The sequence below is a fragment of the Ictidomys tridecemlineatus genome, chromosome 7 (assembly GCF_052094955.1).
Source record: "Ictidomys tridecemlineatus isolate mIctTri1 chromosome 7, mIctTri1.hap1, whole genome shotgun sequence".
Taxonomy (NCBI): Eukaryota; Metazoa; Chordata; class Mammalia; order Rodentia; family Sciuridae; genus Ictidomys; species Ictidomys tridecemlineatus.
Window position 1 is genome coordinate 74,093,545 of NC_135483.1, and position 288,358 is coordinate 74,381,902.

At 37.6% G+C, this 288,358-nt stretch overlaps 2 protein-coding genes, 2 long non-coding RNA genes and 1 pseudogene across 7 annotated transcripts; 3 read left to right on the forward strand and 2 right to left on the reverse strand.

The window, feature by feature from the left end:
• Positions 1–3,469: 3,469 nt before the first annotated feature.
• On the reverse strand, positions 3,470–73,452 carry Rgs20 (regulator of G protein signaling 20). The gene is made up of 5 exons (XM_021724869.3): positions 73,033–73,452; positions 18,545–18,693; positions 11,158–11,241; positions 7,176–7,410; positions 3,470–4,876 (listed from the first exon to the last, which is right to left on the reverse strand). The coding sequence occupies exons 1-5, from the start codon at positions 73,099–73,101 to the stop codon at positions 4,688–4,690; spliced, it is 726 nt and encodes a 241-aa protein (XP_021580544.1). The 5' UTR covers positions 73,102–73,452; the 3' UTR covers positions 3,470–4,687.
• A 23,718-nt stretch (positions 73,453–97,170) lies between these two features.
• Positions 97,171–118,479, reverse strand: LOC144365495 (uncharacterized). Its single transcript, XR_013423997.1, has 2 exons — positions 118,151–118,479; positions 97,171–97,369 (listed from the first exon to the last, which is right to left on the reverse strand). It is a non-coding gene; the product is annotated as an uncharacterized LOC144365495 (long non-coding RNA).
• On the forward strand, positions 117,798–220,814 carry Atp6v1h (ATPase H+ transporting V1 subunit H). Of its 4 annotated transcripts, XM_005322904.5 has the most exons (14): positions 117,800–118,079; positions 119,446–119,593; positions 123,885–123,987; positions 127,915–128,004; positions 129,595–129,708; positions 131,268–131,372; positions 134,587–134,640; positions 149,226–149,323; positions 155,463–155,655; positions 171,275–171,453; positions 172,787–172,912; positions 184,999–185,100; positions 190,655–190,768; positions 220,476–220,814. In XM_005322904.5, the coding sequence occupies exons 2-14, from the start codon at positions 119,481–119,483 to the stop codon at positions 220,534–220,536; spliced, it is 1,452 nt and encodes a 483-aa protein (XP_005322961.1). In that variant the 5' UTR covers positions 117,800–118,079; positions 119,446–119,480; the 3' UTR covers positions 220,537–220,814. The 4 variants fall into 4 exon arrangements, with proteins under 4 accessions (XP_040149988.1, XP_077873293.1, XP_005322961.1 ...); XM_040294054.2 differs by lacking the exon at positions 184,999–185,100 and having other exon boundaries at positions 117,798–118,079; XM_005322906.4 differs by lacking the exon at positions 134,587–134,640 and having other exon boundaries at positions 117,801–118,079.
• Positions 128,011–129,483, forward strand: LOC144365496 (uncharacterized). Its single transcript, XR_013423998.1, has 2 exons — positions 128,011–128,722; positions 129,217–129,483. It is a non-coding gene; the product is annotated as an uncharacterized LOC144365496 (long non-coding RNA).
• Positions 220,815–284,369: 63,555 nt separating the features above from the next.
• On the forward strand, positions 284,370–285,376 carry LOC101963125 (galactose mutarotase pseudogene; annotated as a pseudogene).
• The last annotated feature ends 2,982 nt before the right edge of the window (positions 285,377–288,358 follow it).

A 288,358-nucleotide genomic window follows, 5' to 3' on the forward strand; every position in this document is an offset into this window, starting at 1 on the left:
TCTGAGGTTATAAAAATATTGTCTATATTGTCTTCCAATAGTCTTAATGTGCTTTTCTTTTTTTCCGGGGGACGGGGTACCAGGGACTGAACTCAGGAGCACTCAACCACTGAGCCACATCCCCAGCCCTATTTTGTATTTTTATTTAGAGACAGGGTCTCAGTGAGTTTCTTAGCACCTCACTAAGTTGCTGATGCTGGCTTTGAACTTATAATCCTCCTGCCTGAGCCTCCTGAGCCACTGGGATTACAGGCATGCACCACTGCCCCAGGCTTAATGTGTTTTTATTTTAAAAGCTGTTAGATATGTAAGCCATTTAGAATTTCTATTTGTTTATATATGTTTTTCCAAATACAGCAAAATCACCTATTAAATTTTACTTAGAAGCAAAAACTTGGAATTGAATTGAATTTGTGGGGTAGTTTGGGACATTCATATACAGTGGGATTTACCCACTGAATTGGTCCATAGTAGTAGTAGTAGTAGTAGTAATATTAGTAGTGAGTTCTGTAGTGGTAATGGTATCTTTTATAATACATTGTGAAACAATTTTTGGAATGTAGTTTTTATTTTGTGGGAAATTCTATAGTTCTATAAACCTTTATGAATACTGCTGTAAGCTGATATTAAAGCTAAAATGATGGGTAAAATTATTTTCAGTGCCATTGAAGCTTACCATCTAGTGGAAAAGACACGTCAGCATGATTTGTAGTGATTTCATTTGTATAAAACATTCCTGGAACACTAAAGAATGGCCCTCAACGTAGCATATTGAGTATGACTTAGGTGATCAGGTAAGGAAGGCTTCTGGAAGAGGTAATGTGAAGTAAACCTTAAAGGAACAATTAGAGTTAACTGGGTGAAGCGTGGTGTTTAGAGTGATCAGGCAAGAGGCAGTAGAAAGTATGAACCAAGTTCTCACAAACAGTTGTGAAGGGCTGATGTTAGAGTCTAACACTTGAGGGGCTGGTTTGGGGCCGGGGAGAGGGGAGGGTTAGTAATCTCACAGCTCATATGCCAGACCAAGAACTCCATATTTGTACTGTAGGCAATTTGTACTGAAAATTTTTAAAGAGTGAGAGAGTGGCAAGCAGATTTGTATGTGAGAAAGATGACCTGATAACAATTTGACAGATGAATTTGAATGGGCTGAGGTGGGGGTGCAAGAGGCAGACCAGTTAGGCTCTTTTGGCAATGATGCAGGTAAGATCTGATGGGGTAGGAAGAAAGAATAAGATATCAAAAAATGTTGAGGTACATGATAAGTCTTAGTGCATTTGGTAGGAGAAAGGCAGGGAAGAATCAAAGTTAACACCCAGATAATAGCTTGGGCGACTGGCTGGGTGACTGGATTATAGGCAGGGGCCAGGAGGCTGGAGGGTGGAGAGCCAAAGGGGAGATGAGTCAAAGTTAAGGCAGGCTGAGTTTCATTCATCTGAGGGATATACCAGTGGAGCTGTCAAGCCAGCAGCCATAGGAAGCACAGTCCAGATTCTGATTTGATAGCCATTAGTATACTGGGTAGTATTTTAAACAATGAGAAGGGGATATGAGAACCAAGGGAGAGCATATAGATTAGTAAGAAAAGTAAGCTAAAGTCCAGACTTTAGGGGCCATCACATTTAATGGGCAAGAAATAATAACATTGATACTGGATTTTACATGCATTAGTTTTTAAAATTTTTTTACATGCATTAGTTTAAAAAATTTTTTTTAATTGTCAATGGACATTTATTTATTTTATTTATATGTGGTGCTAAGAATTGAACCCAGTGCCTCATATATGCTAGGCAAGTGCTCTACCACTGAGCCACAACCCCAGCCCAGTATGCATTAGTTTTAATCTTCATAGCAATGCTTAGTACCAGGTCTAATTAGTATCACCATTTTTATTAATGAGGAAACAGGCCCAGGAAGGCTAAGTTTAGCCATTACCACACAACAGTGGATGGTGGAGTCAGAAAGTCTGGCTCTGGACCCAAGCCTGTAGCTGCCCTGCTCTCCTGCCTGGAGAGGAAAGAAATAAAAATGGCCGAATATGGAGAAGTAGAAAAGAGCCTGAGAAGATAGGGAAGGAGTGTTTCCAGCCATGAATTGTCCATGATGTCAAGAACCTGAGCACTCATTGAGATGAGGCCCTTGATATAAAGGAAAATAGTGGGGTTGGGTTTTAAACTTGTAGGTAGAGCCATCCTTAGAGTAGGTAGTTGGTTTGAGCATGATTAGCACGAGGTAGAGGCAGCAAGTGGTGAAAAGTCTGAAAAAGGAGGAGACTCAACAATTAAAACAGAATGCAAGCTTGTCCTTCGCTGAGAAATGGAGCATGCTTACAGTGTGGGGAAAGGCCAAGGTGAAGGTGAGGACATAAAAGTGAGAAAGCTAATGGGTGGTTGCTTTAGGAGTGTTCCCCGCTATTCACTGCCCCCTCAGCCTCTTAACAGATAGGACCCCCATAAGTAATATGAGAGTGGAGTTTATCGAAGCTTCTGCTTGAAACATGTCTCATTCAAGTGCCACAGCTTTACATGTCCCTGACTTCCTTCTTACTTGTATTGAGGTGAATCCTTCTAAGTCTCCTTTGGGATTCTCATTTCTCCATCCATCCTTGCTAGGAATTATCCTTAGCTTTCTTCTTTCTATGCCTCTCCAGAAAATCTTATTTGTTTACATGCTGAGAAATCCCAAGTCAATACTCCAGCCCTGAATCTCGACTACCCAGTTACCTCCATCCAGCTGATTTCTTAGTGTCTTTTTATGTCTTACAGTTACCTCATACTCACCATATCCATAACTGGGCTTAGTTGAGGTCACTTCATTTATGAAGACCTTCCCTTCTACCAGGAACCTCACCTCCTTCCCCACTAGCACATACACATTGTTGCTGTTTTAGCTTTGGTACCACCTCTGCAAAATTTTTCTATAACCCTGCAGTACTTATTTGGCTGTTTGTCCCGTTACTGTACGTAACTATATCACATTGCAGTTGCCATTGACAATCTGTTTCCTTGTCTGATATAAACTACTAGAGGACAGGGTTTATTTCTTAATTACAGTGATACACTCTGCTTAGTGAAAAATGAGATGAGAAGATACAGAAGCAAAAACATGTGCAAGGGATTGACACTTTGTTTTTGTAGGGGGGAACCAGGGATTGAACTCGGGCACTTGACCACTGAGCCACATCCCCAGCCTTATTTTGTATTTTACTTAGAGACAGGGTCTCACTGAGTTGTGTAGTGCCTTGATTTTTGCTGAGGCTGGCTTTGAACTCATTTTCTCCCTGCCTCAGCCTCCTGAGCCGTTGGGATTACAGGTGTGTGCCATCATGTCTGGTTAGGATTGACATTTTTAAAAGGAAGTAAGAACACGTTTTCTGAAATGAGACTGAAGGAGGCAAGAATAGATGCTGATTTGTACATATTTGGTAGGTTACAAAGGAAGTGGAGGATTAAAGACACAATTTTCATAGTAGAGTAGGAGGTGAGATGGTTTACTGAGAAATGAGGGACAGGGGCTTAGGCTTGGGACTTGAATTTGAATAGTGAAGACAGGCTGTTTGAAGGGCTGGGTAGGGAGATTAACAGGAGAACTACCTCATGTGTGGGCTAAAGCATGGTGTGGGCCACTTACAAATCAATTTCTAACCCACTACTAAAACCAGTCTAGATTTTGTGTCTTGCCCATTCCTTGTAGACATGGGGTTCTTCAGGATGGTTGAGCTACAAACTATATATTTGCCTAAAGCTTTGAAGTTATTCCATTTGTGATAAAAATAGTGGGAATATAAAGACAGAATACTAAAAGATATGGGAGCTAAAAGATATGTTGCATGTATCCCACATATTTATATATGAAAAAGTAAAGACTGAGATAAAACTCTTGTGCTTTATTTTTTTAGAGTAAAAATGCCCCATATTTCTTTCAATAATAAAAATGGAAATAGATTTACTTGAAGGTTTCATTGTGAACATGACCAAGTTGTGAATTTCTTTAGGTTGGCAAATTATGATACTAAAATAATGGTAACTCTTTTCAACAGAAGAACTTTCTAAGCACGGCTTCTTTTACCAAACATTTGGGACTCATCCAGTTAAAAGCACAGTGCTTTGACATTACCCATGTATAGATACACATGCACATATATGTATCCACATACATACATACTCTAAGATATAAAATGGATTATCAGTTTTACAGGTAGTGGTTACATCTTTATAAAATGTGAATTTGGGTCTATCACAGTACTGGTAAGTGAAGTATTCAGACCAAGCTTGATGGAAGGAAAGGGTATCTGAGTAACAACTGGAATGTCTTTTGTGGGTAATCGGTTACTACTGAACTCATGCAAAACAAAAATTTGCTCCTATGGATGGATGTACATGCTCCAGGAAGTATGGCATCTTTTAGCAAATCCTTTGCCACTGGAAACATGCTGCTGTTATTGTAAATGTAAATATACTATCTTTCTAAAACAGCCATATTCCATTTTTTTCCTCAAAAGTATCTCTAAAGGTGGCTGTACTTTACATTGTGAATATATAACCATCTGCCAGAGGGAAGAAGCATCTGTTATTAAATGAGCCCAAGTATTACCCCAGCTGAAGACATTACTACCTCTTACTTCCCTGTGCTAGATGTAGTCCAGAACTTCTTTATTTTTTTTTATAATAAATATATTTGAAAATTCCTATGCTTCAGCTGTTTTCTCAGATAAGGACTGAAGCAAATCCTTATAGACAGTAGAGTTCATGAATCGAGGATAAGAGTCTCTGTGCATTAGGGTGTAAATCTGAAGTTGAGCATCATCAAATATATGTTGGGATGGCTCCACCATATTTCTGTTGATTACTTCTCTTACTCGAGAGTCCAAGCTGACCTGTCAATAGAAACAAATAACATTTGTATTAGATACATTTCTTTATAAATCTGCCCCCAATTCACATAGCTCATTTTTGTCTTTTGAAAGTCCCAAACCAGTCAGGTGTGGTGGCACATGTCTGTAATCCCAGAGACTCATTAGGCTGAAGCAGGAGGATTGAAAGTTCAAGGCTAGCCCAAGGCTAGCCCGAGCAACTTAGTGAGACCCTGTCTCAAAATAAAAAGGGCTGGGGATCTAGCATAATGGTAGAGTTGCCCTTGGGTCCAATCCCCTGCAGAGAAAAATAAAACCCCAAGCCCCTTTCAAACCAAACAAAATCATCTAAAAATCCAAACTGCTGAAAGAAAACCTAAGCCCAAAGAACGAGAGTTTTTAACTTTTCAGCAACATTAGCAGCCCCTAGAGGGCTTATTAAGTAGTTTGTTGGGTGCCACCCCCAGGGTTTCTGACTCAGTAGAACTGGGTAAGAGCCAGAACTTTTTATTTCTCACAAGCTCTAATGCAGGAGGGGATCATACTGCTTTCAAAACCCACAACATTGTATTACTTCACATTGTAAGTGAGAGTACAGTGTCCTTTGTGGAAGTAGTAGCCCTTGCTAATTTCCCATAACATGAAGGCTAACATCTGCATGCTTCAGAGTTTTCCCCAGCTAAAACACTATCACAGATTTCTGGGAACAATTATTAGGCGCGTGCTAAAATCACAAGGCCTAAGGGCCAATTATGCTTGGGGTTTCACTGATGAATTGTGGGGCCTTGGGCAAGGTGAACTCCATTGTGTCCATATTAAGTTCCCCATTCAGTGAAATGATGATGGTAGATTTTTACTGAGGATTTAATGAGAATTAAAGTACTTGGAATCTACTAAGCCCCTGGGAGAGGATAGCTATTATGCTATGATGTTTTGCTCATGCTGGACAAGACTGTGTCCTAGACCAGGGCAAATCATTGGGTTCAGACTTCCTATAAGACACCACAAAAATAAGAGCTTAAGCCAAAATTTGTGAGAGTTAACTCCCATATCTTCTAAGGAAAGAACCTCAGCTGGATCATCTCTGCACTAGCAACGTATATTTATTAATGTATGTGATTAGTATAAAATTGAAAATGTGATTAGCTAAACTATGCATTTCAGTTTTGACTTAAGTGACCCATCTTTCCGTATGCAAATGACCGTCTTTCTCCTAGTAAGCACCTCTTGCCTACCCCCAGTGGTACCTCAAACCCCACATGTTCAATGCCAACTCCCAAAGCTTCTAGATCTCCTTGTGTGGCTAGTGAAGGAATGGAACTGCCCCCAAACCAATTCAGAGTCCTGATTATCTTTCAAGTTCCCTCCCGGCTCTGTGTCAGTCACAAAGTCCTGCTGATCCTACTTCTTTTTTTTTTTTTTTAATATTTTTTTAGTTATAGTTGAACACAATACCTTTATTTTATTTATTTATATGTGGTGCTGAGGATCAAATCCAGAGTCACCTACATGCTAGGACTGTGTTCTACTACTGAGCCACATCCCCAGCCCCCTACTTCTTTAACACTCAAATCTGTCTACCTCTTCTCTCTCTGACATAACCCTTGTGAAGGTCATTCACTATTTGCTGCTGGATTTCTGTAGCAGCCTCCTGAATGGTCACCTGGTGCTACTGCAGTGCTTCTCCAAACCACGCCCAGTGGTTTGACCAAGAAGCTCTTTCTGAAGTGCAACTTCCATCCTGACACTCCAGCTTTCTACCTTGCATGGCTTGTTGGTGTGCTCAAGACCAGGTTCAAATGTTACCAGTTCCAAGGTTAAGCTTCTGAGGACCATGATGATATGTTTCCACTAATTCCCAGCTCCATTTCACTATTTTCTTCAAAATCTGTTCTGAACCACTTGGGATTTAAAGAAGGAAGGAGCTAGAATTATCTTGTTTTTGTTCCTTCTGTCTGGGATAACCCTTTTCCCTATCCAATGAAGACCACTTATCCTTCAGATCTTGGTTTAAACATCACTCCCTACAAGACAGGACTTCATCAACCACCCAGTGGAGAGACAATTCTCTCCCTTGTTTTCCACATGTCTCCTAAGCTTGAAACACACCACAAAATATTTCACAGATTTCAGGGGGCACTTGGCACCCATCTGTGGGACCATAGTCAAATGGACTTAAATGCTATGAACAGAGGCAGAGTAGTTTTCTGTGTATTGGAGTAGCCATCCGGTGCAAAGGTGAGCATGACCGAACATGACCCAATATGGAAGGGGTTTGTTTTACCAAGGGCTCCTGGGAGAAAACCTTTTTGTGGGTACAAACCTCTTTAGGAGAAAGAATAGAAATATAGTCTTCATATATTATCCTTGCTTTCTCTTCGATAATGTTTTTATTAGCTTCCTTTTTCAGTTCCTCACAAGCCATCCAGAAAAGCATATTTTCTTCACTGAATTCTGTTCGGAGAAATTCACGGAAAGCATTTCTTCCTGCTGGAGTGACCATTAAGTTGTCGAATGACTGAGCCCAGGCATTGACTTCTTCCAGAGTAGGAGTTGGGCTTAGAGGAAGCCAAAAGAAAGGTGGAAAGGGAGCTGTTATTGGTAGTAAATTCAAATTTCATCACTGGAAACCTCTTTCCCTCTCTGATGATGGAAAGTGTGTAAATTTTGGCACTTTCAGGAAGGGGAAATGATGTTCTCACCTCCTTAAGCCTTTGGCAAAAACACGAGTACAATAATTTGACAATGTCTAGCTGGATTGCATGGCTGCTGCCAAAGTACTTGTAAACCAAGTTGCTAGAATAACTACTAAGACAATATTTGTTTACAGCTGGACACATCTGGTAATATTTTTAAATTATAGAAGCAAAGAAAAATCTATCACCACCTGACCCCAAACTTCCTAATCATCTATAAGAGAACTAAGTCAGACTTAACACTAAATCTTCAGAACAACAATGGGGCAGTGTCCATTTCATAGTGTTTTTTTAAAATTATGTAATATGTGAGAAAGAAAATAGAATATATGCAAAACAGCTAGGTACAGAGGCACACACCTATGATTCCAGCAAAAAACAGGTGGATCACAAGCCCTAGGCCAACCTGGATAATTTAGTAAGACTCTGTCTCAAAATAAAAAAACTAAAACAAACAAACAAACAAACAAAAAAACTTAAAAAAAAATGGCAGGGGATATAACTCAGTGGTAAAGTGCCCTGGGTTCAATCCCTAGTACCAGAAGAAGAAGGGAAATAAATAAATAAATATATATATATATATATATACATATATATATATATATATATAAAAAATAAAAATGTAAGTAAGGAAGGAATGTCACCATTTACCTTAAGAATTGAAATATTATTCAAAAAGTTACATTTGTTACCCTGAGTGCTTACTCTCCCCACTCCATCCTGGAGGAAACTGCTATATGGGGGGGGAGGGGTACCAAGGATTGAACCCAGGAGAGCTTCACCACTGAGCCACACCCCGAGTCTTTTTTCTTATTTTGAGACAGGGTCTCACTAAGTTGCTGAGGCTGGCTTTGAACTTGTGATTCTTCTGCCTTAGCCTCCCAAGTTGCTTGGATTAATCGTGTGGCACCATCGAACCCAGACGTCAGCTATTTTCTTTTTCTTTATTTAGTCACTGGGAATTGAACCTCCCACAGGCTAGATAAGTTTTCCATCGCTGAGCTATACCCCCAAACAAATTTGATGTTTTATTGTAAAACTTTTTTTCTTCTTTTATGATACTGGAGATTGAACTCAGGGGCACTCTACTATCGAGCTACATCCTTAATCCTTAAAAAAAAAAAAAAAAAAAAAAAAAAAGTTTCATTTTGAGACAAGCCTCACTAAATTGCCCAGGCTGGGTCACTGGAATATAGGCATGTGCCACTGTACCTGGTGAAAATCTTATTGTTTGGATTTTGTTTTTATGACAGTCATATGAATTCTTCAAAATAAGAAAGTACTAGATATATGAAGAAAAATAATGATAATAACTCTGGAAAAGTTTTTTTTTGAAAGAAAAGACAATTTTAAAATAAAAGTTTTAACAAAGTAAACTTCACACAAATTCTGGATTATTTTTTTGAAAAATTATTACATTATAGAAGCTTAAAGTATGCTACTTATGTTCCTTAAGCATATGAATTCAAAAGACATCTTTCTTTTGCCAATTTAAGAAATACATACTAATGATTTTGAAAAAGTTAAATATAGTTTTATAGTAGAATTGTTTTAAAGAACAAGAGACCATTTTATATGTCCCATACTAGTGAAGAACTGTTTTTCCTCATAATTTTATTTATTTATTTTTAATTTTTTAATTTGTTCTAATTAGTTATACATGACAGTAGACTAGATTTTGACACACTGTACACAAATGGAGACAACTTCTCATTCCTCTGGCTGTACATGGTGAGTCATACCAGTACAATCATACATGTATAATATGGCAATAGTATCAGTCTCCTTCCACAGTCCTTCCCATCCCCACAGCCCCTCCCCTCTCCTTACTTCCCTCTGCACAATCCAAAGTTCCTTCATTCTTATTTACCCACCCCCCACCACCAATGAAGAATGAGAGAGTGAGAGAGGAGAGAGAGAGAGAGAGAGAGAATTTTTAATATTTTATTTTTTAGTTCTTGGCGGACACAACATCTTTGTTGGTATGTGGTGCTGAGGATCGAACCCGGGCCGCACGCATGCCAGGCGAGCGTGCTACCACTTGAGCCACATCCCCAGCCCCACCAATGAAGAACTTAAAAGCAAAGAAAATACAGTTCAAATAGCAAAAGGAGAATAAATAAAGGAAACAATGAGGAGGTTTCACAAGAAGCCAACCACAGAACAGTCTGAAAGACTAAATATATTAGTAAGGATCAAAATAATTGACAGTGATATTGGATTCAAATCCCTAAAAGCAAACTGGACCAAAAAGCCAAATTTGATATAATGTTATTTTTACCAAAAAGCTAAAAACAGGTCAATAGGCAAGATACGTGGGGTAAAGGCAAGTAAGTATAATACTAATGTCTAAGTGGAACTAGAAGCAAAAGGTATTAAATGGACAAGGAGCCACTTTATGTTATTCACGGGCTATGAATAAAGGAAAGCCAACGTGCACTGAGTGCTCATTTCTTGCCAGGCTCTGTTCTTTTTTTAATCAGCATTCACAAGAACCCTTTATTGGCTTAGCTACAAAAAAACCATTATTATCCCCATTTCACATATAAGAAAACTGAGGCAGAATGTGGCTTCTAAGCTAGAAACAGTGGCACACACCTGTAATATGACATGACGTGTATAATAATATTAGAGGCTGAGACAAGAGGATTGCACATTCAAAGCCAGCCTCAGCAACTTGGTAAGGCCCTAAGCAACTTAGCAAGATGCTGTCTCAAAAAATAAAAAGTGCCAGGGATGTGGCTTAGTAGTAAAATGGCCGTAGGTTCAATCCCCAGCACCAAAAATAAATAAATAAATAAATAAAAAATAGTAGCTTTTAAGTCAAGTGCCAAGGTCACACAGGCAGGACAGTCAGAACCAGAACCAGATACAGGCATTCCTATTCCAAATGTGAACGTTCCCAAAGCTTTGGCATGGAACACAATGCACTGAGGTCTAGGACATTAGCCATTTTTAACAGACTCATACTTTGTGGAAGATTTTAAGATTGTTTCCTAGACTTTGAAAATTCTGGGACAGGGCAAATAAGATAAAGAATGAAAAAAATAAGTAACTACTACTAAGGTTTTTTTTTTTTTTCCGCTCAAAAATAAGCAATTTAATATAAAACCTATTTGAACAATGCTTTTTAGAATATTTGTCTAATGTCTGTAATTATAAAGGCATAAGATTAAGACAAGTATAAAAATAATTATGGGGAAAGGAAATCAATTTATAATATAGAAAGAAAAAAATAAATTTGGTAACAATTGATGTGTATTTTTTTTCAATTTTCAAAATACTTAAATTTTAAAAGTTATTTGGCCATTTACTATAAATTTATAATTAAGAAAAAATAGACTGACTCTTCTGAAAATCAAGTATGTTGTTTTATTATGGTCTTTTATTTTATAAAAATAAAGTTGCATCATTAAAGTTTGTACAGAAGCATAGCTTTATTTTTGTGATTGGCACAGTAAATTTAAAGGAGTTCTTCTGGGAAAAAATATTTGAGATTTGGTGTTAATAAATTGTTAAGAGAAATTGTGTGTATTCTGTTTAATCAAAAAGAAAAAGCAAAAGGTTGGTATTTCTGAGTGTAGTGAGTAAAAAAATGTGAGATTTTACCTTTCTTCGCAGGTTGGAAGTTCTGTTCTGAGCTCATGGGAAGCTCTTGTGAGTCTCTGGTCTTCTTGGTTTCTAACAGTGAGGCTGCAAGAAACAGGAAAATCAGAGGTTGATTGAGGTCAATTTGCACCAAAGAAAAGTAGTTTTTTTTTTTTCCCCAACAAATATTTTAAAGAGAATTTCAGATTCTCAAGTAGAATTTTCAAGATCTAAACTATTAGCAGTATTAGAAAAATAAGTTATATTTATTTATACCACTGTAGTCTATACTAATCGAGAAAGAGAAATTGTCATGCTCAATTACATTTAGAATAACTTTTCATATAAAACTTGTTCATTAGAAAATAGTAAAAAAATAGTAAGGTTGTCAAAAATGTTTTCAGTTTTCATTTCCTTTTCTGCACATTAAAAAAGGTATATATTGGCCGGGCATGATAGAGCATGCCTATAATCCAACTCCAGATGCAGAGGCAGGAGGTTTACAAGTTCGAGAGGCTAGCCTTAGCAATTTAGTGAGACCCTGTTTCAAAATAAAAGTTAAAAAGGGGTAGGGTTGTAGCTCAGTGGGTAGAGCACCCCTGAGTTCTATCCCCAGTGCAGCAAAAAAACAAAAAACAAAAAACAAAGTCTTTCATGCTTTGTTTCTAGTCAAAATGAAGGGTTTATTTATTTGTAGAGCACATGTACAAATATGAGAGAAAACCAATCAAAATTTATTTTGTACCAGGCTTGAGAGCTTGTTTCCTTATACACAATTTGTACATATCTCTCTAAATTTATTCCAAGTAATTTTGTTATTATTATAAGTGGAATTTTTACTTCTGTCTTACCTTCTAGTTATTGTTTGTACACATGAGGACTATTAGTATATGCTGTCATTTATATGCCATAAAATTGATATGCTTTTTAAAAGTGTACAGTTCAGCTGGGTGAGGTGGTACCTGCCTATAATCCCAATGGCTTGGGAGACTGAGGCAGGAGGATTGTGAATTCAAAGGCAGCCTCAGTAATTTAGCAAGGTCCTAAAAGCAACTCATTGAGACCCTTTCTCTAAATAAAATATAAAAAAGGGTTGGGGATGTGGCTCACTTTTTAAACACCCCTGGGTTCAATCCCTGGTACCAAAAAAAAAAAAAAAAAAAGAAAAAGTGTACAATTCAGAGCTTTTTAGTAATATATCTACAAGGTTGCACAATCATCATTACTATCCAGAACATTTTCATGTCCCTCAAAAGAAATCCCACAACTGTTAGCAGTCTCTCCTTATTACCTGTATCTCCCTTCTCCAGCAGCTCTAGAAACACACTAATAAGTTACTGCTTCCTATCTATCCCTTTTTGCTTATTCTGAATCATGCAATATGTGATCTTCTGTGGCTGGCATCTTTCACTTGGCATAATGTTTTCATGGTTTAGCCATGTTGTGCATAGCTTACATCAGTATTTCATTCCTTTTTCTGACTGAATAATATTATATCATATGAATATGTAACATTTATTATCCATTCAACGGTGGATGGACATTCGCCTTATTTCTACTTTTGGGTTGCTCATTCATGTGCAAGTTTGTATGACCATACACTTTCTTTCATTTATCTTGGGGTAGATTTTCATTTTTTCTTGAGTGGAATTGCTGATGCATATGATAACTCTATTTTTAACATTTTGAGGAATTCCCAAACTGTTTTCTAAAGCAGCTGTGCAGTTTATACTCCCCTGAGCAATCTTGAAGAATCTAATTTCTCCATATCCTTGCCAAAAGTGACTGTTTATTTTTTTTCATTCTAGTTTCCTTTATTTGCACCTAACATGGGTGTGAAAGGAAATGTCACTATCACTTTGATTTGTACTTTCCAAATGACCAGTGATATTGAGGACTTTTTCATGTAATTACTAGCTATTGTACATCGTTTTTGGATCTATTTATTTTCTTTGGCCATTTTTATATTTATTTAGTACTAGGAATTGAACCAAAGGACACCTTACCACTGAGCAGCATCCTTAGGACTTTTTATTTTGAGATAGGGCTTCACTAAGTTGCTGAGACTGGCATAGAACTTGCCATCCTCCTGCCTCAGCCTTCTAAGTCACTAGGATTACAGGTGTGTGCTACCACAACCAGATCATTTTTATTTTATTAATTAATTTGTTTTTGGATGTTGAGGATCCAACCAGGGCCTTGCACATTCTAGTTTACTGAATTCTTTGTTTGCATCAGTTTTATACATAATTCTCTTGGAGTTTTCAGGTAGACTCTCATCTCATTGTCTGCAGAGAGGGAGATATTCTACCTCTTCCAACTTTTTGTTTGTTTGTTTTGGACTGGAAATTGAACCCAGGGGCATGTAACTACTGAGCTACATGCCAAACCCTTTTTATTTTTTATTTCGAGACAGGGTCTAAGTTGCTGAGGCTAGCCTTAAACTTGTTATCTTTCTGTCTTAGCCTCCCAAACTGCTGGGATTACAGGTATGAGCCACTGTGCCTGGCTACCTCTTCCCATTTTTTTAAGGCCTTTAATTGTTTCCTCTTGTTAAATTGCATTGGCTAATACCTAAAACAATGTCTAAGAGTGGTAGAGATTGTGGACACACATGCCCTGATCTTGACATTAGCAGGAATGTTTTTGGTATCCCCTCAATTTAAAAATGGATTTTTTTTTTCGGGGGTTGCTAGGGAATGAACCCAGGGCCTTGTGTATGTTAAACCTGTGCTTTAATCATAGAGTTATACTGCTAGCCCTCAAAATGGCTTTTTATCATTGATGATTTGAGTTTTGTCTTGTTATTGCTACTGCATTAATGTTTCTCTTCCTTTTATTATGTCTTTTCTTAATACTCCTTACTCCACTTTGTAAGTATGTCAGCCTTTCAGCACATGCACTTTATGAATTTTCAATAAGTGTATGTGTCTGTGTACAGCTCTATTTTTCTTTAAAGGCAAAGTCATTAAACATGCAGGAACCCTTTTGGCTTGTTTCTTTTATGATGCCAGGGCTAAAAAGTTTCAATAAATAATGGTTTATTTAAAATGAAACAAAACAAAACAAAGAAGACTGAGAGGCATTGGGTGGTATCCTCTCTGCATGGGCATGAATACTGCCTGACCGCCTAGGCGTCTTTTGTAAGCAGAGCACATTACTGCACAGTGGGTATGAAAAAGCAAAGAGAAAAGGGAATTATGAATTTGACACAAAATTCCTAAGAGAACTGGAAGCTAAACTCTGAACTAAATAATGCAAAATTTATTTAAGCTTTGACATTTCTTCCACCTCATTTTACAAAGTTGAATTTTTAAGGAGACAAGCTGTTCTAGAAAAAGTGAAGCATATATTTTTTAGTCAAGTTTTGTTTACTGGGCTTCTCTGGGATCATTAAGCAGAACAAGGTGTGGACAGAAGCCAAGGTGGTTGTTCACCATGTTTTAGAAATGGTTAGTAAAGATGATCCATGTTTAGATACATTTTGAATGATAAAGGAGGAAAAATCCGTCAACCTTCTAGAATTTTTAGTTTATTTTCAAGAGAAGAATAATCTTCATGTTTCCTTTATAACAAATACCAAGAGGCCATAGGAGGAAATTCTGAGAGCCACATCACAAGGGCTTAGAAAACATATTGCCATTTACTTTCCTTGAAAGTTAACTCTACTATGTATTTCAACCCAAATACATCTCAAAAGACTGTTGAGAAAAGAATCAAGGATCATCTTCCACTGATGTGACAACTATATATTATATTTGGGGGCTAATTATGAATGCCATTCATTGTGAAAGAAAAATTTCTTCTCAAAATAGTTGAAGTTTGCTGTATGTTTTTGCCCTCATCCTATTCCCCTCTCTTTCTGCCCTAGAAATAACCATCAACCTAAATTTTTTTTTTGTTTGATGTTTGTTTCGAGTCCTGGGTTTAATTCAGGGGCATTCTACCACTGAGGCAGATTCCTCAGCTCTTTTTACTTTTGGAGACAGGGTCTCGCTAAGTTACTTAAGGTCTCACTAAATTGCTGAGGCTGGTCTCGAATTCAGATGCTCCTGCCTCAGTCTCCTGAACTGCTGGAATTACAGATGTGCGCCACCACACACAGCCACATTTTTATATTTAGTGTGGTAAAATTTATGAATCTTTTAGAGAATTTTTTATTTTTCAAAGTAACTCTTCCCAACACAGATACAATCCTATATTTTATACTTGACCTTAAGTCATCTGGAATTGATTTCGTTTTTTTTTTTTTTTTGAAAGATGGGGATTGAATTTTTAATGTGGTTCAGTTATGGACTATGTCTGTTTTAATTGTTTTAATAGACTTAGATACCAGGCAGGTGATCAACCTTCCTGGTTTGCTGGGGACTCAGGCTTTCATGGGACTTTTCAATGCTAAAATGAGAAAGTCCCAGGGAACGGTGATGAGTTGGTTACCCAAATACTACGAATTCAGACATACTCTCCTTCACTGATGCCACCTCTGTCATATGTTGAAAAGGTTTTCTAGATTTCTTTTATTGTCTTCCATTGATGTGGAAACTACATGTTGTATTTTTGCACTATTTATAAATTTTTTCTTATAATTTTTTAAGTCTGAAATAATTTGATTTGTCAATTGTTGACATGAGATTATTTGTTTACCGCTGGGTTTTATACTTTTGAAGCCCAAATTAAATGACACATATTCCATTTGATTCCTTTTGTGTCTACTCTTGTCACTTGTCTTCCATGGCTTCCCTCTGGGTTCACTTTCCTCCCCCTGAAGTACTAAGAACATTTCTTACTATTTTTAGGGAGGGCCTGTGAGTATAAATTCTCTTGGCCTTTGTATGTCTGAAAATGTCTATTTTATCCACATTCCTGAATAACAGTTTGTTTTTTTTAATATTTAATTTTTTAGTTATAGTTGGACATATTCCATTCATTTACTTTTATGTGCTGCTGAGGATTGAACACAGGGCCCCGCACATGCTAGGCAAGCGCTCTCCTGCTGAGCCACAATCCCAGTCCCATAGTTTGGGTTTTGAGAGTTTTTAGTTACTTTTCTCCAGTACTTTGAAGATGCAGCTCTGTTGCATTTTATATACATACATGATAAGTGTTACATAAATGCTGATGATGATGCTGATGATGATGGATGATGTTGATGTCATCTAGGAATAGATTGTAATTTTATTCACTCTATTTGGTACTAGTCTTCTAATAGTACCCTACTCTGGGATCCATTCCCACCTGCTACCCTTACATTATCAGGATGATATATTACCAAGGCCATGATCTCAGCTCCTTGCCCTGTCCAAAGGAAGGAAGGACAGCTTAAACATTAGCTAGAGTCTCACTGAACATCCTTTTTATCCTTGTATACCTCTCAGATGATCATCTTTGTTCACACTGAGATCTATTGGCAGAATCAAAAGTGGAGAAGGGCCCTGGATGTAGGCTCTCACATAGATGGGTATCTTTCCTGTGTAGGAAAGGCCCTGGACAAGTTTTCTCTGTGTCTCTTCTCCAGCTTACTACCAAGTTGTTTAGATTTCTGTGTAGGCATCTGAAGTCTCACCTGAGCAGCACACGGCTTAGCTGTTGTCCACCCCATCTCCCCACATGCCCACCTGCCGTCTGGGATCTGTCCTGACTGCCTCGTGATCTCATGGGTCTTGGCCATGTTCTATTGCTAGGCTCCATCCACCAGACTAGAACTTCTTACAAGTCTACACTGGCCCAAGTCAAGCAGGATGAGCCCACTAAACTTTCCTGGATGTTTCACAGCCTACCTCCAATTTCCTCCCCAGGATCCAGTTCTAATAGTTCTGTATTACCATTCTTTTTTTTCTCCTTGTTTTATAATGCTGGGGTTGAACCCATGCTAGGCAAGAACATCTCCAACCCTTATAAAATTTTATTTTGAGACTAGGCCGCCAAAAGGCTGATCCTGAACTTGCAATCTTCCTACCTCAGCTTCCTGAGTAGTTGGGATTACAGTGTGTGCCACTATGCCTGCCTATATCACTCTTCTTAATCAGTCCCAATATCAGTTTTTCTTCTTCTCCACTGGATAGTGAGGTCTGGATCTACCTTATAGCAAAGCCTACATAAATTTACAATTATTTAATTGCTGAAAGTGATGTACAAGTTTAGCTGGTGCTAGCACTTGTCATATTCAAAATTTCAAAGATGCAACCTAACATGAATATGATTCCTAGATGCAAAGTACATCCATTTCTCCAGACCTTGTGATTCAAACAGTCACAGTGTTTTACATGTAATTCATTTATCGCTCTCTTTATTTTTAAACATTTAAAAATTTTTTTGTTGTAGGTGGACACAATACCTTTATTTATTTAATTAACTAATTTTTTAAGATGTAGAGCTGAGGATTGAACCCAGTGCCTCACACGTGCTAAGCAAGCGCTGTACCACTAAGCCACAACCCCAGCCCCTATTTTATTTTTAAAGCAATAACTGTATCTTCCTCTACCCAGTAAGGTAGTCTGTATTTTCAGATTTCTTTCTCCATTTTTTGGGGGGGTGAGTATTGGGGATTTAATCTAGGGGCACTTTACCACTGAGTTACATCTCTAGCCTTTTTTTTTTTTTAAATATTTTTTTTAGTTGTAGATGGACACAATACCTTTATTTTATTTGTTATTTATTATTATTTTTATGTGGTGCCAGGGATCAAACCCAGTACTTCATGCATGCTGGGCAAGCACTCTACCATTGAGCCACAACCCCGGCCCTCCCTTTTTGTTTTTTGAGACAGGGTCTCACTAAGTGGCTTAGAGCTTTGCTAAGTTGCTGAGGCTGGCCTTGAATTTGTGATCCTCCTGTCTCAGCCTCCAGAGTGCTAGGATTATAGGTGTGTGCCATGTCACTCATCTTTCTTGCCATTTTAAGCACATATTTTGACAATTTTCTTTATTAAAAAAACAAAATTGCCTAGCATGCTTGAGGTTCTATGTTCAATCCCCAGGACCTCAAGGAAAAATAATAATAAAAGGAAACTAGCAGAAGATAAAAATCCAGGCTTCATAATCCCAACCTTTAAGATAATCTTAAATACTAAATCCTGAACAAAGTCTTTATGCCAAAGGCGAGTCTTTCTAATCACCTAAGTGACGTTTCTGTCCATATGTTAAGGTATGATCAGAACTACATTCCATTGTTCTTTTGTTGTCTAACAAATGCTAGCTAGCCTGATTTCAAGTATTTGAATATAGGTTTCTTGAGAACTAAACAGACATAGCTATTATTTAAAAAAAAACTGTATGTCTTTAATGGGCATGTATTAATTGCTTAAAAAACACTGAATTAGTTAAGTTGAATTAAGCTGGCTCTATTCAAGGGTAACAATTCCCAATGAACAGCACATTAATTTTGAAAATTTAAAAGCCCCCAAACTTACCATGAACAGCTACAACAGCAGCACCAGCAGAAGCAGCAAGCATTGGAGCCCCGATTCCCTGCTCCAGGCTGGTCGGGGACTGAGCCTGGTGGCTCCTGGGCAGCTGTCATCTGCCGCTTCCGCATCTCCATTCTTTCAGATCCCATAACCTGCAATAGGGCAAGGAAAAAGAGAGTAGGAAGGGGTGTGGAGTTATGAAGACAGCCCAGGGATTCAGTTGTTTGTCTCACTGTGAAGATGCCACATGACTATATCCAGGTCATTTTCTTTTTCTAATTCTGGTAAATCCTGTTGCTTAGATTCTTAATATCCATTAATTTATCCAACACTTATTTAATGGCTAGCATCTGCCAAACATTGTAAATTCCAGGAATAAAATGGTGAACAGAGAGTCTTGCCCTTAGGCACTCACAGTTTAGTAAAGGAGACAGATAAATATGCAGCAGACACTAATAAGTTGCTCCAATAGGGCGTTTTCCAGCTCCAGGTTCCCTCAGGACTGAATCAAAGGGCAAGCAGTTACAGGTGGCAACTTAATTACAGCGGCCCATGAGGTTGAGCACAGAGAAAGGAGCAAGCCACACCAAAAAGATCATTCGTGCCAGGACAGCAGTCTGAGCAAACGTCAGAAGAGGAGTTGGTACTGGGAGGCTGCAGGTCTGAGAACAAAACCGTGATATTCACATCTTTACTAGTTGCATGGCCTTGAAGAAGGTACCCAATCCAAGTTCTTACATGCAAAATGCTTAGAACACTGCCTGGTACATAGTAACTGCTCAATTATTCCCAGGAAGTGAAATGCAGGGCCAGACAGCCTACCCAGACCCACCCACTATCTTAGGAATGGTTCCTCTTTCCCACTTCCATGGAGGCCAAGTCACTGGACACACAAGATCTATACCCTTCAGCTTCTGTGTTTTGTTAATGAGCACAAGAATGTGTGAAGGATCAAGGCACCCAATCAACCTAAGAAAAGAAGCTGCTAAACTCATTTTTACTTTTGATATTACCATTGAATTCTTGATGGAGCTAATTGCAAGCTAATATCAAAGATACATTTAAGAACTTTAAATAAGACTTCAGAATTAAATTTTAGATATATTATTCTATTCCAGCATTAGATTTGTCTATTTCTATTGACTATGACTTAATCCTATATGCTATTAGACTTTTAGTTATTTTAATCTTCCTTTATTTTTATTTTAAGCCACAGGGTCTTGCTGTGTTACCCAGGCTGGCCCTGAACTACTGTACTCAAGTGATCCTTCTGCCTTGGCCTCCCTAATAGTTGGACTTAAGGCATAAATCACTATGCCTGACATGTTCTATATGGAGCTTTTAAACTTTTATTCTGGGTAGGATAAAAAAAAGTTCTCTTCACTTAAACGTTTGTTGTGGTGGATTTTCTTGGAGTCAGAGAGCTGTTCTTGATCTGTTTTTATTGTTGTTAATTGTTTGGTATTTTTCCAGGTGAATTGTGAAATCAGCTTGTGACAGAACAAAATAATCATATTGGCATTTTGATTAGAGCTACATAGACTGTATAGATTTATTAATGAGGAATGATATCTGAGTTTCTCATGGGAGTTTCAGGATAGCAAGAGAGATTCATCAAAAAGTTTTTATGTCCCTTCATCCACAGTGAAAACAATGCTCATAACACCCAGACACTGTCCACAGCACCCCAGCCTAGGCTGAGCAGTTTAGGGTTCCTGAGCTGGTACCAGCAGTACTTTGGGCAAAAGACAGAGGCAGAAACATTTGCCAAACTCCCCATCATGTTATATGGGCTCCACTTGGATCTGACTTGTATGATATATCAAGGTCATTGTAGTAACTAATTAAATGTGTAACTAATTAAAACAAAATTTTTTTTTAAAAGGCAGAAAGAGTTCTAACCTCCTCTAATGCCTGTTGAGAGTTGGGCATGGTGGTGCATGCCAGTAATCCCAGGGTTTCAGGGGTCTGAGGCAGGAGGACGGTAAGTTTAAGGCCAGCCTAGGAAAGTTAGTGAGGCTCTGTCTCAAAGTAAAATTTAAAAATAAAAAGAGTTAGGGATGTAGTTCAGTGGTAGAGCACTTTCCTAACATGCTTGAGGTCCTGGGTTCAATCCCAGCATGACATTAAAAAATAATTTTTTTAAAAAAGCAAATATTGATCATTGCTGAAGTTGTTGTGTATTGTGGGATTCACACATAGGATCTGTTATAACTGTCTCTACATTTATGTATATTTTAAAATTTCCTTAAAGTTTTAAAAAATGTTGAATCTCTTAGATTTTTAACAATCTACTGAGATGAGCATATGAATTTCCTCCTTTGAATAGTTATTATGAACTAAGTTACATTAATGCATTTATTAATGTTGAGTCAACCTTATTTTCATAAGCAATCTCTTCTTAGGTCTAAATGATAACTGTTTTCCTATTATGCTACTTAAATTGATTTGGTGGTATTTTATATGGATTTTTAAAATTCTATCTACATACCCTCCTACTTACCTACCTACCTACCTATCATCCTCATAAAGGAATTATTGTTTCCCTGAACATTTTGTAGAATGTGCCTATAAAATTATTAGAATCTTTTAGGAGTGACCTGTTGACTCTATTTTCAACTTTGATTTCTGTTCTTTCATAGATTCTTCCTCTTTTTGAATCAATATGACATTTTTTCTTTCTTGAAAAAAGAAACCATACATTTGATTTGGATTTCAAATTTATTATTAGTCACAATTGGCAGAATAAGATGCTTTAAGTTAGTGTATATTTATTTTAGAGACAAATACATAATTGTTTATAGAAGGGTAACCTATTTAGTTACTAATATTAGTAGAAAATAAATGTTTTTTAGTGTAACAGAAAATTAATATGAAGTTTAAACAATAATTATTAAATGAATTCTACCTATTTGCAAGATTTTAAAAATATGCTATTGGTGTATATGTTAATCCAGACAGTGATTGGCCAAGTGAGGTTCTTACATCCTTCCTCTGCTCCTATCTTGTCTGTGGGAGGACTCTACACATCTTATTTCCATTTGTTCCTTCTAAATACAATGGAAGCAATGCTACTTAACATTGCTATTCTGACTCTCTTTCAGTGTGTGTCTGGCAAAGAATTGCTAGGCATCATTTCACTGTCCTCTGGGGTGACTCAGGCATGACATAGGCAGTGTCCCTCAGCTATTGGCTGCTTTTGCTTGAGCATCCTGAGGCTAGAAGTTAGATGAATGCAAAATCAGCGCTGGCCATTACAGATGCTTTATTTTATAATTCATGGCATTTCAAAAGCAGTCTGAGGAAATGGGAATGGTACAGGTTAGTATCTTATTAAATATTTCTGATTTCAATTGAGATAAATCTTATCTAAACATAGTTTTTCCAGATTCCTAGGAACATGACATTTAAGAGGACTCTTTGAAAGTTCAACTAAAAGCCATCACAAACTCTTAATCTTGATCATAATCTTTTAGTAATTTGGCATTTAAAAAGCACTAACTAGTTAGAAAAAATATATGACCTAACTGTAATTAGCTCAGAAGAGTTATTTCTTATTTCCTGGTGCATTGAAACTTGATAGCTGGATTCCATAAGGGACTGTTTTTTTTGATTATGGTATCCCAATTCTGAACATAGCCATTATTGAATTGCACAGTGGGAATATATATGATGAAACAGCAAGTATTATATGGAAAAAAAATCTTAAGACCTAACACACAAGTTTTTGTTCCATGAGGATATAGAATCACAGATGAGATCCCAATGAAGGAGCCCAAGAACTTGAAAAGACATACATTTAAAACCCTCCTCAGAGACCCTTAGACACAGGATCCTACTATCAGGGAACAGTTTAGAGTTCTGAAAAATATCAGAATATAAGGAAATTTGAGAGGACGAATTATCCTGGAAGAGACCAAAATCCCAAATCCATTTATATAGTCTCTTGAGTTATTTTTGACTGAACATACCTTGACTCTTGCAGTATTTCTCTTGGGAGAAGTACTGCTAGGTAGATCCTGGATGCTTAATAGGGCCTCAGCTAAATTTATGTCAGAGCAAAGAACCCCTCAGTGCTCTCTGTTATTGACTTTCCATATCTGTTAAGTGCAATTTGTAGGAGGCCATTTGGTTTGGACTGAGCTCCTGTACCAGGCCCAACCAACCAAACCAAAATGGAGTCACTCATGTGAGAGTTCCTCACCACTAAGACGAAACAAAATTATTTATCTGACTTGTCTAAGAAATCACAGTAATCAAATTCCCCCCCAAAGTCAGTTTTAGTCAGCATAAGAAGTTCCCTCTGCTTTAACTTGTATAAGGAAAGTAAATCGAAATAACCAACTCGTTTTGGTTTCATGTTTCTGTTTTTCTTAGCCCTTCTGTGTCTCTAAAGGAAGCCTCCTCTGCTCAGTTCATGGAAACAATAATTCTGTTTCCCAGAATGAGGTGTTGCCCAATTTTAGAACCACAGATATAAGCCAATTAAGATTTCAAACTAAATTTGTTGTAATTTGGTCTTTTGACGTAGCTTACCTAGTTTTAACTTCTAATTTTGTTATCTTGCACAGGACTCGGCTTATGATCCAGTTTCTTACTCCACTGTGCCTGCTACCACAGGCTTCACCAGTATTCTACCCAAACTCTTGTTTCGGTTTTGTTTTTCACTTCTGGCGCCTATGTCTTGTTGATACATTTCACCTTCCACTTTCTATAAAGGAAGCTATTTTAAAATGCTACAGAGACACTAAAAACTAAAAATCAGAAGTATCTGAATTCAAATTCAAGGTGGGTTGGAGACTCTGGTCAAATTGGGGTAATAAGTTTTCACTTTGCGTCACCATTTTGTTCCAAGCAAAGTCAATGAGTGATTAAAAAAAAAAATTCTTAAAGAATTTGGCTGAAACAAAAAACAACACAGGAATATCCCCAAACCAGAAATGCAATGGAAATGTCAATTAATGGGTAGAATGGAAGCAGCAGTCCTCCTTGGCTTTCAGTCCAAGTAGCAGGCAGTGAATGTCAGTGAATGTCAGCAGGTGAAATTAGTCCAGGCTAAGTGGAGGACGAGAGGTGCACTCACTGCTTTAAAAGAAAAGAGGGACCTTGTCTTCCGTACCAAAGAAGCTAATCTGAACAGCCCGGGTTGATCTCTGTGTGTCTATGTGGGCAAAGGTGGAAGGTTATACATTAAGCTGCTAGTTCTGAGACAAAATCTGCCACATTCTCAATATCACACGGATGGAAACTGTGAATTACAACATCTGGCTGTCAGTGAGAAGCCCATGTGTCCTGTGGAGGAAATTTTATTTTTTAAAATATATATATTTTTAATTATAGTTGGACACAATACCTTTATTTTATTTATTTATTTTTATGTGGTGCTGAGGATCGAACCTGGAGCCCCGCACATGCTAGGCAAGCACTCTATGCTAAGCCACAACCTCAGCCTGGAAATTTTAATGTTTTTAGGTAGAAATAAGTAAAAACTAAGAAAGATAGAAAACAATCAAAATGACAAAAATGGAAGGAAGAAAGATGATTTATTTAAGATAAACTTGCAGACCAAAATTACAAGTCACATGAAAAAAATACAATGCTAAGAAGGATAGTCATTAAAATAACCCACTGGAATGAATGTGAAAGACTGAGGGCTGGGGTTGTGGCTCAGTGGTAAGGTGCTTGCCTTGCACGTGTGAGGCCCTGGGTTCAATTCTCAGCACCATATAAAAATGAATAAATGAAAGGTATTGTGTCCATCTACAACTAAAAGTATATTTATTAAAAAAAGATCATGAAAGATTAAAGTTAGGATGCTCAAAGACAATGCCGAAATGATTCTCATTTAAAATGTCAAAAATAGGAAACCAATAGACAGAGATGAAATAAAACCAGGTAGACAGAAAACAGAACCAAGTAGAAAGTTTCAAAGACATTAGAAAAGAGCACTGAAGGACTAATTTATTAAGAATCTTGTACAGAAAGACTCCAGGAATTAAAAAAAAGGGGGGTGGGTGGGTGGGGGGAGAGGATGAGACCTTCAGAATGGCCACGTGATGTACTCAGCTCTGTCCCTGGCCAAAACAACAACAACAACCCCAAAACGTTAACTGTAAAGTTATTTAAAACCAATCACTTAAAGTCTCTGAAAGTTGGCATACATCCAATGTAAATAAATTTACATGAAATAAATAGGAGAAACAATTATTCAAGAAAATTGGGCTGGGGATATGGCTCAGTAGTAGAGCCTTGCCTGGAATGTGTGAAGCCCTGGATTCAATTCCCAGCACTACAAAAAATTAAAATAATCAAATAAATAATAAATTTTTTAAAAAAAATTTTAAGCTGTAGTTGGACACAATACCTTTATTTTCTTTCTTTCTTTATTTTATGTGGTGCTGAGGATCGAACCCAGTGCCTTGCACATGCTAGGCGAGTGCTCTACCACTGAGCCACAATCCCAGCCCCTAAATATTAAATTTTTTAAAAAAAGAAAAGAAAAAGAAAAAAACAAAACCACTCAATGTTTAAAAACAGTGAGAATTAGAGTTTGTAGCATTTGAGCCAAGACGTGCTCCTACCCTCCCACACTCAGTTCTGTGTGCTAAAAGCTGTACTCCAGGCTGGTATAGCCAAGAAGACAGGTGCTCTCTCCTTTCAGCTTCCAAAGCACGGCATTGGTTCTATGCCAGGAGAATGAGGCCACAAGCATCTTTCCTCCCTCACTGGCTCACAGTTGCAGGATCTTTACTCTAGCTGACTGTGACCAAGACCACTGGAACTTCCTCCTTGCTCCTCTCTTATAGGGTAGAAGCTGTAGCTTGCTGAGAGGTAAAGATTCTACAGAGGGAAGATCTGCTGAGAAGACCTAGGGCTGCTATCCCACCCCACTCCAGAACCTATCCCCAGAGTAGGGGTATAGCTGTAAGGGAGAAGCAGGCTGTATGATATGGAGGGAAAAATCACTGGAGATTTTAATAGCAATCAATTAAGAGAATGCTAGGAAGTTCATGATACAAGTAAAAGGCAGATCAGGCCATATACAATAGAATCAACAAGGGAAAAACACACGGGTGGAGTCTGCAGGAATCCATGTGCAGGCTTCCCTAGGCACTCTCCCTCTCATGAGGAATCATGTACAGCACATACTTCCCTAGCAACAAAAATGCAGTAGCGTGTGCTGTCCCTGCCCGTGAAGGTCAGTAGAAACTCAGCACCCAAAACTTTTTTGTTGAAGGTGGTCACATAGGCTTTCTGGCTAGCACATCCAAAATTCAAGACTCCCAAAAGGAAAGAAGATGTTTAGCATACATCATATTTTTTCAATAACACTCTAGCTATAGGGAACTACTGTTGTCACTTAACTATTGACTGAACATGCTCTAAAAGACAAGTCCCCAGATGCAAACCAACAGCCAATATTGAAAACAGGAATAGAAAGATTCTAAGGATAGCAGTCTAATACTTGCTATGTTAATTATGTTGAACACTGGAACAGAAAAATGATGGCTGTAAATTTCCCAAATTTGATGAAAACCACTCATCTATGTAACCGACAGTTACACTCAACTCCAATTAGGATAAAAACAGGTCTATACTCAGACATATAGTCTAAATGTTGAGAGGAAAAGATAAAAAGGAAATCTTAAAAGTAGAAAAGAAAAATGACTCATCACAAACAAGTGAATCACAACAAGATTAACAGCTGACTTCTTGCCACAAAGAAGAGATCAAGAAACTGTGGGACAACATATTCAAAGTGCTAAAAGATAAAAACTGTCAACTAAGAATCCTCTGTTCAGCCAAGCCATTTCTAAAATATGAGGACACAATAAAGACATTCCCCAGTAAGCAAAAACAGAATTTGTAGCAAGCAGATCTGTCTTAAACATTGAAGGAAGTTCTTCAAAGTGACTCTAGGCAATAAATCACACATAAGCACATGCCCACATGACCACATGCCCACCCACCAAACCCACACTAGCCCCAGTAAATGTAGTTATCTAGGCAAAAATAAAGGACAGTAGGGTTATATGTTTTTCTTTATTCTATTGCTTGATTAAAAAAATTCATAAAACAGTATCTATAAATTTCTATTATGAGACTGATAACATAAAAAGGTGATATATTTGGCATGAACAACAGATAAGATGGAGATATGAATAAAAGTATATTGCAATAGGATGCGGCAGCAGAAGGGAATGCAGATCCACAAGAAAAGAAAAAGGGGGAGAAAACCAGAAACTATATGTTTCTATTCTTATTTATTTTCTTAGCTTTTTAAAAAGGCATAGTATTACATAAAGTGATAATTACAACATTGGAGTACAGGATTTGTATTACTTAATATGTACAGTGATAATAGGGCCCATCCCTCAAAAAAAAGGCAGGGAAGGAAGAAAGTTATAAAGGAGTAAAATTTCTAAAGCTTCTAAGTGAGTATACATTGAAAGTTCATTCTGTTACATTAAGATATAAGCCCTATAGAGGCCACTGAGAAATTAGGACAAAAAATACATATAGTGGGAAAAAGTCACTAAAAAAATTAAAATGGTGTGATAGAAAATATCAGCTTAGGGCAAAGGAAATTAGTGAAAAGGAGAAGTAGGCATAAAATATTTTTTTAAAAAGAGGAAAATGCAAAGGTTAATCCAACCCTATCAATGGGTAGAGATTGTCAGAATGAATAAAAACATGACACAGTGATATGTTGACTACTAAAGATATTTTGGAATTAAAAATACAAGTAGATTGGGAGTAGCCACTCCTGCTTCTTTTCAGGCTCAATTTGTGTGGTAGATCAATTCCCATCCTTTCCCTTTCAGCCTGTGGCTGCCTTTGCATGTTCTCTTGCAAACAACATATAGTTGGCTCTTATTTTTTAATCCATTTTGCTAGCCTATATCTTTTAATTGGAGAGTTGAGACCAATTACATTGAATGTTATTATAGAGAAATTAAAATAATACAAATAGATTGAAAGTAAAAGATGAGGCAGATAGATTTAGCCAATAGCAAACACAATAGAAATAAGGTGTCTATGCTAATAGCTAACAAAATATACTGGGTTTTTTCTTTTTTTTTTGTAGGTGCTTTCTATTAAAACTAGCACCTAGAGCCTTGCTAGGCAAGCTTCTACCATGGAGCTATATCCCAAGCCCCCACTTTTCATTTAAAACCTTATTAGAGATTAAGAAAGATATTTTACATGATAAAAGGGTCAATTCCCCAGGAAGATATAATAATTATAAACAGCATCTTCTTAGAGGAAATATTAAATGGCAGATGACTCTGTCACATGGGGAGGTCCCAATAGGAGACCATGGTGGCTTCCAGTGGGAGACAGTGGTTTCTCATGGGCTGGGGACATGATCAGGACCCAGGAAGGCTGTGGGGCACCCAGCAGAGTCTGCTGAGCTCCTGCAGGTGAGATGCATGTCCATCCCAGTCAAGGAGCTGGTCTCCTGGTCAAGGACATGCACATCACATCCTGAAGGAGATCTATTCCCACTCCCTGTGCATCAAGGAATCTGAGATTGCTGCCTTCTTTGTGGGGGCACACTTCAAGTATGATCCTTTGAATATTATGCTGGCGTGGAAGCAGACCCAAGCTGGCCAGCAGACCAGGTTCAAGGCATTTACTGCTATCAGAGACTATGATGGCCATTATTGTCTGGGTATTACCATGCTTCAGGAAGGTAGTTATTACCACAAGAGGGGCCATTATCCTGGCCAAGCTCAGAAACAAGATCAGCCAGCCCTACATCACCCCTTGCAAGGGGCCAGGGCACTGTGGCCCTGCATCCCTTGTGCCTCATCCCCACTCCCAGAGGCACTGGCATTATATCTGCCCTGTGGCCATGCTGTTGCTGCTGACCAGTGTTGACCATTGCTACACCTAGCCAAATCCAAGACCTACAGCTATCTTACCCTTTTCCTCTTGTGTTCACTATGCCTATCAGTATTTACCTACCATAATAAAAACCCACATCAGAGTCCACCTGCCTAGCACTCAGGTTCTATCTGTGGCCACCCCTATCTCCACCATCAGTGCTGTGCTTCGAGTTCAGGCGTCAGCATGCCAAACCAGTGCTCTACCACTGAGTCACATCCCCAGTCCACCAGTAGGGTTTTTATAAGGGAAAAATGAAGGGACTTCATTGAGCCTATTAAAAAATAACATATATATCATAAATACAATGTTTTATATATATATACATACAGAACCACAAAATACATAAAGTAGAAAAATACAGAATTAAAGTAGACAATTCAACAATAAAAGTCAATGCCACTCTTTTAACAGTGGATGGAACAACTAGACAGACTATCAGTACCACAGAAGACCTTCAGACAACATGAGATAACACTGTAGCATGTAGAGCATTCCACCCACATCAGTGAAAATGCATTCTTGCAGGTCCATGTGAAAATTCTCCAGAATAAATCATATGGTATAAAACAGCTGGTAATGGAATACTTTTAGAAATCAACAACTGAAAGATATTTGAGAAATCCAAAATATGTGAAAATTAAATATGTTCCCAAAGAACCCATGGGCTAAAGAAGAAATCACAAAGAAAATTAGAAATACTTTGACTTGAAAACACAAACATAAAAACACAACATGCCAAAAATTACCAGATGCAGCTAAATGAAGCTAAGCTTGTATAGATGTAAAAGTCTACATTAAAAAAGAAGAAACATCTTAAAACAATAATCTAAATTTTCACCTTAGGCAACTATGAAGAGCGAAGTACAACTAAATACAGAAAGACTGAACTGACTGAGTGGAAATTAGCAAAAGAGAGAATAGAAAAACAATACAGGAAATCCATTAAAAGGAAAGCTGTTAATTTGAAAAGATCAACAAAACTGATAAATCTTAACTAGACTGACCATGGGAAAAAAAAGAGGGGACTCAATTAAAATCAGGAATCAAAGATGGGACATTATAACCAGTATTACAGACATGGAAAGCATTCTAAGGGCATACTATGAACAACCCTATGCCAAATGTTAGAAAACTTAGATGAAACAGAAATTCCTAGAAACTAACACTAGCAAAATGACTTATGAAGAAAAAAAAAATCAGAATAGAACTTTAAGAAAAAGAGATTAGTTCTTTTTTTTTAATCCACAAAATCAGATCAAGATGGCCTCACTTAAAATTTCTTTTCAGCAATATTTTGTCATATTCAGTGTAAAATTAAGATTATGTACCACAGTACAACTATAAATATGCTAAAAACTAATTGAACAGTACATTTCAAATGAGTGAATTGTACAATATATGAATTGTGTGTCAATAAAAATTTCAAAAAAGGATGGTTTTGCTGGGGAATTTTACCAAATATTTAGCAAAGAATGCATACCAGTTCTTCAAAAAAAAAAAAAAAAAAAACTCTTCCAAAAAAATGAAAAAGGAGTGCTAGCAAATGCCATTTGCTGGTCTCAGTATATATAGAGGTTATGTGACCTGCTGGAATAATAGAAATATCTATGTGCAGTCACAGCTGAGGGGACTGATGACAAATGTTCTGCAGGGGTTTCAACGTGTCTTGAAGCTGTCATTCATTATTTGTACCAAAGAATTGCCTTAAAAATCACAGATCATCAATTCAGAATCACAAAAATATTATTCCTAGTTGCAAATAACATGATCATATAGAGAAAATTGAGGATTCCACTAAAAATTAAAGAGTTCAGTAAATTTCCAAGATCAAATACAAAAATCAAATGTATGTCCACACACTAGGAATGAACAGTCTAGAAAAAATATGAAGAAATAATCTCAATTGTTTTAAGAAAGAATAAGGCAATTTGGATAAAATTAACAAAAGAAGAGCAAGATTTATATACTGAAAACCACAAAGCATTGTTGAAAGTAAAGAATAAATAAATGGGAAGATATTCTATGTTCATAAATCAGAAGACTATATATTAAGATGGCAATATCCCACAAGTTCATCTGCACTGAAACCCAGCTACCATTTTTTTGAGTAATTGCCAAGCTGGTCCTAAAATTCATATGGAAATGAATGGGACCCCAATAGCCAAAATTTGGGGGAGAAAAATGGCAAAGCTGGGGAATACCACTTCCTGATTTCAAAATTTTCTACAAAGCGACTGTAATTAAGACAGTGTGGTAATACACACACCAATAATTTGCAAATCCAGACATAATTCTGATATTTACAGTTAATTGATATTTGACAAAAAGACTGAGACAGGGCTGGGGATGTGGCTCAAGCGGTCGCACGCTCGCCTGGCATGTGTGCGGCCCGTGGTTTGATCCTCAGCACTACATACAAACAAAGATGTTGTGTCCGCCGAGAACAAAAATAACCTAAATATTAAAATTCTATCTCTCTCTCTTTAAAAAAAAAAAAGACTGAGACAGTTAAATGGCAGAAAGAATAGTGTTGTCAACAAATGTTACTGACACAAGTGGATATCCATAAGCAAAAGAATGAAATTAGACCCTTATCTCACACCATACACAAAATTTAACTCAAATCATCACAGATCTACCTGAGCTAAAACTATAAAATGCTTAGATGAAAATCCAGGAGACTCTTCATGGACCTTGGGTAAGTGATTATTTCTCAGGGTGGTATTAATAATAATAATAATAATAATAGAGGAGGAGAAAGAGGGAGAGGGAGAGGGAGGGAGGGAGGGAAGGAGAGAGAGGGAGAGGGAGGGAGGGAGGGAGGGAGAGAGAGAGAGAGAGAGAGAGAGAGAGAGAGAGAGAGAGAGAGATTGATTGAAAAATTGTGGGAGGTTTAGATAAAAGGATAGGAAGTTCAAAGCTGAGGTCAGCAATTTAGTGGAACCCTAAGCAAACTAGCAAGACTCTGAACCAAAATAAAAATTAAAAAGGGCTGTGGATATAGCTCAATGGTTAAGTACCCACAGGTTAAATCCCTAATACAAACAAACACAAGCAAAAGCAAATCAAAACAAAACAAAATCCTTAGGCTTTGAATGCCATTCAAGAAAGTGAAAGAGTAACCTGCAGGGTGGGAGAAAATACATGGAAGTCATACATATCAGGTAAGGGATTTGATTCAGAATAAAGAACTTTTTTTTCTTTTTTTAAATTCTTTCTTTCTTTAGTTATTTAGTCATACATGACAGCAGAATGTATTTTGACATATAATACATACATGGAATGTACATACATCAATCGTAATGTCTATTCTATTCTGCTGCCCTTCCTATCCCCCCTACTCCTCCCCTCCTCCCATTCTTTCTCTCTATCCAATCTAATGTGACACACTTTTTTTTTCTTTTTCTCATTACAACATCATATATATATTCTGTATAACAATGAGGTTCTCCTTCCATCTTCCGTGCAACTCCCCTTCTCCCTCTTTTTCCCTCCCACCTCTCTTCCCTATTTAGTGGTAATCTTCTTCTCATGCTCTTCTTCCCTACCCCATTTTGAGTCACCCCCCTTATATCAGAGAAGACATCCGGCATTTGTTTTTAAGGGATTGGCTAACTTCACTTAGCATAATCTGCTCTAATGCCATCCATTTGGCTGCAAATGCCATGATCTTGTTATTTTTTTTTAGTGCTGAGTAATATTCCATTGTGTATAAATGCCACATTTTTTTAATCCATTCGTCTATTGAAGGGCATCTAGGTTGGTTCCACATTCTAGCTATTGTGAATTGTGCTACTATAAACATTGATGTGGCTGTGTCCCTATAGTATGCTCTTTTTAGGTCTTTTGGGTATAGTCCAAGAAGGGGAATAGCTGGGTCAAATGGTGGTTCCATTCCCAGCTTTCCAAGGAATCTCCATACTGCTCTCCAAATTGGCTGCACCAATTTGCAGTCCCACCAGCAATGTATGAGTGTACCTTTCCCCCCCCCCACATCCTCGCCAGCACTTATTGTTGTTTGACTTCATAATGGCTGCCATTCTTATTGGAGTGAGATGGTAAGAATAAAGAACTCTTAATAAAACACAATAAAAAATTTAAGGTGGAGAATGAATTAGACTAGATATTTCTCCAAAGAATATATTCAAAGGCCAACACACATGGAAAAATTATCAACACCATTAGTTATTATGGAAATGAAGTCCAAACCCTAGTGAAATACCATTCCATTCCTACTAGGATGAGTACAATAAAAAAGACAGGCAATACTTATTGTAGATGAGAATATGAAGAAATGGGAATCCTCATACACTACAGTCAAGAGCATAAAATGGTTTAACTACTCTGGAAAACAGTTTGGTAGATCCTCAAAGTGTTAAACAGAGTTTCTAAATGATCCACCAAAAACATATGTTCACCCAAAAACGTGTGCACAAATGCTCATAGCATTATTTATAATGTTCAAAAAATAGCATTGGTTGATGACTGGACAAACAAAATATATATCAACACAATTTGTATTACTCAGCTATAAAGAAAAAATAAAATATTGGATCATGCTCCAATATAGGTGTACCCTGAAAATATGCCAAGAGAATAAACACAGGCACAAAAGATGCCTTTTTACATGCTTCTTATGAATGCCATTTACAAGAAATGTTTAGATGAGGCAAATCCACAGAGAATGAAAATAGAAAAATAGTTACTAGGGGTGGGGTAGGGAGAATGAAAAGTGAATGCTTACAAGTATGGGATTTCTTTTCTCTACCCCCCTCAGCATCTTCCAAGTTCTCCTCAAAACTCTTCCACTGCATGTAAGTTACAGGATGGGGCTCGCACCTGTTTCTAAGACTCAGTAAATATCCATTGAAGGACTTCTATAGAATCCTCTCTGGCAAGATCCTCTAGTCTCTTCTACCCACAACAGGTGACTAAAGAAAATGGAACAGAAATTTTACCAGGCACTCTGCCTCTACAAATTTCCTTCAGTGAAATCTCTTTTTTCCTCTTAAAATATTCTCAAGATTAACCAAGCATGGTGGCACATATCTGTAATCCCAGTGGCTCGGGAGGCCAAGACAGGAGGACTGTAAATTCAAGGCCATCCTCAGTAATTTAGCAAGGCCTAAGCAATGGTGGATCAAGGTCCCTTTAGTAAGAGACCTAGTCTCAAAATAAAAAATGAAAAAGGGCTGGGAATGTGGCTCAGTGGTTAAGTGCTCCTGTGTTTAATCCCTGGTACCAAAACAAAACCACACAAACACTCTCTCAAGACTAGCAGTATGTGACTTTTTTTTTAATTCCAAGTCCATTTTACAGAGATGTGTCAGAAATTTTCTTTGGATGCGTGGGTATGCATCACTCCCCTACCTTTGGAGATTTGGGAAACCCTCACATGACAGGCAACATTCCATTTAGTATCCTGTTTTAAAAGCCCTGTCTCCTTCTTGGCTACATAACGTTCATCTAACTTTTCTAATCACTTTATAAAGATTTTTACATTCAGACCAATACTCAAGACCCATTTTTACAGGCAGCCCTTAATTAAATTTACTGACACATTGAATCAAAATTCTAGGCTCCCCAGGATTGTTTTCTGTGTTTTACACTTCCCTTTGAGGTACACTTTGCTTGCTGAAATACATTAACAGTTTGAAAGAATCTGTAATAGATAAGCTCTATTATGATAGATAAGGTTTTGTATTTTAGAAAATAACCTTTTTATTTTAGATTTTTCTCCCTAATTGCTAGGTATAAAATTGTAGGCTGAGAACTTTTTCCCCCAAGTTGCATGGATGAGTGTTTTCCCATGAGACAAATACATATCATAGAAAGTGGCCAAATGAGTCTTCTTGGCAGAGGAGACTCAGAGGGCTGGGTTGGGAAAGAAGAGCCTAAAGATGTACCACTGGGACAACTGATGGGAGGTAGAAGAGGTCAGGTGGGAGGAAGGGGTACCCATGGGGGACATGAATTCTTATTCCTTGTTGTGGGAATCAAAAGAGATATAACCACTTTGGGATTCTTTGGCATCTTCTTATAAAACGAATAATAAGCACGCATTTACTTTATGACCTAGTATTTACTTAAGACAAATGAACATATACACCTCTACAGAAGTTTCTGCATGAATGTTTACAGAAGCTTTGTTCATAATAATCCCAAATGGAAAGTAACTTAAATGTCCATCCACAGATACCTGGATAAACAGCTGTAACTGTACAATTGAGTTCTACTCAGCAATAAAAAGAAACGAACATGCAGCAAGATGGGTGAATCTTAAAAACATCATGCTAAAGGGAAGGAACTTGACTGAAAAGGCTACATAGTATATGATTTCATTTCTATGAAATTCTTTAAAAGGCAAAAACTATCAAGTGAGACTACAGAGCAATCTCAATATATTCAGAAATGTTAAAATCATACAGAGGGTTGGCCTGCACTCCCATGATGTCACCTCTGTGTTTGACCTTGCAGCCCAGGCAGCAGAGCAAACAGGTAAGAGAAGAGGCATCTTTCCCTTCTTTCCTGCTGTGCATCGCACCAGTCTTTGGAGATACCTAATGAGAGGTGAGGGGAAAATGAAATGCATGAGGCTAAGTTTGATTTGGACAGGAAGGGACTTTTTAATGCCTAAAAATGGGACTGTCCTAATGCTGTCATCGACCTGGAAAGCTGTGAGATCTGCCCAAGACAGAATCGAGGAGAGAGGGAGAGAGATCCAACAGTGTTTGAAAGAGGTGGTAGGAGAATAAGTTCACTGCCTACTTACACTTAGTGAAGTACATGAAGAAATATGAGACTATTTAGCAGGCAGAGTGGGTCAGAGATTGGTACAGTGGTGCATGCCTGGAATCTTGGAGCCTCCGGAAGCTGAGGCAGGAGGATCACAAGTTCAGGGCAGCCTCAGCAATTTAGCAAGGCACTGTCACAAAATTTAAAAAATGATGATAATAAAAGACAACTATAATGTATCAGTTTAAAAAATGTAGAAAAAATTAAAAAGGACTGAAGATGTAGCTCAGTGGTAGAGTGCCCCTAGGTTCAATACCTGGTCTCCTCCCTCCCCCCAAAAAGAAAAAGGAATGGGTAAGAGGCAATAGTCAAGAATTGTCACAAATTATACTCTGGGGACAGAGACCTTAAGAGAGATCAATAAGGGGTAAGATCAAAATTAGGAAGAAGGAATCACAGCAGGAAAAGAACAGAATAGGGGAATCCAAAGTGCATCTAAAGCAGCAAGGCTAAGAACACAAAATTCGGTTGATTTCAGAGAACTAAGAAGGGCAAGAAAGCAGAAGCCAGGAAGTCATGGTGCCAGGGCACAGCTGGTGAGGAAGACAGCGTGTTCATGCAGCTTTCTGTAGAAACCAGACGATGGCCTCAGCTTCCACATGAGATAAACTGTAATATACAGATCAGTTTCCTGGGGCTGCTCTAACAATTACCACCAGCTCAGTACCCTCTTACAGTTCTGGAGGCTAAAAGTCCAAGATCAAGGTGTTGGCAGGACCATGCTCCCTCTTGTTGATTCTAGGGAAGAAGACTTCCTTGATCCGTCTAGCTTCTGGTGGTTGCCAGTAATAGCTGGCATTCGTTGCTTAAGGTACAATGAGCCCAATCTCTGCCTCCTTTGTGTGGCTTCTTCCCTCCATGTCTGTCTGTCTCTTCCAAGCTCTCTCACCTTACAAAGACAGGAGTTTTTAATTTTGTTGGTATTTTACAAGGATACCACTAAGGCCTCAACTTACACTGTACTTGCTTAGACCTGTAGACTTATTTCCAAATAAGATGACATTCACAGGTACCAGTGCATATAGTGTGGGATACATTTCAAGACCTCTAGTGGATGCCTGAAACTGTACAGAATACTGAATCCTATATGTAGTATGTTTTTCTTATATATAAATTAAACACATAAAATTTAATTTGTAAGTTAGGCTCAGTGAGACATTAATAATAACTAATTATAAAATAATACACCATAATAAACTTATGTGAATGTGGTTTCTCTCTTTGTCAACTATGATAATTGATCTGATAATAGAGATAGTAATGAAGTCACTAATGGAAGGGTAGCACATACAGTGTGGATACAATGGACAAAGGTGTCTCCATTTGTGTCTTGGATAGAAAAAAGTGGGGTGGTGGGAGATTCTATTACACAACTCAGAATGGTGTGTAATATAAAACCTTATAAATTGTTTATTTCTGGAAGTTTTAATTTAGTTTTTTTTTATTGTGATTGACCATGGATAAGTTGAAGAAAATGCAAATAAGGGGGGACTTCCATTTATGGGGGATATAACTCAACCTATAACAATGTCTGATATGGAATGATGGGCTCCCATGTAGCTACTTGAATGCTTCTGTCTAGAACTATCATCTGTATTTGCTTTACTTTAATCTGGAGTGGAGTTGACTCCACTTTAAAAGTTTAAAAGTCATTTAAAAAGTGAAGATAACACACATGCACACTGTAGGGAAATCCATACAATACTAAAAGATTTATAATGAAAGCTGTTTCCTAGAGGAAGATGGCATCATCTGTTTTTCAGCCTATTCCCCAGATATCTACACATATATACATTTGTAAGAAAATGGGCGCATTGTATACCAGTGCTCTGTGTCTCTGTTTTTTTTTTTTCCGCCTGACAAAGAATCTTGACAATCTTTCTACATTAGTGCATACACATCTAATGTCTATACAGAATCAGGGTCTCCCACCCCGACCCCCACAACTTACAACAGTCTCAATATTGCTTACTATCTCAGAAATGACAATAGCACAGCCAAAATGCTTTGCTTCTGTAGTAATGATTTGCTTATCCAGTGTTTGAGTTTATCAAGGTCAGTCCTTCATCCTTTTACTTAATATTTAAGAACACATGTAAGAAAGTAGACAAATCTATGAAGAGTCCAATAACATGTCAAGGAGCTTTTTCATTTCTTTTACAGATAGTATCAGTTATCATTCCAAAGCTAAAAATAGTGAGGGTCAGAACTTCTGTGCTTAGGAGACAGGTGCCAAGATAATGTCTGTTAGGTGAATGAACATTAAAACAAAAGTGATGTTTTGTTTTCTCATCACATCAGATATAATGATTATTTTTTTTTACTACACTAAAGAGGTATTTTTATCAAATACCAAAACATATCAAAAAGACTGTGCACCATGATCAAGTGGGATTCATCCCAGGGGTGCAAGGTTGGTTCAACATAAGGAAATCAATAAATGTAATTCATCACATCAATAGACTTGAAGATAAGAATCATACAATAATCTTGATAGATGCAGAAAAAGCATTAGACAAAGTACAGCACCCCTTTATGTTCAAAACACTAGAAAAACTAGGGATAACAGGAACATATTTCCACATCGTAAAGGCTATCTACTCTAAGCCTCAGGCCAACATCATTCTAAACGGAGAAAACAGTTTTTCTCCTTTTCTCCGTTTTAGATTCCCTCTAAAATCTGGAACAAGACACTTCTATTTGACATAGTTCTTGAAACACTGGCCAGAGCAAAACGAAAGAAATTAAAGGGATATGTATAGGAAAAGAAGAACTTAATTAGCTCTATTTGCTGATGATATGATTCTGTACCTAGAAGACTCAAAAATCTCCACCAGAAAACTTCTAGAACTAGTAAATAAATTCAACAAAGTAGCAGGATAAAATCAACACCCATAAATCAAAGGCATTTCTGTATGTCAGTAACAAATGTCTAAGAAGAAAATGAGGAAAACTACCCCATTTACAATAACCTAAAAAAAAAAAGATACTTGGCAATCAACTTAACAAAAGAGGTGAAAGATCTATACAATTAAAACTACAGAACCTTAAATAAAGAAATCAAAGAAGACCTTAGAAGATGGAAGGATCTACATTGCTCTTGGATAGGCAGAATTAATATTATCAAAATGACCATACTACCAAAAGCACTATACAGATTTAATGCAATTCCAATAAAAATCCCAGTGGCATTCCTCATAGAAACAGGAAAAGCAATCATGAAATTCATCTGGAAAAATAAGAGACCCAGAATAGCTAAAGCAATCCTAAGCAGGAAGAGTGAAGCAGGTGAAATCACTATACCAGACCTTAAAGTATACTACAGAGCAATAGTAACAAAAACAGCATGGTATTGGCACCAAAACAAGCTGGTAAACCAATGGTACAGAATAGAGGACACACAGGCTAAACCACAAAATTACAATTATCTTACATTAGACAAAGTTGCCAAAAACATGCACTAGAGAAAAGATAGCATCTTCAACAAATGGTGCTGGGGAAACTGGAAATCCATATGCAACAAAATGAAATTAAACCCCCATCTCTCACCATGCACAAAACTTAACTCAAAGTGGATCAAGGACCTAGGAATTAAACCAGAGACTCTGCATCTAATAGAAGAAAAAGTAGGTCCTAATCTTCATCATGTGGGATTAGGTCCCAACTTCCTTAATAGGATTCCTATAGTTCAAGAATTAAAGCCAAGAATCACGAATGGGATGGAATCAAACTAAAAAGTTTCTTCTTGGCAAAAGAAACTATCTGTGAGGTGAACAGAGAGTCTACATCCTGGGAGCAAATTTTTACCCCTCACACATCAGATAGAGCACTAAAAAAGCTAAACACTGAAAAAAACAAATAACCCAATCAACAAATGGGCCAAGGACCTGAACAGACACTTCTCAGAAGAGGATATACAATCAGTCAACACATTTATGAAAAAATGCTCATCATCTCTAGCAAACAGAGAAATAAAAATCAAAACTACTCTAAGACATCATTTTACTCCAGTCAGAATGGCAGCTGTTATGAAGACAAACAATAAGTTATGGTTAGGATGTGGGGAAAAAGGTACACTCATACATTGTTGGTGGGATTGCAAATTGGTGCAGCCAGTATGGAAAGCAGTATGGATATTCCTTGGAAAGCTGGGAATGGAACCACCATTTGACCCAGCTATTCCTCTCCTTGGACTATACCCAAAGGACTTAAAAACAGCACACTACAGGGACACAGTCACATCAATGTTTATAGCAGCACAATTCACAATAGCTAAACTGTGGAGCCAACCCAGATGCCCTTCAGTGGATGAATGGATAAAAAAAATATGGCACATATACATAATGGAATTTTACTTGGCATTAAAAAAGAACAAAATCATGGCATTTCAGGTAAATGGATGGCATTGGAGAAGATAGTGCTAAGTGAAATTAGCCAATCCCCCCAAAAAACAAATGCCCGAATGTTTTCTTTGATATAAGGAGGTTGACTCATAGTGGGGTAGGGAGGGAGAGCATGGGAGGAATAGATGAATTCCAGATAGGGCAGAGGGGTGTGAGGGAAAGAGAAGGGGCAGGGGGTTAGCAAGGATGGTGGAATGTGATGGACATCATTATCCAAAGTACATGTATGAAGACTTGAATTGGGTGTCAACATACTTTATACATAAACCGAGATATGAAAAATTGTGGTACATATGTGTATTAAGAATTGTAATGCAAAAAAACACAACAAAATACATGTATGTATAAAGGCATAAATCGGCGTGAACATACTTTATATACAGAAATGAAAAATTGTGCCCTATATGTGTAATAAGAATTTTAATGCTTTCCACTGCTGTTGTGTATTAAAAAAAAATAAAAAAGGTTGTTTTTCCCCCTAGTCTTTTTGCTTTACCACATGTGGAAAAATAGTTCCATTAATATCATATCTGGAGGCTTTCAAGACCAATTAAGAGAAACAATGCTTTAGATTTTTATATTTTATATTTTTATAGACAACAAGACTTTTAATTACAGTGTATTACCTCACTGTGACTCTGTGAACCAAGTACAGTGGTTATTTCTACTTTTCAGGGAAAGAAACCAAAGACCAAAGGTGTTTAATTCATCTTCTGGAGGTGACAGAGGAGGCCTGTAACCCAGGTCACCAAAGTGCCAAGCCAAAGCTATTTTTACTTATCAGTCCATTAGTTCAAATAGCTCTTTAGAAATGTCACAGCTCAATGCAGACATGCATTTGAAATTCTCTGATGTGATAATATTTCCAGTTATGATGTTTACTTTCGTGTTAACAGTTTCTAATATTTATTTTTTAGGTCAAGGAAATCTGATTTGTCCACGGTCATACATGAGTTGGTAAGATATTGAAGGCTAGAATCCTACAAACTACTAATACCCCTGTTCCCCATATATATTGTCACTCTTTCTAAAACTACAGGCCGTTTCCCATGAAATTATACATATTTTTATAAATATTAACATGTTCTTAGATCTTTGGACATTTCAACCAAATTTTTAACATCTCTTGGCTCAAATGCAGAAACCGTTTGCAAATGAAATTGATTAATATAAGATGTAATCAAAGGCAGGGAATTACTTTAAATCTGAACTTGAAAATAGGAAAATTAATTAATTTTTTTCAAGACGTGTCTTGCTACTTTGCCCAGGCTAGCCTGAAACTCCTCACTCAAGCTATCCTTCTGTCTCACCCGCCCAAGTAGCTGGTACCATAGGCACATACCATGACACTCAGCTTAAGAAAACTAATTTTAAATAAAGAATGATATCCCAAATTAAATATGGATTCCATGCTGGTGAACATTCAATCATGCTTCTGCCCAGATCACAGAGATGCAAAGAGAAATTACAGCCCCTCTGTTCTTTCCAAAGCTTCTCCCTTCCCCAGTAGTAAACAACATTAGGATTTTAATGTGAATCTTTCCAGAACTGTTTTGATGAATTAAAAAACATATAAGTAGCTTTAGTATGAAATTTTAGTATGTTTACCTAAAGGGCATTTGACTATAAGCCTGATGATATCTTTTACTTTAAAAAATGACTCAAATCTTTTTTGGGTTGCTCTATCTCATTCAATTAATTACTAGGATAGAAGCTTATAGTTTAGATACTTTAATCCAAACAGTAATAATAATAACAGTAACAATAATAATACTAATAGTAAATATATCATTTATCATTCCCTAGAGACCATGGAAGATTGACAGATATGATTATATAAATCTGCTAAACTCCTGAACCACAAGAAATAATATATTAAAAAAAAGGCTGCCCCTGGCCAAGAACGTGTAAATTTAAGTATAAATAAGAATATTAACTACAATGCATTGAAACACATCAAGTATTTATAAATCCATAAATTTATAATGATGCTAAAAAAAACTCATTGATAATTTATAGAAATGATTTTGAAAACTGATGAATAAGATTTCTTTTTTTAATCCAAGGGTTTTTTTAGCAGTTTATTTTTCATTTATTGATTAGCCTGAGTAGTTCATATTTTTTCCATCGTATTGGAAAATGTGGCCTCCATGATCAGAATATTTCTGAATATACTGAGATTTCTCTATAGTCTTTTTTTTTTCAGCATAGAAACTTTGCAATATTTATTTCTTTGCTAGAGAAATCACATGATCTATTCATTTTGTTTTGTTTTGAGTTGTTAAATATAGTCAGTGTCCGTTTATTATTATATTATTATTAATAGCAGATATTTTCCTTAGCTTTTAAAAAAGTTTTTAAAAAATTGTTCTAATTAATTACACATGACAGTATAATACATTCTGACACATCATACATAAATGGAGTATAACTTCTCATTCTTCTGGTTGTACATGATGTAGAATCACACTGGTCATATAGTCATATGTACAGCAGGTAATAATGTCTGATTCATTCTCTGCCCGTCCTACTACCTACCCCTTTCCCTCCTCTTTACCTAATCCAAAGTACCTCTATTCTTCCCTAGCCCCCATACTTATTGTGAATTCGAATCCACATATCAGAGAAAACATTTGGGCTTTGATTTTTTTTTTTTGATTGGCTTATTTTGTTTAGCATGATATTCTCCAGTTCCATCAATTTACCTAAAAATGCCATAATTTCATTCTTCTTTAAAGCTGAGTAATATTCCACTGTGTTTATATATCACATTTCTTTATCCATTCTTCTATTGAAGGACACCTAGGTTGGTTCCATAGTTTAGCTATTGTGAATTGAGCTGCTATAAACATTGATGTGACTGCATCACTGTAATATGCTGGTTTTAAGTCCTTTGGGTATAAACCAAGGAGAGGAATAGCTTGGTCAAAATGGTGTGGAGGTGCACGCCTGTAATCCCAGTGGCTCTGGAGGCTGAAACAGGAGGATCATGAGTTCAAAGCCAGCCTCAGCAACATAGCAAGGCACTTAGAAACTCAGTGAGGCCCTGTCTCTAAATAAAATTAGAAATAGGGCTGGGGATGTGGCTCAGTGGTTGAGTGCCCCTGAGTTCAATCCCCTATACCCCCCCCCAAAAAAAGTGTCTAATTTGATAGCTTCACCTTCTGCAGAATGTTGTATAAATGAAAGCATACAACACACAGGCATTTTAGTCTGGCTTCTTTCACTCTGCATAATGCTTTGAGATTCACTCATGTGCTGTGTATATCAGTGCGTCATCTCTTTTTGTTTCTGAGTAGTATTCATTTAGATATTCATAACTGTTTATTCAGACACATGTTAATGGACAATTGGGTTCTCTTCTCTTTCTTTCTGTGATTATGAACAAAGTTTCCATAAACATTTGTGCAGAGACTTTTGGGTAGGTGAATGTTTTAATTCTCTTGTTTAAATACTCATTGGGTCATATAGTAAGCACGTGCTTGTTGGTTTTATTAAAAATGCCAAGCTGTCTTTCAAAGTGGCTCTATCTTTTTTCCATTCCCACAAGTAAGGGATGAGAATTTCAGTTTCAGTTCCTCTGCATCCCTGTCAGCAATTGATGTTGTCAGGTTTAATTTTTTTTTTCCAGCCCTTCTAATGTGGTTAAGTGGTAGCTTATGGGTTTAGTTTGTATTTTCCTTTTGACTTATGATGTTTAACATCTTTTCATGTGTTTATATTCTATGCATATATCTTCTTAAAAACGTCTTTTTTTTTTGTAGCAGGGATTGAACCCAGGAGCACTTATTCATTGAGCTACAACTACAGCCATTTTTATTTTTATTTTGAGATAGGACTTCACTCAGCAGCTGAGGCTTTGAACTTGCAAACCTCCTGCCTCATCCTCCTGAGCTGCTGGGATGATAAACGGTTTTGATAAAATCTTTTTGACCCACAGCCTGAAGCAAGAGCTTTTTCAAATACCAGCTGTCTATTCTTCATAGATACTTTCACAGGCAAATTTCTTTATGTTCCTTACAATGTGTTGTTCAGTTCTGTTTTTCATTGAAGTAATCAATATTTGGTGAATGATTAGAAAACTCAGTGTTTCTCCTCAGGACTCTGAATCTTAACCCCTTTTGTTGAATAACATAACTGGGACTTTACTGGGATGTATTGACCCACACCAGGAAGGCATTTCTTCCCATCTTCTTCAATTAGCCATGGATCATTTCCATTTCCCCTACCTCAAATATTCTAGACACAAAGGGTTCTGAGTGGTAAGACTGAAAACATACATGCACCAGACTAATTACCAAATTTCTAATTGCCACGTTTCTCAGCAACTCTGTCCTTCCACACCAGTGAAAAACGCATAAGAAAATTCATTTTTAGAAATTGTTCACATTATTTACACAATTCCTTTATAAACATGCATTTAAAGATCTTACTGAGAACCTGTCTCAAAATAAAACCTACTACAGTGTCACAGCCACATCAACATTTATGGCAGTTCAACTCACAATAGCTAAACCATCAAACTAGATGCCTTTCAACAGATGAATGGATAAAGAAAATGTGGTCTCTCTCTCTCTCTCTCTTTCTCTCTCTCTCTCTCTCTATACACACACACACACACACACACACACACACACACACACACACACAATGGAATATTACTAAGCCTTAAGAAAGAATGAAATTATGGCATTTACCAGTAAATGGATCAAGCTGGAGAATATCATGCCAACTGAAATAAGCCAATCCCCCAAAACCAAAGGCTAAATGTTTTCTCTGATGTGCACATGCTAATTCACAATAAGTAGGAGGGGCTGGGGAAGAATAGACGTACTCTGGATTAGAGGTATGGGGGTAGGAAGAATAGTGGAATGAACCAGATATTAATATCCTGTGTCATAAATGACTTCTCCACTGGTGTGATCATGTATAAGCAGAAGAATGAGAAGTTATACTCCATTTATGTATGATGTGCCAGAACGAATTTTACTGTCATGTGTAACTAATCAGAACAAATAAACAAAAGTAAATAAAAAATAAAAAGTAAGACATTTTATATATTTTGCATTAAATATTATTATAGGCCCAAGAATGGAAAGCTCCAGTCCAGCCTGAGCAACTTAATGAGGCCTTGTCTCAAAATCAAAAAATAAAAAGGGCTGGGGATATGGGTCAGTGGTAAATCACTCCTGGATTCAATCCCTAGTACAAAAGAGAGAGAGAGAGAAAGAGATAAAGAATAGAATAAGGAAGGATGTCCTATGCAAATACTGCACCATATTATATAAGGAACTTGACTTTCCTTGGATTTTGGTATCCGTGAGGGATCCTGGAACTAATCCCTGGAGGATGCCTAAAAATAACTATATTATCATATTTGTTCCTCCTAACAATCCCATGAGCTAAATACTATTATTCTCTCCATTTGAAGAACCACACAGAGAGGTCAGGGGGCCTGGCACCATGGCACATGGTTGTAATCCCAGCAGCTCGAGAGACTGAGACAGGAGGATCACGAGTTCAAAGCCAAACCCAGCAACCAGCAAGGCGCTAAGCAACTCAGTGAGAACTTATCTCCAAATAAAATACAAAATAGGGCTGGGGATGTGGCTCAGTTGTCAAGTGCCCCTGAGTTCAATCCCTAGTACAAAAAAAAAAGAAAAAAAAAAAAAGACTTTCCTTCTTAGAGAGCCTTCCATCCTCTGATCTGGGATTTTCCATCCTCCTGCCTCAGCAAACCTGTCCCCCATCAGGCAGGTGCCACCAAGCCTGGTTTCTCCCTTATTCTTTAAGTCATCCCTAGATTACATATAATACCTAACACAATGCAAACACTATGCAAATAGATGTTGTACTGTATTGTTTCAGGAATAATGATAAGGAAGAAGGTCCATATGTGTTCAGTACAAATGCAATGTGTTTTTTTTGCAAATATTTTTGATCTGCATTTGTCTGTGTACTTGGAAGCAGAATACACAGATATGGAGCACTAACTATATATGTGAAAACCCTAGCATACTGCTGAAATTATTAAATGGTCAATAATTCTGGTTTTTAAAAAGAATAACATGGGCCCAAGGATGTAGTTCAGTGGTATAATGCACGTGTAGAATGTGCAAGACCCTGGATTCAATCCCCAGTGCGCATGCACCCCCCCCTCCCACCACACACGTACACAGAAATTTGAATGCTGCTTGTCTTTCACTCAGCATTATAACATAAACGACTTTCTACGTGGATGCACAGTCTTCACAAGTCTAGTCTTAGTAGCGCTGTAAGCCCATCTGTTTTACCTTTTTGTGTTTCCTTTACCTTGCTTTATTCCAGCTACTGGACTTTCATGATGTCCACTCCCTATCTCTCATCTCTGTTTTGGGCTTCCTTTCTTATTTGATGTTTTCAATGCCACATGAAGAAAATTTCTAATAAGTAATAAAAATGATCCACTTTTACATCTCCTAACATGTTTCCTTGCATTTCTCTCTATACACATTTTTGGTACCTGGTGTGCAGGTAGCATCTCACTCTAGAGTGACAGCTCCCTATCAAGCATTTTTTTTTTTTTAAGCCCAGGGGTGCTTTAGTACTGAGCTAAGTCCCCAGCCCTTTTTATTTTTTTTAAATTTGAGACAAGGTCTTACTAAGTTGCTTAGGATCTCACTAAATTGCTGAGGCTGGCCTCAAAGTCTTCCTACCTCAGCCTCTCAAGGTGCTGGGATTAGAGGTGTGTGCCACTGCTCCTGACCCTATCAAGCATCTTGAATGCTCTCAGGGAGCTGTGACCAACAGCCTCTGTAACTTCATTAAACCCAAAGTTCTATACAACAGAACACACTTCCACATGGTTTCCTCTGGGCCAACATCGTCAATATTGAATCTGTGTGACAGAAATCTCCTACTTCTGAAGGCTTCACAATGACCCAAGGGCTCAGGAATCCCACACTCTTCACTCTTAAAAATAGCTGGCAAGGTGTAGTAGAGAAATTTCTTTTTTATTTTTATTATTGCTGGGCTTGCTATCTTCCATTTATTTAACTATGACAGCATAGGAAGTGCTATTTAGAATTCAAGGGAGATTAGACATTTCCTCCTTATGCTGCAATTGCAATGTAATACATAAATTAAAAATCCATATGCTGAAACCTAGAGAGAAATTTCCCCAGACAAAGCAAAGCCTGAGGTGGGTGCAGAGCTCACCCTCTGCTTGCTGGACTCTAGTCCTGTTCTGGGAAATCTAGTCTTGGCTGGACAGGTCAGGATCAAGTTTTGTCTTCACTTTGGGTCCTCTGGGATTTTGATGGTAGTAACTGTAGGTGGTACCTGGGATTTCAAAAACTCCCTTGATAATTTTCAGATATCCACTGGCAGGAGCAGTAGCACACACCTCTAATCCTAGCACCTTGGGAGGCCGAGGTAGGAAGACTTTGAGGCTAGTCTCAGCAATTTAGTGAGGTCCTAAGCAACTTAGTAAGACCTTGTCTCAAATTAAAAATTAAAAAGGTCTGGGGACTTAGCTCAGTCCTAAAGCACCCCTGAGCATTTAAGGTCTGTCAACCTTTGAGTGATGAATATTAAAAATGGCTTCTTATGGGTCACCCAAATTCTCATTTTAATGTCCCCAATGACCCTACTGGATCAAATCCTTCCTAGAGTAAAAGAGTAGGACATCATGGCATTACTAGATAATTACTTTTAACTCCATCTATATTTAGATACGTATTTTGGCTCCTCATTTTGCCCACTTCTAAATGCAAAGCATAAAGTTGCATCCACTTTTCTGGGATGGCATTAGATGCCAAAACTGTCATGAGATGTAAGAGTCTATTAGCCACTTGTCTCTCAGTAGCACCCTTACCTGTCTCTCTTAATCTCTAACTATTTTTTGGAAGGTTCTTTCAGTCTCAATAGATATAAGAAGGCTGTCAAGAGAGACAGCATCAACTCTTCACATGAAGTGTGATACATAAACATGAGGAATGGTAATATAGCTCCCTTATCTGAGATAATGAAGATAGGAATGCAGAGAAGACATCTCATTGAACCCATCCTTCCTGCCAAGCCACTCAATCATTCCTACCAGACTTTTGTTACAGTCTGTTGCAAAATTAATTGATGTGAGATTTGGCTTCTTTTCTATTCTCACATTGAAGAAGTTACTAATGACGGAGGTGAAAATAGAGAGCTATTTCTGGGTATTTCACAGCTTTAGTAATTCCCAACACACCAGCTATACCAGCTTAACTACAAACAAGCCGTCTTCCTCCTAACTCATAAGGTTGTCAGAATTCCCCTGTCCTTATACCAAGATGCTCTAATTTAATCTTCTTTCCTCAGTTGTGCCCTTATTTTGAGTCTGTTCAAAAGATCAGGTCTTTGTTACAGCTCCATATTTAGAACAAAGCTGCTTTCCTCATGAATTCCATTTGTATTAATTTCACTGCTTCCTGAGCTCCTAGAGACTGTGGTACCTCAGTTCGTGAAAAGCACAGAGAATATTCCAGGAATATTCTCCGTACTGTGGTCTCAAGAGATTCTCTGATTTCCTTGTTCTCCGCAGTCATGTTTCTGAGTATTTAGCACAATATGTTCCAATTTGCTCTTGATTTTACCCTCTTCTTGGTCTTCCTGCCTTCTAGGTTTCCCTTACCACTGGGAAAGCTTTTTCTAATATTATTTTGCCCTGGATGCAGGGTGCTTTCTATAGATATCACATTGGATAGCACAAGCAAGGTGCACCCAGTAGCCAAGTGGCAGAGGGGCTAGGTGTGAATTACAAGCAGTTTCCTAAAACTAGATGCTGAACGGTGGGTGGAGAAGGAGGAACCCACTATCTGGGTTCTCTCTCCTCTGCCCATGCCTCTTATGTCATGTAGAAATGGAAAGAAATCAAATGAACAGGAGGAGGAAAAGGGAAGTAAAAATGAACCAGCTGTTGCCAGAGACTAAAGTGTGCCGGAGGGAGACACAAATCTCATAAAAGACCATTAGGCTTCTAGAGCCTAAAGGGGAAAGTGTCTGAAGATGTTTGGGTTTGAGGCTGATTAGGCCACAGGAAGCCTTTTGTGGGCTGCTAATTTTCTCTTATTCAAGAATCTCCACAATGAGGTTAGAAAACAGGCCCGGGAAACCAACAGGGCCCAATGCATGCTAAGCTCTCCCGGGGTTTAGTTGCTTTATTCTGAAAATAGCAACAGGTGAATGCAGCTTTCTCTGAATCACATCCTCCCAGCATAACACCAGATCACCTGATGCTAATTAAATCACAAACAAGCCCTCTGCCTGCCTAAGGCTGCCACCTGTTATTATTAGCTGCTGGGAAATAAGCTGACTCCTGGTCCACCATGGTGTTTCTGTTTTGCTTAGTAAGATGCTCAGAGTGAGCCAGTTTTAAGTCAGAGAGAGTGCTGGTACCTGATCTTGTGGTATGGCCAACATCAGGTAAAAGCCCAACTCACTCCAGCTCATGAACCATGAGTGAAGACCTGGAATTACACAAGACTTCAGCACAGAGACCAAAAAATTGAATCAAACCTGTGTCTTCCTCTACATGTGATACAGAAAGCTGGACTGCATTTAGTAGCTAGAGGGTTTTAGAGGCAGTTTTAAATTCTGCCTCTGTGCTAAACTATGAGTTTCCAAAAACGGCTGTCTTTTGTCGGTGTGATGATGTGCCCCTGTAAATCCCAGTGACTTGGGAGGCTGAGGCTGGAGGATTGCAAGTTCAAGGCTAGCCTGGGCAATTTAGCAAGACTCTGTCCCAATATGAAAAATAAAAAGGACTGAGAATATAGCTCAGGGGTAAAGATCTCCATTGCTGGGGGCAGGGCGGGGCGGGGGAACCATTTTGGCTTTATTGCCTGAATAATTTGAGGGCTGTTTGAAGAAAAAGTTTGCTCATTGTTGTTTTAGTAGAAGACAACTGAAAGCTTAATAGGAACAAAAGACTGTTTTGAATTGTAATTATTTCCAGATGGATACTTACACATGTTCTCATCTTTAAAAAAAAAAAAAAAAACCAAAAACCTGCTTAAGCATGTTACCATCTGTTTTGCAGTGACTTACAATGGAAATCTTTACACTTTTGTTTATATGGCTGTTGCCAAATTTGTAAGCCACTGGAGGTTTTAAGCCGCTGAAGACTTTGAGGCTATAATAATAGTGTCTTTCTCTTCTGTTGTTACTAAGTGAATATAGTATAATTCAACTTTTACAGTCGCATTTTGGGAAATACCAGAAGTAATGAGTATTATCTGAGGGAAATTAATAAATCATGCATGTTTTTACTTGTCTTTTCTTAATAGCAACCCACGACCAAGGAGCATTTTGTAAGTACCGACCGAAATCTTCAACATGGGCTTTCTGTATCCCAGGAAACGATGGGATTATTCAAGGATACTGCAGGTGAGATGCCTCCCCAGTGACGGCTTAACCCACAGCACCTCGAAAAGTATAAAACACTTATTAAAATCTTTGTGGGGTTGCTTTTAGGGCCTTTCAAATTGCTGAAGTCCGTGCTGGGCAGTCATTGATGGTTTGCATGAAAACGTCTGCCAGCATTTTAGCGGTTCCCAGCGAGAGAAAGGCTCCCTGATGAGAATTTCAGAGCAATCATTGCAAACTATTAAAAAAAAAAAAAAAAACCAGGGCAAAATAGTTACAACATGGAGAAATGGAAGTCTAAAATCAAACTTATCATCCATCATCTCCCCAGATAAACCAACCCATTCTTTAAAAAAAAAAAAAAAAACTTCAGTAAGCAGTGTTAGTTACTCTCTGTCCAGTTGTTCAAGAAAGGCAGAGTCCTCCCCAACTTCTCCCACTTCTTGATAATAGCAAAACCAAATGAAGTCTACATCTCCCAGAAGGTTTTTCCTGTGGACCCCCACTCAACGTCTGGGGCTTAGCTTTTTTTTTTAATTGGTTGTTCAAAACATTACAAAGCTCTTGACATATCATATTTCACACTTTGATTCAAGTGGGTTATGAACTTCCATTTTTACCCCCGTATACAGATTGCAGAATCACATCGGTTCCACATCCACGTTTTTACATACTGCCATATTAGTGACTGTTGTATTCTGCTACAGCTTTTGACAGGAGTCTCCCAATCATGCACTCTGCCTTCATTCTTGCTTTGTGTAACTAGGGGGGAAAATGGAAATTTAAATTAAAAAATTTAAAATTCTGGTTGGAGCTATGAGAGCACCACATGTCCCTCCTAGCTCTGTGGTCTCCTTTGCTGCTCCTTTTACAACAATATTTAGTGGTGAGACTTGACAGGGAGGGAGCTGGCTTCATGGGGAGTGTGCATTGCTTGGAAAGCACCTTTCATTGTGGAGAGGTGAGAAGATCATGCCAACTGGAAGGACGTGCTGCCGGACGCTGCTTTGCTTAGATTCTGAACTGGGTGAAGAAGCATAAGGCTTCTGGGTGGTCTCACATAGGTCCCCAGGGTTAGAGAACTGGCAAAGGTGGGCAACAGAAACCAGTCAGGTTTGCTTTCTGTACTTTCTTGTGTGTTGTCCCTCTAGGACCTACCTGCTGTGGAAGGCAACCAACAGGAGTGGAGATGTAACCATGATAAGATTGAAGTTAATTCTGGGACTGTGTAACTGGCATCTCAGATTAGTCAAACTGACAAATTTCTCTAAATAGATATTTCTTTTCTTGTAACAATTGGGGGAAGTCTATTTGTTCACTGTATTCAGAATATATATATATATATATATATATACACACACACACACATTAATATATATGTATAATACATATGTATAACATGTAATACATATGTATAATATATAATACACATATGTATAACATATAAATATCATATATATATGTATAACATATATATGTATTATATATATATATTTGTACTGGGGATAGAACTCAGGGGCACTCAACCACTGAGCCATATCCCCAGCCCCATTTTGTATTTTATTTAGAGACAGAGTCTCTAAATAAATGGAAATCTTTACACATTTGTTTATATGGCTGTTGCACATATGGCTTGCTAAATTGTTACAAACCGAACACATCTGTTGCTTAGTGCCTCTCAGTTGCTGAGGCTGGCCTTGAACTCATGATCCTTTTGTCTCAGTCTCCAGAGTTGCTGGGATTATAGGCGTGCACCACCATGCCCAGCCAGAATATTTTTAAAAGAAACCTACAGTAAAGCATTGGATCAGTGCTTTCTTTCATGGTGGTAGAATAGTACCTAGGGTTCAGCACTTGCCTATAATCTCAGTGGCATGGAGGCTGAGGCAGGAGTATTGCAAGTTTGAGGCTAGCCTGGGCAACTTAGTGAGATCCTATCTGAAAATCAAATATAAATAGGCTAGGGATGTGGCTTATTGGTAAAGCAATTCCCAGTACGAAAAACAAACAAAAAAAAGTGTCAGCTGAATATATATTTACTTATATGAATATATGTATCTATATAAACATATATGGCAATATACATGCACAATATAGATAACATGCCTTCTGAATACATTAACCTATCCATTTTGGTTACAGAAAATTAATTGTCAGTACATGAACTGATCCATTTGTTTCCCGATCAAAAATATTAATATCAGTCATTTTGCTTTTATATTTATGTTTTCCTTCATTTGTATAAGTGTCCATAACCTAATAATGAGTACAATGATTGAGTGCAAAGTATTCAACCTCTTAATATAGAGGAAACAGCATGCACATACACACGTACCCCACATCCACACCTACACACACCAGAACAGATTAAAATGATGAAAAAAATGCCAATGATCACAAAGTTGTGGTACAACCAGCATTTTCTTTCATCGTTAATGGGAATGTAAATTGGTATGTTTTGGAACACACTCAGAATCTACTACAACTGATCATGCGCACAGCCTCTGACCCAGCCATTCCAGTCCTCACTGTGTACTCCTCAGAATAGCTGCAAAAAATATATATGTGTGTGTGTGTGTGTGTGTGTGTGTGTGTGTGTGTGTGTGTGTGTTAGGATGCTCCTGATCTACTGCATAGGTAGCCTATAGTAACTCACATGCTCACCAGCTGTAGAATGGTTAAGTGAATTGTGATATATCCCTACAACAGGATATGCATCAATGAGGATAATCTACAATGACTTCGACATGTGGATGAATCTTACCAATAATGTTGAGTGAAACAAGATGCAAAAGGGGGGCTGGAGTTGTGGCTGTTACAGAGTACATGCTTAAGCCTGGGTGATACCCTGGATTCAATCCGCAGAGCATATACTGAGCAATTCTATGAAAAGAAAACACAAAACCTTGCAAAAATCTCTTCTGTAATATCAGGAATCAAAATGGTGTTTGCCTTATTGAGGGGGCTTTTGGGAGCTTGGTATGTGTGCTGTTTACACAGATGTGTTCAGTTTGTAACAATTTACCAAGCCATTGGTGCATTCTCTTTGTGTGTTATAAATATATATTTTTAAAAGCTCACATGAAAACAGGCAGGCCAGAAGGAGACATGATAATGGGGGAAGGGTTGAGCAGAGGCTTCACAATTTTCAGGATGTCTGCAGCGTGCCAGGTTCATTTGACTTCTGTGAGCCTCACAAGGTCAATGAGGCAGGCCCTGGGAGCCACTTCTAGCTGTGACAGCCTGTTCACCAGATTCCAGATGCTTGCTTGCCTTCTTTTCTGTATTTCAATGTCACTCTGTGATTTTACTCCTCTAGAAGTTATTTACCTTGTCCTTTTAATGTTTTTGATCCTTAGGTCAAAGAAGAAGAAAATATGATGGAGGAAGAATTTTTGTTCTTTTAAAATTATGATCCTGGCTGAGATAGCATCTGTTTCATGCAGAAATCCAACAGAGGTCTTTGCATAAATCTGGAGTCCAAAGAAGCTAAATCATGCCTGCAAAAGACTTTGATATGCTCCAGGGTCCTGGGATATTGTCACCAGCACACTATGAGAAATGATAGAGGGATCCATCCTTAACATCCTTCCTAGCTGCTTTCTTTCAGTTTTTTAAATGCTGAAAACGAGCTGAGATTTTGATGACTTAACAGGACCAGGTCAAACACGACTTGATTATACATCTAGGGTAAAAAGATTCAAAGTATGACTTTTGTCTTCAAGGGGTCTTCCTGTTTTACTGGTCACAGTCAGGTATGGAACACCACTCACATCAGTCAATGTCACAGGCTCTGGGCTTGCCCACGGGGTGAGCTAGACAATCTCTGCCTGGGACTGACGTCACAGTGAGAGAAACAGACCAAAGCCATTAAAACCTTGTTAAGAGAACTTGATGCCTGAGAAGAGGGGAGATTCCCATTACAACTGGTGGCCATCAGGGGCTCTGCAAAGTGACAGCTAAGGATGCAGAGGCAGGCATAGAAAAACGTTGAGATGAGGCTTCTGAGAAGAAGGAACTGCAAGTACACATGGTATTGGAATGTTCCAGACATTCTTGATGTGTGGTGAAGGAGGAAGAGATGTTGGGCTGCGCGGATATGTGAGAGTGAGTGGGCTGGAGGCCTCAGCCGCAGAAATGCACAGATAAAGGATGAGAGTGAATGAGAGGGAAGGGAAAGGCATAGTCATGGGCAGGGGGTTGGAGGATGAGGTTTCTAAGAAGGTTCCGTTGGTAATGCTCAACCCCAGGGGTGAGCATGTAAGTGAACCCGGAGATGTGACAGAATAGATTCCTGAGAGGTCAAGGAAGGTGTTGCTCAGAGTATTGACAGGGACACGGAAGGAATCAGGAACAGCGCTGCAGGGGAAATGGTGGCCTGTGTGCTGGAGTTTTCCACATAAGGGGTAGGGAGGGACCTGAGGGCAGCTCATGACTAAAAGGAACGACACTACAGAGGTTCGATCCATAGACATTCATTCACAAGAGGTGTTTTTAAACAATTGCCACAAAATATACGCAACATAAAATTTATCATTTTAACCATGTTTACACTCACACTTTAGTGGCATTAAGTGCAACCATTACCACGAGCCACCTCCAGAACTCTTTTCATTCTGCAAAACCCAACTGTGTACCCATTAACAGTAACTCCCCACCTTCCCCAGCCCCTGTCAATGACTGCCCTGCTTTCTGTCTCTATAAATTCAATTACTCTAGCTAACTCAGATAAGTGGGATCATGCAGTTTTTGCTTTTTTTTATGCCTGTCTTATTTCACCCAGCATAAAGTCCTGAAGGTCTGTCCATTATGTAAACATGCATCAGAATTTAAGAGTGGGATCTCCCAGAGAAGAAATGTTTTAGAAGTGGCCATGGAGAGCAAAAGGACAACTATCTTTACCTCTAAGCCCCAAATGCAGGAATTTCAGTGGAAAATGTCTCCAATGATTAGGGCCATGGAGAGTCCTTGAAGACTAGCCAGATTCTGAAGAAATGAAAGAGGAGGGACACTAAGAAACCACATAGGGCTCTGTGGCTACTGAAAGTTCTAGACAGCAGTGTGGGAAGCCATGAGAGGACCCCTGGGGTGCGTCTCTTGGAGTCATATAGCATCCCTGCAGTGACTGGGGCCAGAGGGGCTTGAGTGGGAAAACAGGGTATATTTGCAAGATTCTTGTCATCTTGGGCTGGTCTTCCACCCCAGCTGGTTCCTAAAGAAGAATCACTGGAAAACAATGAGCCATTGCCAAAGCATGTCCAGAAGTCCAGGTGAGCAGCCTGTGATATACGGAAAAGAGCATGGCCTGTCAGAACTGCCTCTCCATCCCGGCCCCTTCGGCTTGTGATATCTGGACCAAATGACTTCACCTTTCTAAGTCTCCATCTCCTCATTTGTATAATATAAGCTACCTCGAGATTCACTGGAAATATTCAATGAGCATGTATATGAAAGGTCACTGAAAACTAAGAGCTACTCCAGGGCCATTATTATTATTTTAAATAAGTACTTTCTGATATTTAATGTACAAGATAGACGGTTATGAAAAGATCCTACACAGGTTGAGCATCCCTAATCCAAAAAATCCAAAATTTGGAAAGCTCCAATATCTGAAATTTTTTGAGCTCTGACATAACACAAGTGGAAAATTCCACACAGACCTTATGTGATGGGCTGCAGTTAAAAAAAAAAAAGCGGATGCACTATGTGTCTAAAGTTTATAGGAAACAAATGAATTCCATTTTTCAACTTGGGCCCAATCTCTAAGATACCTCATTACATATATGAAAATACGCCAAAATTAAAAAAAAAAAACCAACACTCCAAAGACCTGAAATTCTAAACACCTTTAGTTCCAAGTATTTCCAATAAGAACGACTCAACTTGTATTGATTGTGCTTTAAGAACACAAATTGGTCCTGTACCTTGGTGTCTAAATTCAGCACAGAGTGAATAGCAGGGACCCCACTTATTCATCCTAAGACATCTGGCATCTCAACCATTCACAAACCTGGACGTAAACTCAAATGCCTTTGAGCGCATGCAAGCAGCGACAAAAATAGTGCTGCAAAGCTGAGAAACGAAAGGCTAAAGAAGAGGGATGTAGGGCTGGGGATGTGGCTCAAGTGATAGCGCGCTCGCCTGGCATGCATGCGGCCCAGGTTCGATCCTCAGTACCACATAAAAACAAGGATGTTGTGTCCGCCGAAAACTAAAAAATAAATATTAAAAAAAAATTCAAAAAAAAAAAAAAAAGAAGAGGGATGTAAATTTGCCAGTTTTCCAAGCAGGGCACTTCTGTACCCTGAGAGCTCGAGGAAACCCATGGGGTGGGGTGAGTAGCAGAGTATGTCCTCTCTCTTCCACTGTCAGGCTTTGTGACCTTAGCAGTGAGGCCATCTCCCTCAGCCCCAGTTTTCTCATTTGCAAATGAGAAAGTTTTCCTTCTCATTTAAATTCTTTCAGTACATGCTACCCCCCCATGGTTGAACGGTGCAAGCATTTTGCTGAGTGAAGGAAGTCAGTTAATAAAAGCCACATGTCATTTGGATCCATCCATAAGAAATGTCCAGAAAAGGCAAATCTGCATACAATAGTTAATTTGACTTGTCAACTTGATTGGATGGAGATGCCAAGAATTAAGAGGTTTATAGGTCTGTCAAGGAGGCTGTGTCTAGGAATGATTGGCATGTGGGATAGACAACTGAAATGGAGATCGTCTCTAAGCATGGGCAGCACCGACCAATAGAATGATGGTTTGGATGGGATAAAAATTGGAAGAACAAGGAAGTAGCAGCAGATGCAAGCTTGATTCTTCTCCAGCAAGTTCTTGATTGTTGCTGCATTTGTCTGAGGATATCGGACTCTTGCTTTTCACTCTTCCAAAGCAGATTCTCCAGAAGCCTTTGGTCTTGGACTAGGGTAGCACTGTTGATCCCTTTTGTTCTGAGGCTTCAGAACTGCGCAGTTACTGGTTCTTCCAGCTCTCCAGCCTGCAGACAGCCATTGTGGACTCTCCAGCTTCTGGTCACATAAGCCAATCTAATAAGTCTTCCTTTGATAATTATACTTCCTATTGATTCTGTTCCTCTAGAGAACCCTAAATCACTACAGAAACAGAAAGTAGGCTCAGTCGTCACCAGGGCCTGCCGGGTGATGGCTAGTTGAGTGCGGGGTTTCTTCTCAGGGCAATGAAAATGATTTAAAATGAACTGTGGGATGGTTATACAGCTCTGTGAATATACTAAAAGCTGTGGAGATATATATCCTTTAAATGGGTGCATTGAATAGTATGTGAATTATAAGTCAATAAAATAGTTTTAAAATGCTGGTATTTTAATTTAGTTTAAAGGCAGTTGGGATGAATACCAATAAGAACAGGAGCACAGAATGGGAGTTTAGTTCTGTCACCAACTTGGTGACCTTACATAAGTCATCTGCCTGCTTTGGGCTTGTGTTGGCCCAGCCATTCTTTCTTCCTATTCCATAAATTTATGATTCTGTGGCTTAAAACTTAGACATATCCAAAAAGGAAAGGAGGAAAAAAAGCCCACAGAAGAGGAATATAGCAGATTCAGTGGGCTGGTGGGGTGGGAACTCTGACATATATAAGTGACACATGCAGGCAGTTGACACAAGAGAATGGACAAGGGAGCATCACACCACATCAACATGCAGCATCATACAGGACACTCAGTGTGGGGGTGGGGAGCAGGCTGACCCCCAGAGTAAATGCTACACCAAGCTCAAAACAATGTATAATTCCTAATATTTAGCAGACATTTTAATGTGGGCATTTGAAACTAATATGCCATGGAAATAGTTTCCCTGAACATTGTGCTACCGTGGGAAATGCAGATGAAAATGACAGTCATGTTACACAAGATTTCAACATTTTCTTTTACAGACATAAGTCAGTACAGAGATAAGAAATGCAGGTTCTTTCCTTGGTGAAACGCATTTAAAGAGCTCATTGGCGTAGACAATGATTGTTTTTATAATGTTTCCTACGTCCACTGGTGGAGAAGTGAGTTTCCACAGTGCATCTGGAGAAACAGCAATGCACAAAGATTAACTAATTACATTTCAGGTTTTATTTAATAGAGAAGATCATGAATATGTGCAATTAATGCCACATAAGCCCTTACTGTGCTCAATCTTGTACATATTTCATTTCTATCTCTGGTTTTGAAATCTAAGTAAATCTAGAGCCCACAGGGTATCATGTATTATGCATGCTTTGATATAGCCCAAAGAATGTGAACTGAAATTTGATATGAATTTAAATCTTCTACAAATCCATAGTTCTATTAAAGTGCCTGGACTAATGATGAAAGCAGGGAGCCCAAGAAGGCAGCATTTCTTCTTTGGTTCAGGGCTGATACAAGGAACAGCCTCCCAGGATAAAAAGGATAAAGCCCCTTCCGTGCTCTCCAATTGCAACATGTTTCCAAGTACAGTCTGAGTACCTCAGTACCAGGGCAAGAGGCTAGGCAACTTGGGATATTCTTAGATGCATTTCTGAAGGTGTTGCAGTTTCCTTTACCTAGAACATTCTCCAAATCAGCAGTGCAGAGGGAAAATGCAACATCATCAATTTCATTGTCATTGTAATCCTCATTGATTCCTGGGTCAGCAGAGGAAGAAGGAGGGGTAGCTCCTGGATGTACAAGGGGAGAGCCTGGGATTCAGTTCTTCTACTAGCACCAAGGAAGCATTCCAGCCCTGCTGAAGGACAGAGCATCCAAGAGCTGGCCTGTAGTAGACACTGTCAAGATTTTCACAGCATGCTCACAGACACACTTCAGACCTACCTGCCATTCTATAGATGTTGAACTAACCCACTGAGCACTCAGAAATAAACTCACGAAAAGTGAGCTGATCCAATCATGCAGACATTGTGTCCCTCTGATGTGAGGTAGTGGGAAGACCAAGTGCCATAGAGCAAGATTTCTTGCCGAACTGCTGAAGCCAAATGCATTCAAGTCCTTGGATCTAAGATCTAGTCTGCAGGAATTCAGGGAATTGAGAAAAGAGTTAGCACCATGAGGAAGCGGCAAATTCAGGAGGTGGGACCATGCTGGGGAGGGGGTTAAAGATCCAGTTTCTTCTGCATATTAGTGCATGAAAAAGATGGGGGTAAGGCAAGATTAATAAATCTAATCCCCATCCCTAATGCAAAAGAATGTGATTATGGTTAGGTATTAGATTACACTATTTATTTATTTTTCCTAATGGTACATGGACACAACCTTTACTTATTTTAATTATTATTTTTTGGGTGGTGCTGGGGATTGAACTCAGGGCTTTGTGCATGCTAGGAAAGCACTCTACCAACTGAGCTATATCTCCAGCCCCCTATTTATTTATTTTTATGTGCTTTTGAGAATCCAACCCAGTGCCTCACACGTGCCAGGCAACTGCTCTACCACTGAGCCATAACCCCAGCCCGTAGACTGCACTAATTATTAATTCTGAGTACAATAGAAGTATTACAGTTGTTACATGGACATTATATTTTAAAATGTGTTTATCATAAGGTTACGGTGTTTTTTAAAAGGGTCATTCATTTTTATTTTAACTGTCTTTGAGGAATGACATCTGTAACGACACTTGCATCACTGCCCTGAATTATAGCTGGAACTAAGGAAACTTATGGACAAAGCATCTTTGTCTGATCACAAGTGAGGGTAGGATCTCTTTCCATGCTGCAGAAAGACATCCTCCAGTCTGGTTCTCTTTGGGGGGCTTCTTTAGTTCATTCTGTGTGTGCTGGGCACTAATCTTACAGACACTAAGCTGGGATGACTACATGCTGAATATACACATGGAAGATAAATATATATATGTTTGTGTGTGTGTGTGTGTGTGTGTGTAAATCTTCTCCATCAATCATAGCAGATGGTTTGTGAAACACGTTAGTGTATTTGCAAATTAAGGACAAGAAAAATGTACAAAAAGGTATGTTCATATGTAACTAGTGTTTCCGGCTCCTGATAGGTCTCTCTGGGCAAAAATTCCCTCTGCCTTTCTTTGTTTCACAGTCTCCTTTTCCCCATGATAAATTCTCTATGATCTCTTGTAGATAACAGCATTGATTCCTCAGAGTTTGCCTGGGTCCACAATTCGTCAGAATGTTTCATCCTGGGACAATAATCCTGTCGTAAATGATATGAAATTGTGAGCTTCCATCCTTTTTAAGGCTTTAGGGCTGTAAGTAATTTGATTCTCTGAAAGTCATCTGAGCTCTCTTATATAGAAAACCTTTCTGCATATTATATCCCTGTGGTCCTTCTTCATTAGTATTCCTGGGGCTTGTTAATTGCTATTAAGTTTTTCAGTTAATATGAAGATGCTGAATGTTAAAATGGTGGATCTGCAAAGAAATCTCAAGTTGGGTCCTTTGATTTTATTTCTTATAGGAGATTACCTTAATGGGATTTTTGATCTGTTTTTCTGAAAAAAAATATTCTGAGAATAAACTATTTCTGTAAGAAAGAACATTGTTACCAGTTAAACTTCATATTTACTCTCATATAAACTATTTTCTACAAGAACATAGTAATATTCCACACTAAAATTTATGTTATTGATCAGAGATAGTGTTTACTGGGAAGGACGGGAGAGTAAATATAGGCTTTGAGGACTGTATGTTTTCTATCGCAATTACTCAGCTCTGTATCTGCTGCACAAAACCAGCCACAGATACCATATAAACAAGTGAGTTTAACTGGGTTCCAGTGAAAACTTATTTATGGATAATAAAATTTTAATTTTATAAAATTTATATGCGTCACAAAATACTATTCTTCTTTTGATCCCCCTCAACAATTTACAAATATAAAAACTATTTTTAGTATTCATGCCATACAAAGGAATTGGAATGAATCTGGCCCATGTGCCTGAATTTACTGACACCTGTTATAAATAAAAAGAAACTCTCAAGAGATGGTTTACAGATAATCGGAAAAAGTACAGATTCTAGAGTAATAACATCCTATTGATTATGCTCAACAAGTCTTCACCATAACCTCATGATAACGTAAGTCTTCACCATAACCTCATGATAACGTAGGGTACCACAATAAAGGTCAGTCACATGTCATGAATAGCATAACAAATTTACATGATTCCTTCAAGCCCAGGCATTCTCCTGACTGCCAAACGCATGCTATATTTAACCACATAGTCCTGGCCACTGCATAATCATCACACTCTGGTTTCTTTTTTTTTTTCCAGCCTAAAACTTGGCTTATAACCTTTAACTGCAAAATCATTGCATGGTATATGTTTACCACTTTGTTTAAAAGGTGAACAGAGCAGCACCATATTCACTAACGTCATATGACTACACATTTATCTTCTCATGCATTGCAAACCAGGAGCCTAGATTTTTTCAGTGCAGATACTGGGGTTTGTTTAAAGCATTGCAGTACTAATGGTAAACACATCTTACATGAGTGGCACTGAGGAACGTACACCTGATGATAAAACCAATGACAGGGGTGCAGAATCTTCAGACACAAGATTAAATTTTCTAACTTCATATTCACAACACGGTAGTAAACTTTCTCAAGTGTAATATTTCAACTATAATGTACAAATCAATTATAACTAAAGGTGTTAACCCTTTTTTTTCAGATGGGAAAAATGTTTGCTACACTGTTGTCAAGAAATGATGTGCATTGATTTGGACCATTCAGTTTTAAATATATTTGTGAGTATTCTGTGCAATACCAGCAAAAAAAAAAAAAAAAAAAAAAAAAAAAAAAAAAAGCATCACATAATGTTCACATCCGAGTTTTTGCAAAAACCTTTGGTATAAAATCTGCAATGAGTAGAGAGGTTCAAAATCAGAACTCTGATTGACATCCTAGACTTTAGGTTCTAAATGGACTCCTGAGTTTCCCTGTCTAGGGAGACTTTCTGGTTTTATACATGGCCCTAGAGAGAGTTGCCAACCACTCATCTCCAAGGAATTATTCTGATTCCTTCCTCATTATGGTCTTCTGTTTCACTCATAAGCAAGCTGGTTCTATCTCCAGATGTATGTCAGGCCTATGTACCTCGTCTATGCTGTTCAGGTGGGACCTTTCTCTTGCCTGGACTGTTCCAATAAGACCCTGTTCACTCCCCTTTCTTCTCTTCTCCATGGTTTTCCTGTTACTGTGGCCGAGTTCAGCAGTTACCACAGAGTGCTGCTATAGTTTGCATGTGGTTTGTCCCCTAAGGTTCAAGTGTCTGCAAAACCCAATATTTTATTGTTTTAAAATAAAGCCCAGATTATGATAATCTCCTCTTGTGACTTAGGCCCTGGATAGTGGTATTGGGAAATAATTGGATCTTTAAGAGGTGGTACCTAGTGAGAGATCCTTAGGTCATTGAGGGTAGTTCTCTGGAAGAGACTATGGGATGCCAGGCTCTCTCTGGCTTCCTATTTCAATATGTGATCTCTTCCACATAAGTGCTTTTACCATGATGTGACACAGCCAAGACGGCCCTCATCAGACTTGAGATTATGACAGTGCTATGCCTTTGAGCCTGTGAGATTGTGAGCTAACTAAACCTCTTTTCTTCAGAAAGTTATCCTGCTTCACTTATTTCATTATAGCAACATAAAGCAGATGAATGCAAAAGATATGGTCTACAAAACTCAATATTTTACTGTTTTAAAATAAAGCTCAGATTATGATAATCTCCTGTGACTTTCTATGACAATCCATGACACTAGAACAAATCTAAACTTTTTATGAGAGTGTGGTCTCTCCACTAACAATTTCCAATGAAAGCACAATTTCCCCCCATGTCTACACAAGCAAGTGTATCACACCTTACTTACATGAAATTTATTAGTGAGCAAACTCAGACTCCCAGGTGTGTCTGAGTTTGACCTATCTAAGTATGTCTGATATATCCAAGTCAGGCCCAAAACAGATTTCAAACTTTAATCTTTCAGCTTGAGGTCTGGGACCATTTCATCACCCCCAGAGCTTTGCTCCTCATACCTCAGGTGTGCATGGGCCCCAATCAGATAGATTTGGATTATTTATGGATGCCCATCCGTGAGTGCCTCTGGAGTCCTTTTTCCAGCAGTCTGCTGTTGATTAGAATTGGCTAATAGAAACCCCAGTGCACTACCTTATCCCATACAGCCTCAGCAATCCCAAGAGGTTCTGCGCAGGCTGAGCTGATGGAATGTTTTAATTTTCTGTTCCTAGGGAATGTGTGAGAGAATCTCTTTTCCTCAAGGTTTGGTTTTCCATAATTCACACCAAAATATCTACTGAATTTTATATCACCATTATCTTTGGCCTAAAGTGTCAATTAGACATATAGGTTGGACAAACAGATCTAAAATTAAAGAAATTTTCAAAGAATTGAAATGTTTAATGATTGTGCATTTTGGACTTTTTGTGGTTACATAGCAATTTGTAACTATTTTTGTGATACAACTTAAATCAGTTAGGGATAGAGAACCCTGGAGATCCCACCCTGCACAAACACACACACTAAGTATAGGTAAAATAGCCCATAGAAGACAACCATATATATGTTTGTAGCTTAGATCCTGGATAGTGGTATTGGGAAGTAATGGCATTTTTAAGAGGTGGTACCCAGGAAGAGATCCTTAGGTGCATTGAGGGAAGTATATAATTGAGGTATGTATATAATCTATATGTTGCTTCCTGGTTTTCAGAACACATTTGATATAATTCATCAAATTTATTCTATAAATCAGTATCTATAGTTTTCATGCCTTCACAATTTTGAAAACGGGTCACTAGAAGGTAAGGGAAAGAAACAGAGGCTTTTATATAGTTATTATTTTTATTTAATGTGCCCAAGGGGAATTTTTCACTTATTTTGCACAAGTTTACCTTTTTTCATACTCTTTAGTACTCTTTTATCCTTTAAGCCAAATTTATACTCATGGTTGAGTTACAATGTTCTGGTGTTTTTTGATAACAAATACTTTATTTTCCAAAAGAACAGCATTGCCTAACAAGTCATTCAAAGGGCTAGAAATTATTTACTTATTTTGCCTTAGCAAAAACTTAGCCTAGTGAGAATTTGATAAATTACAGTTTGGTTTGGTAGATACATAAATCTTATGCCTTGACTTAAATCTGCCCCCAAGTTCTTCTCAAAACCTGGAGGTTAGAGCAGAAAAGCTAGCAATCCTAGCACTGAAGAACTAAAGACTGAGTGAGCTATGTCCCCAGTTTCAGGAATACAAACAGAAATTCCGGTTTTCTTTGCCCAGCTGCCTCCATGATTGCTATTTTCATCTCAGAATGAGAGTGGAATCTAGTTGTTTCCATATATTGACTCAGTGTTTTTTAAAAATAAATGCCAAAGTTGACATAAAAGAGCAGCTCAGTAACAGGAAATTTAATATGAAAATTAATATTTAAATCACCCGTGGACATGATGTTAAAATTACAGCCCCCACACAGACTCTCCTCGGCAAAGGTCAACCAGCTGTCCTTTCCAGAAAATACTGTTAGCCTTTTCTTAACATTTCTTAATACTGTTTACTTATTGCCAATATCTTATAATGACCTCTACTGGATATAACACAAAGTATATGTAGATTTTACTGAGAATGACCATTCTGAACATAATTCTTTCATCAATTAAATTTTATCTAAATTGTTCAAATTTCAGGGAGCCACTTTTAAAAAAATCTATAAATTACAAAGATTTGGCCAAATATGAATTTTAAATAATCAGAAGTAGAATTTTCCTCAATGTTAGGTGGTACAGGTTTATATTAAAAAGCTTTATTCAGAACCTTGTTCAAATGGTAAAATTTTTAGAGTCTATACCAAATATAACTATATAAAAAGTAAATGTTAAAGTCAAATAATCCATGGTCAGGGGCTTTAAATAATGATGAATAAATATTAGAAGAATAATGATAATAGGCACTCTTCACTAAAGACTCTCTTAAACTTCCCTTACTACTATAAATTTAGTATTATTAATGCAGTTATACACATTCAGATTCAGAAGCTCACAAAAGTAGTGATTTAGTCAAAATTTGAGCCCACTTTTATTTCATTTCAAATTACAAGCTGCAATTTGAAGCATAAAGAGTTGCAAGAATTATAAATATGTTTTTCCTTCCAACATTTTTAAACTCACAAGATGTACATTTACACATACAAAAGGGAAAAGTTAATGTTCAATTTTCTGAGTTCCATTGCAAACAAATGATAAAATATAAAGATAAAAAATGTCATCCAAGGACAGAAGGAAAGAAACTTGACTAAAAAAAAAAATGTTCATTGGTCAAGGCACATTACCATTCCTGCACAACAACTTAAAAAGCCAGATAAATAGCTCAAATTATATTTCTAAAGACATCAGAGAATTGTGGAAGCAAAGAAGGTTAAATCAACTAACATTTTTGAGAAGGATGCCACTTTTAAGGTGAGTAGTCTGCCACCAACAGTTTTCTTCCCAGGGGCCTTGCTGATTCTTAGCATGGGCTAAGGATATAAAGAAACTAATATGTCATGTGGGAGAACAAGTCCCCTTCAGTACCAAGACCTTCCTCAAGCATATGGCTGACCTCCTTAAGACATTTACCAAACATGGAAGCCATGTGGAAGGTTGGGGCAAAGAGAAAATTTGACAACCTCCCATTCTTCCAAGATTAAGTAGCTAAAAAACCTCAGGATCTGCATCCAAAGCCCAGGAGAAAATTCCCAAGCAACAGGTATGAACAGAGGTAAGTCATGGCTTCTTGTACTGCAAGCAGTACCAGCCTGGTTCAATATGTTAGGCCTGAAATGTCCCTCTGAGGGAGCTTCCTTACTGAAGGAAGATATTATCTGAACCTACATAGTTCAGTTATACACACTATCTACACTTAATAAGAATTACTGGACATTTTAAAACCCACAAATAACAGATACAGGTGCATGGACAATCTCAATATTGGATTTAGTAGACAAAAATTAGATAGCCAAAAGTGATGAAAAGATAAGGGATTTCATCACAGAAATTAAATTTATTTAAAGAATCAAACGGACAGTCATTTAGAACAATTCACTCATTCTGCAATGAACAATGCACATCAGAAAACAAACTAAACTGAGACACAGAGCAATAGAAAGTATTCAAACTGAAGGAGAGATTAAAAAAAAAGAAGTGAATGTAAGAGACAATAAAAGAATAAGACATGAGAGGAAAAAGGAAAATAGTCTAACATATCCATGATTTGAATCCTGAAAGCAAAAAGAGAGAAAAAAAAACAGGACAAAAACAACATTTAAAGAGATATTTAGTGAAATTTTTGCAGAGCTGATGAAAGACATCATCCTACAGATACAAAAAGCTCAATGAAGGGCTGGGATTGTGGCTCAGCAGTGGAGCACTCACCTAGCACATGTGAAGTGCTGGGTTTGATCCTCAGCACCACATAAAAGTAAATGAATAAAATAAAAATGTGTATGAATACAACTAAAAAAAAAAATAAAAAAAAACTCAGTGAACCTAACACACAAGAAGTACAAAGAAAATCATAGCCAGGCACATTATGTTCACTTTGGTAAGCCAAAAGCAAAAAAAAAAAAAACTTTATGTTAGCCAGGAAAAAAAGAAATTATATTCAAAGAAATATGACTTTCCAACTATGAAGTCAAGAGATAACAGAATAAGAGTTCTTTTTTTCTTTTCTTTTCTCTCTCTGTGTGTGTGTGTATGTGTGTATGTGTGTGTGTGTGTGTGTGTGTGTGTGTGTGTGTATGTGTGTTTGTGTGCAGTGCCAGGTATGAAACCCAGGCTCTTGTGCATGCTAGGGAAGAACTCTACCTCTGAGCCACATGCCTGGCCCTAAAAATGAGAGTTTAAAGGTAAGCCACAGGCTTGGAGAAGACATTTGCAACACACACATACATTTTTGACAGAAAACCTGTATTCAGAATATATAAAGAACTCCTAAAAATTCTTCATCATCATCACCATCATCAACATCTGACAATACAATAGAAAAATGGGCCAAAGACTTAAAGGAGCAATTTTTCAATAGAAATTACACAAATAATTGGGTATGGTGGCTCACACTTCTAATCCCAGCAGCTCCAAGAGGCTGAGGCAAGAAGAGTGTGAGTTCAAAGTCAGCCTCAGCAACTTAGTGAGGTCCTAAGCAACTCAGTGAGACCCTGTCTCCAAAAAAATTTTAAAAAAGGGTTGGGGATGTGGCTCAGTGGATAAACGCTTCTGGGTTCCATTCCTGATACCAAAAACTTTTTAAAAAAGGAGTTGTACAAATAGCCAAAAAGAATACAAAAAGGTGTTCAACATCATTAGTAATCAGGAAAATAAAAATTAAAATCACAACAATATACCATTTCAAAGCTCCAGAATGATGAAAAGTGATGCCCTAAGCAACTCAGTAAGACCCTGTCTCTAAATAAAATATTTTTAAAGGCTGGGGATCTGGCTCAGTGGTTAAGTACCCCTGGGTTCAATCCCTGGTACCAAAAAAAAAAAAAAAAAAAAAGAAAGTCTAATTTATCAATGTGTCCTAATAACCTGAACTTGCCAAGAATTACAATAAGTCAGAAGGATTTGCACTCTTTATGAAAGTTTCAATTAAATGCAAAGTATCTCTACTTTTCTACAGAGCAAGAGATATATGAATTAGTATTCAAGTTATCTCTAGAAACAAATATTTTTAAAAATACAATAAGAGTATATGTCAGAACCAATACATCTGGGATTCTCTTGGAACCATAGGAAGATGAATAGAGAAAAATATACATGTACCTTCGAACAGCAGTCCAAGCTTGTTTCCAAGGATAATAACTTTTTTTTTAAATCATATTTTTGATACATCATTTATTTTACTTTTAAGTATAGTTTAAAAGGGACTTATTACTTTTTTGGGGGGGGGTACTGAGGATTTAGCCCAGGGGTACTTTACCACTGAGTTACATCCCCAGTTCTTTTTCTTTTTTCTTTTGAGACAGGGTCTCATTAATTTGCATAGGTCCTCACTAAGTTGCTAAGGTTGGCCTTGAACTTGCAAGCTTCCTGCCTCAGCCTCCTGAGTTGCTGGAATTACAAGTGTGTGCCACCCTAATTATTAATGAGACTTTTACAAATATTAAGAAATCTAAAAGGCCCGAGGATGTAACTCAGAGTTAGAAAACTCACAAACACACATAGGAGGAGGAGAAGAAGATGAAGAAGCAGTGCCAAGTACCACTAGCCTTAGAGCAGCAGCACAAACTTGTGGGCATATAGACTCAAATTGGATTTTACAATAGAGTGAAACTAATAACTAGAAACCGTAAAGGTCAACTGGATTTAATAACTCTGGAAATAATTCATGTGAAATATAACTGCTGGGCAATTGAGCATAGTATTCATTTTTTACAAATGATTCCCCCATGCAAATAGCCATATTAGAATCAAGGTAATCTATTCTCTGAATTCCTAATCATGTAATAATATCTTCAGCACTCAGTTGCATCAAACTTTATTGTGAATGGCCTTTTCAAGAGCCCATCAGATTGTACTATGAACTGACTCACGCCTCGCAGCATCATCTAAACTTTTAAGCTCCTAGCAGCTCAAGGTAGCATTCAGGGACTATCTCAGATGGTGCTTGTGGTAGTCAGTGACTCACTCACACTTATTGTACTGAATGCTAAGCTGTGACTCAGAGTGAACCCTATTAGTTGCTGACTGACACTCTACTTATTTGAATAGAAGCTCACATTATGAGTCACCTGGTGGTGCACTGAAAACCAATCTGAAATATTCCCATTTGGACAGTGATTCATATTATAATCATATTGGGACCTGATTGACACATGTGATTTCAAAACTCAGTTCTGCTGAACTGGCTTGGGAGCATGCTAGAAAGTCACTCCCTGCTTAATGCACTGCATTTCTGTCTAAGAAGAACATGTGGTAGTTAGATACTGAGACATAAAGTCAAGGGTATTCAATTCACACATTGGAGAGAACTATGGTTTCCTTCCTCAAGGACATAAGCACCATTCCTAGAAGTACCTTCCCTGGAAAATAAACTATTCCTAATATTATATAAGACAAGCAGCTCACCTGAAAGATTCTGCCATAGAATCCCTAAACCAGTTATGCAAGAGCTAGACCTTTAAATCACTGTCCACATAGTATATGGAAGGTAGATGTCATTAGACTGCTCCAGGCAGAAATGAATGAACAATGGGATTTTAGAAATTTATATTCAGGTACCTGAACTAAAACCACTAACTGGGCTATTACATTAAAACAAGACAGCTCTGCAGGGGACGGCAACAGATACCTGTAGTCCCAGCAACTTAGGAGGCTGAGGCAGGAGGATCCCAAGTTCAAAGCCAGCCTCAGCAACTGAGCAAGGCCCTAAGCAACTTAGTGAGAACCTGTCTCAAAATAAAAGATAAATTTAAAAAAAGGGGGGGCTAGGGATGTGGCTCAGTGATTGAGCACTCCTAGGTCCAATCCCCATTACCATTAAACAAACAAACGACAAAAAAAAAAAAAATTCCCCTCATTTTCTCTTGCTAGTGCACAAAATCTGGAATAAAATCTCTTGAATAATTTTGACATCTTCTCCTAAAAAGTAGAGAGAAAATATCTTCAAAGCTGTCAAAGGAGATTTTAAGAATTTGAGAAAAATTCAAAAATGATTTTCAAAATAAAACTGCTTCAAGGGATGAAAAGAATATGTCCCTGAATGTATACCCTTTTAAGGTGGAGCCTTAAAATCTAAAGCTGGCTCCACCTCTAGCTTGATCAATGATGTTAGCTTACTGGAGGGAAGTCATGTGGTCTCGTCTTACAATAGGAACGACCCTGACAAAACCTTGGGACAACAGTAGCCGTGCCATCACTGGTGGTCTTTCATGGGGTTGGAGGTAACACATGCTTGCACACTGTTTTCCTTAGGTAAACTTTCTGGTTTCCTATTTGTGATAGTTTCACGAATCTGTGATATACAAGAAATCATCAGTGTGGAGTATAAGAGCCCTGGGAAGGGAGTTGGATATAATTCTGCTTCGGCCCCTAAATAGCCTTATAACCTTTCTGGATGTTTCCTCATCTGTACAATAAAAGAGGTAGGGGAAAAAAAAGTAATCTGATGTCATCATTCTAAATTTTTGATATGCGTATTGTGGGTAGAATGTTTACAGTAATCTCAGAGAAGTTAGCCCTTCTAATTTCTAAGTAAGTTTCTAGAATCTCTTAAATAAAATGGACTCAGCAACTTGAGGGTCATAAGTTCAAGGCCAGCCCCAGCAACTTAGCAAGGCCCTAAGCAACTTAGCAAGACTCTGTCTCCAAATAAAAAAGAAAAAGGGCTGTAGCTCAGTGGTTAAGTGTCCCTGGTACCAAAATATTAAAATAAAATAAAATAAAATAAATGAAGTTTTTTATTTTGAAATAAAATAAACTCATTGAAGTAATTCAATGAAGATACTGGATTTTCTGTAAATATCCAGATGATGTGTTTTTTTAAAATCTATGTCTTACAAAGTGAACTCTTTTGAGGGTTAGAAAGAATTTTCTTAGAATGCTGTTTGAAAGTTGAAATGTAAATACCTCATAATTATTTGAAATTAAAGGATCCAGATGATATGAAACTGCACCATATTCAGATTGAGATATTGATATCACATATTTACTGTTTTGCTGATTTTAATAATGGATGCCTATATTATTGTGTACTCTTTACAGCATACAAAAAATGAATTTTTCTTCTGATATTTTTACATTTTGAAGTCCACTTAGCCCATTTAGCACCAATTTAATTGTAATAAGAAATTCCACTTTGTATGTGCCAGGCAGTTATAAGAGCTCAACTGAATGAAGCAATTACCCCATGAGATAGGATTTTTACTTATCCACATTTTACAGATGATAAAACTAAAGCACAGAGAGGTTGTGTCTAGATGTGGGTCTAAGGTCACAAATCTAGGTTGGGATTTTAGCCGTGGTTTATAAATTCCAGGCAATATAACCTATTAGGCAATAATCCCTGTTATATGTGTTACTGATACCCAATACAAAAGATACTGCTTCATAAATAGAAGATAAACAAGATGGGACCCAATAGAAATTTAGATTTTGTGCAAAAAAATTAAGTAATAATTTTTTATTAAAAAAAATAAAAAACTAGTAAACTGCAAATTATGATTGTGTCAAAGAACTTACAGACTGAGTCATTCCATTACAAATGTCCCTGCCAAGTCTGGGAAGGAAGTCAGACTCCTGGGTTAACTTGGACTTTTTTTTTTTTTTTTGGTTAACTCCATGGTCTGGAACCACCAAAAGTAAAATGAAGACAAGCCAGGGCCCTGCCACCTGTGCCCAGGAGGATGGGCACTGACCAAAGGAGGGTGTGATTGATGCTGGAGCTTCCATCGCCCCACACTTTACCAAGGCGATTCAGAGCACCTGGTAAACAATGGACTGCTTTTGCTAGCCTTTGGTCTAGAGGGTCGCTCCAGCACTGAGGGCACTGATTGCAGTTACCACAACTCATGAACCTCAGCCGAACGTCTAGGGTAGTATGGCATGGGGAATTCACGTGGAGTGATTGGCCTGTGCCACATTCTGAAGAGGAAAGAGATTTTTTTCCTCTAGCTTTCTCCTCCTTAAGGACAGAAATCCTGTACTACTACATTCACTTCTCTGTGCTGTCCTCTGCGAGGGCAGCAAATGCTTCCTTCAGGATCCCCCTAGCCTGCCCCAGACACTCTTCACAGCCACGTCCTGCCTGCAGCTGGTGTCGCTTGCTGGCCCTGACCATCGCCTGGACTTTCCCTGGATGCTGGCGAACCTGGGAAGCTCACGACCTATCCCCGTGCCTGCGCACCTCTTCTCCCAAGGCCCCTTCTAAATGTGCAAGTGGGGTAGGTAGGTTGCAAAGATCCTGGACAACCCCTTCCCAATGCCCACCTTCGCTCGCCTACTCCTCCCCCTGGCGGAAAGTCTTAGAGCACAAAAACCTCTTCCCTAAAACGCCCACTCCTACCTCCGCGCGCCGCCTCTCCCAAGGTCCCTCCCTTACCCATTCCCGGGTAGGAGTGGGTGGGGAAATCACTGCGCTCATAGATCCCCAAAAGGGCCATCCCACATTGTGACCCCCTTTCCTAAAGCTCCAGTTCCACCCCCGTCCCCCAATGCTGGAAGGCAGCTGTGCCACAGACCCTCCTCTGCACCGCCCACCCCCCCTCCCCACCTAGCAGCCAGCCTCTCCCGCAGCCGGGGTGCCCAGACTCGTTCCAACTTACCTAGAGCAGCTCGGAGTACGGAAGATCAACCACCTGGGTTTGTTTAAAGAAATTCCCCGCGGCGCCCGCACCTTAAACGACACTTCTGCCCCTTAAGTTTTCTAGGGCGTGAATAGAGTCTCCCGGTAAAAGCCGGTACCAAGCCGGCCCCTCCAGGGTGCTGGTGCCGGATGCCCACTTTCCGGCCCTGCTCCCCGCCGCTGTCTAGATGGCATTTCTCCGAAGAAAGGTACTGAGATTCTGGGAGTGTCTCCTTTCCCTTCCCACCTGCGCTCGAATTGCCCGCCTCGGGCGCCCAGCCCCTTCCACAGACGTCTCCCCATCCAGTCGGAATGCCGACCTCTCTACTGGTCCGGAGTTTCTCAGATGTGCTTGGGATGGTCAATATGCATTTTAGACTTTAAGAGCCAGACCCCCGCGTCCCCCACCCAACCACAGAGCCGAGGCCACAGAGATGGAACCCCGCGACGCTCCGAACGATCGGATAGATATTGATAGTGGTGGCCTGTGCACCCCCTTTAGACAGCGACACCTCCTCAGCCAGTCCCCCCACCCGCCACAGGCACCGGCTAACGAAGGAGGCTGGACCCGATCCCCACGAGCTCCCGCGCCACCGTGGCGACAAGAGCCCCAGGTCCCGCCGAGCGTGCGCGCCCCGCCCGGCCTCTGCCACTTCCCAGCCCCAGGCCTCCGGGCGAGTGTGAGAGGAAAAAGGAAACGGTGAAGGAAGCTGGGTACTCACGATCCCACCGTCCACCAGAGTTGTTGGAGGGGAAGCACCCGGCGACTCGCCTCCCTTGGCCGTGCGCATGCGTCCGGCGTGTTCCTGATCTTTATTACAAAGCCGACTGGCTGTCTTTACTACGCCCGCGAATGCTTTCCTCCGCTTTCCCCTTCCTGCAGCTCCGGGTCTCTGCGCGCCCTCTTCTCCCTTCCTCTTCCTTCCACTGCAATGCCTCTTCCCCGCCCCCTCACGCCTCCTCCCGCGGCTGGGCAATCCCAGGTCACGCCTCCCTCTGGCGGCGGCGTCCTCCCCGTCACGGGGGCTGGGGACACCACTCCAGGCACCACGAGGGCGGGACTCGTGATCGGGCCTCAGTTCCCTTCCTCCAGCCCCAGGTTGGGAAACACTGAGAGTGTGGGGGAAACGCTAGACGAGTGTAGAGGGCGTCTGCAAAATGTCCCCTCTTACGCCCTCCTCTCCGCGTGCGGGGGCCGAGCAAGAGACTCCAGTGAGCGGGACTGCGAGCTGAGACCTGGTGAATGAAGTGGAGAAGAGGGAGGAGCGCGCTGGCCCGGGGGACGGCGCCGCCAGCGAGGGAGTGCTCCATCTCCAGAGTCACCCTGGTGGACTGCCTCGCCACAGCAGGGCAGCCCCCTACCTTGTCCCGGGTTCCCCGTGCTTCAGAGCCTGGCCCCCGCCCCATCCCTGAAGAGTCTCTGAGTCCGGTTCTCCCGCACTAGAAACGGGGGGGGGGGCGGGTTTCTAACCCTGTCATACCCAGCCAGGACCTGGAGGCCGCACTTGGTGACCCACAGCAGGGTGGAGTAAAGGGAGAACTAATCCTAGGCTCAGAATTTGGCTGAATCCCTCGGCCAGCAGCCCCCCTGTGTACTCCCTTCTCCAGGGACTACGGGGTTCGTGGGGAGTGGAGACTCAGCGCGGCCGAGGAACTCTGGTGCCCAGCTCTGGGGGCACCGAGCGCAGGGTGTCCTTGCAGCCCACAGTGTATCCCCGGGAATGGGCCGCCGCCGAGCCGCTCGGTCAGTGCTCCCGCCAGCCCGAGCTTGGAGGGCTACATTGAAGCTGGAAACTGACCTGACACAAAAATAACATCACGTCATTTCCTCCCTTGCCAGCAGAGAGGGAAGGGGAGTGGGAGAGTGAGCGCGGGGAGCGAGCGGAGGAGTGTCTGCGGGAGGCTCCTAGGAGGGGGAGGAGAGCTTAAAGCTGAGAGTTTGAAAAGCAGCTTCCAAAGAGGGCGAGGACTCCTTCCCCCTTCTAAGGGGGAAATGAAATGAATGGCTTGGAAAAAGAAGCTTAGCTTTCCTTCCTAGGTGGGGACAGTCAGGGATCCGCGGGCGCCCTTTCCTCCAAAGTGTCCAGCTCTGCCGGGACTTTACATCCTTCCACTGCTGGTCCCGGGTGGAGTGGGTCAGTCCAGGTTAGGAAAAGTGGGAGAAGCTGGAGTCTCGTGTGAGGCTTGGAGATGGGGCATGGTGTAGACCTCAGTACTCACCAGGCAAGGGCGAACTCTGGCTCCGGTGTCCTCTTTGGGCTTCTACACGTGGTGGGTCAGTGTTGAGAGCCACAGCCAAGGCAGAATGACGCCTGGCATATTGCCAGAGGAAATGGTTGAAAGGTGACGCCAGCCAACCATTGAGATGATGATTTGAGTTAAGCTGTATATAACTGCTGTGATGCTGGATTGATTGAGTTGTATATGGACCCTGCTCGGAGAATAGAGCGGCTTCAGGCGCCCGCTACTTTGGAGTTCCTGTGCAGTTCTCCCAGGGGAGAGGGGAGAGGGGGAGCACGGAGCCGGGTGGAAGGAGTGGGTTCCCAAGTAGTGTGTGTGCAGTGCGGTGAGAGGTGAGGAATAAAGAGTTGCTGTTTGAACCTACAAGGCTTTGTGGCCTCTTGGTTTTTTGTGCCCAGCCAGACTGCCGCAGGTTAGTTTCAGCTGGGGATCTCTGGAGGGTCGGCCAGACGATGCTTGCAATGCCGCAAGCAGGAGCAAGAGCCTGCAGGGCAGCTCCTGATGACCCTATGAGGGTCCGGCCGCTGGCAGGGCAGGAAGAGGAGGGAAGAAGTCCGGAAGCCATCGGGGAACCTCAGGAGGGGGTCGCTGCAGAAGGTGAGAGAAGAGCCACGTGAAGCTGAAGAACGGGCTAGAAAGAAGGCTGAACAGCTTTGGGGCAGTGGGCCAGTCTTAGACCTGTGCAAGACCGGTGGTGGGAAGGGAAGGGGACGAGAATGGGAGAGAGAAAAACAAAACACCAGTACACTATTATTGTTGTGTCCAGCCACTCAGTGGGATACTTTGGGGGTACTTTGGGGGTGCAAGAGAAAGTCGATGAAAGAAAAAGGAAAGGCCCAAGTTAGCCCCCCTAACCGCAACTTTGTAACTTAAGACACTGGTCTGTAGACCAGCTGAGTTGCCAACACCTATGAGCTCCTTAGAAACGCACAATCTCTGGCCTCATCCCAACCACAGTATCAGAATCTTCAAGTTAACATTCCCAAGGAGTTCACATTTAATGTGGTTCTGTGATGTGTAGAAGGTCCCACTGTCCTTTTTGACTGGAATTCTATCTGCCAGAGGCACAGAGTTGGATTTGACTACCAGGTTCCATTGGGATAGTTGTTTAGGGGATACTTGGATAGGAGCTGCAGAATCCCAGGCCTACTTCAGGCTGTGTGGGGAAAGGACTGGCTGATTTGTCTTTGGATGTGCTGAGTATAATAGAGTAAGTCAAGATTCAAGGTTGGTGTGTTACTGCAAATACACACTCTATAGGCCCCCTTTCCCAACTCTGTTAATTTTATTCTCAGGAACACAGATTCCCCCCCACCACCACCACCACACACACATTTTCCACTTGTTGATTAGGAAACCTAATCGATAAAGTTAAAAAGCATTATTTGTCTCTTGGAAAGTGAAAAAAAAAAGTGATTCTTGGAAATCATTAGTTTAGAAGTCAGGAGCCTAGGGTTCTAGACTCAGCCTTGACGGCTAACCCTGGGAATGATTCTTTATTCTTTGAGTTCGTCTACTTCATTTATAAAGTAAAGAAACTGAGCTTATTGAAGACCACTTGCCTCATTCAGGCTCCCATCTTTGAGACGTTTTCAGTGCATCTTGGTGTGCTAACATTCAGTGTATTTACAAACCGGAACCAAACTCAGCCAATCCAAACACCTCCCGCAAGCAAAACAACAAAACCCCACAATTGAATCTGTGAAAAACAGGAGGGGTGGTTGCCAAGAAGAATGAAGGTGGAGGCGGAAAGCAGCGAATAAAAGTGACAGTGTGGTAGGGGAGCTCGCTGCGCACTGCTGGGCTCGGGTCCCAGGGGCGCGGCGGGAGCTCTCCAGGGTCCTGAAGGCGGGAGCAGCCGCCGGCGGCCTCGTGGGCTTGGCGCGCTGTTCCCCCCTCCCCCTCCCCTCCCCCCCGCTGTGCAGTCACCGGGCCCTGCCTGTTTTCTTTTGGCGGTGAAAGTCTTGTGGGAAGCATTGTCGGGAGGGAGGAAACCTAGCAACCCATTCTCATTCATGAGGCCCTTTCTGGGAAGCCGCCGAATGCGTTGGCTGACTTGTCTTTCGGTCGTTTGTATGCGCCCGGGACAGTGGAGCTCGGTTTGCATTTCCGACTAAGTTCTTACTGTTTGGCTTCCCCTCGCTACCTTTTCCTGGAGAATGGAATCGTTCTTTTAAAATTTTCATTCTCCCGATTCACATGCTCCCCTCCCCCGCTCTTTCTGGCAGGAGCTGGAGCTGGGAGTTGGGGAGGCTTCTGGAGGAGTGCCAACAGCTCACTTGAGAGAGGCAAATGGGTGATTTGGAAAACTCAGAGAGCGGGCATTGGCGCCCAGGAACAATACTGCTGGGAGTCATCTGGCCCCGGGGAAAGTCAGGGACCCCCCCCCCCATTGAGGATTGTTGTGGGGGGATTAACCTGCGCCCAGCACGTTTGGCTATGTCAGGCTGCTGAATCTAAGTGGACGGCAATCTCACCCCACCCGCACCTTCTGGGGACTGAGGGTCAGCACCGCACCTGCTCCTAGCTCCAGAGTCACGGGGTCTTCCCTTCGCTGAGTTCTGGAGCCTTATCGGCTTCGGGCACTTGGGCCAAAGAGCTCTACGTTAAATTGAGGGTACTGCCTAGGTCCCCTGCGAACTACAGCCTCACCTGCCAACCTACGACCTTCCTAACAAACCCTTGTGGTAAAGCTTGAAAGAAGATGACAGCACATTCCACAACTGGTACCCAAATCAGATTGCCCGAAAAGCTTCAAGGGCCTTCCATGAGTCCCAGAATTTGGCCGTCTCCAGAGCATGTTTTCAAAAGACTTTGTGAAAACTTGTAACCTGACCCTTCTCTTTTCTCCCTGGCCCCAACCCTTCTTCCCAAGTCACTTGCACGCCCCTTCCTCCTGTATGCTTCATTAAGCATTTTGCTTGGTCCTGTGCTTTAAGACAGAGACCCTTGTGAGGAAAGTGGTGGAAATGTTCAGGCAGAATAAATGTCTCAATGATCCCCACAAAAATAAAGTTTGGGCTCCTTAGCTTCTCTGAAGACATGCATCATTTGCCCTTCCCTAGACTGGTCTTCCCGCCAATTCTGGCTCTCAGCCTGGTAACTCTGGAAACCTGGTGTGGAGCCAGGAGTCTTCTCTAACTGGAGGTGGTGTAAAGCATGATGGGTGGAGGGTACTGGAATCTATCCACTTCCTTGGACTCTTCTGGCAAAGATAGAGCCACAAAGTGACAATGTAACCACAAAATTTGATCTGAGGAAAATTATCCTAGGAAAGACCTTCAGTCTCCCCTTTACTGCACTGCAAAGGGCTGGCTCTGTCTGCTTTGGGGGCTATATTCTAAGTGACAGGCTGAGGGCTTCAGTAACATTAACCACAAAGTGGAATCATGAAAATCGTGCTCCTGAAAGCATTGGTCTATACGAATCCAGAAGATTTAGGGAATATTGTACTCTAATTCAATAGCCACCAGAATGCCTTTGTGCAAACTAGAAAATCATGACACCCCCCAATTAATATAAAAAATGTCTCACCTCTCTCACAGGAGAGATTTGAGATTTTCATTCACACCAGAATACTACCATTTCACAAGGTAAACACCCACAGCAGAATCAAACTACTTCTTTATAAAAATGTTCTGATCACCTTTAGAGCTAAAAAATCAGGACAGAATTTGAAATTAGATTTAATTCTATGGAATGGCCTATTTTCTCCCTTGCTGTCATCTAGCTATATTGCATATTTTTATTTTCTGTTATTTGGAGACATAGTTCTCTCACCAGGATCTAAGAATCAAGCTGACAGTGATAGAAGACTACAAAAACAAATCTTTGCCTGTTGTGACCATAAATCATGCAGATTGGAAGGTGGCAATAAATAAACTAAATGGAACATGGTTATTAGAGTCACAAGTAATTACTAATTTGAGAACAACAAAACTATTAATAAAATGTTTCTATTAAGGTTCACTTAGAATCTCAATGTTCCTAGTGAAAGTACAACTGCAAAAAAGAGTATCTCTGCAGCTCATAATTAGTTTTTACTTCATCTATTTTTTAAATAACTTTAAAATGTATTTATGCTTAAGGTTTATGTGGAGAGGTCCTAGAGATGTTATATAATGGAAGCAATCACAATGAGGAAGGAGGGGCTGGGACCAGAGTGGAGTGGACTAGACATGAGAGCTACTTAGGGGACATGTAAGCCTAAGTAGAGGCAACAGAAGGCTCTGCTCTGTTCTTGCAGAGGTAATTGGGCCCTCTGCATTCCCCATCAACATCACTAATCAAGTGAAGGCTTAAGATAAGATATCAGACTTTATGTGAATATTTTGTATATTTACTATGGTTTAAATGTGTGACCCAAAATTTCACGTTAGAAACCTAGTCCCCAGTGCAACAGTGTTCAGAGACAGGACTTTTGGGAAGTGATTGGATCATGAAATTTCTGTCTTCATTTTTGGTTTATTATTATTATTATATTATTATTATTATTATTATTATTATGGTACAGGAGATTGAACCCCGGGGCATTTAACCCTAAGCCACATCCCCAGCCCTTTTTATATTTTATTTTTAGAAAGGTTATAAGTTGCTTAGGGCCTCCCTAAGTTGCTGAGGCTAACTTTGAACCTGTGATCCTCCTGCCTCAGCCTTTGGAGCCATTGGGATTATAGGCACCACCATGTTTGCCTTCTGTCTTCATTTATGGATTAATGGTTTGATGGGTTATCTCTGGGCTGACTGTGTTATAGAAGTGAGCTCTCTCAGCTCTATCTTGCCATGTGGTGATCTCTGCAGCAAGAAGACCTTTGCCAGATGCCAAGTAGATATTCACACCACATTCTTGGACTTCTTAGCCTCCAGAACTGTGAGCTAAATAAACCTCTATTCTTTATGTTATAAATTACCTGGTCTCAAATACTTTTGTTATAGAGACAGAAAATGGACTAAGACAATATTCAAAACTAAACCCTTGATTTCCTCCCCAAACCTCTGTTCCTGCAGTCTTCATGTTTGTATATCCCTGACTCACTCTCACACTTATTAGTCAAGTCTAATGTCTTCTCATAGTCACAGCTATCACCCTATGTTGTAAGTTGACTTGCACCTTCTCCCAACCTATATGTTGAAGTGTTAACTGCCTTGTGCCTCTGAATATGACCTTATCTGGAAAACAGGGTTGTTGCAGATGTAATTGGTTAAAAGGAGGTCATGCCAGAGTAGGATGGCCTTACTTCACTATGACTGGTATTCTTATAGAAAGGGGAAATGTAGACACACTCCCACACACAGGGAGAACACATAAACATGAAGGCAGAAATCAGGGTGCTGGGCCTAAGGTGTCAGGGAATACCAACGATTGTTAGCAAAGCACCAGACACAAAGAAGAGGCATGGAACAGATTATCCCTCAAAAGGTATTTATTCTGAAGACTATAGCAAAGAACAGGGCTTGAGAATGCATGCCTGTAATCCCAATGACTGTAGGCTGAGATGGGAGGATTGCAAGTTTGAGGTCAGCCTCAGCAAATTAGTGAAACCTTCAGTAATTTAGTAAGACCTTATCTCAGGGGTACAAGAATAAAGAAAGAAAAAGAAAAAAAAGATCACAACAAGCAAACCCTGCCTGAGTTTACAGATTCTGTTTCCTGTTCTGCAGATTTCACATTCAAGACTACAACCTCAACTCTTACTTGAATTTTCAACCTACTGACTTGTTCCACAGATTTTGGACTCTCCGGCTTCCACGAATGCATGAGCCAATACGTTAAAATCTCCCCAGTACTCCCCCTCCCAGCCAAGTGGTTTTATTTCTCTGGGGATGTTTGACTAACTGATCTTTCTACTTCCCCTTTGCCCTATTTCCCCTCATAGTCTAGTTTCAATACTGAAAACATGGTTATTTTTAAAACATAGGTCAGATTATGTCACCCTGCAGCTGCAGACTTTGAATGGCTTCTCCTCTCAGAGTAAAACCTCTTACATTAGCCCACAAGGCACTACATGAATGGTCCCACCTGCTTCTAAGATCTCCTCTTCCTATGCAGCTGTGCTTGCGGTATTGTTTTTCTCCCTAGCATACGTCACTGTCAAACATACTATAATATTCACATGTTTATTTGTAAGAAATAAGCAGTAATTTTGTCTCTTTTGTTCATTATTATCTTGGTAGTACCCCAAACAGTGCTTGACCCTTAACTAAATGCTCTATAAACTTGGTGGACAAATGAACTAAAAATAAGCTCAACTATTCAGTCGTAAAAGGGAATGGAAGAATGATTTAGAGCAAACCATAATCCATGTTTTTATAATACTTTCAGAATGAATCCTAATATTATGTATTAATAAAAGGAATCAAAAAAAGAAAAAAAGAATGGAATTCTGGCACATGCTACAACATGGGTGGTGGGCCTTGAACATTATGCTAAGTATAAGAATCCAAATGCAGAAGGACAAATATTATAAGATATCATTTACATGAGGTAACAAGAATAGACAAATTTATAGAAATTGAAAGTAGAATAGAGGTTACTTGGGCCTGGGAAGAGGATTTATAGAAACAGAAATTAGATTAAATGTTACTTGGGGCTGAGAAGTTTTTACTTGATGGATACAAAATTTCTGTTTGAGAGATTTAAAAAAATTTTCTGGGAGTAGACAAGTAAATAGAGGTGGTGGGTACAGGACAGTATGAATGAATTAATGCCACTGTTTAAAATGATGACAATCCTTCAAAACTCTTTTTTAAAAAGTATTTTTATTAGTTATTGATGGACTTTTATTTTATTTATATATACGTGGTGCTGAGAATCAAACCCAGTGCCTCACACATGCTAGGCAAGTGCTCTGCCATTGAGCCAAAACCCCAGCCCTCCTTCAAAACTCTTGATGAAGGGCTGGGAGTGTATCTCAGTAGTAAGGTGATTTGTCTAGCATATACAGGGCCTGGGTTCAGTTCCCCAGCACCAAAACCAACCAAGCAGCCAACTAAATAATAACAAACTCTTCAAGAGGTAAGCTGAGAGGAGACTCTGGAAGTCCAGGGAGGACGAACACTGAGTTAGTTATTCTGTCATTGAGTTCACACCTATATATATATATATTTGTTTTTTTTGAGAGAGAGAGAGAGAGAAAGAGAGAGAGAGAGAGAGAGAGAGAATTTTTAATATTTATTATTTAGTTTTTGGCGGACACAACATCTTTGTTTTTTTGTATGTGGTGCTGAGGATCGAACCCGGGCCGCACGCATGCCAAGCGAGCACGCCACCACTTGAGCCACATCCCCAGCCCCAACACACCTATATTTTAGGGTTCTGTTGCTTTGATTTCTGTTGCCACCCCTCAAAAGTGTTTATAAGCTAGGCATTGCCTAGTCTCACTGGTATGAGATTGGATATGATTGGATATATATATATATTCTTTTTTAAAATTTCTTACATATACGACAATAGTGGTGCTGAGGGCTATTGGCAAGTAGGAATGACCATTGAAAACTCCTTGCCAGCATACCCTGTGCTGCTTAGAGGACATTCGATGGGACATTGCATGTATGCTTTAGTAAGGTAACCTTGCTCAAAGACCAGGGCGGATCCGGGTTTAGAGCTGATCAGGTTTGAGGAAGTTTCCCGCTCCTTGAGTTTAGGGCGTCCTGGTTTAAGACAAATTTAGGGCGTCCCCGGTTTAAGACAATAGGGGTTTTAGGAAAGTTGGAGGTTGAAGATTATTGCTGCTGGGATTAGGGTGTTCCTGCTGCTTGTTCCCATTGAGTTCTCATGAGATTCAAATGGGATTTTGGAAAAAGCCTCGTGGAGTAGGTAAATTGTGCAGGCAGATTTTGGATTTGGGCAGAACGTGTTTGTGGACGGCCGGTGTGAGTTTGGGAATAAAGAATTGCTGTTTGAACCTACAAAGCTGTGTGGTGGCTCGTGATTCTTGTGCCAAGCCCAGACTCTGGCAAGTGGAATGCATTACAATCATAATTATCCATTCACAACACCATTTTTCATAACTCTATATATAAAGTATGTTCACTCCAAATTATAAAAATTGGAATTGAACTCAGAGGCACTTAACTACTGAGTTTCATCTCCACCCCTTTTCCCCCTTTTTGTATTTTATTTAGAGACAGAGTCTCTGCTAAGTTCCTTAGTGCCTTACTAAGTTGCTAAAGCTGACTTTGAACTTGTGATCCTTCTGCCTCATCCTCCAGGCTGCTAGGGTTATCCACCACACTCATATATATTTTTTACAACTTTTCTGGCTTCTGTGAATTGGAGTGAATTGAGGGGGTTGGGGGAAGGTAAGAATAGTGAAACAGGAGGCTTTGCACTGTGAGAGATGAGAGAAGATGACTTGGACAGGTGGTGGGGATAAAAATATAAGGACATTGATTTGATAGATTTACATTTATATTTAGAGATAGAATCAACAGAAATTTAGGTGGATTGGATGACCAGGCTGAGAGAAATGGAGTCAGAGATAATTTCTCTATTTTTTGGTTTGAGCAGTTGAGTGACTTGCTGAAATAAGGAAGGCAGAGGTTGGGAAATCAAGAATCTTGGTAAAGACAGATATTTGAGATGCCTATGAGTCATTCAAATGGAGATGTCAAGTAGCTGCTCTAAGAGCCTGGAGCTCCCAGTAGAGGTCTGGGTAGGAGTCTAGGAGAGGTAAATGTGGGGCCCATTAGCATAAAGTGGCATTTAAAGCTATTGGAATTGGGTGAAATTCTTGAGGAAGAGCACAGCTGGAGGAGGAGAGGAGGGGAAGAAAGAGAGAGAACTGTATCAATTACAGAGCTTGAATGATATTCAGGTGGAAATGGGTATCCACTGACAAAATTTAATCCAAAAGCTAACACAACCATTCTTGTATTTTAGAAAGATCTCTCTGTCCTCTGGTATTACTTAGAAGCAATTCTGACTGGAAAGAGGGGACCAGAGTGGAGGCTTTGCAATTTTTTGTTTGTTTGGAGAAATGATCATGATTTGATCTAGGAAAGTGTTAAATGGAATGGAGCTAAGAGAAGAGATCAAGAGATCATTTTGAATATTGTGGAGAAAATTTGAGGATTGAGCAGAAGTGTAAAATGAGGACAGGAACAAGATCAAGAATTGTGCCCCCAAGTTTCTAGTTCAAAGTCATGTGGCTAATGATACTATTTACTGAGATAGATGCTAGTTTCAAAGAGTCTGTTATACATGTAAATCTAGATAGATGTTTAGTAGACCTTGGCATATTTAAGTGTGGATAGCTTGAGTTAAAACTGAGTGAAGTTAGCAGTTCATAAGGCTGTCTCAAAGCCACAGTCATAGTTAAGATTACCCAGGGAGAATGAGTCAAGTGAGAGGAAGAAAAGACCAAGCATGAAAACCTACAGAGTAGTTCCAATATTTCAGTCAAAAAAGAAGAAATTTGTAAATGTGGCTGACAAAAAAACAGCTAAAGAAACTGAAGGAAAACAAAATAAAAAGGGACAACCCTGTATTATGTGTCAGACACTATTCATATAATATGCCATCTATTTTTTTAAAAAAATATCTTTATTTTGTTTATTTATTTATTTATCTTATGTGGTGCTGAGGACTGAATCCAGTGCCTCACATGTGTGAGGCAAGTGCTCTGCCACTGAGCCACAACCCTAGCCCTGCCATCTATTTTTTTAATAACCCTGCAAGCAGGTTTATGCATTTAATAGAAGATTGTAATGATTTCAGAGTCCCAGAAAGGTGAAATAACTTGACCAAGAAGACATATCTAGAAAATAGCAAAGCAGATTTGAAGGAATTTAAGTAAATCTAGTTCTATCTGGTTTCTAACCCTTTATACTTTCATCTTTAGTAAAAAGGAATGAGGTGTGTGTGTGTGTGTGTGTGTGTGTGTGTGTGTGTATACTTACATATTTGTGTGTAAATAAACTACCTCTGGAAGGACACTAGCACCTGAGAAAGTGAAGAGTGGTTGCCCTGGTGGGAGATTGTGGTTGGCAGTGGGTGGGAGGGAAACTTCACATATCGTGTACAATTTTATTCTTCATATTGCAATAGAATCTTTTGTTTTTTTCCTCCTTCCATGTTTGATGGTGATGGCAGTCTCCACCACTCTCCCACATCTGATGCCCACATCTGGACAAACTCATAGGAAAATCCAAGCCCAGGTGCACATACCCTTTGGCAGCACCTTCTAGAAGTTCGAACTATGCAAGTCCTGTTCCTTGCAAAGAAAGACAGCCCCATCATGAAACTCCAGGTCCATTCCTCTCTCTGCCCTTTCAAGTCATTTTTGGACTTGCTTGGAATGCTGCCCCACTCTCCTCCAAGGGTCTCTTCATGTGTGTGGACTCTTATGAATTGACATACCAACAAAATTTGGGGTTGGTGGGAGAGTCCAGCCTGCCTGTGTGGTGGAACCACACATGATATTGGTTTCCTATTGTAAGTCTGTGCTATTCTAATTCTGAATATTTGAATCCAGAATATGAAATAACTAAAAAACATTTTAAATGGGAACAATATGAAAAGTTCATGTGCCAAAGTTCTAAGATTTCAAGGTCTACCTGGGTTTCCCCATTTTCCTTATTTGTTAGTTCATTAAAAAGAAAAATAAAACAAAATTAAAAAAATTTTAAAAAGATCAAATATAGCCTGGTTTTTTTCTTTGCTTTTCTGATAGTCTATATCTGCAGAAAGTTAGGAAGGAAATTATTTACATACAATATCAGAAAACTGAGAATAAAAATTAGAAGCTTATTTATGAACTTTAAGTGATATTTTCCTGGGATCTCTAGCTTTATAAAAATTGTATTTTTCACAAAAATATTTGCATTTGTCCAAATGACAATATTTTCTTTCAGTATAGTTTACAGTTTAGATAATTTGGTAAGCATATCTATACTTCTCTATATTTCTACCAAGCAAGCTATTTCTGGGAAAAACGAAACAAAACAAAAAAAACCTTACTATATTTTGTATACATAATTTAGTTTTTAAATTTTATTCAATTTTGAAGCTGGGTGTGATGATGCAGTAATCACAGCAACTCAGGAGGCTGAGGCATGGACCAGTAAGGTTAAATGATTTGTTTGGACAAGTAAGGCACAGAGCTGGGTTCTAACTTCTGCTTCTTGATTGTTGGCTCTTGACGTCACATCTAGGAGACAGTCATCATTATTATTAATATTATTATTATTTGCAGTACTGGAGTTTGAACCCAGAGTCTTGAGCATGATAGGCAAGTACTCTACCTCTGAACTACATTCCACAGTCCAACAGAGTCATTATTATTTGTGCCTATTGTGAGACCATGCTATTCTAATTCTGAATATTCTAATCCAAAACATGAATTAAATGGGAAGAATATGAAAATGGGAAGAATACGAAAGTTTCATGTGCCAAAGTTCCAAGATTTCAAGGTCTACCTGGGTTTCCTCATTTTCCTTATTTGTTAGTTCATTACATAGAAAAACAAAAGAAAAAAAAGATCAAATATAGCCTGGTTTGACAGTGATCAGTGGTATGACAATGACCAACGACTATGATATTGTTGATTTATATTCTCTCAATGCCTATGATCATTACTGTCTAATTAAATATCTTTGATGACATTTATTCTCTTGAATCAAAGCTTCAAGTTTTCATTCTTCGTACCCTCAGCAAATTACGGAAATTCCATGCTAGTTATGCTTACAAATCAACATTGGAGACTTAATTGCTGACTTCAATTCCATGAGAACTAGGTCTCTTAGACACATAGCTGCTAATGCTCCAATTTCCTTAGTAAATTGATTAGATCTCTGAGATCCTAAAACGAATAACACAGCTTTTACCTAAAACTAGGGAAGAGTATTTTAGATACCAACGGCATTCGAGATCCTGGGAGCCTTCATATAACACCAGACACCTTTGGTAAATTAAAATCATGAAGTGCAGAACATTGTTATTCTGAACTGAAATGCAATATAGTTGAAATTCTGTGTTACTTCCTGATTTTCTATTTAATTATTCATTTTTGCAAGAATGATTCTAATCTTAGCATAGCAAAGCTTTACAAAATTCTTGATAGTTTTAGTCTAATATGACTGTAAATCATACATTTATTTTTTTACTTCACATATAGTTTTCCTTGGGAAAATATGAAGCAGGTCAGCAAGGGTTCATTATGTAATATTTCATTCTCAAAGACTGCTATTACTATGAGAAATGAAAAATACTTTCATTAAATGCTAAGAGCTGGTAGAAGCAAATGTAAGCATGAAAATGCAAGGCATAGAGCTACTTCAAAAAAAAAAAGTCTTCTCTTTTCTGAGCTGTGTGTGTGTGTGTGTGTGTGTGTGTGTATTTTTCCCCCAATACTTCTGTCAGCTAAGTCCTAAGTTTTCTCAGGTTCTGCTGCTTTCCTGGGGTGTTAGTGAAATGCAGAGAGGGTTATCAAAAGCACAACAACAGAAAAGTTCCAAGTAGAGGAAGGGGCACAGAGTCAGAAGGGGGAAACCCTTCAGCAAACTTCCCTTATGACTTTGAATATCTTGGATTTCTCATCCATACAGTGAGGAACTTAGTGAAGATGCTCTTTAGGCTTCTAACCAACTCACTTTCGGGTTCATCATGGCCCTCTGGTACATCATCAGTCCCCAATGCCCTCTCTTGGGACACACACGCCTCAGCCCCAAACTGTGGCCTTAGCTTACAGCAGAAGCCAAGCAGAATCCCCAGAGAGAGAGAGCTCTAGAGCCAACCTGCCTCCCCACGCCTGCACTTATGAACATCCCCACTGCGACTTCCCGGTTCTTTTAATTAAATTAAGGTGTCTTCCTAATCAGTTCCTTCCTCTAAGCTTACACAGCACCTGTGTCCTCTCTAACTCTCGATGTTTGGGGGATGGATGAGCCTTCGAAAGGCAAATGTGATTGTGTTACTTCCCTCCTTGTAGCCATTCCGTGGGTCCTCATTTCTCTGTAAGATAAAGGTCAAGTGCGTTCCTGTTGCATGGAAGACCTTTTGTGATCTGTTGATGTGTACTGTTGATCCATCTTTATTTCACTGTTCCTTGGTACTCAAAGCTCCAGTTGTATTAATGTTCCTTTGATCCCTAAATATCTTGTTCATCCTCATTCCTGGAACTTTGTGTCAATGGTTCCCCCTGCTGGATCACTCCCCTTGCCCAGCCTGCTCTTCTGATTCATCTTTCAAGTCTCCTCTCAGATGCTCTGTCCTCAGGGAAGCTTTCCTAATTGGGATAAACTGTTTCTTGGATTTCTAGAATCATAGCACTTACTACTCTGTATTGTGATGGTCTGTTTTTTTCCATTGGAAATGAAGCTCTGAGAGCATTAGGACTTTGCCTTATTCAGAGCTGTGTCTCAAAACCCTAAGCGGTACTGGGACATAATGTCTATTCAATGAATATTTGTTAAATGAAAGAACTTAGGAATGACGTGATCTGGAACGAATAATTGTTGAATCAAGGTAATGGGCACAGAGCATTTTTATTATGATGTTTTTCTCAACTTATATATGTCTGACATTTCTGATGATGAAAGGATATTTAATAGATGTGTTTTCTAAACATTAGATGTTATCTTCAATTGCCATAGACAGGAGACTGGGATAGAAGCTGCCAGTGGCACAAGTAATCTTCACAGATAAGAGGTTTATTAAAATAGTCCTCAGAGAAGGCTTGATGAGAAAGGGGACACTCCATTTTCCCCCATGGTCCCCAGGCCGGATCTCCCAGTTTCACACTGGTGGAGTCCAAAAATCAACAAACAAGACGGCAAGAACAAGGAAGATATTGTTCTGTTCAAAGTGGACAATTTGTGTCAGGGCTCAGGAAGGCCATCTGGGCTTTGTAGCTTTTCCAGTGGTTCTTCATAAACCAGGCTTTGTGCAAGCCCCACTCAGGCCATCCAGGGCCCTCTTGCTTTCTGGTTGTCTCTCTCTGCTGGCCTGGCTGCCAGGAGAACTTGTAAGCAGTCATTGATTTCTTTGAGTTGGAAGCTACTGAAATTGGACTGCTTTGCCTGGCGTTTTAAAAGGAATGTTTTTCCTGGGGGAAGTTGGAGTTTGGCACTGCCATGAGATTACAAATTGGGGGGACCATTCAAGATTTATAACTAGCAATTTCTTTCAGGACACATGAGGCATTTGTTTTGAAGGAAAAGTTTAGCAATTTTAATTTGAAGGGGTCACAAAATAATATTGCTGATTAAGGTTTTACAACCACACTATGGAAATGAAGTAGGAAAATAATGCATTTCTATCTACTAATTGATTGAATAATCAATATTGACTGGGGTTTACTAAGTGTTCAGTAAGTAAAAGCCCACTCATGGAGAGAGATAACTAGGTTAGCAACTATTAGAGAGAAACTGTATACAAACCAAGAACATTGGGTTCCAGGGACTTCCTAGGACGGCAGCACAGGACTAAATGGGATCCTGGACTCATGAATGCAGGCATTTGAAAAAGAAACTAAAGTAACTGGGTGCAGTGGCCCATGCCTCTAATCTCAGGTATTTAGGGGGCTGAACGAGGGAAATTGTAGGTTTGAGGCCAGCCTCAGCAACTTAGTAAGATACTGTCTCAAAAATAACCCCCTACCCCAAGGGCTGAGGATGCAACTCTGTTAAAGTGCCCTATTCAATCCCCACTATTGCCATAAATAAATACATAATAAATTAAAAAATTAAAAAGAGTAACCTATCTAATTTTAAAAAGAGCCCTTCTTAGAATTTACCACAATTTTTAAACATGTTATCTCATTTGATGTTTTTCTTTTTTTTATATATATATATTGTTTTAGTTATACATAGACACAATATCTTTGTTTATTTATTTTTATGTGGTGTTGAGGACCAAACTCAGGGTCTCACAGCCCATCATCTGATATTTTTCAAACAATCAGTTTTGAACACAATGATTCAGTGTGAGAGGTATATTGTCTTGATTTTATAAAGACTTTCTATAGACATTTTCATCTATCCGAATATGAATTTGAACTTGTTTTTTCCCCCTAAAGGGAGAAACCAGACCAGAAAATGAAATCCAACTGACTTGAATTAAAAAGAAAAAAGACAGTTCTTGTGATTTCTAAGACATTACTCTTTATGTCATCATACCGCCTGGAGCCAGTTTGTACGAAAAGGATGCACATTACTGAATTTCTTTAGTTGGTAAAAAGGTTTTTTTCAGTAATCACTAGCTGGAAATCCTGCAGTGCTTGCACTTCCACCAGATGTCACTGTTCGCCATTCTTTTACTCCGTGCTTTAAAAATGCACTGTATTAGAGAAGAGCCCAGCTTCTCTTGGGCTACTGGGAATGTTCATTGCTTCTGGGTGTGAGGTAGTGGGCTGAATGCCAAGAAAGAAACAGCGGGAGTTCCGGATCTTGACTCAGGCAGAAGGAATTTGACAACATAGTAAACTCTCTGGCTCCCCTATGTACAAAATCCCAAAAGCATTAGCTTCTTTTATCTTCCCCTGTGATTCCATTTATCTACACAATGGCACTTTGCTGATGGATGAGCCGTGCAGTTATAACCTGGCCTTTAGCCTGGTGGGATAGAAAAAGAGGACATTTTGAAGTTAAGAGAGGACTCAGGAACGCTATGCTTCTGTCAAAGAAGCCAGTAGCCAGACTTAGCTGGGATTTGGACTAGGATAGAGTGTGACTTCTGAGGAGGGGCTGGAAATAACCTCAAACCCGGAGTCTCTCTCCTGCTGGGATTTCCTATGATCCAAATCACATCACTTGGAGTTTATTGATATGGGTCCATTATGAGCATTCCCTGTAGATTTAATGAGTAGAAGCAATTTATATACTCATTTTCATCTAACCAAATATGCATTTGAACTTTTTTTAAAAATGTAAATGGAGAAACCAGACCAGAAAATGAGGTGCCTAGGGCATGTCTGAGGATGTTGGGAGAGGGTCTCAGGTAAAGGCTAAGTGAAAGAGTCAGAGAGGCAAATTTTTCTTATCTCCCTGTTTCATTCAAGATAAAAGACTTGATATTTCTGACCCTCCACACTTTCCTCATTTACACACGTTTATCTCAAGTGTTGACCAGCTACCAAGCCCTAGACTTCCTAGGGCCAAAAAATGATGAAGCTTGACTTTCTTGTACAAAACTGCAGCTTTGGAAAAAAGGAAGCTTGCAGACCACAATGACACTAATACATTGTTAAAAATTGTCAGTTTGAAGGTATTTTCAAGAAAAGCAAGAACAGAATAAAGGAAGCATTAATACCTTGCTTTTATTTGCTGACCATATGCTTTTACTTATTTATTTTTAAAATATTTATGTTTTAGTTGGAAGTGGACACAATACCTTTATTTTATTTTAACGCGGTGCTGAGATTGAACCCAGTGCCTCACGCATGCTAGGCAAGTGCACCACCTCTGAGCCACAACCCCAGCCCCCATATGCTTTTATTTTTGTGTCCTACAAACTTGTCTTGCAACAAATGTGTCTATAGAATTAGGATCATGTCCTTCTTGCATGGTGCTGAGGGTAATAAAATCTTCACCTGAAAACTTCAAAAATTCATCTTTCAGTACATGCAGATTTTTGGGCAAATGATCATAGATGAAAGTCTCAAATTTATCTTGCAGAAGCAGAGAAAGAGCAGACTTATTACAGAATGCAGAAATGTTGTATGCAATTGATAATATTAAATGCTTTGAGCATTTCTATCCAGCAAGCTTTTTCATTTTGTTTGGTCATATTTTGGTCAATTTTTTATACAACTTTACACGGATATCTATACTTTATTGAAAACTTATTGGGAAAAATATCCACATACAGCATGATTGGGTATGAGATGATCCACTCTGGGTCCATCTGGCCTGACTTAAGAGAGCAGAGGGTCACATAAAAACTTTACAGTCCACCCATGTCCCCCAGACTTTAGTTGATGGGGGGACCCATTTACAAATACTTTGCCAAATAAGGCAGTAGGAACAATGAATAAATGGGGAAGATGGGTGGGTTTATCTCTAGTTATGAACCCAGCACCTCACTGGTGCTAGGCAAGCACTCTACCACTGAGCTACAACTCCACCCCCTATTGTTTCTTTTTATCTTTTAGTTATAAACAATTTAAACAGATGTTACAAAAATATGTTGAGACTATTTTTATATATCTTAGTTCGCTTTCAATCTTATTTTGAATAAATGTCTTTAGAATCGTCTATGTCTTGAAAATTAATCCTGACAATTTTTCGTGTTGAGAACTCAGAGTCCTATAAGCAATATATATTTTTATGGAAAAACATATTTGTGACATAATTGATGTCAAACAAATTACTTAGATAGTCTGTGATCTGGGTTTCATTTGTTGATATTTGAATATATTCCAATTGTCACTGCATAAACTATTATCCTTTCAACATATCATATTTATCTTAAAAATCCACTTTTCAATCATTTTAAATGCAGTAGTCCTAAAACAATTCTGGGGAAGTTACTAAAATAGACTCTTAAATAACATGAGCTTGATCTGAATTGTGTTTATCAATTCAGAATGGTCGTAGATAGCTCCTGTAACAACAAATTTAGACCAACCAGAGGGTAAATTTAATCTACATCTGTACGTTTCAAGAAGGCAAGACTTTCAATTTCTGAGATGTTTGCAGTAAATTAGGGCTTTGTGAAGTCTGTCTTGATTTTGGCAGAGAAGTCAACCTGATTTTTATGGGATTTTTTGGAGGGTGGAAATGAGACTTAGATACATTTTTTTTTTTTTGCTAACCATTAGTTCAAAATTTGAGAGTTATAAAATTTATAGAAAGAAAGAGAGAGAAAGACCCATGACACCCAGGCTGACCAGGGTTTAGCAGTATGTGGCTCCTCCCACGCCCCACCCCCTGCAAATAATAATGATATTTATTTGGAAAAAAATGAACATTGCTATGAAAATATACATTATAATTTTTTTTAACTTCCATACAGAATCTTTTGCCCATTTTAAAAGATTCTTCTGAAAGGTCAAGGTGAATTGTGCTATATCCTTAGAATGCTTGCTTAGAAACATTCACTGATAGCTCCCAAAGTGATATACACAGAGAAAATGGGAAGTTGTGTTTATTGGTTATTTAATTTTAAAGGGTAAATTATAGTTCTAGTCTTTGGGTTTCTTAAAAAAATCTTATTATTATGTTAATTTTCAAAATAAAAAAGCACAATGACTAAGCTCATGAACTCTCATATCCATCATCCAGTTTTAATAATTAATAACATCATTTCTGCTTATTTCTTTCTCTTCTCTCACTCTTCTCCCCTGGATTTTTTTTTCTTTTTTTTTTTTTTTTGTACCAGAGATTGAATCCAGGGGCATTTAACCACTGAGCCACATCCCCAGACCTTTTTAAGTTGCTTAAAAAGGCTCTAAGCAAAAAGGTCTTTCTTAGTTGCTTAGGGCCTTGCTAAGTTGCTGAGGCTGGCTTTGAACTCATGATCCTCCTGCCTCAGCCTCCCAAGATGCTGGGTTTAGAGGTGTGTGTTACCATGCCAGGCTTCCCCTGGACTATTTTACAGCAAGTTGCAGATCACATATCAATTATTTTAAAAACACTAATTCCCAGTTCCTTTGATACTCTCCCCTCCACCTTTTAAAAGCATAACCACAGTCCCATGTCAGCCAGATATTCTTTAGACAGAGAGGCACCAAACATGACTTTCAGATCTCCTTCATCCATAAGTTGCAAAAAAAAAAAAAAGAGGTCATACTAATAGTAGTAAATAATATTTTGAGCTTGCTCCAGCTGATTGCTAAAACCATTCTTCCTATTCCTAACTTGGAGTCTTCTCATTGCTTTCTAGAAGTCTCTATGTGTCTAGAAGTGTCCATATGCTTGCATGCAAGTTTTCCCAGCCATCACTTGCTATCCCTTCTCCCTTCTCCTTCCTTAACACTGTGTCCTCTGGCATCTTGTGATATTATCCATGCCATTCCACTGTTTTTTTTTTCAATTAAGTGTATATCTGAAAAGCACAGATATACATTTTTTTATGTAGGCATATACATACATACCTTTAAAAAAGATGTAACACATACATACATTCTTTTCTGATGTATGAGATATGCCTTATGGTAGTCCCCTCTTATCTGCAATTTTTGCTACAGTAGTTTCAGGTACTATGGTCAACTATAGTCTGAAAACATTAATTTTTATCTTGACTCAAAATTGTAAGAGAGAAAGAGACCACATTCACACAACTTTCATTATAATATATCGATACAATTATTTTAGTATTTGTTATTATTATTAATCACTGTGCTTATTATAGATTGCATTTCACTATAGTTATGTATGTAAAGGAAAAAACATAGTATTGAAACAGTTTGGTGCTATCTGTGGCTTCAGGTATCTACTGGGGATATCAGAATGTATCTTCTGCAAATAAGAAGGGACTATTAAACTTTTTTGGTAGGCATTTGAGTTGTCCATTTATAACTTTTCCAGCAGGGTTTTTCTTTTCTTTTTTCCTTAGGATACATTTTCTTTCTTTCTTTTTTATTGTTGGTTGTTCAAAACATTACATAGTTCTTGATATATCATATTCACACTTTGATTCAAGTGGGTTATGAACTCCCAGTTTTACTCCATATACAGATTGCAGAATCACATCAGTTACACTTCCATTGATTTACATATTGACATACTCATGTCTGTTGTATTCTGCTGCCTTTCCTATCCTCTACTATCCCCCCTCCCCTCCTCTCCCCTCCCCTCTTCTCTCTCTACCCCCTCTACTGTAATTCATTCCTCCCCCTTGTATTATTTTCCCTTTCCCCTCACTTCCTCTTGTATGTAATTTTGTATAACCCTGAGGGTGTCCTTCCATTTCCATGCAATTTCCCTTCTCTCTCCCTTTCCCTCCCACCTCTCATCCTTGTTTAATGTTGGTCTTCTTCTTGTGCTCTTCTTCCCTAGTCTGTTCTTAGTTATTCTCCTTATATCAAAGAAGACATTTGGCATTTTTTTTTAGGGCTTGGCTAGCTTCACTTAGCATAATCTGCTCTAATGCCATCCATTTCCCTATAAATTCTATGATTTTGTCATTTTTTAATGCAGAGTAATACTCCATTGTGTATAAATGCCACATTTTTTTTTTTTATCCATTCGTCTATTGAAGGGCATCTAGGTTGCTTCCACAGTCTTGCTATTGTGAATTGTTCCAGCAGGGTTTTTGCACAATAAGATACTACTATTTTATTGACACAACAGCTTTCTATTTTTCTTGGTCAGGGTTCCAATCAGAATTGTAAACTGAATTTATAGGTGTTCAAATTAGAGTTGCGGAGATGATGTGATGGAGTCTATGAATGTTTTCTGGTACTTGGGTTTCTCTACATTTCCCAACCACTTTGAAATTAGATTGGCTCAGGACCTGGTTCTGCTCAAAGTGTGAAGGTGAGGATAAGCAAGAGGATTCACCTCCTTGTGATATCTTAGGTGCTTTTTGTTACTCCAGCGTACTCTAGCCTACATGATAGATGATCAGACAGATTGTCCGAGCTGGACTACTGTTTTAGTCCATTTTCTACAATAGAAGACCACACACAGGCTGATTTATGAAGAAAGTAAGTTTATTTGGTTTAGGATTCTGGAGTCTAGGGAGTCCAAAGGCACAGCACTGCCACCTGGAGGTCTGTGTCATTTCATAGTGGAAGGGTGAAAGGGTGAGGAGGAAGCCAACAAGAGGGTGGAGGCGAACGTGGGCTGCTTTTATTTCAACCCTCTCTGGAGATGAACTAAACCATTCAAATCTATGAGGGCAACACCCTCATGATCCAATAGTTTCCCATTAGGCCCCACCTCTCACCACTGGGAATCAAGCTTCCAAGCATGAATTTTAGAACACACCCAAAGCATTGCAACTACCTACATTGAGGTTTTAATATTTGTTATGTGCTGTTTTTGCCAGGCAAGGTAAAATATAACCCATGAATTTGTTATTCATGAAAATACATTCATTTCTTAAATCTTATGAAAAAAATGTGAGAGATTGTGAAGATTGCCTTTTGCCATTCACTTTTGCTTTTGTGATGCTGGGGATTGAACCCAGGGCCTTCTGCATTTGAGATAATGCACTCTACCAACTGAGCTATATCCCCAGTTCCTGTTATCCACTTTTAAATTGATCACCATTTCATTTATTATTTTGAAAAGCATTAGCTGGAATCTTACATTCTTCATCAAGTTAAGGGTTTGACTAAATTAGCTACATTACAAAAGTCTCTGGGTTGATGACAAGTGTTTTTTCTGATACGTTGAAACATTGCTCGACTTTGCATTTCTTTATTTGGTTTTGTTCTTTTAAAATCTCTTTTCTATTTTTAAATTGATCAATCATTATTGTATATATTTATGAGATACAATGTAATGTTTTGATATATTAATTTATAGTAGAAAGATTAAATCAAGATAATTAACATATACATCTATCATCTCACCTAGTTACCGTATGTTTATGTTGAGAATGTTTAAAATTCTTCCAGAAAGTTTGAAGTAAACAATGCATTATTATTAACTATAGGCAATATGCTGTGCAATAGATCAGCAAAACTTGTGTCTCCTAACTGAAACTTTGGACCCTTTGATCAATATCTCTCCTACGTCCTTGTTTTGTTCTTCATGTCACATGGGCTGTTTTAGGTTATTTGAACGACAGACTGAATATCTGAAGAGCATTTCTCACTTTTCCCAAGGTTGTCTTTATGGTCCTCAGTTAAGGAAAACAACATAAATACGGGTCATTGAGAATTCAAGGCCCTGGGTCTGAAGGCTATTGAGCTAACTGCCTTTGCCTCATTTGGAAAGACCCTAGGATAGATACTGGAAGATTGCCAATGAGCATGTGCACGATAACTATGGTGGATAGAATCAAGACAGGGCTTCCAAATGAGCTTTTTGGAAACAGGTCTGTGAACATCTCAAGTGCTAAATTAATTACTATGGAGAACCTTCAAGAAAGATAAGAAACAACTGTATTCTGCTCAGTGGACTCCACCTTTCTCAAATGGAGGCAGAATGGAAAAGTTTTCTTCTCCGAAATCATTAATGTTAAGGTATTGGCTATCACAAGGGCCATCACTTTCCTACTAAGATATTTTACCTTTCTTCTCTGTTTCATCACACAAGGTACTATTGTTTTTGTAGTTGCCTTTTAGGGCCTTGAAATTTTTATCTTTTCTTTTTACTATATAAAGTCTCAAAATAAGTGCTTTGATCAGCTCACAAGGATTCATGTGTTTGAAACAGGAGAACCCTATGAACCACTAAGGCAACTTGGTGACACTTATAAGGGCATCAATGTTGGCATGAGCTGAAAAATAATCTTGTTTAAGCTCTGACGACGTTTATTACTGAGAAAGAATGTTAACACATGCACATATATATGAATCAATAGATAGAGATTGGACTTCTTACCAGGGTGGCTGTAACAACTCCTTTTTTTCTCCTATCTGCTACCTAGGAAGACTGCTGGCCTAGGATACATCCTGTTTCCCATTTTCACTCTCTGCCCAAAAGGAAACAAAAATTCTTATGGAGAAAAAAAATTTAATAAAGACAGGAGCATGAGTGTGTGTGCATGCTTGTGTTCATGTATGTTTGTTGCGGGTTATCAGTTTATTTTATAGTAACAGTAGTCCATGTTGGAATATTTGGGACAAAATACATAGAGAAAAAAGATACATTAAGAAGCTTAGGGCTGGGGATGTGGCTCAAGCCGCTTGCCTGGCATGCGTGCGGCCCGGGTTTGATCCTCAGCACCACATACAAAACAAGGATGTTGTGTCTGCCGAAAAACTAAAAAAAAAAAAAAAATAAATAAATATTAAAATTCTCAAAAAAAAAGAAGCCTAGATTTAAGCCCACGAAATTATTGTCTACTTTCTTTTTTTAAAAATTATTTATTCATTCTAATTTGTTATAAACAATGGCAGAATGCAATTCATTTCATTTTACACATATACAGCACAATTTTTCAAGTCACTGATTATACACAAAGTATTTTCACACCATTCATGTCTTCATGTACTTAGGGTAATGATGTCTAACTCATTCCACCATCATTCCTACTCCCTGTCCCTTTCCTTTCCCCTCCCTCCCCTTTGCCCTATCTAAAGTTCCTTGATTCCTCCCATGCTCCCCCCACATGGCCAATTATTGTCTACTTTCTAAATCAATTTCAGAGTCTATATATCAGCATTGAAATTAGAACAACTAGGTTCACATCTCCACTCAGCTGACTTCACATATGTAACCCACAGTATTTCCAAACTTGTTTTCTCACCTCTAAAACAGGTCTGATGACATCAGTGCTACTTAATGAAGTTGGTTAAGGATCCAAATGAGAAGAACAACCAGAACAACCACCACAACAAATGTAAATAATCAGTGTGTTGGTAACATTGATCTAATTTGCCTCTGGAGGTTTTTTTTTTTTGACTTTTCATATTTTGCAATAATTATAGATTCAGAGGAAGTTACCAAAAAAAAATGTACAGGGTGGTTTCATGCATTTAAAAAATCATTGATAAATGGTTTATTAGGAGTTCAAGATATACAGTACACGAGAAACATATTTTTAGCTTATCATTGTGTTGTCAATGTAATGACAGACATATCAAATGAAGGATAGATTGATGGACTTTGTTTAGCGTGTCTCTCCCAACTTCTGGGCTTGATATGCTTGATATTAGTTATCTATTGCTGTGTGATGAATTCCTCTAGATATGACAGCTAAAAAAATTAACATTTATTATCTTATGGCTTCCTTCGGTCAGGAATCTGAGAGTAGCTTAAGTAGTTGGTTCTGACTCAATTAGGTGTTGAGCAAAGATGCTGTCATCTTAAGGCTCCACAGGGAACAACTTTTGTCTAAGTTCGTTCACACAGTTATACCCAGACCTCAGGAAACACATTTCCAAATTCACATGGGCTTCACAACATGATTGACAACTGGCTTTCTTTAGAGTCAGTGATATAAGAGAGAGCCACAGAATGCTCCAAAGATGTAATCCAGAGTCTTTTTATAAACTAATCTCCTTAGTGAAATCTCATCATGCTGTATTATATTCATTAGAAGAATTCAATAAGTTCAGTCCACATTTAAAGTGAAATAGTTACTGTAGGGCATACTAGAAGGTGGGGGGTCACCAGGCCCATTATAGAGGCTGCTTACACATGCACATATAGGCCCTCAAATTCTATGTTTAAAATTTTATTTATTTTTTGTTCTCTTTAGTTATATATGAAAGTAGAGTATAATTTAATTTATTCATACAAACTTGTAGTATATCTTATTCTAACTAGTATCCCAGTCTTGTGGTTGTATATGATGTAGAGATTCACTGAGGTGTATTTATATATGTACATAGGAAACTTATGTCAGAATCATTCCACTGTCTTTCCTATTTCTGTCCCCCTCCCTTCCCTTCATTCCCCTTTGTCTAATCTACTGAACTTCTATTCTTCCCCTCCCCCCTTGTTGTGTGTTAGCATCCACATATTCAACTTTTGTACTCTTTACTCAGTTTTCTCCAATGGAGACTGAATAACTACAGTACAATATCAAAACCAGGAAACTCATTACTTTCCTATGCTCATATACAACCAGAAGAATGGGAGGTTGTATTCTATGTATGTATGTGTACTATGTCAAAATACATTATACTGTCATGTATAACTAAAAAGAACAAATAAAAAACTTAGGAAATTGACCTATTGACCTTGGTACAATTCACAGAGCTTATTATTACATGCACTTATGTGTGTGTGTGTATATATATATACACACACATTATATATATACACATATATCTCATTATATCAATTTTATCACACATGTAGATTTGTACAACCTCCACTACCATCAAGATACAGAATTGTTCCATTATCACACAGCTCCTTCTAAAGTACTATCCTCTTTAGCTATGTCTACTATCTTCACTTCATTCCTAATCTTTGGCAACCACTAATATGTTTTAAAATTCTAATTTTATTTCAACGATGGCATATATATGGGATTATACAGTATGTGTTCTTTTTTGGGATTGGCTTTCCCTCCATCATTTCCTTGAGATCTATACAAGTTGTTTTGCATCAATAAATTCATTCCTTCTGTTTACTTCATAGTATTTCATGGTGTGGATGTACCACGGTTTGTTTAGACAGTCATCCAATGAAGGCCTTTGTGTTGTTTCTGGGTTTTAGCTATTGTGGACATTGTTGTATGAGGTTTATGTGAACATGAGTTTTCATTTATATTAAATAATTGTCCAATAGTGAAATTGCCAGGCCATATGGAAGATGTATGTTTAGTTTTGTAAGAAACTGCAAATTGTTTTCTAGATTGTCTGTACCACTTTATATCCTTACCAATTATATATGAATGATTGGTTTCTCCACACAGTTGCCAGCATTTGTTATTGTCACCATTTAGGCTATTCTAGCTAATTTTATAGTTGTGATTTTTTTCCATTTTAGCCATTCTGCTAGGTATGTAGTTGTTAGATTTCACTGTGGTTTTAATTTGCCTTTCCCTGGTAGCTAACATTATTGGATATCTTTTCTGTGTACTTTTAACCATCTGTATATACTCTTAGATAAAATATCTCTTCATATATTTTTCACATATTCTAATTGGATTGGTTTTTTTGCTCTTGAGTATGGAGAATTCTTTATCTAAGGCTCAAGGGCTTTGGTAGGTATGGGATTTGTAAATATTTTCTTACAAAACTTTGGTAAAGAAAAATTTTTGAAATTTAGTTGAGGCTCAAAATACTGCTTTTTATTCTTTTGTGGGTCATGCTTTTGATGTCTGAGTACTCTTTCCCTAGCGGTAGTTTAAACATTTCCCTAAATTTTTTCTAATTTTATGTATAGTTATACATTTGAGCCCATGATCCATTTTGGGTTAATTTTTATATCCGGTTCACACCTGAGTTTGAGAATTTGGGGAGGTATTTATTTATTTATTTATTTATTATTACTGATACCTGAACACCCAGGCATATGTATGCTTGTGTTCCCATTTTTTTACTTTTCTATGTTTTTAGACATTATTTCATGTTTACCTTAAATTTCACTCCTTTCACTCTTTCATTAGGATTTTTGCAGTCATTTTGCACAGTATCAATTATATTACATCATTGAATTTTTGCTGCTATATTTATTGAAAGAATGTAATTACATAGGTATCCTTTATTATTGACTTGAATTATGCTGATAATATGTCAGTATGGTTGTTATTCCCAATATATTGTTAGTCTACAGAGAGGAGGGAGCATGTCTTTTTTTCTCTCTCTTTATTCCTTGTAGCACCTATCCCCAAAGCTTTGCAGGTAGTAAGGATTCAATGAATTGAATAGAATGAAATCAAAATGAATTGATTCTATACCACACATATATTTACTAAAGGAGGGACATGTCTCCTCTTTCTGTGTTTAGATGCAATATAAAAAGATTTTTTTTAAAGGTAAAACTGAATGAAAGGGATAGTAACATCCTAATTGGGTGGCTCCCTGTAACTTTCACCTGTATCTATGTAGGCTGGAACCTATTTAGGTGGGTTGACAAAATCAGGATGGCAGCTTGGACCATTCAGTTCCAGTGTATGTGGTGAATTCCAGGACACTGTGGAAGGTGTACTGATTATTATTATTATTATTATTTGGTGCTGGTATTGAACCTGGGGCCTGTGCATGCTAGGAAAGCACTCTACCACTGAGAGACCTCCCCAGCCTACTGCTGATTTGTAATATCTTTCCATTTAATTTGGTTCTGATTCCACTTAAAGCATAGCCTGCTCCCCAATACTTAGAACTTTGAAATCATATATATATATATATATATATATATATGTATATATACACACACACACACACACAACATACAGCAACATATCTACACAAATGCATTTACATATAAAATACACATGCCTATATACAGTATACACATACAAAATATTTATATATTTCCACCTAGTGGTAGAAACTAATACTTAGAAAAATCATTTTAGAAACCATATATTTTTGTGTATTTGTAATTGCTATTTTTTTTGCTGTTTCGTCACAGTAGCTCCAAGTTCTACCTTTTAGAAATATCCTTTGTATGTGTTATCTACTTGTAGATGCCCATTCATTAATTATTCCTGAACACTATGGTCATTTCATTTTGGTTAACAAAGACCCAGAATTAAGGTGATAATAGGCGTATGTGGAAATTGATGTGTTATTTGTTCATGAATGTCTGAAAGCTCAAAAGCTTCTTCAGGAAAGGCTTCCTAATCACTGTTTTTAAAACTTTTCTTCTGCTTGTGTCAATTGGTTAAAATAACATTAGTCGGGGCTGGAGTTGTACTCAGTGGTAGAGCACTTGCCTAGCTTGTGTCTCAGTACTACATAAAAATAAATAAATAAAATATAGGTATGATCTCCATACCGAAAAAAAAGTATTAAAAAATAACATTAGTGGAATGACCTAGAGACTTAAATAGATAGTCTGCAAATACATAATAATTGTTATCAGGGTGCAAATCATGACATAATTTTCTAGTGTTGAAGTATCTGGATTGGTTTGATGTGGTGATTTTGTAGCATTTCATTCTGAGTTCTGCCCATGATTTCTTAGACACTAACATATGCCCATCCCCCTCCACACCAAATAACCTCTTAAGATATGATTCTATTAATAATTAAGAGGATTTACAGCCTTACACTGTAGTTTCTGCAAAGATACACACAACACTGAACAAGAAAATATCACTCTTTGGGAAAATGAAGTTACCCACTAGTAGAAATGAATACTCAGGAAATTTGCTTTAGGAAATTATGCATTTAGAGTCAGCACTCCTTAACTCCTCAATGTTTTTATGTTTCTATATTAGCTTATCAAGTTTTTTTTCTGTAGCAATTTTTATAGAAATCAGTCTATAATTTTCCTTATATTATTACATGAAATATAATACTTATATTCAAGAAAAACCTCTAAGGGCTAATATCAATATCCATAAAAATCTATGTCTAGGTTTTCTGCTTTTTAAAATGAGATAGCCTAAAATGAATAGAAAGTCAGCTAGGTGGGTAGATCAGTACTAGAGCATGTGCTTAGCATGCTGAGGCACTGGGTTTTAGCCCAGGCATTAACAAAAACAAAACAAAAATAAAAATGAAATCCAAACAAAACAAATTTACAAACAAAAATAATGGTAAAGGGAAGCTGTTCAGGTTGCAAAAACTGGACAAATCAGGTGATTGTCATTAAGGCTCTATTTTTTCCTTGGAGTTGATTCAAAATTTTTTTCCATAAATCTTGAAGACACCATGAGCAATGACACTAAAGCTTACTGGCTTTATCTTCTTTCTGGATGATCCTTTCCCTTGTCAAGAAAGTGTTGTCAATATTGTGGAGGTCATCTTACCTTGACATTGGGCACAGCCCGGAGGTCCTCTTCACTTTCTGTCGTTTGGTAAGTGTTTGTACTATATCTCTCCACCCTGGACAGGGGCAGAAATTGTGGCCACATTGATGGCCTGGAAAAATATTCCTGGAGGCACTCTTGGTTGTCTTGGGAAAGCCTGGACATGTTTTGACAGCAAAGGCCCCACATGAATCCTGTAGCCTGGCTTTACCGATACTACTGCAGAATCCTATTTCTCTTCTTTTGGCTCATGCTGGGCTGTCTGTGAGTCCACTGGAATCCTCCCTGGAAAGTTATACTGACCAAAGTAAAAGGATTATGTTTTGTGGATCAGGAGCTTATCCACAGATCTTACTGTTCTATTCCAGGTAGAGCCTTTTAGTGTGAATGTCCAGGTATGTTATGACTGCGCCTGTAGGTAGGGATGTGTTCCTCATTCAAATGTGATTCTAAATCAAAATGGAAGGAAATGATTCAAGGGATATGCTGGCAGCCTGGTCTTGAACTTTCAGCCTCCAGAACTGAGAAAATAGACTTCTGTTGTTTATAAGCTACTAGGTCTATGGTACTTTGCTTTAAGTGAAAATGGACTAAGAAAATCATCAATAGATATATTGAGAACACCACCCCCAAGGAAGCTGTTTAGCAGTCTCTATCTGTTCACTGAACCCATCTAAATTTGTTCCATGCCTTTGGGCCTCTCTGAAAGAGGAGTGCTTCACGGAACCCCCATGAAACCTGTGCATCATACCAGTCTGTGGCTGAATAGCAAAGGAGGGTGATATACAGATCAGGCCTCATTGCTAGAACATGCCCTGGATTTTATTTGCCATGAAGTAAATGATGTAAACTTAAAACTAGAAAGTGGGAAGGGATCCCAGCAGTATACAAGAGTCTTCTTTCTCTTTTTGCTTAGAATGACTTTCACCCATTCTGTGATTTGCCTGACTTGTCTAGGACTAGTGCAAATGCCAGTCCTTAATGAACCCCTGACCACTCTTCCCCTTCATGGGCGGCAGCAAAGCATTTCTCTTCCAGGCACACAGACTAGTTTTAGATGCATCTGTTATTGTACTGAGTGAAAATATCTGATTATCTCTGTTTTCCTCAACTTGATTTTGAGTAATTCTAAAGAAATTCCAAAGGAAATTGAAATGCCAGTTGGATTTGGGACCCTCAATAAATGCATCTCCAACTAAATGAGGAGAGGGATTAAACATGCTTGCTCTTGCATGTTGTCCCCGTTTATAGGGAGTTTGGTCTCCCTCTGTTGTAAATGACATTGAACTGTACTTTGTTCTGGTGGTATGATTAAGAAGTTTTGTTTGGCTGGTTGTGGTGGCACACACCTGTAATCCCAGATGCTCAGGAGATTGAGGCAGGAGGATCGCAAGTTCAAAGCCAGCCTCAGAAATTTAGTGAGACCTTAAGCAACTCAATGAGAACCTGTCTCAAAATAAAAGGGGTCTGGGAATGTGGCTCAAGTGGTAGCGCATTTGCCTGGCATTCTTGGGGTGCTGGGTTCGATCCTCGGCACCACATAAAAATAAGAAAATAAAGGTGTTGTGTCCACTGAAAACTAAAATAATAATAATAAAAAATAAATATTAAAAAATTTTCTTTCTCTCTCTCTCTCTCTCTCTCTCTCTCTGAAAAAAAAAAAAGGGCTGGGGATGTGGATCAGTGGTAAAACTTCTCTGGGTTAAATCCCTAGTACCAAAACAAACAAAAAAATCCCCAAACAAACCACTTTGTTTGTATTGTGTAATTAGTCTGCTGGGGATGCCTTTACAAAATACAACAGGTTTGGTGGCTTAACCAATAAAAAAGTATTTTCTTATAGTTTTGGAAGTCTGAGATCAGTGTACCCACATGATTGGGTTCTTGTGAGGGCCATCTTTGTGAGTTGAAGATGGCTGCTTTCTTGGTATGCCCTTGCATGACCTTTCTGTGGTGCAAATTTGTGGGGAGAGAGATAGATATAGATATAGAGATAAAGACAGAGATAGAGAGATAGAGATAGAGAAGAGACAGACAATTTTTCTCACTTTCTTTTATGAGGGCACAAATCCTAACACTGAGGCCTCAGGTCTGTGGTACTTTGCTTAAGTGCAAATGGACTAAGACCTTATCTAACCTTAATTACCTCCGAAAGGCCCATTTCCTATTACTGTCACATTGAGGATTAGGGTTTCAACATATGAATGCTGGGGAGACACAGTCTATAATGTATTGACTTATAAACTCTTAAGAATCAATCCTGGTGGAAATATGAGCTCTTAACAAAAATCAGAGAGACAGGCAGCAGCCCAGGCAAGGCTTAACCATAATTTGTTTCCTACCCTTTGCCTAGTTTTAAGATCTGTAGTTTCAGGGCAGTGATTGAACAGTGGACCCAAAAGACATGTTATCATTAATAATTGGAACCTATGAATGTTTCCTTACTTGGAAAATGATCTTTGCAGATTGTTATGGTTTAGATATCAGGTAGTCCCTGAAAGCTCATGTGTGAGACAATGCAAGAAGGTCTAGAGATGAAATGATTGCATTATGAGAGCCTCAACCCAATCAGTGAATTAATACTCTGATAGGGATTATTAACTGAGTGGTTATTGAATGCAGTTAGGATGTGGCTTTTGGGTATATATTTTGTATCTGGTGAGTAAAGTGTCTGTCTCTCTCTCTTTCTGCTTCATGATTATAATATGAGTTGCTTCTCGAATCACACTCTTCCACCATAATGTTCTGCCTTAGAATGGAGCTGGCTGCCTAAGCACTGAGATCTCTGAAACCATAAGCCCCAAATAAACTTTTCCTCCTCTCCAGTTGTTCTTGTTAGGTCCTTTGGTCACAGTAGTAAAAGATCTGACTTCAACACAGGTGTAATTAAATTAAGGATCTTGAAATCTTTCTGAGTTATATATGTGGGCCCTAATTCAATGACAATGACATCATAAAAGAAAAGGAGGGAGCAACGTGACCATGGGGTAAGCAGTGATTAGAGTGAAACAGTCTTAAGTTCAGGAATGCTGGTAGAGTTCAGAAGCTGCAAGAAGTAGGAAACAGAGTCTCCTGCAAAATCTTGTAAGGGAACATGGTACTGCTCAAAACTTGATTTTGGACTTCTGCTTCCAGAACTGAGAAAAAATAAATTTCTTTTCCTTTTTTTTTTTTTCTTGGTACCAGGGAATGAGCTCAGGGGCCCTCATCCACTGAGCCCCATCCCCAGCCCTATTTTGTATTTCTTTAGAGACAGAGTCTCACTGAGTTGCTTAGCGCCTTGCTAAATTGCTGAGGCTGGCTTTTATCCTCTGTCTCCTCTTCCCAAACCTCTGGGATTAGCCTGTTTTTTTTTTTTTTCAAAGCCTCCACATCTGTGAGAATTTGTTATGGTGACCCTAGGAAACTAATATAGTTAGAAAGATTTTCCTGAGTCTAAAGCAGTGTTTTCATCCTTTTCTTTATTGTTGCCCCAATTCCAAAGAGAAACATTAGACTAAAATTAAATATGGAATTTAATTTCTCTTTTAAAGAGAAGTTGAATATTAAGAAATAATTTTTTTTTGGTTTTGTGCATCTTGTTCTCTTCAAATTATCAAGGAATAAATTTTTGTCAGATAGTCTTGAGCTACTGTGAGACACAGCCCTTCATATTGCCTAAGATTTCCCCATATCAAGGACCATTTTTTGCTGCCAGGAGTAACCGAATATTAACCGAATATTTGAGAATGCTCAGTTTGTAAGTACAGAAAATAATTTAAAAGGATAAAATGACAAGGAGAAGGCAGCATTGACGATGCAGGCTGAATAAATAAAAATTTAGGCCTAATAATATTTTTTAAAGTGTATTTAGAGAAGAAAAAACTATTATGTCAGTATGCACACTCTTGGTCAACATACATATTTCCTGACAATAAGAATTATTTAAAAAGAATAGTAAGAGTTGAGACCATATCTTATTTGACATCTCATTCCCAGTACCTAATATATTTTGACACATATAAACCCCCAAAATGTCTGTTGAATAAATGTATGTGTGCACCTATGTAGACTTTGATAGTAGTATACTATAAAAATATAGAGGTGTTTAAGGTTTGGATTATTTAGCAACTCATGGGCTGGGCCTGGATGAGGTGTGATGGGTAGAGAAGAGCCCAAGGTCATTTGTGGTATTGGACAGAGGTAGGCAAAAGATGGACACATCCCAAAGCCCATCAGCCCCAGCAGAACATGAGGGAACAGCTGGTCTGGAGCACCAGGGAGGCAGTGGGCCACCAGCTTTGTAGGCTGTTGGGCATACACTGTAGAGGACATTGACAGATGGACCAGGGAGTCTGGATTTTGTTCTGCAGACAACAGGGAGGCACCATACATTTCCAGCAGTGTCTTGGTCCTAATCTTCTCTTTTTATAAAGACACCAGACATCTTGGATCACGACCCAGTGCAATGATGTCTTTTAAAGCAAATTACATCTTTCAACACTCTGCCTCCAAGTTTAGTTATTTTCTGCATTTTAGCAGGCAAGGACTTTATGAGATTTTGGGAGTAGATGGGGAGTGAGGGGAACAGTTCTGCCCATAAAACACCTATCTATGTAAATTTTATACCAATTTTTATAACACTGGTTGAACCTGTTTTTATTTCTGATGTTTAAATGAATTTTCCCCAGATTTACAATAAATTAAAATTCTCTTTTTAATTTCCTTTCAGTATCTTACTCTTGACTCATTGATACTGTCACTTAGTCACTTTTAGATTCAATTTACAAGAAATTTATGATAGACTATTTTTTCTTACTACCTCCTCTCAGTCTTAAAATTCAACAAATGAATGGAACTGTTTAAATGACAGCTTATCTCCCTTGTTTGTAAATGTCATTCAATGCTATCTTACTATAATCAAAATACTTGATGTTGAATTATTTGATTTTTATCAAGTTTCATTTTTGGTTAATTCATCAAATATGAAAATTACTTTTGCCCCTTCCAGATTATAATTTTCTCTTCTCAAAGCAATAATATACACATACAAGATGCAGCAGTCTGAATTACTCCTCTATCTACCAACAACACTGGACTTCCCTTACTTAAATGGCATAAAAATTCATTTTTATGATAACTTAAGAGTGCTGTATTTAAATAGTACTTTGAAGATGAAGGTACACACTGGGGTCTGGACACAGGGCCCTTTCAACCATCAGAGCTAACTGGGCAATTGGAGGAACTGCCTGTGTTGGGGGTGGATGGTGGGTGAAAGTCCCTGTTTACCAAATGCCTCAGGAAAAAATTCTGCATGAAGAAAGGAACACATTTCTAGATTCTCTGAAACCTGGCCTATGAATAAATAATTTTAATTGATGGTAGTTACAAGTTATCCTGGGGTCATAAAGTTTTAGGGTGGTAACAGGACAGTTTCTTAAAAATATAAAAAGGAAGTTAAAAGATTGGTTTTGGAAATTTAAAGTCATACTAAGGAGGTTAAATAAATAGCTCTTTAATTATATATAAAGACTATTGTTTTAATGATGTAACTTGTCAGTTACCTCTTGGACTAGAAGTAAAGCAGAAAGATCACCGCTAACCTCTGCCTTTAAAAAACCTCCCATAAAACTGTTCTCTGTCTACAGTACAGCACTGGAAATTCTGCCACGAAAAACCAGGAGTGACTGAATATTAACAGAATATTTGGGGCCTTTTCCCCTTCACCTTTGACTTGACATGGGTGCAGTATCTGATGTAGTGAGCCATTCCCTCTGTTTTGAAACACTCTCTTTAGTGTTGTCAATCTCCTGTAAGATTTTTTTCCTGCCTATCCAAGGGGCCCTTTTCATTCTTTTTCCTCTTCCTGCTCACACAAGGTGCATCCCCCAGGATCATGGCTTCAGCACTGTTCCATTTCTACTGATCTGGCTAACTGTGACCATTCTCAAGGTTTATTTTTTGACACTGATGATAGTCAAATTGTCTCCAATCCATGTGCTCATTCTAAACTCTCTAGGAAGATTGATTTAACTGATTCCTTCCATCTTCACTTGGTGTTTACTCTCACAAGAGGTCCTTTTTATTTAGGCTCCTAGGCAAATCTTCAGAAAATGGAGATTGGTTTGGCTCAAATATATTTATATAATGTTATGTACAATATGTAAACATACTTATATAATGCTATATACAATATGGTATTCATATAATAGACTGTGTCCTACTTTCACATTGACTTGTTACAGGAAGAGACTCCCATGGTTATTATTGACGAACCTCTGGGCATATTACAATATATATTCCAATCTTATTTCAGCTTCATTCATATTTAATCCATGTCCTATAACTAATAAGTAATTAATAAAATGTGGGAAGAAGGGAAGATTTTAATATTTGTTTTTTCAGGCATTTGGTTCATATCTTCATCCTTTTCTCAGAAATTCTTACATCTCGTGGTTTATCTATTTATTTATTTATTTATTTAGGTACTTGTGATTGAACTCAGGGGTATTTAACCACTGAGCCACATCCCAGCCCTTTTTCTGTGTTTTATTTAGAGACAGGGTCTCATTCAGTTGCCTGGGGCCTTGATAAGTTGCTGAGGCTGGCTTTGAGCTCACAATACTCCTGCCTTAGCCTCCTGAGCTGCTGGAATAACAGGTGTGTGTCACTGTGCCTGACTTGACATCTCATGATTTATAATATTATACTCTATAAATCCCAGAATTCTGCATCTATCTATTCTTTATCTTCAAGGCTTCCATCATGACATGAACTACAAAAGTTCATTGTCAGAGGTACCGAGATATATATTTTATATATCATTAGTAGAAACTAGTTTCCTTATAAGTATGAGCTAAAAATAATGATGACATGGGAAAATGTTGGACACTGAAAGAGGACCAAAGAAAGGTCATTCCGAGAACAAAGAACGTGAATATATTTAGATGAAAGCTTAACTTGCCATTTGCTTCTTGGGCTGAAAGTAAATCAGGAAATATTGTATTTATTTGAAAAATAACAACTCTGTTTAAGTTTTTTTTGAGTTTATTGGTACCTAACCATTTTTCTCTGTTTCTATTTCTCAAAGCATAAACTTTATTCCTTAGACTGATGGACTGGATGCTCGCTTGCTCGCTCGCTTCCTCCCTCCCTCCCATCCTTCCATCTCTTCTTGTATTAGGAACTGAACTCAGGGAAATTTTACCACTGGGCTACACCCCTAGCCCTTTTGTTTTGTTTTGTTTTGTTTTGTCTTGAGATAGGGTCTCAATTGTTGAGGCTGATCTCAAACCTGGAATACTCCTGCCTCAGCCTACAAAGTTGCTAGGATTACAGATTTGTGTTACCATGGCTGGCTAGACTTACTTTCAAAACAAACTCAGATTTCCTCTTCTGTTCAAGAGAGAATGATGTGGCTTAATTTATTCAACTTAAGCAGCAAAAAATTATTGACTAATAATTTGAAGAAAAAAAAAAACGGCACCTAGCCCATTGGGCATTATCAGTAAAGGGCAATGATCTCCAAATGGCCAAAACCAAATGAAGTGAGCTCCATGGATACTCTAGTTTCCTGCTTAGTGAAAGTTTCTAAACTCTGGCTCAGGGAGAGGGACCCACATGGAGACTAGTGATATCCTGGAGGTGAGGAGAAGGAGCAGGAGTCTAGAGAAGCCAAGACAACTAGAGTTCCCAGGACAGAGTATTGAAGAGGAAAATTGCACAGAGTGATAGACTGAATATCAGTAGAGGGTCCTCAAGAGGACCAGCTGAGCATGATCAGTGCATTGCTGTGAGGAGATGAGCCAAGGCCAGGAAAAGAACCACCAGGCAGCAGGGGAAACCATCCTTGGAGCTCATGAAGGGCAGAGAATAGTGCCCCTTTTAAACACCAGAAAGGAATCACTTAAAATTCACCAGGCATTGGGTATTTTGAACTCAGAAAATTTTGACTCAGTATTTGGGAAAATTAAACATAAACCACAAATGGCTCTGGTCCTGCCTAATGAAGCCTAAAACAAAACCCTGAAGGATCAAACTGTGAGTAACAAGTGTGATCCAGAACAAATGTCAAGATTTATAGGAATAAAAACAATCCCAGCAGCCAGTGAGGTAGAATTCATCATCTACTAAACAATTTCCACACATGCAAAGAAGCAGAAATATATGCCCCATGAAGAGGAAATAAGCCAAACAGTGGAAACTAACCCTGAAATGACACAGATATTTGAATTAGTAATCAGGGACATTAAAATTATTATAACTGTATTGCACCAGTTCAAGAAACTAAGGGAAAATGTGAATGTGAAGTAGAGACAAGGAAGATTTAATAAATGTCTCAAATCAAAATTTTAGAGATGAAAACTTCACTTGACAGAATTACAGAATAAAACATTAGTGAATCTGAAGACATGATCAAAGAAATTACCCTAAGTGAAACACAGAAAGAAAAAGAAATAGAAATAATAAGCAAGAAACAGAACCAAACAAATTATCCCAAGTAAAACACAGAGAGAAAGGGAAATAGAAACAAGAAATAACAGCATCCTTGAACTATGAGATAACGTCAGGTAGCCTAATATATATATATATATATATATATATATATATTCAGTTCCTGTGTTAGATGAAATGGGCATAAGAAAAGCTATCAAAATTCACTTAAGAAGAAATGGATTTTCTGAATAGCCATATATCTGTCAAGGAATTGGAAAGTGTAGTTAAAAACCTTTCCCAAAGTAAACCTCAGGCCCAGATGACTTTATTGGAGGGTAGAATATATAAAGATATTTGAAGAAATAAAGGCTCAAATTTTTCTATATTTGACAGAAACTTTAAAAATTAAGATATAAAAATATCAATGAAATTTAAGTTTAGGAAAGAGGAAGAAAATGACACAAAGGCACATCATGATAAAATTCCACAAACCAATGATAAAGAGAAAATCTTAAAAGCAGCCAGAAAAAATAAAACACATTAAAAAGAGAAGAACAAAGCTAAGGATAACAGCACATTTTTTAAAAATCAGAAAAAATACAGTGGAGAAACTAAAAAAATAAACCAAAACACACAAAAAATGATGCCATTATTAACTCAGAACTGAAGTACTAAAACAAAAAAGAAAAATTACAGTCAATAAGAATTTTTTTTTACTAAGTGAAGACCACATTGAAAAATGAAGACAAAATAAAGATGTTTTCAGACACAAAAAGTTGCAAAAATTAATCATCAGCAGATTTTAATTATAAGAAATATTAAATGAAGTCCTTTATTCATAAGGAAAATGAAAACCAAGGCCACAAATCTAGACAAATACAACAAGAAGAAAGAGCACTGAAAATGGTAACCATTGAGGATAAATATAAACTTTAAAAATTGCTTAATTCTTCTTAGAAGACTGTTTCAAGCAAAAATAATAGTACTGGGCTGCGGATGAAGTCTTTTGTAGAGACTCTTTTGTTGACATTGAAGTCTTTTGTAGAGACTCTTTTGCTGACAGTCTTAAAATCAGCTATGGTGAAGATTTCTGGAGAAGCCCAGTTAAGACTTTTCTGTGGAGAAAGGGGGTGTCACTACAGAGTATATGCCTAGTAATGCGCTAGGTCTTGATCCCCAGCACTGAAAAAATAAAAAGGAAAAGAAAACAGAATTTAAATAGAAAAAAAATCAATGAAACAAAAAGCTGGTTCTTTGAGATAAATAAAATTGATAAACCTCTAGCTAACTGGTTCAGACAAAAACAAAAAACACTACTAACTGCCAATAAAGGAATGAGAGAAATAAACTTAGTACTAGTTTTATAGATATCAAATGAATAATAAGAAATGTTATGAATAATTTTTAAATTGATAAATGATTCAACTTAAATGAAATGGAAAATTTCCTCAAAAGATGCAAACTACCAAAGTTCACTTAAGAATAAACATATTATCTGAATAGCCTTATATATATATATATATATATTAAAGAAAGGGAAATTGTAGTTAATAAAATCTTCCCATGAAGAAATCCTCAGGCTTTGTGGCTTTACTAGTAAATTCTGTCTTCAAATTTTTTTTTAAGCATTAAAGTAATGTTGTAGGGACAGACAGGCAAGGCACCTAAGATAGCAGAAATGGCTGCAGCCAGCTTCAGAGGGCACAGCTTTTGCTGTAATCAATCAATCCCCTGAATCCCAACTTCAGGTAGTTTCAGAATTTTATACCCAGCATGTAAGGAAAGGAGTATAGAAGTTCACAGTCTGCAGAAGTTCACATAAAAGCAGCTTTTTTTCTTTCACTGTTCTGGGCAAGTTAATCCTTCAAGGACAATACCTGAGAAGGGGAGAGCTTCTTCTCCCCTTTCTTTCCTCCCCCTGCCAGCTGTTAGCATGGAGCCTAGTTGGTAGCTTCTCTTATCTTATAAATGTAGACATCTCTGTGAAGCCCAGCTCAAGGCCAGAGGCCTTGTTTACACATTTCTATAAATTACTATACTGGATACATGTTTGTGAAAAACTAGTAAGGGAGTGTCCAGTACCTGGAGTGCTGATTTCTTCCCGGCCAGTGGCCAAGTAAAACAGGGCAACACGAAAATTGGAAATTTATCTACATTGAAGTCTTTTGTAGAGACTCTTTTGTTGACATTGAAGTCTTTTGTAGAGACTCTTTTGCTGACAGTCTTAAAATCAGCCATGGTGAAGATTTCTGGAGAAGCCCAGTTAAGACTTTTCTGTGGAGAAAGGGGGTGCCACTACAGGAATATATGCTGATTTTAACACATGGAATTATACAGAGTGTTTAAAGTAAAAAGTGAAAATCCCTGGCCAGCTACAGTGGCACATGCCTGTAACCCAGTGATTTTGTAGGCTGAGGCAGGAGTTTCATAAGTTCCAGATGAACCTCAGCAACTTAGTGAGGCCCTAAGCAACTTACCAAGACCCTATCTCAAAAAATAAAAATGGCTGGGAATGTAGTTTTGTGAGTAAGTGCCCCTGAGTTTGATCACCAAAAAAAAAAAAAAAAAAAAAAAAAAAAAAAGTAAAAATCCACATCTCACCTCCCACTCCCTAGAGTTACCCATTTTGATAAACACTTTCATGTGTCATTATACATTTTTATAGTGGTATGTACCCATAAACACACTATGTAAACATTCAGTTAAACAACAAAATTATATTATTCTGTACATATTAGTTGAGCATGCTTTTCTCATTTAACATAACATAAATGACAGTCAGAACTCAACTTTTATCTAAATATTTTTAATAGCTACATAATACTTCAGTGTATGATTGTATTGTATTATTTTTTCTACTCAGTTTTGTGTTCCACCCTCATTAAATTCATATGTTGAAATCCTAAGCCCCAATATGAGTGTATTTGGAAATATGACCTTCATAGAGATATTTAGAGTTGAAAGAAGTCATGAGTACAGCCCTGATCCAATAGGATTACTGTTTTTATATGAAGAGACAAGAGAGAGCTTGTTTTCTCTCTTTGCCATGTAGGACACAGAGAGAAGGTGGCTACCTACAAACCAGGAAGTTGGCTCTTACCACGAACTAAGTGGCCAACACCTTAATCTTGAACTTTCAGCCTCCAGATCTGTGAGAAATAAATTTGCTGGTGAAGCCATCTGGCCCATGTTATTTGGTTATGACAGCCCAGGCTTACTAATACATACTGTTTTCTGTTATTGCTTTGCTATTATAAGAAACATTGCACTGAAAACCCTTGTCCATTCATCTTTGTGCACTCTTGCTAACAGTTTTGTAGGACAGACTTCTAGAGGTTTGTTGGATTGTGTGCACACTTAACTTTAGGGTAGATACTCATACTACTTCTTTCTGGCAGTACAGAGTTCTGTATTCAGATGTTCCAGAAGGATGCCATTCTGTAATTGTAAGGCCATGTCCCCAGTACAGCCTAGAATCTGTCTTCATATATTGAATGACACATTAGTGAGCAGAGAGCCATTCACCTGTTTTTCTCCATAGGATCACTAATGATATATATATATATATATATATATATATATATATATATATATATACACACACACACATATATTTTAAATCTGTTTGTCTTCATATTTATACTTTGGCAACTACTGATATTTTTGGCCAGAAAACATTCTCTGCTATTGATCTCTACCGTTGGTCATCCTTGGTCTCTGGACACTGACCACCAGCAGCATTCACTCCTTAGTTATTATAATAACCCTGAAAGTCCTACAGTTTCAAAGTTTCAAAGACCCTTTTCCACTCCCAGAAACTTATAAATATGCATTGAGCTTAAAATATTAGAGTTAAAATCTAGATGCAGTGGTGCATGCCTGCAATTCCAGCTAGTAGGGACGCTTAGGCAGGAGGATAATAAATTCAAGGACAGCATGGGCAATTTAGGAAGACTCTGTAGCAAACCAAAAACAAAAACAAAAAAAGGACTGGGGATGTAGCTCTGAGATTGAGCACTTGCCTATGTGTGAGTTCCTGGGTTCAATCCCAATACCACCACCACCACCATCAAAAAAAAAAAAATTACAGCTTGTAACCTATAGGTTTGTGTCTGCAACCTTTTAGATTCTAATTCTAGTAATTTATTTTCTTTTAAAAATATTTATTTTTTTAGTTATAGGTGGACACAATATCCTTATTTTATTTTTATGTGGTGCCGAGGATCAAACCCAGTGCCTCACCAATGCAAGGCAAATGCTCTTCCTCTGAGCCACAATCTCAGCTCATAATTTTAGTAATTTCTTGGTAAGCAAATCATTCATTAATTTAGGCTACAGTTTTGCCTCTAAATGGGCTCAATTGGGTTAGAGGTGTATCTCAGTTGAAGAACATATGCTTATGATGCTTGAGGTTCTGGGTTCAATCCTCAGCACTGATCTAATGATCAGTCTTCTAAAAAAGAATAATTCCAAGGAAACAGAACAACGTAAGGGAAATCTATGTACCCACAACTCAGTTTTCTTTTTTTTCCTCACATTTTTTACTGGTGCATTATAGTTGTACATGCTGATGGGATTTGTTGTTACATATTCATACATGCACACAATATAATTTGGACAATTCTCTTTTTTTGTGTGGTACTGGGGGTTGAATTCAGGAGTGTTCTACTTCTGAACTACATCCTTTTTATTTATTTTATTTTGGGGCAGGGTCTTGCTAAATTGCCAAGACTGGCCAAGTACCTGGGATTACAGGTGTGTGCCACTGCACCCTGCATCATATTTTAGGAAAGTTAACATTTTGCCCATTAGCTACAATTCTTTTAAAAATGGTACTTAAAAAAACCCACATAAATCAGAAGGCAGCAAATGGAATTGAAGTGTTTAAAAGTCCTCATTACTATTCAGTAATTTCAAGTTTCTATGACATTCACATTTTCCTTTTGAAAATGTTTTTAAGTGGACACAATATCTTTATTTTACATTTATGCGGTTCTGAGGATCGAACTCAGTGCCTCAAGCACGCTACCACTGAGCCTTGAAAATGTTTTTGCTGTAATCAAATACAATGACCGCTTAAAATATATGGATCCTGTGTGTCTGGATAAAGCTACCAAATTTTCTTCTTTATGCTCCATGAGCAATACTAAATATTAAGTAAAGTACAAGTGTGTACATACATATACACACACACATTAAATGCTTATATATGTATATATAAATTTTACTTTAGAAAAACAACATATAGGATCACTTTCTATTTTTACACAACTGTCTACATTAGTGGGTAATAATTCCCTCTAATTTGTGATAGTCAAAATAATGGTTCCTCTAAAAATGTCCATGTAATGAACCAGTGCAAATTTTAAGTGGCAAAAGGGATCTAAGGTTGTAGATGTGATAAGGTTAAAGACCTAAAGATGGGGAAAGTGGATTTAGATCTCAGCCCTGCCAAAAGCTTGTTAGACTGGTGAGACTCATTTTGGACTTCTGACCTACCCAACTGTAAGATAATAAATTTATGTTGGTTTAAGATAGTAAATTTGAGGTAATTTGTTGAAGCAATAGAAAATTAATACCATTTTGCACACTGTGTTTTTTTCATGTACCATATTAGTTTTGTTTTAAAACTTGACCTATGTTTTTAAAAAAATATTTTTTAGATGTTGATGAACCTTTACTTTATTCATTTATTTATATGTGGTGCTGAGAATGGAACCCAGTGCCTCACACATGCTAGGCAAGCACTCTGCCACTGAACTACAACTCCAGCCCTGACCTCAATATTTTTAATAGAAACGTACTGGTTATATTTATAATTCATTTCCAGTGCTTTTAGCCAAAACATGCTGTTAAATATATATGACCAGCGGTGCAGTTTAGTATCACTTCATCTTAAGACAAAGCTGTGGCCATACAAAAGGAAAACCTGGGCTGTCAAATAAAATATGGGAAGCTAAATTAAATTTGAATTTTAAATAAAAAATAAATAACTTTTTATTATAATTGCAATTATTATAGGAAACATATATTATTTGCCAAATCTGCAACCCTAGGTGAAGATAACTTTTGGGATTCACTTTTAAGTTTCATATTTAAAATCCGAATAAGAATGCCTGCTTCATCGAACTCTTAAACCCCAAAGAAAAATAAAACTATTTCAAAGGTATTATTAGATCATTCTTTGCAAAAAAAGTTAAATTTTGGCCTTGCTCGCTATTTCCAGACTGGGGTTCTGAGCTGTCCCCGGTGGGCCGCTGGTTTGGGAGCGCGAGTCCGGATCAGGTTCGCACGGTCTGTGTGGCTCGGGGCAAAGGCCGTGGTCCCAAGGTGTGAGACCCTCTTTAGCGCAACGCCCCGCCTCCGGTTGTTTTGGGCTCTCTCGGCTTCCGCCTTCCGCGGCGGTCACGTGCGTCTGTTCACGTGACCAGCGCTCCTGTCATTCTGCCGCAGCTTGGGCTTCCTTCTGCCTGTGGGTCCTCAACGTCTCCTCGGTGTCGGGACCGCTGCACTTTCCTGCTCCCGAGTCGCAGCTGCGACTCAAGCCCCCTGGGACCGACAGGAGACGCCAACTTGGCTCTGACTCGGCGCCCCAGACTGGCTGCGGCCTCAACGCCCCGGCCGCCGCACCCTCCCCGTTTCCTTTGGGTGCGTTGTGGGGTCCCCAGGATTCAAGAGGTAAGGCACCTGCCCCGGTGAGACGACCACTGCGGTTTCCCCAGCTTCCCTGGTGCACGCAGGTCTCTTACCGCTCGGTCCCACCTGTCCTCCCGCCGGGGGTGGCCAGATGGCTTTCCTTCCAGGCCTCGATCAGGTTTGCGAAACCGCAGAGCCTTCCCCTAAGGGGGAAGGGAGGAAGAGTGGGCCAGGGGAGTGAAGGGGAATGGGTAAAAAGGATCTTTTCTCCAAGATTGGGCCATGCCCCCAGCCTGCCGGAGGTGCCAGTGGTTCACGGACCGAGATAACAGTCTTGAGGCACCCGAGCCACCCCAGGAAAGGCCTCTGGGGCCGAGCCTGGATGGTTCCAGAGCTCCAGCCTAGCCTGGGCTGAGCCTGTTTTTACCCGGTCCGCGGCAGCCCCAACTGCACTGGCTTGTTTAGGCAGCAAATCCTCAATACAGAGGTTAAATTTCAAACTGACTAAGGTCGTTGGGAACTCGGAATAAAATTTTGGGTGTGACTTTAACATCTTTGTGACCATGACCAAGAACTTATATTTTGCTAATAGGAACCTACGTTTTGTTTTGTGATAAAGTCAGGCATAAGCTGTTATCTGTTAAGTTTTAGGGATGAGAAGTACGTAAATGTTTATTATTGTAGGTTCTTTTATAAAACAGGCTCAGGCTCTCTCATTGTTGGTTGTATATAAATCGCAATAGTTTTTGATTGAAAAATTTCTCCCAAAATTGATTTTGGAAATATTATGAATTTTGGTTGCTAAAGGAAAGCACTGTCTTCTGAGAAATTACTTTCCCACTTTGTACATTTTAGTTTGAATGAATTTTAGGAAGGTCTTATAATTTTTAATGTGTTACTTTAAAATGATGCAAGTAAACATTAATATGTGATTTATATTTTTTCTCTATCAAAAGAGGAAATTTGAACCCAATTGTATAAATTTAAAATAGTTTCCTTAGCATACACAAGGCCTTGCTTTCAATCCTCAGCCAGCACCATATGTGTGTGTGTGTGTGTGTGTGTGTGTGTGTATGTATATGTATTTTTTCTCCTAATTTGTATGCCTGTTCTTTTTAGTCATGATTTCTGATGTCAGTATTTTAAATGGTCACTTTAAAAATTTCACTGTGATATTAGGACTAATAAATAAATAACCTTTCCTGGAAAAGAAAAAACCTGTAGAGAACCTTTTTTTTTGGGACAGTGGACAAGATGTGAAATATAGCATTAGTGTTTTCAAATTGAGAATATTTAATATTTGAGTTGAATGCCTGGGGACATTAAAGTGATGGTGATGATGATAGTAGTGATTATAAACGAAAAATTAATATCTGGTATTGTTTTTTACCTTGCATCTAAATTGAAGGTCTGTTAAAAAGTATTCAAGATCGTAAAATTTAGATGACCAAAATGGATATTCGAGGTGCTGTGGATGCTGCTGTCCCAACCAACATTATTGCAGCCAAAGCTGCAGAAGTTCGAGCGAATAAAGTAAACTGGCAATCCTATCTTCAGTAAGTACTGTGAATCATGGGTAATCATGTGCTTTTGCATCAGACTTTTTCATGGTCATGCTTCTATGAGAGAAATGCTGGAAAAATACTAGTAAATGTGGAAGAAACATTTCCTCAGAATAACTAGTTGTTTCAGGGAGACAGCATAGTATGGTGGAAACAGCTTGAGACTCTAGTGAGAAATAGAAATGTTACTAGTGCTTTTGGTTTTCTGTGTCTGGGAAGAATTTGAATGAGTGAGAAACATGGGAGGAATGTTCATGGGCTGTGGAGGGAGGAAGGGGATGAGGGCCTAAACATGCCATGTGAGCCCAGTATACCTTGGTGATCAGAGTTGGGGCAGATGGTTGCCAGATAGTTCTTACTAAGAAGAAGCATGAATTTCTGAGTTTCAAGAGCTGGGGGTGAATTTTGGTTCTCTGTTGGTTTGGTGTTTGGCAAATCACTTAACTACTCTTGGGTTTGATATAGTAAACATGAAATGGAATCAATATCCTTCAGGCTTGTTGCCATATTTATAACGGAGTGAATAATTAAGGAAATTCATTTCCAATTTTCTTATACATTTTAAAAATTAATTGAAGCATCTGTAGCTTTTTAATTAGCAATTTGTTTTGTTGTAGTATATAGTGTTCAAAAGTGATTATTTTATGTCTTAATTTAGTCACTCATCAAACATATATTGACCACATTTTGATACATTTTGAAGGCTTTGTAGCTGCAAAAAGGATATAGAATACTGTGTCTAAAGGAACTTACACTTCATATGCAAGTCATTTTAATTTAGTGTGTTGACTATGATAATAGAAAAATGCCCAGGATCTATTTGGTACACAGAAAAAGGGCAGCTAGTCATATCCTCAGGAATTTTTCCTGAAGGGCATGGTCTCTGAACTGAGTTTTTACGAATGAATGGTATTTAGCCATGTGGTAAAAAGGGCAACCTTTTAAGTAGACCACACATCATGAGCCAAGGCAAGGAAGCAAAAAATGGCACACTGGGTGACAGTCATTCATGTTTTGGAAACAGGCAGTGGGGAGAGTTGAGGCTGAGAGGCAGCCAGGTCCTGTTTTGAAGGACCTGAGTACATTTGGAAGAGGTTTGGACTTAATCCTGTCAGTGCTTTTCAGGGTGATTTTAAGCTGTGGATCCCATGGTTGGCTTTGGGGTCTAATAAGGAATCTCAGCGTGTAAAACAGGTGAAAATTGTAGCTAAGTGTAGTTGGGAGTGTATTCCTCAGAGCCTTCTTCTTTAAGACCATTCACTATCCTCATTAGGATTCTAAAGAGCACAGTTTTAAAAATCATTGCTATAGCTATTGAAGTTCTTAGCTAGGAGTTAAATGATGAGATTTGTCCCTTGGTTGGATGGCTTTACCAATGGTGTAAAGGTGGATTTGTGGGTAACAAACCTAAGGCTGGGAGAGGCAATAGCAGTAGTTAAGGTTGTTAGGATGGGTGGAATTGTATAGATTTAAGAAAATCTTGGTGATTGATTTGATGTGTGAGGTGAAAGTGGTCTAGGACGACTTCTAAATTCTCACTTTAAGGAGGTAGATTATTGTGGGACTACTGACTGAAGGACAGGAGGAGGAAGAGGGATTTAAAGATGTTCTTTGGTCACTGGTAATTGTAGTTTTTAAAATTACTTGTGAAATTAGGATTCTGAGCTGTTTTATAATACTTTTGTCCACAGTTCATTTAGACTAGAGGGAAAAGAATTTCCATGTTTATAAAGGCTGAATCTGTTTATAACCTAAATACAATAATATTGTTGAATATAAAGTACTAGCAGGGTGATAGCACTCTCTCTAGTATTGGTATTTGGAATGTTTTTAGTGACATAGAGATTTTAACTTGTTTTCTCTTTTGTTTTTCCTGTTCCATAGCCTCTGTACTACATACATTGCTTTTTCTGTTTCCTAGTTGTGGCCTTTATTCTGTTGTCCATTTCACAAATTTCTTTTATAAAACTCTTCTGTATGTCTGTATGTAAATGTTCACCAAATGTTAACTGTGCCTGCTGCTGAGCCTGTTGATATGAGGACACTAGAGGGTGTGGACTATACTTTCCCCTAAAGACCTTACAGATTGTTGGGGGCTGAATATCACCTCTGTAATTAATGAATTTTGTATCACATATGCTTGACATAACAAAACCTGTGGAAGAGTTTTTATGTCAAAGGCCAATATGCTTTTGTCTCTCAAAAATTAACATGTTATGAAAATACAGTGTTCAGAAATGTGTTTATATTTGATTAAGCTTTTTCTTAACTAAATAATATAGAAATGAGTGGGCATGGCATGTTCTACTCAAGCTGGTCCAATAAAACTGTATCTGAGGCTACAAAAATCATAACATACCACACTCCCTCTTTAGTTTAAAGTCCAATGAGGAAACACATCTTTAAACAAATTAAATAATGAATTGTGGTAAGTGTGGAGAAATTTATTGCATGTGTGTATACATACAAAACAAGGAAGGACTAGGAGACTTGAGGAAGTTTTTATAGAACACATGAAGATACTCATAGAAGCTGATCAAGCTGAGGAGCTGGGGGTTGCAGTGAAGGAAGCTCCAGGCAGGGAGCTGAGGCTTGGAAGATTTTGCAGTGCTTACAGAGCTTTGGGTAGTTTGTTGTGACTCCCTCCAGACTCCTTCAGACCAGAGTCTTACAGAGACTAGCAAAGCTGCTGATATGTATTTTAAAAGAAGGGTCTGGATGTAAAGATTAGGATGGGGAGCTGGGCTTGGTGGTGCACACCTGTAATCCCAGTGGCTTGGAGGCTGAGGCAGGAGGATTGAAAGTTAAAATTAGCCTCAGTAACATAGAGAGACCTGTCTTAAAATAAAAAATAAAAAGGGCTGGGGACGTGGTTCAGGGGTTAAGCACCCCTATGTTCAATCCCAGGTGTATCTCTCTCTCTCTCTCTCTCTCTCTCTCTCTCTCTCTCTCTCTCTCTCTCACACACACACACACACACACACACACACACACACACACACGATTAGAATCGGGGTGTTGTGGGCTGTGACATGTTGGAGTCCTTGATGAGTGGAGAAGTTGAGAGGTCAAGCTAGGTTTGCAACAGAAAGATAGATTGAGTGGTGGTGATGCTGAATCCGTGAAAGTTTAGAAGGAAGATGGGGCTCTATTGATTTGAATCTCCTTGAAGGACATAGTTTGATTGAGCCATGGGGATTAATCTTGAAAAACAAAAAGCCAGGGATGAGGGGATGCCTCAGGAGCAGGGAGGAACTATGTAGATGAGATCAGAATGGAAAGGGGATTTTTCAGAGAGGAGAAGGATGACCTATTCTGAATATAGAGGGAAAAATGTGCTGAAGGAAATGATTGGAGAAATTCAATGTGAAGTGGTTTTGGTTGTGATAAATAAGGTAGTCAAGTAAATTGTTTGGCATGTGGATGAGACTTTGGCTGATGCTAAAATGTGACTGGTTAGTGAGTGCATACTGTGGGCCAGGTGCTGTATTAACCATCTTATGTGAATTACTTGATTTAATCCTCAGTATAGCCCCTTGAAAGAAATGTAGCTGTTTTCCCCATTTTGTAGATAAATTAAATCACTTTCCACAGATGTCATGTCATTACTAAATAAGTGATAGAGCTAAATTTTGATATTTATTTGATGTCAGGGCCTCTATGTCAATTCTTGTGTTTTAGTACTGTCAAAAGACAAAATTAAAACAAATTTAAATATCTTAATTGGTGTTTCTTGTGATTGTAGAGTCAGGTAACACTTCACTCCATAAAACAGAATAAGTGTTCTGATGGTCTGAACAGAAGAGGTTGGTTTTGTTAGACAAAGGCTGAAGAAAGAAGAAATATACGACAAAATATGAAATCGTCATATTAAGGTTACATTCTTTGTAAGGTGGGAACAGAGAACCAGAACAATAGAAAAATATCTAATTGGTTAATAATCAGGTAACTTTTTTGGTAAGGATTAAACAGGGTGAACTTCATTATCATACCTAGTAAAACTGGCCCATTTAGGGAATTTGGTGGTTATCTTTCCTGATTTCTTAAGGTCAAGTAAGAGCTTAGTTTCAGTTTGGTGATGTGGGTCTTTAGTATGAGTGACTCTATTTTGATTTTTAGTCAGTTTGTTGGGGCTTGGTGCAGGAGCCTAGACCAAAACAATGTCCTGCTATAATGTAATTGAACAATATAAAGGAGAGAGGAGAAAAGCTGGAATTCCTCAATCATTTGCTTACAGTGGCTATTCAACTCTTATCGAACAAAACAATTTATTCTTATTTTCTAGGGGGCAAATGATTTCTGCTGAAGATTGTGAATTTATTCAAAGATTTGAAATGAAAAGAAGTCCTGAAGAGAAGCAAGAAATGCTTCAAACGGAAGGCAGCCAGGTGATATATATATACATTTTGCTATGACTTTTCCATGCCATTAAAAAATTTTAGAAAGAGGTGGAGTTATAGTTCAGTGGTAGAATGCATGCAGGCCCTGGATTCAATTCTTAGTACCCACCCCTCCAAAAAAAATCCTGTAAAAAAATCTGAATGACTGTGATATTGCATTGTAGTTTTATATGCCATAATTTTTTTTGATGGTGCTGGGGATCTAAGTCAGAGTTTTGTGCTTACCAAGTATGTATTTTACCACTGAGTTACACCCCTAGCCCTGCACCATAATTTAATTAAAAATTCTTTTATTGGAAAACATTTAAGATATTTCTAGTTTTCTTGTTAATTATAGAAAAGTTATATTGAGCATGTTTATGCCTTCATCCTTTTCTGTTCTTGTGTACCTTCATAGAATATATTTCTAGAGGAGAAGCTACCATTTCAAAGTATATAAAGTTTTAAAATAAGCTTAACATTTTAAAGTTTTTTTTGCTTTACATTCTCAGTAGTGAAGTTTGAATAATATAATTAAAAACATAATTAAATAACAATAACATAATTAAAAACAATCTAATTTGTGGGTTAAAAGTGATATTACTTCAACTACATGGGATTACATTTTTTTCTCTTTGTTAAGTTTTTATTTTGAACTTTTGGGGCTTCTTTTTATTGTAATCTGTAAGATTTTGGTTCTTTTTTATTTTATACCTTTTTGAGGTGTTGGGGATTGAACTCGGGGCCTGACTGAGTTCATGCAAGCATGACTAGCTCCTTATATAGTCTTTTAACATAGAAGGTATATTAACATTTGCCATTTATAACAAGTGTTTTTTAACCTATTGTTTATCTTTGGAGTTTTTCATATATAATAATTTAAAATGTATATAGTTTGACATTTTGCCTTTTTTTTAAAAATATGGTGTTGGGGTTGGAATTCAGGGCTTTGCACATACTGGGAAAGCACTCTATATCCTTACACCTTTTATAAAAAGGCATACCTTGCTAAATTGCCTAGGCTGGCCTTGATCTTGTGATCTGCCTCAGTAGCAGGGATTATAGTTACATGCTACCACACCACAGTTTTACTTTGTTTTTTTTTTTTTGATACTGGGGATTGAACTCAGGGGCACTTAACCACTGAGCCCCAGCCCCTTTTTATATTTTATTTAGAGACAGGGTCTCACTGAGTTGCTTAGTGCCTTGCTAAGTTCCTGAGCCCGGCTTTGAACTTGCGATTCTCCTGCCTCAGCCTCCTGAGCCACTGGGATTACAGGCTTGTGCTACCATGTCCAGCAGTTTTACCTTCTTTTGTTATACATGTTTGCTATAGAAAAATAATGAAATATAATAATACAGTAAGAATAAAATAAGCATTATTATTCTACCTGATATTCCTGTTCAAGGTGGACCTGTGTTAACACTTCAGAATATCTCTAACCATTTTTTTATGCATGTATAACTTATTGATACAAATCTGAGGTTTAAGAAAATGGTGTGATACATGTACATGGTTTTGTTCTTTTCATTTAACTGTATATCTCCTCCTCTATACCTGTAGCAGTTATCCTGTGTCTTTTAAAAATAATTGTGTAGTTTTCCATTTAATGAATGAACCATATTCTATACCAGTACCCTACATAATTTAGTTACTTCCATTTTTTCTCTTTATAAGAAGTCTTGAGGTAAACATTCTTACTTCCTCATAATGAATTCTAGAAATGTGACTGCTGATCAAACAATTTGGACATTTATGTGAGTTTTATATACATTATAAAGATGTCCTCTTGATAGGTTATACTAATTTGAAATGCTTGCCAGCGGTGTATAAACATGCTCAAGGTGTTTCAGCACCTGTTCTGGGTCTAACCATTCATTCTTATATTTCAGGCTTGATTTTTGTCTGAAAATAGTATCTTATTATAATAATGTCACGCATTTATAATTTTTTTAGTCTTTTATTTCTTCATAATAACTGCTTCTAGGGCTAGGGTTGTGACTCAGAGGTAGAGTTCTCGCCTAGCACATGTAAGGCCCTGGGTTCAATTCTCAGCACCACATAAAAATAAATAAAATAAAGCTATTGTGTCTGACTACAACTAAAAAATATTTTTTAAAAATAATAACTACTTCTCTATATTCTTTACTTACTTTTCTGTAGGAATGTTTATGCCTATCTTACTGATTTGTCAATTCCTTCATGCATTAAACATACAGCTGTATGCCATATTTTCAAAGCTCATTTCTTGAATTTTAAACTTGGTTGATGGGTCCCTTTGCCATATTGAGGCTTCAATTATTCAAGCAAATCTATTCCCTCCTTTCCTTTGTGATGTCTTCTGTTGTCATCCTATGCAAAGCTTCCTCACTCCAAGCACATATGTATTGAAAGGAACATTCATTCAGTGTTTATTTAACACTCATGTTAAGTCCCTATCATGCACTAAGACTGGGAAAATGGTGTTAATAAGATAAGACTTTTTAGTTAAGTAAACTGGTTCTTTCTTAATTGGTGTCTCTGGTGTGATCCTTTTTCTGGATTGTTACCAGAAAATAAACGTCTGATTTTATTTAAAAAAAAGGCAATATATTGAAAAACAAAAGTAATGACAGAAGTGTCACAGGTAATTTCTATTTTTTTTTATTTAAAGAGGTGAAAGTGTTTCCATTTTAATGTATTGACTAAAAATTGCCGGTGTTTTGAATGTAATATTAACTTTCTAAAGGATTTAAAGATAATTATAGGCACATGTTGTAATCTTTACAATTCCCTTGTTCAGTATGGTAAAAGGACTGTCTTTCCAAGGAAGATATAACTCTTAGATACAGGATAAATTCTGGAATGAATAAAATTTTGATAAGTTTACAGCATAGGATTTATTGCATGCTATTTGTTTCACTGGGGATTTATTGAATGCATGAATACAGAGTGAAACATTTCAATTTGTATGTCTTTGGGGATACAGAAAGTTTTGAAGTATAAAGACAAACCTATTTCTGAATGTGTTGCATTCATAAAGTCATAACTCTGGGGATGATTTAAAGGACTTTATGAAATAACTTGGTGCCCTATTTGATTTATACATTGAGTTTAGATCCTAGACCCCAAATAAGATACAGTTCTATTGCTGATCAGATTTTCTGATATAGGACCCTGGATGGTTGAAGGAGTCTGTGCACTAGTTGATGTGATTCTCACAGTGATCTTGGGAAAATTGGTAGATAATCTGTTGTTGGCTTCAATTTTTATTGAATTCTGGAGAGATTGTTATGTAGTTAATATGTTGTAGAATGGAGACGGATCAAGGGCTTCTGATAACAATCTGAAGTACTCTTGTTCTAGTTTTCTACTTCTCAGCACAAAAAGTAAAGATTGAAAAGAATGAAATACTCAAATCTGTGTACCATTTTTAATTGTCTATATAACTGTGCTTTCTTGAATCAAGTATTGACTGCCTCTAGGTATGTCTACTTAATAATAGTAAACATTTTGAGGTTTGCCAGGAGAAATGATAAAGAAATCTGCTAGGTACAGTGGTGCATACCTGTAATCCTAGCTATTTGGGAGGCAGAGGCAAGAGGATTACAAGTTTGAGGACAGCCTGGGCATCTTAGACTCTCTCAAAATAAAATAAAAAGGACTGGGGATGTAGCTCAGTGGAAGAGTATTTGTATAGCATGTGTGAGGTCTAGGGTTCAGTTCCTAGTACCACAAAAACAAAACAATAATACATAACTGATGCAAGTCATAGTAAGGTCCTCCCATACTTCAATAATATTTATAAAAGGTATACATTTTCTATAATTCTGTTAGCTAATAGTATTTGTATTCTATTTTTGAAAAAGAAATGTTTTACTGAAGTAAACATTTTAATTGTAAAATGGTATTTGCAAGTGAAAACAATAATTAACATTAATTTCATTTTTCCGTAGTGTGCTAAAACTTTCATAAATCTGATGACTCATATCTCCAAAGAACAGACAGTGCAGTACATACTAACTATGGTTGATGATATGTTGCAGGTAGGTATATTCATTTCTTAATACCTTTGGTGACTTCATCTTTTTGTTTACAGAAATAACATTTCTGTAAAGTTTCACTTAACACATTGGTAGTGCTAAAGATGGAAGTATTCACACGTAAGCTATTCTTTGTTTTTCAGAATATCAAATAACCCATATATAGCTTTTGTTGCGCTACCTCAGAGTTTTGCATTGAATACCAACAAAATTTGGTGAATCATATGAGGTTTTGTGGATACTTTGTGTACTAAAACTGACATGGCTTTCCTTTTTTTTCTGATAAAGGGCATATAATTTTTATTTAAGTTTGTTGCCATTTTTACTGAGTTGCTTTAAATTTTCAAATAAGGGAGTAATGATATCTTTATGGAAATTTTGTATGCAAGAACAAGGGATGTCATTCAATTTATTTAAATACATGTTTGTTTAAGAGTGTTGTAGTGTTTTTCACATAGAGGATTTTGTACATTTCTTACCTTAAGCCTAAGTATTTTGTCTCCCTTATTGCTGTTATAAACATTATTTCTAATCTGTTCTGTTATTGAACTGATTTGTTTATGCAGACAAAGCAATAGCTTTGTAAATCAATATTATAGTCTCTGTATATCAATATTATATTTGAGTTCTTAAGTCAATTGTTTTATTTTCTATGTCTGCATAGCAACAGCAATTGCCCAGTGCACCAGACTAGAAGGACTTTATCCTTATTTTCTTTAAGGTTTGTAGCCTGGTTCCTCTACCAATGAACTATAATGGCTTACTTGAATTTTGAATCCTTTTTCGAAGTCATTATCATAACTGTTTTAAACTAATGAGTAATTGCTTAAGAATATAGTAGTCTTTTCCTCAAGTAGGTTGCTGTTAGCACAGATGGATATTAAACCAGGGTATTTAAAAATAATTAAAAAATGATGTTATTATTTTTGTGGTTATTTTACAAAATATTGCTGCTTATCAACTGTATTCACTTAATGAATCAGAAAGTGGATTTTAGCCAGTGATATGCAGAAAAGTTTAGGAGATATTTGCATAATTTGAACCAACTCCTATATCTGCCTGCCTGAGTGATATGCTGGTTTTACTGTGTTTATTATCCTGAGTTTTCTATCAAGATGTGCTAGAAGTAACTTTGAACATTTGAGATTTATGTAGTTCTGTTTCCCTTACCTGTTTGTTAATAGTTGATGAATTTCCTGCTTATCCTTCATCTAGGCTTTTATGACCCCCTCCTAATTTCCTTTGTATGGTGGCCATGATGTTGACACTTTGGTGTCCAAAGATGTGTCAAGATATGTTGGGAGCAGCAGGTCAGAGGGTATAGGCTGAGAAGAAATGTAATGTATAGTTCCACCTTGTGATTTAAAATAATCATAATCATTAAAGGTGATTTTATTTGTAAAGTATCTGTCCCTACCACCATCTCTACCCACTGCCCCATAATAATAATGAGAGAGATACTCATATACCTGGGGGGGGGGGAAGAACATATACCTAAAGGGATATAAAATAAAAGGTTGAGAACTAGTCACAATTTTTGCATTCATCAGTGAAATTCATTTGGATTAGTGGTACAATTTTTTTTTGTTTTAGGAAAATCACCAGCGTGTCAGCATTTTCTTTGAGTATGCGAAACGTAGCAAGAGTACTGCCTGGCCGTACTTTCTGCCAATGCTGAATCGTCAGGATCCCTTTACTGTTCATATGGTAAATTCTGAATTGATCATATTGTTTTTAAAATAATAGTATGTATGTGATATAACAAAGGAATTTACTTTTAAGAAACGTATTTTCACTTTTTTAAAAGTATTGACATAAAATCATGGTCACATTCTGGTTTAGATAAGAAACATTTATGACCTGGTAACTTGCCAGTTCTCAGAAGAGTAACTACTGTGACATTAGCTTTTCTTAATAGTGTGCTTAGTAAAAAGCGGACATTAGTGAGTTGGAAGGAGATAGAGTTGCTCTGACACAAAGTTTTGTAGATTACTGGGTAATAGTGAGTTCACTAGTATCAGTCTGTGGTGACTTTACATGTGCAAACAGCTCAAATTTTCTATAGTAGGATTAACTACAGTGTACCATGTAGAACTTGAATTTTTCTTTGAAGCAGCTACTGTGTTTAATTTTATTTTAATTAAGTAATTGCCTGCTTTTTAATATCTTAAGCACTCTTATTTTAGTCTTAGCTTGAAGGGCTGTTTTTAGAAGATCTAACATTGAAGAATCTTTCTTAGAGAGTGGAGAAGGGATGAGAGGAAGGAGAGAATAAATGCTTGCATAAACAAGCTTTATCTATGTCCAGTGGAGGGCCTGGGGCAGGAGTGGAGTGGGGTGGGGAAGAAGGAAGAGGATCTTGGAGGCTCTTCCTTGTTTCAGTAGGTAGCTTTAAATTATTCAAATCAGAGGCTATTGTCTGAAACATTTTTGTGCATGTATGTTGCCTCTCTCTCTCCCTCTTCCTCCATGTGTTTCTGTATTTATTTATGTGTTAGTGCATTTATATATTGTATGTATAATAAAACATTTATAAAATGGGAACTTAAAAAGGAAGACTAATGGTATAAACTGTATTTTAAAGAATAACTTTTTAAAAAACAATAACATGCTTCCTTCTTCTAAATATTGGAGTCCTATTTTCACTGTCTATTTGCCTGACTGAAATATCTTTTTAGTGTTATAATAAAATTGACAAATATATTAAAGAGCAAATGTACAGCCATGATAAGTTATACTACTTGTGGCCAACCTTTTAACTTTCTAGGGTCAGATTGTTGTTGATTTGCCATGTGTTGGTGAAGATTGTGCTAGGAGTAGAAATGTCAGATCTCTTGTTTCTTTGTCTTTTACTTATATGCACAAGTAGTGCATATGCTGTTGATACTGGGCATTGAACCAAGAACCCTCAGTTATTCTAGGAAAGTGCTTTACCACTGAGCTACATTCTAACCTTTTTACTTTGACACGGTCTCTCTTAAGTTGCTCAGGCTGGCTTCAAACTTGTGATCCTCTTGTCTCAGCCTCCTGAGCAGCTGGAAATGAGATTCTTAAAACATCTCATTTTGGTTCACTTTAGTGGACATATCTAAAAATACATGTTTGTATTTCAAAATAAATTTAAAAATGTGAATTATAAACTATTTTGCAGGAATCAAGTGCTATAAAAATTATATATCAAAGTGATTAGAAGTTGAGTTTTAAGGCAAATGATGTGATGTTTTCAATCAGGATGGTATTCAAATGTATTCCTTTTTTGTTTTCAGGCAGCAAGAATTATTGCCAAGTTAGCAGCTTGGGGAAAAGAACTGATGGAAGGCAGTGACTTAAATTACTATTTCAATTGGATAAAAACTCAGCTGAGTTCACAGGTAACAGAAATTTCTTTTAGTATCTTTAAAAGAAACATAATATCCATATTCTCTTAAACTATTTATAGTAAATATGTTGAATTACAAAAAAAATTTTATTGAAAGTAATGCCATTTTGAACTTTATAAAGTAAAACTTAATAAGTAAGCCAAATTACTCTTAGATATGGTAGCATGTTTAATTTTTCTTTCTTTGGCTCCAATTCAAACCTTTCTGTCTTTTCTGCCACTTGCATTTTCCCGCTCTTGCTTTTCAGTGGTCAGGGAGTGTCTTCCTTCTAGGTGGCTGCCAAGATTATACAGCTTGGAGAACTGAGAGGACCTGCACAACTCCAAAGAACATGCTCACGTAAGGCCTCTGGTGCAGCTGGAGGGAATATGTAGGCGAGCTCCATGTCCCGGGGGGCTGCTTTCACATCTGCCTCAGGAATTTAAGCCATCAAGATTTGTGTAAGAATTCTTGTTTTTTGGGAGAAGTGTCCAAAAGTTTCTACTGAGGTCTTTCAGATCCTTTTGGTCGCAACCAGGTCAAGCCGTCTAACCGGTTGCACCATTAAACAAACTGGTCTGTGTGCTACCACAGGTGTTATGAACTGCAGACAACATTTATAGAACGTTAGTTAGCCTGCTTATCCTTGTCTTGGCCAAAAGTCTGTACTGGGCTTCCAGATGTCCTGGGTAACTCTGGAGCTACCCAGTCCAGCTGTGAGATGGCTGTGTCTCACCTTGTTTTCATGATACCACAGTATGATTGTGGGATTGAATAGTAAGGCTCAAAGTGAGACATGAAGCTGCTTGTTGGGCATCTAGGTTGCTTCCAGGCATTTCTAGAGCTACTTCTTCATGAAGGAAGATGGTTTGCTAGTGAAACAGCTGGAAAAATGACATATTTTCTGAGGAAATTGGCAAATTTTCTGTGTTTATCCAAATAAATGGTTCCTTAGAAATGGGTAAAATAGGACATTTATGATGATTTTTCTGAGTAATTTTTTTTAGGTTTCTAGTGACTAAGTGTTAGGTGATAAGGGGGAGGTTTGGTGGGAATGATGCTTAGAAAAGCAGAGAAATAACGTGGGTGTCAGGGGGAGTGTTCTGGGGAAGAAAATGTAGTAGGGTAGGTGACATGGAAGAATGAGACTAGGAGAAGTAATATTGGTAAATTGTTATATTGTCATCCTTAGGTTACCAAAAAGGATCTATGTGAAATAAATTTTTGGAAAGTTCTAATATAGGTCTCAAGTGACCTTATTATTTCCACAGATTTTAATTTGAGGCTTCAGAAAGGAAGACACCATGACACTTTGCTGAGCTTTACTTTTTGCCTTATTGCTTGCCTCTTTTCGTCTAGTTGCCTTTAATGTTTGGATAGAATGTCTGAGATGAAACTGAATCTTTTTAATCACCAAAATAATTTTAAGTCTTTGTGGGCTTATTGTGTAAAATATTTTTTAAAATTTATTTTTTAGTTTTAGGTGGACACAATATCTTTATTTTTATGTGGTGCTGAGGTTTGAACTCAGTGCCTCATGTGTGCGAGGCAAACACTCGACCACTGAGCCACAATCCCAGATCATTGTAAAATATTTTTATAAGAACTACCAATTTGAAGATTTTACTGAGTTGGTATTTAACAAACAGTATTTAAAACATGAAAAAAATATGCTTGTGAAAATGAAATTTTAAATGTTTAAATATATATCGTTTGGAATCAGAATGCTTATTAGTTAAATGGAAAAAACTGATCCCTTTTTCTATTATGAAATTATCTCTCCTTTTAAATAAACCTCATTTTTGCTTTAACATTAGTTTTCTTTTAAGGCTGTATTGTTGCTGAATTCATAAAATGAATATTGGCAGGGCAGAGAGTTTGCTTCTATAATCTTGCACTCACTCTTTGGGCAGTTTCACCTTAGACTTTTTCTCATAGAAATATCACTTAAACTGCCTCACAGACGATTATCTTTCCTCAATTAACCAACATCAGAATTAACCGTTACTTGATTGTAACCATGTCCCAACAATTGCGGGAAAGTTTTTCTCTCATCATTTGTGGAAGTAAATATTTCAGTGCCTAGAATTGAGCTTCTTGATATTTGATAAATGGTCTTCAAGATCTTTTCTGTATCTATCCATTACTGTCTTTTTATCCCAGTCTTTGGCTTTTGGTGTGGTTTAGCATTTCGGCTTTGCAAGTCATCCTGCGACAGGGTGCCACTTTAGGGTACCTGCTTAGTCTGGCTTTGTGTCCCATAGTCTGCGCACTGCTTCAGCTTGCTCTAGGCTCACTCTCTCTTGCTGTGAGCAGAAAGTTCTTCAATAGCCTTTTATTGGTATTAAATTGTAGACTTATTCAAAGGAAGTAATGTAGGATTATTTATGATTTTATTTACTACCTTTACCTTGCTCAAATGTCATAGAACAGTGCTATATATGAAAAGTCTCTCTTTCTTTCCCTCAAGTGTTTTTTCCTCCCCCCATAAAAAGGACTATAATTTTCTTGATTTTAGAGGAAATAAACTTTCAAAAGCTCAAGTTAGTTACAGGTTTGGATATTTTGTTCTTTGACTTTATACTGGCATTTTTTTTTGGGTAGTTGGTAGTTCAACTACTTGATAGTTACTGAATAAAAATAAACATTTCCTTTGAGGAGAAATTCATTGTTACTTTTCTTCTTGCATTTCAGCCTTTGACTCTCTACCTTACATTTTCTTTGGTCATGTCTATATAATATTTGAGGGGTTGATTGTCATAATTTATTAGCATTCCTATAGATGACCTAATCTTCAGTCTCATGTAGTATCTTCTATTGTCAGGCACCTATTTTGAAAAGCTTTGCCACAGAATATAATGTAGATAGTTCAGTGAGAAGCAGTCTTCATATTGGAAAAAAATTCAGTAAATAAATCTTGACATGTAAATTTTCATTATATTATATTATATATTATATATAATATATATTATATTATAAGTTTTCACATATAAAATTTAGCATCAGATTAGCATCAGATTATTCTTCCATTTTTTAGTAATCTATCAATTAAGATATTTTCTGGAAGAGTATAATGATACTTAGAATATTTTACATCATCCTCATGCTTTTTTATAAAGTAGGATTAGGGAAAATAATTATTAAATTCACTGAGGTCCCTTTTATAAGCTATTATAGGTTAAAAATTAAAACAAAACTAAGTAATAAGTAATTTATTTTGTAATAGAAACTTCGTGGTAGCGGTGTTGCTGTTGAAACAGGAACAGTCTCTTCAAGTGATGTAAGTACATTCCTCCTTAATTCACTGGCCTCCTCACACTCTAAAAAGAAATTATTTTGAGTCACAGATATTTAAAGTTTCAAGGGGTTTACTAGTTGCCCAAATGTAAATCTATGAATTTGATGTGTTGTCCACCCCCACTTAGTTCGGTTGTATTGCAGAGTGGTGTTATTTACCTTTTTCTTGCTGTAGCCAAAATATCTAATATGAACAACTTAAAGGAGGAAAGATTTATTTTGGCTCATGGGTTCAGAGTTTCAGTCCATGGTCAGCTGGTTCCACAGCTTTGGGCCTGAGATGAGGCAGAACATTATGGCGCAATGGTGTTGTGGAGGAAAGCTTCTCAGCTCATGGCAGTAAAAGAAGTAGAGGAGAAGAGGGAGATGGAGGGAAGAAAGGAAGGGGATAGGGAGAGAGGGAGGAAGGATGAGAATATAATCCCCAGTGACCTACTTCCTCTAACCATGCCACCTACCTATAGTTTTCATCACCTTCTAGTAGTCCATTTAAATTATTAATCCATCAAATGGGGACCAAGCTTTAAAACATGAGACTTTCAGGGGACATTTCAGATCCAAACCATAACAAAAACAATATATTACATGTGATCTGTGGTGATCAATTTTTCTATGGTCAAGAAACTTGTCTTTCTTTTTTTTTTAATTTTTTAGTGTTCACAGACCTTTATTTTATTCATTTATTTATATGTGGTGCTGAGAATTGAACCCAGTACCTCACACATGTGAGGCAAGCACTCTACCCCTGAGCCACCATCCCAGCCCCAAGAAACTTGTCCTTTCTGTTCTCTTTTTTCAGTCCATTTAGACCTGAATTCAACAAGCATCTCAATTCAGGTGTAAAACTGGAGTAAATAATCATAAAGTTACTCTCTTCACAGTTGTCTGACAAAGCTAACTAATATCTGTCTAACCAGTGGGTGAATAGTGTATTGAACAGTTAACAGGGATTCAGTTCACTGGTAGCCCTAAAATGTGCTGTTGCACTGTGCTGCTTAGGACTTTTTGTGGACTACATGGTGGTCAAACCTGGACCCCCTCACCCTCCCTTTCAATCAATCTCTCCTCACCTTTTTGTGGAGCCAAAAAGTTAATGGTTAAAACTAATCATGGTTCCCCAAGTTCCTTTCTTGGATAAACCATTTGGGAATGGTTTAACTTTGGTGTACTCTGATAGGTCAGGGATTGGAAATAAGTTTACACAGTAAGGTTGGGTATGACTGGAATGAGCTGAGAGAAAGATTGGTGGGGGGAAGAGAAATGAAGGTGAGCTTTTAATTAGCTTCATTTGCTGGAAATGTTTCTTGAAAGCACCTTTAGAGAGTAGATATACTTGAAAACATCATTAGAGAGTAGTATCTACAAGCTGTAGATAGTAGAACTAAATTAAGATCTTTATAGGCCAGTTAATATCCATTTTGATTATTAGAGCTTCCATGATCTAAATGGAACATACCATTATGTATGTTCTAAGACTAGACAGAAGAATCCATTGTCAAAGTTAGGAGCCTGGCTTTCCTGGTTGGCATGGGTTGAAGGATTTGACAAATAGTATGTTAGACCAGGAAAGGGAATCTGAAGTGGAATCAGAACACAGTGTAGAACTAGCTGAGCCTTTTTGGGATGAGGGTGGGGAGAGGAAATCTATTTACTGAGCATTTACTCTCTGCCTGCCACTGTTTTACTCACTTTACATTTACATTGCCTGAGTAATTAAACTCTTTCTTTGATGAATGTTGTAATATTATCCATGTTTTATGATAAGCGGGGAGGCCAAGCAGAAAAATACCAGTTTTCCCAGGTCATACAGCCAATGAGTAGCAGAAACTCCAGTGAAATGAAGTGCTTAGTGAGAGAATTATTCTTGAGGCAACTGGACAGGTTTGAATTTTTAGGCATTTCTCAAATCACATTACTTACTCAGACTTTTAAATAGGTCAATGTGTCTTGAAAGCCCCTTTTAGGTTTTCAGAGAATGGAGAAAAGCAGTTCGGTATTCTGCATTTCATAGTATTGCCACTTGATGGCAGTACAAAACAAGAAAAATTTGTACACTGCACTGTAAGAAACATTTTGAACAGTTTTTAAAAATTGTCCACAGAAGCATCATCATGAGTGGATCATTACAAATATTTTAATTTAATATGTAATATTGCAAAGGTGGAATTTCCTCATAATGTGTTATATTCTCTTTACCTGGTTGTGAAAATAATATACAACATCAAATTATGTCTACTTACTTTATCTATTTAGTTCTTTACTGGTTTTTGAATGTACACTATAAATCTCTTTTTCTGGAATAGACAAACTTTAGATAGGGCAGAGGGGAGGGAGGGTGCATGGAGTTATAAATGATGGTGGAAATGATGATATTATTATCCAAAGTACATAAATGAAGACAGGAATTGGTGTGAATGTATACAACCAGAGTTTTGAAAAATTGTGCTCTATATGTGTGATAAGAATTGTAATCCATTCCACTGTCATATATAGATTAAAAAAAAAATCTCTTTCTGAGGAACCATCACAACGTGGAAAGTGGATTCTTGGGCTGATGGCCTGACAAGAGAATACTGTGATCTCTTACCGTCTTCGGAAGACTTAGAATCTGGAGTTTTTGTTTCTTTGTTTTCCTTTTTCTTCTGACTACTTAACACTTAATACCTGTGGGTAGGAGAGCAGAATGTCTCCTAGCTTCCACATTTGACTGTTTCCTGTTTTCTGTCTATGTCCATTGCAGATCTAGTCTTGCATCAGTTATTTCTAGAGGACATTGTTTCACTGCTAGTAAAAGACTGGAATTGCCAAATTCTCCTTGCTGGTTACATGTTACATCTCAGTGTTCTGGAACAGTTCTGCGCAGTAGAATTTTTTGTGCTAAAGGAAACTTTGTCTATCTGTACCATCCATTATGGCAGCCACTAGCCAGGTAGCACTGGGGTGTGTGGCTGGTTTGAGTGAAGAAGTAAGTTTTCAATTTTATTTAAGATTTTAAAAAAAGCTTTATTGAAATTTATTTCATGTACTATAAAATTCATCCACTTGCAGTTCAGTGGTTTTTAGTATACTTATGCAGTTGTGCAATCATTACTACAGTCTAACTTTGAACATTTTCAGCACCTCAGAAAAATGGAAAGCACCTGTACACACCCACAGTCTTTCTCATTTCTGCTCTCCCCTTTCAGCTCCTGGAAACCACATATCTACTCCTCTTTTAAACATTTCACAGAAATGAAAATGTGTACTTAGTTTTCTGTGACTGGCTTCTTTAACTTAGCATAATGTTTCAAGATTCATCCATGTTTTAGCATACCATGATAGCATTTCAGAATGGTGGGAGAACAACTTAGTTTCTTCGGGTTTTTGTTACATTCCTTAAATTCTGTGGCAGTTCTATCCTTGTTAATGAAGGTTGGTTTTACTGCTTTGGCTCTTTTTTAATTTAGTGCTGTGATGATGTGATTTTTTTTTTCAGTCTTTCAGAAGAGGTAAAGGATATCCGTGATTTAACTCTTTGTTTCCAATCCATCAAAAGTGCTGTCCAAGCAGTAGATATATGTGGGCTGTGTCAGTAATGCACACAATTAGGCCTATTCTTAAATTATAATCTGCTCTAGCTGGGGAGTTGTGGAGTCTGTGGGGTGTGATACTAACATGCAGTTGATTATAGCAGTTCCCCACTCTTTTGTTGTTTTGCTTTCTAGTCATCAGTAGTCAATGGTGGTCTGAGAATATTAAGTGGAAAATTCCAGAAATAAAAGACTTGTAAGTTTTAAATAACTTTTGTCATAGTCTGTTGTTACAGTTGTTTTATATTATTATGGTTGTTAATCTCTTACTGTGTCTAATTTATAAATTAAACATCATCATAAATATGTATATGTAGGAGAAAACATATATAGGGTTTAGGACTATTTGCAGTTTCAGGTATCTACCAGGCTTCTTGGAACATATTACTGGTAGATAAGGGGGATTGCTGTACTTGTCTTAAGTGTAAATTTCAAGAGCATGTTATTTACTCAAAGCAGTTCTTGGTGGTTTTTCTTTGTCTTTTATCATGAAGTTAATACTTTTAAATATTGGTGATCTTTAAAATATATATACAAAATGAATATTAAGAAAAGGAAGAAACATAAGAATTTTTAATTTTAATTAAAAAATTTTTTCAAAATTTGTTCTAATTAGTTATACATGACAGCAGGATGCATTTCAACTCATTGTACACAAATGAAGCACAACTTCTCATTTCTCTGACCATACATGATGCACAATCATTCTTGTAATCATACATGTAAATAGGGTAATAATGTCCGTCTCATTCCATCATTCTTCCTACCCCTAGAGCCCCTCCCTTCCCCTCACTCCCCTCTGCCCAATCCAGAGTTCCTGCATTCTTCCCTAGTGCCCCTCCTCCACATTATGAATCAGCACCCGCATATCAGAGAAAACATTGAGTCTTTGGATTTTTGGAATTAGCTTATTTCACTTTCCATGACATTCTCCAACTCCATCCATTTACCTGCAAATGCCATAATTTTGTTCTTCTTTAAGGCTGAATAATATTCCATTGTGTATACATACCACATTTTCTTTATCCATTCATCTGTTGAAGGACACTTAGATTGGTTCCATAGTTTAGCTCTTGTGAGTTGAGCTGCTATAAACATTGAAGTGGCTATATCACTGTAGTATGCCTATTTTTAAGTCCTTTGGGTATAAACTCAGGGGTGGGATAGCTGGGCCAAATGGTGTCTCCAATCCAAGTTTTCTGAGAAATCTCTACACTGCTTTCCAGAGTAGTTGTACCAATTTGCTGTCCCACCAGCAATGTTTGAGTGTACCTTTCCTCTCACATCCTCGCTAACAATTATTGTTGCTTATATTCTTTTTAAAAAAATTAACTTAAAATTTTTTTACACAAATGTAGCACAATTTTTCATTTCTCTGGTTGTACATTGATGTAGAGTCACACCATTCATGCAATCATACCCATACATAGGGGTAATAATGTCCATCTCATTCTACCATCTCCTCCCTCTGCCTATTTCCCTTTTTCTCCTTCCCCTCTGTTCAATCCAAAGTTCCTCCAAAATATTGGTGATCTTTAAAATATACATACAAAATGAATATTAAGAAAAGGAAGAAACATATGGATGCGAATCCACTTATCAGAGAAAATATTTGACTTTGGTTTTTTGGGAATTGGCTTACTTTGCTTAACATGTATATTGTTCAACTCTGTGCATTCACCTGTAAATGCCATGATTTCATTCTTTAAGGCTGAGTAATATTACATTGTCTATATATATTCCACAGTTTCTTTATCCATTCATCTGTTGAAGGGCATCTAGGCTGTTTCCACAGTTCAACTATTGTGAATTGAGCTGCTACAAACATTGAGATGTGCTTGTCTTCTTGATAATTGCCATTCGGACTGGAGTAAAATGAAATCTTACAGTAGTTTTGATTTGCATTTCTCTAATTGCTAGAGATGTTAAACACTTTTTCATGTTTGGTGATCGATTGTATTTCTTCTTCCATGAAGTGTCTGTGTAGTTCCTTAGCTCATTCATTGATTGGGTTATTTGTTTTTTTGGTGTTAAGTTTTTTGAATTCTTTCTGTATCCCGGAGTTTAGTGCTGTATCTGATGTGCTTGTGGTAAAGATTTTCTCCCATTCTGTAGGCTCTGTCTTCACATTATTGATTGTTTTCTTTACTGAGAAGAAGCTTTTTAGTTTGAATCCATCTAATTTATTGATTCTTGATTTTATTTCTTGCGTTTTAGGAGTCGTCTTAAGGAAGTCAGGTCCCAAGCCAACATGATGAAGATTTGGGGCCTACTTTTTCTTCTATTACGTGTAGGGTCTCTGGTTTAATTCTTGGGTCCTTGTTCCACTTTGAGTTAATTTTTGTGCAGGATGAGAGATAGGGGTTTAATTTCATTTTGCTACATATGGATTTCCAGTTTTCCCAGCACCATTTGTTGAAACAGCATTTGTTGTATGTTTTTGGTACCTTTGTCTAGTATAAGATAACTGTATTTATGTGGGTTTGTCTCTGTGTCTTCTGTTCTGTACCATTGGTGTATATGTCTATTTTGGTGCCAATACCATGCTGTTTTTGTTACTATAGCTTGTTAGTATAGTTTAAGATCTGCTATTATGATGCTTCCTGTTTAACTTTTCTTGCTAAGGATTACTTTGGCTATTCTGGGTCTCTTATTTTTCCAGACGAATTTCATGACTGCTTTTTCTAGTTCTATGAAGAATGTCATTGGGATCTTGATAGGAATTGCATTAAATCTGTATAACACTTTTGGTAGTATGGCTGTTTGACAGTATGAATTCTGCCTATCCAAGAACATGAGAGAACTTTCCATCTTCTAAAGTCTTCAGTTTCTTTTAAAATCTTTTATTTTCTGATCGAATTTTTGGAAGGAGTTCCTAGGGATTATATACACACACAGTATAAAAGAAAATTAAATGATGAAGTATTTGAATACAAGACCACCTTTTATATGTCATTTTGAAAGCATAGCACTGATAATAATAAGATAACCTAATACTATGTCTTAGATGTATTCTTGAAAGTTGTATATAAATTAGAAATTTATAAATTAAATCATGTTTTCTTAGTTATATTAACAACACTTTTTCCTCATAAGATTCTCAATAGTTATGTAACTACAGTATATTAATTAAAGAAATTATATTGAAAATGTTACTTGGACATTTATAAGTTTGTAAATTATCAGTGAAGTTTTCAAGAATATATCTCAATTTAATCTAGGTATTTTATGAATATTGACTGAATGATTTCTTTTCATAAGTCATCTTCAAGAGAATTCTTGGCTATATGCATTTTAATTCCTGAATATTAGGTAATAATAGTGTACCTTACAATTATCTAGTGTTTATAGAAATTGATTTCCATTTCATAGCAGAGATTTTTTTTTTGTTTATTAGGGTCGATATTTTCTTTTATTGTTAGTGAAACAATTTTGAAGAGGTTAAGTGATGTACCCGAGATAGTGTGGCAAAACTTCTGATTCTTGTTGTGGTATTCACTCCCTTCTTTGCTTCTTTTCCTCTCTTCCCTTCTTTTGCCCCCACCCTACCATTATTTTTTGGTGTTGCTGGGGATTGAGCTCAAGGCCTAAGCAAGTGGTCTGTCACTGAGCTACATTCCCAGCCTTCTTCTTTTTTGTTTTTTAAATGTCTTAACTTATGTAAAGTGAAATGCACAGGTCAGATGCTAGTTGGTGGGATGAGTTTATACATTGTAATTCTGCCTGTTTGAGATCTCCCTTCACCTCAATTCTGATAAAATTATTGGTACTATATTATCTGTTACCATAAATTAGTGTAGTCTGATCTTGAACTGCATACAAATGAAGTCATATTCATATGTTATGAAATCTATAATTACTTGGATTTGCTTGTTCAACATTGTGTCTGTGAAATTTACTCATAGCATTTAGCATTATTTTTCTGTTAGTGCTATATATTGAGTGATTGCTTCTAGTTTTTGGCTATTGTGAATAATCTTGCTGTGAACATTCTTTTTGCATCTGGAGTGCCTAATTCTAGAATGGACTTGCTCAGTAATGAGTTATATGAATTTAATTTTAATACATATTACCAGTTTTCTAAACCAATTTATGCACCTCTCAACAAAGTATGAGAGTGCCATTTGTTCCAGTTCCCTACTGATACCTGATATTGTCCTGTGCAATTTAAGTCGATGTCTTTCTGATAGAAGCAAAGAAACCTCATCTATGTACACATATGTACATTTACTTTTTGTTTTAAGAAAGGAGAGTCATTCAATAGTCATAAAACATATTAAATTAAATCAGGATCCTTCCATTTCATGTAAGAGTGGTTGCTGCAGTTTATTTTAGTTAGTTATATTTCCAAATTTCATCTGTCACTGATACCAGTGTCCTGAATATTTTCACTCAGTAGCTATGAAACAACTGCTCTGTGCTTCAGTGCTGACTTTTTTCCCCCAAGAGCTCACAATTCCAAAATATAGGTGAATAATGTGTTATTTCTTTACTTTAGTTTGTACTTTAGTCATATTATCATCAAAATGAGTAATGAAAATTGTCCATAGACAATTTTAAAATATTAGGTTTTACTTTGGTACAATATCACTGATGCTTTTGTATTTCTTTTATTGTGCATTTATATTATAATTTCTTAATTCTTGAATTACTTTGTAATTCTGTAGACTGTGAATCTCTGAGATCATATTCTCTAGGATGGTGACTTCTGTCAGTTATTAGTTTCCTTCCATTTGATGTGATTATTGTACTGTAATATGGTATGAATTTGTATTTTCAGCAACATCAGGGAGTTTATCTAAATAATATTCTCTTAAATGTGTTGAGAAGTAAAGATGGTGTTTTCTTTATCACTGATGTTTGTTGCATAGAGTGCAGATTGTGGTAGGTTCTCAGGTAGAATACATAGCACAGTGAGAAGAACACTAGCTTGAGTATGTAGAGAGTTCACTTCTTGTGCCAATCCAAGTCTGTCTCACTTTTTTAAAAATTAAAAATAATGAATATTTTAATTGCTAACTTTTCAATTTTACTTTAAAACAATAAACATACATGATTCGTACTGCTGCTTTTTTTTTTAACCATTGTTTCAAAAATGAAAAGGCAAGAATATCTCAACTACTAGCAACTTGGGAGGCAGAAGCAGGAGAATTGCAAGTTTGAGACCAGCCTCAATAACTTAGTGAGATCTTCAGCAACTTTTGAAAAAAAAAAAAGACTGGCGATGTAGCTTAGTGGTGAAGTACAACTCTCAGTACCAGGAAAAAAAAAAAAAAACCAGGGATAGAAATAGTTTCATAGAAAAATCACTATTATCATTATATTCCTCATTTGTTTATCCATTTTTTATACATGTAGGAAATGTGAAAAATTTTGCCATAAGCAACACTTGACTTCATAGTAAAATGATGTTGTATGCAGCACATTTCCAGAAGAAATGAAAATTGTTCAACAATGAGAATTTCTTGCCCTTTGGGAAGAAACACAGTTTGCTGGAAGGAATTATGTTAGGCCATCTTGAGTTAGACATTCTTTACCATTTAGTTGTATGGACTTAGAAAAGTTGTATCATCTCATTAAAATTCTGATTCTTCAATTACAAAGCAAGCTGAATAATATATATACTTAAAAGTGTTGCTGGAAGACTTAGATGAAACAAAAATATGTTGTTTCCTTATATGAAGAATTTCCACATAGTAGGTGCTCAGTTTTTCTCCTACCCCTTCTCCACCATTTCTTTCCTTCCATCAGAATCTATCTTTTAATAACTCACAGTGGAAATGGCAACGTTTCATTATTTTATTTTTTTACAGTCCCTGATGTCAACATATACTGTACTCAAGAATCTTGACATTATCAAAGTATTTACTTTAGTTTTTCCTCTAAGCCTGAGGTGTTTCACTTCTTGATTATTCTTTTGTTTGTTTAATTTTCTGATTCAGAGCAAGGAAAATGATTCCTACTAGAGAACTTTGCTTTATTGGATCCTTCAGGTGATGCTTTTTTCCTTCTCGTCATTCCCAGGGTTGCTCTGTCACTAGCCATATTCTCAGCCCTTAGATACAAACTGGTTTCCCCATATATGTAATTTGATTTTTTTCTCTCATAGCCTTTAAAATTCTTATTTCATATGTTAGTCATTCTCATTATAATGTGCTTTGGTGTGGTTCTGCTGTAATTTTGGACATTTGGGGTCCAATAAGAATTTTGTATTTGATTTTCCATTTCATTCTTTAGGTTTGGGAACTTTTCTGATATTATGTCATTGAAAACATTGTGTATTCTTTTGGCTTATTCTCCATGTCTTTGTATATAATAAATCAAATTTGATCTTTTCATGTTATTTCATATTTCTTGGAAGTTCTGTTCATGATTTCTTACTTTGTTCTCTGTATGGTTGACTTTATTTTCAGAAGTATATATTTTGTCTTCATTACCTGAGGGTCTGTCTTCTAGGTGGTCTAGTCTGTTGGTGATACTTTCCAGTGAATTTTTAATTTGATTTATTGTTTCCTTCATTTCGAGGATTTCTGCTTGCTTCCTTTTTATAATCTCTGCCTCTTTATAGAAGTGGTCTTTCAATGCCTGCATTTTCTTTCTGATACCATCCTTTAGTTTGAAGATCAGTCTAACTATTAACCTTCTAAACCCATTCTCTGACATTTCTTCTACTCTGTTGTCTATGGATTCTATTGTTAGAATGTTTTGGTTTGTTTGAGATGCTTTGTTTTCTTGTTTTTTCATGTTGTTTTTGTGTCTTCCCATCTAGCAGTGTGGATCTGAGGCAGTACAGTTTCTATCCTGTAGACTTACAGTATCCCTGAAGGCTTCCAGTACCTCACTGGAAGGAGGGAGACCAATATTAAGAGGGAGACCAATATTAACAGCACCCAATGCAAACAATATACAACCTTCAAACAAATAGCTCCTATTAAGTTGTCTACAGTTTTGTCACTATACATAGAATGATGTATTCAATTATTGTCTAAAATATAAACAGTAAGTTTGCTAAAAGGGTTTACCTTTTTAATCGATGGATAGTGAGAGAACAGAAGTAGTATGAGATGTGATGTTCATGAGGGAAAAGAAGATAGAGGTAAAAATTTATAGGAAGAGTGAGGCGGAGGAATTAGTAGCAGTTGGCTGTTAGCATGAGAGAGGCAAGAAGAAGAAACCAGGGAGTCAGATAAAGGAGAAAAAATAAAAATATAAAGATAAGAATATACAATAAAACTATAATATACTATTCAGACATCCCATTCCTCAATAAATTGATACATGGAAAATATTTGGATCCAAAGATAATAGAGATGTGAGAGAGAAGGAGAAGAAAAAAAAGGGAAAGTCTCAATGGAAAATTGAACGATTGCTTCCGTTGGCTTTTAAAAATTTTCTCAGCTCCCCTTCTCTTCTGGTAGGTGGGGTTATCTGAATTTTGATGATAGCTCCAGTCCTGTGGGTGCCAGACCCGTTGGCTAGGTGAACCTATAGCAAGATGCCCTCACACCCTCTTCTAGTCTTACTACCCGTTGTGCTGGCCCCTTCTGCCCATGTGCACTTCGGGACTCACTGAGCGAGAGAGAGCCCAGTTTCTCCAACCTGTGCTTTACCTGGGGAGCTGCCCTCAGTTTCCAGCTTTCCACAGGCTTGCCAGGCCCACACTGGCCCCAAACAGACTCAGCTGCAATCGCAATCTGATGGACCTGGGCTTCAGATTTCCCAGGTGCTGCCTTGCTGGAGTCCCAAGATCTCAATGCCATTTCAGCTTGCAGAGAGACCACCAGGGATGCGCTCACACAAAGGAGCAACCCTGCAAAGAGGTGGCCAGAGGGCAGCCACTAGCTTACCGAGCAGGAAGACCTCAGGCACAACCAGACCTGCAGGTACCCTGACAATATATCTCTAGGCCCTGGCTGGGATCCCTAGACTGAGGCAGCCATGTCCCAAGATGGTGGCAGTGGTTATGGCAAACCTGCAGGCCCTGAGTCCAGGCCTGGCCAGTGTCCCAAGATGGCAGTGGCCTAATGTAACCAAACCTGTGGGTAATCTTGATATGGACTTCCAGGCGGCAGTGGGCAGCTTACGATCCGTGGGTGGTCTGCTGGCAAATGGTGGGCAAATGGACAAATGACAGATGATTAGCGGTGGTCAACTAGCTGTCTGCTAATTTGTGATTTTCTTGCTTCAGCCTTTTAGCTCTCTAGGATTATAGACATGCACCACTGCATCCAGCTTGAACTCATTACTTTAATTTCAACAATTATATCAAATGTGTAAGCCTTATATTCCCCATTTGTAGAAGTGGTTGTCATAATGATGAATTCTTCATGTTATTAAAATGGGAAATTTCAATTTCTCCTTTTATTTTGATATTTAATTTTTTTGAAAGTATGTTGAAAAATATACACGTTCATAAATAGTCTTTGTTAAAAGTTGTTTTTGTTTTTCTTTTTCTTTCAGTACTGGGGGTTGAACCCAGGGGCACTTTACCATTGAGCCACATCCCTAGCCTTTAAGATTTATTTTTTTTCAAGATGGGGGTCTCTCTTAAGTTGCCCAGGCTAGCCTCAAAATTGTGATCCTCCTCTGACTCCCAAGTCACTGGAATTAACAGGAGCACACACTGTGCCTGGCTCATTTTTGACATATTTTGATAGTTACAAAGGTTAAAAAATTTATTTTTATTACATAGAAGACTTTAAAATAAAGAACTAAATGTGAATGATATTAAAAAATAATAAGAAAGAGTATTCAGGAAATAATACAGTGAGTATCTACAACGTCTTTTTTTGTTTGACTATTGGATAAGTCAGTTCAAATACAATAATACTTCTTCAGTGGAGAAATGAATTATTTTAGCAACTTACATGGAAACTATTGAGCTAACTGAGCTATTAATACTCTAAATTTCTTAGTAAAGTAGGATGACATAACTGAAAATTAGAAATTTACATGAGTTCTCAAATTGAGATGATTTAAATTTAAAAAATAGGCAGTTATTATTAGGTCCATAATTTCTCTAGGAAATACTTTGAATAATCAATCAAATTATCTTAGCTTCTAGGAGAGATAGAGTAATAATGATAAATTGTGTCCATCTCTACAGTTTTGATTATTATCAGTATAGCAATTTTGATCACAGTCTTAGACTTTTAAATCATGTCTAAGACATCAAATCATGTCTACTTGGGCACTACTCATCTGGAATTAGTATAAGATATAGGGTTTATTTGCACATTCCATTGTTTGTTAATTTGAGAAATATTTGTTGAGTGCCTCATAGGTACAGCATGATGCTGAGAGTGAAGTGCTGAACAAGATGGGTATGAGTCCTGCCTTCGGAGAGCCACATTGTGTCTGGGAGCACAGCATTAAGTTAATAATTACACAGTTGATTATTACAATAAATGTGTGCCACTGCCTATTAAGGAGAAGCACAGGGTCCTTTGACAGTGTACAAGTATAGTACCCTCAGCTGTAGGACCCGTTCATTTATAATGAAGCTGCCACCAGTGGTGAAGAATCCATACTTGTACTATATTACAGATTTCAATAGCCATGGTAAAGGAACATAGAAAAGACTGAAAATAAATCAAGAATTTTTGTGTTGAGAGGAAAATGATAAATGAAGAGGAGAGTGCCCCTTTTTTGCCATTCCCCCCCCATTTTCATTTATGTCTAGAATCTTCCACAAGATATCTCTCTAAACGTGGAATTCCTCTTCTTAAGTAAGGGTTTGTACCTTCTGGCTTAATTGGAAAAATACATATTTTGTTCCATTATCGAGATTGTTTGAGGAGCTGAAAATGCACTATTTTTTGTCATTATGCTAATGTTTTGAGTTTTCAGGCAAGTATATTTCTGGATATGTTGTGTGAACAGTGTTACTACTTTCCAGGTGGAGCATAACATATAACCTTTTCCTTGAAACATTTGTCTATTTCTACCAAATGTACATGATATCATTGCAGTTTTGCATTTGAGTGCCCAGACTTTCTTTGAAGTGTTAGACTTTTACAAATGTTGTTTAAATGATACTGTAGATTTTAGTAGTGTCATATATATTAGGTTTTGTGAATTTTTATAATATCCATGGTCTTTCCTTTGAAAAATTTGTTTTTAATAGTATGCTCTTTATGAAGGCTAGAGTCTGAAATTTCTTTTAAGTGTTTCCTTCCACTTCTTAAAAAATATAAGACTCGTTGTAACTATTTAAAGAAGAGCCCAGACTAGGAATTTCTACTAGCTTTGGTAAAAAGGAGGGGTTTGTAACTTTGAGGAGAATGATTCATATTTATTTGAAATTTCAGATTTAAACTCAATTTCTATAAGGTAGTTACTATTTAACTGAGTGTTTTAAGAATCATGAACTGCCTTTTACAGGTGTTTATTTGACTTTTTAAATGTGCCATACAGATCTTTTTTGAAGCTATGTCTAGTTGTGTGCTTAGTGAATTATTTTCCTTAAACAAACAGTACCCCTTCAGTTTAAGGACCAAGAATCTAAATACTGTATTAGAAAGATTCAATAACTTGTCTAAAGTCATTTAATTATAGGCCTGTCTTGATGCATCCACTCTTTTTTTCATTTTTATTATTGTTCTTTGATATTTTTATAATCATGAATAATTACTATTTTTTCTCTATAGTGCCTCTATTTGGGAGTATTTGAAATGTTACAACTCATTATGCTTATTTATCAAACTGTATCAAATATACTTTTACTTTATGTCTTTATTTCCCTAATTATGTATGTTAAATTGTGTTGCATTGTGTAGGTGTAATTTGGGAGACAAAATCATCTTCATTTCTAAGAAGCAGAGATAAAGGCAAACATGAGGATCAACTTTTGAAAAGATATCAGGGAATTTCTGATGAAATGATGCTAACCAATTTCAGTAAAAAACTAAACTTTTCCTGTAGAAATGGGTGTGCACGATTTCATGACTTTAAATGCTTTCCCATTTTAAAACTATGTACTTTTTTTGTGTGTGTGTAGAGTTCTCAGTATGTGCAGTGTGTTGCTGGGTGTCTGCAGCTGATGCTCCGGGTCAACGAGTACCGTTTTGCCTGGGTGGAAGCAGATGGGGTAAACTGGTGAGTGCCCTTTACTTTTGATGTAGAATAACATTTAAAAGCATTTCTCCCTGACATTTTCAAAGAAATTAATACATTTAATCATCCAACAGAAGTATTTTATATTTTCATGTCTGTTTAACAATGGATTATGCTAACTTTCTTATAAGTCAATAACTATCAAACTGAACATTTCCCTTCCCTTACTGGTTTGTGCATTTAAAAGAGGTTGAAGCCTTCTAAGATCCTAATGCTGGATGGAACAACTCAGAAAACAAAATAATTATAAAAGTATTATGTGATGAATACAGATAAAAATCAATTAGGAAATGTCCCATCAGAAAAAAGTGAGTGTCAACTGTTTTTATAAGCCATATAATTTAGTCCATTCTTGTGGGGTCGTAATTTGTAGGTACGAAAACTTTAAGAAGCTTTTAATAAACAACCTAAGAAAAATCTCCCCCAAAATACTGGAATTTCTGTTTTATCACTGGAAACTCAATTTATACTGTACTCTTTTTTAGTTAATGAGGGCATTGTTTCTTTGTTGGAAAATAAACATACGAAATTAGGTTATCAATAGTAGATTCTTTGGTGAGCAAGGATTTAGAGCAATAGTTGATTGACAATATGTGTGTGGCATCAAACTCTTTCAGAACTTTATGTTACATCTTCAGTAGATGAATACTGTGAAAGGGATCTGAATATCCTGGATTCCCTCTACAAATATGTGCAGTTTTTTAAACTTTCTTAGACTTCTGCAAAAAGCTTTTCTTATGAATTGAATTTAAATCATCATGTACCACTCAATCTCCACTGACTCAGTGAGTTAGTATGTATGTTCAATATGTTTATGACTATTTACCCCTGAATCTACCAGGAAAAGTAGTTATTTCAGTTTGCCATCTGGTCCAGTAGTTCTTCTAAAAAAATATAGTTTTAGTTTTCTTATGAAAAATTAATTAATCAAAAATAGAGAGAAAGTAAAAACTGACTATTAGAAATTTTAATAGGAATTTAAATGTAGCAGCTCTTTTTGTAGTAAGTAAATTTTATGCATAAATACCATAAAACAATGAAAAAAATCATCACATATTCTTGAGCAAAATTGACCAGGTTTTTGTTGTGGAATATTGTCTTGAAGACTTTTGTGTTCAATACCAACAAGTGAGAAAATTGTACTTCCTTTTTGTCCATAGAAGACATATATTGCTTACTCATTAATTATTGCATCTGAGAAAATTTTTTATGGTATAATCATCTAAACACACATAATTCACCATCATTGTTAGAACAGAATGCTATTTCTCACTTTGCTTTTGTCTTCTGATTAATGATTGTGAAATGTATTCTTCTGTTAATCATTGTTATGGGTGGAAAGTAAAAAGTTCTGAATTCTCAGCTGTGTGTTTCTGCTGTTGGGAGATTCATTAGGAAGACTCATGGAGTCAGCAGCTGGGACTCATAGCTAAACTTTATTGCAGAGATGTGGTCAGGATGCACACAGCTAGTCTGTAAGTGAAAAAGACAAAGGCTGAATCTGGAAGAATTTACCTGCAGGCTTCCCCGTGCTTCCTCCCTTTCATGAGGTCCCACTGAGTGTACCCTCCCCCATCAACAAAAATGCAGCAACATTTGTGTGCGATTTCTGTCCAAGAAACTAATTATTGTCTCATCTTCCAAGCATTTTACTGGACGCTAGTAGTGTAGATACCCAGTGATTATAATACATCAAAATTCCAGACTCCAAAAAGAAAGTGGTTATCTAAATCAAAATACTATAGATTTGAGTGGCTTATGATAGTTCCGGAGGCTGGGAAGTCCAAGATCAAGGTACTAGTGGTTTTGGTGTCTGGTGAGGGCCTGCTTCCTGGTTCAGGTTGGCTGTCTTTTCACTCTAACCTCTTATGACCTAAGGGTCAAAGGGTCTCTTAGGCCCTTTTAAGGGCACTAATTGCATTCATGAGGGCTTTGCCTGTATGGCCTAATCCCAAAGACCTCACTTCATCACACTATTACCTTGGAAGTTAGGATTTTAACATGAATTTTGGGGGGACACAGATACTTAAACCATAACAATGGATGTTCATAGCATACACCATATTATTTGTACAAACTGTGTAGGTACAATGAGCTACCCTTAGGATTTAGGGAAAATTTTGTGTTCATGTAGGGAACTCGTTACTAGCCAAGTTCCTAAAAGCTAGCCAATGGCCATCCTTACAAGCAGGTCTTTTTAAGACTAGCAATCTTAAGATTGTGATGTCAGCTCTTCTGCATAGAAACCTAAATGTGGACTACAAAAATGATGTTTCAAGTCTTTCTACTTTCCTAAAAGATGATGCCATATTTTGGGCAGAGCAATAAGAAGAGATAATGATTATTTCAGTATATTTCATTATATCATTATTATATAGGTCTCAATTTTTTATTTTAGTTTTTTATTTAATAGCATAATTAATTATGGTTAATAATGATGAAATAATATTTAGGATTATGAAATAGTCCAAGATTACCAAGATCCTATAACATGTCCTTTGTTTATAAAAGGGCTCAATAGGTCCATACAGCCATTGCAAAATAAAATAAATTTTATTCTACTAAATAAAAATTAGACTTTTCCCCTTTGGAATACCTGTGAGAAATTAAAAGTCATGATGTGGCAATCTCTACAAATAGTTTTTATGTTGTTCAAAAAATTAACTTAAATTTAAAAATTTTGTCCAGTGGATTCTCTTGTTATAGGGACTTCCAACTAAATGCTGCTGTCTCAATTACTATATTTCTTATTTTGGAGAACAGTCAACAGTATTGACTTAGCCTTTGTATTTTGGTTTGCTAATCATCACTAATGAAATGAGCAGTAATCAAATAAATCTTTAGGTTGTGAACAGACATTAATAAGGTATATCTAAACTTACTAATAGTGTAGCAATTTAGAAAATCATTTAATCCTTTTATTTTTTCAGAGGTTAAAACATACTTTCTACTTTCCCATTTGTCTTGCTTAGCATTGAAGTTTTAGTTTCTGGTGCTTCTCAAATCACAAGCAGAAATAATGTGAAAAGAAAAAAAATGCAAGAATAGGCTGTTTAATGAGAGGAAGATAACTGATTTAAAAAAAGTACAGTTTAATCAACATAGTCTGCTTTTTTTTTTTTGCTAAAAAGCCATTGTATACATGACACAACACTGTTTTTGAATATTTATGTACTTATGTAAGATAAAATACTTTTCATTGTGTTGAAATTGTTGACTTTACAGTCTGAAGACTAGCATTGACTTTTTAAGTATTGCAGCTAAAAGTGGGCATTTCCTGGAGTCAATTGTCTTCACAATTCAGCTAGCATTTATGAACTATTATATCCTCAAATTTGAAGTGTTTTGAAAGTATAAAGTAATGCAGAATTTAAAGGCGAGTTTTAAGAAAAAATAGTTGAAATCTTACACTCTTGGTGTATGTTGTGTGATGAGGTATGAGGTACTTATGGATTTGGAGGGCAGCATCTCGTTCAAAGTGTGTCTTAGCCAGTACCCATCTATTTTGTCTTGCTATTCCTTTTATTCATTTGATTTAAAATAACTTATTAAAAAGTAAAACAACACTAATAGTGATTTTGGCCTCACAGACCTTAGTGGTCTTCTAATCTTGGATTTGCTAGTTATACTTCCTGAGCTTTCTATATATTGTGCTACATATAATGGGGACTACAAAGATATATGGCTCTTCTCTTTATGAAGTTTATAATCTAGACAGAAAATATTAGAACCCATCAAAGGCAGCCTTTAGTATTCTACAACTTCATTTAGTGACTTTCTCAGTGACTTTAAAAGTCACATTAACCTTGCAGATTCACATTTTTTAAAACTCGGCAGTCACATTTAACTTGCCTTCTAAATTAGAGGATGGCACAGGGTTGGATGCCACATTCACTTCTCTGGTTCCTTCCTCAGTGGATCCTCCTTTCACCCATGGTAACCTGTAAGCTATTTGAGAGCATAGACAGAATCATTTTTGCTTCCTGTTTTATCCCTTGTGCCTTGCTCTATACCTCCACATTGCTCCTTAGCAAATACTTGTTAAATCAGTATATTTAGTTATATCCTGGGCCTTAATACACTTGGTGTTTCTTGGCATGTTCTTCTTGCTACTTCACTATATTCAGGGTTGTTATCCTGAAGTTAGTTCCTTCTTTATTCTGGAAAACAGGAGTTTTATTTTGCTTTATTAGGATATTTCTTGTGTCTAATATTTAGACGTAGAAGACTTCTTTTTAACATAATCATATGTATTGTGTGTAAATTTTGAACTCCTCTAAATGTTTCTGCCGAGATTATCATTGTTGACAACTACCTCTTTTGAAATCTTTCTGCTTTACTTTGGTTTCTGTAGTAGTGTACTGTTTGTGAGCTCCCTGGGTCAACCCCTCTTATTATTAAAAAACCAAAACAAAACTAATTCTGTCAGAAAATTTGATATGAAGAATTATTAAGTAAGTCTATATTTACTATCTACTTTGTTCTAAAAACTAAATGAAGAAATGACTCAAGTGTTAGAGAGGTAGCAAGTACTTCCCTAAAGCTGAGGGAAGCAATGGTCACAGGTTAGGATCACTAAAATTTACATGCTTGAAGGAGGGGCAAATGCATCCAAAATTTGGACCTTTGAGGAGGAGGTGCCACCCCTCTGATCCTGACATATCTAAATTCTGACAAAGTGCCTCATTCACAGACTCAGGCCTCTGGGGAGAGGGCCCCACACTGTCTGGTTTGGTCTGATCAAGTGTTTTCTACTGAACTGGAAGAACTGCAAACTGAGTTCAGCTGCTACCAGAGAAACAAAACCAACACAGCAAAGTTCCTCCTTCTTCCATCCTTGCAGTCAGCCTCAAGTACTCCCTTTTGGTCAAGCCTAAAAGGGAGCCAGCTGGTATTGCAGAAATGTGGTTTACCCCAGCATCACAAAGCCAAGTGTAGAAGGCTTAGTTGAGTAATGGAACAGAGAACAAGGAAACCAGTCTCTAAGGTGTTGATAGTATAAAGTTACATGGTTTCTCAGGAGTTGAGATACTGACATCAGTAAATCATATATGAGAAAATTAATAATTTGGTAAGTTTAGAACTGTATGTAAATCACAAAAATGGAGAATTGGCACAAATATAAGCTTCTAATAATTTAATTGATTTAGATTGTAAAATTAGATTTTGAAAATTGTTCAGCTTTTACTTATAGAGCAATTTTAGGTTTATAGAAAAAAAAATTCACGTGTAGAAAGTTTCCATATGTGTGCCCCCTTCATTTCAACACTGAAGTTTCCTTTTATTGATGTTTTAAATTAGCACAATATATTTGTTCTCATTGAGGCATCAATATTGATACGCTACTGTTAACTGAGGTCCACAGTTTATATTAGGAGTCACTCTGCTGGACATTCTGTGTGTCTGAGCTCCCCTTAACCTGGTGGTCAGTTTTAATGGTCTTATTTGATAATTTCTGTCTTTCATTGTCTGAATGTAGGCATTTCACAGGGAAATTTGCTTATTTATTTTCTGTTGTATACTTTTTCCCTTGGGGAAATCTCTTTCATTTCCATGGAGTTTTCCAGTGAAGTAGAAGATTTATCTATAATCCATCTAGGACTTTCTCTGATCCCCAAATTCTGTGATAGCCTGTGTAAAATTCAGACTCCTCACAGGTTTCCTCCAGAGTCATTCCCTCCTTTCTCTGAGTTTTCTGTGTATATTAAATCTACTCTCTTGGTTGCACAGATGCAAAATCTTCATATGAAATTTGACTTGAAGATGTACATTTGTTTTGTCATGACTTTCTGTTGATGTTAGCTCTCTGTCGCTTGTCATATTCTTCTTACCATTCTCTTTGCCCTATTACAAGTCTTGGTTCCCTTTCTTGTTGCTTCTATGCAGCAAATGCTCCTGTTGCGTGAGGTCCTATGACTTTTGGAGAGAGGGTTAAGTGGAACTGTGCTGGAAATGGCCCACTTTGAGTAGCAATCTGGCTGTGTGCTGTTGCTGGTGGAAAAGAAACTGAGGATACAATTCAGAGAGGCTTTTTCCATTAGTGTTCAAAAAGAATAATCACTCATTTCTTTTTTGATGTTTCATCATATTAAATGTTTTCTAAATGCCTGTTCCCTTTCAGCATAATGGGAGTTTTGAGTAACAAGTGTGGCTTTCAACTCCAATATCAAATGATTTTTTCAATATGGCTCCTGGCATTCAGTCCTCAAATGTGTGAACACCTGCGGCGCTACAATATCATTCCTGTCCTCTCTGACATCCTCCAAGAATCTGTCAAGGAGAAAGTCACAAGGATCATTCTTGCAGCATTCCGGGTAAGTTTTGGTGCTTGTTGTTATTGTTGTTTTTGGTGGTAGTGGTGTGTGTGTGAGAGAGACAGAGGCACTTACTATTGTGCAGTATATATGAATTTTAGCAGATGGGAAAATTACTTGCCCTCTATGTTTTACATGTAGTTTTATAAACATACAATAAGATATCATTGGTTTGTCTTTATGACATGGGGCTGTGGAGCAGGTCAGAGGAAACCATCTAAATCAATGAAATGTGTGAGTCATAGAATACTTATAAGGAAAGGTAATTTGGTTATATTCAGTTGAAGAAAGTCTCCCTTTTCTTTATTGCTTGCCATGAGACTGCTATTAGAGGAGTTTTCTCCCATGGGGCCCGTATTTTAGTATGGAGGTTTTCTTTTCTTTTTTTTTTTTTTTTAGATTCTGGATCTACTGACTAGCAGTATATTTCTAAGGCAACTATAAAGATGTATACTTAGAGATCCACCTACACTGACCTATGCGGGACCCAGGCCCAGGGTAGGCCTGGGTCCGTCCTGCCACTGGCAGACACCCAGCAGAGCTCAGGCTAGATCTGCCTCTGCTCACCTGCACAGGACACAGGCCCAGGATAGGCCCAGGACCATCCTGCCACTGGCAGATACCTTAGGACACAATTCAGGCTCTGGCACAGGACCACCTATACCAGCCTGCACGGGACCCAGGCCCAGGGTAGGTTCGAGTCCACCGCTACCTTCACCTCCCACCTGGGAGCCCAGGCCTAACCCACTTCCATCTTGGGACACTGCAGACATCTCCATAGCCTTCTCCATGCAGTAGCCTCTACCTTTCAACAACAGACAGGGCCTAGAAGCAGCTGCATCTCGGAGCAGGCATCCCAAAGACAGTGTAAGGCTCACCCTTTCAGCCCCATCTCTGAAATATGTTGCATCTATTTTGGGCACCGCCACTGCTATCTTGGAGTTACCTCCGCTATTGCTGCCACCACCTTTAGTTGCAGCAGCATACATCAAGAGTCTGGAAGTCCAACATTAAGGTGAGGTACAAATAATATGCACAGATACTAAAAGATTATATGGTAGAAACTGTAATATCTCAGATCCACACTGCAAGAATGGAAGACACATAGAAACATATGACAACATGAAAAAACAAGGGAGGAAAGTACCCCAAACAAACCAGGATACTGCAATAATAGAATCCACGGACAGCAAAATTGATGAAATGTCAGAGGAGGAGTTCAGGAAGTTCATAATTAAAATGATCTGTGAATTAAAGGATGACCAAAATGAGCAAATACAGGCAAAACTGATCATTCTAACAAAGAGATGAGAGAGCAAATATAGGTAACAAAAGATTTCTTCAAGAAAGAGATAGAGACTCTTGAAAAAAAAATCAGAAATCCTTGAAATGAAGGAAACAATAAACCAAATAAAAAACTCAATAGAAAGTATCACCAATAGATTAGATAGATCACTTGGAAGATACAATGTCAGATAATGAAGAAAAAGTATACAATCTGGAAAATAAAGTTGACCACACAGTAAAGATAGTAAGAAACCATGAACAAGCCATCCATGAATTATGAGACAGCATCAGAAGACCAAATCTAAGAGTTATTGGGATAAAGGAAGGCTCATAGTTACAAACCAAAGGAATGCATAATCTCTTCAATGAGATATATCAGAAAATTTCCCAAGCATGAAGAATGAATTGGAAAATCAAATACAGGAGGCTTATAGGACACCAATTGTACACAGTTACAACAGATCTACACCAACGCACATTACAATGAAAATGCCTAGTATAGAGAATAAGGAGAGAATCTTAAAGGCCGTAAGAGAAGAAGAATCAGTTCACATATAGGGGGAGAGCAATTCGTATCTCAGCAGATTTTTTAACCCAGACCTTCAAAGCCGGGAGATCATGGAACAACATATACCAAGCTCTGAAAGAAAATGGATGAAAACCAAGAATAATATCCAGCAAAATTAAGCTTTAGATTTGATGATGAAATGAAAATCTTCCATGATAAACAAAAGTTAAAAGAATTTACATCTCGAAAGCCTGCACTATATAACATCTTTGGCAAAATATTCCAAGAAGAGGAAGTAAAAAACAATGATGAAAATCAGCAGAGGGAGGTATTACACTAAAGGAATATCTAATCAGAGGAGAAACCAAGTCAAATTAAATACCAAAAATAAACAAAAATGGCTGGGAATACAAATCATGTCTCAATAGTAACTCTGAATGTTAATGGCCTAAACTCACCAATCAAAAGACATAGATTAGCAGATTGGATTAAAAAAAAAAAGACCCAACAATATGCTTCCTCCAAGAGACTCATCTCATAGGAAAAGACATCCAGACTGACCGTGAAAGGCTGGGAAAAATCATACCACTCACATGGACTGCGGAAGCAAGCAGGGTTTTCTATCCTCATATCAAATAAAGTAGACTTCAAGCTAAAGTTAATCAAAAGAGATAAAGAAGGACACATCAAGGAACTAGGAATTAAATCAGAGACCCTGCACGAAATAGAAGAATAAGTAGGCCCTAATCTCCATCACGTCGGATTAGGATCTGACTTCCTTTAATAAGACTCCTATAGAGCAGGAATTAAAATCAAGAGTCAAAAAATGGGATGGATGTAAACTCAAAAGCTGCTTCTCACAAAAGAAGCAATTAAGTGAAGAGAATAGAAAGCTTACAGAATGGGAGCAAATTTTTACCACATGCACATCAGATAGAGCACTAATCTCCAGGATATATAAAGAACTCAAAAATCTTAACACCAAAAAACCCCCAAATAATCCATTTAATACAAGGACCAAGGAACTGAAGAGGCACTTTTCAGTAGATGATATACAGTCAGTCAACAAATATATGAAAAAATGTTCAACATCTCTAGCAATTAGAGAAATGCAAATCAAAACTACTCTAAGATTTCATCTCACTCCAGTCAGAATGGCAGCTATGAGGAATACAAAAAACAGTAAGTGTTGGCAAGGATGTGAGAAAAAAGGCACACTCATACATTGCTAGTGGGACTGCAAATTGGTTAGCCAATATGGAAAGCATTATAGAGATTCCTTGGAAAACTGGGAATGGAACTACCATTTGACCCAGCTATCCTACTCCTCGGTCTTTACCCAAAGGACTTAAAAACAGCATACTACAAGGACACAGCCATATCAATGTTTATAGCAGTACAATTCACAATAGCTATAAACTGTGGAACTAACCTAGATGCCCTTCAGTAGATGAATGGATAACAAAAATGTGGTATTTATGCACAATGGAATACTATTCAGTATTAAAAGAGAATAAAATCATGGCATTTGCAGGTAAATGGATGGAGTTGGAGAATATAATGCTAAGTGAAGTTAGCCAATCCCCCAAAACCAAAGTCGAATGTTTTTTCTGATATAAGGAGGTTGTGGGGGGTGTGGAGCATGGGTGGATTAGACGAACTCTAGAGATAAAGCAAAGGGGAGGGAGGGAAAGCGGGAGTATGAGGGTAGGAAAGAAGGTGTAATGAGATGGGCATCATTACTCTTAAGTCATGTATAACAACACGATGGTGTGACTCTACTTTGTGTACAACCAGAGATATGAAAAATTGTGCTCTATATGTGTAATATGAATTGTAATGCATTTTGCTGTCATACATAACAAATTAGAATAAAAAGGTGTATAATTATTTTAAACTGTAGGTATTTATTAATATGTAAGAATTTTTGAGTTATGTAAGTCAACTTCCTCCCTTGAAAAGATGAGGAAGTTGAGAACAAGAGAGGAACTGAGTTTGAATCTTTATTCTCGGTAGCTAGTCATTTGTAAAACAGAAATAAAGTATTGTTAATTGGGTCCCCAGAGCCAATGTCTTCATTGTAACAACTGTCTCTTGACAATTTTGTCGATTGCCTTAGGATTCAGATGGGATTTTGGCAGATGGCTTGTTTGGTGTAATGTCTCTTAAGAATGCTACCTGAGAGGGCTGGGGTTGTGGCTCAGCGGTAGAGCACTCGCCTAGCATGTACAAGGCCTTGGATTTGATCCTCAGCACCAAATAAAAGTAAATAAAATAAATTTTTATATTGTGTCCAACTACAACTAAAAAATAAATATTAAAAAAAAAGAATGCTACCTGAGAGTGATAATAGTGGACATATCTCAGGTAGCGCTTACTGTGTCATGCATTGTTCCCAGGGCTTTCCCTTGTTAACTCATTTAGTGTTTATTAGAGTCCTAGAACATAAAAATTATTATTTTTATTATTGGTATGTGTTATTATTGGTATTGTTATTATTGTTTGCTTCAGAAACTGTACTTTTGATCATTATTTATTCATATGTAATGAACAAGTCAAAAATAAAAAGTAATATACACGTGTTACAAAAATATAAATAGTATAGATATCATATTTGTCAAATGCAGTCACCTTTTAGATGTTTCTGAGCATGTAGAGATAAATATATAAATAAGTGTGTGATTTTCCTTCATATTTAAAAATAAAATGATACCATATAATAAATATTGTTCTTTATCTTTTTTTAAATTTTTTTTTTTAGATATACATGACAGTAGAGAGTATTTTGACATACATACATACATGGAGACATGGAGTATAACTTCCCTTTCTTGTGGTTGTACATGATGTGGAGTTACACTGGTCATGTATTCATATATGAGCATAGGAAATTTATGTCAGATTCATTCTACTGTCTTTCCTATTTTTTTAGCTTTATTCTTACCAATTCTTAAAGAATACGTTTTTATTTCTCTAAACATAGGTCTTCACTCTTCCTTTTAATGGCTATATTCCACTGGGTTGGTATATAAGCGTTAAGTATTCTACTGATGGGCTTGTGGGTATTTTCAATTTCTTTCATGTATGCATGCTTACTTTGATGAATAATTCTTCTGAATGAAGTTCTAGAAGGGGAGTCAAAGATACATGCTGTTTTACACTTACTATAGATAATGCCAAATCACTTGTCTTTCAAAACTGTGCCAATTTATATTTATATCAAGTATGTATTGGGAATTTTCTACTCTCTTATTAGCATTTAATAGTCTTTCTTTTGATTTTTACCAAAAATGAAATCATTGTTTTGAAATTGCATTCTGTTAATACTGAATGAAGCTTTTAAGTATTTTATTGACCATTTATTTTCTTTCTATAAGTTGCATATTAATAGCTTGTTGTCACCTTGTAAATTTCAAAATTTGATGTATAGGAACTCTTTTCTGGATGTCTGTAGTTATTAACAACTAATGTTTATTGAGAGCTTATCTGTGTCAGGCACTGTCATAATTATTTAAATGTATTATGCATTTAATTATTCCAAGAAGCCATGCATGGCCTCTCATTAGGCAATGAGAGGTTAAATAATTTGCCAAAATAGCTAAGAAATTAAGAGAAGGGATTCAAACTCAGGCAGTGTGACTCATGCTGTTAACCATCATTCTAACCTTGTGTTTGACTCTGAGAATCATAATTGTTACATTTAATGAGTCATTTTCATGCATTGCTTTATGTAATCTTCATGATTAACCAATAGGTTCTATTATTATTTTTATTTTATAGATGAGGAAACTAAGACTTAAGAAGTTGATTCCTCAGTTAGTATAAGATTGAAACTTCAGTGTAATTTATCAGCTTCAAAATCTATTTCTTAACCACTGTGCCATCTCCCCTGCACTCATTTTTTTCCATCTACTTTTGGTACATTTTCTCAGGAACCTTAAGAGTACCATTAAAAGGGTGGAGGGAGATTATGAAAAGGAAAACCATAGGTAATGTGAGAGGAGAATTTGAATCAGTGTAACCTCTGGCAGCTAGTTTTCAGTGAGGTAACAGTGCAATTAGATATTCTAGAAGTGAACTGTATTATTTTTCAGTTTATATGTTAAGGTTACTAGGGCTGGGAATGTAGATCAGGGCAGAGCCCTTGCCTAGAGTATTTCCTAAAACCCCTTATTTCACTCTGCAACTTTTCAAATGATTTTACTTATATATATATATATACACACACACATATATATTTTTTTCTTGTATGATTTTTAATCACTGCTTTGTACAGACATTATTTAATTTACTAAGTCGTCTTCATCAAACATAAGACCTTGGTTGTCTCTATTATCTGTGTTTATGTTCACATAAAAGTGACTCAGAAAATTTTGTGAATTAAAGGTGTTATATACCTGGGAAGATTGAGGCAGGAGGATTGCACGTTTGAGGTCACCTGGACAACTTAAAAAGAGCCTGTCTCAGAATTTAAAAAAGTAAACATGAAGTTTCCTCTTGAGAGGGGGAAAATGTGCTGCCTAGTTCTTACGAGGAAGAACTCACCAAAGCCCAGTCTCTCCAAATAAACTTCTTTGTCAGCTCTGCTTTTACTATTTTATTACATACTTTTCTACATGAAACAAGACTGATTTTTTAGAATTTATTCATGTGAAATAAATTTATTCATGTATTGCATCTTTTCAACTCGACATATTTATTCTCTGAAGATTTAAAGCTCCTTCCAATTCTGTTAGTTTATGTTGTGAGTTTCTCTCTTGTCTTTCCTCCTTATTAATCTAGTAAATTCATAGGAGCCCATATTTTACTAAAATCCTCTAGTTTAAATGAAGCATCTACCATTTGGAAAAAATGGAGCTAGTTTAGATCTTTCATTTGTTTACAAAAATTGTACGATAGAGAAATATTAAGAAAAAAAGTATAAATTATCCTCAATTTTTCAATGGAGCCTTGTTGTCATTTTATGTGCTATTTATAATTTCTATTCCCTAAATACACAAGGCATCAATTCAAGATGAATTGTAGTGGGCACTGAAAAACAGAAGGAAGGACCAGGGGGAGTCTTTGAATTCTTGGCCCCCGTCATAATTTAGGTGGATCATGGTTTACATTAGCGACTGCAGATGGTGTGTGCACTCAAGTTGGTAGTGAGTGCATCTGCCATGATCAGTGGAGGTGAGGTTGTTGGGCTCCTGGGTTGTCCTCTGAGCCTTTGGCATTTGCTTTCCCTCTCCATGCTTCACCTTTTTTTCATGTTTCTGGTGTGAGTACTATTCTCTCTCCTAAATTTGTCACTAGACCTTCCTGATGATGCCAATAGGGTAATGTCCTTCAAAAAATAAATGTGTACTAAATCAATCTTGGGCATAAAATAGACCCCCCCCAAAATGTGTGTGATTATACAAGAGATTGAACAAAAGTGCTGAAAGAAAAACTTTCTATAGGAATAGGGTCATGGCATTGAATTTATTGATGTTTATGTTGATTTCTTTATTGACTGATTTCAGTTTCCTTTTAAAAAACATTTGGTTGTTTTGTTCTCATATTTAAAACTATGATGATAAAATTCTATAACATACTGTCTGTTGCTTGAAGCTGCTGCTGCATTGAAAAATTAGTGTACCTCAGAGTCTCTGGAAGCTAGTTTTCAGTGCAATTAGATTATTCTAGAAGTGAATTGTATTATTTTTCAGTTAATGTGTTAAGTTTATATGTGTAGGGCTGAGAATGTAGATCAGTGGCAAAGCCCTTGCCTAGTACATGTGAGGTCCTGGGTTCAATCCTTAGTAACATATACATATACACTACCACCACACACACACACACACACACACACACACACTAAATAAATAAATTAAATTAAATAAAGAAAAGGAAAAAAGAATGCATTCATTACAATAATCCACATAAAAACATATCACAGAAAGCAAGACTAGAGGAAGAAAATCCCTTTTTTTCTGTTAGTCCATAAATGTTTTTCTCTAATTTGAAAGTTGTTCATAAACTTATTGAAAAGCTCTTTTCAAAAAATAAGATATATTTTGCAATTGTTAAACCATTAGGAAAAATACCTTTGACTCGATGTTCTTACAATTAGATTATTCTAGAAAGATAATCTTGAATTATTGTTTATTTTTTGTATGACTTTTCACTTCTTTTGATAGAAAAATCAACAGTTTCCTTAGTAATTATTAATATGGAAGTAAACTGTATTATTTTTCAGTTTGTATTTACTTATCCTTTTCTGTATGTTAGTCATATTTTTGTTTGAAAATGCCTTTGTATTTTGTTTAAATCTTTGTCTTGATGGAATGACTTGATGAATTCACCATGTTTATGGTATGCAAAGCTCAAAAAGCCACAAGAAGTGTAGAGCCAGACTGAGATTCTTAGTTTTTTTTTTTTTTTACCTGATATGGAAACTCTTTGGATTAATTGTCTCTTTTGTATTGAAATATGAGTAGTAGTATAGCTCCTTCTTAATTTTCTTTCTAAGTGACAGTACAATGTGAGACTGGAGTCTGCCTGGAGTGGATTGACCTAGATTTGAATTCAGCACTTGTTTGTTTAGTGTTGGGAGAGTGGCTTGAATTCTGAAATGGTTTCCTCATTCGTGAAGGGTGGGTAGTAATACTTAACCCACTTCATGTCTGGGTAAGATAAGGATTCAGTGAAGTAATAGTGAGATGCCTGGCAATAGTGAGTACATGATACATACTCTTTCCTCTGTCTCTTCTCTTTATAAAATCATAGAACACCAGAAGTTTGCCTCTTTAAATCTCATATGTAAGGTGAATTCTTATTAATGTTAAGCCCAGATGAAGATGTAGTGCTTTATTTTTGTTTGATTTATAAGAGGCAGAATTGATATTTTACAAATACTAAGCAAGATTTAAAATTCTATGTAAACTATATTTGTAGTTTCAAATTTTACCCATAATGCATGAAATTTTTTTTGACAATTTCTGGGCTTCCATCATCTGTAATTTTTAAAGATTTTGGATTATTTAAATAGATCAGTCCATTAGCAGAAATATTTGTTTTTTGGGCTGAATAATGCTAAATTTGGGTTAATGCAGTTATTTATATGAGTATGCTGAGGACCCAAACTCAAAAGAATGTCTTTAGATATCCACAACTTTGATATATACAACTGAGCTAAAATTAAGCCATTTGTAAGGGCATGATTTAGACCATCAAAAAACTGGAGAAAATGTTTTGAAAAATCATTTTCGAATCCCTGTGTCCTTTAAAAGTGATTTCTCTAGCCAGGCGCAGTGGTGCATGCCTGTAATCACAGCAGCTTGGGAGGCTGAGTCAGGAGGATTTCGAGTTCAAAGTCAGCCTCAGCAATGGCGAAGCACTAAGCAACTCAGTGCGACCCTCTCTCTAAATAAAATACAAAATAGGACTGTCTCAGTGGTCGAATGCCCCTGAGTTCAATCCCTGATACCAAAAACAAAAAAAAAAAAAAAGATTTTTCTGATGAGGTTCTCTCAATATGGTCTAGTCATGTATTTTTTCCCCCCATATCCTGAAACTGAGAAGGAAATTTTTATGCTGGAGACTTTAGGAAGCTTGTTGAGCCCTTATGAATTGAGCAAATCTAGCAGCTGCTAATTATTATTATTTTTCCATTTGAGGGATGAATTTTATTTTTGAAAATGTCAATCTCACTTATGCATGGTAGGTGTGGAACCCCAGGTCTTTGCAAATGTTATTGCTGTTGGTTAAATGGATTTGTCAATCTATAGTTTCTAAAATAAGTTAGACGGTTTTGGAGCTATGACTGAGACAGGCATTGGAGATTATCTTTGTTGTCTAGAGTTCTACATCTGCTCTGAGTTTTATTTCCCCTTTTAGTTCTATTTAGTCAAGAGTCTGAATTATATGTATAATGATATGGTACATTATATTTGTTTTAAAATTCTGATTTTTATCAGAAAGTCTTAAGAATTACCATCAAGTTACCATCTTCTTTTCATTAACTGTATTTATCACAACTTTTAATTCATATCTGCAGCACTTATTCATAGATATGTGTATTTTCCTGTGCAAGTAATTAATAGTTTGAAAGAGGCTAGCTCTAGCTTGAGTGTATAGGGACTGTTTTTCTCACTTTGGCATAGAAATTATATTGCCATGAAAAAATTGTATTCTCAAATCTATCCCTTATTCCCTATTTCAGAAATTCTGCATAGACTTTGCTAATTAATCTCCATCTTGCTTATTAGATACAGGTGTGAATGAAGCAAGACTGAGACTTGTTTTGGCACTGGGGATTGAACCCAGGGGCACTTAACTACTGAGCAACATCCCCAGCCCTTTTTTTTTTTTTTTTTTTTTTTTAATAAGAGACAGGATCTCGCTGAGTTGCTTAAGGCCTCACTATGGCTTTGGACTCACAATTCTCCTACCTCATCCTCCTGTGGGATTACAGGCGTGTGCTACCATGCCTGGCAAGACTGAAACATTTTAAATCTTAAAATGTGGCCTGCATTACCACTGCGGTGTGGTGCAATGAAACATTCACAACCCGCAGTGGATAGTACAGAAAGTGAGAGTGAGCATGAAATGTGATCTTTATCACCTGTGTAAGCAATGTAGTGCATCCTTTACATTCCACAGTGGATAGTACAGAAAGTGAGAGCGAGCATTTAGAAACTTACAGGAATTTGATAGAATAATTGCATGTCTATTAATTTTTGTAATATAGAATTTGAGTTTGGAATTTTCAGATATTTTAAAATTCATTCTTAAATTTTTAATGAAAGCATTCACCTTGAGACTGATCATCACTACAGTTGATAAATGTGTAATTTCATGGCTAGAAGTTTAATTTTGGTAATGGAAAGATCTGAATTGTCATGTGATTCCATCTTCTACCAGTGAAGTCAAGATCTTGCTGCACAACAAATTTTCCAAAGGCTAAATGAGGCTGGATTGGCCACTTTTTCATTTTGTTTTTGGTACCAGAGATTGAATCCTGGGGTGCTTTACCCTTGTTTATATTTTATTTAGACACAGGATTTTACTGAGTTGCTCACAGCATATGCTGCTGAGGCTAGTTTTGAACTCATGATCCTTTTGACTTATGTTTACCAGCCACTGGGATTACAAGTGTGTGCCACTATGCCTGGTCACTTTTTTGTTTTGTTGGGTGAAGGTACTACTCAATTTTAGGACCTTATAAAACTATGTTGCTCCCAGATTTTATAGGTTGTTTCTGGAAGATTTTGTTTCAAGTACTTTTCATAACACATTATTTCCTCCTATATATTCTTTATCAGATGAAGAGATGAAATTAAAACTTGTTTTCAAGGAAAAATTAGGCTTAATGATTGATTTGACAGGATTGAAGAAAAAGGGAGAATAAAAGATGACTGATGTTTGAGGTGCCATTGTCTTGAGAATTGAGAATACCATAACACAGACTGTCCTATTGAGATATTGAATGTGTTAAAGTTATAGTTGAAACCACTAATGATATCATTACCATAATATCATATAGAGTTTAAACAGACATGTAGGAGATCAATAAGGGACCATGTGAACCAAAAAACTTTCATGCTTCTAAAGTTAGAAGAGATGGTATTAGGAAAAGTAACTGGAAAAGGTAACAGAAAACTTAATAAAAGAACAAGTAAAATCTCAGAAAAGGAAATAAGGAAAGGAAGAGTTTCATGAAGGAAGAGGTTATTAGATTTAGGGTTCTATACAGTCTAAGATCTCAAAAGAATTTGTGGAAGGAAATAATAGATGTCTTGGGAGAGAGTAGTTCATAGGAGTAGTCATAGTAGGAGCTGGGGTTAAGGGAAGAATTAAACATGATCTATGTTATCTAGTCGGGTGATGTGGACTAGGATTTCACAGTTTAGTAAAGGACACAGGCTTGTTCAAATGTTAATGTCATTGATAATTTCTTCTTTGACCTGTGGATTTTGTAGAAGCACATTGTTATCTTTCCAAATAGAAAGTAGACATTTACAAGTCTTTAATTGAATTCTATTATGGCTAAAGAACTATTCTATAAGTTTTTAACCCTTGGAAAGTTGAGAATTATTTTCTGACTCATAATGTATCATGGCGAATGTACTATGCTCATTTTAAAAGAATGCGTATTTTGCAGGTGGGAATAGTGTTCTGTAAATGTCAATTAGGTCAGGGTGGTTGATAGTTATTATTCAGATCTTCTGTGTACTGATTTTTTTGTTTAGTTGTTCTATCTGTTGCTTAGAGAGCTGTTCACATCTCTAGCTTTTATTTTAGGTTTGTTTATTCTCCCTTCAATTTTGTTAGTTTGTGCTTCATGAATTTTCAAGCTCTGTTATTACATTATGCACATTGTGTTTCCCTAATAAATGGTTCCCTTGTGTCATTGTGAAATGTTCTTTTTTATCACTGATAAAGCTTTTTTCTCAATATATACTTTATTTGAAATTATGTGATAAGCCAGTTCTTATGCTTATAGTTTGAATGGTATATCTTTTTCCATCTTTTTAGTTTCACCCTATCTTTGATTTCATATTTAAAGTTTGTCTCTTTTAGACAATATATAGTTGAGTCTTGAATATGTTCTAATAATCTCTGCCTGCTAACCTGAGTGTTTACTTCACTAGCATTTAAAGTGATTGTTGGTGTGGTTGGGTTAGATCTGCCATTTTACTCTTTTCTGTTTGCTCCTTTGTTTTTTGATTTCTCTTTTCAATTTTTGTCTTCTCTTGGGTTAATTGAATTCTTTTTAAAATAAATTTATTTATTTATATAATTTGGTACATATGACAGCAGAATGCGTTTTGATTCATTGCAGCACAACTTTTCATTCTCTGGTTGTACATAATGTAGCATTGTACCGTATGTGCAGCCACACATGTACCTAAGGTGACGATGGCCATCGTATACATATGGATGGCAAGTTTTCTGACTTAAGATAACAGTTCCAAATGAGATTGACCAAAAGAATGAAGGACTCCTATGTTTAGTGAGTGAAAGCATTGTCAGCTCTCATAGTCTTCAGGCACTTATTGAGGTTGCTTTGGTGCCTGTCCTTTAGTTTTATCTTATCTCTGAAATGTCAACCCAGAATTCTATATTTACTCTTGTAATCAACAACAAAAAAATCCTTCAACAAACTTTTCTCAGTGTGACAGTGATGTGCATCTTCTGGGCTTGGTGTCCATTGAACATCTGAAAATTTCTCTTTCATTGAATGTGGGAAATTCAGCTGTATTTCTTCAAATAAAATTTCAGCCCCATTCTCTTCTCCTCTCCTTTAGGTATTCTAGTTGTACGTATATTGGGCCATTTGATATAACTAATAAGCTTCTGAGCCCCTATTTATTTCTTAAAAATATTTTCTTTTTCTGTTCTTCTCCTTGAATAATTAAAAAAATTTTAATTGTAGATTGATACAGTACCATTATTTTATGTATTCATTTTTATGTGGTGTTGAGGATCAAACCCAGGGCCTCCTCACACATGCTAGGCAAGCACTCTACCACTGAGCTGTGACCCCAGCCCCTCCTTGGATAATTTTGATTGTATATTTTCTAGTTCACTTTTTCTTTCCTATTTCATCTCTGTTTGATTCTTAAGTATAATGGTTTGTTTGTGTTTCAAGTAATTTTAGATTATATCCTGAAATGCTATGTCCTGGAGATTCTACATTCTTCTGTTTTTGTCTAGTAAAATTTGCTTGCTTTATTTTAGTGGGTGGTTTTCTTGATTGACTTTGAACAGGAAACTTTTTTTCTTGGGTGGCATCTCTGGTTGCAGTCCAAACATTTTGTCTTTAGCTGAGCTGCTCTGAGTCTTTCCTGTGCATGCAGGTTTAAAAGGGGTTGGTCATATGTGATTATATGGAATTTGAATCTCCTTTCTAGCTTTTAATCTTCTGGAAGTCAGCATGTATGCTTTCCAGCTTCACTTTCTGTCTAGGCCAGAAAGACTATTTTTTGGCTTTACTGCAGGTTCTCAGACTGCTCTTGTGCCCAGTGCACAGATTGTACTTGGCCTCAAAATAAACTTCAGTGGCAGATGTTTCTTTGCTCCCTGACTTCCTTATTCCAAGTGAGTGTGAACTTCAAAGTCTGTCTGCCTCTGTTTGCTTTTCCTTTTTGTAGTTGCTTTTTCAGTGTGATTAGGTTTTATAGTTGTTTCTTACAAGAGAGAGATTTATCAGCTAGGTTCTTTGTCTTTCTTGAGTGGAAGTTTGGGTTTTAGTTTTGAAGTAATTCTAAAAGCAGATTGAGTTATAGTATTGCTACTGTTCTCATTGTGTATTTATAATAAACAAAGATTGCAAGTGGTTTGTGATGTTATATATACAACCACCAAGGAGCAATATTAGGTTCACAAATTTTTTTTGAATATCAATTCTGAGCCAGATATTGAGCAAGTGATATAAAGAAGGATGAGCCATTACTTTCAAGGCACTTGAAATCTGGAGGAAACATAAAGGGGAGAACAGTGGGTATTGATCTCTTTGGTTTCCACATGCTAAGCTCAGTCTCTTTCTGTATTTAGCATAACTGTTAGGGTTATAACTTGCTTACAAAAAGAAATTTCAAATTTCAAGTATACTTTATTTAGAATTGCTATTATATGAGGGTATTTTTTTGGTGGGGGGATTTCTTAGATCTTTTTTACCAGCTTAGTTAAAATACCATGTTTGTACTTGTTCCTAGGTTAATTCAATGAACGGCTTATCTTTATTAATTTGTTGATTCCTTTGCTATTTTCAGAAATACTCTTTTTTTTAAAAAATGTATTTTTAGTTGTCAGTCAATTTTTTTTACTTTATTTATTTATATATGGTGCTGAGAATTGAACCCAGGCCTCATACATGCCAGGCAAGTGATCTACCACTGAGCCACAACTCTAGCCCTTTGTAAGTTCTCTTAAAAATAGACAAGTGCAGAAGAAAGTTAGGGAACTGTTTGAATACCATAAAAAATTTCTGATAATTGTTCAAGCAAGAGAATTTTAAAATTACTGTTCTTTGTGCATAGATTTCTAAGGGGGGAAATATGTAATTGACTGGAAACTAGAGAGATAATCACAGGAGCACTATTTTTCTTAGCATCCTTAGTGTTCTAACTGGACAACAAATGAAGTTCACTGTATTGTACTCAGAAGCAGGGCTGTGAGAAATGATTGTGGTGGATTTTGTTTTTAGTGTATTTAGTGTTGTGAAGCTTGTCTGGGCCAATAAATATGTTTAGTAAGCCAGAAGTATGTGTGTTAGTCAACGTTCATCACAGTGACATAATACCTCAGATAATCAGCCCATAAGAAGGAAAGGCTTATTGTGGCTCATGGTTTCAGTTTTGTGGTTTCTTGGTCCCATTGCCTTTGGGCCTGAGCAGAAGGACACATCATAGTGGGGAGCATGTGGTGAAGGAAGAACCTCATATGTGGCCAGAAAGCAAAGGGAGAGAGATGGAGGAGCCAAGGTCTCAATATCCCCTTCAAAGGTATGCTTCCAGTGACATAACTTCCTCCTTCCTCCATTAGGGGCTCCATCTGTAAAGTTCTTACTACCTGCCAGTAACACAATGGGCTGGGGACCAAGCTTTTAACACCTGGGAGTTTGAGAGACTTTTCAGATTCAAACTATAACAGTATGTAAGTAATCAAAGGTAGAGTTCTAATAAGGGAGAGGCACTCATGAAGGAGGATATCACGATGAAGTCATTGACTTAAAAGTGATGGTTATATCTGAGAACAGAAGGAAAGTTAGAGGATATAAAAGGAAATGAAGAAATCTGGGAACATCATGTGACAAAATTATAAAGTTTTTTATTATTTCTTTTTCTAACCCAGAACTTTTTAGAAAAGTCAACTGAAAGAGAAACTCGTCAAGAATATGCTTTGGCTATGATTCAGTGCAAAGTTCTGAAACAGTTGGAGAACCTGGAACAGCAGAAGTATGATGATGAAGATATCAGCGAAGACATCAAATTTCTTTTAGAAAAACTTGGTGAAAGTGTCCAGGACCTTAGGTGTGTTCGTATTATTACTTTAAAAAATTCTCATATACTGGATCTGTTGGGCTTTGTTTGATTTGCATAGCTTTTTGTTTTATTTTGTTTTTGGCAGGGAGTGGGGGTTCTTACTGTGTTGCCCAGGCTGGCTGTGAACTCCTGGGTTCCAGGGATCCTTCCTGCCTGAGTCTCCTGGGGGGTTGGGGCTACAGGTACATATGCTGAGTTGCATAACTTTTTCAGAATCGAAATTGATGGCCAAGTATGAAAATCAAGAGCATTCCCTAAGATATGCTGTCTTCTCTTGAAATATCATTTTTACATGGCAACAGTTGGTTAGAGCTGTGGGTTACCTCTTCTCCGTTGAGATTACCATTTTTATTTATAAACAGTGAATGAAAGTGATGTGTACAGTTGGCTAATCTCTATTTTTGTTGTTATAAGGTATAGGATATGAATGTTAAAAATACTATCACTTTTTATACCAACTGGCCCTACATAAAACTTAAGTAACTACTTTATTTGAACAGGATACCCCAATCATCTTACTTATCATGCTTTCACTGAATTACCAGTCAATATTTAATGGCTACATCTCTTTTAAGTTTTTACTTGAAAGAAAATCTCAGCATGTCCTGACATTGTCTACTAGCTGACCATGTTAAAAAATATCAGATTATGATGTTCTGAATAACCAAGTTACTGTACACAGAGTGAGTGGTTTCTGAATTAAAGTGCACTGCAGTTTGTTATACATATAGATGTTTTTAATTAATCTATAATGGATTATTTCAATTAATAAGTTACCTCTACATTATTGGTAGTCACATTGTAAAATATTGAACAGATATTTGTGATTTTATTTTTATGATATATAAATTATCATAGTTTATGATATAGTCTAAAGGTATTAGGGTATGCTATTTTATGTTAAAGTACTCTGCTTTTACATATCTTCACATTATTATGCCTAGTAGTCTGGCAAACATCAGTATTTCAAGTGTCACAGTAGAAATTCTGATAGATTAAACAGTTTTTTTTCCTAATACATATTCATGTACTTACTGGGATAAGGATTTTGAAAACAAGTGCCCATTTAAATATTTCATGCAGTATTCAAATTTTCAGGAGTGAGTACTTTGATAAAATTTTGATCTTAGTATTTTGAATAAAATTTCATAGAATTCATTAAAGATTATTAAATCTACTTAAACTTTATTTAGTGATAGTTTGTTACTATATATTGTCAGTCTTCATAATTTTAAATCACCAGTGAAGAAATTTGATTATGATTAATTTTGGAATAACTCAGATTCTTATTATACACAATATTCATTTAAAAATTTTATAGCTCATTTGATGAATATAGTTCAGAACTTAAATCTGGAAGGTTGGAATGGAGTCCTGTGCACAAATCTGAGAAATTTTGGAGAGAGAATGCTGTGAGGCTAAATGAGAAGAATTATGAGCTCTTGAAGTAAGTTTTTATCCCACTTTACACTCTTAACGCCTGTTATTTCAAATCCTCATCAACTTTTGTTTTTGTCATTCTTTAAATCTTACATATTCTATGGTTTTAGTTTATGTTTTCATCTGAATAGTTTAGTTGAATGCCTTTTTATTGGGACATCATCTTTTCTTGGAGAAGTACCCATTTAAGTCTTTATTTATTTATTTTTGCATGTTAATGGGAATTCTGTATTCAGAGTATGACTTATTTTTTCATATATTCCTTACAACTATATTGTCTCATTCTGCATCAGCTATGTCACTCTCTAATGGTGTTTGGATGAAAAGAAACTCTAAAATTTTTAAAATATTTTTTTTTAGTTGTAGATGAATACAATACCTTTATTTATTTTTATGTGGTGCTGAGGATCTAACTCAGTGCCTCACATGTGCTAGCAAAGTGCTCTACCACTGAGCTACATCCCCAGCCCAAAAGCTTTAAATTTTAATGTGGCTCAATTTATTAATCTTTCCCTAAGACATATGTCCTATGTCTTGGTTAAGAAGGTTTTGCTTACTTAAGTTCATGAAGCTTCCTTTTTATGTTAATTTATAGAGGCTTTATTATTTTACCTCTTAACATTTAGAAGTCCATCTATCTGGAATTGATGTTTGGGTAAGGTATAAAGTAGAAGTAAAAAAATCTACTTTTTTCCTTATATGGCTATTTAATTGAACTAGCACCCTTTATTGAAAATAACATTTTCTCAGTGTTTTGCAGGCTTATCTTTGTCATGATAGGTGACCACATATGTGCAGGTATCTTACTGTACAATTTACATATTATACAATTCATCTATTCAAAATGTCGGATTCATTCACAGCTGTGCATGATTATCAACACAGTCAATATTAGAACATTTTCTGAAATAATTCCCATGTCCTTTAGCTATCACCTCTCTATCCACCCATTTACCCAGCTTGAAACAACCACTTCATGTCTCTCTCACATAATCTCACATAAATGGGGTCATTTATTTGTACTTTTTGTATCTTGCTTCTTTCACTCACCATAGGTTCAAGGTTCATGTTGCAGCATTTATCAGTACTTCATTCCTTTTTATGGTTGAGTAATATTCCATTGTATGAATAAGACTACATTTTATTTTGAACTCATCAGTTTATGGATGTTTGGATTGTTTCTACTTTTTGGTTATTATGAATAATAAGACTAGTGATACTTGCTGTAGAAGTTGGTGTGTGGATGTAAAGTTTGTATTTCTCTTGCTTGGGTAGATAACTAGGAGTGTAATTGTTTAGTTATTTGGTAATTTTTCATTTAACCTTTGTGGAACTGCTAGACTATTTTTCCAAAGTGGCTACATGGTTATAAAATTATAATAATTTAAAATTGTAATTAAAACTATGATGTAAGATAATAACAATTTATTAAAATGATTTTATTATTAAAATTATAATAGCTATAAAATTATAGATTTCCACCAACATTGTATGAAGTTTCTGATTTTTGTGCCTCTTTACTAAGGTTTATTATTTGACTTTTTGATTCCAATCATTTTAGTGCATATATAGTGGTAGCTTATTGAGGTTTCTATTTGTATTTCCTGATGGCTAATGATCTCAAAGGTCTTCTCTTATGCTCATTGGCCACCTTATATCTTCTTTGGAGGAGTAGCTATTGAATCCTTGATGTGTATGTATGTACGTGTACACACACACACACACACACATACACACACACATATAGGTAAATATTTTGCTTTCTATACATATTTTTATTGATTGTTTTTAGTTATACATAATATCCATTCCCTCTGCTCTACTAGTCTTTCTGCTATTTTTTTTTTCAGTTAGTGTCTTGTGGATGTACATGATGGTGAGATTCACTGTGGCTTATTCATATATGTACATAGGAAAGTTAGGGGGCTGGAGCTGTGGCTCAGTGGTAGAGCACTTCCCTGCATGTGTGAAGCACTGGTTTCAATTCACAGCACTGCATATAAATAAATAAGAGGTCTATCAACAACTAAAAAAAAAAAAGAAGTAGGAAGTCCTAACCCATAGGAAAGTTAGGTTATATTCATTCCACTGTTCTTCCCTTATCCTGTCCTTCCTCCATACCCCCCTCAATCCCCTACATCTGGTTCATTGATCTTCTATTCCCCCACTTTTTTTCCCTTTCTGTCTCTTTTTTTACTCCCTTATTTTGTATTAGTTTCTGTATATCAGAGAAAACAATTGACCTTTTGACTTTTTGGGTCTGGCTTATTTTACTTAGAATGATAGTCTCCCATTCCATCCACTTACCAGCAAGTCCTTGACTCATATTTTATTGGGTTGCCTTGTTGTTATTTAAGTTATAAGGTTCTTTATGCAGATGCCCCCTCAATTTATGATACCTACATCTTGATAAATGTAGTATAAGTTAAAAATGCACTTAATATACCTAACTTAAAACATCACAGCAACATAGTTCATTGTACTTTATCAGTTGATTGCCCTTGTGATTTGGTGGAATGATGGATCCCTGCCACTGCTCAGTATCATGAGAGACTATTGTGCTGCATATTGATATTCTGGAAAAGATTACAAATCAAAACTAAAAGTATGGTTTCTATTGAGTGCATATTTCTTCATACCTTCATTAAGTCAAAAAATTGTAAGTTGAACCACAGGGTATCATCTGAATATTCTGAATATAAGTCCTTGATCAGACATATGATTTACAAGGCATTTTCTCCCTTTTATGTGATTCCTAGCTTTCTTGGTGGTATCCTTTGAAGTGTAAGAGTCTTACTTAGGATTTTGTTCAAGTCCAATTTGTTTGTTTTGGTTCCTTGTGTTTTTGGTTTTGTGTCAAAGAATTTATTAACAAAGTTCAGCTTACAAAGATTTATCCCATGCTTTCTCTAATATTTTTGTGGTTTTAGCTCTTACATGTCGGTCTGTGATTCACTTTTAAGTTATTTTTATATTTGTGTAAGATGAAGGTCCAATTCTTTTGCATGTAGCTGTCTGATTTTTTAGTGTGTTGAAAAGACTGTTCTTTCCCCATTGAATTCTTGACCCTTTTGGAAAATTTATCTGACTATACACACATGGGTTTATTTCTGGACGCTATACTGGTCTATATGGTTTTCCTGATGCTAGTACCACACTGTCTGGATCACTTCAGCTTTATAGTAAGTTTTGAAACTAGACATGACTTTGATCTTTTTTTAAAAAATGAGTTCATCTTATTTAATCAATCTCTAAGTAATAGGCATTTAGATTTATTGCCAGATTTGTCTGTTACAAACAATGCACAAATTACCTTACTATAACTTTTTAAGATAGTAGACTTTAATTTATAGAAAAATTTTAGGTGTACATGAAAATTGAGCAGAAAGTACAGAGCATTCTTACATCCTATGTTAATCCCCGCCAGCACAGTTTCTTTTGATTTTAACATCTTGCATTAGTGTGGCACATTTATTATAGTTGATAAGCTAGCATTTGATGCATTATTTATTTATTTATTTATTTAAAAATTTATATGACAGTGAAATGCATTACAATTCTTATTACACATATAGAGCCACAATTTTTCATATCTCTGGTTGTACACACAGTATCTTCATACAAATTCGTGTCTTTATACATGTACTTTGGATAATAATGATCAGCACATTCCACCCTCATTAATAACCCCATGCCTCCTCGCCACCCCTCCAACCCCTTTGCCCTATCTAGAGTTCGTTATTAACTGAAATACATTTGTTACCTTGGGGTTCACTTTTTGTATTATACATTTCTATAAGTTTTTTAAAAAAATTTATTCTAATTAGTTATACATGACAGTAGAATATGTTTTGACACATTGTAAACAAATAGAGTACAGCTTTTCATTCCTCTGGCTGAACATGGTGCAGAGTAACACCCATAGTATAATCATACATGTACATAGGGTAATAGTGTTAGTCTTATTCCACTGTTCTTCCCATCCCCACAACTCCTTCCCTCCCTTCACTCCCCTCTGCATAATCCATAGTTTCTTCATTCTTTCCAACCCCTCCACCCCACTATGGATTAACATTTACTTATCAGAGAAAACTTTTGACTTTTGTTTTTTTGTGTTTGGCTTATTTTGCTTAGCATGGCATTCTCCAGCTCTATCCATTTACCTGAAAATGCTATGATTTCATTCTTTTTTTAAAGCTGAGTAATATTCAGTTGACTATATTTGTGTGGGTCCACTTCTGAATTTTCTGTTCTGTTCCATTGATCTAGTTGTGTATTCATTTGTAAATACCATACTGTACTTGACTATTATAACTTTAGTGTAAGTCTTGAAATTAGTAGTGTCAGTCCTATGATTTTGTTGTTCTTCATTATTGTACTGGCCATTCTGAGTCTTTTGCCTCTCCCTAACTAAATATATGGAAACAAGATTTAATTTGTTAATATCCACAAAATAACTCAGCTGAATTTTTACTGGAATTGCATTGTGTCTATAGATCAAGTTGAGAAGAATTGACATTTTCACATTAATGAGTCTTGTTACTTACATACATAGAATCTCTTTGTTTATTTAGATTTTCTTTAATTTATTTGATTTGTCTATCTCATGTAGATCTTTTACACATTTTGTTGGATTTATACCTAAGTATTTTATTTTTGCGTGCTGTTAATTTCAAATTCCAATTGTTCATTGATGGTGTATAGGAAAACTGTTATGTATTAACCTTATATTCTGTATCTTTGCTATAATTTCCTTTTTGGTTTTTTATTAAACACTAGCTGCACTTCCAATATGACAGCAAATATGAGTGGCAAGACAAGATATCCCTCCTGATCTTACGAGGAAACATCTAGTGTCTCACCATTCAGTATGATTTAGTTGTAATTTTTTTGTACTTCTTCTTTATCAAGAAAGTTTCCTTTTATTCCTAATTTACTGAGAATAATTTTTTTTTAATCATGAGTAGGTGTTGAATTTTGTCAAATGATGTTTTTATACCTACTGATGATATCATGTGATTTTTCTTTTTTAGCCTGTTGAATATGATGGATGACTTTAATTTATTCTCAAATATTAAATCAGATTTGCATTCTTAGAATCAGTCTTGCTTGGTCATGGTGCATAATTCTTTTTATACTGTTGGATTTGATTTTGTTAGTATTTGTTGAGGGTTTTTGCATCTATGCTAATGAGAGATAGATAGTACTCTGTAATTTTCCTTTCTTGTGATTCTTTATCTGATTTTGGAATTATGATAATGTTGGTCTCATAGAACGATTTAAAAAGTATTCCTTCTCCTTCTATTTTCTGTAATATTTTATAGAAAAGTGATGTCATTTTCTCTTTAAATGTTTGCCAGAATTAACTCCTGAAACTGTCTGGGCCTATTGTTTGCTGTTTTACAAGGTTATTCAGTCTCGATTGAATTTGTATAATAGATACAGGCAATTTTAGATTAGTCCCTAGGAGGACTTTTTTTTTTTCTCTCAAGCCAGCCACTGCTTAAATCTTCTGCAGTTATTCGTTACACTTGAAATATTCCTGCAAATTGATGGAGCCAGCAGTAGCGTCTGCTCTCAATAAGTTTGATTCTCTGTATTTACCTGTCTCTCTAGTTCACATGGTAATAGTGTACATTTAGAACTCAGTTGTCTGATGAATTTAAGAAGAGTTCATTTTCAAGCTTTTTAGTTGTTGGGGGGAAGGGAGTAATAGCTTCCAAGTTGTTTATATGTTGAATGGGAAACTAGAAGCCTATTAATTTTCTAGATAGTTTTGTCTGCTCTTGGTTCCTTGCTATTTCTTATGAATTTTAGAATCCCTTTATTAAATTCTATAAAGAAGCCAGTTGGAGGGCTGAGATTGTGGCTTAGCAGTAGAGCACTCACCCAGAAAGTGTGAGGCCCTGGGTTCGATCCTCAGCACCATATAAAAATAACTAAATAAAATAAAGACATTGTGTCCAACTACAACTAAAAAATAAATATTTTTTAAAAAAGAAACCAGTTGTAACTCTAACAGAGATTGTGTTGAAGCTATAAATAATTTTTAACTATTTAATATATAGACTTTAAATAAGTTTTTTCTGTTTTTTACATCATATTTTTTTTGACCATGCTTTAAATTTTTAGAGTACAAGTTTTACATTTGTTTTGTCAAATTTATTTCTAAATAATTTTGCTTTTGACGCTAGTACAAATGGATTTTTTTTCTTAATTTAATTTTCAATCATTCACTGTAAGCTTAAGGAAATATATTTGATTTTTATAGGTCAATCTCATATTCTTCAGTCTTTTGGAACTCTTTTTGTTAGTTTAAACAGCTTTTTAATTGAATTTTTGCATTATCTAGTACAAGATTATGATATTTGCAAATAGAAGTGGTTTTACTTTTTATTTTCTAATCTGAGTGTATTTCTGTTTCTTGCCTAATTGCTTTGGCTAGAATCACTACTATGCAAATGTCTTTCTGAATTTTTTATTTCATTCCATTATCTCTCTATTCTTATTCCAGTGCTACATTATGTTAATTTGTCATGCTTTATAGTGAGTCAAGGTCTCTGATAATATGAGTGTTCCAAATTTGTTGTTTTTCCAAGGTGTCTTGGATTTTGCCTTTTATGTTTCTATATGTATATTAGAATAAGCTTGTCATGTAAATGGTTTTATTGGGATTTTGCCTCAGATTGAATCAATAGTTCATTCTAGAAGGAATTGATATTTTAAAAAACTTGCTGGGAGAGGTAGTCCTCCGGTCTATGAACGTGGCATATTCCTTAGTTTATATTGGATTACTTTCAAATAATGTTATGGTATTGATTATATTTCATTAAGTTTATACCAGTTCATTTGGTTTTTTGATGTTTTTACAGATGCCTTTTATAATTTTTAATTTCCTACTTTTCCATGACACTTTTCTGTGCAAGTAGAAATAGTTTGTATTTGTGTTACTTAGTATGGTAGTTTATGGCCAAAGAGTACTTGATATGTTGATGGTATCACCAAAAAACCTTAATATTAGAATTTAATTTTAATAAATTTAACTTTAAATAGCCACAGGTAGAACTGGGGATGTAGCTCAGTGTAGAGCACTTGCCTATATAGCCACATGTGATTAGTGGCTGTCATATTGAACAGTGTAATCTGAGACAGAAGGAGCAAAAGTAGATACATGTATTTGATGAAATATATTTAGGCATGCATATATTTCTTATTTAGATCTTATTTCTATGTATGATACACATAATACGAGCATTTGAAGTGCACATTCTATTTCCTGGCATTAGGTTTTATTACTCCATCATATTATTCCTTTTTATCTTTGTATGATCCTTTGTGATTTTTCTAAATAACCAGAAAAAATGGCATTTGGTATTTTGTTTTTCTTTTATGTTTACATGATGATGACAAGTTTGAAATCATTGTTCATCTTATTCCTGAAAATTAGTTGCATAGGATGATAGACAGGGTATATTAGTGCTGTTCTTAAAACTATTTGAAGAGATAGATGCAGTTGCAGTCTTTGTTTAATTCTGCTATTTTAAAAGCACTGTGAGTGCTGACCTTTTCATCTGTGGAGAACCACACTTATTTCAGGCTGTGACATATTTTGGGGTAATTTCAGACTCAGCAAGTATGTGATATAAGTTTGATTTTTCCTCTATTACCTTTGAGTGCAATGGTATTCAAAAATATCTTGGAGCTTTTATGTTATAGTTTTGAAATAAGTATGTGTTTTGAATAAGAAAATGTTCTGAAATGTAAAAAATCATTGATGGTAGTTAAAAGCGAAGCCAAGAGAGCAACAAGTTTATAAAACAGGCAGGGAAACATTGTGAAGAAGGATCAGAGCAAATTTGTTAAGTGATCAATGAGAATAATAGCTTTAATTCTGTTTTGAATTTATATAGACACTTTTCAAGACAGCATTTCTAACAAACATCAGAGTTGTAAGTCAAGTTTGTTCTAACTACAAAGCTGTGTGGCATGTTCCTGTTTGGGTGCCATTAGAGTATTTGACAGAATCACAGCTTGTGGTTAATGTGATAGAAATTTAGATTATGATTGATGAATCTATTGTTGACTTACTAACTGTACTCAGAGATGGCTTGGGAGGGAGCTCTTTTTTCTTAACAAAAGTATTTTTTGTAACATATTTTGAACATTTATATTAATAATTTAAATATTACAAATAGAAACCATACTTCAACAGACTTACAGACAATAGGAAGATATCAGTGGACTAAATGTCCCTCAAAGAGAACCATTAAAATAATTTCTGTGTTTGGTAGATTTTAATAGAAAGTCTCTGTGATTCTTTCTGATTCTAGAATTCTTTGAGTCTGACTGTGCTTTTCAAATATTTATGGGATCATATTCAAATGCAAATTCTAACTTAGTAGGTTTAGAGTAGGGCCTGTGATTCCAGGTGTCTAGGTGGTACTGTTGTTGTTAGTTTGTACATCATATTTTGGGTATCAGGATTTCAGCCACATGGAGAATGGTTTAAGCCACTGAATATGGTTTAAGACAGGGATTGACACACTTTGTTTCTATAGAGGCTCAGATGTTATGTATTTTATACTTGTTGAATCATTTACTCCCTGTCTCAACTATTTAACACTACTGTTGTAGTGGTAAAGCAGCTATGAACAAGAAGTAAACTATGAACATGGCTATGTTTCTGTAAAACTTTATTTACAAAGGCAGTTGGCAACCAGGTTTGGCTTGAGCTCTAATTTTCTGACTTCCATCCAGTTTGAGGTAATCAGAATAAATATTATGTTTAATAAATTTTAATACAATTTACTTACAACTTCCTAAAGCTATATCTTATTAAAATGTCAAGATAATATCAGTTTAATCTTTTAAAATTAAATTAAAATTAAATTAAAGTTAAATTCAACTGAATTTAACTTTAGAATAACTTGTAAATTGGCCTTTTATAAAGGAAACATGCATAATTTGGAGTGTTCAAAATATAAGTATATGGAAAATTGAATATATATCTTGTTTCATCTTTTAGATTACATATGCTGGAGTTGAAAGAATTTCTATCAGGGCGCAGTTGTGTTATGTGTGTGGCTGGACAGTTAGCAGATAATAATTAAGATTCTCAATTGCAACATTTTTAACATCATTTTAACATTTGAAATGTTGAAAGGCATATTACCTAACTTCTATAAGTCTCATTTTATCATTTATGTGTTGTTGTGGAGAATATTTTACACAGTTTGAAACATGCATAGTATGGATAACAAGTGGTTATTCCTTTCTTCTCTATAGCTTGGAAATCCAAATTTCCCAGTTACTCCAGAAAGTAGAAGGTGTACAATTACTTCATGATGAAATGAAATGATTCCTTAATTGACAACAGGGGTCTTTATCAGTGCTTCCTGTTGTTAATAGATTTTAGCTAGCTGATTGATAGGCTGAGATGGTGACAGGAAAAGATAGAGACCTTAGGCCTCAGTCTTAGAAGACATTGCCAAGTAAATGTTATCTAGAAATCAAAGTAAGCAAATTTCATAGATTGGTAAAAATTTTGAACAAAGAGAGGTTTTTATTGCTCTTATATATTTGTTGTAATGTAAATAATAAAAGTAAAGATAGTTGTCTTTTATTTCCTACTAAGATTTTAAGAAATAGGACATATTTTGTAAATAAATGGCTTGTATGAAAATGAACCACTCAGTGGTTTCAATTTTTTTATTAAATATCTTAAATAATTAGCAATTGCAAGGCATAATAACATCTTGAACATCTTGGTAAAATTAGGTAACCTTTTTAAATGTGTGTATTGCTAAATCTATGAAATCCAAGTCATATCAAGTAGACCTGGTTCAGGTCATTCCGGCACTCGTGAAGGCATACAGAACTGAAGTGAGTCTTCTTCACTGCTGTTCTATCTCAGATTCCTCTCTGGGGGAACCGGAACCAAAGGTAGACTCTCCAGTGTTCTTTTGGGGCCTAGACATATCTCACCTGGGTAATTGTAATGAATGATGGTGATGAAAGTAATGATGAATTTTTCTACTATCACCATCATACTAAGGATGTTTTTTTTCTTTTTTTTTAATTTTTAGTTTTTAGTTTTAGGTAGACATAATATTTTTTAAAAATTTTTTATTCTAATTTGTTATATATGACAGCAGAATGTATTACAACTTATATTACACATATAGAGCACAATTTTTCATATCACAGGTTGTACACACAGTATATTCACACCATTTGTGTATTAATACATATACTTAGGGTAATGATGAGGTGGACACAATATTTTTATGTGGTGCTGAGGATCGAACCCAGTGTCTCATGCATGCTAGGCGAGCACTCTACCACTGAGTCTTAATCTGATACTTATCTTTTGTACAAATGATAACTTGAAGTCACTAAAATGACTTAGTCTTTTTTTTTTTTTTTTTTTGTACTGGGGATTTAATCAGGACCTTGCTCATGTTAGGCAAGTACTCTGCCACTGAGGTATACCCCCAGCCCTGTTGTAGACATTTTAAAAGATGGTGTGTGTGTGTGTGTGTGTGTGTGTGTGTGTGTGTGTGTGTGTATATATATATATATATATATATACATACATACATATATATATTTGTGAAAATGTGAAAACATTTCTGTAAGGAAGTGCTCTAAAAATAGAATTGCTAGGTTTAAGGATCTGTGTATGTTAAATTCCATCAGGAGCTGTCAAAATTGTTTTTCCCACTTGGCATCACCAATCTAACACTTAAATTATTGATTTATATTTTTCTTGTGTTTGTTGGAGTATCTATTGAATGGTCACTCTGGTTCTAGTTGTTGCAGATATATTGGCAAATATAAGTCTTTATTGTCATTAAGCTTACATTGTATTTGGGGGTAGAAAGACTAAATAAGCAATCAAGGAGATAGAGAATGTAATGATGGGTGGCAATTAGTACTATGAAGAAAAATGAAGTACGAGAAGAGTATCACAGAGAGTCCTGCCTTAGTGATATGGCTCTTAAGCAAGAGGGTACATTTGAGCTGATAGCTGAATAAATTATCTTTTTGAGTTCACTCCTGAGTTCAGTTTGATACTTTGTTAAGGAAATAGAAACATATGTTTCTTTTCCTGATAAGTTTCTATTTCTGGGTGTCTGTTGCTGGCATATTAGAAAACAATTGTTTTATGTTAGTTTTCTACCTAGCCATTTAAACTTTGCTATTCTGATTGGTTATTATAATATTCTCTGTTTATGAAAGGAGTTGAGATGTTTCCCCTCCATTTCTGGGCCTTTGAACAGTTTAAATAACAGAAATTATGTGCTTCTTGAATAAGAGGAAAGCAGTCTTTCCCCAGCTCCTTGGATTCTGAGCAGCACTGTCTTCCTCCCCCTTCACCCAGGGACTTTTACATCACCTGGGTGGATCCACATCCTCTCGCTGGTGGTCTTTGTGAAGAGAGGTAGAAAATGTAGTAGACCAGCAGCAGCCTTCTCTGCTTCAATCCCTAGTTCATAGTCTCATGATACCTGTGAGGCTCTGAAAGAAGTTTCACTCTGTATGGTTGCATGAGGGAAAGTATTAGATAAGCAAGAGACTCAGAATGGTGGATTTAGGCTGCCATCTTCTAGAAAACATTCAGTTGCTTTAGTGATTGGACTTAGTCCCAGTATTTTATTAGAAATAAGGCAAGAGAGAGTGGCTTAGTGCTTAATCTATCATCTTGATTGTAGGGTGCTGAGAAGAATCTGTCCCAATACTAACAATTGGTGCTGTGATTTACAAGTGATTTATTTAACAAATATAATTAACAAAGATCCACTGGTAGTCTCATATTAAAATAACTCTTACTTACATTCTAGCTGTCTTTCTTTAGAGGGAGAGGGAGCCTATGGTATTTTGGGACTCAGCTTGGTGTATTTTGTGAATCTTCAAGTTAACCTGTTATATATGTACAAAGGCTTAAGAACTGCTAATTTATATATAATAGTGAAATTCTTAAAAGAATATGATTATGTTTATAAACATCTAGTTTGAAGAAAATGTTAGGATTATATCTGTGATCTATAGGAAAAAATAGAACTTGCTCTCTCTGGATTAAATTTATTACAGAATCTTGACAAAACTTTTGGAGGTATCAGATGATCCACAAGTCTTAGCTGTTGCTGCACATGATGTTGGAGAATATGTGCGGCATTATCCACGAGGCAAACGGTAAGAGAAAACCAATAATTTCATTTGGGTTTTTTAAAATCTTCAACATAGAATCCTAAGTAATGTGCCTATATAAGTAAAATAGAGTGGTTTAGTAGAGGAACTAATTGAGTAAATGGAATCAAGATTACCATAATAGTGTGAATTATGATAAACCCAATTAAAAATGAGTAGTATAAAAATATAAGAACACTTGCAATAATAGTATTATGTAGTAGCTATCAGAGATTACATTAGAAACTTCATGTTAAGGATTTTCTCTGGTTTTTATAATTTAATTCATTAGACTTTTTGTGAGCACCTGTTATTTTTCTATTACTATTTGTAGTTCCAGAGATGACTTATAAGTTATGATTGACCTCAGTAGGTTCAAAGTATAATAGAAAATACAACATCTTTAAGAAAAGTTATAGTAGAAAGATAGTATTGGAATTATATATTTTAAAGTATTAAGGAGACAAGTTAGAGAGGAGGTGATATTGGTCAGACAATTAACTTAGATGCATTAACAACAAAAAGATATACAGGTTTTCTAGGAAAAAAAATAGAAAATCAGGATGCCATTATTATATCAAAGGAAAAAACATTAAATGGGGCAAAAGGGCTGTTTTATTTTGTGTGAAAAGCTATGTTCTAATTGTTGCTATTTCCCTATCTAAGTGGTTCCTTATTTCATAAAATTGGGATAATAATATTTCTTTCTAATGAGGTCAATGGAGTTATTCCAGATACAGTGTTTAGAACAGTGTACAGTCAATACTCAATAATTATTGACTGCTTTCATTATTAGTAATGTTAATATTTTATATTCATCAAAGCTATATATGAAGATATATACATATATACACACATTTATCAAGCAACAGAAGTTAATAAACTCAGGAACTGTTAGAATATAAGGAAAAAATTTGTGAAGCTGTGGTTATATTTGAAGATTTTAGCATTCCATAATTACTCATGACTACTTCTTTGTCCTTACTGTCTATAAATACTTAAACATTATAAAATAGCATGTAAGTAACTTGAGGGAGATGCATATCTTCAAGCATAGAAGCACAGTATCCTGTATAATATCTCCATTATGTAACATTTGTGAGTAGTTTAGTACGATGATAACCTGATTATGTTTCTTTCCCCAACTACATTGTGAACTTCTCAAAAATAGCAACATGTATGACTAGGCATAGTACTCACCATACAGTAGGGTATAATAAGTGCTGAAAGAATTGCCAAAAGAAGTCATACTTGTACTCTTAAAATACAGACTTATATCAGGTAAGTATCTCTTATTTCCTTTGTTCAAAACCTAGCATAGCACATGCAAATAGATTGTTTTTAATAGTGGCACAAATTGTTTGCCAACCAAACCCAATCAGTTTCTGTGTTGAAAATTAAAGTTATCATGAAAAGTAACAAGTGCTCAATACAGGAAACTTGAAAACTATAGAAAAGAATAATGAAGAAAGAATAGCATCCTGATGCTGCAAACCATGAGATAATTTTAATGATGTTTTTGTTCTTCTGCTATGCATACATATTTTTTGTTCTAAAACTGTGGTCTTGTAATATTTTCTCTCTTATCTCTTGCTTTTAGTTGTTTATTTCAATATTTTTCATCTAAAGTTTAAAAATATAATGTAATGCTACCTTTAGTTACCTGTATTTCAGCTTCTTGTTTTTACTACAGCAAATTTGATTTGTTTACAATTTTTTATTATTATTAAAATGGAATTAATATCTTTACATTCTTATTACTTTCCTTTTTCTGGCTCCCTGAAATAGATTTAATGAGAATGAAACATGTGAGCACCTTTATGTGTGTGTGTGTGTGTGTGTGTGTGTGTGTGTGTGTGTGTGTGTGTATTGAACCCAGGGCCTTGTGCATGGGAGGCAAGCACTCTACTGAGCTATATCCCAGCCCCATGTGAACACTTAAAAAATATCATTAAATGTAGGCCAATTCAGACTCTCATTAACAATATATGAGAACATTATTTTCATGATTCTTGCTGCAGTGCTAAGTGCTATTGTTGCTATTTAACCTCTTATAGGAGAAAATGGCATTGGTGGTTTTAATTGATACTTTGACTACTTATATGATTTAATAGGAACATTAGCATTTATGATAAACATTTTTAAAATTTGCTATTCACATTATTATGTTAAGCTGCAGGATTATTATATTAAATTACATTATTACATTAACAACTTCTGTTTGTAATTTTTTTATCATACAGAAATTTCAGTTATTATGTAGTAAAAATCATTCATGAAATCATTGATGTTTTATTAATGTACTGGTTACCATTCTGAGTATTGCTCCTTGGAGCTTATGTTCCAGTGAAACATTTGTGGTTTTTTTCCAATACTTTTATGCTTAGAAAGTGCTTCTGTATTTTTCCCTGGCAAAAAGATCTTCTAAATTACCTTTTTGTTGTTGAAAGAACTAATAACCTTCCTAATTATAAGGGGAATAAGATAGGTGTGGTTTCTGTGCTCATTGAGCTTATGAACTCTAGAGGGCAAATTGATGCATTGATATAGAAGTATCCACTTTCATGTAAATTATGTCATGCCTGAAGCTTAATAACTAGTTTTTAATAATGTGCATGGGATAATAATATAGAGTGATAATTTCATTAGCCTCTATACAATTCTAAACAACACAATTCTTATTAGAAAATATAAACTCATCTGAATTATTTAAACTATAAGAGGGAAAAAGACCTTTAGAACAAACAAAAATAGTTCTGCACTTTTTAGAATATCTAAAGTTTATTCTAAAATTATATTTCTCTATTTCACCAGCTGGTGCATTCCTTAAATGTTCTTACTAGGGTTAAACTTGCTAATCATGTATTATAATATTTGAAGTCTTTAAAGTTTAATGTGCTATTGACTCAATATATTTTGAAATATAGTTAACAAGGTTATCCATATTAGACAATAGCTAAAAAATGAAGTACTTGAATCTTAATTCTAAATTAAATCATCAAAATATCCTTTTTAAAAAATGATCTCTCATTTTAATCTGCTAGCTGGAGAATTCTTTTTTCATTTTTTTCAAGCATCTCTGATATATTTATAATCCAAAAGTAATTGATACTTGACTTGCATATCTAGTTGAGAAGAAAAGAAATGACTATTTTATAGCAGTGATTTCCAGTGGGGTAAGATTATTCCCACTCTAGGACCTGCTAGATTCTGTGGGGTGGAGAGCAGTAAAATGTAGATTGAAAATGAATGCTTTCAGTAAATTGTGTACACACATATCCAGTATCAATTATTAAAAGCAAAGTTCTACAGAATTTTCTTGGCTGGTGCTAGTATGAGAAGATAGTATAAAGGGTAAGGATTTAAAATGTCAGAAACAATCCTCTGTAATTTCCTTGGTAATACATTTGTTGTGAGGATATAGGAGATTAAAAAAAATGATGCATTGAGCACTGTGTCCAACATGTAGAAAAGTGCTCATATTTTTATTAAATGATATATGATCCCTTTGTTTTTTCATTCGGTCATATTTTATACATAATATGGCAGCTTCCTGAGATTGTATGTTGATTCTCATTGTTGGCAGATTCTAGGTATTTCACTACCTACTAAAATTAATTTGTAATCCCCATGTTAATGCTTATGGCACCTATCATGGATCTGTATAAAGTGATGAAAAGCTGAGTCATCAATTGGCACATTTTCAACTGAGGTAGAACAAGACTATGATCTGCCTTCTTGTGTTTACTCTCCCACAATCAACGAGAATCCTTTACATAGTCTGTTTAGTACCACATTGTTTACATTTCTCTGTCTTTTTGCTATTTATTTTGCTGTTTAAAAAGGTTCCCCAGTGTAGCAGCGTATTGCTGAAGTACTCAGTAGATTTCTAAGCCTAAGAGGTTGTGAAGTGCCTATGGAGAAAATGTATGTGGCAGTTAAGTTTCTTTCAGGCAGGGCTAATAGTGCTGTTGGCCGTAAGCTAAATATGCAGAGTAAGCCCTGGGCACAAGAAGTGTGTGATCCTATTCTCTGAAGCTAGGCAGGGGCTCCAAATGAGCCTGTGAAGGGCTTTGTTGACTATTTTAAGGATTTAGGTCCTTTTGTTAAGAGCAGTGGTAGTAACTGAATTATTTTAGGTATGGAAAATGATATTCAGTATTTTGCAGAGATCTCTTGGAGTATAATAGGAGAATGTGTTGAGGGGAGGTATACTTGGGGTCAGAACTGGTGTTATCTTAGCCTGGTGTCAGAACTAGTGTCATCCTAGAAGCAGACCTGGGTTTACCACACTGCAGGGACATGGGCTTTATGTCCTTTAATCTTTACAGCAATGATATAATAGAGATGCCCTTGTTCTCCTTGTTTGCAGGGAGGAATTTACTTTATTAGACAGCAAAGGAGTTGTCTAATATAACACATTAATAATTGAACTGGTATATCAGATAGCATTTCAAAGCATAGTACCTGGCACACAGTAAGCACTCAGTTAATGTTTTGTTATTCTTATATTGTTCTCTTCCCCCACTAATTCAACATATTTTTGAAAAGATTCCTAAAATAAAATATGAAAAAGTATGCAGTTGAGAGCTTTCCTCTCACCCCTGACCCCCATCCACTCATTTCTTATTAATATTAGAAGCCTTACTAATCTGTGAAGTTGAAACAACCACTAAATGCCTTATTTCATTAAGGTGTCTCTTATATCTGACAAATGATAGATATCACCCATCAGATCATACTGGTGGCTACAGAATGGACATAGAAATTCATATTGTTGTGTTGGAGTTTAAAGACTCCATAGCTCTGTTTAAAAACTACACTTTAAGAACAGAGAATCTCTTTTTATTTATGAAGAAAATAATCATTTACACTTTACTTTTGTCTGTAGTAAGTGAATTTTCAGTGTGTTAGGGGGTACAGTGATAGAAAACAATGTTGGTTGTCACTCATCTTGGTTCTCTTGAAGACATGAATTTTCTCCTCTGCTTCATTGCCCAGGAGGTTACATGGCATATCCCATGGTTATGAGAAACAGGCAGCTATCTTAAAATCGGGTCTTTTCCAGGAAATTAACATGGATGCTCTTTAACCCTCTGTCCCTTACTATCTGTATCTAAGCTTGTATCTGTTACACGGCATGCTAACTGCTGGCCTTAATATTGATCTTATGTAAGTTATAAATAATAGATGGTGCTCAATATTGATTTTAAGCAAGCCAGAAATACTGGCAATAAAGAAGTTAATACTCAACTATCCAGAAATGATCAACTAGAGTACTTTGTGATCTATGAGGTATCCAGGTAGATGATCTCTTCTCTTCTCTGACTTAGAAACTCAAATTACAGTTGGATTTATCATTAAGAATTCAGAAGAGAATATATTTGAATATTTTAAATCTGTAATTCAGAGACGAACAATGTAAGAAAGCATGTGTGTTGGGTGTACTTCCATCCATTGTCATTTTTGAAAATCCTTTCATATTTGAACTTTCTTCTTGTGAACAGCATGAGTTTGAAAGTAATTGTAGCATCTTCACCAAGTCTCTTCTATTCTACAGGGTTATTGAGCAGCTCGGTGGGAAGCAGCTGGTAATGAACCACATGCATCATGAAGACCAGCAGGTCCGCTACAATGCTCTGCTGGCTGTGCAGAAGCTCATGGTGCACAACTGGTATGCCTCAGCTCTTCACTCACACTTGTATATTGACCTGCAAGTTCTGTAAATGCTCTGATGAATGCTTGTTCTTAAAGTTAGTGATTTTGATAAAAAAATAGAAATGTATTTTACTATTTAGAGCAATGACATGGTAATTTGAAAATGAACTATACTAATACTTTTAAGAAAAATATACTCAAAGTACTAATATCTAAAACAACTTCACAAGTTTTTTGAAAGGAACCTTGTGATGTAAGTGAATCAGTGTTTTTTGGAGTTGAATGGAATCTAGTTGGGCCACTGATTCTACAGTTTGGTAAGGTCTTAACTATTCAGCATATGGTTAACCTGAATGAATTTTATCAGTTCACATAAAAACACTAAAAACTGATTGATTAATTCAAATTCAACTCTTCATTCATTACATCCTTTTACTTTGGAAGTAGCCAGATCATGCTTTTCTCTCATCTGTTTTTATTTTTTAAATGAAGAAGATTATTGACCTTTTGCATCCACTTAAAATAGGGAGCAACTGCTTAGACATAATGGTAAGCCCTTTGTGTACAAGATAGAGTAAATGAGGATCCTATTTTGCCTGGCTGATTTTAGCTGTATGTTGGTTGTTCAGCACTCTTCTGAACAGTTCAAATGCCTCTCTATTCTCAACCTTACTGAAGGATGCTCTGGTTTTGAACTGTTTTTGTTAAGGCACAAGTAATAAATATGCAGTACCTATAACTGATGATACTGTTCCTAGCACTTCTAAAGGACAAAGTTATGGTGCACTTGAATGGGTGTATTTAAAGATGCAGGTGAATGTAGTACAGGAGAATACCCAGGAGTGTTGCTGTGGCCTCCTATATTGAATGTCCTGCCACTTAAGACTTTTCTCATAAATACTGACATTTGTGCATTCTCACATCTGCTTTTTGAGCACTTGCTTTCTGCTTGGCTAATAATAGGATAGAAGTCAGTGCAAATTTATGGAGAACGACTAGAGAAGATCTCTTTTGAGTGGGCTGAGATGATGATGATGAGGAACCAGCCATATAGCTAATTTATTTGGGCTAATTCCTATTTCAGGTAGAAGGAAGGAGAGGGAAAAAGACCCAGGAAGCAGGAATGAGCTTGGCTTGTTAAAGCAATGCATAGAGACATATTTGGTTGTGACACTTGAGGGTGGTGCTGCTTTTGGCACCTAATGGATAGAGACTAGGGATGCTGGTGAAGATCTACAGTGCACAGACAGCCTCCACTTTAAAGAATGTTCTATGTCAGTACTGAGGAGGAGAAACTCTAATTTAGAGGGACAGTATAAAGGCCAACATGGGAAAATATATTGAGAGGTAGGCAGGAATAGGATCATGGAGTGTCTTGTCGGCTGTTGTTTGATGCTTACTTTTATAAGGTAAAATGAAAGCTATAGAAAAGGGTTATAAATAGGAGAATGACAATATTTGATTTATATTTTAAAAAGATCATTTTGACTGTAGAATGGATCATACAGGGGTAAGTCTGAAATTAAGAAGACTATTATAGTTGGTTCTTATGGTGGTTGTTGGTAGAGGTAGTTGGAGGCCTAGACCAGACAATAAAAGTTGAGATAAGAGGTAGGTGGACTTCAGGTGGCTCCTAGAGCCAGTACCACAATCACTTAATGGACTGAAAATGTTTGTATTTTTTCATTATCTTAAGTGCAAGAAGAATGGGATCAAAGTAGAGGGCACTTTAAAATGACTTTTTATCTAAGCAGCAAGAGGACAAAACTTCAAGTGTCACTGGATTTTCTCTCCTTGTTTCACTTTACCTAGAGCTAGATTTTTCAACATAAATGAATTATTTAGCAATTTGATATCTTTTGGCTTGTTTATATCTCATCTGTGGAATTATTTTTCCAAATGTTAATATTTAATAGAGTTTAAGGCTGTGGGAACCAAGTGAGTTTATATTTGTTTGATGTTTTTCTGAAGTTTCTTTTGAAAGTCAGTTTTATTTTCCCTTTTTGTTGATACTAGGCAATGCTAAAACATAATTCTTGTTGTATTAATGAAGAAATTTAACTTTAGTATTTCTTTCTCTTGAATTGGATTTTGGGTTTATTGTTTTCTTTTTCTTCTAACAACTGTATAGCCCAGATGTGAAAGAAAAGATGAGTATGAAATAGGATGTTGATCTTTTCTCTTGGCCAGTAGAGAAATTTATTTTTTCATTGAGAATTTTTGTTCAAATGATAATGCATTGAAGAGGAATTAAAATTTGAATTTTTTTATTGAGTTTAGGAATTTAGTCTCATAGTACATTTTTTCCATGTATGATTATATATGTGTCTTTATAAACAGAAACTAGTTTATTTACTTTCTGTCATTGACTAGCTGAAGAGAGAGCACCCTTTATCTTCCCTAATTATGTGCCAAGCTATTTTAACTTCAGTATTTCAGTTATAAATTTCTTTTGCATTTAATGAAAAAGCTTAATTTTAGCATCTTCCTATACTTTAATAAGAGGTAAAGGAAGATTTCATATGAAGAAAAAGTAGAATTTACATGTGACTTCAACATTTTGTTTTGACTTTTACTCAACTAATAGCAATTTATTTCTACATTGGATTAATTGAGGCTGAATTTGCAAAGTAAAAATCCCCAATGTAAAATGAACTTAGATTCATGTCTCTATGAAACCTAGTTGTCTTTATTAAACTCTTTGGTAAAGACAACCTAATAGGGTTTTTGTTGTTGTTGTATTTTTAAAAATGCTGCTGGTGTTTGTTTATTGGGAGAATTTTATAAAGATGTCTTAAAATTGTTCACTTTCACACTAAGATCTTGAAAACAGAGTTGATCTTCACTTAGCATTTTGTTTTTAACTTAGTTAAAATTAGTTTTTTAATGATTTATTTTAGTACCCCATAGTGAAGTAAGTTACTTGTAAATAATTAAAATACAGTTGTAGATGAAAAGCAGAAGTGTGTCTGCCAGGCGGCAGCGGCTCTTCCCCACATTCCTGGGTCCCTGTGCTCTGAACCAGGCTTTCAACCTGACTGCTTTTACTTTTCTACCCTAGGTGATTTTTAGGTTTTCGATACTGTTTTTTTCCTAAAGTTTCTGTTTATTAGACTAAATCATAATTTTGGTGGTTATAGCAATGTTAGCATTTATTTTTCTCTGAGGAAATTAAAATTTTTAAGTATAATTTAAAAATTACATTGTCAGTGTAAATTGGATTCTTATAAAATCATGAACTGGACTGGCTATGGATCTTGATTTGATTCTATTATAAGGGGTTAAATATTCAGTTTTGTTGTAATATAGAGATAAGTCTGAATTTATGTAACATGTAATATAGAGTTATATAGCATGAAAATAATTCTTTTTCACAATTTTATGATTGTTTTCAAAATCATTTCTATGATTTTGCAAGTCTTAGAATGGCCATTGTTTCTCCCCTGCTCCTTGACATCTCTATTGATGTGGGCTCATGGATTACAGATATTCCTGAGTCTACTCTGGAGTGCTGGGGGTAGAATAGAGTTGCCATAGGTTGGGAAGAATGGGACAGTGGGCACATAGTGAGTCTCCCTCCATTTAGGAGGCCTTTAGCAAGGCAGTCCTTGCTGATCTCCCTCCAGATGATAAAATGCAGCTCTTTTTTCACTGTGGCTTTCCTGGTGCATCCCTTATTTTTTTTTTAGAAGGGCTAGATTTTTTATATTCATAGATTTGACAAAAATAAATAATGACCATTTACTCTATAGAACTTCTGTATATACATACTCCTAGTTCATATTTTATAATTCAACATCATAAAATGTCGTCATTTTTTTCCTACAGAATGATTTAAAATGTAATCAGCCTCTAATTCAGAAGCAACAGTATGTGCATATGGACAGCTCAGGACTTCAGGAAAGAAACACAGAATTTTGTAGGTAGAGAATCAATCTCATGCAGAAATTTCTATTTGTGTTTCTACATTCTTTTTTAACCAGCAGAATAAGTTATAAGAATGTTACCCTCTCTAGATCTTTTATATATAGGAAAATTAATATAACAGAAATTTAGCAAGCCAAGAGTATGGATAATACAGCTTTGTTCTCTTGATGTTTATACCACTTAGGATATTTTAGTTATTTTGTAAGTATTTACTTATAAATACAGTAATTAAAAGTTTTACTTATGAAATAAAAGTATTACTTATGAACTGAATTGAAAAACAAAACCCCTCATGTGCTTTAACTTTTTATCATTAACGTTACTAAAGGATTCTATATAATTTTTAGTAAATGTATCATAACATTTCCAGATTTAATATTTTTCCAGGATTAATTTACAAAATTATGGTCTCTTTCTGGGATGCTTAGAATTTTCCACCTCATTCTTAGAATGATTTTAGTGGAGGAGCCTTTGAACATGTGTTTAGTGTCATATGTTTTGTGCATTTAAACAAAAAAGAAAAATACAGATATTAACTAGATTAAAAAAAAAAATCAGGGCTGAGGGTCTAGCTCAGTGGTACAACACTTAACTATGATTCTTGAGGCCCTGGGTTTGATCCATCCCCAGAAACACACACACACACACACCAAAAAAAAGAAAAAAAGAAAAAGAAAGTAAAATTAAAACCAATTCTTAGTAAAAGTGGAGGAATTGTTTAGTTGTTTCATTGTCAGTTGAAAAGTTCTGTCTCCCAGTGTCAAATTGCCTGACTTGCTTGTCAGAAGTATTTTTTGAGGCCAGGTGCTGTGGCACATACCTGTAATCTCAGCAGCTCCGGAGGCTGAGGCAGGAGGATCAAAATTCCAACCCAGCCTCAAGCAATGGTGAGGCGCTAGCAACTCAGTGAGACCCTGTCTTTAAATGAAATACAAAATAGGGCTGAGGATGTGACTCAGTGGTCCAGCGCCCCCTTTTTTGGTACTTGGGATTAAACTCAGGGGCACTGGACCACTGAGCCACATCCCCAGCCCTATTTTGTATTTGATACTTGGGGCTGTACTAACTTTTAATTTTTCTGGACACTGAGTATCACTGAATTATAATTGACTTGGAAGTGCCACCAAAATATAAATCTTAGATTTTTGCAAAGAACCAGTCAAAATAAACGTTTGGAAGAGATGGGCAGAGATCATTTTTGAAAATAAAAAAATAAAATAAAACTGAAGGATAATAGAATCTGTGTATTTTATAATTAAATATAAAATCAAAAACAGATTCACAGATAGATATGTGTAGCCAAGGTATAAAGACCTGGGGTCCAGATCTTTGTCAGATAGATCTTTGAACTGGGTTTGTGAAAATCAGTAAAAGCAGAGACCACCCAAAACTAAAACCAAAACCAAAACCAGGAAAAACCTTGTCCAGTGAGAGTAGAGAAAAATGGATTCGCTTATGATTAACATGCTCGGCTTCTAAATTCTGTCTTTTGTCTTCCTCTGAGTGCAGCAATTAACATTTGTGTTCACTTGGCTTATTTCATTTCATGGGCTGTGTGTGTGTGTGTGTGTGTGTGTGTGTGTGTGTGTGTGTATGTTTTAAATGAATCATCTAACAATAGAGTATACTAAAAGGAGTTTAGTATTCACTAAGGAGCAAGCAGAATTTATATTTACTAAGAGATTTAATTAGGTTTTTGAATTATTTTCTTAGTTTCCTTTATGTATACCACCAAGATGTTACATCTTGATGGGGAAAAAACCTTCACAGATAACAGAAATGAACTGACAAGATTTTTTTTTAAATCACTATATAAATCCTGAGGAATTAACCAAAAATGACCATGGGGGTGGGGTGGGGCGCTATGTTAAAGACTCTCATCTTATGAAAGGTAGTTTTCAATGTAAATATTCTTTAAATTTTTATCAAATTTACATTTTAAGGAAATTATACAGTAGTTACTTTTTTAATGGCCTAAACTTAACCTCCCTTAGGTGAGTTAAATAGAATTTGTCATCTGTCCTTACATTTAACAGAATGAATTCAGGAAAATAATGGCTAATATTTGAAGGGGGCCAGATTTTTGACACCCAGGCCTTATCAAAGCTCCACAGCAGGGCTGGGGTGTAGCTCAGTGGTAGGGCACTTGCTGAATATGAGCTGGGTTCTGTCCCCAGCCTTGAAACAAAAACAGAAACAAAAAAGCTCCACAACCCCTCCCTCTGTCGCTGTTACAAGCTGTGCTTGGCTATTTTCCTTAAGGGCCAGGTCCCTGTGGAGGCCTGAAACACAAAGGATCTCTTGGATGATCACAGAAACAGCAGAACAATTTAGTGTTTGGTTAGAACACTATTCTGTCCCCTTTGTATTCAGTTTTTTTCTCAGTTAAGGAAATTAAAGGGGTATTTACATTTATTTCTGTAATCAGTCTCTGATTGAAACATGAGCAGGAATGTTTGTCCAACGATTCAGTGTATGCTAGGTAGAGAAATACAAAGTAGAAAATAAAGGCCTAGCACACAGTAACAGTATACACAGGTGTTACAGGAGCTTGGGACCCGTATCTCAGGTGGGTGTGCTTAGATCAAGTATTAATGCAATTTAAAAAATATGCCAAAAAAAAAAAAAAAGAATCAAAGAATGAGTTAGTGAAAATATAGTTGGAGAACAGGGAGGACTTGGCAGACAGAGACACTGGGTGAGCATGCTGTATGCAGGAGCCACAGCAGTGCTGCCACAAAGGAAATTGCCAGGCTCAGAGTGGCTGAATTAAGGTCGTAGGTCAACTTTTAAGTCATGTGTTATCTTAGCATTTCAGGACAACTTAATCACAGTAATCTGAATGCCAATTTTATTTCTTTCTGAATAATTAAAATATAAGTAAGGAGTTTATCTTTATAACACTGACAAATCCTTAGTTGGTACAGTTGTTCAAAGAGGTCAGGATCCTTCAACCTTCCTGCTTCTCTGGCCGTAAGCTGTAGCTTTCACCCTTCTGGTTATGATGGAAAATGGAAGTAGGAAAGAAATTTTTTTTTCTTATGAGACCTTGTGTTCTATTTTATTTTTTAAAAACTGAAAGTGGCTTCAATTGCTGAAAAATTATAAGACTAGTGCAGTGAACTTGTCTAGTATACCTGCCACCTAGATTTACTAGTTGTTGACATTTTGGTACATTTGTGTTGTGTTCTCTCTCTGTTTCTGGACTATATAAAAATGGTAGACAGTATGACCCTTGAACCCTAAATACTTGGCGATGGATCTCCTCATATTAATATTTTCTTATCTATTGTTTATACTGTTGTCTAATAGCAACTATTTTTTGTCTAGTCCAAGATCATAAGTTGGATTTTGTTGTCATGTTCATTTGCCCTATTTTTGGTGGTGGTAATTTTGATCGCTGGTTACAGAAATCTGTTAGATTTGTCCATGATAAAACATGAACTTATTTGCCCTTTGTAATAAGTAAGCAAGCTGTGAGGAGGTACTTTAAGACTGTAAATACTTTTGTTTCCCAACAGATTCTCTCTCAATTATTTGGCATCCATTGTTGTTTTCTTACCTGAGTTAATTATTACTATAAAGGTTGCAAGTTTTCTGAGGAATCTCCATACTGCTTTCCAGAATGGTTGCACTAATTTGCAGTATCACCAGCAATGTATGAGTGTGCCTTTTCCCCTACATCCTCACCAACACCTATTGTTGTTTCTATTCTTGATAGCTGCCATTCTGACTGGATGAAATTTTAGAGTAGTTTTGATTTGCATTTCTCAATTACTAGAGGTGTTGAACATTTTTTTTCATATGTTTGTTGATTGATTGTATACCTTCTTCTGAGAAGTGTCTCCTTAGCCCATTTATTGATTGGGTTATTTGTTTTTTTGGTGTTGAGTTTTATTGAGTTCTTTATATATCCTGGAGATTAGTGCTCCATCTGAAGTGCATATGACAAAAATTAGCTCCCCAAATGTTGGCTCTCTGTTCACCTTATTGATTTTTTCTTTTGCTGAGAAGAAGCTTTCTAGTTTGAGTCTATCCCATTTATTAATTCTTGATTTTATTTCTTGCACTTTAAGAGTTGTGTTAAGGAAGTCGGGGCCTAATCTGATGTGATGAAGATTTGGGCCTACTTTTTCCTCTTTTAAGCGCAGGATCTCTGGACTAATTTCTAGGTCCTTGATCCACTTTGAGTTGAGTTTTCAGTATGATGAGAGATAGGAATTTATTTTCATTTTGCTGCGTATGATTTTCCAGTTCTCCTAGCACCATTTGTTGAAGAGGCTATCTTTTCTTCAATATATGTTTTTGACACCTTTGTCTAGTATAAGATAACTGTATTTATGTGGGTTTGTCTCTGTGTCCTCTATTCTGTACTATTGGTCTACAAGTCTATTTTGGTGCCAATACCATGCCGTTTTTATTGCTGTAGCTTTGTAGTTTAGTTTAAGCTCTGGTATTATGATGCCTCCTGCTTCACTTTTCTTGCTAAGAATTGCTTTGGCTATTCTGGGTCTCTTATTTTTCCAGATGAATTTTATGGTTGCTGTTTCTATTTATATAAGAAATGACGATGAGATTTTAATAGGAATCATATTGAATCTGTATAGTGCTTTGGGTTTGACAATATTAATTTTGCCTATCCAAGAGCATGGGAGATCTTTCCATCTTCTAAGGTCTTCTTCAATTTCTTTCTTTCTTTCTTTCTTTCTTTCTTTCTTTCTTTCTTTCTTTCTTTCTTTCTTTCTTTCTTTCTTTCTTTTTTAAGAGACAGAGAATTTTTAATATTTATTTTTTAGTTTTCGGCAGACACAACATCTTTGTTTGTATGTGGTGCTGAGGATCGAACCTGGGCCACACGCCTGCCAGGCGAGCGTGCTACTGCTTGAGCCACATCCCCAGCCCCTCAATTTCTTTCTTTAGTGTTCTTTAGTTTTCATTATAGAGGTCTTTCACCTCTTTCGTTAAGTTGATTCCCAAGTATTTTTTTTTTTTTTTGAGGCTATTGTGAAGATTGCAAAATGCTTTTTGGGATTGTATTTTTTTTATATTCGTAGTGCCTTTAAGTCAGTAGTCTATATTCATCAGCACATAGGAAATAAAATCTTAAGCAGAGATAATGCAATGATTCAGTAAAACCTTTGTCTGGATTGCACTGGGAGAATGAGGAAGATGCTGGAGGCCATTGGGAGAATGAGGAAGATGCTAGAGGCCATGCTAGGCTCTTGACATTTCATAGCCTACTTCCTGGGAGCCAGTGAGAATTTTATCTTATTTCCATTTTTTTCTTTCCTTCTGGCACCCAAGTACGATTTACAAGATACTAGAGGGAAAAGAGAAATGGAAATAAGATAAAATTCTTATTTTATTTACTTAAGTTAGTTATACTGAGAAAAGTATGACTCCACGTCAGCTTCCCATCTCAGTTATCATTTTCTGAAAATGACATGTCTTTGATCTCTTCTAGAGATATAATAAATATGATGGACATAATAAAGCTATTAGAAAAATTCTCCTAACCAAGCTTTTATTTTCTTTGTCTTTAATAACCAAGCTTTTTAATACAATCATAATAGAGATTTTGTTTGGGATACCAGAGTGAGTGTTCTCCCACATGAATACAATTTTAAGAAAGCAAATCATAAGATAGATTACTGCAGACGTTCATTTTCTTTATTTTTTTAGACGTAAATGGACAAAATGTATTTGGTAGGGTTTGTATGTTCATTGTATGTTAATGTTAGAACATTTAGCATAATTTTGAGACTACTCTTTTCATTTGTCTAATTTTGTTCTGCTTATGTAAGACATTTTTGTGGTTATATTTGTGTGTATATGTGTGTAGGCATTCACATGCACCTATTATCTAGATATCTTTTGTGTATATTCTGTGTGTTTAAAATCAGATATATGCAGTTTACTGTCTTTGACAACCTATAACAATTTTGCTATTTTTGTTCTAAGGAGCATGTTATTTTCAGTAAGGATATAAGTTCTGATTTTATTAACTTACATCTTTGGTAAAAATGTGGGATGGTAACAAATGATTCTTAATGGATAATCTTAAAGTCTTTCCAGTATTTTTTTTAGCTTGTCAGAGGATTCTATACATTCAGCTAAGAAATAAAGTAAATGTTAAAGAAATGAATTTGACACTAGAGGTTCTATCAGAGTGAAACAGGAATGTAATTGATTCTACCAGTGAAAGAGTATATTAGTAATCTAAAATCTAAACATTTTTCCTTTGTTCTAAGGAATGGTTTATTTGTAAGGAACAAAAGTTCCTTACTAGTTAGCTTAAATATAATAAGATACATTGTAAGGACATCAGGTAGCTTACAGAAACCATTAGGTGAAGTCATACCATCCACGGAAACTGAAAACTAGCAGGAAGTAAAGCAGTAACTTCTTCCATCTATCTTCCCCTTTGGGCCACATGATTTCTCACATTTCTAGCTCATCTGCGTTGTTCTTTTCTATAGACTGGCTTTTCTGCCTGTCTTGGTTGCAGCAGGGTAATAAACCCCAGTGTCTTTCTGATTCTCTGGTTCACCTTTCCAAGCTGGCTCATTGGGCATACCTTTCCAAATTTCTAGATGTGGGATATTCCCTTACTTCTAGCCTGGACTATTCATTGGCCAGTTTCTCTCCTTTACTTGTTAAGCTAAACCCATGTGGTGGGATGGCCTAAACAAGTAGAGTGGCTGAGGCTTGTCCCATACAAGAGCACTGAAGAACTGGCCCCTCATTCTGTGGGACAGTTTTCCAGATGGCCAGGAATTGACCCAGTTCTCTCCCCTTTCTCACTGATAGTTCTTATGAATAACTGTAGAGTGTGTTTGGGAGCAACATCCTGCAGATTGGCAGAGTTGACCAGAACAGCCAAGGCTATTTCAGTTGCCCTACTCTAACATCAACAGGATGTCTCTTAATGCGTTAGCCCAGCATGCTATGTAAAATAAAATCCAAGGTGACTGCTTTCTGGGAACCCTCAATTGTGGTGCAAGTGGGCCACTTGTAGTTGAGACATTACCTGCTGCAGTCAACTTTTCTAAGACGTAAGGGATTTGTTTGTCATAAATTCTTGACTTCTGTCATTTCTTCCTGCCTATCTGTAAGTAATAAACCTGCTTTATATAATTTATCGTGCGCTTGGTGTCATAGGCTCAGCCATGTTGGTGACCAGTCCACTTTGAACCTGCTTCTCACTTTCTACTTCTGGTTTCTTAAAATGCTGAATATGTTATTCTCTGTACTATTTTAAAGATACAAACTATAAACTTTAAAAAAAATTGCCCTGGCTGAACAAAATATGCTGGTTTCTGGTGCTTGTGCAAGGTAGGAATTGAAGAGAGTAGCTGCTGTGGCCCAGAGATTTTTAAGTCCCTGTTATCAAATCTCCAGTCATCATCAGAACTGAAACCACAAGTACTAATTATATGAGTTACGAGTTTGTTCATTAATCATTAATTGAGCAGCCGTTTTGTGCTGGGCTTTGTTGTAGGCTCTGGTAATGAGCATTTCAGGGAATTTAGAGACTAAGTGGGGAAACTGTAAGCACAGAATATTATAGCACATGCTAAGATAGGATTGTGCTTTGTATTCCTTAGGGAAAGATGAATGAGGTATTTTACGTGGTGAAATCAGGACAGTCTTCCTGGAAGAAGAATGGTTATTCTGAGGCCTTAAGCAGGAGCTAACTCATATAAAGAGGAAAAAAGCACATAGAAGGTGTTCCAGGGTTCCCTGAGGGTGGGTCCTTATGCTTTGCTTTCTTTCATGTCAGAACTTACTCAGAGCCTGACCCAGAATAACACCTAACTAGTATTATTGAGCAGGAGATGTTGCCAGGAAGGACAAAGCTGAAGGAAGTGCACAAAATCATCCGATTAAGAGCAGCACTGCCTGGAGGAAATGTAATAAGAGCCACAAACACAAACCACACAAGAAAGTCAAAACTTTCGAGTAGGCACATTTAAAAAAAAATAAAAAGAACATTGAGGTTAATTTCAATAATACATTTTATTTAACTTAATGTATTTACATTATCATTTCAGTGAGATCTTTGGTGTTATATCAGTTTTCCATCAATGTGACAAAATACCTGAGATAAACAACTTAAGGGAGGAAAGGTTTATTTTGGCTCACGGTTTCAGGTTTCAGTCTCTTGTCAGTTAGTTTTGATGTTTTGGGGCCTGTGGCAAGGCAGACCATCATGGTGGGCAAACATGGTGGAGGAGAGTGCTCACCTCACAGTGAACAGGAAGCAAAAGGGGACAGGAAGAGGTCAGAGTCCCAAAATCTCCTTCAGGGCATGCCCTCAAGGACCAAACTTCCTCCTAAACCCCACCTCTTAAAGCTTCCACTACCTCCCAGTAAGCACCATAGACAGGGGACCAAGCCTTCAACATATGAGCCTTTGAGGGACATTTAAGATCCAAATCATAACACAGTGTGAGGATTTTTAACAAGGTATTTTTTCATACCAGTTCTTCAAGTTCTTGTCTGAACTTTCACTTGCTGCAACTCAGTCTTGCTTTGATCCATTTTAAAGGTCATTAGTCACACAGGCCAAGTTGCTATCAGCCTCATTGAGGCTCAGAATGGACTCATGAAGGGGAGATGAAGCTGGTGATACAGGGAGCCTTTCTTGTCATTTTGAGGGGTTCAGACATTTTCCTGGGAATATAGAAAGTGTTGAAGGATTTTAAAGCAGAGAGTACCATCAAAAGAATTGTGCTTCTTAATATCTCCCTTCCTGACATATGGCAAATTTAGAAGGGAGGAAACAAGTTGGGACTGTTCAGTTAATCTAGAGATGAGGTAATTGTGCTCTAAATGATAATGGTGATGGCAAAAATGGAGGATGAAAGACCATTTTTTTGAGATACTAAGGTATAGAAGCAGCTGGATCTAGTAGTGCATACCTGTAATCCTAGCACCTCGGGAGACTGAGGCAGGAGAATTGCAAGTTTGAGGTCAGCCTTGACAATTTAGTGAGATCCTGTCTCAAAAAATGAAAAGAGGTATGGATTTAGCTCAGAGCTGGAACAACTCTAGGTTCAAAGTATCTTCCCCCCCTCCCCCCCAAAAAAGTGTCAACTTGATTATTGAATGGAGCTAGTGGTGAATGAGTCAGATTCAGCATGGCAGATAGGCTCCTGACTTAGAACTGGATGTTTCATTTATGAAAACAATAATTTAGATGGAGAAACAGGATTTAAATGGCAGTGAATTCAGTTTTTGGACAAATTGAATTTTATGTGTTTGTGTTATAGCCAAAGAAATACAGGGCTGGTGTTCAGAAGTAAGATGTGAGCAAAAATAATAGATTTAATGAGTAGAGTAAGAACTAAATTCATGGAAGAGGGCAAGCTTACCCTCTAAAAGTTAATGTAGAACAGGGGCTCTTCCCTCAGGAGGCATTTGGACAGTTTCCCTGAACTAGTCTCCAGTGGGGGAAGGGTCCATGCTTTCCATCAGATTCTCAAGGAGGTATGTGACCCACAAAAGGTTAAAAAGCGTTGTGACAAAAAGCATTCAAGGCACCCATAGAAGAAGAGTGGATTTTATATAATGGGAGAGGTGAGGAGAAAGACTTCCGTACTGTAAAGAGAAATGATGGGAACTTAGAGGGAAACCAGGCATACATGCCATTAGGGAAATGGAAGATAAAAAAGGATTGGATAAGTAGTCCTCAGTGTAAAATAAGCCAAGAGTTCACACAGTGGGAAGGCCGAGAAGCATACTCATATGTGGTAGCAAGAATGCCAGCGGTTGTCTGGGCCAGGGCCCTTGGGGGCCACAGAAGGCAGATTGCAGCAGGTCAAGGGTTGTCAAAGAGAACAGATGAAGCCATGTGGGCATCTTCTTAAAGACACTTCAGTGAGAGGGAGAAAGAGGACAGCATTTAGTGGGAGCCTGAGGTGGAGATTGGGTCTGTATTATTATAATTTTTTTTTTTTAAGTAGAAGATGTCTAAATGTTGCCAGCAGGGAGTTAAAATGGTAGAAATGAAGATCGAAGTGCTGGGAAATTGATGGAGAGGCCCTGAAGAGGCAGGGTGGGATTATTACTCAGGAAAGAGTAATCAGGTGGGGATTTTGTAGCAGTAAATGAGCAGACAAACTTCCTTTCCTGATATTTCTAATAGTGAGGTTAAACAACTGTTGTCTGGACTAATTTCAGCAAATAAATATTTATTGAAATGAACTGGTAAATATTGGTAGATTGGACAAGGTGTCCAATTTATGCTAAATAAGTTATTTTCCTCGTAGCTAAACTTTTAACTTTTTGTGTTCTAAACTTGTAATTTGGGCATTGGGAATGAGATTAGGTAGTAGGTAGAAAGTATTGTGACTTTTTAATTTAATTTTATTTTTGTGGTTCTGGGGATTGAACCCAGGGCCTAGCTTTGCTAGGTAAGCACATGATATGACTAGTTAAGAATGTTCAGAGTGTTGCCAGTCTTTTTCAATTATTGTGTGTAAAGATAACAGATGGGGACGCAGTGTGATGATTCCTATTCAAACCATGGAAGGAAAGAGATCTACGTTAGTGAGGCACCAGGTGGCACCAGCCTGGGACATACTTTGTTTATTTTCATGTCTTTTCACGGTAGATGTTACTGTCCTTATGTTCATAGATACAAAGCCTGGTGTTCATAGGTACGACGCCTGGTTAATTGCTCATATTCTCCCACTTATGGGAGTTGGATTTAGACCTCAATCTGTGTGACCCCAATTCCAATCTTGGTGTCACTTATTGAGCTTTTCAGTAAGGCATCCTTGGGGGCCTTTCAGGCATGTAGTTGCTTGTATCCCCTCCCCATCCAAAGTGCCTTTCAGGGCTTTGCTTTGCCACATAAGTGGTACTGTTGTGAAGCTTGTCCACTCTGTCTTTTCTTTCCTGGTTTCCTTGTCCATGTCTGTTGCTTACTGTCCATATTGTTCTTTTTCTTTCTTGCCCCCAAGTCCTTGCTATTTTTGTCTCAGTTGCTGCTATTTGCTGAATGATTTGACTTTTTTTTTTTTTTATCTCTTTTCTTTCCTTCCTCTCATACCCTGACTTTTGTGCAGAGAGGCCGGCTGTGTTCAGGTCTTACCCAGTAACCAGTCATTGCTTTCCCAAGGCCTGAAGATCAATGGGAACTAATGGATAGGCCCCAGTAGGTTGATTGTCTTGCCTTCACTTCTCTTTACTTCCTTTAATCACTGCCTGCTGCTCCTGGCTCTTTGTTGATGGAAAGACATGCCTTTCTGTCCGTTTCCCAATGTAACTTTTATATTTAGGGTGATGTTTCTGTTGCCACTGAAAGGAAAGGTGACTGGCCACCTTGGGGATAAACAAACGATTTCTAGGGAAACTGGACCTCCACCAGACTCCCATCCACTAAGTATTTTTCCAGATCTTTTTAGGAGTAGACAGAATGCATAATGAGTACTTTAATCAAGCAAAGATAGGTCTTATAGTAAGTCTTCAGAATTTGATAGTACTAATTTACTTCAGTCTTGTTGACTTCTTACCTTGATGAAATCAAATATTTTAAGTACCTTAAATTTAAAATATCAAAAGATAGAGACTGTATAAGAATGGGCTTTTTTTATATTGTGCCATGTAGGGACCAGTAATTTCCTGAAAGCTTGAGGGAAAATAAAAGCTTCACATTTGGAGAAAATAGTTATTAGAAATTATTTTGCCTTCATATTATGTTAAACGAGAGCAAATGTCATAAATTAAAAACCCAAGAAAATGTATAGAATTGTGGTACACATAGACTCTGTACTTTGTGGAAAGTGTTCCCATTTGTGGAATAATATTAGAAAAACTAACATTTTCAAAGAATAGATATCTTAATTTTTTAATCAGGTTTTCTTTGAATAGTTCTGAGTATAAATTGTCTTATTTAAAAGAGATAATTTTACTAATTAAAATTTTCACTCATTAAATAATTTGTCAATGATTAGTACTCTGCAGAGTAGCTTGCTCATATATTATTCGTTTAGAAACATCATTCATATTTTATTTGAAACTTAAAGTTTTTTCTAAAGGGTAATATAAAAACAAGTCATCACACTCTGACATTTTTTTTCCAGTTGTTTTGTTTGTTTCTCATTCTCTCTTTGTGTATGTTAAGCAACATTATTGTATAGTCATAGTTTTATGTTAACTTTGCTGACTATTTTCTAGGATACTCAAGGTCTCTGGCTTTGTTACTAAACTTTTGTTTTGTTTGTTTTGGCCCTATAGCTATCTCAGTTGTCTTTCTGCTCATCTATGTGGATGAGAATTAGGAGAAGGGGGTCACAAATAATAGGTGAGCAGTCAGGTGAAAATTGGGTCAAGACTACTGCATATTGAGATAAGACTCTGAGGAAAGGTTCTGAAGTTCAGTATTTGGAAAAAGAATCTTGAGTGCTACTGCCTTGTGTTTGGATTTATTTGTGTGTGGTATGCTGTTGATGCAATATCTTTTAGATCCCCAGTTGACTGATCTAGTCATATACACTTGCCAGTGTGTATCTAGTACAGATACTAATATTTTTATTCAAGAGAAGAAATAATGGGAAGGATAGTTTCAGCTAATGATATAACAGAAACCCCAAATAACCATATCTTAAACAAGATAGATGTTTGTTTCTCTTACATCAAAATGTGGGAATTTGGGCAGACTAGAACTGAAAGTGCTCAAGGGTCCAGGATTCTTCCAGCTCTGCATACTGCCTTCTCTAATGTGTGGCTTTCATCCTCATAGGTAGGAGTGGTGGTGGTGGTGGGTGTTCCAGGCAGTAGGAAGGCTCCCAAGAGTCACCCCTGCTACTTCTGCTAAACCTTATTGGTCTATACTGAGTCAGGTGGCTGCACATAGCTTCAAAGAAACTGGAAAATGAAGTTTTTGCTCTGATAGGTCATGTCTCTAGTAAAATTCAGTGTTCTGTTCATTAGGAAAGAGAGATAAAGGATATTGGCATAGCAGCTGGCAATCTTGTCCTAGAAATTAAACCTGATTTATACTCCTATGTGTTAAAATTATGTGCATTTTGATTTTTAGTTTTTCTAGGCCAAATAACTTGCATTCACTAGACGATTGAGGAAACTGTAGTTATTGATGGGTTTATGCCCCTAAAAGCTCCTTCTTCCTATAAGAATTTTAGAAAAATCATTTGTAATACCTTGAAAATTCATATTTGGCAATTCTCATGGCATTGGCATTGTCCAGAACTTTTTGTGGTTTTTTTGTTTGTTTGTTTTGGTTATGTGGGATTGAACCCAAGGGTGCCTAACCCCTGAGCTACATCCCCAGTCCTTTTTATTTTTTAATTAATTCCCCTTGAATGAGTTTTAATATTTCAATGAATAGTATAGCTGCATAACAATTAACAGAACAAGTAGACAACAGACATCGAAAGGGTCTATAACATTCATTCTTAAAACCAGAGTCATCTAAATTACTGCCAAACCTGAAAAATAATTACCAATGCTGGAATCTATTAGATTCTTTATTCATTGGATTAGAAATACAGTTTAAAGGTAATGATTCTATAAATCATTAAGTTTAACTCTTCTGAGAATACATACCTATATAAATATAGTTGACATCCAGATAATGAAATTATGATAAAATATTTTGTGGTAATGTTTAGACAGGTTAAAGCAATGACTTTGTCCTGAATAAATCATGTCATTATATTTCCACCATACAGGATTTAAGTAATCTGTCTAGTTTTACCAAAATAATTTGGCAGAGGTTATATCAATTTACATTTCTGCCAACATGTTATAAGAGGGTTTATTTCTCTTATGCCTTACATAACATTGAATACTATCAAATTATTTAAATCTTTGCCAATCTAGTTAGTGAAAAAGCATCTTTTCAATTTCCTTTTCTTTTTTATTATATATATATGTGTGTGTGTATATATATATATATATATATATATATATATATATATTCATTCTAATTAGTTATACATGTGATAGTAGAATGTGGGTCAGATGGTGGTTTCATTCCAAGTTTTCTAAGGAATCTCTATACTGCTTTCCAGAGTGGTTGCACCAGCAGTTTATGAGAGAACCTTTTTCTCTGCATCCTCACCAATGCTTATGCTTGTATTCTTGATAATTGCCATTCTGATTGAAGTGAGACAAAATATCAGAGTAGTTTTAATTTGCATTTCTCAAATTACTAGAGATGTTGAATATTTTCTCATATATTTGTTTGACTTTCTTCTTTTGTGTTTTGTGAAGTGTCAGTTCAGTTCCTTAGCCCATTTATTGATTGGATTTATTTTGTGTGTGTGTGTGTGTGTGTATGTGTTAAGTTTTTTGAGGTCTTTATATATCCTGGAGATTAATGCTATATCTGAGGTGCAGGTGGCAAAGACTTTCTCCCATTCTGTAGGCTCTCTTCACATTCTTGATGGTTTTCTTTGCTGTGAAGAAGTTTTTGAGTTTGATTCCATCCTATTTGTCGACTGTTGATTTTACTTCTTGCACTTTAGTAGTCTTGTCAAGGAATTCAGTTCCTAAGCCGACATGATATAAATTTGGGCCTACTTTTTCTTCTTGTAGGTGTAGGATCTCTGTTGTAATGCCTAAGTCCTTGATCCACTTTGAGTTGAATTTTGTACAGGATGAGAGATAGGGGTTCAGTTTCATTTTACTACCTATGAATTTCCAGTTTTCCCAGCACCATTTGTTGAAGAGGCTATCTTTTCTCCTATTTTTCTCCTATGTATAGTTTTGGCACCTTTGTCTAGTATGGGATAACTGTATTTATGTGAGTTTGTCTCTGTGTCTTCTATTCTGTATCATTGGTCTACCTGTCTGTTTTGTGCCAATACTATGCCTTCTTTTTTATTTTTATTTTTTATTTTTAAATTTTTTTTTTACTATAGCTCTGTAGTATAGTTTAAGGTCTGATGCCTCCTGCCTTACTTTTCTTGCTAAGGGTTGCATTGGCTACTCTGGGTCTCTTATTTTTCCAAATGAATTTTATGACTGCTTTTTCTAGTTCTATGAAGAATATCATTGGGATTTTGTTAGAAATTGCATTAAATCTCCATAGTGCTTTTGGTGGTATGGCCATTTGACAATATTGATTCTGCCTATCCAAGAGCATGGAGATCTTTCCATCTTCTAAGATCTTTTTCAATTTCTTTCTTTAGTGTTCTGTAGTTTTCATTGTAGAGGTCATTTACCTCTTTTGTTAGATTAATTCCCAGTTTTTTTTTTTAATGCTATTGTGAATGGGATAGTTTTCCTAATTCCTCTTAACACTTTTGATTTATGGGTATTGATTTTATATCCTGCTATTTTGCTGAATTCATTTATGAGTTCAAAAAGTTTTCTGGTGGAATTTTTTGGTCTTATAAATCTAGAATCATGTTGTTGACAAATACATATAGTTTGAGTTTTTCTTTATTTATGTGTTTCCCTTTAATTTCTTTCTTTTGTCTAATTGCTCTGGCTGGAGTTTCAAGGATGATGTTGAATAAAAGTGGTGAAAGAAGGCATCCCTGTCTTGTTCCAGTTTTTAGAGGGAATGCTTTCAATTTTTCTCCATTTAGAATGATGTTGGCTTTGGCTTTAGTATAGATAGCTTTTACAGTGTTGAGCTATGTACCTACTATCCCTAGTCTTTCTAGTATTTTTGAACATGCAGGGGTGCTGTTTTTTGTCACATGCTTTTTCTGTGTCTATTAAGATGATATGATTCTTGTCTATAAGTCTATCCATGTGATGATTAACATTTATTGATTTCGGTATGTTGAACCATTCTTGCATCCCTGGAATGAACCCCACTTAATTGTGTGGTACACTATGTTTTTCATGTGTTTTTGTATGCAATTTGCCAGAATTTTATTGAGAATTTTTGCATCTGTGTTCCTCAGGGATATTGGTCTGAAGTTTTCTTTCCTTGGTGTGTCTTTCTCTGGTTTTGGTATCAGGATGATATTAGCTTCATGGAATGAGTTTGGAAGGGTTCCTTCTTTTCTATTTCATGGAATAATTTGAAGAGTACTGGTATTCTTCTTTGAAGGTTTGTAGAACTTGGCTGAGAATTTGACTGGTTTGGGGCTTTTTTTAATTGGTAGGCTTTTGATGGCATCTTTTATTTCATTGCTTGAATTTGATCTGTTTAAATTGTGTATGTCCTCCTGATTAAGTTTGGGTAGGTCATATGTATTTAGAAATTTGTCAGTGTCTTCAATATTTCCTATTTTATTGGAGTATAAATTTTCAAAATAGTTTCTGATTATCGCCTGTATTTCAGTAGTGTCTGTTGTGATATTTTCTTTTTCATCATGAGTTTTAATAATTCGTGTTTTCTCTCTCTGTTCATTAGCCTGGCTAAAGGTTATCAATTTATTTACGTTTTCAAAGAACCAACCATTTTTTGTCAATTTTTGAATTGTTTCTTTTGTTTCAATTTCATTGATCTTAGCTCTGATTTTATTCCCTGCCTTCTACTACTTTTGGTGTTGATCTGTTCTTCTTTTTCTGATCTTAATGTGATTGCTTTGTGGCATAAGATATGGTCTGTTTTAGAGAAGGTTCCATGTGCTGCTGAGAAGAAAGTATATTCAATTGTTGATGGATGAAATAGTCTATATGTTTGTTAATTCTGTATTATTGATTGTATTACTTAGCTTTATAACTTCTTTGTTTAGTTTTTGTTTGGAGGATCTATCCAGTGGTGAGAAAGATGTTTTAAAATCACCCAGTATTATTGTTGTTGAGTCTATTTGATTTTTGAAATTGAGAAAGGTTTGTTTGATGTACATTTGTTTGATGCTTTATTGCTTGGAGCATAAATATTAACAGTTGTTATGTCACATTAATGTATAATTCCTCCTTTTTGCCCTTCTGATTAACTTTGGCTGAAATCTACTTTACCTGATATGAGGATAGAAACCCCTCTTGTTTGCCTGATCCATGTGAGTGATAGGTTTTTTCCCCCACCCCTTCACCTTCATTCTGTGGATGTCCTTGTCTGCAAGGTGAGTCTCTTGGAGACAGCATATTGTTGGGTCTTATTTTTTAATCTAATCTGCTAGTCTGTGCCTTTTGATTGGTTAGTAAGGCCATTTATGTTCAATGTTATTATTGAGATATGATTTTTATTCTCAGTCATTTTGGTTTTTATCCAGTTTTTAATTTGGATGAGTTTCTCCTTTTTTGACCATTCCTTTAGTATAGTCCTTCTCTTTGCTGGTTTTCATTTTTTTAAAATTTTATTTTCATGAAATATTCTCCTAGGAATGTTCTGTAGTGTGGTTTTTCTAGTTTTGAATTCTTTTAACCTTTTTTTTTTTTAACCTGGAAGGTTTTTATTTCATTTTGAAATCTGAAGCTTAATTTTCCTGGGTATAGAATTCTTGGTTGGCATCCATTTTCTTTCAGTGATTGGTATATATTATTCCAAAGCATTCTAGCTTTGAGGGTCTGAGTTGAGAAATCAGTTGAGATCTGAATTGTTTTTCTCCTAAACATAATCTCACATTTTTTTGTGGTGGCCTTTAAAATTCATCCTTATTTTTTATGCTAGGCATTTTCATTATAATGTGCCTTGATATGGGTCTGTTGCAATGTTGTACATTTGGGGGTCTTGTAAGCCTCTTGTTTTTGATTTTCCATTTCATTCTTCAGGTTTGGGAAATTTTCTGGTATTACTTCATTGAAAAGATTTTGCATTCCATTGGTTTTTATCTCTGTGCCTTCCTCTGTCCTGATAAATCTTAAATTTGGTCTTTTCATGTTATCCCATATTTCTTGAAAGTTCTCTTCATGGTCTTCTACCATCTTCTCTCCATGGTCAACCTTATTTTTAAGATTATATATTTTGTCTTCCTTGCCTTACACTCTGTCTTCCAAGTGCTCTAGTCTGTTGGTAATACTTTCCATTGAATTTTTAATTTGGTTTATTGATTCCTTCATTTTGAGGATTTCTGCTTGATTTCTTCTCATAATCTCTCTTTATTGAAGAGATCTTTTACCTCCTGAATTTTATCTCTGATTTCACTCCTTATACCATCCTTTACCTTGTGGATCAATTTAAGTATGTATATTCTAAACTCCTTCTCTGACATTTCTTCCACTGTGGTATCAATGGATTCTGTTATTGGAGCATCTTGGTTTGTTTGGTGTGATTTGTTCTCTTGCTTTTTCATGTTGTTTGTGTGCCTACCCATCTAACATTGTGGATCTGAGGCAGTATAGTTTCTACCCTGTAGACTTATAGTGTCCCTGAACATTTCCAGTACCTCATCTTTAAGGGGGAGACAAATAATAACAGCCACCAATGCAAACAAAATACAGCATTAAACCAAATAGCCCTTACCAAGACATCTATTGTTTTATCACAATGAACAGAAATGATGTGTTCAGTTATTGCCTACAATAAAAACAGTAAGTTTGCAAAATATTTTACAATTTCCAGTGGTGGATACAAAGAGAACAGAAGTTGTAGATGTGATGTTTATGAGGAAGGAGAAGAGAAGATAGAAGTAAAAAAATAAAGGAAGAGTAAATGAGGGTATAATAGAGGTGGGCTGTAGCAGGAGAGAAGAGAAAGAGAATTAGAGAAACAGATAAATGGGAGAAAACATATATATATATATATATATATATATATATATGGTAAACATTTTAAAAAATTGAAAAATAGAAAAAAGTAAAAATTAACGAGTACAAATCAAAACTGAAAGATATTATTCAGATATCCAGTCCTCAATAAACTGATACATGACAAATATTTGATTCAAAAATGGTAGAAATATGAGAGAAAAAGAAGAAAAAATAAATCTCAATGAAAAATTATAAGTTGTTTCTGTTGAATTTCAAAAGTTTCTCAGCTTCCCTTCTCAGGGTGGGTGGGGTTGCTAGGGTGAGAGGATTAATCCTGGGGGGTGGAACTCTGTGAGGCAGGGTAAAGGCTCAGGTATACTCCAGTCTCTCTGCTGAATGCTCCTTGGTCTGGAGATTTTAAGTCAGTGCACTACAGGGCCTAGCAGTTGCTGGTCCATATTGGAAGACCATACCCAGGAATCTCCTTTGGGTTCCCTCCTATGGTGTAAGGAGCCTATTCTTAATCCACTGCGTCGCCTGCAGACCCCGTGATTCCTAGTCTCTGATTCAGTCTACAAACTCCATCTCTCCCACCCCCTCCCTTTCAAATTCTGGTCAGGTGCTTCTTTCCCAGCTGGTCCTGCAAGCAGTTGGATTGGAAGGTGAGAAGGAAGCCAGGTGGGTTTCCGTGACCAGTATTCCCCTGTGTAAACCTCTCTCCATTCTTGATTTTCTTCTGGTCACTTAGGCACACTACCTGTCACTCCATGTGAGTTTGCCTAGCTTGTTTTTTGAGCCAGCCTCAGGTCTGCTAGAAATCAGCTCTCCTGGCTGCTGGCCTCTGCTCTGTGGCTGCACAATGGTTCCTTCTGATGTCTCCTGCATGCCTTAGGGAGAGAGATGATGGCTTCTTTTCAGTACAAGGATATTGAGCAGTGCAGCTTACTATTTATTCAGGCAGTGACTCTGACCTCTAAACTCTCCATACTCCAACATGCTTCAATCCTCCAGAGAATAGGGGTTCCTTTAATTCTCTTATTGCTTTACTGCATTCATGGAGGGACCATTCTGGCTGAATCTACAGCCACTGCAGCAACTGTGAGGCTGGGGACTTTCCCTTGTTTTCTTATATTCGATCTCCTGAGTCCCCAGTCTGTTTTAAGTGTCCAGTATTAACTTCCAGTAGAGTCCTCCCTAATTCTTGTTCATTCACCCACCTTGCTGAAAAGCTGCCTGTCTGCTTTTCTTGGTTTCATGCCTCAAAGCCGCCAGGGAAGCAGCCTCTTTATTCCACCATCTTCCCTTCCATTTTTATTTTTTGAGTCAGGGCTTCGCTAAGTTGCTGAGGCTGGCTTTGAACTTTTGTTCCTTTTGCCTCAGCCTCTTGAGCAGCTGAGATTACAGGCACATGCTGCTGCATCTGGCTAATTTTTTGTTTTTAAATATTTAAGAAATTAAAACCATTGGAAGTAGTTGTACCATTTTTATTGATGATTTATTAACTGAAAAAATAGTTAATAATAAATTCTACTTAAATGAAATTAATTTGAATTCGGTTTGAAACTTTTTTTGATAGAAACTTGATGAGAGAAAGAGGTAGGTCTATTAATCACATACTATTTAATCTTATGTTTGATTTTCAAATTTGAACATATCTAACTTTTCTGAATCTCTTTTGGGGTGAAAGCTAGATTGTTCATCCTGTGGTGGGGGCAACAAGCATAGGCTTAATTGTGATATTGTAGGAAGATCTACAAGACTTATAAAGAGTGGGCCTTGTCCAGGCCCTGGCAGGTTCTGGGCAGAGAGTAGGTGGCAGCTGTTAGCAGCTGAGAAGATAGGTAGTAAGGGGGGAGGTGGAATCAGGAGGAAGAGGCAGGTGCTGGGAAAGACAGCTGTGTATGCAGACACCTTGAAGTAGAGAGCACCCAGTCCATTTGGGGAGTTACCAGTGGCTTTGTATAACTAGAGTCTGGTTATGAAGCTAAAAGTAAAATTGGAGATGTATCTAATGACAGATCATGACAAGCCATCTTTGCTCTGTGGAGAAGTTTGAATTCTTTTCTGAAGGCAGTGGATAACTACCAAGTGATAATAAAAATAATAACAGTGTCATTTTAGCAAGACCATTTTAGAGAGAGTGGGGGCTGCTGTATCAGGGATGGTAACACAGGAGGAAGAATGCCAGTGAGGAGGCTGCAGGTGCATCTAAGCCATGATGGGGAGCATATGACTCAGTAAGGCAGGGTCGGGGTGAAGAGGATAGGGTGGGTTCTGTGTGCTGAGGAGATGGATGGGCAAGACCTGGAGGCCAGTGGATATGGGGAAAAACAAGAGGGAGGAAGTCAGCCACTCCCCAAATTTACAGTTGATATTCTTATTACTTTGCAAAATCAGACAAGCTTTTAAAACTCTTGTTGCCTTTTATGTAGTGTATCAAAGTTGCCCTCTTTGTTCTTTATATAGCTCTGAAACTCATTGCAGGTGATTATAATTCATATTGAAGAAACAATTGGCCTACATGTTTTGATATATTTTAGTTTTTGTGTATCTCATGGGAAAATGATTCTCTAAAGACCAATTGTGTAGGTTAGGAAATCTTTTAGGTTTAATTATAAAACAATCATTTTTCACAACATGTCATTAAAACAGTGAACTACCCTTCTAAAATGTTGACTTTATGGTAGGTTTAGTAGAATTGTCCTGTGTTATAAGCAGACTCTAAAAAAAATTAGTTCATAATTCACTGGACAATGCTGTTGTAATGTACTGGTTTAGATTAGAGAGTAACTGTTAGGTATAGACTATTAATGTTTTTTGTCTATTAGTGTCTCAGCACATTTCCTTTAGAAGGATATACATTTTCTTTCAGAATCTAACTTCCTCGCTAGATTCTCCAACTACTTTTTTCCTTTCCTCCCCTTCTGCCTCTTCCCTTCCTTCCATTCATCCAACTCAGGCCCTCTTTCATGCAGGGTAAGTACTTCACCACTGAGCTGTATCCCCAGCTCACTCCAATTGCTTTTCACTGGACAATCATCAAACAGACTTGCTAATCTGTTTATCTTTGGATTTACATACTGCTATAAAATGAAGTGGCTAAATGACTATGAATATATATATATATATATATATTTTTTTTTTTTTAAGTATTTATTCTTAAGTTTTAAGTGACACAATATCTTTATTTTACATTTATATGGTGCTGAGAATCGAACCCAGTGCCTCGTGCATGCTAGATGAGCATTCTACCACTGAGCCACAACCCCAGCCCCATGAAAATATATTTGATAAAATAAATTGAGGATTCATATCCTCAATTTATCCAATAACATGTCTCCAAGCAGTGGGAGATAGAATAAGGTGCTATGAGGCAGTGCTTTGCTCGTTGAAACTGAGGCTGAAGACACTATGATGGTGATGCTAACTTTACCTATATAATTGAAACACATGGTGATTTCAGCTATATAATCTAGTGCAAACATATTAATTTCTATTGGCAAACATTAATCAGTGAAAACTACTGTCTCTTATTTTCCTTTTCATTTCACAGTCCATTAAAACTGAGTTTTAAAATCTGACAGATTCGATTATAAATACAATTATCACCACTAACTAGTTATCCTAACCTTATAACATGTCATTTATCATTGCTAACTTCTAGTTTCTATAAATTGTCTATTATCTATAAAAAGTTCATCGTTACTTTTTACAGATATTATTGTGAAGAGTAAGAAAATGTATGTCAAAGTAATTAATTAATGTAGTTTTTAGTAGTTCCAGGTTCTAAAACAGTAGGTTTTTGTTGTGATGTTTCCTATGCTGATTTTGAAATGTTGTGGAAACAGTCTGACTATATAATACTTTTAGAATTTATGTGTTTCTACAAATTTGATGCAGATGAGACAGAGCACTGTGATTTTTATATGGGTCTGTTGTTTTCATAGGAGGAACACAAATTTTGTTTTTTTAGCCTATAAAAACAACATTTTCTTTGTGTTTAATATTCAAAATCAGAAAAGCTGTAAGGATCACTAAATTTATGATTAAATGATAGTGAATTAGCATTAAAGAAAATAAGACTAAGTGACTTGTTTCATAATTAACATAATTCAAAGGTGATAGATATTCTAGAGGTAAGAGAAAATAAGAATGACTTGGTGGTTTCCATTGATTAATATGTTTGCTAATAGAAAATTCACTTTTCTCCTGGCACAAAATTATATTGCTGAAGTTACCATGTGTTTCAGTTATATAGAAGAAGTTAGCATGTTGAATACTATCATAGTGTCTTCAGATAGATTTTAAAAAAGAATAAAAATGTTTCCCTCTTCAAACAAGTAATATATTATGATGGTATGGTGCTTCATTATAATACAGTGAAGGTTATTCTGAGGGTTAATGTGGTCTAGCTGCTGGCTTCCAGATATACTGGCTCATTGCAGAATAGAACCTCAGTAGAACATGTCACCTTCAGACTGCCCCTGCCAAATCTCAGCTGTCTCTTGGTGTCTTATGGGAACCAGAGAGCGGTTTTCAGTATTTCTTTGCTAGATGTAAACTCTCTTGACACATACAGTGTGATCTCTTTTGTCCTTGGATTTTTCCAAGTGGAACAGGTCTTCAAGACTTCCACTTATTTCAACTTTAGAGATGTTGGGATCCCAAGAGATTTCAGTTATGGATGAAGTTAAAGAGAAGAAAAATAGGGCTGGGGATGTGGCTCAAGCGGTAGCGCGCTCGCCTGGCATGCGTGCAGCCTGGGTTCGATCCTCAGCACCACATACAAACAAAGATGTTGTGTCCACCGAGAACTAAAAAATAAATATTAAAAATTCTCTTTCTCTCTCTCCTCTCTCACTCTCTTTAAAAAAAAAAAGAGAAGAAAAATATTACACTTTTCAAATTTGCTTCTTGAGTAGGAGAAGTAAAGATTTAATGTCAAGCTGTTGATTGCTGATACAAATTGGGCACATCTTAAGTGAATTAAAAGTTGAAATTTTATTGTTATATTGATCTTCATACATAGAAAGGCAGGCTAATTCATTTAAACATCTCTTTGGAGTCCTTTTTACAGATAAATTATAATTCTCTGAAGTAAGATCCATACTTGTTTTTCCTTTATCTGACAATAACTTTAACGGGAAGTAATTAATTATCCCCTAATTGTTTTCTGTTTGATAAATATAGGAACAGTGTCTGCACTCTGCAACTTCCCAGCTCTTCTTAGATGCTAGGCAGCCCCACAGTCTGGGGAGCATGGGGTGAGAGTTCTGGTCAGCCTTGAGGTCACTTTGTTCAATTGTTGACATTTTTTCAAGGTTCTGGTCCCTCCCTTATAAAATGGGGCAGGTAACCTCCACCTCACAGGGATGCTTCATGTAAGGATGGTGGAGGATAGCCTGTGGCCACCTCTGTAAGGAAGTTTCCATGAAGGCTTTGTGATAAAGGGTGCAATGGTACTAGCCAGCCTGTGTTCCCAGCCTGCAGCCACTTGATGCCAAATTCCCTGTGCTTGGGGCACATCGGTTTCAGAGCAGGCTTGACTCTCTGGGTCTTAGGAATGTTCCAGTTGACTGCATGTTCTCTCTTGGGATCAGGGCAGCAGACTACAATGTTTTGTTAAGCTGAGCTAAAGGAGCAGATTCTCTCCAATATATTGTGCAGATTAGGTCTTTTCTGTAGAAGAACATCCTTTCATTTGAGCATGATTCAACTCCCTCTGTTATTTTAACAAGCCACCTGCTATAACAAACTCAACAGTTACCCTTAGGAAGGAATTTGATGATTCTTCTTTGCACAAGCCTGTCTGCTTTTCCTTGATGGGCTTTTGGCATTTTGTGACCTATTATACTTCAAGTTAGGCTCACAAAGTTCTGTATGTGACCTGTGGAGTACAAGTTCTCATTTGTACCGGCTTTATATCCATGAGTGCCCTGGTCCTTCCCCGAATCTGAAATTGCATAGATTCTTGTTAGCAGATGGAAAAGGAGGTGCTGATTTTACTACACATTAGGCCATAAAGAAGTAGATGCCTCTGGGCTGTGTTGTATGTATGAAAAAATGGGAGTGTAGGAGACACCATTATCCATAATACATGATTTTGAGTGGGAATACAAACAGGAGCAAAAGAGGGTTGGGGAGGAAGCCATGGTTGGGCATGTCTTTAAATTCTCTGCCAGGACATCTCACCTTTGCTGTATTTTAGTGTCCTCCTATTTTGACTGTTCTTCAACAGAACCTCTCACGTGAAGGACCCTGTTGTCCCCTAGACATTAGTTCAGTCTGGAGGGGAATGAGCCACCCTTCAGGTCTCTGGAGTGGATGGAGTAATTGGAAGCCTCTGTGGGTAAAATCCACAAGGACCCTTTGTAATCACCTAGCATTTCATATTCTGAGTTCTTGGGGGTTTGCTGCATGCTTTTGCCTGCTGTCTTAGAAACTTACATTTAAAATCTGGTCTTTGACATGAGTCCTTTTGTGAAAGAACCATAGCTTATTATGATTGAAGGATGACATGATGTTTTTGAATTCACTCTTACAATGTTTTCTAAGGAACCATACTAAAACAGTCTAATGTTCAAATTAGAATATTTGAAGCTCTCCTTAAAATGAAGCATATCTAATTTCAGGCTTAAGTTCTTAGGGATATATAGAAATATATATATATATATTACAAAATCTGGGAATTTTTTTAAGATTATCCCCTTTCCCACAAGAAAATAAAAGAAACCTATGCAGCCACAAATATTCCCTAATTGCAGGCCTTCCTAAAGTAGCAGCAGTAATAGTGCCCCCAAATATTATTTTTCCTGTTTGATAAAATTTTTTAAGATGGCTTCCCTTTGGGCCTTCACATAAATTAGACATTACTACTTACTCTTCTTTGGAAATAAGATCCTCATTGGAATCATAATTAAGTTGATTTTTGAACATAGATTGTAAAAATGGCGGCAGTGACAAATAGACATTTATGTGAACAAGAGAAGTAGACTTTCCCTTAGGAGTGATTACATCAGCTTATAATACCTCGTTTGTATGTACAGTTACTAGTTTGTACGTGTCATGAGTTGTTTTTGCATGAATAGGGTAGAATTTAGTATAAATACTTTGAAATATGGAGAAGTTTAATTTTCCAGTGCTGTTTTATTAGCAATTTTTAGATCATGAAGTGATTTTATCTAAGTGAAGTTCTAATATGCCATGTTGTTTTACTCTTTATTTTCTAGGGAATACCTTGGTAAGCAGCTTCAATCTGAGCAGCCTCAGACTGCTGCTGCTCGAAGCTGAACTGGCCTCTTCCACTTCCCCTTACCTGTGAAGACTACCTGGAGTGGGAGCCTCAGTATTTTAGGGTCAAGAATATAGTTTTTAATTTTACTTGTGATTTTCTTCTGTTGTGAAGCTTCTCTCAGTACTGATATCTGAAAAATGTGTTTGCTTATTCAATTGTATAACAGTGTTTTCTGTATCTAAGGAAAATATTTCTGTTACACATACTGCTTGCAATTTCTGTATTTATTGTTCTATGAAAATTAATATAGCTATTAAAGAATTCTCACTCCAAACGTCTCATTTTTCTTTCTTATTCCTTACTTGGACCTTAAACAAAAGTCACTTGTTGTTTCTTTCAAACCAGATTGGGAGAATTGTTGCAAAGTAGTGAATGGCAAGTAAATGTTTTGAAATTGTCTTTGAATCATCTCTTATCAGTGGGTATCTACACAGACACAAACTCTGTAGCTGTTAGAGTGAGCAGTACATACTGTGTTGCTTAATGATGGGCGTGTTCTGAAGAATATTAGGCATTTTGGTTGTGCAAACATCACAGAGTGCAGCTATACATACCTAGATGGTTTAGGTCAATCACTTGTACACTTAATGCAATCAAAGAGATGGGGTAAACACCAGGTGGATGAGCCTGCTGCTGGTGTAACTGCATGCTGTTTTACAGTAAACCTTTGCTGTTATACAATAAGCTTTAATAAACATGTAAAAAGAATATTCTTTAAAATAGTGATAGAAACTATAGCATAATCAGTGCATAAACCAGTAACATAGTCTTTTTGGTGGGTAGGGGATCGTTGATTAAACGCAAAGGTACTTTAACCACTGAGCTATATATCCCCAACCTGTTTTATTTTTGAGACTGGGTCTTGCTAAACTGCTTAGGGTCTTGCTGAGTTGCAGAAGCTGGCCTTGAACTTGCAATCCTCCTGCCTCAGCCTCCCAAACCATTGGGATTACAGGCATAGGCCACTGTGCCCAACTCATAGTTAGTTATTATCACTATCAAATGTTATGTGCTGCACGAAACTGTACTAGGTCTACTTTTATATGACTGTGTGCATATTTGCAGCCTCACCACACAAATGTGTAACATGTTAGGCTCAGATGTCACAATGGCTATAATGCCACTGTGTGATAGGAATTTTCTAGTTTCATTTAATCTTATAGGGCTACATTGAATATGCAGTCCACCATTAGTCAAAACATTGTTACATGGGGAATGATTATATTTAGAGAACTTTGAAATCTTAAATTTTTAACATCCTGTGGTCTAAAAGATTTGTTCATGGAGTTCCATGAAAACTTTTACCTATAGGTTAGTTTATTCCTTTGATTTCTTATACTTCAGATTTTAAGTACCTCATTTAAAAAAATGATTCTTTTTTTTTATACATGACATCCTTATTTGTTTTGTTTTAATAATTTTGGTTTAAATATTGCCAAAAGAAATCTTTCTTCTCCCCTTCTCCTATATTTTGGGAACTACAGCCCTTTAGTAGTATATATGTGACAGGCATTTTCCCCTATCAACAACAGCAGTAGCAACAAAAACCATCAGCTGGTCTCTTTGACTCTCATTTTCATTTTTTCCCCCTTCTTATTCCTAGCAGTTTTCTGAATGTTGAGTTGTTAATTTGCTAAGGCTAATAATCCATTTGTTGTTTCTCCTATAGAAAGATACTCATAGGTTCCATCTCCTGTTTAATATTCAAAGATTGTTTCACTTTCAACATAGAGATCTTGTAGAAAAGTTAAAAAGATGTTTTTGTTAGTGGGTTCTTGTGACTTAGGGATTTTCCTTTAAAGGTACATATTTGCCAGAATGTCAGTGATTTGGTCAGACCAATATATATTTATATTTTTTGACAAATTTAAAATTTTTAAAATTGCTCAGTTCTAGATACTTTTACTTTCAGAAACCTGGAAAATACTAAACAGAGCTTTTATCTGTGGTAATTACAGGTTCTACATTCAGCAGATCAGTTTTCCCGTTAATGGTCTGTAAATTATTAAATTTTTTAAACACTCAACATTGGAAAGTTCTGATCATAGGTTCTGATTTTGGTTTCAATATGCAAAGCCCTGTAGAAATTCTTCTAAAGTAGAAATCAGTGACAGTCATTCTGGTGGGAATTGTTAGTGCTATAATTTCCAAGAAGTACTTTTGTACATTGGAAGCTCTACTCCCATGTCATATTTTAATTATTATCCTATATATTAAAATTAAATATCTCTAGGCACCTTTTTTTCTGTTCAACCTTTTCACTTTCATTTTTTTATTAATGCTTTTGATTAATATTCAGTGACTAAACCCTTGAAGTTTACATATTCAATTGAATGGCAGATACATAACAGCAGAATAATAAATGTGACCAGGCAAATCTAAGTAGTAAATGCATGTAAATCTACTCAGGTGTATACGTGGTAGGACAAATGCTATTAAGCATTCAAAAATCAGCCTAAACAAGGCCCAATAGTTACAAAATGTGTTATTACATCTGTATCAACAAAATTTACATAAAACCATTAATATTATAGGATTGAATTATTTTTTCATTACCCCATGTTTATGTAACCAAACACAGTGGGCTTGCCCGTTGGTAAATGCAAAGCCAATAAGCACAACCAAAAGAGAAAAGTGAAGAAAGGTTGACACTTAACAGCAAGCAAGAAGAGCATGGGGATGACTTCCAAAGCAGCGTGTCTCTGAACAAGGGAATTTTGCTGGGGAGATATGCATATTCGTAGTGGGGAGACTCACCCTTGCATGTAGAGGTGGGCACATTCCTGCAAATGCATAGTTCTAGATCATGCTTTGTACATTTTTATGTTTAAAAATAGTAGAGGGTCCAATGCCTAAATTCTCCTGTGAAGAATTTGGCATTAGAATGATGATGAGCAAAATTTAGGTCACTAGAGCTGGGGCTGGGTGACTTTGTTTTTTTCTCTGGAGGGCCTTATCAGAAATGAACAAAAATCAACTCGAGCTGAAGTGCAATGGTGCATGCCTGTAATCCCAGTGGCTCGGGAGGCTGAGGTAGGAGAATCGTTCAGAGTTCAAAGCCAGCCTCAGCCAAAACAACAACAACAACAAAAAAGCTAGGTGCTAAGCAACTCAGACTCTGTCTCTAAAGAAAATACAGAATAGGGCTGGGGATGTGGCTCAGTGGTTGAGTGCTCCTGAGTTCAATCCCTGGTACCTGCCCCAGGGGAAAAAAAATAAGAAAGATGAACTTGAAGGGATGTGTATCTTCTGAGACACAAGGACAGGTGATTAACTATAAGTTCTTGTTTGGGAGCTAACACTTTACATTTTCCCTGGTGTTATAAGTACCCAACCAGAAGGGCCAGATCCTAGCATTCCAGGCTTGCTGAGGTGACTAGTTTTTTTTTTTTTTTTTAAGTGTATAATTCAGTTTTGTAAACACGTTCATAGTGTTGTGCAAACATCATTGCCATCCATCGCCATCACTTTTCATCTTATAAAATGGAAACTGTATCCATTAAACATTAATTTCTTCTCCCCACATCCCACCTACCCAGTTCATAGAAAACACTGTTCTACTTTCTATCTGTATAATTTTGGGCTACGTAAGTATCTTACAAAAGTGAAACCATTCAGTATTTGTCTTTTTTTGACTGGATTAATTGTAGCCAGAATAATATCTTCAAGGTTCATTCTTATTATAGCATGTTGAAGAGTTGCCTTCCTTTTCAAGGCTGAAAAATATCCCATTATATGTACCCAACTTTATACATTTGACTAGCTTACAGCTCTCGAGTTCCTGTCACAGAGCTGTGGGGAATGCTTTGTAGGTGGATATGTGAGTTAAGCAATATGTCTTGAAAACCAGGAGGCTCCAGGACTCCATGTGGTGATCCAGCCACTGAATCTGTGCTGCTTTTTGTGATCAGACTTTCAGTTGAGTTTTTAAAATCCATGCTCTATAGCTGAAACCTAATCAATCACTTAAAATTCCCCTCTTTTGCAACCCAAACCCCAAAAGTTTTCTTGTTTTACAATCCCATGCAGAAAAGGGCTTTCTAGGTTCTTGGACATCACTCAGCTCCATGATATTCAGCCCCTTAGTTAAGTGTTGTATGCCCTCCTTCGTTAGTAGGTTATCTGTCCCCTTTCTCTCTTAAAATCCCATAACCATCAGTCCTTTCTCAATTTGTCAGAAATAATTTCACTATTTGAAGTTGAAATGTATTAGAAAAAACAGTTTACAATTTGGGTATTTTATTGAATTTCTTGTTGAGGGCATAGTAGGTTCTACAAAGTTCAATAGGAAACCCAACTAAACCAGTTTCTAAAATATCTTTTATTAATCATTTATAATAAAATCAACCTGAGCAGGTATGAACATTAACTTTATGTGAAAAAAACTTCTGACTTAAGAGTTTAGGCACACAGTCCTATAAAACGGAATTAAAATCATATCTTTCTTTCTTCAAAAACTCCTTTTGGGTCTCGTTCTTTAATTTTTTAAAAGATATGTGGAAATGGGCTTTCCCATTGGTAGTTGAAGTTTATTTCCACACCTTACACTTGAGTAACCACAAATATCAGGTAACAGAATGTCTCCAGTCCAAAAAACTTATTTCACTTTTAGCCATATCAGAGTAATTGGTGCTGACTTCAGATAATTGAAATTTAAATACTTTCATCACCTCTAGCTGTCAAATCCTGGAAAGACAGAGCCAGGCTTTAATGCTTTTGATCTATTTGAAAATTACTTAAAAGTTTCCCTTTTCCCATTTTTTTTTACCTTTGCTAATAGAGAATATTTTAGACTAAATTTTGAGATCACTCAAAGTTTGTAGGTGGCAAAGTTACTTTCCAAATCTACACCTGGTGATGAAATCATTCAGATTTCAAGAAGAGATTTCTTTTTTGTTGTGCTGTATGAAATGTTCTGTTTTTAAGAGATGTGGCTTTCTTAACAAGTTGCCAATGGGAGAGTCAGCTGGAGAGAAGAAAGGGCTTTGAGTAATGTTAAGGTCCCTCAATAGCGTATGCAAAATCTGACACCAAATTCATGTTTTCTTTCAGTTCTTAAAAGAGAAATGATTAAGTGCTATTGCAAAATTAGGATAAAATTGCTGAAGGAACACTTCAATATTTGAAGTCACACTGGTCCAAGATGCTGTACTTTCCCAGCTTTGCCTCTTTCCCTTCTTGAAGAAAGAAAATATCAGGGACTAGGTTGAAGGAGCCAATGTACATAAGGCACCAAATAACTGTTTGTAACATATAGTATTAAAATATGTAGAGCAATGGCACAAAGGTTGCAGGGAGGAGGAAATGGGGCTATTCCCTTGTACAGTGATCATATTAGACATTAAGTAGTATAACATAATACAAAGTAGACTGATGATTTCAGGATACATACCTAACTCCTGGAGCAACCACCACCACAATAAACTGAAAGTAAATGGTAAGGCTGAGGGGCCACAGAGTGGAATACTCAAAATACTTGCTTAACCCAAAAGAAGAGACATGGAAGGAACATAGAAGAGAAGGGACACATAGGAAATACATAGCAAAAATATAAACCTAAGCCCAGCAATACCATAACTACAGCAGCAGGCAGGGAGCTTCACGCATACAGAAATTTGACTCTGTGAGCGGGCCCACCTTCAGGAAGCACACTGCTACCAGTTCCCAAGGTTCAGGGAGACGAGCTATTCTAGAATGCCAAGTGGCCTCACTCGTGTCACCCTCCCTCACCTATCCCTTTGCAGACTGTAATGGAGTGGAAAAAACATAGTCCCAAGTCAATCACTACTCATCCAACTCTCCCAGCTTCCAAAATTGTCCCGCTAGCATTTGTATTATCTCATTTGTTCTTCTGATTATTGTTTTTTGTTTATTTTTTAAAAAGTTCCTTCTAGCCTTTCAAGTGGGGTTTCAGAAGAAACAGAAATAAATGTGTGTGTTCAGTTGATATGCTTACACTGAAATCCTGAAGGTACTGGTATTTTTGATCAATGTTGACTTGTAAGAGAGAGAGCTTTGCAGGGCCAGGGTAGGAGGAGTTCACAATCCTTCAGGGCTATCCAGGTGGGTTTATTTCCTCATTCAACCTGTCTGTTAGTCTGTGTATGTCATGTGAAGGTAGGCCTATATTCGATTTTGGAGTAAGAAAAGGGGAGCAGATGTACCAGAGCATATGGTTTCAGAGTGGAAAAGATTTTAGAGGTGGTGGTTTTTTTTTCAATTTTTTTTTTGTAGTTAGTTGTAGATGGACAGCATGCCTTTATTTTATTTTTATGTGGTGCTGAGGATTGACAGAGGTTGTGTATTCTAACAATATGTAGCATCTAGAGTTGGGAGAGTTAAAAATGAGGATTGAAACTAGACTGTAATGTGTAGTTAATATGAAATGTATTTCATGTGGTGAGAAGAACAGGTTCATATCCTACCTTGACTTGTATCTATACCAGTGTTAGGAACCTTGTTTGATTGGAAACTGTGCTAGAGTATTTCTTATTTTATTTTTTTTTAGCGCGCGCGCGCACGCGAGAAAGAGAAAGAGAGAGAGAGAGAGAGAGAAAATTTTTAATATTTATTTTTCAGTTTTCGGTGGACACAACATCTTTATTTTTATGTGGTGCTGAGGATCGGACCTAGCGCCCCGTGCATGCCAGGCGAGCGCGTTACCACTTGAGCCACATCCCCAGCCCTGAGTGTTTCTTATTTTGAGCCAGTATCAGGGTTTTTTGTTTGTTTGTTTGTTTTTGTTTTTGTATTTTTCATCATTGGGATAAAATTCTACCTTTGGAATAACAGCGAACAAGTCTCCTTCTTAATCTTTTACTTTCTTTTAAAATGTTCATTCTAAAACAATATTTTTGTCATTTAAAATGTTTCTACTTCAATGCTAAAAATTTTAGGTAACATTTTGACATATAAAGATTAGGCAAACCTATGTCACACAATATCAATCAGACCATGTGGTTGTGACTCTGTGATGCTGTGGTTGGGTACAGGCCAGAGCCTGGTCCATAGGCAGCAGAGAGCAGGTGGCTGCCAGTCTTAGGTGGCCTGCTGCAAAAGACAGTCCCAGCCTGGCGTAACGCTCTCTTTTGAGGCATCAGCCTAAGAGACTTAGATGAAAGCAGCAGACAGTGAGATTGATGCAAATGAAGAGCCACCCACCAGGAGAAAAAGGCAATAAAAGCCATAAGCAAAAACCCATGAGGTCAAGAGGAGAGTGGGGATGTGAGCTGGACCACCGGAGGGTGGAGGAGGAGCGAGGCAGAGAGGCTCTGCCTCATCTGCCTGGTGGAACACTAGTGGCGAGTCCTGAGATCCACAGCGTGGCTCTGTGGCTGCTTCTGAGGGGTGGCTGCTTCTTCAGAGGCTGTCTTCCCTTCCCGTATTCTTTAGGTGGCCTTTCATGTTCCCACTGACTGGGTGAAGCTGATCATTCTACCTGAGGGAGCCTGAAACATACTGAAGGACGCTCATGGAGTGTCTGTGTGTGGACGTCTTCTGTACCAGGCAGACAGGAAGGTGCTGTGGTTGAGTTTGCTCGATGGAAGACGGAACAAACTTGTCTGGGGAAAAGCAGACATTGCATGTGGTCAATTGCAAGTGGAAGGGTGAGGCTGCTGTTGAGGGAGAGGGAGATTTGCAGGGCCAGAGTAGAAGGAGAGCACAATCCTTCAGGGCTATCCAGGTGGGTTTATTTCCTGGCCCAACCCGTCTTTTAGTCTGTGACTGTGCACTTGTCCATTCACCCACCCATTTTTCCTGGACCTATAATCACATATTGTGCATGTAATGACAATTTTATTTCTTACTTTTACATACGTATGCCCATTATTTCCTCAGAGAAATCTAGGTTAAATATAGCTTTGCTTCATACTATTAATTAGATATTATCAAATTTCCCACTTGAATCTAATGTATGAAATATGATATGTCAAGAGCTTTGTAATGTTTTGAACAACCAATAAAAAAAAGAGATTAAAAAAAAACAAATTTCCTTAGACTTCAAGTTTATTGTTTATAAAATTGAAAATGATGGCACCTACTTCACAGAGTTGCAAAGGTTAAGAAGAAATAATAAGGGGCTGGGGTTGGGGCTCAGTGGTAGAGTGCTCGCCTGGCATGCATGAGGCACTGGGTTCAATCCTCAGCACTACATAGCCATAAAATAAAGATATATATATATATATATATATATATATATATATATATATATATATATATATAAAAGAAGAAATAATAAGAACTTGAAATGCTCCTTATCAGTTACTATATTGGTCTTAACTCACAGGATATTGCTACTTAATAGCACTTTCTTTGTGGGTCTCAATTTTAAAGCCCCTAGTGTTTCATTCATGTGCAAGATAGAGCTGTTGGCCTGAGACATTTATCATGTCAAGGGATATGCCTGCCCCTAGTTTACTCTACCCTAGTTTATCCCGTTTAGTGACAGATATTGAGTTTTGTCAATGCCCTGGTGATATCTACTGGAATAATCCCATGGAAGTTTATTTGACCTATTGATGTGATCTCCTAAGGTGACCCTTAAATTAATCTATGGGTTCCTAATGCTAAGAAATATTTACAGTTCGGGAATATACCATATCTAGTTATGGGAAATCATTTTCTTATGCAAATAAATTCTGTTCAAATTTTTATATCCTCCATCTGTTATTAGTTGTTATTAGCAATGCCTATCAACTTTGGCCACTTGCATATTTATTAACTATAATTTTTATGTTTTCATCCAAGTGATTACTGAAAATTTTGATCAGACAGACTTTGGCCAGATTTAGAACCTGGAATTGATTAAATAATTCCAATTAAATTCCAATTAAAACCTAGTTCTATGATTCATGACACTTTTATTGTACCATTTAATTATAAGTCCAGAGGAAATGGAATTTTGGATTTGTTTTAATAACTTTGGCTTGTTAAGTATTGGCTTGTTGAGGTTATGAGGCCTAATCTTTTACACAGATGTTTTTGTCTAAGCAGTAGAAAACTTGACTTTAACTAGCTTAAAAACAATTTGCCTTGTCCTCTGTAAGAAGTCTAGGGATGCATACTTGTAATCCCAGAGGCTTGGGAGGCTGAGACAAGAGGATTGCAAGTTAGGGAGGCCTCAGCAACTTAGGGAGACCCTGAGCGACTCAGCAAGACCCTGCCTCTAAATAAAATATATAAAAAAAGAGCTGGGGATGTGGCCCAGTGGTTAAGGGCCTCTGGGTTCAATCTTAGGTATTAAAAAAAGGGGGGCATCCTGTTCTTGGGTCTCAGCACAATCTCCTTTATGCATCTGCCACCTGTGGGCTGACTGCTCCCAGCCTCTGTCCCCATGTTTCTTTCTGAGTCCCTATAGAAAGCCCTACAGACATTATTTACTTTTCTCTGGCCAAAAGCAATGCACAGTTAATGTCAGGACAGTGAGATTCAATGGGATGACCTTGCATACTTTAAAAACAGCTCCATCTACCTGAAAGCAGGTGGAGGAAGGGAGATGCCTGAACCTAATAGGGCTCCCTCCGTCAAAAAAAGTGAGAACACGCATGTTAATCTCACAAGCGCCAGTACCTACCATGCACACCAGGATCACTTAAAGTGGACTTTGTGTGTTGATGGAGAGGGTGACTTTCCAGAGACTTTGGAGGATGGGGAGGGAGTGGGGAACTTGTCAGAGTTCTGCTTACAGACCTGGATTTTAGTTTATTTGGTTGCCAGTGTAAGAACAAGTTGCCCAAACCACCACTACTTAGAATGCAAGTGTTTTCTGCAGTCCTTTCCCGACAAGGCTACGTTGTAAACCAGATGAAGTTTTCATTTCATAACAATACTGAATAATCCTTATTTGCATTAAAATTTATTCAGCATGGGCTGTACCTATCATGAGTGGGTTGTTTGGAAGGATTTCCAGAGTGAATCTGTTCATGTGGGTCCAGAACCTGGTGGCCTGGGGATTTTCCTTAGGTACTTGGTCATCAGTTTCTCTATGGGGACGGCTTGTCAGGGAAACCAGTAAACAAGAAAGTGAGACGGTGAGCTTGCCAGAGGAGGCTCTGGGAAGGAGGACGCTAACATGGACTTGGATCCAGCAGTACAGAGTTCTTCCTGATGACAATTGCAACGTCCCAAGACTGGCCTCTGAGATACTTAGTCCTCTTGTGAGCACAGTCAGTATCTGAAGTGGATACCCTGAACCCTGCCCTTCTTTTCCTATTTGTCTCCCCACAAAAGGCACACCAGAGAGGGTCTTCCCCTAATCCTGCTACAGGCACAGCAGGGTGGCAGTGAGCTCCCAGGGCTAGAAGCCCTCTATTTGTGAATACCTGTCTGGACTTGCAGTCTTTTACACAGTACACTTGTACTGAGGAAAATCGATTCCTGAACTTTTGGGAAGGATCTTAGTGGCCCATTTCAAGGTGTGGAAATGTAATCCATAAACATTAAGTCCTCTCACTGGATTTGGGTTCTTAACATCTTTCAGTGCCAAAAGGACACATAATATCCTTGGCAATTATGATTTGGGTAGGTTTCCTCCAAAACGATTCTTCTCTCTGCCCAGAATTCTGTTCTGAAATGTCTTTTGCCACTCTGAACACCAACAGGACAAGCAGGGGGAATGGGGAGGAGGTCTATCCCCTTCTTTCAAGGGCTGTGGCCTCTCGCACCTGATTGGATGAATGAAACATAGACCTTTGGTAGTTATATGCTTATAAATGTTGTCTCCATATTTTTAGATAAAATCCCATTAAATGGCATTAAAATGCCATTTTAATAAAAGTTATTCTTCTGAGAGAAAGACTTCTAAGTGAGTACATATTAAATTATTCAGTTATTATGCAATTTTTATTGGTGTATCTACATTTTTGAAATTTAGAAGTAAAACTCCTGGTTCCTGCTTATCTTGTTTTTTTTCCTACCAAGTTGCTGCTAAATGTAGACAATTTTCAAGGAATTAATATTTATGACCTGCTAAGCACCGTGCTCAGCCAGGACAGTAAAAACCAAAGAAAGCTGGAATGTACTTCTCAACACCCATGAACTTAGACCATGACCTTCAGCATCACACAATACTAGACACTTCTGCTGTGGTTTAGATATGAGGCATTCCCTGCAAAGCTCATGTGTGAGACAACGCAAGAATGATCAGAGGTGATGTGATCAGATTATGAGAGCTATGACCTCATCACTGGATTAATCCACTGATTTGGATTAACTGGCCTGTAACTATAGACAGGTAGGGTGTGACTGGAGGAGGTAGGTCACTGGGGGATGTACCTTTGGGGTTTATATTTTGTCTCTAGAGAGCAGAGCTCTTTGCATGAACTAAGAGCTGATGCTCTTCTGCCATCATGTTCTGTGTCCCCTCTGTCCCAGAGCTATGGAATTGGCTAATCCTGGAACGAAACAGTGAGCCCAAGGTAAAACTCTTCCTGCTCTATGTTGTTCTTGTTAGGCATTTTGGTGACAGCAATGAAAAGCTAATACAAGATTTGTAGCTCCTTCCCCCCTATTTTCTCATTTTCTCACTGATATGATGTAGGAAGAGGGCCGTAAAAGATGACTTCATGGGTACCAGTTGGCATTCAGATGGTTTCCTGCCAGAACTTCCTCACTTAAGTTCAGGGAAGTGTTAAAGCTGGCTCCTGTAACAAAGAGAGGCGCTGCCCTGCACCATGGACCAGTGAATAAAGAGGCTATGGGGTTAGTGGACCGCTTGTCACCACCAGGGACCCTTCTCCATCCGGAATGGAGCCCCAGCATCAGAAATCTTCCCTCCTCTCTGTCAAAGATCAAGTGGTCCATCAAGAAATTCAGAAAGCACCATCATTCCTCACAAGAAAACCACGACCTCTTGGAAGGCCTGGAGGAGAAATGATATATACAAGGTTAAGAATCCTCCCAAAGGTAAGTAAGCATAGAGTGAGAGGCAGGAATCAAACAGGTCTTCAGAATTGAGGGCACCCAATCAGCTACAGGTAGAGTAAGGGTTGGGTTCAGACTTAAAACCACATTTTTTCCTATTCATGAAGTATAATTGGTCTCCACGAAGTACTATATACACCAGTATCAAGGGTGGTTTTGTTTGTATCTCTAGTTGGTAGATGGTGGGGTCCTTTGAACTCACGCTCCACTCTGAACTTGGTGGCTCCCCTTGACCACATCATCTGGATTGTTCCTGGGCCTTCAGGGCTTGTCCTTCCTAGTCTTTGCAGGTTTGAAGTATTTTTAGGCCAAATCAGAACTTTTATTTGTGCAGGTCATTGTTGCTCCTCTGGGAACCTGTTCTATTTTCTACTTCTATGAGAACAATTTTTTTTAGATTCCACCAAAAAGTGAGATCATGTGGTGTTTGTCTTTCTGTGTCTGGTTCAGAGTAGAAGAAATAGAAATTGATGAGCATATAACATCAATCTGTTATTCCAGTGAGTTTATATTTTTCTATATTGCTCTTCCTGTCTGTGTGTCCTGTGTCAGGGGGTGGGGAAGGAAAAGGCTGGTCCTATGTGCAGCACACAGCTCAGAACATCCTCTCTGGGTGCTGTGTGAATGTGTGCACCCGACAGATGGATACACTACATGGTTACTTACGAAAGTTTTGGGGAAATAAATGTGCAGAAGAAATTAAATTTCAAACTGAAGATTTGGTTCAGATCTTTGCAAAAAGAAAAGAAAAAAAAAAAGGTCTGCATTGCAGGGAAGCTGTAAAAATTCACTCCTTGTGCGATGTTCCAGATTTCAATAAATTAATGTGAGGGAAGGTTCCCCTGCAAGAATGGATTGGGTAGCTGGTGGAAATGCCTCTTCCTGTATTTGCTAGCATAGGCTCAATAGATAGAAGAAATCTGAATATTCGTGGACTGGCAGAAATCTACGCTGCCATATCTATAAAATATATACATATTTCTCTCTTTCTTTAAAAGTTCAATCTTGCTGGGTGCTGTGGTACACACCTGTCATCCCAGCAGTTCGGGAGGCTGAACAGGAGAATCATAAGTTCAATGCCAGCCTCAGCAATTTAGTGAGGCCCTATGCAACTTAGAGAGATCCTGCCCCAAAATAAAATTTCAAAAACGCCTGGGGATGTGGCTCAGTGGTTAAACATGCATGGGTTCAATCCCTGGTACCAAAAACGCTCCCCAAACGAAAAACAAAACCCCCCAAAACCCTTTGATCTTACCAGCTGAAGTTTTACCAACCATGGTCTTTTAGGAAACTTGTGTTCAGAGGTCAGCTGAGGGTCTTGATGTGATCCTGTTGTGTGTGTGTGTGTATGTATGTACTGAATACATCCAGCTCCTGCAGGCAGGAACTTTGTCCACTTAGGACTCAGTCCTCTCTTGGTGACCGGTATGACCAAATCAATCTGTTATTCCAATGAGTTTATATATTTCTAGTAAGCATTTTGAAAGTCTGTTTTTTGATTGGCACATAATAAACACACATATTTTTAGAATCAATGTGTTGCTTTGATACATGTATACATGTGTAATGATCAAATCAGGCTAATTAATATTTCTGTGACCTCAAACATACATTATTGCTTTGCAGCAAGAACATTTAATGTCTTCTTTTCTAGCTATTCTGAAATATTCAATACATTATTGTTAACTATATTCAACTTGCTGTGCAATAGAACTCTGGAATTTATTCATCTTAACTATAACTTTGTACTTGTTGACCTTTCTCTCCACATTGCTCTCTCCCCCATTCCCGCCCCCATCTCTGGGAACCTGTTCTATTTTCTACTTCTATGAGAATAATTTTTTTTTAGATTCCACAAAAAAAGTGAGATCATGTGGTGTTTGTCTTTCTGTATCTGGTTCAGAGTAGAAGAAATAGGAATTGATGAACATATAAAACAAGAGGTGCTTTCTCAGGACCTGAGAGTGGATATGGTCAGATATGGTAAGAAGTAGCTATTAAGTTGCAGTAGAGTTGAGAGTGGAATCAGATATGGCAAGAAGTAGCTATTAAGTTGCGGTAGAGTTGGACAAAGCAATAGTGTTGGGAGTGATTGACAGGAGCCATGTCAGAAGCTAATCCAGAGTGCAGGCTGTGGGCAGTGGGAGGGACCTGTTGGCAAGGTTTCAAATGCCCCACCAAAGCTGGGGCTTTGTTCTGTGGGAGAGGCACAAACAACTTTTGAATGGCAAATAATCATCTAAGCATTCCGTAGAGATTGATCTGATGTTGGCAAGATCAAAATGGCTGCAAGCTTTCACTTTAGAGGTTATGCAAAATTCATGACACTTTATTCTCTTCAGGGGGAGGAGGGAGTCATCTCATTGTGAATCATTCCTCATGCCCCGGGGGCCATCTTTTGCCTCCAGTCCCCAGCTCCTGGTATAGTCAGGATTTTCCTCCACTGAACTTGGAAGTTAAGTTCCATAGCCCTTCCTGATGTTGGCATTTCCCCTCCTGCTCCGCATCTCACCCATTCTCTCTCACTTCTCTTCCACCTGTTTGGCTTCTTGCCAACTGTTAGTCAGCTTTTTGTTGCTGTGACCAAAATATCTGATGAGAACAAGTTAGACAAAGATGTATTTTGGCTCATGGTTTTAAAGAATTTATCCCATGATTGGCTAACTTGAATCAGAAACATCATGGTAGAAAGATGCAGAGAAGGAAATTTACTCAACTCATATCAGCCTGGAAAGGAGAGGGGGTGGGCAGAGGGAGGGGCAGCGGGGAAGAGGCTAGGGAGAGGACAGAGCCTCCCAGGGCAGCCCCCAGTGACCTAGAGTACATTCTCCAACTCTGTCCCCCTTCCCAGTGGTTCCTCCACTGATGAGGTCAGAGCCCTCAGGAGCCAATCATTGCCTAAAAGCCCCACCTCTGAACTGTTGTGTGGAGGACCATATTTTCAACTCATAAGATTTTGGGGGACATTCCAGGTCAAACTATAGCACTGACCCTGGGCCATGAACTCAGTTTTCTTCTGTGAGACCTTTCTCCTTCTTCATCAACCATCCCCACCTCCACTTCTCCTGAGTTTCTCCTTTTAAGCATTTCCCATGAATGTGGACCACAAGCCTTAGAAACACAGACAGAATTGGCTCCAAGGATATCTGAGATGGAAACACCTGCTGGGATGTGGGGTGAAAATCAAACTTCCTCCATGGGGTCATCTCACTCACCACAGAAGATCCAGGGTGTGAGTGTGTGTGTGTGTGTGTGTGTGTGTGTGTGTGTGTGTATGTGTATGTGTGTGTGTGTATGTGTGTGTGTATGTGTGTGTAAGTGTGTGTGTATGTGTGTGTGTATATATATATATATATACACACACACATTTTTTTTGGTGTGTATGTGGAAAAGTAGATTTGGAGTTTTAGTGAATTGTAAGGGAACAGCAACTGAGAACTTGTAAGAGTTTTAAAATGTCAGAGAAGAGAAAGAAAAGCCAACTCCCTCCTCAGTCAGAGATATGAGGATGTATGCTGAAATCTACTGCAGGAGGATAATTTGAGCAGAATCCTCGGGATATTTCCACAGGACCAGTGGAAGCAGAAGGTGTGTCTCTTGATCTGAGCTGCAGGTGTTTCTGGAAACAGATAAGATCATGTAGAATCAGCTAGGGGAGGGGGGCATGGAAAAATCTGGGGTGTTCAGTTGGTGAGGGAGTGTCGACCAGGAAAATGGAACACGTTTCAAATGCAGTACTACATGGGAGGCTGTTGCCTAGGATTTTAGTTTTGTGTAGCACCTGTTGCTAAAGGGATGCTAATTGCAGGCAGGTGAGGAGGCATTGGAAGCTATGGAGGTAGGATGAGTGCAGCCAGGTAAAGAGGCACTGGCTGTTGTCCAGGTAGGCCATACAAGTGACTGAACCAGGGCAGAGACCTGGGGATTGAGCTTTCGCCATACTCCAGGTGCCATGCCAAGTGCTTTGTGTTTGTTACCTCACTTCTTCTTCACAATAAACTCATAGTATAAAAACTATTTATACCATTTTACAGATGAGGAAAGTAAATGACTAAGTTATGCAAAGTCTATTTGTAAACAGCTAAGACTCCATGTCTCTTTGAGTTATTTTTCTATTTGTTATTTTTAATTACTCTTTGAGTTCTTTCAAGCCATTGTTTAGACTCCTTAAAAAGGTTGGAAACCGACCGGATGCTTTGAGGAAGGTCTGGTCAAGGTTTGAGACCCATTTCCTGGAAACACTTCCATATGGTGCTAGAATTGGAAGAGGGAGTCACTGGGACTAGTTTTAATAGAGCTGAGAGTTGAGAATCAAATGGAAGGAGTTAACCAGGACTGTCCTTGCCAAATCCAATACTGGGGAAGAAAATTTACTCACAAGGCCATGAGAAAAGGTTGCAAGACAGGAGCTGCGTCCTTCTGGCTCTTAGCAGAAAGAAGCACATGAGAAGCCAGAGAAAGCCTGAGGTAGATGGCTGGTAATGTAGGCTTAAAATCCATGCCTTGTGGGAATCTCATTCATGGGAGAATGCCTGCTCTTCCCAGCTTGTCATGAAGTGTGCCCAGGGCATCTGCTCATTTCAAGGGGGTGGTAATTGGCCATGTCGCTCTGTCCCTCATAGTGTTAGGAGATGTGCCCCATGTACCAAGCAGCCCCCTCCAGCCTCCAGCGTCCCAGGGTGGTGCTGAAGAGCATGGGACCAGAGAGCAGCATTCGATGCAGTCAGTGTCGCCCAGCTCAGATCTACATACAGGAACTGTGTTCCATATTTTCCAGGGGGACAAGGTGACCCTTCCTTTTCACTGGGATGTCCAACCTGGACCCTGCCTTCCATCCAGCAGTGCCCTTCTTGGTGCAGGACCGAGTGAATGTAGCAGCGTTCCAAGCTACCAGCTCATGTTTATTTATTTATTCATTGAATTCAGACTTTCCTGAACCTGGAAACATTTGGGAAGTGGTTACCACTCAGTATAGATTCGAAAAATTGAGATCTGGTGTTTTTCAGCTTTTATCACGGGTAAGGGAGGAAAGATTCCAGCATGTGACTGTGCACTGGGCATATTGCCTTCTCCAGGCTGAATCCTGGGGAATTATCAGAGGAGGCCTCTGGTGTTCATGAAGGCTTTGCTCTGGAGTCAGCTGCACAGAGCTGGGGTGATCCGCTTCCCCTCCACCACAGAGCAGGATGGAATCACTTTTTCTTTGTCTTCAGCAGAATGAATGCCATAAAACAAACACAAAGACTTATTCTTTTATTTGTATAGTTAAGTAATTCCTGTCTCATTGACTCAGATAACTAAAGGCAAATACTTAGACCTCATCCAGGAGTGAGAAATCCTACTTAATGTCTCCCAAGTAAGCACAGAAATACTGCTATTTGAGATTATATTTAGAATTTCACCATTTCCTATATTAGCTTGATGTTAAGAGTTATGGCAGAAGAGACCTCTCTCTGGCTCTGTTAAAGCCATCTGAAGCCTTCAGTGTTCACGACCCAGGTTACAGACAAGAATTGGCACTGACTATTGTGGAAACTCTGAGGACTGTCCCATGCTGTTTCCTTCTGGCTTTTTCTTTCTCTCCAGATATACCCAATGTCTCCTGTGTTTGCATTTAGAGCAGAGAGCCTGGTTCAAAGTTTTCACCCTCATTCCCAGGTCACAAATCGCAGCCATCACAGTAACTGCAACCAAACCCAAATTGAAACCCCAGACAAACAAAAAGCAAAATAATAGAGATGCTGAGGGCCATTACCAAGTAGGAATGACGCATCGAAATTTCCTTGCCAAGCGTACCCCATGCTGCTTAGAGGACATTCGATGGGACATTGCATGCATGCTTTAATAAGGTGACCTTGCTCAAGGACCAAGGCGGATCTGGGTTTAGAGCTGATCAGGTTTGAGGAAGTAACCGGCTCCTTGAGTTTAAGGCATTGCCAGTTTAAGACAATGGGTTTTAGGGAAGTTGGAGGTTGAAGATTATTGCTGGGATTAGGGTGTTCCTGCTGCTTGTTCCTGTTGAGTTCTCGTGAGATTAAAATGGGATTTGGAGATAGCCTCGTGGAATAGGTGAATTGCGCGGGTAGACGGCAGAAGGGGATTGCCCCTGGACCTGTGTGGAGGCGGTGTGAGAGCGGGAATAAAGAATTGCTGTTTGAACCTACAAAGGTGTGTGGTGGCTCGTGATTCTGGTGCCAAGCCGAGACCTTGGCAAATAGATACAGCAGAAAAAGTTGTGTGCCGTTTTCAACTCATGGCTACAGAAGCCCCAGAATAGGTTTTCCTGATCCCCTCCTCCCCCCCCCCAAAAAAAAACCCTGGAGGGACTCAACCAAGAAGGTCTGGACATTTTATTACTCACATGCTCCTCAGTGGTGGCAGACTGGGATAAAATGGCGGCCCTTCTGCACCTATAAGTGGGGGGTGGTTGGGAGGAGTGCATATAGGATAGATTACATGCCACTTATACATCTGGATTTATTCAGATGCTTTATAAGCACATGACTCTACTCCACAACCAAGGTTGCTCTGCTTTATCCCTACCTGAAGATTGGAGGTGAAGAATGTGGCCAATTTCCCTCCTCTTTACCCCCCAAAACATTCTTGGTAGCAGACCTTCAGAAACATCAGGTCCTCCTAGGCTCTGACTTGTGTTTCCGTGATCATGTGGAAAAACTTGAAATTGGCTTGCAGAAGGAGTTTAGAAAGCTTTTGGGGAGCAGACTAGAAAAAGCCTAGAGTTCTGTAAAGCAGTGTTTAACAACTCATCTGGCAAGGACTCAGACGACCAGAATATTGATAGGAATGTGGACAGTAAAGCTGATGTTGATGAGGTTTCAGGTGGAAAGGAGTCCTCTATTGGAAATTGAGCTATAGGCCACTCTTGTTACATATTAGTCAAGAATTTAAATGCATTTTGTCTATGCTCTGAGATGTTGTGGGAGGCTGAGTTTAAAGGTAATGGACTAGTTCATCTGGTGGAGGAAATTTCAAGGCAGCAGAGCACTCAGGCAGTAGCTTGGGTATGACTGGCTGCTTTTATCCCAATTTATAGTGAGAATCGGGAGCTCAGAGGAGCAGAGCAGAAAAATTTGGAAATCTTGCAATTTGGCCAGAAAATGAGTGTATTTTAATGTGCTGCCAAGGAAGGCACAAGTTACTAAGGACTTTGGTACCATTAGAAAGAAGCCAAATTTAATAATAATAATTAAAAGAAGAAGAAGAAGCAGCCAAGTGATCTGCAATGGGGACATCAGGAAAGATGTCTTGAGGATATCTTTGGAATGGCAAGGCCATTACAGACTCAGTGATAGAGAAATGCAAATTTATTTCAAAGACATGGTAGGGCCGAGTATTTTAAGAAGAGAGCCCAGGGCACTTTCCTCACCAACGATGGCCTAAGCAGGCAAGGCACTCCAACTGCTGCAGTGGTTCAAGTGGGGCCAAGTACAGTTAGGGCCAGCCCCAGATCTTGGCATCATTCACGTGATGCTAGTTTTATGGGGATGTGGAGGCTTCCACTAAGATTTCAAAGGAAAGTTTGGAAGGTCATGAAAGGAACGTGGAGCACCGACCAAGGGAGGCTGCAGGCAGTGTGTGAAGCCAGCCTGGGAGAGTGGCCGAGTGCGCTGTAACCAGCTAAGCTGGGGTCCTCCCATGCCCTTGAGAGCCCCATCCCAAAGCATGCCCTGGGTGCTAGACACGGAACTGTGGGAGTTAATGTTTATCCTGCTGAATTCAGTCTTGCTTTGGTCCAATTCTTTCTTGCTAGTTTCCTGTTCCTTTCGGAATGGGCCATGTAACCTCTGCCCTTCCCACCATCATGTCTTGGAAGTATGTATTTTACAAAACATTTTCTTATAGGACTCACAGCTGTTTGTCTTGAATCTTAGAAGAGACTTTGGATTGAAATAGTTAAGACCTTGGACAATTTGGGGGTAAACTAAAAAGATTTTGACTGTGAGATGGACATGGGCCTTTGGGGGCCAGGGCTAGAGTTAGGATCTAGAGTGTCCCCAAAGGGCCATGTGTTAAAGGCATGGTCCCAAGCTCGGTGCTACTGGGAGGTAGTGGAAAGGTTAAGAGGTAGAGCTTAGGGAGAGGTTTCAGGTCTTTGGAGATGTGACCTCAAAGGGGAATCACAGGACCCCAGTCTGATCCTCTTTCACCCTCTTTTTTGTATTCTGGCCATGAAGTAAATGATTTTCCTCTGCCATGTTCTCTCTGCCTCAATATGTTGCTTTTCCACAGGTGCAAGAGCATGGGCCAAGGGATCCTGGGCTGAAAATCACGAACCAAAATAAATCTTTCCTCTTTATAAGTTGATGATCTGCGGTTTCCATTACAATAAGGGAAAACTAACGAGCGCAGCAGGCTTCTACATATATTTTAAGTTTGTCAAGAGACTACTGCCGAGACTGTGCTGCATGTAATTACACAGAGCTGTAGGGCTGCCTTAAATGGGAATGGGGTGACTCATAAATTGCTGTAGAAAGCTCTTCCAGAGTCCCAGATCCTCATGCTCTTACTAATAATAAGGGGATGTCAATGTTCCCGTCAACTCAGAAATCTCAGCCTCCAATTCGGTTTGCTGTCTTCTACCTCTCCTGTTCTCTGTCTCTTATTTTTGTCCTAGGAAGACTCAACCTCACCTAACCTCTCAGGCACTAGAGCTTAAGAGTTTTACCGAAATGTAAGAGTGAGAACAATTGCTAGAAAGTCCATCACTGATGGGCTGGGTTTGGTCCATACCAAGCTATGATCACAGCATTACTAGCATCTGTTATAAACAAAGATGTGCTCTAAAGACCGGAGGTACCATCAAAGAGCTATGCCCAATTATCTTCAGAAGCTGTTAGCATCTCTGGAAGCAACTTGAGGGTGTATATTCTTTAGGCAGTGATTTCCAGGAGAAGGTTGTGGAAAAGCATGGATTAAGGAAAATAAAAAGGATTTTTTTTTTTGTTTGATTAGAGCTGGTTCCTATTCTCATGGAAGCTTTTAGAGAGCCATACTTGTGCATTGGGCTCCCCTGACCTGAAGAAGTTACTGGAAGAAGTGTCTTGCTGACCACAAAGGTTGAAAAGGTGTCCACCATCCACACTTTATTTGTTCTGTTCATTTCTCTGGATCTCATGTCTTTGTCCTTTCTGGACCTCCCATGGTCTGCTCACTGTTTGGGGTCCTAGCCTCAAGTGGATGCCTGGGCCTTCTTTCTCATCAATGGAGGATGGGATGGTACTTACTTGTCAGGACACTGGGGACCTTCACATTGAGGTGAATTACTTACAGACAAAACCAAAGAAAATAAGCAATCCGTCTTTCTAAGAAGGATGAAATCTATGAAACAATGTCAACATCCACCTCTAGAATCCCAGCAAGTTGTCTAGAAATACGTTGTAGAATATTAGAAATCAGTTATTAGAGTTTAGGGGTACCATGAAATGCAACCTAATTTGGAACAATTTGGAACTTTTAACAGGGAGATGAGCACCCTCCTCTCTCTTTCAAGGGTCCATGAAGACTGCTCCTCCCAACTCCCTCCCATTGGAAGAGGACAAATGGGACATTGGAAAGTGGCCTGAGGGCTGGTGAGATTTGTTACAGGCTGAGTCTGTGAAAGATCCCCGATAGAGAAGCTGAAACTTTTCTTCCTTGACCTTGGCAACCAGATGTCGTGAGCAGTATATAAACCATTGATTTGAACTACATAAACCCTGGACAGGAGACACTGCTTCTGGGAACTGTGAGACACTGTTTCGGGGGAACGCCCATTTGCATCATACTCCTGTTGATTGGAAAGTTCAGAGTTTGTCATGGAATTCACTAGTTCAAAAGCCTTGATCTCAAATCCCAGCTGCCCGGAGGTAGAAGAGATGAGCATAACCTGCTAAGCCCAGCCATGTTGTGTTTCTCAACTTCATCCTGTCGGCCTTTCACACTGAAACCCTTTAGTGCTCATACTTATACAGTAAACACTGGGTTTTCATTCCCTTCATTAGATGCAATCTCCACCAGAGCTGGATCACCCACTGTATCCTGCTGCTGCTCCATTTTTGTGTGTTTTTTTCTTTTTCTTTTTGTCTTTATTTCTTCTGACTTTTATTTTCTTAAAATCAAATACAGCTGGTGATTGGTTAACTGTTCACCTGCTTCGTGGACGGCTGTGGACAACCAAGGAGGCTTCATGTTCCAGTCTTTAAAAATGGGAGATGAAATGGTATTATGGAAGGGGACATATGGAGACGGGTGACCTAAGATGGTAAAGTTTATGAAAAGACTATGAACTAGCCCACAGATTGGGTGAGAAGGTGTCTCTACTTTAACCAAGAGGGTCCCCTCTCTAAATCCTGATTAGATAAAGCTCCAAAATTTGTGGGTGCTAAAGGAAGGGATACTGGTGTTCTTTTCTCCTTAGGATGTCCCCTGAACTCCTGTATTGCCTGGCTTGTGCTTTTGCTGCTAGAGCTGGGGGAAGGTACGTGAGGAGAGATGGGGTGATAGTTTGGAGAAGTAGAAAGAGGAGCACGATGTCCTTTAGGACCAGGGAATTGGGGCTGTGGAGACAGGAGAGAACAGGAGTGTAGGTTCTCTAGAGATCACTGCAGGGTGGAAAAGGTAAGTAGATGCATTCGAGGATTCTTGCATCATGCCATTTCCAGGAGGCGGCTGAAAGATGCATCAAATCTTGCAAAGTGCCACTTGTATGTCAAGGGGCTGCTTGGGATTCATTTGTCAGTGGGAATTATTGGGGACAATAAACCAATTTCAGACAACCGGAATTAATAAAACACAGCGGCAGTCTCACGCTCACCATGTTCTTGCTCATATAATGGATTAACTGTGATAACCAACTAGGCAAACTCAACAGGAGCAGAATCATGAAGGGAAACACAATTTTTCTTTTTCTCGCTCTTTCCAAAGCAAAGGGATGGGCAGTTGAAAGGTGGTGTTTGTGTGAGAGGTAAAGCAGAATTTCTCTCTACTTTCTCCCTCCGGCTGCAGAAGCCCTCCATCCAGCAGGAGAGAGTGCTGCAGAGGAGGTAGAATAATTGTAAAAAAATGTGTTGTTTGTTCATTTGTTATTTTTAATTGACAAATGATAATTATGTTTATAGGCTACGGTGTGTTGCTTTGATGTATGTGTACATTGTAGAAAAATTAAATCGAGCTAATTAACATACACATCACCTTACTATTTTTTTTTGTGTGAGAATGTTTAAAACCTATTCATTTAGCAATTTTGAAATAGGCAATACATATTATTAACGATGGTCATCATGCTGTGCAATAGATTCCTAAATTTTATTTACCACATCTAACTGAAACTTTGCATCAACAAGAGAGGAATTCTAATTGACTATGAAATTGACAGGTTGACCAGTTTTTTTTAATATCTATTTTTTGTTTTAGTTGTAGATGGACACAATATCTTTATTTTTGTTTATTTCTTTATTTTTTATGTGGTGCTGAGGATTGAACCCAGGGTCTCATGCATGTGAAGCAAGCGCTCCACCACTGAGCTAAAACCCCAGTCCTGATCAAGTTGTTTTAATAATTAAAAGTGGCTGGAAAGTAGAGAATCAGGCTAAAACTCCACTAAAGATAACTCACTTGGAAAATGGAGGAATTTGATGGAGCAAATTAATTGTTTTTTTTTCTGATTGTCCCTGATGTGGAAAACCTATAAAAACTTAAATATGGTACATAATATATAATGTAATTATATATTATATAATGTAATTAAATAATAAGAATATACTTTTGATAACTATAATACTAATTAATATTAGCATATAAGATCTAGATTAAGATTTCCAACCTATTTTAATGCATCTGTACCAATTTCATTGAAATATTTGCATAATGGAAAACTTGGGACTTACTGGGGTAATATGGAAATAGTTGCTGGAAAAATATCATCTTATTTATTTATTTCAGTGATATTTCTGGATCAAACTAATTACACTCTTATTTTATCTATCTTCCTATCTATCTATTTGTCTATCATTAATGTCCTCCACTCTAGATTGTAAGGTTGGATTGTAAGTGGAATTTCTCTGTACTTTCTCCCCTCCAGACTGTTTTATTCACCAAAATATATCCAAAGTCCAGCCAATACTTGTACAAAGTGGAGCTTGATAAATATTTGCTGCATGGCTATTCTAGAATACTACTCTGGATCTGTGTGGTCCTACTGTTGATGACCAAAGACTACAAAAATGTTGTTAATCCTACTAGTTTCACCAGAAAGAACAAAACTAGCAACCAGAGTATGTTGAACTCTCATGCCCTTGGCAATGTGATAAGCACTCTCCTTGAGTGCCTATCCTGTGGCCCACAAAGATGCTGTGAGTGGGTGTTAGCCTCACTTTACAGACAGGGGCATTGCAGAAAAGGGAGGTAAAGGGTAGCCAGTCACAAGGGACAAATTCCAGTCATTGTGTTATTAATCTCTACCCTGTGGGCCAATCATTCTCTCACATTTATTCTTATTTTAATGAGACGCTTTATGTCTTCTATGGAAAACAAGAATGTGCATAGATTTTTAGATTCTTTTTGAGGAAATAGAAATAGAACATATATTTTTTCCTCTTAAGAGTAGCTCTGGAGCTGGGTGAGGTGGTGCACACCTGTAATACCAGCATCTCAGAAGACTGATATAAGAGAATCATAAGTTCAGGGTCAGCCTGGGCAATTTAGCAAGACTCTGTCTTAAAATGAAAGATAAAAAGGGTCTATCTAGGGTGTATCTGGATTCAGGAGTGAGGCGGAGTGGAGCCGGACTTCTGCTTCTGCCCTCAAGCGTTAACCGCTCTCAGGATTACCTCTGCATTAGTTGTCTCTTGCTGTAGAACACTATTACTACAAACTCAGCAGGTCAAAATAACATACATTTATTATATCCTTTGGGTAGGAAACCTGTGTACGACTCAGCTGAGTCTTTTGCCTTAGGGTTTGTATTCTGTTAGAAACCGAGGCACAGAGTAATTGAGAAACAAAGAGGGTTTATTTGGACTGATCACAGTATTAATTCAGGAGACACAAATTTCAGGCTGGCTGAAATATGCCAGTCTTACAAATTTTAAGCAAGTTTTAGCAAAAAACACAAGTAGAGAGAGGGGTAGTATCAGTTGTTTGTCAGGAATTCAGATTGGTGCAAGTAGGTTGGCAAGCTGACTTGTAAATAAGGGATTGGGGAACTTTGAAGATATATATATATAAATCAGCTTTCAAGAAGGAATCAGGGAAAAGACAAGAACAAAGAAATTTTGGGGAAAAGAATAGAGGGGCAAAATGACCCTAGTGGCTTTCTGCTGTAATGAAAACTACAGCTCTCATGAACTACAGCATGTTGCACAGGGTCAAAAGCTTACGTGAAGGTAGGTGGGAACGAAGGTTCTCTTGGTCTAATGTTTTGGGGCATCTGAATTTGCCTTTATCGGTTTGATTTTCATTTTTCCCTGGTTGTCATCAAGGTTGTCCAAATTCGTGGTCTTATATGAAGTCCGGGGAGGACTCCACTCTCACGCTCACATGGTTGTTGGAAAAGTCCAGTTCCTTGCAGGCTGCTGGCTTGAGTGGTTCAATGCTCTGCTGGTTTTTGGCCAGAGGCCATATTTAGTCCTCTGGCTGAGGTCAGCTCACATGGCATTTTGTTTCTTCAAAGTTATCAAGGAAGAGAAGCTGTCTTCTCCCAAGGTGGGCATTGTAATTTTAAGTATTATGATCACATACAGCCTCTCACTTTTACCAGATTCTATTGGTTAGAAGAAAGTCCTAAGTCCTGCCCATACTCAAGGGGACAAGAGCATACATGCATGTGATCACTAGGATGCAATACCACAGGCTGTCCTTGACTCTGTCCACCAAACTCCCCTACAATAAACAACTAAAAAATCAGAAAAAATATACAAAACACCCCTTTCAGACACAGGACACCAGGCAGTGCAGGAGTATAATCCCTGAAAGAAAAATTAACATATGTTTTAGGATCATCCTGGCTGATTGCCTCCAGGCAGAGTCTAGTAATTCAGTTTAGTGGCAGAGAAGAGCATCAGCATTTGCAGAGACCAAAGCTGCTAGAATTGTGAAGCAGAATATTGGAGAGAAGGGACCTCTGAAGATCTAAAGACGGATCCATTGAAAATTTTGAATACTGGTTTTTGCATTCATGGAGTGAATCTCCACAGAGCTGAAGAATAATAGGCCGAACAATCTCCAGAACTCATACAGGGCTGGGAAAAAGGTGTATTTTTGCTGAGGGCCATTACCAAGTAGGAATGACGCATCGAAATTTCCTTGCCAAGCGTACCCCATGCTGCTTAGAGGACATTTGATGGGACATTGCATGCATGCTTTAATGAGGTGACCTTGCTCAAGGACCTAGGCAGATCCGGGTTTAGAGCTGATCAGGTTTGAGGAAGTAACCGGCTCCTTGAGTTTAAGGCGTTGCCAGTTTAAGATAATGGGTTTTAGGGAAGTTGGAAGTTGAAGATTATTGCTGGGATTAGGGTGTTCCTGCTGCTTGTTCCCGTTGAGTTCTCGTGAGATTAAAATGGGATTTGGAGAGAGCCTCGTGGAGTAGGTGGTTTGTGCGGGAGGCGGCAGAACGTGTTTGCCCCTGGACCTGTGTGGAGGCGGTGTGAGAGCGGGAATAAAGAATTGCTGTTTGAACCTACAAAGCTGTGAGTGCCTCGTGATTCTGGTGCCAAGCCGAGACATTGGCCTTGGCATATTTTAACCTATAGGGTGGAGAGACCTTGTAATACACGGAAAGCCAGTTTTAGTATTTAGAAGAGTCACACCTTATCTGCGAAGCTAAATTACTCCTAGAGTAATGGCTGCTTGGGAGATGCCCTAACAAGCTTATCAGCAAGCTGTGAAACAATCATTATTCCTCAGTAACCTGTGTATCAAATCACTTCAAAGGAATAAAATTAAATCCAGTATACAATACAAATGTCACAATGTCTAGCATACAATTAAAAATATCTAAAGCATGCAAAGACAAAAAGAAAGAAGTAAAAGAAAATGACCCCCCCAAAAAAAAAACAAGCCCAGAAATTATAAAATAAGACTTTTAATAGACAGCAATATTGGGGGAAAAACCCTATTATAATAGGCTCAAATATTAAGAATTTAGAGGAAAACATGAATATCATGAGAGAGTTTGAAGATACTAAGAAAGACTTAAACTCCTGGAGATAAAAGAGACATTTTTAGATATGACATACACACTTGATTGGATTAATAGCAAATTAGACATTGCAGAAGAAAAGTACAGTAATATTGAAAACAGCAAATAGAAGTACAGAGAGAAAAATGATTGCAAAGATATCAAGGGATCTGTTTATGTGTAATAAACTATGAGGAAAGGAGAGACAGGAAGGATCAAAAATATGAAGAAATAATGGTTACAATTTTTCTACATTTAATGACAACCATAAAGTGATAAATTTCAGAAACTCAGTGAATCCCACATAGAAAAAAAGGATAAAGAAAACCTTCATAGTCTTGTGGAAGAAATTAAAATAAAAGGACAAATTTTGAGGCACCATAGAAGGGCTGAGAGGACACAAGAGACCAGGCTTCTGTCATGTATCCCTGATATTTTTGAGCTTGTGTGGATGGACACCCCTTTCCCAGTGCATACAGAAACCCCACCAGGCCCAAACTCACATCATCCTGTGGTTTATGTGCAGAGACTTACAGTTTTCTTTACAGAAGAACATTCTAATGCCACAGGACTACTTGCCTCTAACTCCCTTTTTCTTAGGAATTCCTTTGCTCTTTGTCCTTTCCTCCCACTCCCTCTATGAGAACTCTTCTACTTATATCATTTAAGTTAGCCAGTCCCCATCTTATAAGACAGCTTGCCATCTTGCCTGAACCATCTCAATTCTTGATGAGCAACTGATATAACCCCTCTCTCCATGTACTCTCTCTCCCCATTTGTGTTTTTACTTTTAAAACTTCTTTGAAAACAAAGCAAAACAATAACAACAAAAAAACTTGTTTGAAATTGTAAGATCCTGGAGCTCATATTCAAGTCTGTTTGAATCTGTGATCAGTCCCAACAGACTTTGTTTCTTGATCAATTTATGCCTCAGTTTCCCTTAAGGGCCAACAGTCTTGAAAATATGAAGGAAATTGAATGTTTAGGTAAAAACATTTCAACAGAGAACAGAAAACTTCATATTTAAGTAGTTTCACTGATGAAATATGCCCAATTAAGAAAAAAATAGCAATTTTACAGCAATTTCTCCGACAAACAGGAGGAAGTACTTAATTTATTTTTCTAGAGACCAAAATTATCATAAAACCACAAGCCAAAAATAACTAAGTAGCTAAATAAATAGAAAATTACAAGAAATAAAACAATAGCCAATGTTTTCCATGCCTGTATATGTAAAAATCTTAACAAAGTTTGAGCAATCTGAATCCAACAATATACAAAAAGGATAATATATTTTGTCCAAGTAGGGTTTATCACAGGAATTCAAGTATAAATTTTAGCATTTATAAAATCAATCAGTGTAGCTCACTAAATGTACAGACTAAATTTAAAAAGCACATAATTTCAATATATGCAAATAAATAATTGTATAAAATTCAATATCTATTCACTATTAAGCTCCCTGAAAACCAGGAATAAACGGAAGATTCCTCAATTTTATAAGGGAAATTACTAAAAATCTAGAGTTGAAATACAAATTGGTGGAAGATTAAATGTTTTGACCCTAAAATAAGGAATAAGCCTGCAATGTCTGTTCTAGTTAATGTTGAAATGTAAGTTCTCATTTGTACAAAACAGCAAGAAAAGAAAGCATGCAAATCGGAAATCAAAGTATAGAATTGCATTTATTCATAGATGACATCATCATCTCTGTAGAAAATCTGAATAAGATATAAATATTCCTAGAATTAACACATGAGATGCAAAGTCAATATATAAATAAAGATCAACTGCATTTTCTCTCTACTAGCAGATCATAAGTACAAATTAAAATTTAAAATAGCATAAAAATATGAAATACTGCACAAAATCCAATAAAATATGCGCAAACCTGTACACTTAAAACCATAAAGGGTTGCTGAGATGAATTAAAGAAGAGGATATTAATGAACAGCTATGTCATGATTGTGGATTGGAAGATGCTGTATGATTGACATATCAATACTTCTCAATTGATCCATAGACTCAATACAATCTCAAAAGAATGCCATCTGTTTTAAGAAATCAACAAGGCAATTTAAAATCTATATGAAAATACAAATGACCTAGAAGAGCCAAAACAATTTTGAAAGAAAGATCCTGGTTGGGAGACTCAACAGTATCTGGTGTAAAGCACTCAAGTTGATGTGATATTGACATAAGGATCAACATATGAATCAGCAGACAGAGTGGAGTCCAGAAACAGAACTTAATGAAATAAGAAAAATGAATGATAACTAATTTGGGAGGATAAAATTTAAAAAATAGAACAAAAATATTGTATAGTAGTTGAACATCATCTTGGAGGATCATGTTCTGAGTTTGTGTTGTAGGTCCTCACTTTGCTCAGGAGGAGGAAAAAGACGCTGCTCAACTTCAGAGTTTGTGTTATAATTCGTGGTGAAATATTTAGGGTAACTCTGAAGATAAAAACCAAACAAACCCAGCAATAGCTGTTGAGGTGAGATAGAGAGAAGTTGGAAATCTCTGTTCCCCTACCCATCAGCTTTGTGACTGTGAAAGTTGATGACGCCAAGATGAAATTATACTTGTCAGACCCAGACAAAATTGGAACTTAGAAGTGATGAAGGGGGGAGGGACATGTCTGCCTGTCTGAGATAAGTACGTTCTCAAGGACTTTCCAAAGGTTCCAAGGAAATTTCTTCTTGTTCTACAGGCGCCTTGTGCTTTGCATGCCTCCCACGTATGCACAGATTTCTGTAACAAGGTTTAACATTCTTTAAGTCTGCAGCACTTCAGACAAGATGCTCTGGACAGAGCACTTACCCAGTGAAGGCACCTGAACCAATGAGCTGCTGCCAATTCCTGTCTCAGGTCTCCAAGACCAATGAACTTTTGATCTTAGTAGCCTAAATAAATATCTGCCCTTTTTTCAACTTAAAAGTTTCCCTTACCTCAACCTTCTTGAACATACCCATAGCTTACTGTGGCATGAATATTCTCAGTGCAATATTCTGTTATCACTGAATAATTATTGGAGGATCTCGCCCCCACCCTGCTCTTCTCTCCTTCTCTCTCTCTCTCTCTCTCTCTCTCTCTCTCTCTCTCTCTTGTTTAGGTTGACTACAACTTAGTTTCTTCACTTGTCACAGTGAGACCTATTGGGTGGATGGATGTTGGCAGGGTTTCGTGAGAATGGGGAGAACAGCCCAGACCCAGCTCATGCGCAGTGAACACTGGTCTTCCTGCCAGTTCCCTGGTTTCAACTGATGGTGTTCTCCGCGTGGGCCCAAGGCTGCTTTTTGAGCTGCTAAGGCCCTCCCAGGATTCATTAGTAATTGAAAGGGCATTGTTGCCCTGTCCTTCAAGCCTTGCAGAAATTACTCTCCAGCACATGCATGCATGCACACACACACACACACACACACACACACACACACACACACACCACATGTATGCCCATTCCTGCCTCTCCAGGTTTGACTCTTGAAATCAGGGTTAGTCAAGCATGCTTCCCTCAGCATGTACAGCCCAGACTGTTGGTAGGCCTGCACTTCCCAGTGCCTAACATGAGCTTATACATGCAGTAGTTGCTTATTAAATATTGGTAGTTAGTATGAAATGCATGCCTGTAAACCAACCCTCATGAAGCATTTTGGAGGATTTGAAAATAAGAAAAAGAAGAATTGAAGTGTACAAAATAGTTAGATTCTATTTAAATAGGTTTTAAAAAAGGAAAACCTGACTTAATCTTTAAATAGAGTCAGGGGAAGGTGCCTTGAGTTGCTTAGTAACTTCACACTGTTCTATTTATGCAAGCATATTGCACTGGAGCTGGTGGTTCCATTTAGTTCCTTTAGGATGCAGAAAATTTCCCAAGGATCATGAGCTGATTCAGTGTGAAGTGCTTGACTGGTGCAAAAGGTTGTTAACAATCAACATGCAGTTAAATTTTCCCCTTACTTTCTGTTTGGCAATAATTTCAACTTTACAAAAAGTTCCAAAACAAAAAATAGCAACAAAAACATTTATACAATTCACAATTTAAAAAATATTTTACCCAATTTATTATCTTTTGGACATAATTGTTCTCTCTCTCTCTCTTCACACATACACACAAACACATTATTTTCTTGAGCCATTTGATGGTGAGTTACATACATCATGAATTACAGAGTAGTTGAGTTCATCATGACAGATTTGTACATTCGTGGAATTCCATTTCAGTTCATGTCTACCCCCAACTGTCCTCCCCATCACCCTCCTCCCATTCTCCTTTTTCTAGTTTACTGATCTTCCTTTAGCTCATCTATTTGTTTTTTAACTGGGTCTCTCTACTTATACATAAAGGTGAAATTCCCTGTGGTGTATTTATATATTCACATATCACGATTTAAAAAAATTTATTCTGCATTTCCTCCCCTTTCTCATCTCCCTTTTTTTTCTCTGGATCTCCTTCTACTCTACTGATCTTCCCTGTAGCTTTATGATATCTGATCCTCCCCAATTTCTTTTATTTTGCTCTAGCTTCTACATATGAAAGAAAACATTTGATCCTGATGTTTTGAGATTGGCTTATTTCACTTAGCATGATATTTTCCATTTCCTTCCATTTACCAGAAAATGCCATAATTTTATTCTTATTTATGGCTGAAAAACTCCATTGTGTTTATATATGCCACAATTTCTTAATCCATTCATCTATTAATGGGCATCTGGGTTAATTCCATAATTTGGCTATTTGAGTTGTGCTGCTATAAACATTGATGTAGCTACATTGCTATAGTATGCTGATTTTAGTTCTTTTGGATAAATACTAAGGAGTGGAATAGCTGGATCATAGGGTGGCTCTATTTATAGTTTTTGAAGGATTCTTCATACTGTGTCCTAGAATGGTTGTACTAGTCTGCAATCCTACCAGCAACATGTGAATGTCTCTTTCCCTAAACATCCTTGCCAACATTTATTATTATTTGTATTCTTGATAATTGCCATTCTAACTGAAGTAAGATAAAATCTTAGTGTAGTTTTGATTTGCACTTCCCTGATTGCTAGAGATGTTGAACATTTTTTCACATTTTGTGTTTCTTCTTTTGAGAAATATCTGTTTCATTTTTTGCCCATTTACTGATTAGATTATTTGGGGCTTTTTGGTGATATTTTCTGAGTTCCTTATATATTCAGATATTAATCCCCTGTCAGAGAAACAACTGGCAAAGATGTTTTTCCCATTCTGTAGGTTCTCTTTTCATGCTCTTAATTGTTTCCTTTGCTGTTGTAGAAGCATTTTAATATCATGGCATTTCACTTATTGATTCTTGATTTTATTCTTGAACTTTAAGGGTCTTGTTGAGGAAGAAGTTAAAGACCCTTGAACTTTAAGGGTCTTGTTGCTTGCTCCTACATGATAGAGTGGTGACCCTATGTTTTCTTCTAGTAGTTGCAAGGTTTCTGGTCTAATTCCTAAGCCTTTCATCCATTTTGATTTGAATTTTGTGCAGAGTGATAGATAGCGGTCTAGTTTCATTCTTCTACATGTGGTCTACAATTTTCTAGCACCATTTGTTAAAAGGCTATCTTTTCTTCAACAAATACTTCTGTCACTTTGTCAAATATCAGATAGTTGTAGGTATGTGGTTTTGTCTCTGTGTCTTCTATTTCATTGGTCTTCATGTCTATTTTATACCAATACCATGCTGTTTTGTTACTATAGTTCTGTAGTATGATTTCAGATCAGGTATTGTGATGCCTTCTGCATCACTCTTACTCATAATTGCTGTGGCTATTCTTGAGTTTCTTATTCTTTTTTTCCTTGAGTTTCTTATTCTTTCAAATGAATTAAAGATATGTGTTTTGCAAGTTCTGTGAATAATGTCTTTACATAATGATTCTTTAGGCTTAAATATTGCAATATGTATTTCCTAAAAATAGGAATATTCTCTTATACAACCACAGAACACTGATCAACTAAATAAGTCCATATGCAATTTTTTTTTCAATTGAATTAACATCCATCATGAAAATGTCCTTAATTTTCCTCTTCAGTATTGACTCTAGACTAGGGCTAAGTATTTCACATAGTTTCATGTCACTGTGTAATTTTAAAAAAAGTTGTGGAGTGAACCAGATAAGTGTCTTTTTAATTTAAAAATTGAACCAATGATAATTAGAGGTTTGAGGCAGAGGGTTCTGTCTACTTTTGCTGTCTTAGCCTAAAAAGGGATGACCATAGTAGAAAACAAGTTTATAGATGAGGGAAAAACAACAACAAGAATGAATTCATATGGTTTGGTGATTTCTGCAGTTGTTTCTAAGAGATGCATTGAACTTTTAAAAATGCAGTACTAACAATCCTCAGAAATTCAGCTTTAATAGATTTGGTCTAAGGCCCAGAAATCTTTTTTTTAAAAAAGTTTTCTAGGTTATAATGATCATTGTAAGTTCAAGAACACAAGCTGAGACATGCTACCTGGGAGCCAGGATCATGAGCATCGATCATCCTGATGGGGGCTCAATGGTATTGCAGCATCTGGAGGACAAACCCAGAGCATGAGGGAAACTGTTGGGAGATAGCTTCTGTATCTGCAAAAATTTCCTCTCTTGGAAATCTCCTTGAATCAGTTTTTGCTAGGTCTGCCCAAACACAGACCTACTGCAGATGAGTTTGACAAACTCTGCCCTCATACTGGCTGTTCATGATTACTCTTAAGATTGAAGAAGACAATACATGCGGAACACTTGGCATGGAACAGGCACTCAATGTATTCTTGTGTGTGTGTGTGAAGTGCTGGGAGTTAAATGTAGGGCTTCTTGTATACTGTGCTTTACTTGATCCCATAGATGAATTTTGAATAAAAGAGAATTTTAAAAGATAAATACTGTGCTTACACCATTTTGAGTAGCAGCATATGGACTCAGATTTTATTATCTTTTAAAATTACTCATGTCAAGCTCTTAGCAATCAATCAGTGAAACTGCATATAATATGAAAGGCAAGATTTTAGAAAAGGCTATCTTAAATTAAAAAAAAGAGGATGTACTCACTTGAGTCAAAAATTTATACAGAAATGCAAAGGACTTAGAAGACCCAAAGCAATATTGAAAAGCAATAACCAAGTTGGAGACTTAGAGCACCTAATGTAAAAACTTTCTTTAAAGACATAGTAATGGATGAGAGTGATTTTGGCAGAAGAATAAAAATATAAGTCAATGGGATTTAGAAATCTCTAGTCCAGAACTATATCACAAATTACATGACAACTGATTTGTCAGAGTGCAAAGGCAATTTAGTATCTTTGAAAAATGATAGTCTTTTTCACAAATGTTGCTGGAGCAGTTGCATATCTATATGCTAAACAATAGGTAGGTAAATAAGTCTCTATCTGTCTCTATAAAAAAGGGCTCAAATTGGATCATCAACCTGATGAACCATAAAACCATAAAAAGACCATACTTTTTTCCCATATTTTAAAATTGGTGTATTATAGTTGTACACATTGTGGAATTTAGTTGGTGCATGTACCACCTCTGTGCATGTACCTCAATATGTACAACTATATTGGTGCAATATAATTGTCCATATTATGGTACATGCACAGAGGTCCCCCCTACCACCTTTCTTTTACTTTTTCCTCTATAACTTCTTCATATGAGAAAAAAAGCCTACAACCCTTGACCTTCTGAGTTCAGCTTATTTTACTTAACATGATGTCCTCAAGGTCCATCCACTTTCCTGCAAATGACATAATTTCTTTTTGCTTTATGGCCAAGTGAAACTATGTTTTCTTTATCTATGCATTCACTGAAGGACACCTAGTCTGTTTTCATAGTTTGGCTATTGTGAATTGTGCTGCTCTAAAGATAGGCACACATGTATGACTGTAGTAAGATGACTTTAATTCTTTAGGATAAATATCAAGAAGTAGTAGAGCTGAGTCATAGGGTAGTTTCGTTTCTAGTCTTTTGAGGAACTTCCCTACTGATTTCCATAGTGGTCATACTAATTTACAGTCCCACCAATGGTGTAAAAGTGTCCCTTCTTCTCCACATCCTCTCCAGAGAACTTTAAATTTTGACTTAAAAATACGATTGTGTTAAGAATACAGATGTTGATAAATGCTGGCCAGGATGAATATTTAAAAATCTCCGTCTAGCCTCAGGTCCATTCTTGTCCCCCGTGCCTGTTTAGAAACTGAAAGACATTTGCTGTTCTCCAAACATCCCCCAAACCCTCTCTAATCCCTCCTGTCCCCATGATGGTTAATCTGGATTGTGAATGTGAATGGAGTGAGAAATGGATAGAAAACATCTAGTATTAAGAGATTTCTGGGTGAGTCTGTGAGGGTGTTTCAAGAGACAAATGACATGTGGGACAGCACTGAAGGGGGAGACCTGCCCTGATGGGGGCATCTCTGTTCAACAGGCTGAGGCCCCAGATTGAACAGAAGGTGGAAGAAGGAGGAAGTAGCAGTGGATGCAAATTCCATTCTTCTTGAGTGGGTGTGTCTGTTGCTGCTGCCATCACCTGTGGACAGCAAGCTTCAGCGTCTTCACTCATCCAACGTGGACTCTCCTCAATGATTCTCCAGGGAGCTTCCAGGCCTCTGGTCTTGGACTGGGGATGCCTCCTTGGTTCCTCTTGTTCTGAGGCTCCAGCTTCTTGGAGATGGCCATTGTGATCAACAGCTTCTGATCATGCACTCACCATCATAAATACCCTTTTATAATCATATCCTGTTGGTTTTTTCCTCTGGAGAGCACTGACTAACCCTATGCTGCTGTTCTAGCTCTTCTTTCTACTTGGAATAGCCTTTGGCCCCATTCTCTCAAATATTACTAATCTTCCAAAATCCACTTCAGTGGAATTTTTGTAGGCTCCCTTGTTTCCTGTTCTCTTTTCGAAATCATAGAAGTACCTCTGCCAACTCCAGTGTCCCTCACTTCACTTTAATGTATAATATGTGTTAAACAGCTTTTTGTCACTGTGCCCAAAGAGCTGACAAGGACAACTTTGAGGAGGAAGAGTCTACTTTGGCCTGTGGTCTCAGAGGTTCAGTCTGTGGTAGGCTGACTCTTTGCTCTGGGCCTGACATGAGGCAGAACATCACGGCAGAAGTTGTGTGGTGGAGGAAAGCTGCTCAATTCATGACAGCTAGGAAATAGAAAGGGTCAAGTATAAGAAGCCAGGAATAACATAATCCCCAAGGGCATACTCCCAGTGACCTTCCTCCAGCCATGCTCCATCTGCCTAAAATTACCACCATTAATCCATTCAAATGCTTAATCCACCAAATGGATTAATTTGCTGATTACATCACCACTCTCATAATCTGATCATTTCACCTCTAAACTTTCCTATGTTGTCTCACACATGAGCTTTGGGGGGACACATCATATCCAAACCTTAATACATGGTGTTGTGTGCTGTTTCCTCTCATCTCTTTCTTGGCTGTGACTGCCTGGACACAAGGGTCTTGAGTCTTCCTCAAGCCATGAAGAAGGTCCTGCCTCAAACAGGTACAATAGTCTTCAGTATCCACCAAGACCTCCTGCTAGTGTGTTTTTCTCATTTGCAGAAGCTGTACAGCCAAAGCTACCTTTTCCAGACTCCCTGCTGTATTAATCAGGTCTTTTGTTTTCTGAAATTTGATGCTTTGACTTTTAGAGCCTTGTTGACCCTGGAGAGATTGATGCTCCCAGGGCTAGCCAATTCCTCAAGAGAGTAAACAACTCGCCCAAAAGTATGCTTTTCAAATATAAATGGAACAATTTAGAGCTGATATCACAAGTCCCTCATTTACTAGGATCTTATACTTTGAGCTCTTAATCACCTGCCCTAATCACCCTGGGGAACTACATCCGTCCTGAGAGCCTGCCGGAATTATTCAAACAAGTCAACCTTAAAATTTCCTACCACATCTTGCCCATTCCTTATAGTGGAAACCACAGTGAAGGCTCTTGTCCCCAGTCCCTACCTCTGACCATATTTGGTGTTTTCTAGACAGATCCCTACCTCATAGAATGACATACCCATTTTCTTGGGAACTGTGATTGATAATCTATCTTTTCAATAACAATCATTTTCTTATCTGTTGGCCTTTGTACACCTCAAAATTCCTATTAATGTACCCTTATTTTCAAGCACTGAGCATGAAAAGATGTGTCATGTATATCCAGCTTGAAAAAGATGTTTAATAAGCATATGATTAACATCTGGTGTAGATTTACTCAAATTGTTTTACTTTTGAGGTGAAAACCTGACGCTGAGTTGGAAATAAATCAAATAATTAAGAACAGAGTTTCTGTTTCTCCACTATGGAATGCAACAATGCATCAGTGGGGTAGAATGTTTATCTTAAAAATTGCTTTTAAGCTTTTTGAATGTAGAATACATTAATTCAATTCAAATGAATGTTGGTGAAACAAGTTGCATGCAGGAACTAATTTTAATGCTTTTCCTAGAGTGTATGTGAGTGTGTTGTACGTGTGTGGTGTCTATGCATGCATAAGTATGTGGCATGTGTAGTGTGTGGTGTGTGTGTGTGTGTATGTGTTTGTGCTGTATGTATACATAGTGAGAGCAGTGCATTTTGTGATTTGTGATGTGTATAGTGTTTATTGTGTGTGTGGTATCCATGTAATGTGTGTTGTACTTGTGTGTGGTGTATGTTAGGAGTGTATGTGTGGTGTGTTCTGTGTATGTGTGGTATGTGTGTGGTGTGCATGTGTGCGTGTTTGGTGTGTATGTATGCGTGTTTGGTGTTCATAATGTTTGCGTGCAGAGTGTGTATATGTGTGGTGTGTGTGATGGGTGCATTAAAGGGTACCTGAGGAGTGACTTTCTGTCCTCACAGAGTTTATAACATGGGAACAGAGATAAACCATGTCTCCACTAAAAGGCAGAATGTGATGAATATCTTAAGAAAAAATTCAGAAGATTCTTGTGCCAGGACTACTGGTTGTTTTGAGTTGGAGGAACTGGGAAACATTTTCCAAGAGAGTGATGAGATGGAGATTCTTGGGCTTCTCCAAGGAACTTTTTCTGCATCCTGGGCTCTCAGTTAGCTAACTCTGGCTGCGTTTCCCCTCATCTAATGCTCTCAAATACTGTAACTGTGATGTCCTTTTGCTCAGTTCAGCAGGTACTTGCCAGTCCTTATCCAACCAGACTCCTCAGCTGTGGTTAGTTTCCACTGTCCCTGTTTTCCTTGGGGAATAATCCATTTTAAGTTTTGACTTAAATCCCATCTTGATGAGGCTTTTCCCAACCATGCAGGAGAGGAGTTCCGTGCTCAGTCAGAAGACCTGCCATTGGAGCTGGGCACTGACGTCCTTGGGATCCCGTGGCAAAGATGCGGCCAATAAAGATGGCACCTTGAAAGTGCATCAGTTAGATGTGAACATTCCCTAGAAGTTACAAACAGTCCGCCTGGGTTGAGGCTCATGGAGTCCACAGGGGTATTTAGACTAAACTAGCACCCTAGTAGATGAAAGGAGGAAACAGAAAGTGATCTCAGCACCCAACTGTGTCCCCTGTGACAGCACCCTCCAGGTGGCCATGCTTTGGAAATCAAACTTGTCTTTCTTTCTTCTCCTTTTAATGATGACCTATTTTCCCACTTTGCAAAACAAAGGAGCATAAACCGAGGGATGACTCTGAACTAGACTGGATGAAAAGTCTCAGACCAGTGGAACCTAAGATTCAGGGAAGAGCAGGGGAGCTGACTGCGCTGGTATGGCACAGGACTGAAATCCTGTGACTGTGAAGGACACAGCCGCATCCAATCAGGACCCGAGATGTTATCAGGCCCTTAGGCTCCCATAAGCCCTTAAAAACCCTTTCCCCTGGCAGATGGGGAGACAGATTTGAGCCTGCTTTCAATCTCTTTGTCTGACCTTTAATAAAATTCTTTCTTAAAAAATAAAAATTCTTTCTTTTTACAAAAACTAGTACCTTGGTATTGGCTTCCATACACATCAGTGAATTGCCCAGAGCTTGTCTATCTCATCTTTTTAAGGGAGATAGACACAACCCAAAATATTGAAATCCAGTATGAATCTGTACGTTTTAGCTTCTAGTCAGTGTAAAAAACCTTAAAATATTGCATATTCAATTTTTTAAGTTTTTGTTTTCATCTAGTTTTAGCCTGAATTAAGTGTTTTCTAGGTTAAAAGCATAAGTATAATGAATGGTTATTTGATAAGTCTGAATAAAGCTTTCTTTTTCCTTACAAATTCTTTCTCCATGTTGAGAAGGAGAGTGACTTTGTACTAACTCATGTTAAAAATCAAGTGATATCTCCAGTTGAATTAGGACCTACGTGAGTAGTTGATTGATAGATCCTTTAAAATAATGTTTTAATGCTCAGTAAGTATATGCTGCTTTAAGAGGCATAGAAATCTGAAGCAGTGTAAAGAATTCTAGTGACAGTATATAAGACTTCCTCCTTTTCCATATGCTTATTTATATGGACAATAATCCTTAGCACCTAGAGCTACATCAATAATAAAAAGTAAGCATATAATTAATACTTACCCCTGTCTCCACCCCTCAGTCTTCATACATAGACCCATGAAAAAACTCAAGACAGCCCCTTCCAGCGGATGAAATGTTTTATCTTTCATTTGTTTTTTTCATGATGCTGCAGATCGAACGCAGCACCTGACACATGCTAGCCGAGGACTCACTACTGAACTATATACACCTCCAGTCCTAATGAAAATTTCACTTGTTTATGTTTAATAAATAGTAAAATTTATGAAATGTCAAAATTAAAAATAAATACAGAAGTAGCTAGGAAATTTAAAAAATTAATTGTGCCATCTGTCATCTGTCTTATAGAAAGATGAAAAGATTGTCATCACAAAAATATGGTCAAATAGGCCAAACTTTGTGGAGGAATAGATGATAGATATGAATTAGAGAGGAAGAAAGAATGATACAATTTCTCTGTTAAATAATAGGGTTCATTTTTTCAAGATTCCCTTAGGGGGTGCTATGGTTTGGTTGCCTCTCCAAAATTCAGTTATTGAAATTTGGTAGTATTCAGTGGTGGGGCTTCAAGAAATGATTATTTCATAAGGTCTCCTTCCTTCTGAATCAAATTAGGTGCCCTTATAAAAGGGATTGACAGGAGTTCTTTGTCACTTTTGCTCTTCTGCCTTTGGCCATGTGAGAAGGCAGTGTTTCTTTCAGGAGATGAAGCTGCAAGGTACCATCTTGAATGCTGACAGCAGCCTTCATCAGACAACTTAACCTGTTGGAACCTTCATCTTGGACTTTCTCAACTCCAGAATTGTGAGAAATGAGTTTTTTTATTCTTGATAAATTACCCAGTGTTAGGTGTTTTGTTATAGCAGCACAAATAGATGAAGACAGGGAATATGTGAGCAAAACTTTGCAAACCACTTTCCTCTGCTTCCTTCAATATGAGCATATAAATCCTCGAGTGTGGTGGATTCTGGCTCCTCAGAATATTCATGTTCCTTTATTAAGCCCTATGTCAAGAAAGTCATTTAGGGATTGATTTATATTCATATGCAGACTGTGTGGAAGCATAGACGTTTCCTGAATTTTAAAGCAAAGATTCTGGTTCCTAACCTTCCAAATAAAGAACATAGTCCATGAGAATTCTCTCTGAGTAAGCTGTAGTTTTGTCCAGCTGTCCTGTTATACTTCTTATGAGTTCTCTCATTCCATATGTTTCCAGTATATAATATTCATTGTGATCTTGTGGGTCTTATTTCTATTTCTATTTCTTATTTCTATTTCTCTTAAGAGTGGAAGTAATAAGGCTAGATATGAGAATATTCTTAATTATGAAAAATTTTCACCCTATTCTGAACTCTCTAACTTACATAGTGTACACAGAGTTAACTCCTAACTCTATAACAATCTTAAGAAGAGATGGTACAAATTCCAGATAAATACAGTTCCAGAAAATTACCTTTCAGATAAATTATAATGAATAGAATATACAAATAATAATGTTCAATAAAATATGCAAATAAATACAAATACTAGATAAAGTTCCAGGTAAACAAATAATTTCAGATAGCTTCACTTTAATAGAAAAAGTCGCTTGAATTTGAGGTTAATGTTGTAGTATGAAAGCAGAAGTGAATACAAGACATGCTATCATTATCCTCCCAACCCCCAGCCTGAACTTGAAGGAGGTGCTGTATTGAAAGCAGCACTAATTGTTTTCCTGTCTCTGGGGACCAGATGGCTGTATGCTCTGCTCAGCCTGATGTGGGACAATATTGGTTCCCATCTCCTGCTTTTCCTCAGCATTGCAAACCACTTCCAGCACTTCTCACTGCAAGGAGGAATAGGTGTGCTCAAGGTAATAGGTGCTTGAGCAGATCATCTCATTTTATAAATAAAATCCAAATTGAATTCTTAAAATGATTAAGATAGTAAAATTTGAATATTATATCACAATTTTTAAAAACCTGTGTTAGATTTCCATTGTTTTAAAAAACTATCTGAAATAATCAATTTATAGAAGAAAAGGTTTATTTTGGTTCACAGTTTTGGAGGTTTCAGTGCATGATCCATTGGTCCATTACTTTTCAGTGCATGATCCATTGGTCCATCCTATGGCAAGGAAGCACATAATGGATGGGAGCAAGTGGCAGAGTAAAACAGTCACCTCAAGGCTGGGGAACAAAGAAGATAAGGAGGTGTTGGGACCCCAAAATTCTCTTAACTGGCATGCCTCCAATGACCTAAAGACCTCCCATTAGGCCCCACCTCTTACAGGTTCCACCACCTCCCAATACCTTGTAGACAACTATTAACACAAGGGTCTTTGGGATACATTCTAAATCTACACTAAAACAATTTTGTTGCTAATGCTTCTTATATGATAGTTGATTACAGATTCTCCATTTCAAGCATGCAGAAACCTCAACATAGATTAGTGAAAGCTGATAACATCCAACAGGACTGGGTTCTTGGTCTATTCATGAGGTTATAATTCCTCCCCACTAAGAATAGGGCCATGGCTCTGGGTCTGAAGGCTAGTGACTGCAAGGAACCTTGCAAGTGTAGCCTGTATAGTCCATGAAGCAACAGAATTAACTGTGAAGTCAGACTGGGCTTGATCATAATGTAATTTCAGATAAGACTGGGTACATTCAGGGTCGTATGGCCATAGAGCCAAAATATAATTTTAAAAGCTCCAACTGGGCTGGCAGCCAGTATGGGCCTTTGGACATAGACTGGTTCAAGGCCAAGTTTCAGCTTGGCCACTCACAGGTTGTGTGGTCCTGGGCAGGCTGTCTCACTCTACAGGATGTTTATTTTCTCTCCTGTACTTGCAGGGGGGATAGGAATAATACTTCCCTTAGAGTGTGACCCCGAGGCTTCACTGAACAACAGCTATGGTGAGAGGGCTATTACTGTGATCTCAACAGTGGTGCCCTTGAGATTGTCAGCTGGTGTTCTTTCAGCTATGTATTTGGAAATCAACCACTTTTCGGTGTGGTTTGACACCCAGATGTTAATTCTATATATGGAATAAAGATCTGAGAATAGGAAAATGACCGTAAAGAAAATATTAGCTGAAATTCATTTACTTATGAATTTAAACATTTGCTGGATGTCTGCTAACTTCCAGACACTTTGATAGACAATGGAATCACAATCCAGAGATTGGACTGGGTTATTAGTGTTTTGGTTATTAGTGTGTTGATTGCACTCTGAGTAGAGACAGGAAGGTCTGCAGGCTCCTCGAAGCTCACACCAGTACAGACAGAAATAGAGGACTAAGGGCTATTGCCAACACCTACCCATGGTATAGGGTAGGTCTCTGAATTAGTAGCTAGGGTGTTATTCGTGTGTCACGGTGAGGGTATGCATTGCCTCACAGTTGGCATGCATTAGACAGTTATTTATTTTTTTTGAATGAAAGGTTTTTGCTGTGTTTTAATTTGACATTCCCATCACTCATTTTTTCTTTTGAACAATAAGAATCTTGGATTGGGGTCTGGACTGTTAATTGATTCATCCTTAGGAATGGGAAGAGGAGATCTGTACCAAGCTGGTCAGCCACAGGCCACAAACACAATGTGCAAAGCCTACCTTTTAGTTTATTTTGTATTGCCTTTATTTATTTATTTGTTATTTTTTAAATGGCAAATTTTATGCTGTAGATACTTTATTTATTTATTTACTTATTTATTTATGTCTTGCGGTGTTGGGGATGGAATCCTGGTCTTCCTACATGGTAGGCAAGTGCTCTAGCACTGAGCTATACTCCTGGCCCCAAAGTCTGTAATTTTATTTATTTATTTATTTACAGGAGAATTTTATTTTATTTTTTTAATCAGTTACACACGACAGTATAATGATCTTGTCATGTCATACATTTGAATCAAATGGGGTATAATTTCTCATTTTTCTGATGGTACAGGTTGCAGAATCACATTGGTCATACAGTCATGTATATACCTACAGTAATCATAATGTCTATTTTATTCTGCTCAGTTCTGTTTCGAGACCTCTGTCTATTGCTGGCAAAAATTGAATTGAGGTCAGATCAGTTCATTTAAACCTTTCTGGGTCATTCTCCTTGGGGTTGCTTCTCCGGCAGTGCCGTGGTGTTGGCAAAAGCTCTTAGTCCTCTATTTCTGTCTGTCTGTACTGGTGTCTGCCTCGAGGAGCCTGCAGACCTTCCTGTCTCTACTCAGCATCTCAGAGCCACTCTGTGTCCTCATGATAAGGCCACCTCAGCCTTGGGACAGTCCTATTTTTGGTGTGGATTTTTTTCCTTCATTGCTTGGCACTGATTTCCCTCCCCCTATACCCTTCCAGATTATTTGTTGAATAAATAAACTGTCTCTCTTGAGGGTCACAGAGAGGTAAGTAGGGAGCCTAGGTGTTTTTCTGCCATTTTTGGACTCTAAGGAACTTGGGGCACCATAGGAACGGCCTTACAGCCCCTTCCTGCTGTTGCTGAGCAATGAAGCCTCCAGGAGTCTGGTGCCTCCTCAGTCTCAGTTGCAACGAATGGCTCCACTCTCCCTGCTCTCTGACTCCTCAAACCCACAGAGGGTTCTGCTTGTTCCTTCTGAGTCTCATCTTCCTGTTTTATTCATGAGTAAGAACTGGAGTCCTTCTCCCCCTAGATGGGAGTGAGGGAGGGACCCCTCTCTGGCTGTGACAGCCTCTTAGCTCTTTTCTGAATTCTTCTTTCCCTATGCGTGGAATTATTAAATCTATTATTAAATCTGTGTCTTCATCTCCACTGCCCAAATCTGTTGTTTATCTGCCACATCTATTTCAGGCAAATCGTTCCATTTAGTAAAGACATAGAATTTGTGGGATCTAAATCAGGTTTTCTCAACATTTTGTGGTGTCATAGACCCCTTTAAAGCTAGCATAAATTTCACGGGTACTTTTCCCAGAAAAAAAGAAAATCAAAGAGAACACACACTCATGAGTTCATTTACTATTTCTGGGGATTTGTGGGCTTTTTTTTTGAAGATGAAGATTTTGTGTCCCTGATGCTAATCGCTGGTCTTGGTAATGCATCATGCGGAAATTACGCTACCAGAATTTCCAGAATGAAGAAGACTCTTTAGAATAGAATAACCTAAAAATATATGTATAGCACGTTAGAATTGTAGATATTAGGACAAAGTAATAGGAAGGATTTCTAGATGTCTTTATTTCAAAGGTAAAGAAAGCAAGGCCCAAAGAGGAGCCCAGGTCACTCAGTCAGCTACTGGTAAAGGACACTGATTGAGTACCTGTCTCATGTCCGACACATTATCTGGTCTGCATGGTACTCTTCAGGCAGGAAGAGAACTTGGTGTCATAAACTAGGCCTGACTGTCACAAACTGGATCACCTGGGCTGGCTACTTGCTTTGGGAACTTGTAATCTCCTTCTATGAAAGAATTAGGGCACTTGCCTCCCCATGTGTGTTTTCTCCCCTCCCCTCCCCTCCCTCCCTCCTTCCTTCCTTCCTTCCTTCCTTCCTTCCTTCCTTCCTTCCTTCCTTCCTTCCTTCCTTCCTTCCTTTCTCTTACCACTCCCTTTCTTTTCTCCTTTCAGTTGCACGTAGTCTGAGCACAATCCAGCATCATCTGGGATATCTCTTATGGCTGCAAGTGTATTGTTTGCAAGTAGCCACAGAAGCAGGATTTGGGGTACAAGATACTTACTACCGATCAACAGTGGAAAAGGAAGAGGAAGGAGGTGCCACAGAGCCTGCCTAGTCCCTGGGGAGTCTGAAGCAAGCACTGTAAACATGGGTGGGCCTTTACTCTTCTGCTTGGGTCAGCCTGGGCTGAGCCAGGGGTGAGATAGCTCAGCCTTCTCTGCAACTGAGCCAATACTGGAGGAAAAGAGGGTTAGAGGTTATCTGCTAACCATATCCTCATAGCTGGGCTGCATGCAGTCCCCAAGGAGGACTGGGGCTCACCCTGAGTCTGCCATGGGCTTCCCTGTGCTAGTGAGATTTACTCTGACAAATGTGTGGGGGGAGCAGTATTCTCATGGGTCTTTCTTGCTGAGGGGGAACTAGGAAGAGGGAAGTTAGTGGGACATGTGATAGCTCTGCTGCTGTAGTTGGTCTTGGAGTCTCACTTGCTACTCATCATTTCCCTCGTCCACTTCCCATCCTAGGGGCCCCTTAGTCCCAGCAACCCCCTGCTGGCCCCAGTGTGTGCCTGGTTATGATTCTGAGCAAGGACTTATTGCTCAGTGTGTACAGAGGCCAATACCATGGTGCTGGGGTTTTGCAAAAAGAAGGAACTTTGTTGAAGGTTGACCATCAAGGAGACGGGAAGCATACTCAAGTCCGTCTTCTGGATTGGCCAACAGTGAAATAAATGTTTGATTGGTTGTAACTGGTGGTATTGGCAAATAGTCTGCACTGGGTACTCTGGTCCTGGTGACACTTGTGGATAATCACATCCACCCTATACTGGTTGATGACACCCTTTTTCTCTTGTCTGTCAGGCTTTGTTCTTGTTCTTCAGGTTTCCCTATGGGAGACTTTAAGTTCTGCCGGGCTTTCTATGTCATTTTAGGTCAGGTCCTAGTGTTTGACACCTTCATCCTGAAAAACAGCTTCGACAGTTTTTAGGAGAAGGGGAGCTGCTGTGCTATGGCTCAGTTTCAGTTATATGACTGACCCTCATCCCAGGGGAGCCAGGCCCTCCTCAGGTCCTGGTGCTCAACTTGCCCACTTGCAGTCAATTGTGCATCTCACATGACAGTTTGGGCCCTTCCAGGATGCAGGATCAGTTACAGCTCCCAGTGAACAAGAATGTATTTGCAAAATATCTGCCCTGGGGCATTATGTGAAGTCATGGCTTGAAGGGTTTGGTGTGGGAATATCTGGGGCACTTGAGAACAAGACAAACCCTGGGGAGCAGTCAGCTTCAGAATCCCTTGTGTATAGTTCTGTTCTGAAGATTACAACAGTTAATGACAGTGGGTGGCTACTAGGAAGGGCCTGGCTTCTCCCAGACTCAGAATTGTTGGGGACTTGGCCCAATTCTCATGGTGTGACCATATCATGAACTCAAAAAATCTCCCTCAATTACATCAAGTAGCCTTTCTCAATTTACATTCCTCCAGTTCCCCCAGAGTACTATAGCCTTGGAATGATGCATTTGGGTTACCTCAGGAGTGCATGTAGAGCGCTTGGAAATCACTTTTTATTCCTGTCTCAGGACATGTAATAATTTATTTCAGGCAGGTAGGAGTACTTGATATTACCTCAAGAAGGAAGCTGGAGTAGATCTCAAAAAGAGAAACCAGACTAAACTGTTTCAGTACAACTATCAGGGAGGGACCCTAGAAGGAGTGATCAGGGGTGGAGTAGCCAATCCAGGTGCTGTTGGTGAGAATAACCCACAGTCCTGGGGAGGGATGATGCTATTTAGAATTTGGCTTGATTAGAGACATGGCAAAAGACACAGGATGCAGAACATGCCTTACCCTTCTTGGGATGGAAGGTCAATGCCAGCCAATACAGGAAGAAGGAGAAGGCAAGAGCAACACTGGGACATGTAGATGGCTGGGTCAAAGGGTGCAGAAGGGCTGATCAGTGCCCCTGTGTCAGGAGGCAATAAAACAGAAAGCTTCAAGATCTGTAGGCATCTTGACACACTCTGATTCTGTCACTGCATTTGCAGGAGACTATTTTTAGGAAGTCACAAGTGATTCTCATAGAGATTCATCATAGCTGTTGCAATCTATTGGAAAAATCTAAATGATTAATAGAGAAATTAATCTATCCATCAGAAGACATCTATATGGTGGGGTACTCTGCCACAACTGGAAAGCCATTTGTTGAAGAATTCTTAATGGTACAAAACAAATTTATGATATTTGAAATATAAATAGAATAAAATTGGGTTACAATTTTGATTCATGGGAATTGATATATGACAGTATGTGTACATTTGTAGAAAAACAATTTCTAATTATATTTAAAATTTGGATCTGCTATGATCACAATTCACTTAAAATTTTTAAATACAGTACTACATTGTATTTAAAGTTCGAATCTGCTATGATCACAATGTGTTTTTACTTATATAACCTGTGTTGGGAGGAATGAAACCTTACAAACGCTTTTTCATAACTCTAAGAAATGTTTAAACTGTGCTTTAGGTCAATTAGAACAAGGTTAGTAAAATCAAAGTTGAATCAACTGCTGCGTGTTTGATAAGTAACTTTAAATTTTGATAGCCCCGACCTAATAAAGAAGTAAAATTTTTCACAAATTAGAACAGGCACTGTAGTCACAAAACCTTTTTTTATAAAAAGGTTTCCTGAAAGTTAACCATTATGATTAGATGATATGCTCACAGGGGTATTATATTATAAATAAGTTACTCCATTTTATGGTGAAAAATATAGACAGATTTGAAACATCATCACAACTTGGCTCAGCTAACAGTTGTTAGAGTTGTCTGAGGTTCTGGCTTCTCGTGTTTTCTGAGGTTTCCTTTCCTTTTTGAAAACAGACCATGGTGGATCGATGAGCACTTTCATCTTCAACATTACAAAGCTCCAGCTTAATTGCTCTTAGACTTTGTGTCCTTTGGTTTTAATGATGATTTCCACTGAGACTGAATAAGAGTTCTGAAGCTCATACTTCCTCCCTCTTCCGATAATTCTGCCTTCCTCCTGATTTTACCTACACAATGTATCTTGGATCAACAGCCTCTCCTGATGGTCATCTTCCATTCCTTCCTCATGCCTGGTTCCTTCTCTGATTTCCTGGCCCACTGTGGCCCTGGTGACCTTGTGAGTCACTCCTTGATTAGCTTCTCCCACTGAATGCTCCACCAGGGTCTGTTATCAAATCAGGCCTGCTTTACCCATTTCACAGTATGAAACTGAGACCATGAGCTTTGTGAAAAAGTAAGGGTTTATTCTCAAGGATTCTGAGCGGTGACTGTGTAAGATCCAAATCTCAAATCTTCCTCTCCAAGGAGAGGGTATTTATAGGACAAAGAAGCAGGGCAGTTTAAAACGCATAGAGAGGATATGGGGGAGGGAATCAGTAATCTGTCCCTGTGTTATCAAACTTCATGGCTCCTCATGGGATGCATGAGAATGACAGTGTCAATGATCTGAGGCTGGTGTCTTTGGTCTCTTGATGTCAAAAGGCCACCCATCCGGCACTTCAGCAGGTCGAAGTGAAGAGTTGGTGGTTTCTATAAAAGTCGTCTTCCAGTCCCTGAGAAGTCACCTAGGCAACTGTCATGACCCACATATCAGAAGTGTCGTCTACAGTAAGCTAGCGAGAAACTAATAATATGTGGCTCAGCTGTCTGACCTCCAAAATTAGTGATTTTTCAAAGTCAATTAAAAGCACGTAACTAAAAGCAAATGAAGCTAGATCTGTATTTAGCTTTTATTTTTATTTTTTTAAATTTTCAGATCCAGTCCCCAAGCTGAGGAGCATGGCCTTCAGACATGGCTGATCCTTGGCTTCCTTTCACCAGTGTTTCATTTGGGATCTGCAGTACTTCCTATCGGGTGTTCTCTTGGAGATAACTGCTCGTCACCCTGCACCCAGGACCAGACATTCTCAAAGTCTACTTCCTCCTGGAGCTCTGTCTCAAACCCCGGACTAACTATAGCAATCTCTACTTTACCTTTGGTAACTAGATGAAAATTTATGATTTTTAAATTCTGGTCTCTCAGCTTCCCGGTTTACCTCCTCAAGGCAGTGAGTTCCTTAAAAGAGAAGGTGTCTAGTCCACAACCCTATATCCTACCTCTACCATGGGAGGTGGTAAACAGTAGATGCTCAATGCATGTGTGTAAAACAACACACACAAGGAATGCAATAAAGTGTAGGAAAGAAACCCAAGTGAGGAATAGATAATAGCGTTCAACAGCTTTTATCTCTGGTGGATCAGGAATGATTTTAGTTTTTCTCTTTATATATTTATGTATCACTCAGTTTTTCTGTAATGAATTTTGCAATCAACAGAAAACCCATCAAGGAAAGAATGTCTACCCCCTGAGGTTTCAGTGGCAAGCAGAGGGGTTTCAGGCCTCACTCCTTGCAGAACGTGAGAAAGCTTTGTGAGGAAGTGGGTCTTGGAAGGGGCGTGGGCTCTGACATGAGAGGAGAGAAGGGGACAGGCCATGCTGAGCTGCTTCTGCAGCCTGAAGATCATAGGGCTCTCGAGAAGAATAGACAGTGTTAAGCTGTGGCATAGCAGGGAGGCTGAGCAGCAGAAAATGAAGGGCACTTTGGGACTAAATCATCCTCATTTTTAAGAAATCAAGAGGCAGGGGATGATTTGCTTGACTCCTTCAACAATAGACATGGCAGGAGGGTCTGGGAGTCTGGGAGACAGATTGATAGGATGTCTCTTGAGAAAGAGTGGCTATGGTTCATGGGGCAGAACACTTTTTGGAAGTGCAATTTTTTTTCCATCAATAGTGTTAATATTGCCTACTTGATAGCTTTGTTATGAAGATGGAATGAGATTGTGCGTTTTATTATCATGTATGATGTTAGAGGGGCTTTTATAGGCCCGGATTCATTGTTGCTACTGAATTATTCCAATAACCAAGAGCAAGCCTAGTGGGATCGTCTCTTTGTAAAAGAGGGGCTTCCCAAGATTGGATGGCACTCCACAAGTATGCTATCCAATTCAGGTTAGAATCAAATTTGGGAGTCATTATCACAAAGCCCTCACTGGTTGGTAATTGTCTATACTTTCTCATGGCCTAAATTTCCAAACCGAGTGTGGCTGTTTTCCTAGTTACCTGCCAACATCTGCTTTTTGAATGCCACTAAGCAATTATCATTGCTCTGCTAATTTAGGTGAACAAAACACAGATGGATTCCTGTAAAATTTCCCATCAATGCAAACGGGTTTCTGGAGTTGAATATCGTGGCCTTGGTCACTGATTTGTGGGTGGACATCGTGAAATGTCATTTCCAATAGCAGATTTGTTTTTTTTTCTAGGACCTTGACCCACAAGCAAATTCTCTACTCTTCCTTTCTGCAAAGGAGACAATGAAAATGATACTTTGTGCTCCTGCTTGCTTGCTTTTATGTGCACATCTGGACAAATTGAAAGCCAAATGAAAGGCAGCACTTTCTTACAATTTTCAAAGGTGCATCGAAGATAAACATCATTTGAATTGTCAAGTCTATCTTCACAGTAGAGGAAGAAAAATTGTGAGCTGCAGCGGGAGCAAACTGGGGCAAAGAGGAAAGAACACAGCGTGGCTGAGTCCTGTCCTTGCTTCCTTCAGATTCTCCTGTGAAAGTGTGAAGAATGGGAGGAGTGAAGACAGAAGGTTCCAGGCTGAATCACTTGTGGCTTGAGATTCTTGGTTCATGCTCTTATAATACCTGGGCATTAGTTTCATTAATAAGCAAGTAAACCATAAAGGCAAAGTATGCATTAACATACATTATATTTTGGTAACAATTTCTAATGTTAGAATAAAATGGAGCCCACAACCCTTATTCCTGGAGCTTTGTAGCACAGTCATCTCACACAACCACCTCCCTGTTGGGAGCCCATGAGAGCCTCCTGGCCAATGCTCCACCCCAGGTGTTCTGCCTCTCCTTCCTGATGCTGAATTTTCTGTTCATGTTTCACAGGCTCTTTCTTTTGAAAACCCATTTTGAAGCCTTACTCAGGCATTTGTGATTTCTCTTGTCATTCCTCCTGCCTGCCTCCCCCACCGCACACACACCACAACTTTACCTCTTCCCTTCATTATACCTTGTCCTCACCTCCGCCCCTCCCCTGGTTGGCCTGGGCTCAGCCACCCAGTTGCAGAGGAGACGACCAGAAACCACCCTCACCCATCATCCCTCACACATCATTCATTACATTTGTGTCGGCCCTACCAGTGTTTGGATTGTCTTAAGTATAACCACACAACCCACATTGTCACTAGCAGGAGACATTTCCTGCACTGAGGACAGAGGCTGGGCTGAGAGTCTGAGTTGCACTGGGTGAGGAAGTTCTGTTCTTTTTGCATAGGGCCCCGGAACCCAGGGCTGCATTTCCATCAGTCATTTTAATTCTGTCCCCTGTTTTCAAGTCCGCCCAACTCTCACCCATTTGAAAATTGGTAATTTGTCTGGATGATCTGGAGGGAGTGATCCTCGCTTCCTCCCATGATAATTTATTCTAATTGCATTGGCTTGTTTGGAGTTGTGCTGCTAAGCAACACTGAGATTCCCTCCCCCCCTCCTGTTTTTGTTCTTTCTTTTCTCTATCCAGCTCAGAAGGAGCTCCCTTTGTGCCACACACACAACAGCTAACAAAGGCAAATGACAAAAGAGAAGGAAAAGCCAGCCAAAGGGAGTGAAATGACCCAGCCCCATTGTCTGGGGATCCCTGAGTGGCCCAGGGTCCAGGAGCAGCCAGATAGGTGAGGACCAGGAAGCAGTTCAGTTTCTGCTGAGAGAAGGCCCCCAGGGTCCTTGGTTCCTGACTGGGAGGAACTGTCGCCTTGGTGATGGAGGCAATTGGAACTTCCTACCTTCTCTGCACCTCTCCTTTTCCTTCATCATGCCATGGTGTGAATGGGAGAGAGGGATGACAGGTGGATTGTCTAGGAGATTGTGGGGTAAAGGGTCATTTGATGAATTTCTGGAAAAGATTTTCCATCTGGGAACTGTCATGGCCTCAATTCAAATGAATGATACAAGGCCATCAATTTATTGCTTGTTCTGCACAAACCCTGCACCAGCCAGGATGGACGTCCCAGGTTGCGGCTGGCTCAGTTTACACGCACCACAGGGCGAGTCTGAACCACCTTCTGAAACCTCTGTCTGAGACATCTTTCTCTGTGGAAAGAGGATCACAGTGTTTGCAGTTGTTCTAATACTTGGTTTGCTTAGAAGCATTAGAGGGAGGTTCATATTGGGGAACCTCCAAAGGGCACTTGCATATAACACGCTTGGCAATCAGTCAAGTGACTTAGCATCTTTTCAGGTTAGCCTTGCTCTCAGCCCCTGAGCTGACCCATGTCACTTGGTCTATAAAACAAGAGACCAGAATGTCTATTGTCAAGGAGCCAAGAAACAGGGGTGGGGGCAAGGAGAAGGCACGAGTGTTTTCTACCTTCCAAATAACTGCAAAAGTTATTAACTGCTTCTTCCCCACTGTGGAGTCTAATGTCTCTCTGCTTTTGAAGCTAAAACATCTTTCTTTATCTAATATTGGATATCTTTAAAAAGGTATTTCCCCTTCCTCCTCCTTATCTTCAAGGTAACTACTATGCTGAATTTTGTGTTTAGCATTCCGCACTCTCCTTTATATCTCCTTCAGTATCTACAGGGGATTGGTTCTAGGAATCCCCACCCTCCCATACTAAAGTCCTGGGATGCCCAATTCTCTTATATAAAATGGCATAGAGTTTGCAATGTAACCCGAGCTCATCTTTCTCTATACTTTAAAGCATTTCTAGATTATCTATAAAACCTAATATTGAAAATGCTATGGAAATAGTTGTTATACTGTATTGTTTGGGGAATAATGACAAGAAAAAAGTCTGTGCAGGCTCACTACAGGCACAATTATTGCTGGTCAGACTACAATGTATACTAGTCAGCAACAATGTATCTCCCCGCCCCCCCATATTTTCTCTATGTGTTTGGTTGAATCTGTGGATGTGGAACATGCAGATAAGAAGGGCAAATGTATTTTTAAAGATATAAATAATATTGTAATCATCTTATCATCAAATGAACACCTGGATACCTCCCCCTGCTCCCACCTGTTTGAGGTAATGCTCATTATCAGGCCAATAGAGGCTTCCTGGCCTCTTTGTTCCTATTTCCTCTTCTTTATCTTCCAGGTAATCACTACCTTAAATTTTGTGGTTAGCATTCCTTGTTTTTAGCTTTGCATGCTTTAAGTTTTATATAAATAGGATTATTGTAAGTATTCCTCATTTTTCAAAATATCAATGTTATTTCTCAAAATTCATTTTATATGAATGAGTATAGTTGCATCTGTTTTTGACCTCAGTTCTATAATCCATGGAAGGAATACTATAATTTACTATCTGTTCTGTTGGTGGTTACCAAGTTTGGCTGCATTTTCTTGCTTCTATAACCAGTGTAGCTGTGGAATTACTTTGAGAAATCTTGTGCCTACGGCCAGATCTTTTCTAGGGCAACAATTCTTCACCTTTTTGGCCTTCAACCTTTGAAGCTCTTAAAAATTATCTGCAAAAAGGATTTTATTGATATGAGTTCTATCTATTCATATTTACCATATTGCAAATTAACTTTAAGCATCTTTATTAATTATTTAAAATAATAACACACTAATTACATGTTACCATGAATAATATTTTAATGAAAATACATTTTTCAAAATAAAAAAATAGTGGGAAAAGTGGCACTGTTCTATATTTTATCATCATTTGAATGTTAGTATGAACAGCTGGATTCTCATACAGCTTCTATGTTTGGTCTACTGAAATTTTGTTATTTTAGTTGGAGTATATACAGAGACTCCAGCTTCATGTAGATGTACAGATGGAAAAGGAAGAAATATCTTAACAAACTTATTAGGGAATTGTGGATATTCTTAGGTGCACACTAAATCTAGATAAGAGCTTGTTTCTTGTCTCTCCTCCGCCACCCTCTGTACTGAGGATTAAACCCAGGGGACTTTACTACTGGGCTACATCCCCAGCACTTTTTATTTTATTTTATTTTTTTAAAACAGGGTCTTACTAAATTGCTGAGGCTGGCCTTCAGTTTGAGATCTTCCTGCCTCAGTCTCCTGAGTCACTGGAATTACAGGTGTGCACCAATACACCCATCTAGATAAGAGCTTTTTTGTTGTTGTTGTTAGAATGAGGCATCTGAAACATTTCAAAGTATTTTTGTATTGTTATGTGTGGGGAATCACTCTAGTTCACTATCAACAAGGCTGGCCTAGAGGCCACAGAACAGAGGAAGGGCCCACAGACCAGAGAAATTATACTAATCAGCCTGGTGTGGTGGCCCACGTCTGTCATCCCAGATGCTCAGGAGGTTGAGGCAGGAGGATCGCAAGTTCAAAGCCAGTCTCAGCAAAAACAAGGTGCTAAGCAACTCATCGAGACCCTGTCTCTAAAGAAAATACAAAATAGGGCTGGAGATATGGCTCATGGTTGAGTGCCCCTGAGTTCAATGCCCGGTACTCCTCAAAAACCAAAACAAACAAACAAATAAAACCCACTAATCACATGGCTTATTCCATCAATTGAAATCACAATGAGAAGTAAGAAAAAGAAAAGAGCAAGTTAACAGATGGGGTGAACCAGATGGAAGGACCATCTGTGAGTTTTATGGAATATCACCTGTGACTGGAATGGTGTAACCAGTGGGCAGCCAAATGAAGGCCTCATGAATATCCAGCACTCTTGCATCTTTAGTAAATCTTGTATATCTAGTATCTCTTGTATATTTATTATATTATGAATATTTAGTACACAAGTGTCTCATGCATATTAAATATATTTAGAAGGTGCGTCCTTCCGTGTTCAGCAGTCTACTTACTGACTGCTTACGCATAACAAGTCTTGTGAATTTTGTTTATGTTTGAGAAACTTATTGCTTACTAGTTCTTATTTATTAAAATGTCTTAAAGGGTTTTTTCCTATGCTTGATAAACTACATATTTATTCATCTGATGGAACTAAATATTCTAAATGCAAATAGATGTTATAGTTTGGAAAATGACAATTTCAGGAATCATTATTTCTGTCTTTTTAAACTAAAAACAATTTATTTGTATAATTAAGGCCGTTATCAGTTATGGCTAAAAATTGAATGGTTAGAGAGTCTATGTCATTATACTATATATCTTTTAAAAAATTTTTGTTATATGTGACAACAGAAGGCATTACAATTCATATTACAGATATAGAGCACAATTTTTCATATCTCTGGCTGTACACAAACTAGAGTCACACCATTTGTGTCTTCTTCATACATGTAGTTAGGCAATGATGTCCATCTCATTCCACCATCTTTCCTACCCCCCCCCCCCCGTGCCCCCTCCCTTCCTCTCCCTCCCACTTGCCCTATCTAGAGTTCATCTAAACCATGCCCCTCTCAAATACATTATGAATCAGCATCCTTAAATCAGAGAAAACATTCACATTTGGTTTATAGGATTGGCTAACTTTACTTAGCATTATCTTCTCCAACTCCATCCATTTACCTGCAAATGCCATGATTTTATTCTCTTTTAATGATGAATAGTATTTCATTGTGTATATATACCACATTTTCTTTATCCATTCATCTACTGAAGGGCATCTAGGTTGGTTCCACAGTTCAGCTATTGTGAATTTTGCTGCTATAAACATTGATGTGGCTGTGTCCCTGTAGTATGCTATTTTTAAGTCCTTTGGATATAGACTGAGGAGTGAGATAGCTGGGTCAAATGGTGGTGCCATTCTCAGTTTTCCAAGGATTCTCCTTACTTCTTTCCATATTGGCTGCACCAATTTGCAGTCCCAGAAGCAATGATCATACTTATATACCTTAATCATCTAGTTCTATGCTAATAGATAGTCTCTGATCACATGTGGTTATTGAATACTAAACCACAGCTGGTCCAAACTGAGATGTGCTATAAATCTAAAATACGTGCCAATTTCAAAGATTTAATATGAAAAAGAGAAAGCAAAATGTCTTTTATTAATAAGCTGTGTATTGATTACGTACTGAGATAATATTTTGACTATATAGGATTAATTATAATATATTACTGAAATAATTTCTTGTGTTTCTTTTAACTTTATAAAATGTGACTACTAAGGAATTTAGAATTACACATGTGGTTTGCATTGTATTTCTACTGGAAAGTGGTTATCTAGAAAATAGTACCATTTAATTGATTATTAGGTTTTTAAATGCTCCCATTAAAATGGATAAAATCCTCTGAGTTTGTTTTCCCAGTCTTTCTTAGCTTATTGAGACATTTAAATTAAGTTTGCTCAAAGATGGCCATTCTTGAGTAAGAGATCAGTTGTACATTTTCAGTTTCTACACTAGTGAGGCATCTTTTTAAAACTAAAGGCTCTGTGCTCAATTATTCCATATTCATCTAATTTTTATTTTTTGCCTTCTCTCTAAGTTTGTCATTGTGAACTTGCTTAATATAGATAAAATGTAAATACTTTCTTTAGTGGTGTTAGTCATATATGTGATTTAATCAATCTTAATTTATCTCCCTCATGTTCTCAAGAAAATGAGAAAAAAAGTTGTGGCTTCAATTCCAGCTTAAAAAAATAAAAATAAAGTTAATTATGCTGTATATGTGTTTATATTTGGGCATCCAGTAAGACTAATCCATGCTTCTTTTCAATTATATTCAAATGCCTTTTTTCTTTGCAGGAATTATCTTGAAAAAGGCAAAAACAGAAATTAAAAAAAAATACCAAGTGATGAATAAATTTGGGAAGCGTGTAACAGATGGGGCTGTTTCTAAAAGTTATGCCAATATAATTTGGTATTAGTATTTTGTTTTTCTTGTTGGCCAGTAAGAAGATACAACCAGTATTGCCAGTTAAATCTATGAGGCTGTTTCAAACTTGATCAGGAAAGCATAGGGTGGAAGAGATAGGCATTTAAAATGTGGAACTCTTTGCCCTTTTACCTTATTATGCAAGTAGTTGTCTTATAACCTGCAACTGCAGAGGCTAACTAGGAAGAGGATGAGAACTGGCATCCCAAGGGTGGTGGGATGTAGGGAGACAGGACTGGAGGTGGTAGACTAGCTGTTTGTGTGCTTTCAGGTTGTCTTTTAGTTTTCAGGACTAAATAATTCTGATACCATTTAGTCCTAATCCAGGGAGGTGAGAAGAAACACACATAAAACATTTGTATTCATCAAGAGAATCATAGGTTTATAAATCTCAAAGCACACTCACAACGATGAGCTTGCAGGAGATATTCAGTTCTATGTTTATTACATCTTTCATGCAAAAGCTATGTGAAACTCTTCATTACAAAAAGTCTGTGTTATGATTTGGATATGAGATGTCTTCCCAAAGCTCCTATGAAATGTGGGAAGTGAAATGATTAGGTTTAATGCGAGCTGTCATGTCACCAGTGGATTAATCCATCTGGTGGATTAACCATTTGAAAGGATTGCTGAGTAGTAACTGTGGGCAAGTGGGGTGTAGCTGAACGAGTGTGCCCTTGGGGCATGCCTTGGGGATTATATATTTTGTCCTTGGCTCTTTGCACTCTCTTGCTTCCTGTCTGTCATAAGCAGAGCAGCCTTTCTCTGCTACACCCTTCTGCCATAATGTTCGGTCTCACCTCGGGCCCAAAGCAATGGAGTCAGCCAATCATGGACTGAGACCTCTGAGACCAGGAGCCAAAGTAATCTTTACAGCCTCTGAGTTTTTCCAGTCAGGTATTTGGGTCACAGCTATGCAGAGCTGACTAACAAAGTCTGTATAAAGTAAAAACTACTGTCCTGCTCATGTCCTGCACGGGAAGTGGAAATGGAGTTCCCCTTGGTGGAATGGGCTGGCTGAGAAATAAAAGCCAAGGAAAATAGAAGGACGAAAAAAATCACAGGACACAGAAAGTAGTTTCAAAAGTAAGGGCAGGGCAGTCAAGCTGATCAGATGAATTGAGCTTCTATGCTATGGCAAAATGGATCAAAATTGAGAAACATCAAAGGCTTTCCATAGACTGTTCTTCACCTAAAAAGGTTAAAAGTGGGCTGTTCAGTTCCCAGTGGGTGACACCCATATCTGGAGCTACTATGAGGGATCTTCCTAGCAAAGTGGAAATACAGGTCACATGCATTGGGCAATCTATTGCCCCGGAGAGGCACAGATAGTTTGCAATGCCAAACCTAAATCTCCCTGGTTACTGTATGGAGAGAAGACCCTTATGTAATGCACAGATGGCTTCCTGCACTACTGGTAGCTTATAGCTGGTGCAGATGGTTCTACTGAAAGTTCTCAGCAAGCCAAAAGGAACCAAAATTAAATCATTATCTACACTTGTGCACCATGAGGGCGAATGTCTGCACTAGGGCAGGTCAGGAGGTGGCACATGGAAGTCATCTAGACCCTCTGAGCTATGCTGGTCTGGTGGCTCCTCTTGGCTCCTGTCTCCAGTCTTGTCTACACAGTGAGGAAGTGGGGCACTAGGGATACTGACATGGAGAAAGGGGACTTGGTGATCTGAAGGGGTCAAATTGGAGGGCTATTTTTAGCAAGGCCTTGGACAAAGGGCTACTGATGTGTTTGCCTTAAACACAGCAGGGGTCAAGCCAGAGGACCCAGGAGGCTTGGAGCCTCAAAGGCAATATATAGAAGGCTTCAGTAGCAAATGGAAAAAAACTGTGTAGTATCTTTCATTTGAAATCTGTGATCACTGCCCCTCCAAAACCTTTTCCTTATTTCAAAGGCCTTTTCAAATGAAGATTTATTCCATTTCTAAAAGCAACATGGGGCTTTACAAACGACCACACAGGAACAATGAGGTGGACATTAGTCTATTTATTCAGGCATTCATGTTGCCCTCTGAAAATGCAGTTTCTTGTAATTGGGTCTCTTTTTCTCTTCTTTTTTTTTTTTTCTTTTGTGCTTTAAAACCACTGAGCCTCTCACTTTAAAAGGACATTGAAGTACCCATTATTTAAATCATCTTCTCCAAGTTCAAGGCTCCATGCCTTGGGTGATTCCGAGTTGAGAGAAGATGAGACAAAAAAAGTCAGTCAATTTCTTATTTGCACGTGGTATCTTGACATCTTAATAAAACACTCAAGAATGACTAACAGTCTTTTCAAGTTATAGAATATATATCTCATAACTTTAGTCATTAATGCTAAATGAAAATGATGGTTAAAAAAAGGATTTCAGCCACAATCCCATTGTAGAATTCCTCAGGGATATACATTATACTTTAATAAAGCAGAAACTTAGGGGAATTTTGTTACTGCAGTGAATTTTGGCATAGTATTATTGCTTCAGGAAAAAATTCAGTTCTAAAAATCTCATTTGCCTCTCATACATCTGAAGATATGTTTAGACTCATTGCTTTTATCCTCAGGGATTGGTTATCAACTTTTAATTATTACTGTTATTAGCTTTCTTTCTGAAAACTCTTATTTTATTTTGTTTTTTGGTGTCTCTGTCCTTGAACTCTCTAGCCCTCAGGGGTCACCTTCAACAAAGATGAGCACTTAGCTCACAGAGGCAGCATGCTGGTCCCCTCCCCAAAGATCCTGGTTTGATCTCAGCATCCCCCCACTCCCTGCCCTGTTCTTGTTTATCTCCTCTTGCTTCAAGTGGCTTCCAGTTGGTGGTCATCACCTCTGGCCAGGCACGATACCGCTGTCTCTACTTGTTCCTCTGAGTTCCTTTAGTCCATTTCATCCCTGTCCCAAATGCTGCAACAGCCTTGTCCCCTTCACTGTAAAACAGACTGAATGAACTGGGAGCTGGTATGCAAGCCTGGAGGTGACAGAGCAGATCATCACTCGGAACAGGAAACAGCTCACACCTCTGTGTTCTCATAGCCATTGCCTTTACCTGCAGAATCCTCCACATCGGCTCACCTCGCCAGCCTCCTCCTAGGTTGCTGCCTGGCATCTTCTGGGCTGCGGAGGAGGTGCGGTTAGGTGGGGGGCCCCTAACTCATGTTTTCCCTCCCCACAGAACTTCAGGATCCTGAATTCCCACATTACAAGTCTGGTGGTGGGAACCTTAAATTACTTACCTTGTAATCATCCTTTTCTAGGCATATTCCATCCACTGTAGAGGTCATTTTACTATATTTAACTATAATATAATAGAATAGAGCCAGATGCCTTTGAATAACCTCACCAAAGTTCAAGAAAATTGTAGACCCCTATGAGCAAGACTGAACATCAAAATGGTCCCTCCCAGGAGAAAGATAAAGTATCTTCAAGGATAAATTTCAGCTTCTAGCCTGGAATTATAACAGGTAGAGTTTTGAAAATAGCATGTGTTGAGGGTTTACCTGCTTACCTACCTATCCTTGCAGTAGAGGTTCATACGCACGTATGTATGTGTGTGTCCCCTAAAATGGTAGAGATCTTTGATAGCAGAGTGTCAATGTGCACTAGCAATTGCAAAGTGTATTTGCACATACTGAGGAGTATGGCTTAAGCCACAGATGACTTGGGGTCAAAACTTAAAATATTTGACATCAAAGTTAATGTGGAAATTATGCTCAATTAAAGAAAGAAACAAACAACCCAGAAATGATCCAGAAATCTAGGCTGTGGTTTACAGCCTTTGGAGATCTTTCCAGATGTGTTAAAAGAAGTCATATGGCATGGTGGTCTGATGTTTAAATTTAGGCTGTATCACTGATTTGCTTTCTAATCTTAGGACAGTGACTTAATTTCTCTAAGCTTCCTGTGCCTCAACAAAAATGATATTCTTGATCATAATGACAACATCTCTCTTGTGTTGGTTGGAAGGTCTATGTGAGATAATCCCAGTAAAGCTCATAGCACTGTGCTTGGTATGTGGCTCTCGTGAGCTCACAGTGACAACAGTTCCTCCTTCAGAAGCTTCTGGGCAAGGCTTTGGCTCAGGAGCTGGTGTTCCAAAGAAGTGGTGCTGCAGGGACTTCTTTGCAGGTGTGGGTGGTAGTATGCGGACTGTCCACTCCCAAGAGCAGCCAGTATGAAGGGTGTGGTTCCTAGTGATGCATCCAAAGCCTGCTGTTGGGGATGGCAGCTGGAAAGGCAGTGACATTGGTGAGGTCTCCCTGGGGCCAACTCGTAATTTTGAATTTTTTGCTTGGCTGTTGGTTTTGAAGGCCCTGAGAGATACTTTGAATATCTCAAACTCCTCTCCTAAATTTTTCCTGAATTAGCCAAAGTTCATTTCTGTAATTTACAACTGATTCAGAAGGTCATATGAAAATGGTTTTGAAAATCGTTTCTGAGATATTTAGCTTTCTTCCATGGGTGTCTGATGTATTGGCCAAGGCAGGCATGTCAGCAGTGGGGGACAAGAATTTGTGTCTACAGAGACAGGACCATGAGCTATTGGAAAGGTAGCTGAGGTGAGCCATGCTACAGTATCTGAGGTCATGGGGCAGACAGAACAAGCCCCTGGAAGTGATTTATGATGGAAATGTAAAGACAGGAGTCTGGTTTCTGATTATGAATCCATGTGAGAGCTACACATCCTCTTGGCTTCTCCTCGATTCTGGAAAGATAGCCTCCTACACTGAGAGCAGATTTTGCATCCCTTTCATCAAAAGTGGAAAGGAAATTCCAGACTGTAGAATCTGCATGCACAAAGTTGATGTGATTTCTGACTGAAAAATCAAGAGAACTCTTTTTAAATATTTCAGTTGGCTTTATCTGATGCTTTTGAAGTACACAAGATAACTTACTCCTTGCAGATATATTTTTTTTCTTTTGATTACTCTTGTTACTGTAAGTTTTTAGCTACTTATCTACCAACATTTGTGTGGCCCTGATACACTAACTATGAACTTTTTCATCTTTTATAAATTTATCAGAGTTTTTAAGGTTAAACTTTTTTTTTTCAGATGCTACCAAGAAGAACACAGGGACAACAACAGCAGAATAATAATCATGTTCTGGATGCCTTGGCAAATTATATTTGCATTTAATTTTGCAAAACATTATACTTGCTCTTCCTCCCAATTTCTGTAACCAACTTTATTTTTCCATTGTAGAGTCACCCGGAGAAAGTGCTGGCTGTCCAAGCTACAGTCAGACCTAGTAATGTGTTAAAATGCCACATTATGGTCAGTTCTGAGCTTTGATGGATGGATCTTTATTTCTTGAGTAGAACTGATAATTGACTCAAGGAGTATTTAGCTTGTTTCTGTTAGACTATGAATTTCAAGAAAAAATAGAGACAACCAGACAAGTAAGATTGAAAATGAGAAAAAAAAAAATAAAACAGGACAATGTACCAGCAAAGACTCTGTCCATGAATAACTGCATCAGAGGGGAGTTTGAACCAGTTACTATGAAAAAAAAAAAAAAAAAGGACAGCTCTCCAAGGCAGTGTTTAGGATCCAGGTGAGCTGAGGGCCAAGGCTGCCGGAAGTTCTGTTTTCACTGAGCAGAGATGGTGAGGAAAGGAGAGGGAAAGGAGGGAGAGGGCAGACTTACAGAAGAGGGGAATAAGGACACGGATGGACAGAGAAGGAGGAGAAGCTGGCAGAAAGTGATAGAATGCATTAAGCTCAGAGGTCAGGGATCTGGAGGTTGCAATGAGGTAAAAAAGACCCTGTAATGGAAATCATGGAGTGAGCAGAGTCTACAAGGTCAGGGTGATGTGTTTAAGGTTACAGTTTCATAGGAAGATACTACCTCATGTCTCTGGGACATGAGGGTGGCAAAGGAGGAAGAAGAGAGGACAAGGGAAAGGGAGAGCATTGAGAAGCCAGCTGGTGGGGTGGATTAGGGTGGAGAGAAAGGTCTCAGCTGCATGCAATTTTGGGGGGTTGGAAAGAGGAAGGTGGTATAGCTGAATAGCAGGAACCAAAAAGAAATAAGACTTTTCTTTGAGGGTAGGGGAGTCTCAAACTGTGAGAAAAATGAGAACAAAAAGTGTCAGGCACACCCCTGCCCTGAGCTTTACTGGACACTGGAACACAATCAGGAATAGCTCAGGAAGGATGAGTTTCAGTGTGAAATAAGGGGAGGGCACAAGGAATCTATTGAAATAAAAAACCCAGAGAGAGGGGAGCAGAGGAGCATTGTGTTAGGAGGATAAAATTCAGGACATCTTTTTTTTTTTGGATACTAAGACTTGAACCCATGGGTACTTTACCACTGAACTACATCCTCAGCTCCCTTCCCCTCTTATTTTATAAAAACTTGAGACAGGGTCTTGCTAAGTTCCCTAGGCTGGTCTTGAACTTGTGATTCTTGTGGCTCAGCCTCCCCAGGAGCTGGGATTACCACTGTATGCCACTGTGCCCAGCAAAATTCAGAACTTCTGAGACTGATAGCAAACTTATGCCCAGTAAATCCTCTAGAAGAAATCTTAATAATTGTTTACCCCATACTGCGCTGTGATGGTTAATTTTGTTAAAATAGCTAGGCCGGGGTACCCAGCTTTTGGTCAAAAACATCAGTCCAGATGTTGCTGTGAATGTGTTTTTTAAAATGTCATTAACATTTAAATCGGCAGAAGAGAAAACTTGGCTGCTGGAGTTTTAAGAGCAGGGAGTAGCTGCATGCCCCAATCTTTCCCCATGGTTTCGATGACCAGAGCAGTGTTTGGAGAGCTGCCCTTGGGAGGAGGGACAGTGGAGAAGTTCCAGCTACAATCAGACCTGTTGAAAGTGGACATCATTTCCTGGGGCTGCTCCATCACAGCTGTGGAGGTCAAAGGCAGGCAAGAGAAAGCCTCTGACGTGGTTCTTGCCTTCTCTGAGTTGGAAGGGTACCTCCAAAACAGGCCTGCTTTGGAGCAGTAGTTGGAAGGGTGGCCAACCGAATTGCCAAAGGAACATTCACATTGGGTGGGAAGGAGTATCACCTGGCCATTAACAATGGGCCCAACAGTCTGCATGGAGGACTCAAAAGGTTTGACAAGGTCCTCTGGACCCCTCAGGTGCTCTCAAATGGTGTCCAGTTCTCCCACATCAGTCCAGATGGTGAGGAAGGCTACCCTGGAGAGTTAAAAGTCTGGGTGACATACACCCTGGATGGCGGGGAGCTCGTGGTCAACTATAGAGCACAAGCCAGTCAGACCACACCAGTCAATCTGACCAACCATTCTTACTTCAACCTGGCAGGCTAGGGATCCCCAAATATATATGATCATGAAATCACCATAGAAGCTGATGCTTTCTTGCCTGTGGATGAAGCCCTGATTCCTACAGGAGATGTTGCTCCAGTGCAAGGAACTGCATTCGACCTAAGAAAGCCAGTGGAACTTGGAAAATACCTTCAGGAGTTCTGCATGGATGATTTTGACCATAATTTCTGTCTGAATGAATCCAAAGAAAAGCATTTCTGTGTAAGGGTGTATCATGCTGGAAGTGGGAGGGTACTAGAAGTATTCACTGGTGTCCTGGTGTCCAGTTTTACACGGGCAACTTCCTGAATTGCACACTGAAGGGCAAGAGTGGAGCCATCTATCCTAAGCACTCCAGCTTCTACCTTGAGACCCAGAATTGGCCACTTTCCTCCTGTGCTGCTGAGTCCTGGGGAGGAGTACAATCATACCACCTGGTTCAAGTTTTCTGTGGTTTGAGGAAGTGTGAAGATCCATCCTAGTTCATGGCCAGGCCTGGGCCCCCTCAGCAGCCTGTCTCCTATCCAGAGACAAGGTGAAGATTTAGAGGATTTAAAAGTGATCATGTGCTAAATCATACAAATGGTGGCTGTCACAATAATTGGTCTGAATATTGATTTCCTTTTCCAGTGACTGGCTCTGGAACATGTCTAATGACAAGCTTTATTCTCTGTGCAGTTCAGAGGGCAAGTGAACCCAACCACCAACGTCATCATTTAAGGCCTGACCTTAGCCCAGAAGGGGTGTCCAGGGACTCTTATACACTGTTGTAGGTTCCATCTCTCATCTTTGTTTCTGTGATGTTGCTCTCATTGCTTTTCTGTCTCCTCCTCCTCCTTTACATCAAATCACTTGACTCTTGGGTAGCTCTCTGCAGTTTTCCAAGAAGGTCATAAGAGCTGGTTCACCATGCCAGCAGATGGAGCCTCTGTGAGGTAGCAGGTGATTGACAAGTGAGGGAGCTGAGGTGCAGAGGTTGAGTGACCCTAGTAAAAAGTTTAAATAGAACTTGAGTTTAGGTCATGCAAATTAAAGTCCCCTTCTTCACCTATCCCAGTCTGCCAGAGCATTCCAGGAGTCACTGAAGGGTTAAAAAGGGATCTGGTTCCTGCTCTGTTAGGAGCCAGCCTTTCTTCTCAGATTCCCTTTTGTAAGAAATGGTGGTTCAAATACCCATAAAGAATCCATCATTTAGACTCCCTGCCTTTGGGGTTAACATTTATACTGGAAGCAGTGTTGTGTTTATGTAGATGAGGCTGGAGATTCTTTTCCTGAATAATCAAATCATTAATGATGGGTGTGGGCTGGTGCTTTTTAAAGAAATATATTTTATACTATTGTTTACTACAATCAGTTGAAATAAAGTGCATCTCCAGAAGAAAAAAAAATAAATAAATCGGTAGAAGAATGAAAAATGTTACCCTCTACCACATGGGTTGGCTTCATTTAATCGGTTGAAGATCTTATGAGAAAAATTGAATGGCTCTCCCCACCCCCCTAGGGAGGGGGAACCATTTTCGGCCTGCCATGCAAATTCAGATTTTTATTTTTTTGTACTGGGAGTTGAATCAAAGAGCACTTAACAACTGAGCCACAATCCCCAGCCCTTTTATTTTTTTATTTTGAGACAGGGTCCCAGTATATGGCTTAGGACATTGCCAAATTGCTGAGTCTGGCCTTGAACTTGCAATCTTCCTGCATCAGCCTCTGGAGCTGCTGGGATTCCAGGTGTATGCCACCATGCTCAGTTTTTGCCTTGCAAATTCAGATTAGCAGCCCCCTCAATCGCATGAGCCAATTTCTTGAAATGTTTCCTTCTGGGTGTATATATACTATTTTAGTTCTGGTTTTGGGGGGAGGCATGATGAATACATATGCTTACTATTTTCTAGTCATTTTTCTAAGTGCTTTGCAATTATTATTTTATCTTACCTTTGCAGGGGTCTGAGACCTTCTGGGATGGATGATGAGTCGGAGGATACAAGGCTCTTTGGAAGCAGTAGAAACAGTCTGGATACATTCCTGGCCTTGGGTTTAGGCACTCAGACTAATTAGAAGTATCCAAGCCCCTTGGCAGGAATTAGCTTATGCATTCAATTACATTCATCTCTAGGGTGATAATCATTTCTAGGGCGATATTGAATTCTTGCCTTTGGAAACGTGTCTCCTAGCATTAAAAGGAACTTAATAACATAAAATGGAATTTGAAAGTACAGACAACAATTGTGTTAGAAATCACTAATTCTATTAATACGCAGTTAAGCCAGGTTATTTAGTTAGAGCATATGTGTACATCTAAGCTCTGAAGGTTGGCATATGCCTCTCTAACCATAACAAAGTGTTCTTTGCTTATGGCAAGCAAAGAGCCTCATTTGTTCTTCTAGGAAAAAACTCTTAATTCATTAATACATATTATTTGGAAATATGTAGGAGACATGAATTCATGTCAACCACAGTGGGTTGGGTTGTCCTCAGGCTGACTAGGTTTTAACTCTTTTGTCAACTTTAATCAGTTGGTAAGGGGTGCCTGGAGTATTGTGCAATTTTTGAGATTAGGACTGTTCATTCAGCCATAAAAAATATGCATGGACCACCTACTGTGTGCAGGCAGGAGGTTAGATATTGAGGGTAGGATGGCAAGTGAGACCTTTCCCCTTCCTGCTTTCAGAGAATTGAGAACATAGCAAGGAAGACAATTAGTGTAGTACTTTCAAAAGAGGTGGCCACACTTTGTAAGGATAGATAAGGTTACAGATAAAGCATCTCACTGTGCCTGGGGGATCTTGGACAGCTTCCCTTAGAAAACTTTGTGGGGGTGGGGAGAAAACAGGCCTGTATCTGCGCTGGAATAGGAAGGGCAGTGGAATGTTGGGTTCTGTTATCTATTTTAACTTCTTTAGAGACAGACTTCTAACTAAGCAAGTTTTTAAGAGGGGGAATGTGGTTTTGTGGTGCCTTGTAATTACCTCTGTAGTCAGTACAAATGGGATCTGGGGTAGTGGAAACTCAAGTAGGAGAATTAGGATCACTCACACTCAGAAAATAGTTTGGGACATTTTCAACAAATGACACAGGCAATGGTGGTCTGACCTAGGCATTTGTCCAGAAAATAAAAACATGTACACACAAAGGTGTGCACAGGAGTGTACACTGCACTCTATTGGTAAGTGCCCAAATAGCAATCCAGATGTCATTCAACAGGGGAATGGATAAACCAGCCATCTGTGGTCCAGCTGTGCTATACAATACTACTTAGTAGTGAAAAGGCACAAACTATATACAGTAGTCCTCTCTTATCCACAGGGGATATGTTCCAAGACCCTCAGGGATGCCTGAAACTTCACATGGCACCAAACCTGTGTACACTATATTCTTTCCTATACATGTATACATTTTCCAAAGTTTAATTTATAAATTAGGCATAGTAAGAGATAAACAACA

What these genes read in the sequence shown, in the direction of transcription:
- Rgs20 (XM_021724869.3), bottom strand. Translation starts at nt 73,101, where the DNA reads ATGCGCACGGCCAAGGGAGGCGAGTCGCCGGGTGCTTCCCCTCCAACA. An exon ending in CTCTGGTGGACGGTGGGATC is followed by an intron (nt 18,694 to 73,032) that starts GTGAGTACCCAG and finishes GCCCTATTGCAG; the next exon opens with GTTATGGGATCTGAAAGAAT. An exon ending in CTTCCAACCTGCGAAGAAAG is followed by an intron (nt 7,411 to 11,157) that starts GTAAAATCTCAC and finishes GCTTCCTCTAAG; the next exon opens with CCCAACTCCTACTCTGGAAG.
- Atp6v1h (XM_005322904.5), top strand. Translation starts at nt 119,481, where the DNA reads ATGACCAAAATGGATATTCGAGGTGCTGTGGATGCTGCTGTCCCAACC. An exon ending in TGGTTGATGATATGTTGCAG is followed by an intron (nt 128,005 to 129,594) that starts GTAGGTATATTC and finishes TTTTTGTTTTAG; the next exon opens with GAAAATCACCAGCGTGTCAG. An exon ending in GAACAGTCTCTTCAAGTGAT is followed by an intron (nt 134,641 to 149,225) that starts GTAAGTACATTC and finishes GTGTGTGTGTAG; the next exon opens with AGTTCTCAGTATGTGCAGTG.